Raw genomic sequence first — 288,358 nt, forward strand, 5'->3', positions numbered from 1 at the left:
GTGCCAGGCTCTGAGGCGGGCAGGCGATGGCTGGGATGCCCCTGCCCCGCAGGCACTGCTCCGGCCAAGGGTGCTCTGACAAGCAGGCCCCTGCCCACAGCGACAGGACCCAGCCCGCAGGCCCCTTCCTGCGGCGCCCGCCCCAGGCCCCAGGCCGCAGCCTGCGCATGGCGGGGCCGCGGCCCGCAGCCCCTCTCGCCGGCTCGCTGCCCCCGGAGCCCGAGAGCCGGCCCGCGGCGCCGCGGGGCCCCCGCCCGGCCAGGTGCGGCTGAGGCGGGGCGGGCGGGCCGGGGCGGGGCCAGGCCCGGGCCCGTCACGTGGAGCAGATGAAAGGGACGCGGCTTGGCAGCAGGCGCGGAGCCGGAGCGCGGGGCCGGGCTGGGCGCCGCGGGGCAGAGGAGCCTCCCCGCGCCCCGGAGCTGGAGCCGCCGCCGCGCGATGCCCCGTCCCGGAGCCGGGCCGGCCGCGCCGCTGCTGCTGCTGGCGCTGCTGGCGGGGCCGCGCGCGCTGGCGCGGGACACGGCGTTCGTGGAGGTGGTGCTCTTCGAGCCCAGCGCCGCCGGCCACTACAGCACCTTCAGCACCGGCCTGCAGGGCCGCTTCGCGCGCGCCGGCGCCACGCTCAGCGCCGAGGGCGAGATCGTGCAGGTGAGCGCCGCGCGCCGCCGGCCGGGCCCAAGATGGCTCCGCTGGGCCGGGCGAGGCCGGGGGCTCCGCGCCGCCCTGGGCCCGCGTCCCGCACCTGGCGCCCCGCGGCGGCTCGGCCTGGTCGCCGCTGCAGCCCCAGCCCCGCCGGCTGCTCCGGGCCTGGCCCTGGGGCCGCACGTGGGGCGCGGCTGCGGCGCCGTCCTGCGGGCTCAGGGCCTGGCGGCGGGGCAGGCTCCCCTCTCACCTGGCGAGGCGCCTGCCCCGGCACGGGAGCGCAGCAGCCTGGGGACTTCTCCCTCTCTGAGGGGAGAGGGCTGCCTTCCAAAGGGAGCTTGGTGTGGAGGCATCGCCAGCGCTCTGCTGGTGCGGGGCTTACTTTGTCTGAGATGTGAAGGAAGGCCGTGGGGCTAACTCACTGCTTGTAACTGATGCTGTTCATCTGCCTTTGCAAAGGCATTGGAGAAACTCCAGGGGGGTCTCTGGATGTAAACTACATAGTGCCAAGGCTTGGTGTCTCTTTAAACCTGCTTAAGTGGTGTGCACATCTGGGTCGTGTTGGCGTTCAGTGTTTGTTGGTACCCTGCTCATCCCCTGAGAATCACAGTGCTTTGGGCTCGCTTGGGGCTTTGACGTATGTGCTAGAATCTTGCTGTAAAGAAATCCCATTGACAGTTCCTTTCCTCAGCCTCTGAGTGAACCTGGCTTGTTGTCAATTACTGTAGCTAGGATTTCCCTGCATTCTTGGAATATACAGTGTTTCTACTCTAACAGATTTTGCACTTGCAGTAATGAACACAGTTCTAGGTAGACTGGGAACAACAGTTTGACACAGCACAGTAGTAAAAACCAGCTCTTAGCCAGGTTAGACGAGGTGGTGAAAGTGCCTGTGCCCAGCTTACATGTATGCTACCCCTGGGAAACTGCAATGCTGGGGAACTTCTCAAAACATGCAAAGCTTGCATGAAAACAGATTAATTACTCTTGTGCCTCATGGTAAAATACTACATCTCTGGCTAGGTGGTTTTTGCATGAGTAGAAATGGTTGACCATTCCAGCTTGCAAAACAAAGCATTAAAACTCCAGTATGCTGTGTGAGAGCCCATATGACTCCCCCATCAACTCTTGTAGCAAGTGGAAGAGGGAAGTATTCAAGTGTATTGTGTTTAAGTTTGTTGGAGAAAGCAATCAAGAAGCTGTGGTTCTGGATTTTTTTTGCCCATTTATCGGTTTTTGTGATTTTTTTTTTTCCCTTATGTGCTGAAAAGTCTCTGCAGAATTATGTAGCTTTTTCTACAGTTTGGCTTTCTGTGGAATGGTCTTGCTTACCCTGGTTGGTTGGGCACTGGTTATATATTAAAAATGTTTGAAAGTTGATTTGAGGCTTATTCCAGGGAGCTGTGGAAGTTGCTGTTTTAAAACTTTTGAAAACAGAATATATATATATATTTCTAGCCATTTATGCAATTTCTGATGCTGAAATACTTGATTGATCTACCTTGTTCTTTCTCTGTATTCAGCTTTCTTGGGTCACTCTGTTTGATGTATTCACTAGTCCTTCACTCAATCCTAACCTCTGGTTAGCCATTTAATACAAAATTTAAACATCTCTTAAAACTAGCTTTATTCTTCTGTGCAGGTAGCCAATGTTAGTATAGCAGAAATATTCTATTCCCTATTCTGTATGGAGCTTTTGAAGTACTTATCTAATTCCTTTGCAGTTATTAGCAATTATTGACTTAATTTTTCTTTTGGGTAGGCTAAGTAAAGAAAATTAACAAACTTATTAAAATACCATTTAAGTAATCACGAATAGTTCTTATTTCACTTACAGCATCCATGGAATTGGTTTGTTGAGCACGAATTCTGTATACAAATACTAAATTTTCTTTTTGTAGTTTTAGAGAGTGTTCTTGTTCCCTTCTTGGCTTTCTTATGAAAGTTTACCGTGAAACTTTAAATCTTCTAAATGACACAATTTTGTTACAAGAAGAATTGTGAAATCAGATTGCTGATGGAGGAATGAAGCAATTGACTTTACCTTTTAACTTTTTAAAATGATTGTATGGGCCAAAACACATACATTCCTGGAAAAATCAAGTTGTCCCATTTTGATTTACAATACTAAAATTTGTTTTTTTAGCATGAAAATTTGGCATGAGATGAAACTCTGAATATGTGGTGTTGAGAGGCTTTATGAAAGAACTTGAGAGACTGTCTTGCTTTTAAAATATAAATATACAGACATAAATAGATTTTAAAGATTTGAAGTGACATAACAGAAGCAAATATGATAAGTGAATCTTCCTTGACCTTTTATTATGATATGGACCAGCTGCTTTGCCTTGTACTAAAAAATGCAAAACCAAAAACTTTGTGGGTTTTTTTGGGGGGGAGGAAGGGAAGATTTAATGAAGAAAACTACTTTGCTTTTTTTACTGTGCATAATTTTTTGGTAATGGTTTTATGTGCATGCATACACAGCCATGACTTTACCTTCCAAGCTGTACTGTGTTAGAAATCAAACGAGATTTTAATTCATGTAAATAACTCATACTGGGGTATTTCAGCCACTAGAGGGTGAACTGTATGCCAGATGTCATTCCAAAGCAGGTAAAACTAGCACTATCAAAATCACTTCCTCTGTGTGCTCCGACACTTAGATATGTAGCACGTCACTTTGCTCTCTGTCTCTTCGGGTGAGTGAGTTGTATGGTGTCTAATCTTGTTTGTATAATTTCTGAAGGGCTTGCATTTTTAACAGATTTCATAGATATATATTAGAGCTTGGGATCATTAGCTGAAATTCACCAGAGCTTGGAAATGCACATCACTTGGCTGGTTATGTTAAAGATCTGTCTAACTATAGCTAATATTATAACCGTTCATTTAAACAAATGAGAAAATTCTCATTCAAGAGATGACTTTAAAAAAATGTGGAAATGTATATTTTGAATTGAAATATTTAGAAATGGGGGAGGGGTAGCTCAGTGGTTTGAGCCTGCTAAACCCAGGGTTGTGAGTTCAGTCCTTCCAGAGGCCATTTAGGGATGGTACTTGGTCCTGCTGTGAAGGCAGGGGACTGGACTCTATGACCTTGACCTTGCCTATCTGTTAGAACTGGAAGGGACCTTGAAATCTCCATTAATTTAATGAATAAAGGAAATGTGGGTGTTTGTACAATGTCTGCCCCATATTAATAGTTCCTGTTGCTGGCTTGTCTCGAAAGCATTAGAATTAAACTGTCAGAAATAAAAGCTAAAAGTGCATAATTTCTTTAATATAAGGCTTATCAAATGATTACTTATCAGTTTTCTGTCTAAAGGTGATACAGTTTTTCATGTTACTTGAACTGAGTCTGGCTGGAGGGAGGTATATCTCAGAGGTGAATTAACACTTCAGTGTGACTAGAGTGAAGAGGGTGGTTTTTTTTTGGTAAAGCATGTCCTTTGGGGTTTTTGTACATCTGGTAGCCCTTAAATTGACTAACAGTCTGATCCAGTAGTTATGTATTAGCAACAAATGTTCAGAATATTCAATATGTTTCTTCCCAAAACCACACAGGATGTTTCTCTAGAGTTGGGTAGGGTATGGATGGTAAGAATGGAATATTGTGCAGTCTTTTGTGGGGAGGAAGGACTTGTGCACTTCGAGTGGCCTTCACCTCAGAAGGGGGGATCAGTTTTCGTAAGGGTAGACTGGCTAGATAGGAGGGTGTTAAACTAATAACAAAAGGGGAGCATAAAAAGAAGGAAGGTATGAGCCCTCCACACAACAGAAATGAGAAGGAAAATCAAGGAACCAAAGGATAAGCAGGTAAAAAATGTCTGAGGAACCTTGGTAACCAATAAGGAATTGGAATTCCTTGGTATTACTGAAATCTGGTGGGATGATAACTAGGGCTGTCAAGTGACTTTTTTTTAAAGCCCCATTAAACACTAGAATACCACTTTTATTTTTGGATATTTTGTACGCTTGAATATATTCAGTTGCAACACAGAACGGTGTATTTTCTCTTGAAAAATAACAAGTGTTTATGCTGTAAAATACAAAAGAGTATTCTTCAGTTGACCTCTTAAAAGTACTATAGTGCAGTCTTTTTATCATAAACTCAATTTACAACTGTAGCAATATATAAAAAAATGTAAAACTTTAGAACCTGCAAGTCTACTCAGTCCTATTTATTGTATCCAGTCAGGCACACAAGTCTGTTTGCAGGAGATAAGAAGCCAGCATCATTATTGACAATGTTAGTTGAAAGTGAGAACACGTGTTTGCATGGCACTGTAGTAGCTGGTGTTACAAGATGTGTACAAACCAGGTCCCTTCATGCTTCAGTCAACACCACAGAGAACATACGTCCATGCTAATAAGGAGTTTTGATTAATAATGATTCCAAAGACCAATGTATATTCAGTTTCTTAATTTGAGTCAGATGTTTAGCATGTGTGGCGCACAAATACATTGCAGTGCTGGCTACGGAAGTGCCATGTGAATGCCTGCTGTCACTTTCAGGTAACGCTGCAAATATGAAGTGTGTATCTACATTTGCAGGAAATGTGAACTTGCTGTCTGAGTGAGTGGCTGAACAATAAGGAGGACTGCAGGCAGTGAAGTTTTTTATGGGTTTTTCCCAGTGTAGTTATACAACAAAAATCTACACTTGTAAGATGCACTTTAATGATAGAGCTTGCATTTTGGTACAGGCAGTCCCCGGGTTATGTACAAGATAGGGACTGTAGGTTTGTTCTTAAGTTAAATTTGTATGTAAGTCGGAACTGGTACATATTGTACCCCAGGTGTCCCCGATTCAGCCGCTGCTGAAACTGACCAGCAGCTGACTACAGGAAGCCCGAGGCAGAGCTGCTTTGCCCTGAGCTTCCTGGAATCAGCCGCTGATCAGTTTCAGCAGCAGCTGACTTGGGGACACCTGGGATAGAGAAGCTGGGATGCTGCAAGGTTGGTCCCACAGTGCTGCTCCTTGGCGCTACTGGACCAACCCGGCAGCACCCCAGCTGCTCTGCCCCAGGTGTCCCCAAGTCAGCCGCTGCTGAAACTGACCAGCGGCAAGAAAAGCCTGGTCTGCTGGGAAGAGGGGAGCCCCAGCAGACCAGGGAGACGCGGAGCGGCTTTTCTCGCTGTGGATGACGCGGGCGGCGGGACCACCGAGACGCGCTGCGGTCCCTCCACCCGCGTCCTCCGCGGCTTTGCTCCACGTCTCCCTGGTCTGCTGGGGCTCCCCTCTTCCCAGCAGACCAGGGAGATGTGGGGAGCAGCTTTTCTCGCCGCGGAAGATGCGGGCGGCGGGACCACTGCGGCGCGTCTCGGTGGTCTGCTGGGGGGGGGGGGGGGCGCGCAGCTAGTTCGGGGTTCCCGCACCCCGTTCTTAAGTAGGGATCCGACATAAGTTGGATCCACGTAACCCGGGGACTGTCTGTACTTGTATGAGGAATTAAAGTGTCATTTTTTACAGTGTAAATGTAATCTAAAGTGAGCAGTGTACACTTTGTGTTCTGACTGAAATCAGTGTACTTGTAAATGTAGAAAAACATCCAAAATATGTAATATACTGTTAAATACCAATTGAATTCGGATTAAAACTGCAATTAATCAGACTAATATTTTTGCATTAATCATGTGGATTAACTGATAGCCCCCTAATTATAATCTATTTAGGAAGAATCAAGTGGGCAAAAGGGGAAAGGTGTAGGGGAGGGAACCCACTCAGTATTTTAGTCATCAATAAATTGGAAGGAAATGATCTTGAATGATAAATGTCTTAACACAAGTGTATGTATAATGGGGTTTTAGTTGGTGTCTTCTACAGAGCACCAAACCAGAGTATTAAACAGGCTGTTAAATGAATAGGGTGCCAGTCTAGGTGTATGAAAAGAAGCTCTATGATTAGGGCAGACTTCAGTTTAAGTGGTGTATGCTGGTAGTTTCAGGCTTCCAGTACTGAAATCAGTGTTTGGTAATCTTCGCATTCCTGATCTAGAATTAGTTACCCATTCACTCTTAATGAGAGAGGCTTACTGATTATGGTTAACCACTAGGGGCTGTAGCAACACCCTTCCCATGGTGGGCAGGGGGTTGCTCCAGCCTGCCTAGAGCATTCCCCCTCCTGCTCTGTTTAATTGGTTAACCAAAGTTCTTAACTAAATGGGATTTTACATCCCTAATCTAAAATATAGATGACTTTCTAACTTGAAATGTGTTGTAACTAAAACTGAGGAATTCTGTACTAGACTTCATCTTGAGAGAGTAACTTCTCACAGAAGTAAAGGAGCATCATATGATTCCATTTATAATGTGCAAACAGAATAAAAAGCAGACCAATGGTGCATCTAGTCAGCCTTTAAAAGGGCCAGTTCAACAAAAGTTGAAAACTACTCTGAGCCAAGTCAGCTGTGCGGAGGAATTGAATCCGAAAAATGTGAATAATTTTGGAGCTGTTTACATTTGATGCCCCAAAAGCCACTGTCCAGGAAGAAGATTCTCTTGGTTAAAAAGTAACCTGATTTTCTATGGGAAGTGAGATATAAAGACAAATGGAAGGGGAAGATGAAAGTAATAAATACAAATCAGAAGTTGTCAATTTCCCCTGGAGTTTTTGTACATTTCCGAGGAATGTGTAACTCTGCATACAGCCCAGAGTCAGTGGGAAGTCCCGCTGACTCTGGGCTGCATGCAGGTGCCTTGTTTAAAATGCACAAGAATCCCCAGCAGGGGCTCTTGTGAATTTCAAAACCATGGAGCCCGGAATTAGAAGGGGACTCCCCAGCGGATCCTGGGCTCCGTGCTTCATTTCCCTTTGCTGCTCCCCTGGAGCTCCCCACAGCTGCCCCTTTGAATTGTGCAAATGTGTGGTTCAAAGGGACAGCTGCCACACAGCTGACCCGTGGAAAAAAATTGCAACTCCTGATGAAACTGCTCAGGTCAGTTGCTCTCATGGCCAGGCCGCTGTCAGCCGCATGCATGCTCACGGCCTGCCCTGTTCCGCTCACTGCCCCCAGCGCACTGCATCATATCCTGTACGTGCTAGCAGCCAGCTGCTGAGCACAGGTGGTGGCTTTAGTAGTGGTGGCAGCGGATCTGGGCATAAGGTTGGGGAAGAGGGGGGGGTAAGGGAATTGGGTTAGAGTGAGGAGATGCCTGGCTCTGGAGAAGGGATGGGGAGGAGGATTGGGGAGGGAGGGTGCACGTGGCGTCCCTGATGTGGCGCAGCGGCTCTGTCTCTGGGACCCGGGCATAAGGTTGGGGGGAGGGGGATGGGATTACAGCAGGGAGGGGAGGTGTCTGGCTCTGGGGAAGGGGAGAGGAGGAGGATTGGGTTGTGCATGGTGTTCTAGCCAGCTCCTGTTCAAAGCTGGCCGCTCAGCACATGCCCCAGCACCTGGAGGGAGACATGCGGCTGTAGTGGCGGCTCCGGGGCCTGAGAATTCGGTTAGAGCAGGGGGATGGGGTTAGAGCGGGGTGTGTACGTGCTTGGCTTTGGGGAAGAGGAAGAGAGGGGGATTGGGTGGGGGGTGTCTGTGCCTGGTTTTGGGGAAGGGGAGAAGAGGAGGATTGAGGTAGAGCGTGGGGGGGGGGGGAGGAGGAGGCGCAGAGGCTGGCTCTGGGGAAGGGGAGGGGGCCTGGGTTAGAGCAGGCTGCTCTTCCCCTCCCCTAAACAGCTGACATGCTTCCTGAAATGCTGGGTCTGTTGCACCATCAGGGACTTCCCCCTGCTGCCTGCCTGCGCAGGAGTGGAAGGAGTAGGAATCCTGGTACTGCATGCCAGTTCCAACTTCTCAGGAAGCACGCGGCTGCTGTGGGGAGCAGAGGAAGAGTGCACGCTTCCTGAAAAGTTGGAGCTGGCATGCAGTACCAGGATTCCTACTCACTCACTCTGCAGACAGGCAGTGGAGTGGGGGGGGGGGAGGAAGTCCCCGGCGGAGTGACAGACTGGGCATTTCAGGAAGCACGTTAGCTGTTTAGGGGAGGGGAAGAGCAGCCCATGCGCTTCCTGGGATCCCCAGGTACTGGCCCCAGGGCCTTCTGGCCAGACCACCCTCCTCCATGAGTACTCTGCCCCAGCACACTGTCTGCTGACCCCACTAGCACAGTTGGGGCCACATTAGTGAGGTTTGAGGGAGGTGGGGAGGTTGGTTTTTTGCATCTCACTTATGTGGCCCCCAACTGACTTTTCTGTGGGTCAGTGACCCCGACTCAAAACAGGTTCCCAGCCCCTCTCATAAATAAAGACATCGCTGAAACACATTGTGTTTGACATGATATTTTATTTAAAAATGAAGCCTGAGCAACAAGCCCCCAGTTGGGGCCAAGCCCCATCTAACAGCAGCATCATAACACTCCTGCACCCCCCAAACCCCAAACCTGAGCCCATCATACACTGGAACCCCCCTGGCAGACCCCAAATCTAAGCCTATCATACACCAGAACCCCCTGCCCTGAGCCCCTCACACACCCCAGCCCAAACTCCTGCCCCCTCACAGCCACAAACCTGCGGCTTGCACAGCACCCCAACCCTCCACCTGACCGTAACACTCTCCAGCCTGGAGCCCCCTCCCTGAGCCAGACTCCCCTTCTCCATCACCCCCTGCACCCAAATTCCCTCCTAGAGCTTGCACCTCTCACCCTTTCCCAATGTTTTTTTTGTGAGCCACAATAGCAGTGGAGATGGTGTGAAAAGCCAGGGCAAAGTTGTTGAGCACCTCCGCCCCCCCCCCCCAAAGGCAAGGCTGCAAAGATATGGGGAAAAGTTAACCCCTCCCCCCCAAAAAAGCAGCCGTGCCCTGGGACAGTGTACCAGCACCTATTTCCCCCCAGTGCTGTGGTGGTTTTTTTGTTTGTTTTTGGCTCAACAAAACTTTGCCCTAGCTCTTCATGCTGTGTGCACTGCTATTGTGGCTCTTTGTCTGGAATGGGTTGGCCACCTCTGGGATAAGCAAATATTTACCAGATAGTTGACTAGCCTTTAACATCCTTACAAGGTACTCCAGTAGAAATCCATTGCCACCTGAGTTAAGGACACTGAGAAGCAGTTTTAAGTATATTATAATAAAGAATCCTGATTATTAGTTTCTTCGAAATGCACAGAATTATGTATCAGAGGCAGAATTTGTCAAGTAAATATTTCAGTTCTCTTGTTGGGGGAGGGGAATAGATATTGTCATCACATGAATGCACTCATTCCATTCCAATAGTATTGCAGTAGGATGTTAAACAGTAGCTACTAACATTGGACATGCTTAAATCAGGTGGCCCAGATAACTTACATCTAAGAATGTAAAAAGACTTAGCCGAGGAGCCTGCTGGACTGTTAGTGTGTGTGTGTGTGTGGGGGGGGGGGGGGGGAGGAGGGGTTTCAGTAAATTAGAAAAGAAACTTAATGTAGACCAAGACCAGGGATGTGGACTTCAGTCTTCCTGGTTTCTTTTTTGCTCATTTTTGCCCTAGTAACAGAGATTGTGCTTTAGTCAGCCTTTAAGTGACAGTAGAAGGGTAGAGCATCCAGGGACATTGACACTGCTGCAATTGATCTTCCTGAAGTTTGATTTAGAGTCTAGTTAAGACTTGCTAAATCAAACCCAGAGGGTGTGCCCATCAGTGGCCAGTTCTTAACTCCTGCAAGGTGTAAAGGGAAACTGGTGGGGTGGTGGGTATCCTCAAATCAAGGTATGTTGACTCCAACTACATAATTAGCATATCTGGAATTGTATATTTTGATTGGATGTTCTCTTAGTATAGACATGTCACAAGAAATAATTGATATTGGAGTATAATAGCATAGAAACAAAATCCAGAGTCTTAAGCAGGCTCAGTAAAAACAACTCAATAGTTTGGGTCTCACTTCTTGGATCATGTAGGGTCAGAGTCCACTTACTTGTCAAGTTGCCTGACATCTTTCAGGGGAAAAAAGATGAAGGTCATCTATAAATACTGAAGCATAATGGGGGTCGGGCTTGGACTCTTGACAAGCACGTAGCTGGAATAAAAGCTGCAACTAGAAGAGAAGGGTGCCAGTGATTAGAGGGTATGGGCTTAAGCAAAGTTTGTATGTGTTAGTGGAAAGTTTCATTTCTTGTCTCTTCGTTCATCCATAGTTAGTGATTGGTGTGTGTGTGTGTGTGTGTGTGTGTGTGTGTGTGTGTGTGTTTTTTGCTTTGTTTTCTCTCTCAAATTGAGAGCCTATGGACTAATCTGAACAAGGAAATGGAATTATTTATGGTTTAGGCTTATAAGTGCTTTGGATTTTTGGGGCAGTTATCTTTTTTTAATGTGAAGACAACTGATTAGTTTCATCTCTTCTGGATGCATTGTCATTAAGGTGGTGATAAGGTACTGCTGTAGTGTCCTATTATGCACGACTCCAGACATCTGCTGAAGTATAGTTCTCTGAAATTGCTTGTGACCCTAAGCTCAGAGAGCAACATATTCATCAGCGGTGATCAGTATTCAGAATTCCTCCCCTCCTCCTGTTTTTGGAATTTGGTTTCTTGGCAATGAATGCAGGAGTTTCATACTACTAATCTTAGTAGAGCTGGAATAGAACCTCTAATAAGCCCTTGTGTGTAAACTCAGGGGATGGAGATGAGCCTGCTTATTTCCCTGTTGAATCCAAAGCCAGAAGTATATCTGGACTAATCTTGCCTTTAAACTTGGTTTTTATGGCTACTTTCTGAGCAGAGCAATCTAGATTCACATCTTTATTCCCTCAGCAGGGGAATGCCATAGTACTAGTGCCTTATGAGTTTCTTGGTACCTGGTGAGCCAAAATTCAAGTGCGGTGTTCCTGACGGTGTCTTCAAAGCAACCAGGAATTGTTCACACCTTGACTCCTCTCCTTTGCTAACCTAACTATGGTGCAGTATTTCCTCTAATTTCAACCTCCTTGTTTCTGCCCTGTTCTAGAGGTTTTGTCACTGACTTGCCTGAGGGTATCTGCCCTGGGTTAAGCAAACAATCTTTACATTACTGCACCACTCATGTATGCAATAGCCTAGCATGCACATCTGTAAGTTTCAACCAGGTATTTTCTTATAATTATGTCTTTAGTTAGGTCCTGCCAGCTCACAAGGTGTTTTTAAAACCAGATTCATGTCTCAGCACTTAGCATGTACCCTATCAGTGATGTCTGTTTAAGCAGGAGGTTGGGTATGTCAGCATTATATTAATAAAAACTTAAACAACAAATAGACTAACAAATCATGTAGATGGGATCATGAGCTTTGATGGGCACAGCCCACTTCTTCAGATGACCGGAGTGTTAGAAGTCCAAATCCAAGAATATTTGTTTATTTATTCTTGGATCTGGACTTCTAACACTCCGGTCATCTGAAGAAGTGGGCTGTGCCCATCAAAGCTCATGATCCCATCTACATGATTTGTTAGTCTTTAAGGTGCTACTAGTCTATTGTTTCTTGTGTTTTTCCTGTTGCAGACTAACTCAGCTACCTCTCTGAAGCATTTGAATTGTATAATTACTTTGCTAGTCCTTCCCCCAGGCTTCTGGGATTCCTACCGAGGGGCAGTGCTGATAACTTGTTCTGGGGCCACGCAGAGGACTATGATGAGAGGTTACCAAAATATATAAGGGCCCAAAATTTCTTCAATTCCAAGACACAAACTAATAGTGAGTACACACTAGTAACTTAAGGATGAAAGTTGCAGGCGTGTTATAACTATCCTATAACTAAGCATTACAAACCAAGGGAATTCAGGTGACTCTGGAAATCCAGAGATCATAAGGTAGGGCAATGTACAGTGAAGGCACCGAGCAATCTAGTTTGTTCTATATACTTGCAGTTATGATGCCCAGAAAGTTGTGGGAGTGCTTCATAGAGTTCAATGGATGTGTGGTGGAACCCACTTAAGAACCCCATATTACCCATGGGTAAATGCTTTTCACAAAGTGATAGCTGAGGTCTCCGTCCTTAGAGAACCTGCACAACACCTTCAGAAGACAAGATTTGGGAGCTTCAATTCATAAGTCTGCTGGACACTCAATCATGGATTTAAGAGACCCAGGATTTATGGTTTATTACAGCAGTCTGTAACCTATTAACACCTTTTGTCGAATTACGGCAGATGTGTTAACTGTGCACTTCACCTTATAAGAGACCATTCATGCTAAACAATCTCTTCCTTCATTTAGCTTTGATACTGAGTAGCTTTCCCGGACCTGAAGGGCCCTGTGTATACTTGAAGTGTCTCTTGCTCAACAGAAGTTGTCCAATAAAACACATTACCTCATCCGCTTTCTCTCTCTCATCCTGGGACTTACACAGCTACAAACAACTATGATTAAAGCATTTAGCATCAATGTTTTCTGATCTTAATAATAAAAGAGAAAAAGTCAGTTTAAAAGATACCTAACTTTCTTGCCTGGTGTAATGTGCTAACATTACCCTGGTGCAGAGCCCTGGAGATAGTGTTCTAAATCAGCTCACTGTAGGGAATATTTTGAACTGTGCATAGATGCACGGCACTGGGAAGAGTGAAAAATCTTTGTGCTGGGCAACTTGAGCTATAGCCTAACCACATGATAACTAGTCCTTTCTCGTTCACAAGCGAGAAGTAACAAGCATTATTGAAAGCAGAATGTTTGTGCAAAACAATGCAACCAGTGATGTGAAATGAGTTCCTCACACAGTAGCCTGGCAGCATTTGATCTTGTGATCTCAGCCTTTTTACTTGTTCCAGCTTAAATATAGCTAGAAGCTTTATCTGATGTTGCTTGGGTCCTTAACTCAATTGCGTGTGTGTTTTTGTTTTTGTTTTTTTTCCTTCCTTTAAATCATTGCTCTGGGGTGGTGATAAAGGGTTCAGTGTGCAGGATGCTGCAGGGAGAGAAGACAAACCCAGCTCTCTGACACTGCAGCAGCTTGGGGCCAGGTGAGAGGCACCTCTCAAGCATGTTCCCCACCTGGGGCAGGTCCAGGTTTGCCTGCCTCTGCATGCCCTTGCCAGAGTGAGGGATGCAGTAAACTGCATTCTCCTTGCTCTCTGATGAAGAGGAACAGCTAGCAGTGTTCCTTTTTAAATCCCTGATGATGCCTGGGAGGTGGGGGCTTAGGCCATGCCCCAGCCAACCCCTTTCACCTGTCTGGTGACTGTCTCTTTTGGAAGCTTTATGAAAAGCAGTCCTATTCCAAGCACATCTCCGTTGTCCTGGCACAACCAAACCCTGACCTTGCTTTAAGTTATGACAAGAGGGAACCATGTACTGAATTTGGTAGTCCTAGCTCTTGAATAAACAAACAGTCAGGTGGACAAACTTGTATAGTGGATACATGACAGACAGCTGCTGTTCTTGAAATATAACCTGCCTTGGCAGTGTTAAGGGTGGAAAAGAGATTGCTAAGTTAGTTCTACCTGCATATAGTTCAGTGTGTGTGTGTGTGTGTGTGTGTGTGTCTCTCTCTCTCTCTCTCTGAATGGAGGCACTTAACATACTTTTGAGGTTACTCATACCAGTTACCTTGAGTATTGTAATGGTGGTATCCCATAGCTTGTATTGGGTCCCTATTCTGCTAGGTCTATGATGGCACAGAAGCTTGGTTCCCCGTCTTCTTACATCTTAGGTTAGATGGTAAACAAGTGCAAGAAACACTGGGTAGGAAGATGAGAAGGAGGAAGAACCTGGTTATGTAGGGCATTTGTGACCCATAGTTGTCAGTGTTTCTGTTTCTCTCTCCTAGTCTCTTGTTTTGATCATGGCTTTGAGAGAACAATAACTATATAAGTGAGTCTTTTTTTTTTTTAAAGAATAAAAATTGTCAGGGGACTTAAAAGGTAGATGTTGCAACCTGAACCACTTCTACCACCTCTTTTTAAAAAGACTAGATTTGAGTTGGTGTCACTTAAAAAAATTTGAGCATGTTAGTTTGTGTGAAGACCAAGAAATTCCTCTTCTGTAGAATCTAAACTTTGATGTAAAGTTTTTAGCTCTTGTGATTTGAGAACCTTCAAAATGTGAGCAGCTGTAGAGGTAGAGCCAGAGACAACACCTGGTATATGGGGCCTGGTGTAAAGCCTAAGGTGGCCTGGACTCAAGCGAGGCTCTGCTACTGTAAAGCAAAGTTAACAAGAGCCAAGCTATGAGCAAAAGTCAGGCATGGGTTTTTTTGTTTGTTTAAAAACAATGCCTATTTGCAATACCAGCTCTGTTTCTGCCAGGTTCTGTGAACTTTCAAATAGGCAGTTAGAGGCTAAAACATAAAACTTCTTCAACTGGTTGCATGTTCTGTTGTCTCACTTGTGCTAAGTCTGGATCCGTATGAGTAGGATGGATTAAATGTAATTACAGCCCTTGTGTTGCCAACAGTTGTGGCCAATAGTGCCCCATAGACAGAATTGGCACATGGCCTCATTGTGCCAAGTACTGGCAGATGTGATTCTGGGACAGGGTGACTACACTAGGCTGAGTAATTTGTGCCTTGAGTGGTCCCAGGTGAAACATGGAGAAGAGACATGATTTGATGTTGCTTTGCTTGCTGGCAGACACACAGGCAGCTGCACTAAGAGAACCCTCAAGCAGCTGTATAAAACCATTGATTAGACTACATAGTAATTGTCCTTCTGTTTAGACCATTTTGCTGCCTAGCATATATTTTAAAGTGCTCCCTTTTTTATTACAGCTATCTAGACCCTTTGTTCTGAGATTTCAAAGTGAGGCCCGTCTTTTACTCCTGTGTAGACTACTTTGATCTAAACTACTAAAAGTATGTAGTCTGAGTTGTACATCTTGTAGATGAGAAAAGGTGGAGACAGCGATCCCTTGCATGGTTTTGGTTAGATAAGTGTACACTCTTCTGAGAGAACCATATATAGTCTGTATTTAAAGTACAGTGAAAGATGACCAACTGAAAGCCCTGAGTTGAGGAAATATGGAGGTCTAATTGTATGTGTTCTGACCTGGTGTCACATTACGGAATTGGAGGGAAGCAGCCAGATCCCTGCTGCACCCCTAGGTGGGGGTGTTGGCCCTGGAAATTGGTATAAAAGGGAGCCATGTGGGGTATTGAATGGGAGCTTATCGTTTGCTGATCTTATGTACGCTATTTATGTGAGTGTATAATGTCTGTGTGTGTAGGTAGGAATCTGTAATCTGTATGGAAGCTGAATATTTCTGTGAATGTGGTTGAGCATTGCTATGGACAGGCTGAGTAGTGAAGCCCTGTGGAACAATGGCCCTTGATGGCCCAAGGACACACCTAAAGCAGGAGGGTGGAGACCCAAGAGCTGCCAGCAGAGAGAGGCTGAGGACCAGGTGACTGGCTGAGACCAGAAGAGGCCAGGAAGGGGGTATAAAGAGGCCATGTGGTCAATGCCATTTTGTTCTCAGCTCAGCACTTCATCCCAGAGGCAGCATTGCAGGGATCGAAGAGCCCGGAAGACCTGTGAACCCATCCTGATAGGATGTGCAACAAGAACTTTTAAACCAGCAGCTGTAACATCTCTGCTAGGGCCTGCATCGAGGACTGGGAGATTCGGTGCATGTAACGTACTGTACTTTAATAACCTTACTCTCAGGCTTTTCTTTCTTGTAATAATAAACCTTTAGATATAGATTCTAAAGGATTGGCCCAGCGTGATTTGTGGGTAAGATCCAAAGGGTAAATTGACCAGGGATCTGTGGCTGGTTTCTTGGAACTGAACAGAACTTGTTCGGGGTAGGTGGGATTGGATGCTAGGACTCTCTCCCCCCCCCCCCCCCCCCCCCCCCCGCCCCCGCGTATAGGCCCGGGGCCATCTGAGGCACGGATATTGCTGGGGTGTCGGAGGGGTTTTGCTCGGGAGGCTTCAGGCAGGCTGCTGAAGTGCTCTGTGGGACTGGTTTGTGGCCTGTTTGGAGAGGTCACCAGTCTGGGGGCTGTAAGGAGCCCCGGATTCGAGCAATTTGCCCTGAGCGGACGCCCTCAGCTGTGCCTGGACACAGCCCGGTCTGTCACACCTGGTATGTATGCATTGTCTAATAGTCCTGATTTGACCCTATCAATGCTCACAGATCATTCTATCCTGATTTGCTTAAACAAGTACCCTTCTTTGCAAAGGAGAAAAAAAATAGCTCTAGCTGCTGTCTTATGATGTACGAGAGAGCTTTATTTAAATTTAAAAAAAAAAGCATTAAGAAATTCAGGCCCTTTTTAATTTGAAACTCTGGTCTTGTCTGTACTGAAGAATTGGATCTCATTCCTTTTCCTACTGCTCCAATTGCCTGCAACGCATGAGTATAGTAACTGCTCTAGTGTAGACTAAGGCAGAGGTTGGCAACCTACCACAAACGTGCTACAAGTGGCATGCAAGCCAACTTTCATTGGCACATGAGGCAGGAACTCAGTCCTGCCTCTCCTCCCCCGTGCAGCTGAGAGCCTGTGCCAGTCTTCCCTTAAGGTGTGTGGCAACGCACAAAAAATGCTAATCTAAGCCCACTCCCCTCCGCAGAAGCACTCGCTTTCCTCCTGTGCTTGGAAGGCGAGTGTCATGGCTGCTCCTGCTGGCAGGGACGGGGATGGAGATGGCCTGGGGCTGTGTTGGGGGGTGGCTGCTTGGATGGCTGCTCTAGTGGCCAGGGACACATTGAGGGCCAGCTACCATTGGGTCTGGGTCTGAGGCTGCGTTGTGTGGGCTTGCCACCGGCGTTTCAGGCCTAGAATAGGTGGTGGGTGGGAGGATTGCTGCGGGGGGAGAACAAGTGGGGATGGGCCTGTGGTTGCTCTGGCTTGCGGTAGGTTGCTGAACCCTGACTCAGAAGCTTGTGTGCTGCTTAAAGTATCGAACTACAGTCCTGAGATTGAGAACTCAGCAAGGCCAAGGATCACACCACTCGGTAAGATCTGCATCTTTCTTTATAGAATCATAGAATCATAGAATAATAGGACTGGAAGGGACCTCAAGAGGTCATCGAGTCCAGCCCCCCGCCCTCAAGGCAGGACCAAGCTCCACCTACACCATCCCTGACAGATGTCTATCTAACCTGTTCTTAAATACCTCCAGAGAGGGAGATTCCACCACCTCCCTTGGCAATTTATTCCAATATTTGACCACCCTGACAGTTAGGAATTTTTTCCTAATGTCCAATCTAAACCTCCCCTGCTGCACTTTAAGCCCATTACTCCTTGTCCTGTCCTCAGAAACCAAGAGGAACAAATTTTCTCCTTCCTCCTTGTGACACCCTTTTAGATATTTGAAAACCGCTATCATGTCCCCCCCTTAATCTTCTTTTTTCCAAACTAAACAAGCCCTGTTCATGAAGCCTGGCTTCATAGGTCATGTTCTCTAAACCTTTAATCATTCTTGTCGCTCTTCTCTGTACCCTTTCCAATTTCTCCACATCTTTCTTGAAATGTGGCGCTCAGAACTGGACACAGTACTCCAGCTGAGGCCTAACTAGTGCAGAGTAGAGCGGCAGAATGACTTCACGAGTTTTGCTTACAACACACCTGTTGATACAACCTAGAATCATATTTGCTTTTTTTGCAACAGCATCACACTGTTGACTCATATTCAACTTGTGGTCCACTATGACCCCTAGATCCCTTTCCGCCATGCTCCTTCCTAGACAGTCGCTTCCCATCTTGTATGTATGGAACTGATTGTTCCTTCCTAAGTGGAGCACTTTGCATTTCTCTTTATTAAACCTCATCCTGTTTACCTCTGACCATTTCTCTAACTTGCTAAGGTCATTTTGAATTATGTCCCTATCCTCCAAAGAAGTCGCAACCCCACCCAGTTTGGTATCATCTGCAAACTTAATAAGCGTACTCTCTATCCCAATATCTACATCATTAATGAAGATATTGAACAGTACGGGTCCCAAAACAGACCCTTGCGGAACTCCACTTGTTATCCCTTTCCAGCAGGATTTAGAACCGTTAACAACAAATTATTAATGAAGCTGCTGTAAGTAGGGCTGTTTACTTTAAGAAGCATCACTGGCATGCTGTCCTGTAAACAGAAGTGAATAAGTCAATCTTGGCACACCACTTCTGAAAGGTTGGTGACCCCTTTAAGGGCCTGTCTTCACTTACCCAGAGATCATTGCTCCAGACTCTGATCTCCTGGGGTTCAATAACTCTCTCTTTCTCTCTTTTAAAAAGCTGGTCTATTAAGGACCTGCTAAATTGACCGCTGATGGCACCCCCATTGAGCCTGGTACTTCACAGGGTTGTAAAGATTAAGGGACGGCACTGGACCAATCTGTCCCATCGACATCCTGCAGTGGGGATGCTGTGGAAATTCAGCTTTCGGTACATTGACTCCTTCTATGCTGTTCTCCTAACTGGAGCTAAGTATCTTAGGTTGGCTTTCTCAGGTAGTGTAGATCTGTCTGAGGGCTGTGGGGGAGGAGGGATAAGCAATGACAACTAAGTCAGTTTGCATTCAGGTTTTAATATCTGTTATGTTTTTTCTGTTGCCCTGAAGGTTTAACTGACAAACTTTGGTTTTATGGTGCTTCAGGTACAGTACAGCCTTGTATCATTTTGAGGAGCAAAACAATTTGCAGGGTCAAAGAGGCTGGAGGGCTTTTCAGGGAGTGCCATTCTTTGTGTACAGGCAGTCCCCGGGTTACGTACAAGATAGGGACTGTAGGTTTGTTCTTAAGTTGAATTTGTATGTAAGTCAGAACTGGTACATATTGTAAGGGATACTCTAGCCAAACATTTCTCCAGTGCTCAGTTTTATTCTCCCACACCTCACTTCCCTCAGTCCTTTATTCTCAAGCTGAGGTGTCTGCTGAGAAAAGCTGCTCCGCGTCTCCTTGGTTTGCTGTGGGGGGGGGGGGGGTGCGCTAGCTTCGTGTCTCCCTGGTCTGCTGGGGGGAAGCAGCTAGTGCGGGGTTGCCTCACCCCGTTTGTAAGTAGGGATCCGATGTAAGTCGGATCCATGTAACCTGGGGACTGCCTGTACTACTGTCTTGCCCATGCTGCACAGGTGTGCACATTGCAAGTACATGCCTCCTCCTGTGAACTCATTGCATGTGCTTGGTAAGCAAACTTTGAATGCTTCCGATTTTAGGTGTTTGCTGAATTAGGAGGAATTTTTTTTTCAAAGGCACTAGTACTGATGGCACTCTGGGTCAGATTTCAACATTCAAACTCAAACCTTTTAAATGTGAGCCTGTTCAAAAATGTAACAAATTTGTGTGTGGGAGGGGAAACATTTTTTTCTTTATCCGCAAAAATGAAATGTTTAAGACTCCCCCCCCCCCCCCTCAATCTTCCTATAAATTGACCTTTGGGAAAACATTAAGGATGGAAACTCTCAGTTCCAAAATGAAATGTTTAAGAAAAGTAGAGACATGTAGACATGCCAGATGTTTAAGAGTTGTGGGACTTTGCTAGTATTCTGAGAACTGCTATGTTCTTGTTTGTGCGTTAGTTTAGTACCAGAAGAATCTGCAGTGTTCCAGGGGAATTTGCCTTCCGGGCTGTGAATTCCTTTAATGGCACTTTCCTGAAGATGTTTAATAGATTCTCTCCCATTATAGCTTGGGCTTATCTGAATGTATGGTTTAAATGGCTGAAACCTGGGACATCTTATCTAAAACTAAACATTTTACCAGCTTACAGACGGTACTTAAAAAGCCCAAGCCAGCTGTTGCACAGACTAATTTTGCGGACTTGTTCTTCCTGTCTTAGTGTTGCCCATCCCTACTGAAATGTGGGTGTGGACATGGGAATAACAGCCAGCCTCCCTCATGGAGTAACGGCTTCCTTTCCTCTGAACCAGATCTGAGCTTCTCCTTTCTGATCTTTATTTGCCCTATTCCATTGGTGGCTTAGTCCACTTCATCTCCAGCCTTCCATGAGTGTAGCCCTTCAGCTACCCAGTCTCATTCCCACACCTTGTTGCTGCTCTACTTCCCACTTCCTTCAACTCCTCGTTCAGCGGTCTCTTCCTCTCGTTCGCTTCATCCCCATGCATTCCCCAGGCCCCCAAATGAACCCGGTGGTAGCATATATTAAAGGGCATGTCTCCTAGTGGTAGTGTAGCTTCCATCACTTTGATCACTTGGCTTGTGTGCTGTCTTGTTTCCCACACTTGTTTCCTAAGCTCTTTGAGGAAGGAATGGCCCCCCTGTGCTAGTACCCCACCTAGTACCGTGGGGCCCTGACTTCAGTTTTGCACTGTTGTAACAGATTTAACTTTGAAGAAATGTGTCTTCAAACCATCTAGTCCCAGAAATAAGCTGTACAGATCCATAGTTCCTGGTACTGAGTGTGTGTTTTGTCGGTGCTATCCTTCTCAATTTCTTAAGTAATGCTTTTTAAAAATAAGGCGTTTGGTCATGAGGTAAGGAAACCGCATTGCTGTAACGGTTGCAAACAATCTGGTCTTCAAAAGATTACTCCATGTTGTTAACATTGGTAGACCTGAGTCCAACTAGTTCAGTGCCCTCCCTCTGACAGTGGCCAACAGCAGATGCTTCAGGGGCCAATAGAAGACTAACAAAGCATATCATGAGCTTTTGTGGGCACAACCCAAATCAGGTGTCACTGAAGAATTGGGTTGTGCCCATGAAAGCTCATGATACCAGCTACGTGTTTTGTTAATCTCTTAAGGTGCTACTAGACTATTCATTGCTTTTAAGCATTATTGCAGTCACCTTTAATTGGAGAGTTACTACAAAATACTTATCTTATCATTACTGAATTTCCTCAGGTCCCCCCTCCCCCATGTTAGTACACTTTTTTTTTGGGTCGGGGCCACTGACCCACAGAAAAATCAGTCAGATGTGCACACAAGTGAGAGGGGAAAAACTCCTCACTAATGTGGCCCCTGACTGAGGAGGAGAGAGATTCCCCTCGCACACCAGAGCCTTGGGGAGGGGGAGCAGCCTTGTAGATCTTGTGCTCCAGCCCTATGGTGAAGCAGCGGGCGGGAAGGCTGGAGCACCAACCTGGGCTTTCCAATGTTAGGGGGGCCCCTAAGCCTCAGGGACCAGATCAGGCAAGCCAGGGGCTGCATCCACCCTGCCAGCCTGAGGCTCCCCTCCGCTGTACTCTAACAGATTGCAATAGTTTGCCTAATAGTATTGTTTTAAGTGTCCAATGGGAGATATTCAGCTTCCAGTGGCTGAACTATGAGATCAAAAGTACTTCCTACTGTTACTCTGTTAATGTGATCTGTCCCCTGAATTTCCCCTTGAAATATTTGACCAAACAGCCTCAATAGTGTTGAATATTGAATCCGAGAACATACCCAGAACTTTCCTGAAATATCTGTTCTGTGTGATGATCAGATTAAATCAAACTTATACTAAGGCGAACATAGGAATGGCCATCCTGGGTTAGAGGAGCTATTCTATTTCTTCTGAAGACTGCAACATTTGTGTGGTGTGTGTTCTAGGATCTAGAACAATTCCCATTGAAAATGTTAAGGTGTCCTTGTCAGTTAAAGCTCTGAAGTGCTTTGACAATATCTTGAAAGAGTTAAGCTTTAATTAACTCACTCATCAGGTATTTAATGTACTTTAAGAAAGAAGCAGTTGAGATTTAATACAGTGAATAAAATTTCTTGAGGAACTGAGCCTTTGCCTCTCAGATCAGAGGCTCACATGTTGAAGCTGGCAGTGCTAGAGGCTAGTTCCTATGTGTGACAGTATTTTTAATTTAAAAGGACTGTCTTTGATGTTCTCAAATATTTATAGGCAGCTACAATCACTTCAGTGTGCACGTTTTTAACTCAAGTAAAAGTGCCCCCTTAAGCAACTAGCTTTTTCCCCTTTTATCTGTTGTGGATTTGCAGGCTATGAATGTAACAGAAAATGCAAAACAAAAAATACTATGAAGAAACACTGGCTCTCTTCTAGGCCCTGTAGTGTGGTGGGTCATCAAATGAAATGAATAGGCAGCATATTTAAAATCAACAAAAGGGAGCGTTTGGCGCGTAGTCAACCTGTGATGCTCTTTGGCAAAGGATGCTGTGAAGTCCAAGACAAGAACAGGGCTCAAAGTTTACATAAGACAGGACCGTCAATGGCTATTGGCCAGGATGGGCAGGAATGGTACCCCTAGCCTCTGTCAGAAGCTGGGGATGGATACCTGGGATGGGTCATTTCATTACTTGTTCAGTTTATTCCCTCTGGGGCACCTGGCATTGGACACTCATCTAAGTGGACCATTGGTCTAATGCAGCTTGGTCATTCTTCTATTAAGAGCATTGTTTTTGCCAGACTGCATCAGACCTGAGTCCAACTAGTTCAGTGCCCTCCCTCTGACAGTGGCCAACAGCAGATGCTTCAGGGGCCAATAGAAGAGCCCTGCAGTCAGCAAACTTGGAGTAGTTTGCTCCCTTTTTAAGTCTCACACTCCTCTTTAGCTACTGCAGACCAGGAGAAGTCCTGAGCATGAGTTTCCAGTAGAGCCGGTTAGAAAAATTCTGACAATTTGTTTTAAATTGTAATTTTCTGATTCTTGAAGATTGGAATGTTCCACAGATGGGGTGGCTCTGTCAGAAGTTCTGCTAGGACCCAGGTTGGACTAGGCCTTCTCGGCAGCTTCCCTTCTGGACTACCTTGGAGTAAGGAACTCCAGAGCTGCTGAGTCTGCAGCACCACACTTGGTGCACTGGCTAAGAGCCCAGGGCTCCAGTCCCCTTTGTGGAACTTCAGCAGTTTGTGTTTTTTTTTTCCTCTTGATTCCGAACAAAATCAAATAGAAATTTTGAAACCCTCTGTGAAATGGAATTGCCTCATTAGCACAGCTCTGGTTTTAATACGCCTTCCACACAAAGTTCTTCATTAGCTGCTGTTCAGATAAATGTCTAGCCATGGTTTGAGTCTCATGTTAAATTCTATCTGCACAGCAAGGAAACCTAGAGCTGGCTTGTATAGATGCTCAGGCTGGAAGCTGGCCTCTGGGACCTTTCTACCCTGCAGTATCTTGGAGCCAGGGCTGTAGTCCGAGTGAGCCTGGAAGTTTACACAGCAATGAAACAGCTCCTCAGACTGTGAGCCTGACCTAGCCAGCAGTAGGTGTTTAGTTGCTGTGTAGGCATAGACAGTGACTTCCCATGGTAGTGAGTCCCAGAAATTAATTACATATAATGTGAAAAAGTATTTTCTTGTCAGTTCTGACAGTCTGGTTTTCTTTGTTCTGCAGAGTTGCTGAAGTTCCAATATTCCCTCTGCAGCAAAATTCAAAGAATAAAGCAGAGTGACTTATCACTTAGACTCAGTTCCTCATAGAACCATCTCTCCTAGCCAGCAGAATAGTATTGTCCATGTGAACATCAAATATTTCAGCTTATCTTTTGCATGCCTATCTCTTTTGTACTATAGAGCTGAGGGATTCACTTTCAGTAAAGACTTTTTCTTGCATAATATTAACCTGTCTTTTTCTTTAGCTTGTATTCTTCCCCTGGTGCCTAGTCAAAAAGGGTTTAATAAGTTGATTGCTAAGTAAGGCATATAATGCACTAGTTTGACTTCTCAAAGTTATTAGCCTGCCTTCTCAGCCTTGATCCACCCATGCACAGCATTTTTATGGAGATTCTCCCCCTTCTTCTCCCCCAGCAAATTGTCAAGTGGCAATATCACATGGTGATAATGTTTGAGAGGCGGTTTGCTCACTACTTTAGTATAAACTGGGCCTCAAGGTTTGCCGGTTTTGCTATACAGGCAGTCCCCGACTTCCGCGGATCGACTTACGAACGGGGCTTTTCTCGCCCCGGAGCTCACAGGCGGCGGGTCGCCACCCGTGTCCTCCGGGGCGAGAAAAGCTTCTCCCAGTCTCCCTGGTCTGCTGTGGGGTGGGGGGGGGTGTCCAGCAAAGCCGCTGGACCCCCCCCAGCAGACCAGGGACACCCGAGCAAAGCCGCCCAGGCGGCGGGAGTCCCGCCGCCTGGGCAGCTTTGTCGTTTGCCCCGGAGCAAAGCCGCCCAGGCAGCGGAACTCCCGCCGCCTGGGCGGCTTTGCTCCTGTCCCCATGGTCTGCTGGGGGGTCCAGCGGCTTTGCTGGACCCCCCCAGCAGACCAGGGGGACAGGAGCAAAGCCTTGGAGCACGCCTGCAGCGGGACAGCCCGAGCACGCCTGGGCTGTCCCGCTGCGGGCGTGCTCCGCGGCTTTGCTCCCAGTCTCCCTGGTCTGCTGGGGGGGGGGGGGGGGAGCAGCTAGTGCCCCCCCCAGCAGACCAGGCTTTTCTTGTCTACCCCTGGGGTAGAGCAGCTGGGGCTGCCGGGTTGGTCCCACAGTGCAGCTCCGGACCAACCCGGCAGCACCCCAGCTGCTTTGCCCCAGGCATCCTGATTCAGCCGCTGCTGGTCAGTTTCAGCAGCGGCTGACTTGGGGATGCCTGGGTTTCTTACGTTGAATCTGTATGTAAGTCAGAACTGGCATCCAGATTCAGCCGCGGTTGAAACTGATCAGTTTCAGCAGCGGCTGACACCAGTTCCGACTTACATACAGATTCAACTTAAGAACAAACCTACAGTCCCTATCTTGTACGTAACCCGGGGACTGCCTGTACTGGCAAACTCTCCCCAGTGTACAAGTACTACTATTTTATAGAGTTTTGGCAAATAAAAAAACTGTACTGGCAAAAGCACTGTCAGGATGGTAAAGACAAATCTCTACAATGGGACTTTTGGTATTGAAATTTTACCCCTCTTCCCCCCCCCCCCCCCAAAAAAAATTCACACTCCTAAATACCCTTACACTGGAAGGCTTCTAAATGTTCTCTGCTCTAGTTTTACATGTACTGACTGGTCAAGCTGAAGCCGTGACACCCTTTTTAGGCTTCAGTCTGGCCAGCTAGCACTGATTAAAGCTGCTGCTTTCTTGTGTGTACTAGAGTTTAAGAGCATTAAACTAATGTGCTAATGCCACATCTTTTAATGGAAGGCCTTGTTCTCACTACAAAAGAGTTCTTTACACAAGTCCTCTAACTGCACCTCAGTCCTAGTGAGGATAAGGCACTGTGTTGTGTGGGGAGAGGGGGATGGAGCAGAGAGGAGGAGGGAAATGCACAAGATAGCAGTGGTATGGAATTTGATTTGTATGGAAACTGCAGGTTGCCTTGTCTTCACTCTGATTTTTACCTTGCGATAGCTAACTGAGTTAATGCTGTGTAGCTACACAATACCCTTGACAAGACATGGTTCAATCACCCTTTTCTGTAGTGTGGGGAGATGGCAGAGGTCTTACATAGAATCATAGTACACTAGAACTGGAAGGGATCATCAGGGATGGTCTAGACAGTACTGGGTCCTGCCATGAGGGTAAGGTTCTGGACTCGATCTCTCGAGGTGCCTTTCAGTTCTAGTCTTCTGTGATATAAAGAGTAACAAGACTTTCTGTCTGTAGCTAGTTTGAGCTCGTTTTGTGTCTTTGCCTTTCTGGTCTTGCCCCTGCATACCTGTGATGTTTGCTTATATTAATAGTTTGTAATTTGTCCTAGTTTCCACATCATATGACTCCTTTTTTATTTTTAGATCCTGTGAGACCACCTGGTTGATCCAAGGTGGTCTCTTGCCATACTTTTTATCTTTCCTACACAGTGGAATAGCTTGCTTTTGGGCCTTGTAATAATGTCTCTTAAAAAAAAAAAAAAAAAAAAAAAAAAAAACTACCCACTCTCCTCAGTTTTTTTTCCCCTGTCTTGTCTCCCAGCTCTCTGGGTTTACCAAATTCTGCCTTCCTGAAATCCATCGTCTTTATTTTTCTGTTCTCCTTTGTACCATTCCTTAGAACTGTGGTCACCAACAGATCAATTGGGATCAACTGGTTGATCGCAAGGCCTTTACCAGTTGATTGTGAGGTGTACGACCCCCACCCCCGAGAAGCCCCACTATCTACCTCCAGTGAAAAAGGAGGTAGTGCCAGCTTCCGGTGGACGGAAGTCCTGCAGTTTAGCGCCACTTCCGTAGGTTCCAGAAGTGCGCTGGCTGTTCTGCTGGGCACGCTGTGGGAGGGGGCATCTGCCCTAGAGGAGGAGCACAGCAACTTCCCTGCACTGGCACAGGAGGGGTGAGTTGGCCCCGGGGCAGGCGTGCGCGGGGTTTCCCTGTGCCGCAGGGCAGGCATGCATGGGGTTTCCCTGCACCCCGTGGGGAGGGGGACAGGGGCAGGCGTGTGTGGGGGTTTTGGACCCGAGGTAGGCACGCATGCGGGGGGGGGGGGGGAGGAGTCGGGGCTGGAGGAGGCACGTGCTGGCTTCCCTCTTAGGTGGAGGGGGGTAATCCTGGGAGGAGGCAGATGCAGGAGACTCTGCCTCCACTGGCACCCTGTCCTGAGCCACAGAACCCTGTCCCAAGCTGCAGAACCCTGTCCTCTGCCCTCCCAGCACCCTGTTCCCTCTCCCCTGGCCCCAGCCACAGAACCCTGTCCCTTGCTGCAGAACCCTGTCCCCTGCCCCAGCACCCACTAGGGCCCTTCCCCAGTACTATGTCCCCCCTGCTCCTACCAACACACTTGGGGCCACATTAGTGAAGGTTGGGGGGGAGGGGTTGGAGGAGGTTTTTTGCATCTCACGTGTATGGCCCCAACTGACTTTTTTTTTTTCTGTGGGTCAGTGACCCCTGACTCAAAACAGGTTCCCTGCCCCTCTCAAAGACAACGCAGATACTTTTTGTGTTTGACATAGTATTTTATTTAAAAATGAAACTTGGCCAACAAACCCTAACCTGGGGCCAAGCCCCATCTGCCCACAGCATCGGAACACTCCTGCACTCCCCCTTCCCCAGACTCTACATCTGAGCCTATCATAAACTGGAACCCCCTGCCCTGAGCCCCTCACATACCCCAACCCAAATTCCTGAACCCTCACATGCAGAAGTCTGTGGCTTGCTTAGTACCCCAACCCTACATCTGACCCCAACACTGCCCAGCCTGGCACCTTCTCCCTGAGCCAGCGTCCCCTTATCCACTTCCTCCTGCATCCGGATTTCCTCCCAGAGCTTGCACCTCTCACCCCTTCCCACACCCAAATCCCTCATTCCCACCCCAGAACCTACGCATCCTGTCTCAACACAGCGAGGGTAAGGCTAGACTGCAGGAGTTTTCCAGGATTCCAGAGATATCCCAGAAAAACATTTCTGCATCCAGGGATGCGTTTGTTCTTCCGCTTCTTTTAGTGAAAGAGCAAACATGAACTTTCAGTCACCCCTATATTCCTCTTCCCAGGAGGAATAAGGGGGCTTCCGAAAGAAGGGATTTTTCTGACATTTGGTCCAGTCTAGACAGGCCAAATGTTGGAAAAACCTCTTCCTACAGAAGAATTGGGGGGGGGGGGGGAGGGAGAAAGCCGCACTATAAGGATTGGGGATAGCAGATAAGGGTTAGGGATAGCAAGTGATGGAGAGGAAGAGAACAGAAAGGATGGGGGCTTCAAGCCAAGATCTATTGCCCCGCCCCTTCCTTGTTTTGTCATTTAAAAAGTGATCTTGGGTGTAAAAAGGTTGGAGACCACTGCCTTAGAATCATGAACTCTATGATTTCGTGGTCACTTTCTCCCAAGCTGCCTTCCACTGTCAAATGCTCAACCAGTCCCTCCCTATTTGTTAATTTCAAATCTAGAACAGCTTCCCCCACAGTAGTCTTCTCAACTTTCTGAGGTAACAAATTATCTCCAATGCAGCCCAAGAACTTATTGGATAGTCTGTGCCCTGCTGTGTTAGTTTCCCAACACGTCTGGATAGTTGAAGTCCCCCATCACCACCAAATCCTGCGCTTTGGATGATTTTGTTAGTTGTTTTAAAAAAAAGTGTCATCCACCTCTTCTGCCTGGGTAGGTGGCCTGTAGTAGCCCCCTAGCATGACATCACCCTTGTGTGTTTTACCCCTTTTAGCCTAACCCAGAGATTCTCAATACATCTGTCTCCTACATCCATCTCCACCTCGGTCTAAGTGTATTAATTTTTAATGCAACTCAACACCACCTCCTCTTTCCCTTGCCTAACCTTCCTGAGCAAGCTGTCCCCTTCTATACCAATATTCCAATCATGTGTATTATCTTACCAACTCTCTGATACCAACTGTCATAGTTCTGTTTATTTACTAGCACATGAGCATTTAATGCTTGTTGTGCATTCAGTTTTTGTACTTTGCTGTGCAAAACAAGGTCCGTAACTTTAGTTTTTAGCCACAAAACAGAAGATTAAGATGTCTTGTGGTAACACACAAATTCCATTTATTGTACTGGTTGTAGCTACGTGTGCTCTTTCAAACATTCTTCTGTGGAGCACACCTTTCAGTGTAGTTGGACAAATACATTCGGTCATTCCTGGCAGTGTTCAGAACTTCTGTATCTCAGCACTGTCTAAGGAAGCTAGGTTTGCAGGCTTCTACCAAATACCATTTCACAATGGTAGTGGCTCTTTGGAGGACCTGTGTAGCAAACCCATTCTGATTTTTTTTTTTTTTTTTTTTTTTTTAAACATTGAACCAGTGTCTGATCTCTGGTGTTGGGGATTTGGTTCCCCTCTCCTGTGCACATACCCTTGTACTGGCCCAATGAGAGCTAGGGGACATTTAAATAGCCATGTAGCTGGCGGGGCACAAGTCATGACAGTGCAAGCACAGCTTAGCCGTTGCCCCAGTTCCAGGTACATTTGTCTTCCATCCAGCTGAGCTGTGCCTCTGCTGACAGGGCTGGTCAACTGCAGCTATTCTTGTGCTCTAGTTAGCTTGGTGAGAGCACAGGTGGGTCTGTTGGTATGTCAGCAGGTGCATCAGACCCCTAGTTTGTAGTGTAGCCATTGGGTGTGTCTGCTGCAAATGAAGTATGACCTGTAGCATGGGTAAGCAGAGTAGTGTGAGCTTGGGGGCACAGGCTTCAGCCCTGGCTAGCCTCCAGAGACATAGTCAGGCTCTGGCAAGCTTCTACCCGGACGGCAAGTCTGTACCAACACTTCGAAACCCTTTTTGATGCCAAAACCGAGAGAACACTAACATTGTGATGCGACAAATGCCCATTTTTGGTGACAGACTTCCACCTCTGCACAAGGCTTTTGTGTCTCTCTCCCCTCGCTTTGCCGACAGTCACATGTGTACTACTGTAAGTGTGGTGTCGTGTTCACATGTTTCCCCTGGTGCTCAATTATCTGCTCTGGCCAGCGCTTTGAACTCTGCTGCTCTTCAGCCACGTAAACAGATGTGCCCCTCTAACACACAAACCCAGGAACTTTAAAAATCCATTTCCTTATGTCTGGCTTGTTGTGTAGTGATCCTCCCGGCAACTTCTTAGGGAACCAGCCGTGGGCATCACTCAAAAGGCTCACTTGCTTGGAGCAGTGCAGAATGATTGGCTCTTATCAGTGTGTGGGGTGAAGAATCTGTGCAATCACAGCTGTGAGCGACTAGTAGGAACTGGGATACTTACGGTCACATTTTGAACCCTGTGTGAGAAGGGGTGAGAGTGAGTCCCTACAATGCAGAGCTAAGCTGAAGGAACTCTGGCAAGCAAACCTGAAGGTAAAGGAGGCAAACAGCCAGTCTGGTGTTGTACCCCCAATGTGCTCTTTTTATAAAGAACTGGACACAATCCTAGTTGGGGACCCTACAGCCACAGCCAAGGAGGGTGTGGATACTTGCCATACTTCATCCCCCTTTCAGTCTGCCAAAGGCATAGTTAACAGCCGTTTTGCAGTGGCTTACCCTATTGTTGAACCACTCCTTGCTGCTGCCCCCGGGCCCTGTGTAAAGCTTCACAAGCCAGGGCTGTAAAGGGGAAAATGGATCACCTAGGGTCACTATGGACACTTCCACATCCCCCACTGTAATTTTCTGGTCTAGCAAGAAAGTCCCAGCCTGCAGTCTCCTGTGCTGGCCATTGCTACTGAGGAGTTGTGCATCATGCACCTTTCCAGACCATCCAGTGTCTGTGAAATGTCCATGGTGATCCTGAAGCACCATGGAGAAGTACCCCTTACAACTGATGTATTCTGATCCACAGAGGGGTGATGCTACTAGAGATGCAAGAGTATCAGTTAAACTGTAGCATTTATTGGTAACTCTGACCAGCAGTTAAATTCTTCATGGGGCTGCCAGTGGCAGCAGCAGCTCTGAGTTGAGTGCCATGGATGCGGGGAGAGGTGTGCCCCTCTGCCTTAGCACAGAGGTGCCATGGATGAGGGAGCGGTGCCCGTCCCCTCCCCAGCAGGGAGCTGCCGTGGCAGTTCTGGAGTAGGGATGTTAAAGACTAGTCAGCTATCCGATAAGCAAATGCTTCTTGGATAGTCAGTCTAATAGTCGATTTCTGCCCCTCCCCTCGCCCCGCCCCCCCTGCTGCCTCCTATCAGATAAGAGGCAACAATGGGGAGGAAGTGGGAGCACTTGAAAGTGGGAGCCCTGGCTGTGCTGTGCAGCACTGCATGCGTGGAGCCCCTGGGGCCAGCTACCCAACGGGGCTCTTGTATATTTCAAACGAGGAATGCTGGAGTGCCTATCGACTAGTCAATGGCATTTCCATCGACTACTTGACTAGTCAACATCCTTATTCTGGACCAACAGCTCTGTGCTGGAGGCTGTGCTTTGTGCTAGAGCAAAGGCTGTGCTTTTGGCACTAGCCTTAATGAAGCTTGCACAGGACTTATTAGGCAGCTATATGGTCAGGCAGTTTTGAGGGGATCTTAGGCCAATCCTGACTCTGCCATGCTTTTTGTATGCCTTGGGTAAGTTGCTCTTTTCTCTGAGCCTCATTTTCTGAAGATCTATAGTACTTCCGAATGTCACGTGTGCAGTGAGGCTAAATTGAGTCATGTGCTTAAAACATTGAGTGTCAAAGGTGTGAACAGAAAACCTAATTATGAGAAGACACTTATCAGCATCAAATCCCTGCCTGCACTAGCTCCAGATCACTGCTGTTAAGGTGGAGCACTAGCAACACCATAGTCTTTGTTTAAACTCCCTGGTAATCTTAAATGTAACTTTCAAACCTCTCTAAAGCCAGCATATGTAATTAGTAGGGATGTAAAAGTTTAATTGGGTGACCAATAGGCTGATGCTTACTGGTGTTGGATTAATAGTTAAACTCAGCTGCCAGGACCCTGCTGGTGACTGGGAGAGGGGGAGGATCCTTCCCTCCCCACCCTTACATCCCTGGTAAAACGTTAACTGTATAACCAATAGCATGTTGATTGGTTACATGGTTAATGTGATGTGTGTGTTTTTTTTTTTTTTTTTTTTTTTTTTTAAATTTTAATCATCCCTACTGGCTAGGTCAATCTGAAAACTGGCATGCCAATTCATGTCCCCAGTGTAGTTAAAAATCTGGGTTCCTTTTGGTACATGTATCCCCGTGACCTGTTTTGTCTGATCTTTGTGTAGTGATGGAGGGTGAAGAGGAGGAGAGAGGATGGATCCATGTTACTTCTTAATATAGGCATCCAGTGAGATTGAGTGAACAGCATGAAGATCTGACTCTTAAATGGACCAATTCAGCAGTTACGAATTTGTGTTTGACTCTCAGTGAGCTGTCCAACTGCTGCAAGCTCTTTGCTCACTGTTGCAGGGGAGAGATGGTCAGCTATTAGTATGTTAAAATGTAGGGGAAGGTGCACTGAGTTAATCTCTTGTCCTCTCCTGCTGATTGCAGTTACTATACTGGTGCACTCCACAAACCTGATAGTTTTTTGCCCCTAAGCAATTTTAGTAAGTTATCATGTCCTTTATTTCTCAGGTAAGATAGGGAATGGGGTGTGGGTGCAGGATATTCCTTTTATAAAGCTGAGAATAAATGTGCACCTATATTATGGCACACCCAAGCCTCATCTGCTTACGCTGCCCATCTTGCATAATTGTGTCATACTCACGTTTGCTCAAATGGTAGAGCTCTGTGCAGGTCCCCTTACTACCTGCCCATTTGGGCGAAGGAACTATAAGGTGGCACTCTAGCCTCCTTGATTTAGAGTTGAAGCTAATCTGCATAAAGGCAAATTCTGCATGCCCTCTAAAATCTGTCAGATTGGTCCGGAAATTACTACATTGGGCCTGACAAATTCTACAGGGTAACTTGTAGTGGAGCAAGGGATAGAAAGCAATTCTTACTCAATCATGCTGACTATTGAAAGGAGCAGGCTAAATATATATTCATGGCTGTTTACCCAGTGGGATTACACCTGCATATCTGTCTCTGCCCAGCACTTGAGGAACATTAACTTCCATAGCATGTACTAACACACGTAGGGAATGAGGAAGGCAGCTCCTGGAACAAAATGGACTGACCTGTGCCAGGAACTAGTGATCACTAGTTTCTGGCTCAGAGGCTATGTGTTTACTGCAAGTTCTTCTGGAAGAAAATATGCTAATGAGGGACTCATTAGCATAAGTCAGTCTCATTTTGGGCCCAAAAAAGCCCATCCACCTGCTTCTTTGTGCAAAAACCCTGTGTGCAAAAAGAAATGGCAGAAAAAATGCTAATGAGATTGTGACTTATCCCTCATTAGCATATTTTCTGCTGGAAGAACTCAGTGAAGATGAAGCCTGAGAGAGTCTGTGATTTTATTTTACAGTGGTAGGGGTCGGGGGAAAGGTGCAAGTAATTTTACAAGAGGGGACAGCTGCAAAATGCTTACCTTGTGCCTCTCTTTAATAATAAAAAAAGTAGGGGTCAGACCTCTGCCTCACAAGGACAAACTCTGCAATACTTGTGGGGTGAAATAAAGTTAGATGTTATGTAGGGAGAAGTGTAGGGGAGGAGCGTTCTCATCTGTAGAAATTCAGCAGTGATGGGAATGTTGAACTTGAGCTGGGATGCAGGTAATTGTGGCAGTGCTTGTATTTCTGCTGTGCAGGGGAGAAAAGGCTGGGATTAAGAGATGGGTCTGGAGAGTTGAGGGATGATGCTAGGTCTGACATTTGTGTAGGCCCTCCTTGGTGAACTTTAAGAAGCAGCATAGTCTTGTGGCTAAAACAGTAGACTTGAATTCTGCAAGCCCAGGATTCCGTTCTTTGCTCTCTTACTTTGTCATCTTGTCCAAGTGCATTAGTTTCTCTGCCTCTGTTTTCCCCTATGTGTTAGAGATGTAAGCAACTAGTTGACTATCGGACAAGCACAGGTTTATCAGATAGCCAAGTAGTGACTCAAGTAGTCGCTCTTTTACCCTGCTGCCTCTATCAGAGAGCTGGTGCTGGGGGAGGTGGCAGGGGTGCAGCAGGGAAATGGCATGAGTGAGCACTGAAGTAGTTCCTGCCTGTGGGGGGCTCTTTTACATTTCAAAGGCTAAAGCACCACAGCGGGAACACGGGGCCAGTGGGGACTGCCTGAGTACTTGCTGGTCCCATGGTCCTTGTGCCCCCCTCACCCTTGCGGCCTCTGTTTTGCCTCTGGCAGTAGCCCCTGTCTGCTGCAACAGGGACTGCTGGACTCAGTGTGAGCCGGGATCGAGCAGTCCCTGCTCATGCTGGTCTCTGCATTTTCAATGTAGTAAGGGCCTGGCAGCTCTTGCTACACTTAAGATGCAAAGCTGTAGCACAGGTTGCTCCCAGAGATGGCACGAGCCAGGACTGCTCAGTTCCAGCTCAGGCCAGCTCCTGGAGCAACCCCTGCTGTGGCTCTACAGAGTGGTCCTACCGAATAATTGTACAAATTATATTGACTATACCAGTGGTCCCCAACCTTTTGGGGCTGCCAGGGGCAGGGGCCTCGCATGCACTGGGCCAGCCCTGGTCACTAGGCGGGCGCCATGGTGCACTGTGTTGGGGACCGCTGGACCATACGATTAGCCTGATAACCACTTTTTTATATCTTTAATCTATGTGGGAGCATGATTCCATTTTATAAACATGCTATATACATTAAGGACTTGTAAACCGTTAGATCAGTGCTCCCTTGAGAGCTGCAGTTGTGTTTCCAGCATTAGAAGGATGGGTAAACCATAATGAGTCTCAGCTTAAGGAGGGACATAAGGACCACCAGTAAGCTCTATCAGACTACTCTTTTTTTCTCTGTAGAGACCTGTCTTATTTAGGGAGTGCTGAGATTTAAGGTTTTGAGGGGTTTGGTATATATTATAGGAAGCCCATCAGAGGGGGACAAGTTTGGATCTGGGGGCAAGTGTTATATATAGGGACACTTTAAATTTTTTTTTCTAGAATTGTCAATAGTCATACAATCACAGAAATGATAAAGGTATGGTGTGCACCTCAAGAGGTCATGAAGTCCAACCCTTTGCTCTGAGGCCAGACCATATAAGCTCAGACATTCCCTGGTAGATGTTTGTCCAGCAATAGGAATTCAACAGCCTCCACATTCTACAACTTAACTATTGGTACAGTTAATTTTTTTTCCTAATACCAACTTAAATCTCTCTTCTGGCAGATCAAGCCCATTATTTCCTTTTCTACCTTCCGTGGACATGGAGAGTAATTGGTTGCTGTTCACTTTGTAACAGTCCTTAATGTATTTGAAGGCTATTATCTTGGTCCCTTCTCCAACTTATTTTCTCAGGACTAAACATGCCCAGGCTTTTTCAATCTTTTCTCATAGGTCAGATTTTCTAAATATTTTTATTCTCTTTTTGGGGGGCTCTCCAATTTATCTATTTCTTCTGAAGCATGTCCCTCTGAATTAACTACCATACTCCACCTGAGGCCTCTTTGCTGCTGAGTAGAGCAGGACAGTTGCCCCCCACTTCTTGTAAGATATTCACATTAATACATATCACAATATTAGCTTCTTTTTGCAACTGCACCACTGGTTGATTGTTTCAGCCTGTGATTCATTATAACCCCCAGATCCTCTTCAGCGGTACTGCCATCTAGCTCAGGGGTGGACACTTTTAATGGGGGGCCAACTTCAAGATTGTGGCAAGTGGTTAAGGGCCACATTTCTACCTAGGAGGTTTGGGGTCTGGTTCAGAGGTTGGGTGCAGAAGGGAGCTTGGGGTAGGAGACTAGGGTCCAGGAGGGGGTGTGGAGTCTGAGAGGGATTTTGGGTGAAGCAGGGGCTTGTGATCTGCAGCAGAAGCTTGGGGTGTAGAGTCCGTGAGGGGGTGTGGATGCAGGAGAGGATTCTGGCCTGAGGGATGGGCTCTAGGAGGGGGTGCAGAGTCTGGGAGGGAGTTGTGATCTGATGAAGGGGATGTAGAGGGTTTGGGTGATGGCCTGGGGCAGGTAGTTGCGGGGTTGGGCAGTTAAGGAATCAATGTTGGCGGTGCCAGAGGCAGGCTCTGGCTGGGAAGTGCTTATCTAGGCAGCTCCCAGTCAGAAGCCCTGCGGGAACATGAAGGCTGCAGTCTCCAGCTGCTCCAAGTGGCTCTGTTCCAGGCAGGGTGAAGAAGGGAGGGAGGAGGCTTTGTTGGCTGCCCCTGCTACTAGCAAAATCTCACCTGCTATTGGTTGGAAACTGGCCAGTGGGAGCAGAGAGATTTTGCTGAGAGCTGGGATAGAGCACAAAGCCTTCCCCCTCGCTCCTAGAACAGCAGCCACATTCAAAGCAGCTGCCGCTGTGCATGAGGGTCCCAGTGAGGCAGCCATGGGTTGGATCCAGTGCTTGTCAGGCTGAATCTGGCCCACTAGCGGCAGCTTGCCCACCTTGATCTTAGACAACTATTCCCAATTATGTACATTGTGCACTTCATTTTTTTTGCTAGTGAAATTCAGTAGAGAGCATAGTATTTCATTTTATTGCTCTCAGACCACTTCTCCATTTTTATCAAGGTTGTTTTGAATTCTAATCCTATCTTCCAAAGTTCTTGCAGGTTAGTGCCATCTGAATTTTTTTATAAGCATATTTTCACTCCATTATCCAAGTCATTAATGAAAATACTTAGTGTGTTTAGATCTGCTGCTACTGTGTGATGCATTTTTGCACTGCTAACTACTCTCTGAGAATGCTATTTTAACAAGTTGTGTGCTGATCATATGTTGATTTTAATCTGGACCACATTTCCCAAGGCCATTTATGAAACTGTCATGTGTACAATGTCAAAAGCCTTTCTAAAATCAATTGATAGAGATGTAGCAGTGTTAGTCTGGTGTAGCTGAAACAAAATACAGGACTACGCAGCACTTTAAAGACTAACAAGATGGTTTACTAGGTGATGAGCTTTCGAGGGCCAGACCCACTTCCTCAGATCAAATAGTGGAAGAAAATTGGCATGACCTTATACCAAAGGGATACAATTAAAAAAAAAAAAAAAAAAAAAAAGAACACATAAAATTGACAAATCAGTTTTTAAAACAGAGGGAAGGTGAGGGGGGAAGGTTCATGTCTGAGTTAATGATGTTAGGGGTGATAACAGGGGAAGCTATCTTTGTAATGAGTGAAGATTGCTTCAAAAACATGCATATTGTAGAAGCTATATGCATATTTTAAGGTCATTGAGAGAATGGTCAGTCTGGTTAAAATGGCAAGCTCTCATGTTTTAAAATGAGAGAAAATTAAGCATTCATGCTTAAATTTTACACTTTACGTATGGGCCTTAACAAATATGCTAATTATCTCACCCATTACAAAGTTAGCTTGCCCAATTATCACCCCTAACATCATTACCTCACAGACATGAACCTTCCCCCTTACCTTCCCTCTGTTCTAAAATCTAATTTGTCAATTTTGTGTTCACTCTTTTGATTTTTTTTTTTCTAAAATCAAGATACAACACATCTACTTCCCTCCATCCACTGGGCCAGTAATCATGTGGAAGAAAATTTGGCTGGTGTGATGTAATTTGATCTTGACAGATCTGTGCAGTCTTACTTTTCATCTTGCCATGTGTATCCTCTGGGTGCTTACAAGCTGTTTCATTTTTTCTAGCAATTTTCAGCAGTTATACAGTTACTTAAGCACATTTTAACATCCGTAGGTGTAACTTATTTTGTGCCCTAGCCTTTCGTATTGTCTTTGCTTGCTTGTACCATTTTTTTTTATACTCTTTCTTGCCAATTTGTCCATGTTTCCACTGCTTGTAGGATTCCTTTATTTTATTTTCAGACCAGGACAGCAAACAAAAAACACAAAACCATCAGAAGGAAGAAGCCTGCAAAACAATCAGTTGGGGCTGTTGGATCAAGGTGCTGCTGGAGCACTACAAGAAGACAAGTCATTTATGGAGGAGTTAAATGAACTCTTGGCATCTGTCTTCCATCCTCAGGATGGGGGAGAGATTCTCATCTCTGAATTAGTCTCTTTAGGTGCCAAATCTGTGGTCATGTCCCAGATTGATGTCAGTAGAGGAGGTTTTGGAATGAATCAATAAATTGAAGAGTAGTGAGTCACCAGGACCAGATGCATTCACTCAAGAATTCTAAAGGAAATGAAATACACTGCAAGTGGCATGTATCTGCTAACTTGGCTCATAATATTGGCCTTTGTATGAGATGCCTGGAGGACAGTTCCTGTAATACTGATCTTTAAAAAGTCTGCAGAGGCAATCCTAGCTGTAACAAGTTGGTAAGCCTAACTCTGGCACCAGGCAAATTGACTGAAACAATAGTACAGAACAGAATTATCACACCTGGAGGGATATGATACGTTGGAAGAATCCACAAGCTCTGTAAAGGGAAATCATGCCTCCTTAATCTACTAGAACTCTTTAAGGAAGTCAGTACAAATGTGGGTGCTGTCAACTCAGTATTCTGTATTGGATATTAAAAAAACCTAGGAAGGTCCCATACCAAAGGCTCTAAAGGAAGCTAACAGTCAGAGACAGGAGGGAATAGGACCTGGGTGAACGTAGGGATGTCAGTGTGTAGTCATTGACATTAACTGATAAGCAGCAGTGTGCAGGGTGGGGGGGCAGGTGGAAGATGGGGCAGGTGGGAAGCTGGCTTCCAAGGAAGCTCCTCATGTGTATGGGCTCCTGCTGAGCTACCTGCCCTCTGCCTCCCACAGAGGCAGCAGAGGAGGCATGCAGGAGCTATGCTTGTGGGAAGCTGGATTTAAAAAAACTGCTTCTAGCGACCACTGACTCCTGCCATTCTCCCCTCTGTGTAAGTGTGTAACGGCTAAAACTCCCAGCAGTTACATGTGAGTTAACATCCCTAGTTAAAAGACAGAAAACAAAAGGTAGGAACAAATGGTCATTTTTGTAGTGGAGAGAGGTGAACAGCAGGCACCTAGTTGAAATCCTTTGGGGATGCTATGTTGTTCAACATACAGTCATAAATCATCTGGAAAAAGGTGAACAGGAAAGTGGGTGCTAGAGATTATAAGAACAGGCTACTCTATACCCTTCCTCTCCATCTCACCCTCAATCCCCCCCCTTCCCAGCCTGTCCCTTTTCAGAAATCCCTGTCACGGCGATCTGCTCAGGTCAGAGATACATCATCTACTGCGAATTGGCATGGTGGAAGTAGTACCGCAAGAATTCAGAGGGAAAAGGTTCTATTCCTGCTACTTCTTAGTCCCAAAAAAGACGGGTTGGAGGCCAATCTTGGATCTCAGGCAGCTAAACAAATTCCTTCGGAAACAGCGTTTCAAGGTGGTAACCCTCATATCAATAATCCCAGCTCTAGAACACAATGACTGATTTGTTGCTCTCGACCTGCAAGACACTTACTTTCATATTACAATTCACCCTGCACACAGACAATTCCTCAGGTTTGTGGTGGGCAACTAACACTATCAGTACAGGGTCCTTCCATTTGGGCTCTCAGCGGCTCCATGAGTGTTTACAAAGGTGATTTCAGTGGTTGCAGCATACCTCCGACGCAACCGGGTCACCATATTTCCCTACTTCGACAGCTGTCTCATAAAGGGTCAATCACCCTCAAAGGTAGACAGAATGCTGGCCATTACAACATGAACTTACCACTCTCTAGGACTGCTAGTAAAAAAGGACAAATCAACTTTATGCCCCACCTAAGACACAGAGTTCATTGGGGCGAGGCTGGATTCAAGGGCAGCAAGAGCATTCCTTCCCCTGGCCAGATTCCAGGCCATACAATCCTAAATAGATATCTGAAGATGTAATCACAGGATGCAGGTGCTCTTAGCTCTCAAGCTTCTGGGACATGTGGTTGTGAATGCCAGGCTTCACTTTCAGAGGGGTAGCCGTGTTAGTCTGAATCTGCAAAAGCGACGAGGAGTCCTGTGGCACCTTATAGACTAACTGAAGTGTAGGAGCATAAGCTTTCGTGGGCAAAGACCCACTTTGTCAGATGCATGTGAGGCTTCACTTTTGTGCCCTCCAACATTGGCTAGCGACCGTGCACAATCATACCATCCCCGATGTGCGCATGAGTCATGATGCCAACCAATGTCGTCATTTCTCTTAATTGCTGGACCGTGGACAAACATTTGCTGTACAGAGTGCCTTTCCAACAGCCGTTACCTGCCACCAAATCACTACTGACTCGTCCCTCCTCTGATGGGGTGCACACATGAGCGGAATCTCGGTGCAAGGCCGATGGACATCCCAAGAGACTTTACTCCATATAAATCTCTTGGAGCTCAGGGCAGTCTTCAATGTGTGCAGACATTTTCACGACCACATTCACAAGTCCGTGGTGAAGATTCTCACAGACAGCATCACCACAATGTTCTACATCCGCTGACAAGGGGGAGTTTGATCATGATCCCTATGTGCAGAGGTGGTCCGACTCTGGAATTGGTGTATCACCAACGGCGGCATTCTTGTGGCATCATACTTACCTGGCATAAACAATGTGACAGCAGATTCCCTCAGCAGGAATTTTGTGCCGGATCACGAATAGGAGCATCACCATAGACCCCTTCGCTCCCTCTTCCGCGAATGGGGCACACCATCGATAGACCTATTTGCCATATGTAACAACAGAAGGTGCCCTCAATATTGCTCCAGGGCAGGTCTCGGTCGCCACTCCCTGGGAGATGCATTCCTCATCAACTGGAACGGCCCACTGATGTATGCCTTCCCACCTATACCACTAATTCCCAGAGTTACAAAAGATCAAGACAGACCGAGCCACAGTGATACTGATAGCTCCCGCATGGGTCAGGCGACACTGGTTCCCACAACTATTACATCTTTCCTGTTACCCGTCCTATCAGCTGCCGCTATTTCCATTACCGACTCAGGACCACGGTCGCCTGCTCCACCCACAACTCCACACGTTGCATCTCACAGCGTGGTACCTAGTTGGCTAAACAACACTGAGGCCCTATGCTCTGAGGGTGTCAAACGTTCTCATACATAGCAGACCAAGTAGCACAAGAACCACGTTCCTAACAAAGTGGTCACGATTTACAGCCTGGTGCTCAGAGTGCCACATGGACCCCATATTGACTCCTATCCATATTATACTTGATTACATAATAGAGCTACAACAGATGGGTCTCGCTTTAGCATCACAGAGTACATTTTGCAGCAGTAGTGGCCTTCCACCAACAGATTGAGGGATTTTCAGTATTTGCACATCCCCTCCTGAAGAGGTTCATCAAGGGCCGAACAAATTTGAACCCACCCTTACACACGCCACCTCCGCTTTGGGAGTTGGACTTGGTTCCGCGAGCCCTCACGGCCCCACCATTCGAACCGTTGGCCACAATACCTTTGCAAGTCCTCACCCAGAAGTTGGTATTCCTACTCGCGATCACCTCCACACTCAGTGAGCTCTCCGTGCTGATGGCTGTACCTCCGTATACTGTCTTCCAAAGAGATTGTCATCCTTAGACACCACCCGGCTTTTATACCTACGGTCTGTTCAGACTTCCATGTCAACGAACCTGTACTGTTACCTGCTTATTTCCCTAAGCCACATTCCTCACCTAAGGAAGCCACTCTCCACACTTTAGATGTCTGTAGAGCCTTATCCTTTTATATTGACCACATCAAACCCTTTAGAAAGACAGACAGGCTCCTTCTGTCCCTAGCAGAATGTTCTAAAGGTGAACCCATTTCTGCGCAGAGGGGGGCTAATTTAATTGTGACATGTATATCACACTGTTACATGGTTCAGGGAATTCCCCTTCCTGTATGTCCTAGAGCACACTCCACTAAGGCCATTGCAGCTTCCACTGCCTTTCTCAGAGGGGTTCCCCTTGCAGACATCTGTAGGTCAGCCCATGGGCGTCCTATCGGACATTTGTGGAGCATTACGCTGTACAGCAAAGTTGGCTGTCAGATAAATCCATAACAGCTGCAGTCCTTCCTTAGGATTCGGGACCTCTATCGATTAGCCAATCTCCTCTATGCTTGGGGGAAGGGGATACTGCTGTACAGACACTTCCAGTGGAGCACCCACAGGGACTCTCTAAGAAGAAAGCGAAGTTACTCACCTTGGTGCAGTAACTATTGTTTTTCGAGATGGTCCCCGTGAGTGTTCCATTATGCACCCACCTCCCCGCTTCGGAGTCTGTTTCTGTTTCCTTATATATTACAGGTACTGAGGCGGGTACGAGGAACTGGCTCAGACTGGACTGAGCAGCACGAAAGGGTGCGAAAGCCGCGAGATGCTCCCGTGCTTGTGCAGCTTGACCAGACTACTGCTGCAGTAAGTCTCTGTCCTGCGGCACCAGGACAAGCCCAGCACCTACAGTGGAGCACCCATGGGGACCATCTCGAAGAACGACAGTTACTGCACCTAGGTGAGTAACTTCGCTTGTCACAGATTCTGCTCTCAGGCAGGACTAGGCAAGAGGTTGGAAGGGGATGCTTTCACCATCACCTGGACAGCTCCTCTTCTTTGTGCCTTCCCACCATTTCCACTCATCTCCAGAGTGATCAACAAGATTCAATCCCATTGGGCCATGGTAATCCTGATAGCCCCATCATGCCCGAGACAGCCCTGGTTTCCTTACCTGTCCATAGAGCAACTGATCCCTCTCCCGGCGTTGCTGAATCTCCTCACACAACGCTGCTATACTACACACCACCTCAATATCAAGACCATGATACTTTACAGCTTGGCTCCTCAATGGTTCCTGAATGAAGAACTTACCTGCTCAGACAGGGTCAAACAAGCTCTTCTAACCAGCCATCATCCCTCCACGAGGAACACTTACCAGGACAAGTGGACGCGTTTCCAACATTGGTACACGAGATGCAATCTGCATCCCACCACAGTTCCTATATCTACCTTACTTGACTACCTTATGGACCTCAGCGACGCTGGTCTCTCCCTCAGCACCAGTCTATCTGTCTGCGATCACAGCCTTCCATGACTCAGTAGAGGCTTCTCCCTTTTCACATACCCATTGGTGAAGCATTTTCTCACAGGCCTGTAGAAAATGCGGCCAAACATCCACCCTCCAGTACCACTGTGGGACCTGAACCTGGTCCTCGATATTCTTACTAGGCCTCCATTTGAGCCACTAGCCACTATATCCTCACAATACCTATCTATGAAGGTTGCATTTATAGTGGCAATAACGTCAGCTAGATGGGTAGGAGAGATCGCAGCCCTCATGGGAGACCCGCCCTTCACTGCATTCACCAGGGATAAAGTCATACTTGGACCCCATCCCAGGTTTCTCCCTAAGGTTATAGCTAACTTTCTTGTAAATAGGCTGGTAAGTAATTGGGCTCATTTCCCCAAACCTCATGCCTCCCTTAAGGAGTCTGTATTACACCCCTTGGATGCGAGGAGGGCAATCACGTTCTACCTTGATAGAATCAGACCGACCAGGAAGTCAGACTCTTTGTTGCATGGTCAGGACCATGCATAGGAACAGCAGTTTCTACTCAGTGCCTATCCAGATGGATTTCAGGCTGCATACACATTGCCTATGAACTTAAGGGCAGACAGCCACCGCAACCCATTAGGGCGCACTCCACATGAGCGATGGCCACCACAATGGCCTTCCTCAATAATGTGCCTCTGACAGACATTTGTAGAGCAGCCACATAGTCTTCGCACCGTACTATTGTGCATCACTATGCCTTACACAGCGGGCTGATACCTTCCACATTTCTAGCAGAGGCGGTTCTTCCCTCTTCCACCTAGAGAGACTCCAATGCCCACCTCCATTAGACGGATACTGCTGTGGAGTCACCTGAGTGGAACACCCACAGGGACGCCACTCAAAGAACCACCGTTACTGCACAGGGTGAGTAACTTCTTAATTGACTTGGTGTTGCTTGGGTTCTTACCTCAATTTTTGTGGGGGTGCTTTTGTTTTTGAAAATAAAATGAAAATGTTCAGGCTTCCTGTAAGTCATTGCTCTGAAGTGGGGCTGGAGAAGGGGTTTCAGTATGGAGGTTGTCCACCACCAGCAGCAGCAAGTCTGGGGCAGCTCCAGGCTGAATGCCATGGCTCAGGGGGGGAAGCACCCCCTCCTCTGGCTACAGCTAGAGGGGAGGTGCAGCCCTCCCGCCAGCCCAGAATGGAGCTGCTGTGGCAGTTCTATGCTGGAGCTGGCAGGCAGAGGGGGCACTCTGTGTGCCCGTCCTGAGACCTTCCAGCACTCGCTCAGTGATGTCCGTTTTGTGGACTGTACTTGGTGATTCTGTCTCCTTTCTGTCTGGCTTTAAGAGAAGCAATCTCTTTCCTGGCACAGCCAAGTACGTACCTTGCTTTATCTTGTGATAAGAGGAATTTGGTGGTCCTAGCTCTTATATTTAGGAGGCGTTTTTGAACACACAGACAAACTCTCTCAAATATACAGTTTGTGCCACCGGTTGAACCTCCCAGATCCAGGACTTTGGTCCAGCAGCAGCAGGACCATGGATATTGCCAGACCAGAGAAAGTCCTGGGGGCTGGCCAGCCAGAGGTCCTGCAGTAGTTGGGTCAGCGGGCGCTGGAGGGCCCAACCCTGAGGAGCTCCCACTCTAGAATCTGTGGTGACAGCTGGGGGAAGCTCTGGCAGGGGCAGATCTGGCAAAGGCTGGGGGGAGTCCCCAGGTAGAAACCCTTGGCAAGAGCAGGCAAGCAGCATCCAGGAGTGCCAGTGATGCTCTAGGCTAGAGAGCCTCAGCCTAAAGAGCCCTGGTAGCACAGGGCCAGGAACCCAGGCTCCAAGGACCCTCACAGCCCAGAGACGAACCTAGGAGCAGGTCAGCAACTACCAGAGGACCATTGACCTACTCTTGGTTGGGCAAATGCCCTGATGCAACATGCTGACGTCCTGAGGGAGCTGGACCATGGAGGTCCAACCTGCAGTAGATACCATAATGAGTAAGGAAGAAGTCTGCTCTTGTAAGTCAAGAGGCGTATGATGCTAGGTATAGTGGAAATGCAAAAGACGATTGAGAGGTCGAGGAAATTAGGTGGTGTACCACCATCATTCTTTTTGTGCCTGCATTTTCTTAAAGGCCTGGATGCTCTAGGCAGCCATTTGTGCTTTTTGCTTCTTATTCTTTTGTGATTCTCACAGAGTGAGCTGTTTGCTCAAGATGGTACAGTGTAGGAATGCACTGTTGACTCTCAAGTTCTGGGACAGATCCCAAGGCCATGCACCTGGTATGGAAGTGCAGGAGGGCTTGGGAAGATCACATAGCTATCTGTGCTGAATGTTTCCCACCTGAGGATTGCTAATTATTTGGTCTGGGAAAATATGCAAAGTATCAACAAGCTAATTACTGGATGTAGGAAAATATGCAATGTATCAGCGATCTTCTTAGGTTCTCAAAACAACAGGGATGATTACTCTAGATCTAACAGTATATAAGTGCTGGGGATATTCCTAATATTGGAACCTTGGCGTAGACCAAAGCCGCAGAAGGTGCTACACATTGGCCACAAGGGTCTGTCCGCTGTCCTTCTTCATGGGGTTCCCGGCAGCAGAAGGGACATAGGCATTGCATTTTATTTTGAGGTTTGCTTAGGCTTAAGTATTGTATTTTTTATTCTAAGATTTGCTTCATTGTATTTTACTCTAATATTAAGCTTTGTATTTTACCCTAATATTTGCTTAGTAAAATCTGTAATCCTTCACCCAATTAGTGTGCTTATTCCCTCTGAATCCCTTAAGGGAAGAACCATTGCCCCTTGGGAATACACTAGGTGCCTGGTTTTGTGAAGAAAAATCAGTCCTGCAAAGCACTTTGGCATGTGAATGGCCATATTGGGTCAGACCAAAGGTCTGTCTAGCCCAGAAGAGAAATAGGCACTTGGGGGAAAGAGCCTTATATGCTTAAGTGTTTTCTCCGTCAAGCATAATCCTGTAGTGGGCCGAGGACCTAATAGAGAGAAGTCAGATTTTCATCGTTCTCGAGCATGGTGGGAGCAAACTTTTTTTTCTTTGGGGGACAGTGAAACAGAAATCAGATTTTTAGTTAGTTCTGAACTTATCTGCACATAATCAAGCTCGCTTGCTTGTGATCAGAAGGACTGTCCCTTTTGTACTGAACCACAGCTGCTTTGTCTTGTGTTCACATGGTGGCAGGAAGTACTTCTGTCATGAGCTGGTACAGTTCCGTTCTACTTCATTATGCTCTCCGTCTGGGAAAACTGCCTTCATACAGAAGTCTTGTACAAGAGTGACCTTAAATGGTGTTATTTAGTGAGCTGTCACATGATCTGTGTACGTTTCTTTAATGGTGCTGAGAGAAACATAGCAGGGCTTTGAACTTATGGGGCTCTCAATCCAATCCTTTTGTGCCTTGGCACGGCTGCTCGCAGAGCCCTTTTGTGTCTGACTCGTAGTGTATATTCTATTGTTATGGCTTTATAGAACATAAAAGATTGGCGCACAATGCGTATCTGTAGGTTTGGTGTAATTTACAGCAAGAGAGGTCATGACCCCTGCATTGGGGTTGCCTGAAGTTTTCTATTAAACGACTCTTGACTCTTTATGGAAATGACTGTTAGGCTTTCATGGTGCACAGAGCCTTCTGAAATGGGACAAGAAGAGGAGGCTCAGCTGTCCTTTTTGAGCTGTGGGACCATTAACCAGCAGACCTAAAAGTCTGCAACCCTATAGGAAGAAACAGAATTCAGTGGAATACTAAAACCGTGGTTTACTTGTGTCCGAGGTAGCCCATTCTACAGACATCACAAACTTATGGCCAATTCTTTGAGAGCCTGTTTAGCTAAAAAGCTGAGACTTAGTCTGCTTTAGAGATCTGAGGTCTAGTACCACATGTAACACCACCAATGAGTTAACTCTGTACTTTTCCCAACTTATCAGCAGAAGAGAGTCTAGAACTCATGGTCTCTTGGTGTGTCGTCCCCCCCCCCCCCCCCGCCAGTGTATGTTCCCTTAGACCAAAAAGTGATTTTATGTTAAACGGTGGCCAAAGGGAGTCACCCCCCCCCCCTTTTCTGTTGGGTGAACTCTGTGTGAAACACTGAAGCTGGACACATGGCTGGTGTACACTGCTACAGAATCTTGAGAGCATACCAAGGACAAGCTGTACTATGCATCCACAAATGGGGATTTTCAAGTAGGTGAAATATGAATGGATTTTCATGGGGTCAGTAAAAAAGCACTGCAGTGGAATATTGCCAGTTCTTACTATTTTATTGCATTTTGTGTGTGTGTGTGTGTGTGTGTGTGTGTGTGTGTAAAGCCCTACCTTCTAGAGTCATATTATAGGAGAACCTCATTTAAATAAAAAGTGAAAGTTATGGTTGAGAGAAACCTTTACAATATGAACTCTAAAGTTTCCAAAACCAAAAGTCAAATAAAAAAACCCAACCAACCTTAGATTTCTAAAATCTGTTTCTGTTGTTATTTGTAAACCAGGCTCAGGCTATTTTGAGGCCTGATCCTTGGTTTTGGGGTTGGCACTACTGATGAAGGTTCACGATTCAAGCTGTGTGTGGTCAAGTGGCAGCTTCTATTTTGCCATATCTCATTTATGTACAAAAGTAGGTAGAAGGCTTTGAAAAACTATAAGAAATGGATAAAAGAGTGCTTGATTTATCATTAATTTTAAGAATGTCAGAACTAAGGTAGTCTGAGCATACTTAAATTTGTCCCTTGTGCATATGTTACAAAAATACTAATTTTTTTTCTGCTGATATTTAGTCTCTGAAACAGGTAACCCTAGTCCTGTTTACAGCACTCTTTCAGGGAGGTTTGAATTACTAATTTATACATTGGCTTTTTTGGCTATTAACTGCTGGGGCTCTTGTACATTTCCAGGGTGGCCCACCCTGTGGCACTTCTGCTTTGAAATGTAACAGCCCAGCGGGCTCTTGCTACATTTCAAAGTGGAAGCGCCCTTATCAGCTAGTCGATGGAAATTCCATCGACTATTCGATTAGTTGACCTAATTTTAACATCACTATTGTGATAATGAGTGTTTGACACTTTAGGAACTCCAGCTCCAACATGTGTGTTCAAAATTCAGTTTCTAGAACATGAAAGACAAACAGTTAGTGGGCACTGGCTAAAATCTTGTTTTGTGATGCACATGGCATTATCTGAGACCTCTTATAGACCAGGGATCTCCAGCCTTTTTAAGCACAAGATCACTCTTTGAATTTAAGTGCAATCCAAGATCTACCTGAAACCCAAATACTCTTGTCCTGCCTCCTTTGTGCCCCTTCTCCGAGGCCCTGCCTCTGCTCACTCCATCCTCCCTCACTTTCACCAAGCTGGTGCAGGGGATTGGGGTGCAAGCTCTGGTCTTGGATTAAGGAATTGGGGGGGGGGGGCTCTGAGTTGAGCTTGGGTCAGGTAGTTGGGGTGCCGGAGGGGTTCTAGGTGCAGGCTCTGGGAGGGTGTTCAGATACAGGGGTGATCAGGGCTCAGGTAGGGGCTTGGAGATCTGGAGGGGGTTCATGACTGTGGCAGGGTTTCAGGACGTGGGCTCCAGCTGGGCCCTGTTATCTCAGGTGGCTCCTGGGTGGGGGTGCAGTGGGGCTAAGGCAGGGTCACCCCTGCCCTGGCCCTGCACCGCTCCCAAAAGCAGCCAGCAAACTCCATCCCAAGTCCTGTTGTGCCCCCCTCTCTGCTCTGTGGAGATAGGATGCAGAGTAGGAGAGGGGGCACCTTGACGTGGACACCGCTCTTCTCCCTGCCCTGCCCTGCCCTGCACAGAAAGCAGGAGGCTCCTGAGGAGACAGCTCCAATGCAAAGGGCAGGAGAGATGCAGCAGTGGGGGGAGGGGCAGCTGAAGCGCTGGCTCTTGGTAGCCTCTTGGCCAAACCAGTCAGAATCCCCTGTCAGAGGCTCCAAGATCTACCAGTAGATCCCGATCGACTGCTTGGTGACCACTGCCATAGACATTAAGGCCAGAAGGGGTCGTCATGCTCCTCTGGTTTGATGACCTGCACACTGCTGGCCACAGGACCGTGTCCACCCGTTGCTGTAATAGATGCCTACACTTGGGCTGAGTGACTGATGTCCTCACATCATGATTGAGAGACTTCAAGTTTCAGAGAATCTACCATTTAAACTACAGATTGTACCTCTCTAGTCCGGCACACTCTGGTCTGGCCACATCCACAGTGCAGAATGATTTTCCTCTTTCTTTCCAGGATCATTCACCCATCTTCAACATGAAACTTAGTGGAATAGAATTGCTGTTTGTGTATCTTTTGAGTCTTCAAGAAGCACCTTTGCCTTGTGACTTAGTGAGTCTAGTTGATTTGTGTTAAGCTAGTCGGTTTTTCACCCTTTTCCTTTATATTTTTTAGATTGTGAGCTTTCTGGAGCAGAGACCTAAATATCAGGAAAGCAGCCATACACTAATAATTATTTGTTTCCATTACTTATGTTGGGAGGTGATTGGTATAATAGATCGGGCAAGGAAAGTGGCTAGAGTGGGAATTTCCTCAAAATAAATAAAAACCTCATTGAACTTCTTCTAACAAGCAGGGGCAAGCCAGGGTTCATACTGCAGCCTGGGGAGAGGGATGCTGAGTCTCAGACTTGCCATGGGATGTGGCCACTGGGTTACTTGGAAACATCTGGCCCACGGGCCATAAAGATCCCATCTCTAGAAGACTTCAAGTTACAGCGAATTCACCATTTACAGTATTTCACACCTGCAAGTGGCCTGTGCATCAGTCTGCAGTGGGAAGCAAAGCTAGAGTAACCTCTTGCTCACATGAAGGTGATCTCCCAGGACCACAGTTACCTCCTTTATCCCAACTTTTAGGCCCTCCATCTGAGAATGTGGATGCTTCATGGGTGACCAACCTAAACGATTTTCTCCAACAGGATGCGAGAAGTTCTGAGTTATAGTACAGCTCCTTCACCTGGGTCTGCTCACCTGGCTAAGTGAAAGAGAGTCACTATTTTGGCTCAGAGCTGCCCCCTCTGCTCCAAGTTGACTGGATTCTTTTATTTCTGAAATAGCAATGGTTAGCACTTACTTCCATCAGAATCCGTTTGGTGGCTGCCTGAAACTTCCACCCTCCTGTGGATTATGGATGTGAAAGGTTAACTGGGAAGAATCACCCTAAATGGATGCTTACTGGTTCTGGTTAATCAGTAATTGGTGGGGGCTGGAGCAGCTCCTTGGCTGCACATGCAGGGAGCGTCTCAAGTCCTGTAGGGCAGTGTTTCTCAACCTTTATTAAAAAAAAAATACCCCTCTTTCAAAAAAGTACCCCCAATACCTATAGTTTCAGACACACACAGTTTTTTCCTATCATTGTGGCACATTTGTTTAAACAACTGAATTGTAGCCAGGCGGGCGTTGAAATTTTTGGATGTAAAAAGTACAAAAAACCAAAGCGCTGTAAAACTTAAAACAAACATTCATTTTTCTCCAAATTTCAGTTGCCTTGATATGCTCATACCACTGGTTGAGAAACACTACTGTAGGGGGCCCACTGTGGATGGGCTGTTCTTGTCTAGGGTAGTCTATATCCATTGCAGGCCTGGGTGACCTGTTGATTGGGACTGCTCTGGCAGGGGCTGGATCCTGCTTAGTTGGTTAACCACTTAAATATTAGGTTGACCTAATGTTTTACTAATTAATTGCTTAACTAGGACTTTACATCTTTTGTGGATAAATGATTCACTTTTCAAACCTTATGCCCATCAGATTTCTGTAGGGGTTGCTCAGACTATATCCCTAGTGAAGTTAATGTGTTTCCCCTCCTCTCCTTGGAGCTGCTAGTGACATGTTCTGTTACACTAGTCTGTGCATGTGAGTTTCTTGCTTACAATGACGACTTCAGCTGGGAGAGGAGGGGAGTTGTGAACTGTTGGAGCAGTGTCCTTATACAGTTTTTTCAGTTTTTTTTTTCCCATCCTCATCCAAAATACTCATCCTAGGTGGCTTCAGGTTTTCACATTAATCAATTAATTCATTCAAAACTTCCTTTTTCCAAAGCCTCATTCCAGTAAACGGGGGATGTTCGAGTTTTAAGCTTTTTACCTGGATTGAAGTAGACCTGAAAGGCCTGCATCTGAGCTGTTCTTGTATGTCTTTTCAGACAGAGGAAAGGGACACCATGAAGCACTTTTCCTGGATTTATGGCTGAATTGATTTGTGCTACCAATTGGCTGATATTGCAGTTCCAAGTAAAGGGATACTTCACTCAGTTTGGTCATTTGTGGCCTTTCATGCTCCTGTATCTATACGGGACATTTGTAGGGAGGAAACCTGGCCATCGGGCCACACATTCACTTCTCATCACTCTCCTCAGTGTAGCAGTGACGTGATGAGACTTGGATTGGAGGTTCAGCAATGGCTGTTTAAATAGACTCTGAGCTCCCTCCAGCTCAAACTGCTAGTGACCTGCAGTGGAATGGACGTGCAATTTCTTGATGGAAAAAGGTATCCAGTTTCCTGTAGCTTCTCTATGAGATGTTGCACGTGACCCTTCTCTGTTGGATTCTTTGCAGTAAAAAGGACCTAAGGTCAGTGCTGTCCTTCATACCTGCTTGCAGTGGCATGTTGATATTTGGCTGGTGGGGGAAGTCGAGGTGTGTGGTGTGTGTGTGTGTGAGAGCATGAGCAATAAATACCACTGAGTCTGTGCGCCTAAGGAATGAGGGGTAACAAAGTGTCTCAGCACTGCATGTGCATCTGCTATTGAGTGACATGTGTGGACTAGAATGTCGATTCCTAAAAATAAACCATTAAAAAAAAATCCTCCTACTTGTCTATTCTCCTGCCAAACTTACTTTTTTTATGAAATTAAAATGATGTATCTCTCCATATGTGGCTACCATGGATATAAGGTCTTCTTGCAGCTAGAGCCTTCTGGAGTCAAACAGCAATTATGCAATAACAAAGAATGCTGAGATTCAAAATGTTAAAGCTTCAAAACTGTGGAAAAACATCCCTACAAACTACATCCAAAATCAAAATATACAACACAAACATACTTAACTGAAGCTGTCAGCTCCCAAGCAGCATTTTTATTTGTTGGTCAATTTTGATGGTAATTGGTAGAGATAAGTCCTATTAAGGTTTTGTGTTTAGGGGGAAGTCGTGTACCACTTAGCTTTTGAGGTGCTCCCAGCTGAAATAACCAGTGTCAGGCAGCTTATTATTGCTGCCATGTTGAGAGGCAAAAGGCTCACTTTGGCCTAGGGGTGGTAATTTGGCTGGGGCTGGGACTGGAGTAGTCTCCCACCTGTGGCTGGTGGTGAAATGGTTAAACAAATTGTGTATCTATAGAGTTAACCACGTTAGTCAATTTTTACATCTCTAGTCTGAGCTCATGGGGCTACTTTTGTGTGTTGTTGAACTGATGCCTTGAGGTCTGTTAGCGGGATAGACCCATCTGCCCTAGTGTTTTGTGGGTACAGGGAGTTAAGTTCTGCATTAATGTTTTTGATGCACATGCTCCTGCCTTGGGGCTAGCCTTGTGAAACTCTTTGGGCTGTGGTGGAGAATGGTCTGTGTTTTGGACCTTAAAGCTTTCCCATGCTGGGCCCTCAGTTGAAGGGACCCATGGCATTCACAAAGAAGTAGCCTTGGTTTTGTTAAATGACAGGCTGGCAGTGAAGTACCTTCAGGGTGTCTTGGGCCTAGCTTTCCAAGGGTAGTTGTTTCGGACAGTTCATGCTAAAGGGCATCAGTTTTCTGAGTATGTTTAGTCCATAGGAAATAGTAGCCACTCCCTGAGAATAGTCTGCTCAGCAGCATTCTCCAGAGTGCCTGGATGGGAAGAAGGAACTGGGCTGCTTGCATCGTGCTGTTGTAGCCCAGCTCTTTCTCCTCCAGATCCGTTTGTTTATACATACCTCTCTCTAGTCTTGGCCTGAAACTAAATCGGTGCAAACAGAACGTGCCAGTCTTGCTTACGTCAGACTATGGATGTTAAAATCCCGTGTAACTGGGGCACAAGAATCTCCCCCCCCCCCCCTCCCCGAATCAGACCCAGTGGTCTGCCCTAGGAATGTAAATCTTGGGTAGATGGGAATCCCCAACAGAGCAGCAAGTGTGAGGGGGAATGTGCTTAGTTGAGGGACAAAGCTGGCACTGGGTGATACTTTACTTTCCATTGCTTCTCCCTCTCCTGCTGGCAGGGACAAGGGTGTTGGCGCCAGAGATCTGTATTTGAAGGCTCTCCGCAGAGGCGCCTTTTGGTGATGGACGGGCATAGCCCCTGGCTGTTGGCACCAGTTGAGAGCTAGTCTGTGGGGAAGGTCCAGCTGCAGTGGTTGCTGTCGCACTCTGGGAAGAACCGAACCATGTGGAAGGTTGGGATGTGCTGATGGTCGAACAACCTGTGTGTCTTGGGGTAGGAAATCAAGCATGGATGTTAAATACTTCACTGTATGACACTAAGCTAGAGGGAGAGGTAGATACACTAGAGGGCAGGGATAGGGTCCGGGGTGACTCAGATAAATTGGAGGATTGGGCCACAAGAAATCTGATTAAGTTCAACAAGGACAAGTGTACAGTCCTGCACTTGGGAGGGAAGAATCCCAAGTATTGTTACAGGCTGGGGACCAAATGACTTAAGTAGCAGTTCTGCAGAAAGGACCTGGGGATTACAGTGGATGAGAAGCTGGATATGAGTCAACACTGTGCCTTTGTAGCCAAGAAGGCCAATGGCATATTAGGTTGCATTAAGAGGAGCATTGCCAGCAGATCCAGAGATGTGATTATTCCCCTTTCTTTGGCTCTGGTGAGGCCACATCTGGAGTATTGTCCAGTTCTGGGCCCCCAATTACAGGAAGGATGTGGGCACATTGGAGAGGGTCCAGCGGAGGGCAACCAAAATGATGAGGGGGCTGGAGCACATGACCTTTGAGGAGAGGCTGAGGGACTTGGGTCTGTTTAGTCTGCAGAAGAGAAGAGTGAGGGGGGATTTGAGAGCAGCCTTCAACTTCCTGAAGGGAGGTTCCAAAGAGGATGGAGAGAGGCTGTTCTCAGTAGTGACAGGTGGCAGAACAAGGAGCAATGGTCTCAAGTTGTGGTGGGAGAGGTCCAGGTTGGATATTAGGAAAAACTATTTCACTAGGAGGGTGGTGAAGCACTGGAATGGGTTCCCTAGGGAAGTAGTGGAGTCTCCATCCCTAGAGGTGTTTAAGTCTCGGCTTGACAAAGCCCTGGCCGGGTTGATTGAGTTGGGATTGGTCCTGCCTAGAGCAGGGGGCTGGACTTGATGGCTCCTGAGGTCTCTTCCAGCTGTATGATTCTATGACACGAAGAGACTGGAATTATTTGAATTGCTTTTTGTGCTAAAGCCAGATCACCTGCCCTTCTGTGTGTGCGTGCGTGTGTGAGCACTGGAGGAGGGGATTTTGTTAGCTGGAGTTTCCACTGAAGTGCTGAATTGCTGGGATCCTTTTGAACTGCCAGCCTGGGAGGATATTTATAGTCTGCTCACTGGGTGCATTGCTGGAGGAACTGACAATTTGCCTCTTAGACATTCTGAAGCACCGCCTAAAGTGTCCTTTCTAAGGTGTGTGGGGCTTTTGTTTGTAGTAGAAACTCTCCTCCTGAAAAAGGGGGAGGAGACGGTTTCAAAGGGGTCTCCTGCAGCAGCTAACGTGTTGCAATGAACTTGATTTCTGGTTCCTGTGATCTTCTCTCTGCCATCCCCCTGCAGAAGGGGAGCAGGCTGGTTGTGCAAGAGTTAAGTAATCTTGCTTTGGAAGCAGCTGGCCAGTTTACACTCCTTGCTGGGTTGTCTGAAAATACTTCTCCTTTGAAGTGGTGGGAGGAGCAGCTAAGAGTAAAACCTGGAGCCCGGCTGTGGTGGAGCGGTTTCCAGTCCTCTTGCCTAGCCATCAGCCTGCAGCCTGCACTCAGGCTGTGAGGTGGGAGCAGGGCCCAGCATCTGTTATCACCTCACCTGTTTGGCTCCGGCTGTCTCTTGACTCTGAAAATGATGGCTAATTTCCGGCCTTCTCTTGATTTGGGATAGGCCCCAGTGTTGCCATGTTTAAGTGAATAAGTGCTCAAAAAGATAACTGGATACAGCACAAAGAAACATCCTCTCTGCTTTAAAAATCACTCCTTCTGCAGACCCCACTCTCCTTTCTTTGTGCAGAAGAGAGACACTGAATAAAGTAAAAACCTAAACAACGAAAAGTCCTGCAGCACCTTAGAGACTAACAAAACATGTAGCTGGTGTCATGAGCTTTTGTGGGTACAACCCACTTCTTCAGATGAATGGAGTATTAAAAGTCCAGTTCCAAAATAAATAGGGAGTGTGAGGGGTGGGGTATAAAGTGACCTCAGAAGGGAAGAAGTTTGGATTTCTGAAAATAGCTGGTCTGGTCTTTGAAGAGGAAATGATCCAGCAAATGCCCATCTCTTCATTGCTCCAAGGTTTAGCTGGACTGGGGTTGATGTAGGCATGACCCCTGGGTCACAGGAGGAGGGGGAGGGAAGGTAAATTTAGTACACTGTCCCACTACATTAAATAGGTGCAAGCGGTGGCCTTTTTAGAAGGGATTTCTAGTCTGTTTAAAACTCCAGCTAGGAAGGCTTGCTGCTGGAAGTCAAGTAGGATGAGACTGGGTATCCTGCTGGGGTCTTGAGTAGTACAGGGGAGGAAGGGGAAGCAGAGAGAAAAATCTCCTCTGGGGAAGGCTACAGTATTGTGCTGCCAACCCTGACTTCCTTTGTGAAGATTGAACTGGAACCCGTGATAAAGGGGTCCTGCCTGCTGTGTGAAGCTCAGCATTGGAGTGGTGCGCTTATGTGGAGTGTAAACAGAAAGGCGCGAGGACTGGCATGTTTCATGAAAGTACCAAGCCTAGCAAAATGGAGTTGGGCTTGTTAGGCATTAATATAGTACAGATTAGTGAAAAGAAAGTGGAGCTCTCTGTCCTTCCTTCCCTCGCCACACTGCGTTGTTAGAACACCCCTACGCTACTCCTCTCTGCTACACACCGATAGCTTGGAAAGACTGCTTGTTTGCTAGGGAAACCTAAATACATGAATGCACTGAGAGCCCTAATTGAAACACAACCAGCCTGCCACTTATGATACTTAATGATCATATTGAGTCTTCTCTCTTCATATGTTTATAACCCTTCTGAAAAAGACTTAGAACTCAAAAGTGGATGACGGCATTTCTGTAGACATTTTAAACAATGGTCAAAAGCGTGATGGCAAACCTATTGTAGAATTCTGTAGGTTGATCTAAACATTCTATAGAGCCGTGGCGTCCAACACGCTAGCCACATGTTGGCTATTTGAGTTGAGTGTGGCTAGTTTGCTATAGCAGAACTGGTTGGACACAGCTATGGCATTTCATTGTTAAAGGTACATATTTTTCTATAGAATTTAGTAGGCTTTATTCCTATTTAAATTGTTTTCCCCAAAATGAGTAATTCTTTAAGAATAAGTACAGGTGTGGAGTTATTTTTTTTAAATAAATGGAAGGGTGGGAAACAGTGCTAAGGTATTTGTAAAGGGAAAGGTGGCTTTTGTATGTGTGTTGAACCTTTCATAGATGTCTTCAAATGCTAATGGGGGTGGTCGTGGCATATAGAGTAGGCCATATTTAGGGCCATCAACTGTGAGGATAAAATTTTCAGGATCAGTTCTGTCTAGAACAAGTAAGATTTCTCCACAGTGAAGGTGGAGAGAAGGGAAGAAAGTGGAATCCCAAGCTGCAAGCCCTTTTCCAGCTGGTAAAATTCATTTTTTAGAGCTTCAAAAACATGTTTATAGAACTTGGAGAACTTAAGGAAATTGTATGCATTGGGTCAGCCAACAGTCAGACCAACATCAGGTGGCTTACACAGTAGGGATGCTTATCGGTTAACACTTAACCCTTTTACATCAGCTGATTGGGTTTCTGTTACATTTACACGCTAGATGCTACCTACCAGAAGTGGGGCCAGCAGGGAATGGCCATCCTGCTCCCATGGAGGCTTCTCTATGAGGTTTGCAATATAACTTCTGTAGTGCAGAGCTTGCTGCATGGGGTGACAGCTGGCTCCCCTAGAGGGGAGGCCAGCAGCACTCTCCAGCTGTGCTATGGGCTCATGTAGTATAAAAATTATACTTGAATAAACATCTTGAATGCATAATTGAAATAGGGATCTAGTGGCAGTGCTGTTTCCTGTCATGAAGAGCAGCTGCACCGCACTAGTTGAAACTTCAGAGTGGCCTTCAAGTGCAGCCTTGTGCATTTTGTTAATTGTCTAGAAGTCACAGACGTGTGGTGATGGAGGCAAGGTCTGAATCTGTTTTCTGGCACTCTTAGGTGCCAGTACCACTGAAGATTCCAGAAGCAGTCTGATAGCGAGCCTCCTTGGCAAATCGTTCACAAGTGTCCTCACTAGTTGGATAAAACTGAGTGCATTAGTGCTACATATATTTTTGAGCCTCCCTCCCCTCTCACTAGCATTTCTTTAGCCTTTCTTGGATTAAGTGCCAACCACCTCACTCTCCAGGGCCTACCCTGGGCATGCATTTGGAGCCAGGGTTTAATCTAATGTATTACAACTCTGTGTCATACTAATTTACACCTCTCAAATAACCCTTAATTCTCTCCTCTTGTATGGTGCCTCACAGCCCTGAAAAGGTTTGTAGGTGGCCATTGGATCTTCCCAGTGGCTGAACTCCAGGTATTTCCTCACTTCAGTATTTTCCACACAACTGGAACCTTCTGCAAGAGAGGCACATACAGTCTTTCTTTATCTTCCCAGCCTTCTCTTGCATTGTGTTTTGCAAGTGAAATGATCACCAAGAGGTATATGAAATTCTGTGCTTTCCCTTTGAACATATGTAATTCTGTAGCTCTAAGAGAGACCGCTTCATAACAGACTATTTGGCTCCATCGTAGCATTACTATCCCCCTATTAGAATACTACTTCTTCATCCTACCTCAGTAGATGGATCACTTCATGTTGAAGTAGAGAGAGTAGGCAAGAGAGGTACTAAAAAGGCTCCAAGGATTGGTCTGAAGTACTGAGTTTTGTTGAGGAAACTAATGTTTGACACACACAAGTTGCCAAAGTCGCCTCAGTGCGTTTACACTTTGCTCCCTCTGACAGACTGCGTCCACTTCTTTAGTGCTCCTGCTGACAGTGGGAGCAGTGCATGGTGGATATGCATTCCACAGTGCTCGGTGACACCCTCTGTCACTGGGGTTGTGGGCCCTCTGAACAAAGTGTGGGACATCATGGGCCTGTGTAAAATGTCCCATCCGGCACCACTTTGTCCAGGGGCTCCTGGCATCCTTAGTGTCTTTCCAGCTGCCATTCTCTGCTGTGCAATCCAGCATTTGCAGTGAGGGAATGGGTCCTGCATGTGTCTTGCACTCTGTTAATGGACGAGGGCTGCGTGTGGCACGGATATCCTCTGTCAGTAACTTCAAGAGGAAGAAGATTCAGGGAGCTTGACAGGGCACATGGTATGGCCAGCAGCAAAGTGGCACTACATTGGGCTGTCTCAGAGCAGCTGTACAGGTGCTTCTGGGCGAGGGGAGCCAGTGCTGAATGGTGGGATTGTGCAGGGGTGGGGGAAGGAGCAGTGGCTGCAGAATTTTCGGATGCGTAAAGCGACCTTCCTGGAGCAGTGCTCTGAGCTGGCCCCTGCACTGCAGCTCAAGGACCCCTGGATGAGAGCTGCCCTCAGTGCTTTGCTCCCACTCTTGATGGGCGAGCTAATGCCCTATGGACACAACCTGTGGACAGAGGGAGCAAGTGTGAACATACTTTGACGTGCAGAAGTCGCCAACATTAATTTCCTTGACAAAACTTGGTAGTGTAGAAAAATGCCAAGTGCAGCAGTTGATAGGCCCCATGTTTCCTCTTCTTAGATTGTCCATGTAAATGTTACAGCAGAGTGCACAAACGCAGCACGTGTTCATGGGCTTGCACCACCACTTCGTGTCCTTAGCAAAGTTTCCCTTGGGCAGGGATGGGTGCTGCTGCATTGCCTAAAACTGTGCAGGCAAAGCTGATATTATCAGTGTTGGCTTGGGGGTGATGAAATGTAAAGATCAAAGCCTGCAGCAGCAGCTCCACTGGAGAGGTTCTTCAAAGCCCGGGCAAGGCAGGGTTGCTACAGAGAACAAGCAGCCTCTTGCTGATGTAATCGTAGCTTGTGAGACAGGTGTTTGTTTAAATTTAAAAAAAATACAAAGCTGTCCCTTGTTTGTTTTTAGGAAGGGGAAGCGTGTGCCACGGAGAGGAAGATTACCTGAATGTTTGGAGGGGTTCAGCAGTTGTGCTGAGGTCCCATGCTTTGAAATGTTGCAGGCTTGTTAGTTTAGTTTTTTCTTACTTTAGACCACACAGTTGCTGTGGATGGAAGTTATTCCTCTTTTATTTAAATGTTTGAGGGGGTTGAGTTAGACGGAATAGATACTGATGGAAGCAGGAACATCTAGTGGCTCAGCCCTCCTCCTGCTGTTCTTTCCTACCCTCTGACCCTGGATCCTGGATTTCAAGGGACCATATGGAGCAAGTTCAGGATGCATGAATACAGAGCAGTGGTTTTCAAAGTTGGGTCACAGGTCTGCTTGGGTAAGCTGTCAGCGGGCCTCCGATGGTGTATCTAACGGTCCATAGCTCCAGCGCCTCGCAGCTCCCATCGGCTATGGTTTGCCATAGCCACGGGGAGCTGCAGGAAGCAGCATGGCCCAGGCGGGCCCACGACCCAGCTTTGGAAACCACTGGTATAGGAAAAGAGAATAGGGTCAGTCCATTTCTTTTGAGGAGCCCCTATCACTAGTCCACACTGTCCAGAGGATGTGGTGGGTTTTTTCGTTAAAGAGCAGTAGAGAAATTGTTTCATACTTAATTTCCCCATAATTATTGAAGGCAGAAGAGTAAATTGGGGAGGAAGGTGACATTTCTGGGAGTTGTAGATGGGTAGGCATTTCAGTTGGCTAAATCAAGCCTCTCTTTGTGCTCTGCAGCTACTGTGTATGAGGGTGGGTGGTGACTGCATCTGAATTATGCTCCAGTTTTTTGGGTTTAATTTTAAAAAAAATTTCTAGCCTTCCCCATTATGAAGAACTTTAAAAAATGTGCCAACAATTCCCCTTTACCATGTACATTGCCCAAGCCAGACAGGAGTTGGTGACCTTTTCAAACCAAAGAGCCAAACTACATCAAAATTCAGAACAAGTGGTCAACAAAGAGTCCTATAAGAATGCCAATTTGCACGACTGAAAATATACAAAACTTCATATTATTAGGAATGGACATGCTGATTAATAATAGCAGAAATAAAGCACTGTATTAGGGTTGTTAAATTTTGATTGATCAAATAGTTGATGGGATTTCCTAGGCTCCATGTGGTGCTTCCACTTTGAAATGTACAAGAGCCCCAGTGGAGAAATAAAGTAGGTGGTGGGACCCTGGGCCTGGATTATCTTATCTAGCTAGGGCTGAGCTGTTGCACTGGCTAGCTCTGTCTGGACAAGGGTCTAGGGCCAGGATCATTGCAGCCAGATCATAGCTTCCCCTCCTACCCTTGCTGCAGGAGGGGGGCTGTCACCTGCCCTTCCTGTGGCCAGATGGGGGGGGAGGGCCAGACTTCAGGTCCTGCTTCAGGATCAGGGCTGGGGACAGGACACTTCAGCCATATGGGGGCTGGGCCCTAGTTGGGGGCTTATTGGCCAGGCTTCATTTTAAATAAAGTAAAATATATCCAACAGAAAAGGTTTCAAAATTGTGTCTGTCTTTATGGTGGGGTGAGGAACTTTTTTTGGGTGGGGAGGAGGGGGTCACTGACCCACAGAAAAATCAGTTGAGGACCACACAAGTGAGAAGCGCAACAAAAACAAAAAAACCCTCCAACCCTCACTTACGTGGCCCTGAACGGAAATGCCCTGATCCTTTGGTGCTCCAGCCCCAGGAGGACTGAGGTTCAAGGCCTCAGGTCAGATTAACTCTTCTGGGATTCCAGAGTTAGTGGACTTTGGGGGGAACCCCAAAGGCTCTGGGGTAGAGCCAAACATGAGGGGTTGTGTGTGAGACAGGGCTGCCAGTGAGTAGGATAGGGATGGGGATGCCAAATCTGGGCAGGAGGGGGTAAGGTTGTGAGGTCTGGGTGGGAGTTAGGGTTCAGGAGCAGGCTGGAAGGAGGGTGCAGGAGCAAGAAAGGGTGGAGGAGTGGACTGGAGGCAGGATGTCTGCCCAGGAGGGAGGGGACGGGCAGGCTGGGCGCAGGAGTGGGCTGTCTGGACACGAGGGGAAAGGTGGGCCATTTGCTTTCTCATGGCTCCCAGCACCGTAGCTGAGGCACCACCTGCTGCTCTTGTTGACTGGATTTGGGCCAAGTGGATCAGCATGTCTCTGCGCTGCTGTTCTCCCCTCCCTCCCCCCAGTCAAGGGAGTGGGAAGGGAAGTGGCAGTTCTCGCAGCCACTTCTTCCCTGCAAGCTGGCTCCAGTGGGCAGCCTCAGGGCTTTCTCCCCGCACACAGGAAGCCGGCAGTAGTGTTCCAGTCTTGTAGGGAGCCATGAGGCTGGAGCACCAGCGCGGGCTCCCTGCTGCAGGGAGAGCGAGGGGTGGGGGTTGAGCTGGAGCTGCAGAAGAGCCATATTTGGGTTGGGAGCCATAGGTTGCGGACTCCTCCTACACCAAAGGATAAACAAACACAAATCCAGAATGGTGACACACACAATCCTCTAGGGCAGGGCTGCTCAACTTTGGAAGCCCTGGGGGCCACGATGATACTCACAGCACATGTTGAGGGCTGCAATTTTAAGTGTGGTTGCATAGATATGCAAACTTATATGCAGATGACTTTTCACACTGACGAGCATGAATACAAAGCACTTCCCACAATGCCCAGGTGCTCCCGGCACCCCTTCCCTGCGGGCTGGAAACACTGACAACCTGTACCCATAACACCGACAACCTGTACCCATCTGTTCCAGCCATCCTGTCTGCTTGTGTCTTTCAGTGCTCACCTTGCCTGGGAGGTGCCTTGCCGTTTGTGGAGTGTGTTCCCAGTGGAGGCATGTTCAAAGGATCCCACCCACAGGCTGCATGTTAAGCCCCATGTAAACCCAAATTGCCCTGTGGGCCACAAACAAATGGCCACAAACTGTGTGAGTAGCCTTGCTCTAGGGGAGCACTTTAACCTACCTGGACATTGATTACTGAATTTAAAAGTAGCCATTCTCCTGCAATGGAATTTCCAAACCTGATTACAAAGGGAGACAGCTGAACTGGAGTTTATTTGCAATTCAGTACAGTCAATTTAGGATTGAGGATATCAACTGGTTAACACACTACAAATACAGTTTCCCCTCCCTTAATATTTACATCCCCACACAAAATGCTGTGAATGAGACACTTCCACCCTGACTTCATTAGCCTCATTAAAAGTATATGTATATTTGTGCCTCTAGCTTCTACTCCAGCTCATCAGTTTTGCCATAAAGCTTCTGCCCTAAAAAACTGTTAGGCTACATTTAGATTGCAAGCCTCTTTCAAAAAAGAGCGTCTAGACTACAACCAGTACTTTGGAAAAAGCAAGCCACTTTTTTGAAAGAGAGCACCCAGGCAATCTGGATGCTCTCTTTTGAAAAAGCACAGTTTGCATTACATGGCGCCTTTTTTCGAAAGAGCACTTTTGGAAAAAAAGCGTTATTCCTCGGAAAATGAGGCTTTCTGCTGTCGAAAAAATGGCCGCATTCTATTTACTTTCAAAAGAACATGGCAGCAGTCTAGACATGGGAACTTTTTTCGAAAAAAACCCTGTAGTCTAGACACATTCTTAGTTTCTAAGGTACCACAGAACCCCACCCCCCCTTTTTAAATGTGAACCAGATAGAACAATAGAGTTGTCTGTCTGAGTCTTCAGACAACCTGAAGCAATTCTGAAGGTTGGTGAGCTGCTCCTATTAACTTACAGTGGGCTGTTAACAACACTAGAGCTTGATGGGGTCCAGAGACTCAGGTAAACCAATTATGCTGTAGCCAATTATGCTATCAAGGATGTCTCTGCACAGAAGCCAGATCTGACCTGGTGTTGCATATCTCTATCACCATTGGATTGATAATCACAATCAATCAAGACGCAAGGTTTAGGGCCAAACCATGTATTTTAGAATGGTAGAGCACAACAATAAACACATTGAATAACAATCCCACCCTATCCCTAGAAGAAATAGAAGATAGACAGACCCAGAAACAGAAGGGAATACTTTACAATAGGAAGCGGTGATTGATGACTGCAACCTACTACCTCAAAGCTAATTTTAAGCTGTGAGGGAGGAACTCAGGGAGGTTGGAACACTCGGAACGGATGCCTGGAACTGATGGATCCTTGTGGAATGGTTCCGCTGGATTCGGCCCCTGGTAGTCCTTCGACCCTGCGTACCAATCCAATAGATCCGTTAGTATGTGAGCTCTTAAGAGTCCAAATCCAATTGGTATCCGCCAGTAATCCAATGTGTGGAGCGTTCTCTCATACATGGTGGTCACTGCACCAAGGTTTGACCTTGCCAACTCACTTCCAAGTCCATGGGTAGTTAGATAATGGAACGTCACAAGGGAAAGAAACAGATGGACAGGTAGACAGACCAACCTGAGTGAACGAACCCAAGTCCTTCACAGAACAAAGCTTTTAAACCCTTCAAGGCAGGAAAACAGGGATAGCAAATGGGTGCAAACATATGGGGCCGTGCACAAAGATTCATGGCTGAGTGAACAGCAAAAGGATTGAGTGCAACGGGTGAGTGCTGTGAGTACTGGATATGGAGAAGGGTGCAAAAGCATCTGTGATAGTGTGCACTGACTGTTTTTGGCGGGAAACCCAGGATTCCTGAGGTAAAATATAAAATGGAACCCTGGTAAATTCCATTTTACATTATACTACTCTGACCAGGGTATCATTGAAGATAACCACTTATAAGTTAACATTTCATTGCTGATCATTTTATTAGATGTATCCAACTAATTGATTTATTTCCACAATCCCAGTCTGGTTTCCAGGGTGTCAGGAACAGCTGTGCTTTTTATCTGGCTGGCAGACCCTTGGGGACTTCTTTTCTCTGTCCTCGGTGACCCCTTTTTGTAGCTGTGTTGTCAGTATAAACAAGCTGTTGCACTTTGAAAATGGGAACTGAAGGACCAGCATAAACTATGTTGTGCAAGGGAAGGAAGGCTACACTGACTGCTACTCGTTTTCATATTGAATTCAATTAAAAAAACTCCCATTGTTGCACTCAGACTAAACTGTCCTCCAATTTCCTGTTTGCTGCTTCAGTAATGTTGCCAAAATAGGAGGCCTTGACCTGGAGTTTGAGGGCTACTTTTCCACAGCACAGAAGGGGGCTTGGGCGGGGTTTTTAAATTGCATGTTCTTTCTGGGAGGCGCTCTCTCTAATTCTTCCACTGACACCGCACCTGCTTTTTTGTTCTTTTGAGTCTCTTTTGCCTTCTTGGTCCCCCCCTCTCCAGTGTTCCCCCTCCACAGTGTATCTTGATTTTGAATACAACTGGAATATGCTGATTAGGTTTTAACTCACTTGACCTGCAGGCACTAAGGAATGTACAGATCTGAGATGGGCCATGTATTGTTTACTGCAACAGACATTTCCCCTCCACCCTCTTCTTCTGTAAATTACTACAAAGTAAACAGGCTGGATTTCTGAAGTGTGATCCCAGGAGAGGGGAAGGGTGGTTATAAGCATTTTTGGGAATTGGCTCCCCTTCCAAATATCTCCTTTTGGAATGTACATCTTGAGTCTTATAGGACCGGGTATCCCAAATAGGGATGTAAAATCCTGCTTGTTTAGTTAACTGTGTATGTGCATGTGCGTGCATGCGGGGGGAGGGAGAGCTACTCTGGAGAGGCCCCTGCACCATGGGCAGGGGCTGCTTCACCCTGGATGCTTCTAGCCCCATGCAAGGCTGCCGGCTCCCAGTGCACACAGGCTGGGAGTGGGCAGCCCAGTGCAGGGCTAGGAGCAGCTGACATAGCAGCCAAGAGAGGAGGGAAGGGCACTGGAGCAGCCTTTTGCCTGCAGTGGGCTGATCCCGGGTAACTGTCAATCATTACCCAGTAAATATCCCCACTCCATTACCAGTATCACCAGTAACTGGTTACCGATTTTACATCCCTAATCCCATACTATCCTAGTGAATGTCTTGTAAACATTCCCACTGTAGGGAGGGGAGAAGTGACGAAGTGTTTGGGGTTTCCTTTGGGCTGGAGGAAAAATGAGTTTTTGAGATGACAAATAGAAACTCTTGTCAGTAGAACATCTGTGGCATTCTCTGTGGTCAACGTGATGCAAAGCAAATACTTTTACTCATTTCCCCATGACTTGTTTCACCTTCTGTTGAGGAGGGAAAACAATGTGTAGGAGTACCATTTCTAGTAGCATAACCTCCCTGGGCAGCCCCAAGTGGGGGAAACAGCAGCTCTCACCCCCCCCCCTTGCATCTGTGTTAGGGTAGAGACGTTTGTGCTCATGCTTGTCAAAGAGGGAAGAAGCTGCTTGATGGCTTCCCTGTAAGCACTGCCTGCTGTTTGGTAAAGGCTTGTAGGTTTATGACAGAGAGGAGACAGGAACTGAATAAAGGAGTAATTCACCACAGACCATTGGTTTATGTGGCCTGTCTCTTAGGTGTTTTTTCCATCTCCTTCATCAACTTTGAGCCATAAGCTGAGGTGGCCCAGATGAGAGGTCTGTGCTAGGGATGTTAACTAGCGATTAATTTACTATTCCATCGACTACTCAACCAGTTGATAGGCTCTTCCACATTCTGCCTTTGAAATGTACAAGAACTCCAGTGGGGGCTCCTGCCCATTTAAATGCAGAAGCTCCTGTTTGGAGCCTGGTATCAGTGGGAGACTCAGAGTCCTGCTGGGGGCTCCTGTACATTTCAAAGCTGGCATGCTGCTCAGAGCCTGGGGTCAGTGGGAGAGTCCTCATGGATCCCTGGCTCCGAGCAGTGCTGCCGCTTTGAAGTACTCCTCTCTTTCCCCACCTCTTGCTGCCTCTATTTGATAAGTGGGGGGCGGAGGGGGAGTGACTAATCAACTATCCATCAAGCATTTGCTTATTGGGTAGCCGACTAGTCCTTCACATCCCTAGTCTGTGCTCCTGAGGAAAAGGGGGCAGTGTTAGGCGGTTGTTTGCTGCCTTTCTGCCCTTACCATTCTAATCCAGGCCACTTTGACTTCCAGGATAATTAGAAGCAGTGTCAAGGCTGTTCTTCCATAGCAAAGGCCCTTGCTTGCTGATGCATATATGTGCTAATCACTCCCCTTTTTATTTGAGGAATGCCCCTGTGTTGGTAAGGTGGCTTGGAGATGCCAATTCTAGCTGTAGTACCCCCCACCAATTCCTCTCTCTGGGAGAGCCCACAGCTAGTTGGTCACTTACTGTTCCTTTTCAGCCAGTGTGTGGGACTCAGGATATGACCCCATAACACTTGGTTTTGATGGCTGCTGCTTTGGGTTGAATCGCAGGCCTTTGGTAAACTGTCTGTCACCCCAGATTTTTTTTCCTGTCTTTTCAGTCTTTGGCTTCAACACTGTAGCTCACTAGCTGAAATTACTCTGTGCATTTGTCAATACTGAATTTGATCTGCCAGTATGTTGCCCATTCCCATAGAGCTGCTGGGTCCCTTTGAAAATCCTTCGGCTGCTTCTGACTGTGGTTGGAGGCAGCACATACATGTGCTGTGCATATTTCCTTTGCTTCTGCTCCCACACATTGCACTGCAAAACCACCCCAGCACTGGCACTACTGTTTTCTAGGGAACTCCCCAGCTCTTGATGCGTCTGTGCTGCCTTGCAGCATGCCCTGCTGTCAATCCATATCCTGAACACCTCTGCCAAGGCACCTCATTCTTGGTGCTAGATTTTCCTATTGCATGCTTTCCTGCCAGGGACTGACTTTTAGTTCTAAGTTGAATTTTGCTGAGGATTTTGTATTTGTTTTTCCCTAATAGTGTTGGGGGTTGTGAGCTGCTTCACATCTGGGAAATAGGGTTTTTTTGGCTACTAAGCTGGGGGCATTATAAGGGGGTGTGAGAAGCAAGATTAGTGCTTGTCCTCCTGTAGTTGGGTGTTGAAATAGGATTCCTACATAAGCAGTTCACGTCTTCCCCTTGTGAGCAGTACAGTTATTCTGTGGGTGCACCTTTGGCTGCTTTGCCTTTGGTTGGGAATTGCATCCAGCTCTCTGGCAAGAAGAATGCAACACCATAAAGAAATCATGTATTTGTGGGCTGAAGGGGACAAATGAGGAGCTGGTAGTGTACAAATCTGAGCTGAGCTGTTGGGAGAAGACAATCAGGCATGAGTAAACAGTGTTTGGTACGATCTGTTTTTAGTTAGTCTCTCAGGTGCTATAGGACCATGCGTTGTTTTCTTTTAAATATTAGCAATTGACTTTTCACTGCCATTGTTTGTGAGGGAGTGAAAAGTTCATGATGTCTGGATCCTCCCTATTAGTCAAGTTCCCAATCTCGGTTTATCTTTTGCTTCTCACCGTCTCTTTCTGCAGCCTTTCCCACCATCCCATTTAAAATCTGCCATTCCTCTCTGTTGCTCCTGCAAAATGTTCACAGTGTGATTCTCTCATGTGGACTCCTGAAAATGCCTCGCCTATTCTCTTTTCACACTCTCTAGCACACTGCAGCTAATGTCGTCTTCACTCCTCACGTGTCCGCTCCCTTCAGGGCTTTCTATATGAAGACTTAACTTCTGGGATGTGTTGCAAAGACTCTGCTCCGCCCTGTTTTTGGTACTTTCATCTCCTCCCGTCATGCTTATTGATGGCCATTTCCCTCCTTCTGGGACTTGTGTACTTCTGTCTTCCTTCAAATTCTTCATCAGTGCTTTGCACCTTCAGTGGCCTCCACTCCTGGCATGACTTCTCCTTCTGCCTTGCGCTCCTCTAAGAACATAAGAACGGCCGTAGTGGGTCAGACCAAAGGTCCTTCTAGCCCAGTATCCTGTCTACCGACAGTGGCCAGCACCAGGTGCCCCAGAGAGGGTGGACCGAAGACAGTGATCAAGTGATTTGTCTCCTGCCATCCCTCTCCAGCCTCTGACAAACAGAGGCCAAGGACACCATTTTATCCCCTGGCTAATAGCCTTTTATGGACCTAACCTTCAGGAAATTATCTAGCTTCTCTTTAAACTCTATTATAGTCCTAGCCTTCACAGCCTCCTCTGGCAAGGAGTTCCACAGGTTGACTACACACTGTGTGAAGAAGAACTTTCTTTTATTCGTTTTAAACCTGCTACCCATTAATTTCATTTGGTGTCCTAGTTCTTCTATTATGGGAACTAATAAATAACTTTTCTTTATTGGCCCTCTCCACACAACTCATGATTTTATAGACCTCTATCTTATCCCCCCTCAGTCTCCTCTTTTCTAAACTGAAAAGTCCCAGTCGCTTTAACCTCTCCTCATATGGGACCCGTTCCAAACCCTTAATCATTTTAGTTTCCCTTTTCTGAACCCTTTTCAAGGCCAAAATATCTTTTTTGAGGTGAGGAGACCACATCTGTACACAGTATTCCAGATGTGGGCGTACCATAGTTTTATACAGGGGCAGTAAGATATTCTGGGTCTTATTTTCTATCCCTTTCCTAATAATTCCTAGCATCCTATTTGCCTTTTTGACCGCCGCTGCACGCTGCGTGGAAGTTTTCAGAGAACTGTCCACGATAACTCCCAAGATCCCTTTCCTGATTTGTTGTAGCCAAATTAGCCCCCATCATACTGTATAGTTGGGGTTATTTTTCCCGAAGTGCATTACTTTACACTTATCCACATTAAATTTAATTTGCCATTTTGTTGCCCAATCACTCAGTTTGGTGAGATCTTCTTGGAGTCCCTCACAGTCTGCTTCTGTCTTGACTATCCTAAACAGTTTTGTATCATCTGCAAACTTTACTACCTCACTGCTTACCCCTTTCTCCAGATCACTTATGAATAAGTTGAAAAGGATTGGTCCCAGGACTGACCCTTGGGGGACACCACTAGTTACCCCTCTCCAATCTGAAAATTTACCATTTATTCCTACCCTTTGTTTCCTGTTTTTTAACCAGTTCTCAGTCCAAGAAAGGACCTTCCCTCTTATCCCATGGCCATGTAATTTTCACAAGAACCTTTGGTGAGGGACCTTGTCAAAGGTTTTCTGAAAATCCAAGTATACTATATCTACTGGATCCCCCTTGTCCGCATGTTTGTTAACCACTTCAAAGAACTCTAAGGGTATGTCTACACTACCCTCCTAGTTCGAACTAGGAGGGTAATGTAGGCATACCGCACTTGCAAATGAAGCCCAGGATTTGAATTTCCCGGGCTTCATTTCCATAAGCCGGGCGCCGCCATTTTTATATCCCAGCTCGTTCGAACCCCGTGCCGCGCGGCTACATGCAGCACGGACTAGGTAGTTTGGACTAGGCTTCCTAGTCCGAACTACCGTTACTCCTCATTCCATGAGGAGTAACGGTAGTTCGGACTAGGAAGCCTTGTCCGTGCCGCGTGTAGCTGCGCGGCATGGGGTTCAAACGAGCCAGCATTTAAAAATGGTGGCGCCCGACTTATGCAAATGAAGCCCGGGAAATTCAAATCCCGGGCTTCATTTGCAAGTGCGGTATGCCTACATTACCCTCCTAGTTCGAACTAGGAGGGTAGTGTAGACATACACTAATAGATTAGTAAGACAGGATTTCCCTTTACAGAAACCATGTTGACTTTTGTCCAACAAATTATGTTCTTCTACGTGCTTCACAATTTTATTCTTTACTATTGTTTCGACTAATTTGCCCGGTACTGAAGTTAGACTTACCGGTCTGTAATTGCCAGGATCGCCTCTAGAGCCCTTTTTAAATACTGGTGTCACGTTGGCTACCTTCCAGTCATTAGGTACGGAAGCCGATTAGACTGAAGGGTGGATCTGAACAAGAGGGATGCTACCTTGTAACTGGAGACCAGAATTAGGATTTCCAGATAGTTTCCCAAAAAAATACCGAACATGGCGGGGGAAAAAAATTGGTTGGGGCGTGGGGGGGGGGGGGGGGGAAAGGTGGGAAGGGGGAGAGCAAAGTTGTTGAGCACCATGGCCAGGGAGGCTGGAGTCGCGCAGGGTCCACCCTCCCTGTCTGTGGGGGGGTGTGTGTGGGGGGGAGTATGGGGAGGTGGCTTGATTCCAGTGAGTGGTTGGGCCATAGAAGATGGGGTAGGGCTAGGGGCTTGCTTCACCCACCATTCATGGCTACGTTTAAAGATTTTAGGAACAATGCACATTTTCTCATTAAGTCAACGGGAGCTGAAAAATGTTTAACTCTTGAGAACACCACAAAGGACTGACCTTTTTCAAAATGGCTTCTGATTTAACATTTGTAACAATGGTAGTGAAGTTGACTGTCAGGTGGACATTTTGAGAAGGGCATCTCTCTTCTCTTGTGGTCACTGAGATTGAATGTTACCGTCCCTCCTTGCAGCCCGGAAGCCACCATCTTATTTAGAATCCTAGGACTGAATGACCTTGAGAAGTCCTCAAATGTTTGTACTTGTGGCAGGACTAAGTATTGTCTGGATCAGAGTTTCCCAATTTTATTAGGTCACGGAACCCTTTTAAACTTGAAATAATTTTGCAGAACCCCTAATAAGTCTTATATGGAGCTGAAAAATTAGACCACAAATAAGGAAGGATGATAATAAACAAAGAGTACACAAGGTCATGAGATGAACATTTTAGTTTAATTGCACATATTTAAAAACATATCACAATATTCATAATTATCATTATTTTTTAATCATAAAATGTGATTGTACTGGAATTTTCTTGAGGAACCTTAATTTTCACTTCGTGGAACTCTAGAGTTCTCCGGAACACCATTTGGGAAACACTGATCTAGATCATCCCTGGCAGATGTCTGTCCAACCTGCTCTTAAATATCTCCAGAGATGGAAGTTCCACAATCTCCCTAAATAATTTATCCCAGTGTTTAACTGCTCTGTCAATTAGGAAGATTTTCCTAATGTCCAACCTAAACCTCCCTTGCTGCAGATTAAGTCCATTGCTTCTTGTCCTGTTCTCAACGATTAAGAACAGTTCTTTCCCCTTTGTCGCGAGAATCACAGGTCCAATGATGCATGCCTAAGGGGGGAAGGACAGAACTAGGTGGACCGTTTTATCAAATAAAAAATATTTATTTATAACAGCGATAAATTTATAGTATTTATTCTGAGTTTTTTAATAAACCATGTTAATAATGAATTTACCCTATTTATTTTATTATATTCTATGATTTCTAGTTAAACATGTCAGAGATATAAGGATGGGAATGTTGAGGGGAATAGTCTCTATTCTAAAAATATCCAGCTACACTAATTAACAGTGATAATTACAAACTCTATGTACAACTACAACACTAAGCTTATACAACAAGAAAAATCAAATCATACATACCAACTTATGCAGCACACAGAACGTTTCAAAGATACTGATTCGGTTGCGAAGGCCTTGGTTATGCCCGAGAGTCAGGGGAGGTGGCTGGTCAGTTGATCAGGCCGGCAGCGCTTTGAAGTATATGGGAAGGCACATGCACAGTGGTATGTGTGTTGTGAAGACCTCTTCGAGTGAACTGTGCGATGGGTATTTATCCCCAAATCTGCACATTGCTTTCTTGTGCTTGCATATTACCATAGATGGCCCAATGGTCACCAAGTGGGGGGTCTGTGTCCCAGGGGTTGGGCCAAAACTGAGCAGGTTTCATGCAACCAGGTAAGCCCCCAAAGTTCTTACGCCAAAGTGACGGGTAGGAGAGTCCTGAGGCTATTTTTCCTCTTTTCACACCTTCCCTTTTTCTAAAGGCAATGGTATGCAGGAAGGGTGTGGCCAGTTTCTCCCAAGGAGTGCTGCAGCCCACTACAGCAAGAGCGGCCTGGCCAAACTTTTTACGGGGTGGGCAGTTTTTTTTCTCATGGACTCATAGACTTTAAGGTCAGAAGGGGCCATTATGATCATCTAGTCTGACCCCCTGCACAATGCAGGCCACAGAATCTCACCCACCCCTCCTAGAATAATCCTCTCACCTATGTCTCAGATATTGAAGCCTTCAAATACTTTGAAGGCCCCAAGATGCAGAGAATCCTCCAGCTGTGATCTGTGCCCCATGCTACAGAGGAAGGCGAAAAACCTCCAGGGCCTCTGCCAATCTACCCTGGAGAAAAATTCCTTCCCGACCCCAAATATGGCGATCAGCTAAACCCTGAGCATGTGGGCAAGACTTACCAGCCAGACACCTAGAAAGTTCTCTATAGTAACTCCTATCATCCCTCCCTTGACCTATTTCCCACTGATAATGAATGGTCAATTAGTTACCAAGATCATGTTATCTCATCAAACCATCTCCTTCATAAACCCATCTAGTTTAATCTTGAAGCCAGATAGATCTTTTGCCCCCACTACTTCCCTTGGAAGGCCGTTCCAGAACCTCCCTCCTCTAATGGTTAGAAACCTTCGTCTAATCTCAAGTCTAAACTTCCTACTAGCTAGCTTATATCCATTTGTTCTTGTGTCCACATTGGTATTAAGCTTAAATAATTCCTCTCTCTCCCTGGTATTTATCCCTCCTAATATATTTAAAGAGTGCAATCATGTCCCTCCTCAGCTTTCATTTGGTTAAGGTAAACAAGCCAAGCTCCTTGAGTCTCCTTTCATAAGACAGGTTTTCCATTCCTCAGATCATCCTAGTGGCCCTTCTTTGTACCTGTTCCAGTTTGAATTCATCCGGGTTGATTTAGTTGGAATTGGTCCTGCGTAGAGCAGGAGGCTGGACTTGATGACCTTCTGAGGTCTCTTCCAGTTCTATGATCCTTCTTAAACATGGGAGACCAGAACTGCACACAGTATTCCAACTGGGATCTCACCAGTGCCTTGTATAATGGCACTAATACCTCCTTATTCCTACTGGAAATACCTCGCCTAATACATCCCAAGACCGTATTAGCCTTTTTTACGGCCATGTCACAATGGCGGCTCATAGTCATCCTATAATCAACCAGGACTCCGAGGTCCTTCTTCTCCCCCGTCACTTCCAACTGATGTGTCCCCAGCTTATAACTAAAATTCTTGTTATTAATCCCTAAATGCATAACCTTACACTTCTCACTATTAAATTTCATCCTGTTGCTATCACTCCAATTTACAAGGTTGTCCAGATCTTCCTGTATGATATCCCGATCCTTTTCTGAATTGGCAATACCTCCCAACTTTGTCATCCGCAAATTTTATCAGGACACTTCTACTTTTGGTGCCAAGGTCAGCAATAAAAAGACTAAATAAAATTGGCCCCAAAACTGATCCCTGAGGAACTCTGCTAGTAACCTTCCTCCAACCTGACCGTTCACCTTTCAATATGACCCGCTGTAGTCTCCCCTTTTACCAGTTGCTTATCCACCTCTCAACTTTCATATTAATCCCTATCTTTTCCAATTGAACCAATAATTCCCCATGTGGCACTGTATCAAATGCCTTACTAAAGTCGAGGTAGATTATATCCACTGCATTTCCTTTATCTAAAAAATCTGTTAGTTTCTCAAAAAAGGAGATCAGGTTGGTTTGGCACGATCTACCTTCAGTAAAACCATGTTGTAATTTGTCCAAATTGCCATTAGCGTCAATGTCTCTAACTACTTTCTCCTTCAAAATTTTTTCCAAGTACTTGCATACAACAGATGTCAAACTAACAGGCCTATAGTTACCCAGGTGGCTTTTTTTCCCTTTCTTAAAAATAGGAACTATATTAGCAATTCTCCAGTCAAATGGTACTGCCCCTGAGTTTAGAGATTTATTAAAAAAAATTGCTAATGAACTTGCAATTTCATGTGCCAGTTCCTTTAATATTCTTTGAAGATTATCTGGGCCCCCCGATTTACTCCCATTAAGCTGTTCAAGTTTGGCTTTTACCTCGGATATGGTAATATCTACCTCCACATCCTTAGTCCCATTTGTTATGTTACCATTATCCCTAAGCTCTTCATTAGCCTCATTAAAGACTGATGCAAAGTATTTGTTTAGATATTGGGCCATTCCTAGATTATCCTTAACCTCCACTCCATCCTTAGTAATTAGCGGTCCTACTTCTTCTTTTTTTGTTTTTTTCCTATTTATATGGCTATAAAACCTTTTACTATTGGTTTTAATTCCCTTTGCAAGGTCCAACTGTACCTGACTTTTAGTCTCTCTCACTTTGTCCCTACATGCTCTAACCTCAATAAGATATCTTTCTTTACTGATCCCTCCCATTTTCCACTCCTTATATGCTTTCTGCTTTTTCTTAATCACCTCTCTGAGATGCTTGCTCATCCAGCTTGGTCTAACACACCTGCCTATAATTTTTTTCCCTTTTCTTGGGATACAGGCTTCTGACAGCTTCTGCAACTTTAACTTAAAATAATTCCAGGCCTCCTCCACCTCAAGATCCATAATTTCTTTAGTCCAATCAACTTCCCTAACTAATTTCCTTAATTTATTAAAGTTAGCCCTTTTGAAATCAAAAAGCCTAGTCTCAGATTTAGTTTTGTTTATCCTTCCATTTAATTTCAACTGAATTAACTTATGATCACTCGAGCCAAGGTTGTCCCCTACAACCATTTCATCTGAGGTCCTCGCTACTCACCAAAACCAGATCTAAAATAGCATCCCCCCCCTTGTTGGTTCAGCAACTACTTAATGAAGGAATTCATCAGCTATCACATCTAGGAAAATCTGAGCCCTATTATTATTACTAGCACTTGTTCTCCAGTCTATATCTGGAAAGTTGAAATCTCCCATGATTACGCAGTTTCCATGAGTATTTACTTCATTAAAAACATTAAAGAGGTCTCTATCCATATCCAAATTGGATCCTGGTGGCTCTGTAACACACCCCAAGCACTATCCCAAGGGAGGATCAGATAGTTTTCTTTCCCAATGTGATTTTTGCCCAAATAGACTGTCTTCTCCATTCCATCACTTTTTATTTCTTTACAATCTACCTCATCTTTGATATACAATACGACTCCACCACCTTTACCCTTATTTCTGTCTTTCCGAAACAGCACATACTCTTCAATACCTGTACTCCAGTCATGCCTAGTATTCCACCATGTTTTTGTTATTCCTATAATATCTGGTTTCACTTCCTGGACCAGTAGCTCTAGTTACTCCATTTTGTTACCTAGGCTCCTCGCATTGGTGTACAAACATCTTAATTTTTGCTGTTTGGCCTCACTCACATTCTTTACCCAATTTGGCACGGACGTTGTACCTCCAATATGACCTATTAGACTAGTATCCACCCTACCCTTCCTCATGTACATTCTCTTACCCCCAGCTATATCCTTTCTTACTTCGTTTTCCTCCCTCTCAGTGTTAAAATCCGACTTAGAGATTACCTGGTCATCTCCCAGCTGTCTCCCCCAAATTCCTAGTTTAAAGCTCTCTTAATCAGTTGAGCCAGCCTCCATCCTAGAAGTCTATTTCCCTCCCTACTTAAGTGAAGTCCATCCTGAGAGAACAGTCCTCTGTTCGTAATCACGCTCCTCCTTGTAACAACCTTTTATGTACTCTGAAACTGGTATGTCCCCTTTTCATCTTTTCTCTAGATTCATTCTCACTTGGAGCAATGGAAGATGGAGGGGCTATTTTGAACGAAGGTGCTGATAACAGTTGCCAAAAGAGGGACTTTGTGTAGTTTGACTGGAATGTGTAAAAGTGAAAAAACTGTGTCCTTCTTTGTCTTGTGCTGCTTGTCTGGTTTCTGCTTCAGATGTCTCTGTCTCTTCATCTGTGCTTCACTTCACATTTGTCGCTCCATGACCTCTACTTCCTAGTCCAGCCACCACCCCCCTTTCCTGGCTCGTTTCTAGTTCACCAATCCCCTCCTAACTAAAGCCACTACAATCCATATTGTGGGACAAACGCATGAAGTTTGACACCCTCACATGACTCTAAGTGTTGTGCTCCCTCTCCCACCCTGTTTGTCTTGCCTTGTTAGATGGTTAGCTCTTTGGGGCAAAGGCATCTACTGAAAAAGCCAGCTGTGGGTTTTGATTGACTAACAGGTACCAGACCCCACAGCTGGAATTGGGGAGACCTCTAGTAAGCATTTTGGCATGTGTGTAGGTTCTTCCTTTTTTAACTGTCTTTTGTGTAATGCTTTCACTGCAAAAATTTGCTTCCATACAAAGAGCTGTGTGGTAACGTACAACTGTAACCCATGATTCTAATCAGAGCCTCTGGAGGGAAAACCAAGTACAAATGCTGGCCTGTGTAGACAGTCTGGATTGCTGGAAATATCACTGCAGCCTGGAAAACCCCGAGTTAGGGAGGAGTGAGTTGTGGGTCTGTATCCAAGAGATATGCTGTCCAAGGAGCCAAGAAAGGCTAGCCTGGATGGATTAGGGATGTAAGTGACTAAATGACTAGTCCAGGGTGGCCAACCTGTTCCAGATGAAGAGCCACAATAGCAGTAGAGACAGTATGAAGAGCCGGGGTACAGTTGTTGAGCCAAAAAAGAAAAAATCATGCTGGGGGAAATAGGTGGTGGTACATCTGTCTCAGGGCACTCTTTTTTTTTTTTTTTTTTTCTTCTTTTGGGGCTCAACAACTTTGCCCTGGCTCTTCACACTGTCTCCACTGCTATTGTGACTCTCAAAAAAAGCACTGGGAAGGGGTTAGAGGTGCAAGCTCTCGGAGGGAATTTGGGTGCAGGGGGTGATGGAGAGGGGGATGCTGGCTCAGGGAGGGGGCTCCAGGCTGGAGAGTGTTGGGGTCAGGTGGAGGGTTGGAGGTTTGTGGCTGCAGGAGTTTGGGCTGGGGTGTGTGAGGGGCTCAGGGCAGCGAGGCTGGGAGTATGAGGGACACAGGACACAGATCTGCAGTGTGTGGATGGTGCAGGAGTGTTGTGGCAGAAGGCTGGGGACGGGGTGGGGGCAGGAGTTTGGGGATGTGAGAGGCTCAGGACGGGGTTCCAGTGTATGATGGGCTCAGGTTTGGGGTCTGGGGAGTGCAGGAGTGTTATGATGCTGCGGTCAGATGGGGCTTGTTCCCAACCGAATCCTCCCCCCCCCCTTTCTCCAAAACTAGAGCCAGGCGTCCTCCACCCCTGCTCCAACCCCACCCTAACCTAATTCTCCGGTCCCAGAGCCGCTGCTACAGATGTGCATCTTCCTCCAGGTGATGCGCGTGCTCTGAGTGGTTGGCACGCCATGTGCATCCTCCCCCAACTATATGCTTGGGTCCCGGAGCCAGAGCCGTGCCCCCGCCACTACCACCATGGGACTCCATGTGCACCTCCCCTCCCACCTGATTTCTCTCCTCTCCTCTTGTCCAGAGCCAGGCATTTCCCCTCCCCCACTAACCTTATGCCCGGGTCCTGGCACCGCACCTGGAGCTGCTGCCGCTGCGTGCGCTCAGCAGCTGGCTGCTAGCACATGTAGGCTGGGACGGTGCGTGCGACCCAGCCTGCATGTGCAGGAGATGATGCAGTGTGCTGGGGGCCATAAGCGGAATGGCGTGTGCTGTGAGCACGCATGTGGCTCACAGCAGCCCAGCCATGACAGTGGCTGACTTGAGTGGTTCCGGGATCTGTCCCGGTTCTGTCAGGAACCACAATTTTTTTCTTTGCGAACCACATGTGGCTCATGAGCTGTGGGTTGGCCACCCCTGGACTAGTCACTTCTCTCTCCCTCCCCCGCCCTCCTTGTTGTTTCTATCACAGAGGCAGCGGGGGATGGGGGGTGGGGGAGAAAGAGACAGAGATGCTGGGAGTGGGCAGGGGTCAAGCTGCAGTGTTCCAATTTTTAAATGTACAAGAGTCCCTGCTGGGGAGTACATTTCAAGGCGGAAGCACTGCAGGGTGAGACAATTTAAGAGCTTCCTTTCACAGAGTTATGAACTGTTTGCTTTGCCATGTGGAAGGGACAAAGTGAGGTTGGAGAAGCTACATAAAGAAGGCTTTTTGGTTTTTCACCCCAAAAAATAAACGTACATGACACTAGAGATTGGTTTATTCGCTCCAGCGATCAGAGCTTGCAGGATTAGAGTTCTGTGAATAAACTCCCTCTCTACTCAATTCCTGATTTTAGTGCCAACAACCCAAAACTTTCATACATTGAGATTTTTAACATGTTCATTTAAGGCTTTTTACTTTTTGCAGGGTGCACGTGGGTCACATTTTGTCTGCTCTCTTTAAGGCTAGAGGATTACTTTTATTTTTAAATGAAAACTGAAATTCTCATTCACGTAGTCACATCTTTTTCGAGAAGAGGAGGTTAAAAATCCAACCAAATGTTTAGAAAGACACAGTAAAATCATGTGAATTGGCAACAGATTGGTTTTGAAGTTAATGAGGATTTCTAATAAGGTCCCATTTATGTTGCAATTAGTGACACAACATCTTTACATTATATTAGGCAAATCCTGTCATCTGAAGAAGTGGGTTGTGGCCATGAAAGTTTGGGATGCCATCTACATGTTTTGTTAGTCTCTAGGGTGCTACTAGACTGTTTGTTGTTTTTCAAGTTTTTCCTGTTACAGACTAACTCGGCTATTCCTCTGATGCTTATTTATACCTGTTTTTGATTTGATACATACAGAATCATGTAAACCAACTATATGGGTTCTGACCTCTCATCTGCTAATTTTCATAGCAGGCTTACAATGAATAAGGTTACAGAAGCATAACTTTACAGAAATATGTTATTCTGTGCATCAAGGAGCAACCCTTGAGAACCAGTAATCAATCAATTTGAAACAAGCAGTGAGAGTAGATAAGAGTCTGATCTTAGTAGTTGTGTGTCTTGTATTTGGGGTTTTTTTTATAAGGGGGTTGCTGTGTTAGTCTGTTTGAGCAAAAAACAAGTAGGAGTCCTGTGGCACATTAAGAACTAATACGTTTATTTGGGCATAACTCTGTTGGGCTGGAGATGAATATAATGAAGTGGGATCCAGCCCATGGCTGCTTATGCCCCAATTAATATTTTCACTTTTAATCTGCCACCGGACTCCTGGCTGGCTTTTTGTAACCCTCCCCTCCCCCCCCAAAGATGTAAGCTTCTTTCCAGGCGGAGAATGTTTTGAGTTTTGCTCTGGAATTTTCCTAATGTAAATACCTAATAGCCCCCTTCCCCCTTCACCATCCTTCTCTGCCCACTTACCCTGGGATGTGAGTTGTAATTTGAAAATTGCCATTTAAATGCAGGAAAGGGCCATCTTTATGCCTCTCCTAGTTGTGGGAGGGGCACAGTGGGGCACTTTCTGGGTGGTGTATCTAGGTAATGGCTTAGGTATTCACTAGGCAAAAGTTGGTGGAGGGAAATATTTTTAGGCATTTTTCTGTCTTGCCCTCTCCCTGCTGGGCAGCACAAAACCACCAATTTTTATATTCCAGGAGCCATCTGCTCCCCCAATCCCCAGGGAAGCTGTACCTTTGGTTCTTTGGCAGCTGCTGGACTTGGATAGGAACATGCCTAGCCTTTGCACTCACTTCCCTTGGCAGCCAGCCTTTTGAAGATGACCTCTTGCTGTGTGCTTGTTGTCTCTCTGGTGTTGGTTTATAGATGAGAGGTGGGGGTTGGGTGGAGGGTTGATTTTTAGCTAATTTCCTTTGAGATTCCCAGCTCCCCTCCTCCCTGGTTTCACCTCTCTGACTGTAGCTAAAACATCCTTGTGCGGAAATGGGCACATGGAAAATGGTGACAGTGTACGTTTCTTCCTCTGCTTGATGCTTGTGCCATAGGCCTAGGAGTCAGCTCAATTTGCAGTGAACGTGTTGCTGTTCGGCCTGTAGGAACCCATTTAATTTATTCCTCTTTCCTAGGACAGTGCTCTTAGCTGTCAGGGAACCCCTTCCCCATTTAAGACTCTTTCCTCCACCCCGACCTTGGCCTCTCCTGGGCAACACAGCTGCTCTTGATGATTAGCAGAGGTGCTAAGGAGCCCTGCAGAGAGACTCAGTTTGTAGACCTGAAGACCCCACTGAATCTAGTGTGTAACTCAAGACATAATACTTGCCAAAATGAGAAGAGCAGATTTTATAGAAAACCATCCTATCTTGATTTTAAAAATTCAGTGATGACAACTCTACCACAAGCCTTGGTAAATTGCTCTAAGGCTAATTTACTCTGTCACATGTATGCCTTATTTCCTATTTGTAAAGTGTCAGTTTCCAGTGATTGAACTATTAGCCCTCTCTCCGATAGCTTGTAGAGTCCATGATGAAATATTTGTTCCCTGCATGGTTACTTACAGACTGTAATCAAATCACCCCATAACCTTTTTGGTAAATTAAATAGATACTCGAAGAGGTCAGTCACTTGTATGGCTCTTAACCCTTTCATTACTCTTCTTTCAGCCCTCTCCAATTTATAAACTTCCTGCTTGACTCATGGGCACCAGAACTGGACACACTATTCTACTGGTGGTAATCTCAGTATTTGCACAGGCCAAGAAAACCAGTCCACTCATCCTTGAAATTCCCTTATTTATGCATCCCAGGATTGCATTAGCTCTTTTGGCCACCGGTTCCTGTAGAGAGTTTATATTCAGCTGATTATCCCCAACAGCCCTCAAGTCTTTTTCAAAATCCCTGCTTCCCAGACAGTCCCCCATCTTGTAAGTATTCTTTAATCCTGTGTGTGCTAACATGCAGTTGTGTCCAGTTCACCAATTGATCAAGAGTACCCTGAATTCAGTCACCTGTTCTCTTCATAATCTGATAGCTTTCTTTGATAAGATAACGAGCCTTGTGGATAAGGGAGAAGCGGTGGATGTCATATACCTAGACTTTAGTAAGGCATTTGATACGGTCTCACATGATATTCTTATTGATAAACTAGGCAAATATAACTTAGATAGGGCCACGATAAGGTGGGTGCATAATTGGCTGGATAACCATAGTCAGAGAGCTGTTGTTAACGGTTCTAAATCCTGCTGGAAAGGGATAACAAGTGGAGTTCCTCAAGGGTCTGTTTTGGGACCCGTACTGTTCAATATCTTCATCAATGATGTAGATATTGGGATAGAGAGTACGCTTATTAAGTTTGCAGATGATACCAAACTGGGTGGGGTTGCAACTTCTTTGGAGGATAGGGACATAATTCAAAATGACCTTAGCAAGTTAGAGAAATGGTCAGAGGTAAACAGGATGAGGTTTAATAAAGAGAAATGCAAAGTGCTCCACTTAGGAAGGAACAATCAGTTCCATACATACAAGATGGGAAGCGACTGTCTAGGAAGGAGCATGGCGGAAAGGGATCTAGGGGTCATAGTGGACCACAAGTTGAATATGAGTCAACAGTGTGATGCTGTTGCAAAAAAAAGCAAATATGATTCTAGGTTGTATCAACAGGTGTGTTGTAAGCAAAACTCGTGAAGTCATTCTGCCACTCTACTCTGCACTAGTTAGGCCTCAGCTGGAGTACTGTGTCCAGTTCTGGGCGCCACATTTCAAGAAAGATGTGGAGAAATTGGAAAGGGTACAGAGAAGAGCGACAAGAATGATTAAAGGTTTAGAGAACATGACCTATGAAGCCAGGCTTCATGAACTGGGCTTGTTTAGTTTGGAAAAAAGAAGATTAAGGGGGGACATGATAGCGGTTTTCAAATATCTAAAAGGGTGTCACAAGGAGGAAGGAGAAAATTTGTTCCTCTTGGTTTCTGAGGACAGGACAAGGAGTAATGGGCTTAAAGTGCAGCAGGGGAGGTTTAGATTGGACATTAGGAAAAAATTCCTAACTGTCAGGGTGGTCAAATATTGGAATAAATTGCCAAGGGAGGTGGTGGAATTTCCCTCTCTGGAGATATTTAAGAACAGGTTGGATAGACATCTGTCAGGGATGGTGTAGATGGAGCTTGGTCCTGCCTTGAGGGTGGGGGGCTGGACTCGATGACCTCTTGAGGTCCCTTCCAGTCCTATTTTTCTATGATTCTATGATTCATTATTTGCCATTTCCCCAATTTTCACATCTGTAAACTCTCTGTGATGATTGTGTCTTCTTCCAGGTCATTGATAAAAATTTGAAATAGCACAGGACCAAGAACAAGTTCTGGAGAGGCCCCCTTCTCCTCCCAAGCCCCTCATCTGACCATTCTATGTTTACAATTGCATTTTGAGACTTGCTAGCTGGTTTAAAGTTCATTTAATGTGTGCTATGTTAATTTTATACATTTTAGGTTTTTTTAATCAATGTCATGTGATACCAAGTTAGACACCTTGCAGAAATCTACATATATTATGTAGCCTCAGAAGACACTGTTGTTACCTTTATCGACTGAGCTTATAACCCTATTTGTGTAGCCATGGACTCTTTTGATTGAAGCCTGCAGCCCAAACTTTCAAAAATCTGACATATCTCTCAAGAGGCTTCTTTGGAAACCAGGTAGCCATAGGGTTAGACATAAATGTCTGACATGGGTCAGAAACTAGCAGAGACAAGAAAACAGTAAGAATAAATGGCCAATTTTCAACCCTTTCCTGTGATAAGAGGCTGTGTGAAGTTCTGCATTAGGACAAGTGGTGTTTAGCTTGCTTAACAATATTCTGTAAAAGGGAAAGAACAATTAGCTGGCAAAATCTGTAAATTTACAAAATTATTTAGGTGAATAAAGAGTCAAAGTCAGAGGAACTTCAGAGGAATCTAACACACTTAAGTGAATGCACAGCACCATGCAGATTACATTTATTAACAATGCAAGGTAGTGTGCGTTGGCAGGTATGATTTTGGTTCTGTAATAATTGTGCATCTTTATGGACAGCTCAGTGAAAATGTCTCATTAGTTGGCAATGGTCAAAATCCCAAAAGCATGTGAATCTATTGGCTACAACTTCAGTATTTTCCATACTGCTCATTAGATAACTTCCAGAATACACATTTCTGGGAGAAGTGATACTGAATGATATCCTCAGAATGCACAGAGAGATTTCTTCTAGCACCTAGATTTCAGTCTGTTAGCACCTTTTAATAAGCCTGAAGATGGGGCTGTTGAGTGATGTTAAGTTTAGGTCATGTTTGCGCAACATTTTGATGACCTAAATTCTATCAGCACACAGCTGCTGTGGTAATTACACTGCTTTTGTAGGTCTACACTTTGTTAGGAGTGCGCATCCTCCAACTGGAAGTAGCATAGGTAATTATCCCACTGTGCAGTTCACCACTAGTCAGGGCAGGCTGCTTTGGGAAGTCTTTGCAATGCCTGCTGGGGCCTAAGCAAGTCATCCAGGGGCGACTGGGAGTATGGGGTCAATTTTCAATCCTGCATCCCATAATATTCCACACTTTTTATTCTAAATCCACATGCCCCTCCTGACACTGCCACGATCTGTGATAGAAGCATGGCTAGGCATGGCAACTTTATTTGTGCAAAACCAAATACCTTTTTCCTGCCTCTTCTCAGAGGCTCTGCTCCTGTTCACTCCACCCCCTTTCTGCTACTAGCTTTCCTCCACCCTCACTCACTTGCTTATTTTCACCAGGCTGAGGCAGGATATTGGGGTGCAGGAGGGGTCTTTGGGCTGGGGTGGTGGGGCCAAGGGATTTGGAGGGTGGGAGGGGATATGAGCCCTGGGCTGGGGCATGGGCTCCTGCTAGGGTTGCCAGGTGTTGGGTTTTTGCCCGTTTTGTCCGGTAAAACCCCCCCAGAAAATACCGGATATGTAAAATATTTTTCTTGGATGGAAAGCTGGTGGGGACATTCTTCTCCTGCTGTGTCTGGCAGGGGCAAGAGGAGTGGGGAAATTTAAAGGCACAGTGATCTTTTTCTTTTTCTTTTTTTTTTCTTCACCCAACAAGTTTGGACCCCCATTTTTTTTCCCCTCTCAACCCATTTTTCCCCTACCATGTCTGGTATTTTTTTGAAAGTATCTGGCAACCTTAGCTTCTGCATGGGGCAAGGAATGAAGGGTTCATGGTGTAGGAGGGAGCTCAGGGCTGGGGCAAAGGGGTGGTGTGAGGGTGGGGTTTCCGGATGTAGCCTTCTGATGCCTCTCACCTTGGTCAGTTCCCAGCAAGCAGCAACATCTCCCTTGGCTCCTAGGCAGAGGTGCAACCAAGTGGCTCAGCATGCTGCCTCCCAACTGCAGATGCTATCCCTGCAGCTCTCTTTGGCTGCAGTTCTGGGCAGACCATGCTCGGGGCAGGGGCAGTGCACTGACTCCAAGTGGCCACTCTTCCACCTACAAGGTGAGGGATGTGTCACTACTTCCAGGGAGCTGCAGGAAGCCAGGTATGGCGACTGCCAGCCCTGTGGCAAGTGGATTTTTGGCTGTCTGGTCAGCAGTGCTGACCAGAGCCGCTAGGATGCCTCTTTGACTGAGGGTTCCAGTCAAAAATTAGGGTTATGGCAACCTAAGCATGGAGCTCACAGCTTTTCATTATTGTCATAAGTGGGGCGAACATAGGATGTAGGAACCTCCAGTATCTGCAGAGCTGCCTGAGCAGGGTGTGGGGAACTGGATGATTCTTCGGAGTCTACATTGCCATAAGATGTTAAAAAAACACTCAGGATTATTGGAGCCATTCATGGAATTGTTGGAGATGGTGAAAGCTCTGTTGCATCCCAACCTGGAGTCCCTTCCCCTCACAGCTTGGAACCCCTTGGCACTAGCATGTTTGAACTTGGGTAGAGAGGTTCTCCTTAGCAGCAGAAAACCTTCCATCTGCCCCACTTACCTGACCAAGTAGAAGAGTTTTTTCCATTTGGCCTCTTCAGAAGGGATCCTTCCAATGGCGGCCTCAGTCCCCATCATCCGGAATTATTTGCTTCATCTAAAGCAGCAGGGCATAGCAGTGGCATCAGTAAAGTTCACCTGGCAGCTATCTCAGCTTTCCACCCTGACTCAGCCCATAATGGGATTAGCAAGCAGCCCTCTGTTTTCTCAAAGGTCTGGACAGACCCTGCCCACGTATAAAACAGCCAGTTCCCTTCTGGAATCTTAGTGTTCTCTCCCTTTTGAGCAACTGGCAACATGCTCCCTCCTTTACGTTTTGTGGAAGGGCAGCCAGAAGGGAGTTTAGAATTTAACATCTGAGCCTCTGTATGGAAGGAGAAGGTGCAGCTCCATCCACACCCAGTATTTCTTCCTACAGTGGTTTTGTTGTTTCATGCAATCAGGACCTTTTTATACAAGGAATGTTCACTCCGCTCCTGGGGCGTTAGACATGTGCTCGTCTTCTATTTCAATGGCACAAAACTGGTTAGGAAATGCATTCAGTTGCTTATTGCTATGACTGATAGGATGAAAGGCCTTCCTGTCTCTTCTCAAAGGATTTCTTCTTGGAGCACGACCTGCATCAGGACCGGCTATGACGTGGCCAAAGTTCCTGCTCCTCTGTTAACTATGCACTCCACAAGAACACAATCTTCGTCTGCTGCATTCCTGGCTCATGATCCCATCCAGGACATCTGCAGAGGCAACTTGGTCATCTGTTCACATGTTTGTATCCCATTATGCTAGAGATGCTACTGTGTTCAGCAGAGCCATGCTCCAGGCTGTAACTCAGTGATTTCCAACCCTCCCCTCCAGGGAAGTGCTTGGGAGTCGCGTCACTTGGAATTGACATGAGCAAGCAAGCACTCAAGAGAAAAAACGGTGACCTACCTCTCCTAACTGTGAAAGATGTATTGCTTATGTCCATTCCAAGACCCACCTGCCTCTCCTTTGTCATCCTGGTAAGAAGGAACTGAGGGAGCGAGGACCTATAGAGACTGCTATAAAGGTGCCATCCCAAAGGGCTCCCCAACCAACCCAGCAGATACTGTTAGGGAGAAAAACTTTGATAACTATGCACGCTCGTGCATGCACACACACACACACACACACACACACACGGAAAGGATGTGAGCAACACTCATAGAACAACAGCTACAAGAGGCAGGTGACTTTTTTTTAAGCTGTACTGTGACTGGCAATACACTTCTGCTGAAACAGTATGAATGACTTCTTTCACACCTAATTTTCCCTACCCTCTATCAGTGGCCTTATGCCCAAATCCATCTCCAGCTCTTTTCCACCTAGGCTATGTGTACACTGGCACTTTACCGTGCTGTTAACTTTCTGGCGCGGGGCATGAAGGCCCCAGTGCGCTGCAAGTGACAATGCTGTAAAGTGCCAGTGTGAAGCAGGCTGCAGCACTGCCACCCGTGCTCACAGCGCTATTGGCTGCTCCCCTCGTGCAGGTGTCTGTCTTGGAGCTCTCTCCCGGCACTCATGCTGTGATCACGCTTTCAGTGAAAGTGTGGCTGGGTGCTGCACTTGAAACTGTTGTGTAGACAAAGCCACAGCAAGTGCTTCCGCCCCACAAATCCAACCTGGGGCTCTGTCCCTGCGTTGTTCTCTTAGGGGCACTTGCATTTTGTTGCTGTAATTAAAGCACTTTAATTCTTTGAGGTCAAAATTTAGCGTGGATATTGACATCTTTGTGGGGCTGTGTCTTTAATGAAACTCTGTGAGGAAATGCAAAGGTTAACGTCTGACGCAGAACTTCACATCCAAGCGAGTCTCTGCCCTCTGCAAGGAATACCTGGGATTGGAGCGTGCCCCATTGGCGTGCACATTGGATCTGTGTAACATGCTCTGCTTCAGTGTGAAGGAGACACAGGGTGGGTGAGATAATATTGCTCAATTAGCCAAGCTCTGTTGGGGAGAGATGAGCTTTCCTGTGACTCGGACCTCTTTGGGTTTAGTAAAGGAATGCTGAGCATCACAGTGAAATGTACAGTGGAGCTGACTGTTCAGTGTAACACACATCCTAAGAGACCATTCAATACGGTGTGGCCTGTTAACACCTCTGCAGTCACAGGACAAAAAAGGGGATTTAGACATTCCAGACTTGTTGTAGTAAAACTTGGATTAATGTCTTACTACCAGAATGTGATTATTAGTGTTTAGCAAAGTTTGCATGAATTGTAGTGGAGGGTCAGTTTGGAGAAGCCTGCTTGTGTCATTTCACTGATAGCAATGCCAAGTGCTCAATGAAAGCTCATCATCTAATAAACTATCTTGTTAGTCTTTAAAGTGCTACATAGTTTTTCCTTCTGTTTTACCAAGATCAGACTAACATGGCTACCTCTCTATTACTATTCAACATGCAAGGCACTACATTTAGCTGTTTGGAATGGAAATCCATCAACCATATGAAAAAACTTGCACAGATCCAGACAGACATCATCTTTCAATCCAAGTGCAGAAAGACGGACATTGTAGCCAAAGGACTGAAAGTGAACAACCCATTACGATCATAATGTACTGATTATAGATAGAAATGTAGCCATGTTAATCTGGTGTAGCTGAAACAAAAAACAGGACTATGTAGCACTTTAAAGACTAACAAGATGGTTTATTATTCTTTAAAGTGCTACATAGTCCTGTATTTTGTTTGTACTGTTATAGTGAGAGACTGTGCCACACACTATCCAAGAAATTAAGGAGCCACTTACTGAGTATCCTATACAAGAAACAGAAGAATGACATTTCTAAGCTTGAAACTCTCATCTCTAGACAAACTTCCACACTGTTTTACACCTTACAGGACTTTTATTCTACCAGACAAGAAATCTACAATACATACTTCTACCCCTTACATAAAAAGAAAAGACAATAAACGTTCTAAACTACTCCACGCCACAGGATACTACAACAGTGTCTACCTCAGCCCACCAGATAATATTGTCAACCTTTCTAGCTACAGACTCAACCCAGCAGAAGAGTCTGTCTTATCCCGAGGTCTTTATTTCTGCCTCACCTCCCCCACGAACTGGATTCAATTTTGTGGTGACTTTGAAGCTTTCTTTCGCCACCTCTGTCTATGGTAATACTTCCAAGTTACCAATGAACATCAATCTGACCAACTAGATCCCCCCCATCAACACCAAGCGAAAAAAAATTCTATGTGGACTCCCCCTGATGGTTGTAACTACAGTCTGGATTTCTATATTCAGTGCTTCCACAACAATGCACAGACTGACATTATGCGCAAACAACAAGTGACATACAATCTCAGCCGCACTGAACTCTATGCTATCCAGAGTCTCAAAAAGAACTGACATTACAATCAAACCAGCTGACAAAGGGGGTGCCGTGGTCATTATGAATGTCAGACTATGAACAGGAGGCAGCTAGACAACTCTCCAACGCCACATTTTACAGACCTCTCTCCTCTTATCCCACTTCAGAATACCAAAAGAAACTACACTGTCTTCTTAAGAAACTTCCTGCCTCTACTAGGGACCAAATTCACACAGAAACGCCTTCTGAACCCCGACCAGGATTATTCTATTTGCTTCCCAAAATCCATTAACCTAGACGCCCCGGACGTCCCATCATTTTCAGGTATTGGCACACTCACTACTGGATTATCCAGCTATGTAGATTCCCTCCTCAAACCCTATGTTACCAATACTCCCAGCTATCTCTGAAATACCACTGACTTCCTGAGAAAATTACAAAACATCGATAACCTCCTTAATAACACCATCCTTGCCACCATGGATGTAGAATTTCTTTACACCAATATTGCACATGAAGATGGATTACAAGTGATTAGAAACACTATCCCAGAGGTTACCACAGCTAATCTGGTAGCAGATCTATGTAACTTTCTCTCTCTCAGTTATTTCCAATTTGGGGACAACTTATTCCTCCAGATCAGCGGCACAACCATGGGTATCTGCATGGCCCCCTAGTATGCTAACATTTTTATGGCTGACTTAGAACGTTTCCCCAAATCCCATCCCCTATTATCCCTCCTTTACTTATGCTACATCGATGACATCTTTATGATCTGGACCCTTAGTCAAGAAACATTGGACGCATTTCACAGAGATCTTAACAACCTACACCCCACCATCAATCTCAGCCTGAACCATTCCACACGAGAGATCCATTTCCTGGATACCGCAATAGAAATCACTGATGGCAAAATCAATACCGCTCTCTACAGAAAACCCACTGACTGCTACACTTATTTTCATGCCTCCAGCTTCCATCCAGGATGCCTCATACTATCCATCATCTATACTCAAGCCCTTAGATTCAACCGCATCTGCTCCAATACCACCTGACAGAGACCAAAAACTTCAAGATCTCCACCAAACATTTGTAAAACTCAGTTACCCACTGGGGGAAATTCAATTTGTTTTTTTTAAGGGCCAGACAAATACCCAGAAACCAGCTACTTCAAGGTAGGCCCAAGAAAACCAACAATAGAACATCACTTGTCATCATTTATAGCCCCCAACTTAAACCCCTCCAACGCATTATCAATAACCTACAACCTATACTGGAACAAGATACTACACTCCGAGAGGCCCTAGGTGACAGACCTATACTCTCCTATAGACAACCACCTAACCTCAGGAAGATATTTACTAACAACCACAGGGCATACCACATCAATACTAACCGTGGAACTTTCCCTTGCAACAAACCCCATTGCCAACTTTGTCCACATATCTACTATGGTGACACCATCACTGGACCTAACCATGTCAGTTATGTGATCAAGGATTCATATTCTTGTTCATCCAGCAATGTGATTTATGCCATCATGTGCCAGCAATGTCCCTCTGCAATGTATATAGGACAGACTGCTCAGTCACTTCGCTAAAGGATTAATGCCCACAAATCCGACATCTTCATAAAGAAAAACCTGTTAGTCTACATTTTAATCTACCTGGGCATTCCCTTGAAGACCTGACAACGTGCGTCTTACTTCAAAGAGACTTTAACACCAGATTACAGAGAGAAACTTCAGAACTTTCATTCATGCTTAAATTCGACATGTTGCGAATGGGCCTTAATAAAGATGCTAATTACCTTACATATTACAAAGACAGCTTCCCCACCTATTGATAGTCCTAGTAACTCCAGATTAGCCACTCATTGACTTACTATAAGGTATTTCCTCCTTCTCTCTCCCTTGTCCCACCTTCTGTTCTAAAATCTGATTTGTTAGTTTATAATGTGTTCACTTTCTTCATTGTATTCCTTTGTTATATATAGTCATGCCAGTCCTCTTTCAGATTATGATCTGAAGAAGTGGGCCTGGACCATGAAAGCTCATCAAGTTGTTAAACTATTTTGTTAGTCTTTAAAGTGCTACATATTTTTTTCCTTTTGTTTTACCAAGATCAGACTAACATGGCTACCTCTCTATTACTACTTAATCCAAGTTAACCTTGGCTGAAATGTAACCTAATGGCCATTAATTTGTAGTTCTAGCCTGTGTAGCCTCCCTGCTGGGTTTCTCTGTTTGCTAGGTGTGTTCAGCTGCCATGCCCTGGTTTCACATAAAATCAGAACTCCAGCCCATGCTGTAATCCTCAGATCTTCCATGTTCTTGGGGAATGAGGAAAGGAAGTGCACTCGTAGATTTCTTGAAGCTTCTGGTTCTGAGATTAATTTTCAGCAGGACTCTGTTGTAAGGTGGAGGTGGTGTCCCTGGCCTTGACTGGTGGGATCATTTGAGAATTCCCTGTTCTGTTCCCTCCCTCTGGGGCACCTGGCATTGGCTACTGTTGGCAGACAGGCCACTGGGTTGGATGGATCGTTGGTCTGAGCCAGCATAGCCATTCTTATTTTGTAAATTCACTGCTAGTTTGAACTACACAATCCCAACTGATGGCCAAGAAAAGCAGACTTATTGGATTCTTCAAGCCCTGTAATGTTACAGGTTCCTAGCAAGATATCCTTGCAAAAAAGCTCTATTGTGGGGCTTTTGTTGTGCTTGCATATGAGAGTGTGCTGTTGCTGCTCACCTGGGTGCGTTCCCTGTCCAAAGAGTGCAGAATGTTGAGGAAAAGCTTCTGGCTTTCACCTTTAGAATATCTGCTCTACTCTAGCTCCTGCTAGCATGGAAAGTTCATCCACTTCATTGGACTTAAGGGACACAGGCAATAATTCTTTAAAATGGCTTTGTTACTCTATTTCATAGAGCGATTTTCTCTGATTTATTTTTTTTCTCCTTTTGAAAAACACTACCTCACCCTTTTCCACATGTTTGTTTGGCCCCCTTAAAGAATGATAATAGAGGCGGTGAGGCATTGTTTTCCTCTACAGAAGCTGTTGACTCTCCCTCAATATATCACAGGGCTGTCAGGGATTAAGAGAAACAATCTAGTCTAGTCCCCTGCGCTCGTGGCAGGACAAAGTAACATCATTTAGAACACTCCAGACAGGTGTTTGTCTAAGTTGCCCTTAATCTCCAGTGTTGGAGATTCCACAGCCTCCCTAGACAATTGATTCCAGTGCTTAACCACTCTGGCAGGAAGTCTTCTAATTTTCAACTGTGGTGGGGCAGTAGAGAGCGCCTCTGAGCTGCATAGAAGGGCTGCTTCCCACTCAGCCAGTCAGGAGTCAGCAGGTCATGTGACGGTCAGTATAAGAAGAGGTGTATGGCATTTCCTTGCTTGAGTTTGTGGAGGGCAGATGGTGCTCCAGGCTGGCTTCTGGACTCCTCTGGGACCAGCCCTGAGGTGAGGGTGAAGGATGTATTGGAGCTGGGGGCAGTGGCCCAGGGGATTAGGTCTGCAACTCCATTATTGAAAGGGACATTGCAGACAGCTGCTAGTTATGGGGTCCCTGGGCTGACACCTGGAGAAAAGGGTGGGCTCAGGTCCCCCACTGAGAGAAGTGGCCCTGACAGCAAGGCACTGTGGGGGGAGGGAACCGAACTATCGTGACCAAGCTGATGAGGTAGGGCAGAAGGGCCCTGATTGGGCAAAAATATTGCCTTCGGGGAAGGAGAGACGAGGCTCTGCTCTGTCCCCCTCTGGGATAGGGACATTGCAGAGGGCTTATTTTAGGAGATGGTGTGTGATTTGGCCAGCAGGGCTGCCTTCTCCCTGCCCCCGTCCCTATGCTTCTGTTGGCCAGCCGGGCACTGAGCTGAAGGGCTCCCTCCTGTCACACTGGGTGTGGAGAGAAGCCCTGCGCCCTTGTAGGAGCCACTCCAGGAGAGGGGGAGGCACATGCATGAGGGAAGCTCTGAGCACAGGAAGGGGAAAGGTGGTGATTGGGTGATCTCTGGTAACTTGTGCAGGCCTCTGACATTGTAGGGATGTGCCTGGGCTGATTTAGTGTTTCAGCAGCTTTGGGGGAACTCTCCTTAGGAGTAGCTGAAGGGTGAGGTTTAGGCCTGGAGACATCAGCAACAATGTGAGACCATCTGTAACTGTATGGCTAGGGGACGCTAACCTGGGAAGGATGGATGATGAGTGGCTTTTCCTCTGTTAGCGGCTTACTGGGCAGGAGATTTCTTGCTTCCCTTTCTGAGGACAAGCCATGATTTGGACCAGATTTTCCTTTGGAATAAGTATCCTTCAGGAAGGGAAGTGTTCATTAATCACAGGAGTATGTTACTGTATTGTACTCATTTGCTGTCGCCTAATCTGCTCTGAACTATGGCATGTTGTTGTAGGCATGACTCAAACCTTTGGAAAAAGCAGTGGGTTTGGGGAAATCGATGGAGAGCTCATAAGTAACTGACTTGCTTGCCAAGAAAAGCCAAAAGGCTGGGCAGCAGGAGCTCTCCACAGTGCACTCCGCACTGAGTAACCAAACTCAGCCTCAGACTACATCCAGCAGTTTGGGGAAAGTGGGAGAGCTTGCATTTCCTCTGTGATGCAAGCTTCCCTTTCAGATAGCTTTGCTCTGGGAAAATCATCCGTTTACTTTCAAACCTTGTCTGGTAAGGCAGCGTGAATTCATGTTAAGGGAGCCAAATCAATGTCAAACACCATCTGGGGAGGGAAGTTATGGTGTGTCTGTCAGGTCCCAGTGCTGATAAAGAATTCAAGTCCTCACAAAAGAGACTGAGTCTCTTCTGATTGCTTTTGAAGACTCATCTTGAGTGTAAATTTTTTTTCGCCTTTTAACTATGACGTTTTGGAAACAATTAGATTTAGAATAATTGTTCAAATTATTCTGCTGTCAGGGCGGTGTGCTTCCTTTTCACTCTAGTTCAGTGCATCAGAGTTCCATGGGGATGGCAAAAAAATAGAGTAAATGGGTAAGCAACAGAATTTGCTGTCCTATGCTATGAAATTTAGCTGGGTTAACACCCAGTATGTTTGTGTATATATTCCACTGTATAATCAGAAATGGACCCCTGAATCTCTCCAGAGGTGAGGTAGAATTTGTTTTATATTGCTGTTGCTTATCTCTTCATGCACCCCCTCTTTCATATGCTGCAGGCCTCTGTCCTTCCATGTTAAAAATGGAGTATGATTCCTAAGATCACATCTCAGATCCCTCAACATAACTCTGAGTGGTTGCTGTCTGTGAGAGGCACAGAGTAGAGATGTTTGAGTGCTGCAGGAGAATATTTGGGTTTCTCATTCAAGCTCTATGGGGAGGCCCGAATTGGAATCGTAGAGGGATTACAGTCAGGATTGAGGAGCTTTTTGAACTGTATTGGGAACCTATTGGCAGGCCTGCACAAAGCCTCTCACTTCTTAATGAGCAGATTTACTTGAAACTTGGAAGCTTCACTGTAATTTTTAATTGCTCTCCCTTCTGTGGGAGAGCTGAGAAGATGCTGCTCCCTTTCCCCAATGCACGGACTGTGGCTGTGATGAGAGGTTTTTGTTCATGCTATTTCTCTGGTTTCAGTGGCAAGCTGGATTGTGTGGGGAGAGAAGGGCAGAAGGCTTTTTACTTGTAGAGCAAGGGAGGTGTAGATAATTGCCAAGAGGAGCTTAAAGTGATCTTGTCATAAAAATTGGCACTTAGATCTGGCACCAGGGTTGTCACTGGCAGGGCTATGCCTTCTAGCTGCCTAACACAACCTAAGGGGGTGTATCAGAAGCAGCAGTGTGAGGCGGCAAGCAGCTCCCTGGGAGCAGTGCCATTCAGCTCGTAGGGAGCCAGAAACTGTGTAGCTGCTGAGTGTTTCAGCAGTTACACATTTACCTTCATTTTAACATCCTTACTAGAGGTAGAACCTTAAAGACTAATTCTACAAGGCTGAGCTTGATGGAGAAGATGAGAGGAAAGCACAAACAGGAGTTGGAGAGCTGAGAAGCCTAGTCCAAGGAGTAAGAAAGACAGGAAGATGATTTTGTCTATAGGCTTTTATATAAACTGAGAGGAGGGAGCAGGTTGGGATGTGTGAAAAGCAGAGAAGATAAGACAATATAGCAGAAACTTAAAGTGATGCAGGTTGTGGAAGAGAATTTGAGCATTTGGGGTGGAGAAGAAGGGAGAAATTGCAGGAATGGTGAGGGAATATTCGACCGAAATAAGACAAGGGCCTGAGGCATGGTGAAAGTAATGGTGGGGAAGAGAGGAGATTTGGGAGGAGAGGTCAGAAATTGAGTTGGTTTGAAGTGGAGAAGGGGCATGCCGGAGACAATAAGTGAGAGACTGAGGAGCAGGGTTCCCTGTAAGGTGTGCACTCCTATGTGGGCGCACACCTCATATTTCAGTCCCGCCCACACCGCGGCGGTCACAGCAGCTCCTGGGGCAGGGCTGCATGTTGGGTGGCTACACCACCCCAAGAACAGTTGGGCAGCCATCACACAGCCGGGATAGCAACTGCAATAGCTAGAGCCTGGGCCTTGATACTAAAACTAGCACCACGGCTTGGTTCACAGGGCAGTCGCCTGCCATGTGGCCCCGCCCAGGGGAGCAGCTGGGGCTGCGGCTGCGGCTGCTGGGGCCAGGACTACAGTACTAAAAATAGCACTGTAGCCCTTGTGCCAGTCCTAGCACATGGAGCTGGCAGCTACCCTCCACACAGCTTAGCCCCGGAACCAGGGAACTAGAGGGGGTTGAGGGAACAGGTGTCAGGAAGACGGAAGGAAGGGGTAGGGGAAGAACTAAGGGGAAAGTGGTGAGGAGAGGCAGGAACTTGTGCTGAGGGGAGGGGGCAGGGCAGGAGAAGAAAGGGGAAGGCAACAAAGGGCAGAGTGGAGGAGAAACAAATGCCAGGGGGCCAAGAGGAGACAATGAGGAAAAGGGCAGGAGGGAACGGAAGGGAAGGTGTCAGTGGGGCTGGGAGGGGGAGGGGGACAGTGGGGGCAAGAGGAAGGAAGAGGACAGGGAAGCAGTGGGTACATGGAGAAGAGGGGTTGAAAGAAGGTGGGCATGAGGAAGGCAGGGGATGGAGCAAGTCATGTGAGGGCTCAGAGGCATGAAGAGAACTGGGGCAGAGAGTGAAGGGTCACCAGGGAGGAAGAGAGCAAGGAGTGCAGGGGTATGGTAAGGTGCAGGTGCCAGGGCATTGTGGGGGTGAAGCAGAAGGGCAGACATCGGGAGGGGAGGGAAAAACACCAGAGGGCAGAAGAGAGAGGCAGGGCAGGTATGTAGAGGCCGGTATTGGGAGAGGGGATGGGGCTAGAGGAGGGGTGGACACAAGGGAAGGGTGGGTGTCGGGGTCAGAGAGGATGGGGAGAGGGGCAGGTCCCCAATGGGCTGAGGGCAGTGAGAAGGGCAGGATCCAGGACAGCAGACGAGGGTGAAGGGTGGGGGCAGAAGGCACCAATGGAGCAGATGGGTTGAGGGGAGGGCAGGAGACATGTCAGCAGAGGGAAAACGGAAAGGTTTATAAGATATTTATGAATAACTTGGGTGCCTCGGGGGCACCCTCCGAACAAGCGCACATGAACTCAGTCTGGTACACAAGACAAAACTCACTCTGCTCATGGATGGAAATCTCAGAGGGAATGCTGCTGGGGAGGACAGGTTGAGGGCTACTCTTGACATTGTAGCCTGTGTTTGTGCTGGAGTTAGATGATGTTGCAGACCACCTGAAGATAGTTTTATCATACTGTTTGCCCTGCTGCTACCACCAGAATTGCTCCACCTATTTGGAATGACAGGTCCTGACTTTTTCTAGTATAGGCCAGGTAGGTATAAATAGCAAAGATTGAGTGGTACAACCTTAGAGGCATGACACTTATTCTGAACATTGTGGAAAATACCTGGAGATGGATTTGCACAGCTTCCCTACACATGATATGCCAGGTACTGCTAAACGGGGCTTTTCATAGCCACTGTCTCTTCTGTTGTGTGGGGCCTCTCCTCTTTCTTTAGACCACCTCCTACTGCCACAATTATGGGCCATTAGTGCAGGAGTAGTGTGGTTGCCACAGCTCCATGACTAGACTCTGCTTTTGAGCTCAAGTCACTAGATCTGCTGCTGCTGTCAGTGAAACAAGGACCCTGATAAATCTGACCACATTAAGGTTTTAAACCTTAGTGTCTCATCCAGGGCCGGATTAAGGGGGTGGGGGGGCTAGCCAGGCAGCTACCCAGGGCGCCAACCTATGGGGGCACCTGATGGCAGCTCTTGGGGGGGGCGGGGGACTATGCATGTGTCGTGTGCCCACTTCCTGGGGCGCAGGAATGGCTTGAGCCGCTCCTGGTCTCATGTTCGTCTTTCTTTTGATGAGGAAAACAACAGAGTGGTCATTTCAACCTCTAGCATCCCTGCTGTGGACCTCCCTGCCAGGCTCCTCTGCCCCCTTCAGGCATTGCAGAACTGCCCTGAAAATCCCACGCGTCCATCTAATCAGTGCTCCCCAGGTGTGATGCTGGAAGAGGAAAGGGGAAATTATGCCTTGCCTGTGGCCAGCCAACCAACCCTAGCATTGCCAGTATACAGGGCTCTGAATCATTCTGGCATATCCGGTCCCCCCTTGAACTGAAGAAAGCCCTGTTAGGTGCTTTTGATCTTTGGAGGGAGAGTCTAAGAATGAAGGAGGAAGCACCTGGCTAGCTCAGAGGTAAGCCCTGCAACAGACATGGGGTCGAGGGGCAAAACACTGGAAAGGATCCAGAGGCCCAAACTCCTAAAGATTCTTAGGGCATCTCTGCTCCTTGGGAGGTGGTGGTGGGGGGCGGGCGGAGCAGGGCTTCTGCACAGCTCTCCTCCTCACACTTGGAATCTGAGATTCTTAGGGGCTCAGGAGCAGATTTGCAAACCCCAGAGACACTCCAGGTCCTGAGAGGCAAAAAGAAGTGGTGTCTTCCCAGGGCAGTAATTCATATTGTTAGTGAGGAGAAGATCAGGGGTTAACCCCCTTCTGCCCCAAGTGTCTGCTGTGCTATTTCTCTTACACAGAGGCTTTTGCAGTGCTCCGTGCCATGGTCTCCACCCCTCCCTACCTTGCAGCACATCTGGGCATGCAGAGAAACCTAATCCCCCTGTGCAGCCCAATGCTGGCTGTGCATGTCTGGGTTTCAGGTAGCAGCCAAGGTGCCTCAGTTTGCTCAGGGAAGGGCTATGAAGTCAGGCAGCCGTGGCTGAGAGATGTGGCTTCCCATCACCAGCCATAACCTATTGCTCTGCAGGGAGTGCCTGAAGCCATGCTATGTGGCATCCTACACAACTCCAGCCTCAAGTTCTCCGGGACCGTTGTCAGGGAGAAGAGTGCCAAATGTACACGGGCTTGAGGCCCAGACCAGAAAAGAAGAGACTTGTTTGAAGCTCCCCATCAGTCAGCACTTTGGCTGCAGCTGTTTCCTGCAGCCTTCGTGCGCAGTGCAGCAGTGTCCATGCGCCATCCCTTGGTACTGAGGAAGGACTCCGGTTAGGGTTGCCAATGGTTTAACCAAAAATACTGAACACCTCCCCCCTCCTCCACCTGCAAAAACAACCAAACCAAACCAAAACCATACCTGGGGAAAAAATTCTGTTGGAGGGAGCAGGGAGGAGACCAAAGTTGTTGAGCAAAAAAACCCTAGTAGCATAGCCCCTTTAAGAAATGCTTTTGAGGCTTTTTGGCCCTAACAGGCTTCCAGCAGCTGTCTATCTGGTCTCCCTGCTCCGGGCCAGACAGCTCCACTGCGGAACCCGGTAAGCACCTGGGATTTTTGCCTTCTAGCCAGGAAAAAAATCAGAAAATACCGGACATTTTAGGTGTGTGGTATTTTCTCAGTTTTTTTTACTGGACAGGAGGCAAAAATACCAGACTGAGGGATGAGGGATTTGGGTGCGGGAAGGGGTGAGAGGTGCAAGCTCTAGGAGGGAATTTGGGTGCAGGGGGTGATGGAGAAGGGGAGTCTGGCTCAGGGAGAGGGCTCCAGGCTGGAGAGTGTTGGGGTCAGGTGGAGTGTTGGGGTGCTGTGCAAGCCTCAGGTTTGTGGCTGTGAGGGTGCAGGAGTTTGGGCTGGGGTATGTGAGGGGCTCAGGGCAGCGAGGCTGGGGGTATGATGGGCTCAGGACACAGATCTGCAGTGTGTGGATGGTGCAGGAGTCTTCTGGCAGAAGGCTGGGGATGGGGGGGCAGGAGTTTGGGGATGTGAGAGGCTCAGGACAGGGGGTTCCAGTGTATGATGGGCTCAGGTTTGGGATCTGGGGGGTGCAGGAGTGTTATGATGCTGCTGTCAGATGGGGCTTGGCCCCCATTGGGGGCTTGTTGGCCAGGCTTCATTTTTAAATACAATACTATGTCAAACACAATGTGTTTCAGCATTGTCTTTATTTATGGGAGGGGCAGGGAATCTGTTTTGAGTCAGGGGGTCACTGACCCACAGAAAAGTCAGTCGGGGCCACACAAGTGAGATACAAAAAAACAACCCCTCCAGCCTCACTGATGTGGCCCCAACTGAGACACCTCCCTCCCCTGGCACCCGAGCCCAATGAGGGGAGGGTAGGTAGGACTGGGGTTCAAGGCCTTAGGCCAAATTAACTCTTCTGTGTTTCCTGGGTAAGTGGAATTTGTGGGCTCCTACACTCTGAGGTGGGGCCAAAAGAGAATTCCAGTGTGCAGGACAGGGGATCCAGTGTGCCAATGAGTAGTATAGGAATTGGGGTGCAAAATCTGGGTGTAAAATAGGGTACAGGAGCAAGCTGGGGTAGGTGTCTGGCCAGGAGGGAGGGGGAAGGAGCAGAATGCTAGTAGGTGTTTGGCCCTAAGACAGAGGCAGGGTGCTGGTGGTCTCTGGGCAGGGTGCAAGATGAGGTCTGGCCATGGGGCAGGGTGCTGGTGGGGCCCTGGGCAGGGTGGAGGCAGGAGTCTGGCCAGGGGTCAGGGTACTGGTGGAGTCTTAGGAAGATGAAGGTGGGAATCTGGCCAGGGGGCAGGGTGTTGGTGGGGCCTGGGGCAGATTACTGATGAGGCCCTGGGCAGAGTACTCATGGTGTCCTGGGCAAGGGGGGCAGGGTACTCTTAGGGGTCTGGGCAGGGGGAGGGGACAGTGACAGCTTGGCTGGTACCTGGGGGTCCCATAGCTGCGCGCCAGGTCTGGGTCTCAGGAAGTATGTGAGCTGCTTTTCCCCCTCCCCAAACAGCTGGCACGTTTCCTGACTTCCTTCCGCCTGCTGCATGCACTGGTGGGGGGAGTGGGTGGGGAGGAGGAGTCCCGGGACTGTGCCAGCTCCAACCGCTCAGGTAGCGTGCACCCTGCTCCTCCGCTCCCCACGGCAGCACGTGCTTCCTGAGACCTAGACCTTCCTCCTCTTATCCCCCTTCCTCCCCCCCCGCATGCTGCAGGTACAGGCACTACATCCATTTTTGCAGGAGGGGGTGCCAGCGCAGGCTCTTTCTTAGGGTGGGGGGGAATGACAGGGCTGGGTCACCTCGTGCACCTCTCCCTGGAATTTCTTCATGCCCCCCCAGGGAACCAGTACCAGTTTGGGAACCATTGTCTTAGAATAACCTGTCTCCGCAAGGGGAGACTGTGTGCGCATGCCAACAGATAGGTCTTGGAAAGATGTGACTGGTGAAGATAGAGGAAGTCAGAAGGGCCATGATGATATCAACACGCTACCGTAATCCCCAGTGGAGATGAAGTTTGAGTCTCTGAGGCAGATTAGAAAGAGTACAGGGTTTGAATGAAGAGATGGGGCTTGGAGCCAAAGTTAGAGTTTGAGATAGTGGAGAGATGAAGGGGGAGATGGCTTGAAAGAGGTGTTTGGAATGGAGAGTAAGAATTCAGCATAAGTGACAATCCATGTCACAGAGTGATGTTGGGTGTGGGACAGTGAAGGTCAGACTGGAGAAAGAGGTGCATGCATGTGAGTGTCTTTTAAAGGAATTAAAATGGAAGTAGGGTGGGAATGCAGCAATTAAAATTGTTATATAATGAACAGAGAGTTATAGTTGTGAAATTGAGATTTATACTCCATTATGGATTCCAAAATCCACTTAATTAACCAAGTCTCCTTGAGTAAAGGCAGTAAACCAGGTGTGTAAATATATTTGGAGTTTGGAACCAGCCCAGCTTCATAATCCTGAAGAAAGGTTTCTTTGGCTCAAACCCATCCTAGTTAAGAAGGGAGAAGGCGGCTTGTACTCTTCCCCTTTTCCCTCTCCTACAGGAAATCATACAATCACACTCGCATTTCACTAGCACATGCTCTCTTAAAAACTAACTCAGAAATATTTATTCGTATTGAAGAACTGGTCTGTTCTGCATTTAGAAGGAAACAAGATGATGTGTTTATATTTTACAGAGGTACCTGAGTAGCTTTCACTAGGGAAGATAGTAAACAGTAACAAGTAAAGTTTGAGACTTGTGTATCTTCACACCTGGATAACTTGCCCCCAAGAGCAGTGTTCTCTCTAATTTTTTCCACACTTGTGTGGAATGAATTATGTGCGTTGTCATATGGAAGTGATTTGTCACACACCTTCATATTAGTGCACATAACAAATCTTTGTGCTGGGTGTAAGGCCAAAGGGTTTGGAGTGTGGGAGGGGGCTCTGGGCTCGGTCAGAAGATTGGGGTGCAGAGGAGTGAGAGCTAGGGTTGCCAGATGGTTGAAACAAAAATACTGAACCCCCCCCCCCACATACACAAAAGGGGAAAAAATTTTGTTGAAGGAGGGAAAAAAAGAGGGGAGACCAAAGTTGTTGAGCAAAACAAAAAAGGACTCCAAGTAAGCCCAAAAAAAAAAATTTTGAAATAAAACAGCATGTCCCCTTTAAGAGTGAGTGCAGGGATAGGAACAGGGGAGCAGTTGAGCATTAAGACCCAGGGGAAAGCATTGCTTCCCCATGTCTTTTGGCTGGCAGCTTTGGGGAACCAGGTAAGCAGGGGGGCTGGGGTGTTGGGAGTCAGGGGAGGGCTTATGGGGGGGGGGGGGGAAGGGGGACGGCCGGGCGCTGAGTGTTTGTAGGGTTGCCAGGTGCCCGACATTTTCGCCTCCTGGCTGGGGAAAAATTCAGAAAATACCGGACAGCTCAGGTGAATAGCAGACACCTGGCAACCCTAGTGAGAGCTCTGGCTAGGGATGCAAGTTCTAGGGTGGGGCCAGCGATGAGGGATTCAGTGCTGGGGCAGGGGGTTTGGGTGCAGGATGGGTGAGGGTTTTGGCTGGAGGTGTAAGCTCTCGGGTGGCGCTGGGACTGGAATGCAGAGAGGAGAGAGCTGTGGCTGGGGGTGTGATGGGATGGAGCCAGGGAGGAGGATTTTGGGGCACAGGATTCCCCAGGGCTGTGAGGGGGGAGAGGACTCCCTAAAGCTCTTTCTGGGGTGGGGCCATGGCTGAGGTGGGGCGGGGATAGACTAATCTCTCCTGATGGCAGTCTTGAGTACTTGCACGGTGCTTAATTGGCTGCTGTGCAGCCCTGCAGCTTATGCTAAGAGTAGTAAAGAACTGGTTATGAGGGTCTCTGAACTCTGAATGTAAATCCTACAATATTGGGCAAGTTCCAGAGGACTGAACAAAAGCTAAGTTGTGCCAATTTAAAACTGGGTAAATTGAATGACTTAAGTTAATTATAGGATGGCTAACTTTTGACATTGATCCTTTGCAGAATTACTGAAAGACTAATATGGGATGCACTCTGTAAAGACTTAAGGTCTGGTAGAATGAATAATGCCACTCACTGTAGTTTTATGGAACACTCATTAAAACACTGTCCAGTTTGGATAGTTGGGCAAGATCGCAAGGCTATTTGAGAGAGGTAACTATGCTGAGAAATAAAGACTTGTTTAAGACCAGAGTAAGTAAACATCAATCATTTTTGGAAAAAAATCAATTTGGATTTTTTATTTTGTTTTTTTAATGAACCTGTTTAAAATGAAATCTGAATTTAATACAAAATAAGTCCTGAACTTATAGTTTCTTAAACTTTAATGTATAAAAGAGGGGCTCACAGCATCTTTGATAAATAAGATGCAGCTTATTTATCAAAACTATAGAGTTAGATTACTTTTCTCTATAAAGATGTTTTCCCTGGTTCTAATTTTTGAAGCCATCCTGTTTACATATGGCATTGTCCTAAGTAATTTAGAAGTCAGTCTTATTTTCAAGGGACATATGTGAATAGAACCTTAAACTTCAGTCTTTCTCTTAGGCACATTTGAAAAAGTTTCTAGTCTGGTTTAATTCAGAGTCATTATTCTTACTGTTAAATCATTTAATTTTAAGCGTGAAACATGCTTTGAAATTATTTTGTGTAAAAATAAATAAATAAATAAAAATAATTTATATGATGTTCAAATAAATTCCATTTAGTGTCCTAATGCCATTTAACACATCATGGACAAAAAGTTTAATTATATGGTAAATAAGCAATACGTTCACCTCTTTTTAATACAGTGAAGTAGTGAAGTTAATAAGAATATTAAAATATTAAGCTATATAGAGGCTTAAATTTATATTGTAATGGTGTTCCCTCCTAATGAGCCAAAAAGTCCACCAAATCTTCTTCAGTTGTAAATCAATGTTTGAATGATATCAATCAATAAGAATACACCTTTCTTTAGAAGTTAACAAAGAACAGATGGAAAAGATTAAAAGGGATGATTTACCATAAATCCTTTTATATAGCCTTACTTTAAATTTAAGACACATGATAGAGATCCATGTGACATTGAGGACGTTATCTGAGCCATTATCTATCATCTTTGAAAAGTCATGGAAGATGAGAGAAATTCCTGAAGATTGGAAAAAGGGCAAATATAATGCACATCTGGAAAAAGGGAAATTAGGACAACCCATGTATAAAAGAGGGGTCCAGTCAGCCTAATTTCTGTTCCAGGAAAGATAACGGAGCAAATGATAAAAGAACAAATCATGTCAGACCAACCTGATAGCTTTCTTGGACAGGGTAACAATCCTTGTGGAAAAGGGGAAGTGGTAGATGTGATATATCTCGACTTTAGTAAAGCATTTGAAACAGTCTCACATGATATTATGAAAAAACTAGGGAAATACAATCTAGATGGGTTACAATCTAGCATAACTGGTAGATACAGATCTGGTTGGATAACCATTCTCAGAGTCATTATCGATGGTTCAGCCATGCTTGAAGGGCATGAGTGGGATTCTGCCGAGGTCAGTTTGGTGACTAGTTCTGTTCAATATCTTTATCAGTTATTCAGAGAATGGCTTAGAAAGTATGCTTATAAAGTTTGCAGATTATACTGAATTCTTTCGGTCTTCCCATATAGGTAATTTTTGTGCTGTTCTCTGCACTGTCTTCAATTTCTCCATCTTTCCTGAAACGTAGTGCTCAGAACTGGACACAATACTCCAGTTGGGGCCTAATCAGCGCAGAGTAGAGTGGAAGAATTACTACTTGTATCATGTTCACAACATGCCACTTAATGCATCTCAGAATCTTTTTTTTCATAGAATCATAGAATCATAGGACTGGAAGGGACCTCGAGAGGTCATCGAGTCCAGCCCCCCGCCCTCAAGGCAGGATCAAGCTCCGTCTACACCATCCCTGACAGATGTCTATCTAACCTGTTCTTAAATATCTCCAGAGAGGGAGATTCCACCACCTCCCTTGGCAATTTATTCCAATATTTGACCACCCTGACAGTTAGGAATTTTTTCCTAATGTCCAATCTAAACCTCCCCTGCTGCACTTTAAGCCCATTACTCCTTGTCCTGTCCTCAGAAACCAAGAGGAACAAATTTTCTCCTTCCTCCTTGTGACACCCTTTTAGATATTTGAAAGCCGCTATCATGTCCCCCCTTAATCTTCTTTTTTCCAAACTAAACAAGCCCAGTTCATGAAGCCTGGCTTCATAGGTCATGTTCTCTAAACCTTTAATCATTCTTGTCGCTCTTCTCTGTACCCTTTCCAATTTCTCCACATCTTTCTTGAAATGTGGCGCCCAGAACTGGACACAGTACTCCAGCTGAGGCCTAACTAGTGCAGAGTAGAGCGGCAGAATGACTTCACGAGTTTTGCTTACAACACACCTGTTGATACAACCTAGAATCATATTTGCTTTTTTTGCAACAGCATCACACTGTTGACTCATATTCAACTTGTGGTCCACTATGACCCCTAGATCCCTTTCCGCCATGCTCCTTCCTAGACAGTCGCTTCCCATCTTGTATGTATGGAACTGATTGTTCCTTCCTAAGTGGAGCACTTTGCATTTCTCTTTATTAAACCTCATCCTGTTTACCTCCGACCATTTCTCTAACTTGCTAAGGTCATTCTGAATTATGTCCCTATCCTCCAAAGAAGTCGCAACCCCACCCAGTTTGGTATCATCTGCAAACTTAATAAGCGTACTCTCTATCCCAATATCTACATCATTGATGAAGATATTGAACAGTATGGGTCCCAAAACAGACCCTTGAGGAACTCCACTTGTTATCCCTTTCCAGCAGGATTTAGAACCGTTAACAACCACTCTCTGACTACGGTTATCCAGCCAATTATGCACCCACCTTATTGTGGCCCTATCTAAGTTATATTTGCCTAGTTTATCAATAAGAATATCATGCGAGACCGTATCAAATGCCTTACTAAAGTCGAGGTATATGACATCCACCGCTTCTCCCTTATCCACAAGGCTCGTTATCTTATCAAAGAAAGCTATCAGATTAGTTTGGCATGACTTGTTCTTCACAAACCCATGCTGGCTATTCCCTATCACTTTATTACCTTCCAAGTGTTTGCATATGATTTCCTTAATTACCTGCTCCATTATCTTCCCTGGGACAGACGTTAAACTGACCGGTCTATAGTTTCCTGGGTTGTTCTTATTCCCCTTTTTATAGATGGGCACAATATTTTGCAACAGTGTCTGTGTGCATGTGTTTTTGCAACAGTGCGTGTTTGTGAGCTTGATTTTCCGCCCATGTATTCCCATCTTTGCTTTGTACTGTTGGGTAGAAATATGCGTAGGTTTTTAGATTTTTGTCTCCTGGATGAGATTTACAGTTTTCCCTTCTCATCTTCATCCTTGTTCGTTGTTGGATTTTTATTTTTCATTTGGTTTCATAGTGCACCCTAACCCTGTGAGAACGTTACTAGGATTATCTAATTTGTTTGGAATCTCACCAGGCAATTAACCAATGTGATGCAACAAAATCTTGTGAATGTGTAGCCTACAGGTGTAGCTAATGAGTCCTCTACATCTGCTAGCATGGAGGCTGGGGCATCTTTTTTATTCACTTGTTGCTTACAATGGGTTTCACGTTTGGGGGTTTTCAATGTGTGGGATTTTTTTGCTTGTGGATGGCAGATTATTGACATTCATAATTTCTAAGGCCAGAAGGACCATTTTAGCCTGATTTCATGTGTAAGACAGGCCAGAAAATGTCCCCAGAATGATTCCTAGAGCAGAGCTGTTGGAAAAACATCCAATCTTGTTTTAAAAATTGTTTTCATTGGAGAATCTACTGCAACCCCGATACATTTTTCCAGTGATGATGATCTCCCTGCTATAAATGTAGGCATTATTTCTAGTCTGTGTTTGTCTAGCTCCATCTTCTAGCCATTGGATTGTGTCTTTCTCTGCAAAATTGAAGAGCTCATTATTAAATATTTGTTCCCTTTGTAGGTACTTCATCTTTTCTCATTCTAATAGCTCTTCTGTAGACTGAACTCCTTTGCTGGAGGCCCCTGTGGCTTGTATGAGGTTTAGGACATCCCCTGTGCTATTGGACTGCAGTGTGAAGCTTTCATTTACCACTTGTGACACTGATCTAGCAGCACTGCTTGTCAGCAAGGGCTCCTGCCATGTTAGGGAGAAGCTTCCCTTTCTGCCAGCTGCTTAATTCAACCTCAGCCATGCTGTGTCTGACGGAAGTTGTCACATGAGTGTCTGCAGAACCATGCTGTTGCCTGTACAGTGAGGATCTAAAATGTGAACATTTGTGCATCGGGAGAGTCGCATTTCTTTGAGAAGCCCCTCTCGGAACACATGCCTGACTCTGAGGCAATTTCCTTGCATCCTTCTAGGAGACCTCTTGCATTAGTGTGTGTGCTCCCAGCAAGTCTGATGACTGTTGTTGCTGGGAGCAGGGCTGTCCCAAGGGAAGCGTGAGGTATGGTGCCTCTTGATAATGTCCCCCAAGCAATGTGGCTCAGAAGCAGCAGGGGTTGTGCCACCCTCTATGGAGTGAACCTGTTGTTTCCCAGGTCCCTGCCTCTTTCACGTATCACATATCTGTTGCTTCATCGTACTGTGTACAGGTGCATAGTGCGTTCTTCTGTGTAGCTAGATCAGGGGTCTTTTTGCACAGTTTTCTTTTTTTTGCCCTTGTATCCACATCTTGCAGATGTGGTTGATAGATCCCTGCTGCAGGCACTCCGTGCTTCAGCTAGTGTTAGGGGAGGAATGATGATGCACGCTATCAGAGACAGCTACAAGGTCTGTGCTATGGAGGAGTGCACCATGCATACCACATGCACAGTCCTGCTTCTCAACATGCCTGTTCTCCATTCATCTCCCCTGTGAGATGTCTATTTTGACTGAGCTGACAGGAGCCAGTGAGAGAACCATGCATGAGGGCTTTCTGGCAGTCTCTTTAGGTAGCATATGTGATGCTGTATGGAATTTGGAGGATACTGTAGGATACAATGCATATCAGTATAGTAGAATGACAAAGTTATGCCAGATATGTCACGTAAGATATCTGCAAAAATGTCACCATCTGCCAAATACAATAATCATAGACCCATGAGAGGCAACATGATAGCAGCTTTCAAGTACCTAAAAAAGTGTCACGAGGAGGTCAGAGAAAAATTGTTCTCCTTGGCCTCTGAGGATAGGACAAGAAGCAATGGGCTTAAACTGCAGCAAGGGAGGTTCAGGTTGGACATCAGGAAAAGCTTCCTTCCTGTCAGGGTGGTTAAACACTGGGATAAATTGCCCAGGGAGGTTGCAGAATCTCCATCCCTGGAGATATTTAAGAGCAGGTTAGACAGACACCTGTCAGGGATGGTCTAGATGGTGCTGGATCCTGCCATGAGGGCAGGGGACTGGACTCAGTGACTCTCGAGGTCCCTTCCAGTCCTAGTGTTCTAGGATTCTATAGCACTGTTTCTCAAACTGTGCTTCGCGGAGCCCAGGTCTCCACGAGGCATCTCCAGGGACTCCGCGAGGTTGACAAACTGGAAACATCGATAGGTACAACACATACAATCAGTGGACCACTGGGGCTCTGCATAAATTTTTATGCATGTAAAGGGTTCCGGAGCCCCAAAAGTTTGAGAACTGATGTTCTATAGAGTACTAGAATGGGAAAGGACCTCGAGAGATTGAGTCCAGGCCCCTGCCCTCATGGCAGGACCAAGCACCATCTAGATCAGGGGTGGGCAATGATTTCTGAACGGGGGCCACTTCAAAAAGTTTTGAAGTGGTTGCAGGCCACTCCGGAAGGGGTGGGGCCTTGCACAGAAGAGGCAGAGCCTTGGGCAAAGGGGGCAGAGCCTTCATATAGCATGAGTTGAAAAGGCTTGTGGCTCCCAGGCATCACGTTAGTGGGGCACAAGAGCTGCAAGCCCTTTCAATTCCAGCGATTTAAAAGGGCTCGCTGCTTCCAGGGGCACTAGAGCCTTGTTCCTGCTAAGATTTTTTTTATCCTTGGGCTGGCTGAATTTTCTTTTGGGTGGGCTGAAATTTCTTATGTGCAACACCAGTAGTGAGGTAGTATGTGGATGTGCACCCACCAGTACAAACACAAACCCTAGATATAAATATGTATTTTAAGTAGTCCATAGGTGTGGAAGAAAATATATTAAAACAAGTGATAATTAACAAGGAGCAATGTTTATGATTATTTAATATGAAATCAAATGTAAAGAAAATCATGGCTGAAGAAGTGGACTGTGCCCAGGAAAGCTCATGATACTATTTATAAGTTTTTGTTAGTCTCTAAGGTGCTACAGGACCATTGTTTAAGTTGTTTTAGTTAGACTAACAGCTACCCCTCTCAGAGCTTGCAGTGCATGTATCATTACCCTTTCTAAGGGTACGTCTAGACTACATGCCTCTGTCGCCAGAGGCATGTAGATTAGGCTACCAGACATAGGAAAATCCTCATCCCAGGAGGCTTACCTGGGTGGTCGACAAATACCTTTGATGTCGACACCCGCGCGTCCAGACTATCGCGCTGAGCCGACAAACAGCTGATCAGCTGTTTGTCGGCTCAGCGTGGCAGCCATGTAAATTTAAATGAAGCGGCGATTATTTAAATCGCCACTTCATTTTACTGTGTCGGGTAGCCTAATCTACATGCCTCTGGCGACAGAGGCATGTAGTCTAGACGTACCCTAACAGACAGATGCATGTTTCAAAGAGCTTGCAAGTAAAGTTTCAACCAGAAAACAACATGACTTGCTACTTCTAACTCCTAAGAGCCAGAACTCTACCAGATAGCAAAGATTTGGCTTTAATGCAATACAATTTACCATGTGCTAATTAGTAACACAGGATTGAAAAACAAATCAGTAAGATCAGAATTTTAGATATCTGCAACAGACAAAAAAATTCTCTTAATCTTTTTCTTTCTTATCTTAAGCTATCAACATCTCTTTAAACTTTGCTTAAAATGTCATCATGAAAATGTGGGGCGTGCGCGCGCACACACACACACTCACGTGCGTGTGTAACACAGGGGATCCCAGTCCAGACAATTCCCCAAGGGAGGACTAGGGGAGACACACGAAGCGGGGAGGCTGCAACATTGCTTGCAGTTCACAGGGCATGGCAGGATTTGCAGAAGAAGCAGAGCAGTCGAGCCTATCTGGCAGGCCTGTAACTTACCCAGCTTTTTATACCTGGCTGGTTGCAGGCAATGATGCAAAGTTCCCTCCTCCCCTTCATCAGCATCTTCAGCATGATCTGGGTCACATGATCGCCTTGCGAGTACAGGCCCTTAGAGGGGTGGAGAAGGGAGAAGGGTAGTAGAGGCTGGAGCCAGTACAGCAGGCAGCTGCTGCTGCTCCTGCTCCTCTACCACCAGGAAGTGAGTGTCTCTCCCCTTCACTCCCCAGCCTGAGCTCCCTGCCTGCTGGGGGCTCTGAACCTCTGCACTGCTCAGAAAAGGGCTGGGTGGCCGTGGGATGCACAGCTCACGGGGTCCTAGAGCCCTTTCAACTGCTTCTGTTTAGAGGGCTCATGCCTGTCCTTTATGCAAGCAGCTAAAAGCACTCACCGGGCTCTGGCTCCTAGGGGGTGGAGCCGGGAACAGCTGCTCAGGCCAGGTCCAGCCCTCTGAGAGACTTTGGCTCACCCCTGATCTAGACCATCCCTGACAGGTGTCTGTCCAACCTGCTCTTAAATGTCTCCAGGGATGGAGATTCCACAACCCCCCAGGCAACTTATCCCAGTGTTTAACCACCCTGACAGGCAGGAAGTTTTTCCCACTGTTCAACCTAAACCTCCCTTGCTGCAGTTTAAGCCCATTGCTTCTTGTCCTGTCCTCGGAGGCCAAGGAGAACAATTTTTCTCTGTCCTCCTCATGACATTCTTTTAGGTACTTGAAAGCCACTCTCATGTCCCCTCTCAGTCTTCTCCTTTCCAAACTAAACAAGCCCAGTTCTTTCAGCCTTCTTTCATAGCTCATGTTGTCTAGACAAATTATATGTTTGTATTCCTCAGTGTTTTGGGTTATGGATAGGTGTGTATGTCTGTATTACAGAACTTGTGCTATGCCTCTGGGTGACATGCACAGACAGTCTGTAATGCACTGCCTAGCATGCTTGATGGCCATCAAGACCCTTCAGCTAAATTGGCCCATTGGAAGAAGGGAAGGGTAATGACTTGTGACTCAACAAAGCGTGCAGGGGCACACTTATGGACAAAGCTCTCAGGCTTTCTGTCCATCTGTAGATAGCTTGGTTTGGGACAAAGGAAGTGAAAACCACGTGGCAAAAGGAATAAAATGGAGAAGATGCAGCTGTCTTATGCCATTAGCACAGTTTCTTACCTCTGGAGTAACCTTTCTACAAACAAAAGTCTGAACAAAGGATTGAATGATCTGCCCAAGTTGTGGATTTGTTCCAGTGGGACTTTCAAGTCAGCAAACTCACTGGTACGGCTAGGAATTTGATGGACTTTGAAGTCTTTGTACTGTATATGTAACTGCTTTACCATTCAGCCTCTCTTTTTGTTATTTTTTTCCCCTCTTTATAATAAACTTTTAGTTTTAGACACTAAAGGATTGGCTGGCAGCGTGGTATTTTGGGTAAGATCCAAACGTAAAGCAGCCTGGTAATGTGGGCAGCCCTTTGGAATCAGAAGAACATTTTGTACATGTGAGCAGAATTGTAAAATAACTTCTCATGGCACTGGACCTAGGTACTGACTGGAAACCAGAAAACTGGAAAGCAATAACAGGGGCTCTGTAATTTTGGCTTCTGGATAACCAGTGTGGGAGATCAGAGGCAGTTTGTGAGTGGTTGGGGAATCTGTCTTCACTGTGCTTTGGGGAGGGGTATCACCTGTGCCAAGTCCTGTGGGTGGGAGGGCTGGCCCACAGCTGGCAGAGGGCTGGAGGAATAGGAAGGGGGCCTGGTGTCTGCAGCAGGGACCAACCCCCACCACTCACTGGCAGTGGTACGGGAAGCGCAGCAATGTGACTTACTCGTGCTGTTCTCCAGTTATGTTTCTCAGGGGTAAGGGGTGGGACCTGATCTCTGGTGGGAAGTGGAGTGGCTGGATATACAACGCAAGCTGGGGCTGCCTTGCTCTGCTTCCTCTGTTGCTGCCAGCCCCCCAACCCTGTTAGTCTCCTGGGCCACCTTGGTTGGGGGAAGTGGTGGGGAGAGGGCAGAAGATGGCTGGGGAGTAGTGAGGCCTGGGACAGATGGGTGTTGTCCTAGGCCTCCCTCAGTCTGGGGTTGGGGTGTCATGTGGCTGGTGGCCCCGGGCCTCCCTTCATCATTCACCTCTGACTGTACCAGCCAGTGTTGAGAGTGTCTCCTCTCCCTTTTGCAGCCTGCCCTAAGCAGAAGCTGGGAATGGATGCCAGGAGAGGGATCACTTGACAGTTCCCTGTTCTGTTCATTCTCTCTGGGGTACCTGGCATTGGCCACTGTGGGCAGACAGGACACTGGGCTAGATGGACCTTTGGTCTGACCCAGTCTGGCCGTTCTTATGTTATGCCTCCTAAGACTATGACTATCCAGGCTACTGCCAAGACGGTCTGGTAGCTCCCACCTCTGTCTCTCTGGTGGCTAAAGATGTACTTTGTTTCTGCCAAGGGGTTTGAGTATCTCAAACCTTTCTCCTTCATGGTGAAGGCAGATGAGAAGGAGACCGAGGCATCAAGCGATGGTTCTAAAGTTCAGGGATACTAAGCTTTTGATTTGTTTGGCCACCTGGTGTACTCCACCATGGGCTTCTGCCCAGGATAGCCAATTAACAGGCTATTTTGAACAGATGTGACTAATTCCTGGAACTCTCCCCAGAAGTTTCAAAGGCTCCTGCCTTGGGACTCTTGTGACTATTTTGAGGTGCTCATCCAGGAGGGCAAGACGATAGCCAGGACCTCCCTGCAGTCATTCTTGGATGTGGCAGACTCAGCAGCCCAGATCTTCTTATTGGGCATCTCTGTGCACTTTAGTGCATGGCTCCAGCCATTGCGTCTTCCCCTGCAGGTCCTGCAGACCATCCAAGGCTTCCTATTTGACAGCATGGGCCTCTGTGGAACAGCCTAAATCCCATGTGCATGGCCTCAAGGAGTCCAGGAATACCATGAAGTCCTTGAGCATGCATACCCTAGCCACTCAGCGAAAGGCTTTCAAGCCCCAACCAGCCATAAGACTTTCCATGCCCAGAGCTTAGCGAGACAGTTCTCGGAGGAAGTCGTCCTGTCCCTAATCTGGACAAACCTGAGGACAGTAAGCAGACCTCTCTAGGAAGGTGTCAGAGGACAGAACTCTGACTGACTGCCATGGATTCTTATCCACCTTCTTTAACCATCTGTTCCCCTTCCTCCAGCTGTGGGCTTGTATTGCTTTGTACTGCTGCACATGGAGGTGGGGTTTTCTATCCCTTTCTGGGCCTGCCTTCCTGCCGTCCCTGCCCGTTCCTCTTCAGGGATCCCTCTTGCAAGCAAACTGTATAGGAGGTGCAAATGCTCCTGGAATTGTGGTCCGTGGAGGAACCTCTTCAAGGATTCAGAGGCAGGGCCTTCTACTCCCACTGTTTCCTTGTTCCCAAAGTAAAAGGGGGGGGGGCCCTTCAGCCCATTCTGGACCTGAGAGCACTCAGCAGGTTTGTTTCCAACCACAAGTTCCATACAGCCTCCCTCATCCGTCTCCTGGAGCTGGTGGATTGGTGCGTTGCCCTTGGTCTCACACAGCCATTCAGCTGTTGTGTCGGAAGTATCTTTGGTTTACACTGAAGGGTGCCCATTGCCAATTCACGGCTCTCTTTGGGCTGCCTTCGGCGCCTGGTGTCTTCACAACATGTATTGCTTTATCCTGTTGCCAAGGAGTTCAGGTTTACCCAGATTTGGATGATCAGCTCCTCGGGAGTCAATCTGTCCACGCAGCTGCAACTGACCCAAAAGACACTCATGTGCCTGGAGCCCATGCTCAACACGCAGAATCACAGAACACTAGAGCTGGAGGGGTCCTGGAGAAATCGAGCAGGACCCAGCTCCATGCAAATGGGAAAATCCTTCAGTAGATTATAACTTGCCTTAGGTAACACGTCATTGGAATTTCTCACAAAGCATATTCCGGGTATGTCCTATTAATGTTCATAATCTTATGCATACAGAGTGCAATGACACAGGGAGTGACTGGGAGGGAGGGGGCTTGAAACTGCATTTATGCAGCTTATTTTTGATGCAGTAGCAAGAGGGCACCAGCCGATGGGGCAACATTGTCAAAACAGCATGCTAAGAAAACTCTCTTTACAGCACCACTTTGGAAAGGTGTGGGTGGGACAAGACTGTGTTTGTCAAGGATCGAGAGAAGGATGTTGTAGTGATTGGGGTGAGATCTTGGATGAGAATTTTAGACCTTCTGTAGGGAAAACCAGCAAGATTTAGATCAAGGCTCATATGAGGACCCAAAGAGAAGTCAGAGTCAAAGGTGACAAAAGGGTTGTAGGCCTGAATGACAGGCGGGATGGTGGTGGTGGTAGCAGTGATGGAGAATGGAGGTTGCCCTTTCCTACTTACCAGAGCACAGATTTGTTACAGAGCCTTAGGGAAGGTGTTGCACAAAATGATCAAGCAGGGAAGAAACAGATTACATGAGAGTTTGAAGTGAGCAGGAAGTGTGGAATTTCAAAGGATAAACTTTAGGTGGTGCTACCCTCACCCTGACAGTAAGGTGCAGCAAAGTGTTTTGCTTCTGTGCTTTGATTGCTAAAGACAGACCTAGAGCCTCTAGGAAAATAAAATGGTTGGTTGGTTAAGCACTTTGATTCCAGTGGTTTGTCACCTGCCAGGGATTATTAGCACTGAAGGGTCTTAGTTTGCCAGTCTGTGCCTGTGGCCTCTTGGGAAAGCTTTTAAGTTTGGTTGGTTGAGAGGAAGAAACACTATGCCAAAGGGACATAATGGTATTTAGAACAAAGTGACTTAGAAAATTTTTCCCATGTATGTACTATTCTTCTTCTCAGCCCCACTCCAAGAATCTTTTTCTGGCCTATGAAAAGTAGGTGGAGACAGTTTGGGTGGAGACAGTTTTCTATGGGTTGATAGAGTATACAAGCCTTTAATCTAGTAACAATGTCTTTAAGAGGAGGTCCTGGGCTGTTCATTTGGAAGCTAGTAATACCATTACATCCTACCCTGGCAGACGGGAAAAAGACAAAAGGACGGAAGTTTTCCCTTTTAATCTCCAGGACTTTTTGGAGGAGATAAAGTTACACAGTAAAATGTCCCTCCCTCCTTCCCATTTCACTGTTTGTCTGCTCTGTAACAGTAACCCACTTAAAACTCACGGCTCCTTTGAAGTTAATTTAAACCCTTAACAGAGTATACTGATATTGTAACCTTGGATAAAAGCACCGCCCAGCTGTGGTTTCATTTTTGCCCTTTTAAATGTGTGGAAAGAGCCCCAGTAAATTTCAAGGATTTTATGCTGGATACTTCTTAAAGAGATGTGCTATGGTTTCAAAGCTCGATTGATAGTGTGCACCAGGGGACTGTTTCTCTATTTCTCTAGATGTTTAACATTGTCTGTACTTTCTACTGGCTTAGACGTTCCCATAGATTCTTCTCCACTAACCAGAGAAAGCAGCTATTATAGCCAAGCTTGGTGGATTTGGAGGAGTTTGCAAACCCTGTTTTTATTCATATTGGAAAGACAAAACTTTGTAAGCTGAACCCTTTGGAATTGGTGAGTTTTGAGAATGTTAAGGTAGCTGTTTTTTTTCCGAGGCTTTTTGGCCAGAAGGGGTGTGTTTCCTTTCCCTGCTCCTCCCAGCTCCATTTCCTTGTTTATATAGCTGAACCGAACAACATTCTGTGTGTCAGATGCTGAATTTAAGGCTTGGTTTCTCCTGCAGAAATCAATATCTCACCCCCTTAAAGCAGAGGTTCTCAAACTTTGTGATACCACGACCCCCTTCTAAGTTGCTTGAGACCCCCCCCCCCCGGAGGGTTGGGACCCACAGTTTGAGAAATGTGGCTTTAAAGGGAGTAATTTGGCTTGTTCATCCACATTGCACATGGTGTTCTTTGAGCTGTCCACATCTGACTGTTCAGTGATAAGCTAACAAATAAACAATGATAAAATGCGCAAAATAGGATAGGATTTAGTACATGACTGTCCAATGTTTAGAAGACTGTCTCAAAAATAGAGCGATTCAGAGATGGGCCATTGAAAATAGAGCACTGGGAAAACTACTGTCTTGGAGATTATTATTGTTTAACACTTTATACTGCAGGAGGGACCTCCAATAAGCCACGGCCCTACTGTGTTAGGACACTATAAATGATCATCCCTGCTTCAAAACATTTGTAAATTAAATGACAAGACAGAACACATGGCTGAGATAAACAAGGGGATGAGCAGGAGGGGTGGGGTATCCAAAATAATAGGATGTTACTTTTAGTTAGTAAGACTCTTGTGTGCAATTCTTAGCTTACTGTGCAATTTAACTGTAAACACGACTTGCCACCTGTCCTGTTATCATATTGCAGTTTCTGTGTGCTGGCAGAGATTAACTTTGGCACCCCCAGCCGCAGTGACACTGTGGCAGACTAGCAGTAGCACTCTAGGCCAATGCTCAAGATGTGCCTTCTAGCAACTGTCAGTGTTATCTACTGTAGCGGGCCAGGTGGGTAATGAAACTCGACTGCATCACTAGAGCCGTACTGCGTTATGCCGACCAGGAATGATGCACATTCTCTGCAAGAAGCGAGACCTGTGTGCACCATAACACTGTAACCAGGGTGCACAAGTGAGGTAGTTGCCAGGATGCAAAGCCTGGAGGACAGAAAATGATGGAGGAGAAAACTGTAGGGGGTGCAGATATGCTTGATAAGGGTTCAGGTTTTGTAAGGGTGTGTGACATCGGTCCTTAGAAACTGCTCACTCTCCTCATGTTCTCATCGCTTTCAAGGTGCGGTGCTCTAATGCCTGCTCGGAGCCTTGTCACTGGGAACACTGTTGGTAGAGTCAAGGCTCTGGTTTCCATGAGATCAGAGTGGCTCTGAGGCCAGGCCCATACCTCTGTGCCAAAGATCAGCGTACTCCTCAGAAGTAATTAGAACATCTCTGGTAGAATCTGAATTACCCATTGTGTGGGGGTGGTACCCTAAACATGTCAGAACAACCACTAGAAAAGTGAACTGCACTCCTTGTGCTTCACCAACCAGCAGCCAAGCACTAATGCCTCCTCACCTCCACAGCAAGATGGCTCCCTACACCTGTAGTGGAAGCCTGTGCAGTGACCCAGGCCTTGGCTAGACTCCCTCCTATGAGGAGAGACAGCGGTAAGCAAAGCCAACCTTCAGCTTACATTTTAAAAGTTATATTTTGCCCACCTGGGTTTTTCCTTTATTAAGTAATATCAAATACTTGTCTAGGAAAATAATAAACTGCAAATTACTGTCACAATGAAAGATGTGTTTGAGTAACCCTGGATCTCGTGATGGGAATCTATTTCTCTTCTCCCTAGCTCCAAAGCCCTGTTATACCAATGCGCCTCTGCTTTTGTGTCCCTTCAGCTTGGGATATTCCTTTGCTTCAACATGTCAGTGACTGCACTTCTTTTCTGGAGGGCCACGCCTGCGCCCATCTGCCCCAACTGTGTTCCCTCTGTCCATGACCCAGTGTCATTAGGGATGTGAAAGTTTAATTGTGTACATTGTCAACAGAGGAGCCTGGGCTTATTGGTTAACTGTCATGATTACACACAGGCTCCTGGTATGCATGAGAAACTGGCTTAAAAGCCAGCTCCAGGCACCCACCAGCTCCTGGGAATCCGCCTCCCCAACCCCACCTGGGATGAGGCATACCTGGGAGGTCGACAAATGCCTTTGATGTCAGCCGCGGAGCGTCCAGACTACCGTGCTGAGCCGACAAACAGCTGATCGGCTCAGCGCAGCAGCCATGTAAATTTAAATGAAGCGGCAATTATTTAAATCGCTGCTTCATTTTCATATGCCGGGTAGTCTAATCGACATGCCTCTGTCGCCAGAGGCTTGTAGTCTAGATGTACCCTTAGTGAGCCAATAGACTGCGCTGACTGATGTTTGATTGAGAACCTGTAGTTCTTATTGGCTTTTGTCAGTATTTTGAGTGTAGTGCCCCTCTGAAATCAGGCTACTGTGTATCGGATCCTCTTGCACCACAGCAGCTTTGGGCCAGGTGAGAAGCGCCTCTCCATGGACACAATGTCCAGTGGACATGTCCAGGGAGGGGCACATGTTCCCTGGCTGTGGCTGGTCCAGGTTTATCTGTGCCCCCCAGCCACAGTGAGGAATGCAGCAAACTGTGCACTTTGCTCTGGCTCCCTGGCCGAGGGGAACAGCCAGCAATGTTCCTGGGGCACAGCTAATGTGTTTAGGTGAGGCAAGTACTCGCTACCAACTTCAGTCCTCCCCAACAGAAACACTAACCCAGGAATCGATCCCTGCAACACCCTATTGCCAGCTCTGTCCACACCTCTATCACAGTGACACAGGACCTACCCTCATCTACCACCCCATCAAAGGCTCATTCGCCTGCACATCTATTCATGTGCCAGCAGTGTCCCTCTGCCATGTCTGTCCGACAAACCCGACTATCTCTAAAGAATAAATGGACACAAATCAGACATTAAGAATGGCAACATCCAAAAGCCGGGCTGGGGGGGAGGAGATGATTTTAACCTCTGGGCACAGTTTCAAACTTGCAAGTTGCCATTCTCCGACAGAAAAAACTGACTGCAGAGAAACTGCTGAGCTGTAATTCATATGCAAATTTGATACCCTGAACCAAGGTCTAAATACAGTGTGTAGTCCTGTGGCACCTTCGAGACTAACAAATAGATAGTATCATGAGCTTTCCTGGGACCCTAACCTTAATTATAACCCTAACCCAAGGTCTAAATAAACACATGGAGTGGTTCTTGTAATACAGTAGGTTATTTCCCATTCAGGTAGTCTCACTTTCTCACCACTGTTGGAGATGAGCCACCTCCGCTCTGATTTAATTAGCACGGATGTCACACTCCCATCTCTGTATTCCCTTTTTTTCCTTTTTGTCTTTCTTTTTCTCTTCTGCCCCTGAGGAAGTAAGTTGTAGCTCATGAATGCTTATGCCATGCTACCCTAATCAATGTGTTAGTCTTTAAAGTGCCACTGGACTGTTTGTTGGTTTTGGTGAAACAGACTAACACAGCCACCTCTGATAACTAGTGAAATTGGCAGATGATCCTAAAGAATGGAGGAATAAATAATTATTAGGATTAGGTCGATGCAGAGTGATCTGGATTGTTTGGAAAACTGGGTGCAAGCAAACAGTATGGGTTTCAGTGTTGCAGAAAATAATCAGGGGCAGCCATGTTAGTCTGGAGCCACAAAAACAAGGAGTGCCACAGGACTTCTACTTGTTAATATGGCTGAATGTAAATGTGTGAATCTAGGAACAAGAATGTAGGCTATACTTGCAGGATGGAGGGACTGTATCCTGGAAATCAGTGACTGGCAAACAGGGTTGTCATGGTGGATAGTCAGCTGAATGTGAGCTCCCAATGAGGTGATATGGCTAAAAGGGCTAATACAATTTTGGATGCATAAATGTTAACCTTCAGTAAGACAGACAGAGGGATTATATTCCCTCTGTATTTGACAGTGATGTGACCACTGCTGGAATAGTGTGTCTACTCCTGGTGAAGGATGTTGAAAGATTTCTGAAAAGGTCCAAAAGAGCAATTGAAGTATTAGAAAATCTGCCTTTTATGGTGAGATTCTAAGAGCTCAATCTATTTAACAAAGGATGGTTAGGGGATGACTTGATGAGTCTATAAGTACCTATATGGGGAACAAATATTTAATAAAGTGCTCTTTGAACTATCAAAGAAAAGCATAACATGATCCATTGGCTGAAAATTTTTTACAGGATGGGTAATCATTGGGACAATTTTACCTCTAATCATGATGGGGATTCTTCATCAGACTGTGTTAAATCAAGATGAAATGTTTTTCTGTAAGATCTACTCTAGTTCAAACAGGAATTAAATAAAAAATGTCTTATGGCAGGGGTTCTCAAACTTTGTGATACCGTGACCCCCCCTCTCAGTTGCTCGCGACCTCTTGGAGGAGAGAGGGCGAGGGTTTCGGGATCCACAGTTTGAGAAATGCAGTTGTATGGTGAGAGTCATACAGGAGGCCTGACATGATGATCAGCAGTCCCATGTGTCTATAATCTATTAAGCTAGTTTCTTTGTAGTACAATTAAATATTTTGGCTAATAACATTTAACCTGACACGTCTTTTGTAGGTAACACATCTGAGGACTTGTCCCAGACTGAGGTGTCATTAGAGGAGGTTTTGGAACAAATTGATAAATTTGACAGTAACAAGTCACCGGGACCAGATGGCATCACCCAAGAGTTCTGAAAGAACTCAAATGGGAAATTGTGGCACTATTAACTGTGGTTTGTAACCTATCCTTTAAATCAGCTTCTGTACCCAATGACTGGAGGATAGCTAATGTAACAACAATATTTAAAAAGGGCTCTAGAGGCGATCCTGGTAATTACAGACCGGTAAGTCTAATATCAGTACTGGGCAAATTAGTTGAAACAATAGTAAAGAATAAAATTGTCAGACACATAGAAGAACATAATTTGTTGGGCAAAAGTCAACATAGTTTCTATAAAGGAAAATCATGTCTCACTAATCTATTAAAGTTCTTTGAAGGGGTCAACAAACATATGGTCAAGGAGGATTCAGTAGATATAGTGTACTTGGATTTCCAGAAAGCCTTTCACAAGGTCCCTCACCAAAGGTTCTTGTGTAAATTACATGGCCATGGGATAAGAGGGAAGGTCCTTTCTTGGACTGAGAACTGGTTAAAAAACAGGAAACAAAGGGTAGGAATAAATGGTAAATTTTCAGATTGGAGAGGAGTAACTAGTGGTGTCCCCCAAGGGTCAGTCCTGGGACCAATCCTGTTCAACTTATTCATAAATGATCTGGAGAAAGGGGTAAGCAGTGAGGTAGTAAAGTTTGCAGACAATACTAAACTGCTCAATGTAGTTAAGACCAAAGCAGACGTGAAGAGCTTCAAAAAGATCTCACCGAACTAAGTGATTGAGCAACAAACTGGCAAATGAAATTTAATGTGGATAAATGTAAAGAAATGCACATTGGTAAAAATAACCCCAACTGTACATATAATACGATGGGGGATAATTTAGTAAAAACTAATCAAGAAAGAGATCTTGGAGTCGTTGTGGATAGTTCTCTGAAGACATCCACGCAGTGTGCAGCGGCAGTCAAAAAAGCAAACAGGATATTAAGAAACATTAAAAAAGGGATAGGGAATAAGATGAAGAATATCTTATTACCCCTGTATAAAACTATGGTACGCCCACATCTTGAATAGTATGTACAGATGTGGTTTCCTCATCTCAAAAAAGATATACTGGCATTAGAAAAGGTTCAGAGAAGGGCAACTAAAATGATTAAGGGTTTGGAACGGGTCCCATATGAAGAGAGGTTAAAGCAACTGGGACTTTTCAGTTTAGAAAAGAGGAAAGTGAGGGAGGATATGATAGAGGTTTATAAAATCATGAGTGGTGTGGAGAGGGCCGATAAAGAAAAGTTATTTATTAGTTCCTTAAATAGAAGGAACACCAAATGAAATTAATGGGGAGCAGGTTTAAAACAAATAAAAGGAAGTTCTTTTTCACACAGTACATTGTCAATCTGTGGAACTCCTTGCCAGAGGAGGCTGTGAAGGCTAGGACTATAATAGAGTTTAAAGAAAAGCTAGATAATTTCATGGAGGTTAGGTCCATAAAAGGCTATTAGCCAGGGGATTGAAATGGTGTTCCTGGCCTCTGTCTGTCAGAGGCTGGAGTTGGATGGCACGAGACCAATCACTTGATCATGGTCTTCGGTCCACCCTCTCTGGGGCACCTGGTGCTGGCCACTGTTGGCAGGCAGGGTACTGGACTGGATGGACCTTTGGTCTGACCCAGTACGGCCGTTCTTATGTTCTTATAGTTCTAGAAGCTCACTGTCAGGGGAGAGCTCGGAGTATGTTGTTGTGCTTCTAGTCAGCTGAGAGATCAGAGGTGGGAAAGGGTTATTTATAGGACATAGAATCATAGACTACTAGGACTGGAAGGGACCTCGAGAGGTCATCGAGTCCAGTCCCCTGCCCTTATGGCAGGACCAAATACTGTCTAGACCATCCCTGATAGACATTCATCTAACCTACTCTTAAATATCTCTACAGATGGGGATTCCACAACCTCCCTGGGCAATTTATTCCAGTGTTTAACTTCCTTGAGGGTTAGGAACTTTTCCTAATGTCCAACCTAAACCTCCCTTGCTGCAGTTTAAGCCCTTTCCTTCTTGTTCTATCCTCAGAGGCCAAGATGGACACGTTTTCTCCCTCCTCCTTATGACACCCTTTTAGATACCTGAAAACTGCTATTATGTTCCCCCTCAATCTTCTTTTTTTCTAAACTAAACAAACCCAATTCCTTCAGCCTTCCTTCATCGCTCATGTTCTCTAGACCTTGAATCATTCTTGTTGCTCTTCTCTGGACCCTCTCCAATTTCTCCACATCTTTCTTGAAATGGGTGCCCAGAACTGAACACAATACTCCAACTGAGGCCTGACCAGTGCAGAGTAGAGTGGAAGAATGACTTCTCGTGTCTTGCTCACCACACACCTGTTAATGCAGCCCAGAATCATGTTTGCTTTCTTTGCAACAACATGACTCTGCTGACTCATATTCAGCTTGTGGTCCACTATAACCCCTAGATCCCTTTCTGCCATACTCCTTCCCAGACAGTCACTTCCCATTCTGTATGTATGAAACTGATTGTTCCTTCCTAAGTGGAGCACTTTGCATTTGTCTTTATTAAACCTCATCCTGTTTACCTCAGACCATTTCTCCAATTTGTCCAGGTCATTTTGAATTATTACCCTATCCTCCAGATTAGTCACAACCCCTCCTACCAAGGGGTATCATGAAGTATACAAGAAGGAAAGTTTCTAATCTAAGATTAAACTTCCCTCCTTTACAAATAAATAAAAGTAGAAAAGTGTCATGTCTGCACATATAGGCTGCGTCTAGACTGGCAAGTTTTCCTGCAAAAGCAACTGCTTTTTCGGAAAAACTTGCCAGCTGTCTACACTGGCTGCTTGAATTTGCGCAAGAACACTGACAATCTAATGTAAGATTGTCAGTGTTCTTGCGCAAATACTATGCTGCTCCCTCTCGGGGGAAAAAGCCTTCTTGCGCAAATGCTTTTGCACAAGAGGGCCAGTGTAGAGAGCTAAAAACTGTTTTGCGCAAAAAAGCCCCCATGGAGAAAATGGCGATCGGGGCTTTCTTCTGCAAAACCGCGTCTAGATTGTCATGGACGCTTTTCCGCAAAAAGTGCTTTTGTGCAAAAGCGTCCGTGCCAATCTAGACGCTCTTTTCCGCAAATGCTTTTAATGGAAAAACTTTTCTGTTAAAAGCATTTGTGGAAAATCATGCCAGTATGCCAACCATACTGTTTATGATTTCGGCTATTTCCTGGTGTTGAATGGCTTTTGTAAAAATAGTAAAAACCCTGTGAATATCTTTTTGAGAGTGAGATTTGCCTGCAGCCAGGAAGTTAAAATACTTTAAACATTTACCTCAGTCAGATTAGGTTTGATGTCAAACTTAAATGGGTCGTTAACCTCATTTACTTTGCTGGGTTGCTATACCTTTGTAGGATAATGGCTGGTAACCGGTGAGGGGTTTTAAATGTGTGTGTGAGCCAGTAGCATGTTGTGATTAAATGCCAGAGCAATGTTTGTACCTTGGGAAGATCTGTACTCATGCTGTTTGTAAGAACACTGTTGGTAGCCAAAAATAAACAAACTAAATGCAACCAGATGAATTATCAAAGATCCAGAAGAGAGACTAAGCCAATGTTGAATTATGAAGCTTTAAAGGAGCAGTACTATGAGCTGATACTAGAAGACAGGTTCAATTGATTATCCATGTAAAACAAATGGCTGTGTAACATTTTGCACATTGGTAGCATGTTCCATCGAGGCTCTCGATGCTTTTCTAGTAACCTTAATCTGTCACTTATAGCTCCTATGGCAGGTATATCAGTACTACTCAAATTCTTCTGGTAAGGAAATTGACACAGATAATGGAAATGATTCGCCCAAGTTAATTCTGTGCCAGAGCCAAGACCAGAAACCAGATCTCTGCCAATGATTTTGAAGATTTCTATCACCTTAGGAGTTACTATGTGCTGGTCTTGCACTCTATTCTTCTTTGCACTAAAGTGGGAATGCTATTTTAAATCCAAACCATATTGGTGGAGGGATGTTGACTTTGTTGTAATGTAAGGAGCAATTACTCTGGCAGAAATTGACTTCCCGACTTGTGGAAAAGAGCAAAGCAGCTTGATTATGAAATATTTGCAGGCAGATTCTGAAGTGGGCCAGTGAAACACACAGCATGCTGTAGAATGATGGGGTCTTGGCATGTGGGACTATGTGTGAGCTTCTTTGACAGAGCTGTCTAGTGGTCTTATGACTGATTAGCAGTGGGTGCTGCTGTTTGGAGATGGTTTTAATGAATGAAGGGCTGGGTTAAGATTGCTGTAGAGCAGCGATGGGCAACCATGAATATTGGGTGGGTGACATGAATGGCCCTTCACTGCAGTGTGCTACAGCAGCCCATGGGCCACTGGGGTTCCACCTACCACCTTGGAACCCCTGTCTGTCCTCCCCCCATGTACCCTCCTTTCAGCACTGGGGCACTGGAGCCCCTCACTTCCTACTCCCTTTCCCTGCCAGCACATTTGGAGCACCACTGATTGTGCTCTATCCCGGCTCCTCCTCTTTCCTCCCAGAGCTGGAACAGCTGCAGATTCACAGAGGAGTGGGACTTGCCTGCTGCTGTAGTGGTTTCATTGTACAGGTTGGTCGCCTTTCTGTGTATCCCTTTCACAAGAACGCTGATATTCTGTGTTCTACGTAGTGTTCCTTCACGTAGCCACTACTGTCATCTCAGCAAAAGCAATGAGGAGTCCAATGGCATCTTAAAGACTAACCCATTTATTAGAGTGTAAACGTTCATGCTCCGGAGCCCACTTCACCAGTTGCATCGGATGAAGGGAGCTACAGCCCTTGAAAGCTTGTGCCCACATAAAGAGTCTTTAAGATGCCACTGGCCACCATGTTGTTTTTGCTGAAGCAGACTAACAGGGCCACCCTTCTTGTAATAATCCCAGTTGTATGTAGGTATATGAGTGTTCTTCAGAAAAAACAATGCAGACTGACTTGGTCCCACACTTAGAAGTGAGTCTGTTTCAGTGAGAGAGAAGCTCCTGCACTAAATACCCTTCTAGGTTAAGGGAGATGGGCCAGAGCTGGCAGCTCGAGGGCACTGAGTTCAGATGTCACTTCTACCAACTAGTGTTTATATCATTCCCCTTTTGCTACCTCATTATCGACTGTGCCCCCCAGCTGTAGATGGCAGTCAAGGATGAGTTACAATTCCCGTTGTGAAAAATGGCGGTTACACAAGATCATTGTATGCACAGTTAGGAATAGAGGCCAGGTCTCTAACAGGGTAAACGTACAACGGGATTATTGTTCCAGTTTTGGCTGCCCTGTCTCTAGTCACTGAACCACACTTCCCACTCAGGGACAGATTCTAGGATTTCTCATCTCATCTAGCCTCTTGGGAAAGTGTGCACCAACTCCTGCACCTGGGGGCAAGGCCTTGGGAAGGCTAGCAATCACTTCTGATATTGAAGTGGGTAGGGTCTGAGCTAGAGAATAGAAGACCCAGGCTAAAATCCTGCTGCTGCTGTACGTGGTAGATGCTGTGTCTGTATCTCTTTCAGTTTAAAAGAAGATTTGTTCTTACTGTACAGATCATGGCTACCTCTTCAGCACAGAGGCTGCCAGATGCATAATGCACCTCCATAAGGTTCTGTCATGAGCTAAACCCGGTGTGGGACAGGATGCCTGTGCATGTCTGGCCCTAGAGCTCAGGAAACTCGGCATTCTCCCGGGGTGCTGTAGCCAGGGGAGGTCTCAAGGGGCTTGGGCTTCCCCTCACTGGCTGCAGCCTGGTCTCAACACCATGTGACAACACCATGGGATAGCTTGCCTGCTCCATCCTGAGCAAGATGGGAGAACCCTCTCCTCTGCCACTGCCCCTGTAGTGTCCCAGTCTCCTAATCCAGCCTCCGCGCTCCACTCACAGGAGAACAGCGCTTTCCCCTCCCCTACCCCAGTCCTCAGTCCCTCTTTCCATGGGTCACCTGGCCAGCCAATGGAAGGTGAATGTGGTATCTCAACCAACCAATGGGAGCTGGAAGTCGCTGGCCTCTTCCAGGTTGTGAGGGGAAGGAAAGAACCTGAGAACTCACTGCAGGGCACAGAAGAGATCAGCAAGTCTTTTTGTGCCCACAGCTCTCAGGGAACCTCTCCCTGTGTCTTCCCAGTTCCCCGTGCTTCCCGCTCCTAGGGGACCCGCCTGTGGCTGGCTGCGAGCAGTAACAATGCCAGTCACTTCATGCAGCCAAGTCAGTTTCCCAGTGTGGGTGCAGGAGGGGAAGTACAGTGGTTAGGGAGGAAGAGGGCATAGGGCAGGGGTTTGGGCAAAGGCAGCTCTGTGCAGAGGTCATGGGTGAAGGGAGCACAGTGCAGGGATTAGGGTGCTGCAGGGAAGCGAGAGTTTGTGGAGGTGGGCTGCAGGGATTGGGGAACCTAAGGGGCCAGGGGTTGTAGGAGGCAACATGACCACTGGGCCAGAGGCACAAAAATATGTTTGCCTAGATGCCATTGTCTCTAAGGCTGGGCCTGTGCCAGAGAGAGAGAGTTGTCTGAGGGTGGCCAGACATTGTTTTAGAGCAGGGCTACTCAACATGTGGCCTGCAGCCTGTTTGTCTGTGGCCCATGGTGCTGTTTGGGTTTATGCAGGGCTCAATACACGGCCTCCGGGTGGGACCCTTTGAACATGGCCTCCACTGGGCACACGCGCCACAATGGCCATTCAGTAGAATGGTCTTCTGTTGATAATGTGCTTTCGTAGTTAAATTCTTGCGCTGTCTTTGCTCACTAAAAGTGCTATCATACGGGTGGAAATCGGGTAACTATTGCATTGTGTTAATATCGGCAGAACTGACTTAAATGGGGCCTGCATGTTGTGTAGTCTTGCCTTAATCTTTGTATTCATGCCCGTCAGTGTGAAAGAGGCTATTTGCATATATAATGCATGTATATTCAACCACACTTAAGTTGTGTCTCTCAGCATGTGTGCTGTATCATTGTGGCATTGGAGGCTTCCAAAGTTTAGTAGCCCTGTTTTAGACTGAGGTCTCTTCCCATGTACATACTCTGAGGGGAATTGCATCAGGCCATGCCAATTTACATCTAACTAAAGCAAAGTAAAAAGCACGCTGTCCTAACAGAATCTGGCATGAACAGGGTTGATGATGTAAACCCCTTGGCTGTGTCTACATTGGCCCCTATTCCATAGTAGGGATGCTAATGTAGCACTTTGGAATAGGCAAATCCGCGGGGGATTTAAATATCCCCCGCGGCATTTGCATTTTCATGGCTGCCGCTTTTTTCCGGCTTGTAGATAAGCCGGAGAAAAGCGCCAGTCTGGACGCGATCCTCCGGAAAATAAGCTCTTTTCCGGAGGATCTCTTATTCCTACTTGAAATAAAAACAGCCCAACACACATGATGGATAGTGATGTATGAGGTAATGGGTGGTAACTAGGTAACACTAGAGGGTGGCAATTTCACATGTTGGGAGTGATGTGTAACTTGTTTGTACCTGTGTATACAAATGTACCCCAAGGGCATAAAGACAAATTGCCTATGTCTGACCAAGGGGGCAATGGAATTAAGAATGCATTAGCCCTGATGCATAGGAGGACACAAACAGAAGTGTAAAAATTGGGGACACGCCAGTGTTTGCACCTTTGGTTGATGGAATGTCTGTTTGCCATGGGGGTTCCTTTGAATTCCTGCTGTATGAAAACACTGACTGCTGTATTCATCTTCTGAGCTAAACTCTACTCTTTCTTCTGTGTAATCTTCCTCCCCCCCTCCACCTCCGTCAACTCCCCAGGACACTCCCTCATATGAGTATTAACTGATCTCGGAACATAAGAATGTCCAGACTGGATCAGACCAAAGGTCAGGGATAAGATACTTCGTTCTAGCCCAGTATTCTGTCTGCCAACAGTGGCCAGTGCCAGGTGCTTCAGAGGGAGTGAACAGAACAGGGAATCATTAAATGACCCCTTCCCTGTCACCCATTCCCAGCCTCTGACAAACAGAGGCTAGGGACACCATTCCTGCCTTTCCTGGCTAATAGCTATTAATGGACCTGTTCTCTGTGAATCTATCTAGCTCTTTTTAAAACCCTGTTAGAGTCTTAGTCTTCACAGCTTCCTCTGGCAAAGGTGTTCCGCAGGTTGATTGTGTGAAGAAAAACTTCCTTTTGTTTGTTTTAAACCTGCTACCTAGTAATTTCATTTGGTGACTCCTAGTTCTTTTGTGTTATGGGAAGGAGTAAATATCTTTTCCCTGTTCACTTTCTCCAAACCAGTCATGATTTCATAGACCTCTATTATCGCCCATTTAGTCATCTCTTTGCCAAGCTGAGAAGTCCCAGTCTTATGTATTTCTTTTCATATAGCAGCCGTTCCATACCTCTAACCACCTCTGTTGGGGCTTTGTAACTCCTAGACACACTGTAGTTATGGGATTCAGAAGTTCTCATGTCTTCTGCTGAAAAATCTCCTGTTGGCTAGGAGTCCAAATTCCATGCCCCATTCATCATAAATGCAATGTGCTGTTGTTTTTGCATGTGTGTAGGTTTGAGATGTTGTTATGGTTCTGGATCTCACTTGGGAATCAGAATCTGCCCCTTCTAGAACACATGATTTTTGTACATTATGCTAACAGTTTCATATTGGAGTTGTAGTTAATTTGTCAGTGTGCTTACCTTTTACATACAAAAACTGAGTCTTTTTCTATTGCTTGTACTTGGCAGATGCCAAATTCTCTTTCATATGGAAAAATATGAGGAGCCTAACTCTAGAAACCTTCAAAAGATGCTTTACCTTCTATCAATGATGAAGGGACTGCTCCCTTTATTTATACCAGCGGTTACACCTCTTTTTGAAGTGATGGAACATCAATGAGCATTAGAACTTCTCTCAACTTCTGACATGCCGCTGTCTGAACAGCAAGCAGATATTTCTCTCTTTACTGTGTGTTTCACAGATAAATGTACTGTGCTTTGTATTAAGGCTACCAGTGGAATATTTTGGTACTTGCATATCAGTGTCCACTGTTTTGTTTTGATGTTAATGTTTTGGTGAAGGCATTTACCAGCTTCTCTTCTCTCCCCTTGTTCTGTTTCAGATGCACCCACTGGGACTGTGTAATAGCAATGATGAAGAGGACTTGTATGAGTATGGTTGGGTAGGAGTGGTGAAGCTGGAACAGCCTGAGCTGGAGCCAAAGCCATGCCTCACTGTCCTAGGCAAGGTAAGGGAAGAATGACTAGCAATAATTGGGATAAATGGAGCCCACAACTCTGCTTCTAGAAGGGGACAAATGAGGAAAACTGGGGGAAATGTTTTTTCCAAGAAAATTCTTGTTAAGGTCTCCTGCTGGATATGCTGATTGTATCAAGGGCATCTCCAGTATGGACCATGGTTGGAGGAGAGGAAGGGGCACAGCAGGCCATTTTGTTCATGGAGAAGTTCTGCTGGTAGTGCCCTCATTGCAGTCATGCAGCGGTGCATAGAATGGGATAGAATCAGAGACTCCAAAGCCCGCAGGAACTATTGTGATCACTTGGGATGTGTCTACACTAGGAAATTATGTCAAAATAATAACTCCCGAAGTAACAGTTTTGGAATAGCATGTCCACACTACTGGAAAGCCTCAATATTAGTGCAAAAGGCAGGCTCTGTTATTGTGGACGCGCTACCTTGACTTAGAGCCCCAGGAAGCACTAGGGAGTAATTTGAAATACTGTAGCAGCATTGGAGCATCCACAGACTTCTGTTTTGAAATAATTATTTCAAAATAAGCATTATGCCTTGTGAGGAGCAGGAGTTATTATTTTGAAATAACCAGCCTATTATTTCAAAATAACAGGCTTGGCAGTGTGGGTATCTGCTTGTTGTTTTGAAATAAGGGCTAAGAGTAGACCAGGGCTTATGGACCTGTATAACGCTGATCATAAGAACTTACCAAATTCCAATTCCTGGAGCAGATCTTTTAGAAAAATATCCCATCTTCTTTCAAAAATGGCCAGTTTGGAGAATCCACCACAACCCTTGGTACATTGCTCCAGTTACACTTGCTGTTAAGAATTTATGCCTTATTTCCAGTCTGAATTTGCCTAGCTTCACATTCCAGCTACTAGATCGCATGGAATCTTTCTCTGCTATTCTGACAAGCTTATTAAATATTTGTTCCTCTTGTAGGAGCTTACAGGCCATAATCAAGTCACCCTTTCACCTTCTCTTTGTTAAACTAAATATATTGAACTCTTTTCTGGGAGTTTTGTAGACACATAAGGCATGAAAATTTACCAGATACCTACTAGCTGGGGGTTAATATGAAAGATGTAGGGAAGAGTGAGGGACCTGAAAAGATGTGGGGCAGTGTCCTGGTGAAAAGTCCAACACTCTACTGCTGAGCAGTGCATAGGGTAAAGGAATAGTAATAGAGAGGTAGCCATGTTAGTCTGATCTTGCTAAAACAAAAGGAAAAACTAGGCAGCACTTTAAAGACTAACAAGATGGTTTAATAGGTGATGAGCTTTCCTGTGCCAGACCCAGATCTAATAAACCATCTTGTTAGTCTTTAAAGTGCCACCTAGTTTTTCCTTTTGTTTTAGGGTAAAGGAAGGTGTTCCTGGGCCCTCTTCACGGACTCAGTCTCTTGTACCAGTTTTTGGCAGTGAGCTCCTTTCCCAGCCTCTCCCGGCAGCTGGAAAGTGCCCCTCCCTCCAGCCCAGTGCCAGGGCCTTTGGTTTATCGAAAGAGGATTTCTCCCTGACTTTCACCAGAATGAGGAGTTTATTTGGCTGCTTCTCCACCATCTTGGCTACTAGAAGAACAGGAGAGTATTCTGCTGTTCCATCCATTCCCAGTGAAGGGTGTCTGAGCTTCTATACCTTGCCCCATCCCCTTTTTGTGTATTCTCCTCTCTAGTGTGTAACTCGTGCCTCTGCTTTAGCTCTGGGCTATAACAATTCAGTAGCAGCAGTACTATAGAACTAACTCAATTCTTGGCAGTTTCACTAGATACAGCCCACAGAGATTCTGAATAGGAGCCATAAAAATTGACCAGTTCTGTTAATGTCATGTTGCTACTGAGCAATGCTCTGATACTAGCATTACTCTGAAGGTAAGTTTTTAGATGACTCAAAACTCAGTGTCTGCAGTTCTGTTATTCTGGTTCAATATCCAGTTCTCTTGATCTTCCAGCTAAAGTCCTGCTTGATCACTTATCATTTTAGGTTAGTGTTTTTCAAAGACTCAAGATTAAGGAAGAGATTGTTACAGATGTAGTTGGAAATGACACCTCATTGTGGTTGCTGAGTGCTTTCCATTATATGACCTTGTTTTACAGCATTTGGACTCTAATTCTCCAGTCTGGCTGTCTTCAAGCTTGCTTTTTTTACTTTTTTAAAGCTTTACATTTAGCTGTGTTGTTATGCTTCAGAAAATCACCATTTCTACAGGTTCTGTCTGGGTTTTCTCGAGGTTCGGAGCAAACTTCTCTGGACATTGTGTCTTAAGCATACTACTGGATTGTGGTAGCAGAGTAGGACTTGTGTTGCATTGGTTGTGTCCAGCAGCACTGGGATCATGTGCAAGGCACCAGAAGTAAGAGCAATGAAACTAACCTTTTTGTGCATTCAGGGCTCCCTATGCAGGTGCCCAGAGAGAAAGGAGGAGAAAGGGAAAGCCCCCTGACTCAAATGCAGATTGTTGAGGAGTAAGTTTGGTTGGGGATAAACTGTGAGGGATGGGAGCACAAGGAGCTGAAGAATACTCTTCTCCAGAACTTGAAATGAAAAAGAGGATTTCAGAGCCCTCAACTTCCTTTGTTGTCTAGCAAGTAGCTTTGAAAACTAGTGACAAAATGTGACTTGCATCCTCCTCCGGTGTCAGGGCCTCAAAGATGATAACAGCCTCTTGCTGCTGCAGCTCATTATTGGCTTAAGTGATAGAAGTCCGTACTATGGATTAAAAGTTCCTACTCTGCTGATGAGCCATGTGGAAGTCTGTAGTGCTCCATGTGAAGAGGTTTTGATTTTTATAAATCTTTAGGAAGTTTTGTATAATGAAACTGTGAGATTGAAAAGTCAAGCATTCAGACTTTTTTTAAAAAAATGCCAATATCAAGGTTGCCAATATTACTTCAGTCCTTTGTTTGTATAAATTGTGATTTTTATATGTGATCAAAAACTGTTTTTGGCCATAGCACCCCTCTTTCCCTCTCTGTAGGAGAGCTGGTGCTAGGAATAAATCTGTCTTGTGCAGTGAAGGAAGCTATAGGTAATAGAACCTCCACCTCATGTGTTGAACATTTGAGAGGTGTACAGGGAAGGAGACGGTGTTGTAGAAAGAGGAAAGATGATCTTGTGGTAGAGATAAATGAAATACCCCTCTAGAGCGCCAAATTCTATCCCTGTCTGTGCCACAGAGTTTCTGTGTGATGCTTAGCAAGTTATTTAAACCAAACTTTCCATTTCTGGGGTCTGATTTTTGGATGTGCAGGGCACTTGTAAATACAACTGTGCTTTGGCAGAATAAAGTACAATAAAATACTCTTGCTAGTTTAGTTTTCATTTTTTAATCTGACCTCTAAGCATCTCAGGTTGGGAACCTAAACTAATGGACATTTTAGGCAGTTTGGGCTTTAATATCTTCGTCTCCATTCCTCATCTATATTGGAAATGAAAACACTGTACTTTACAGGAATCTTGTGAAGATAAATTCATTGTGTGTGAAGACACTGGTGTGATGGGCACTACAGAAAAGCCCATCAGGATATTATTAATTCTGTATTCAGTTCAGAGGCTGGCTTGCATGCAGTATATAAGGCTTGAAGCCACATAATGAATAAGGATTTTAAACAAATTGAATGAGTGAACACCATCCAAATTGTACGCTAAATGAAATTGGTGCCCTCTCAGGGGGGGAAAGAGTAGCATATAACTGAACGTGTAATGCATATACATGCAGGGGCTGAATGAAGTTAATTTTATGCATGAAAACCTTAATTCTGGCACTTTCTAAGTGTTGAGGCCTTAACTTCACAACCTCAGTGCTCTCATTTGTGCATTTATGTATGTAATTAAACTATAGAATGACATTGGTTTGCAGCATCAGTCATTTATCCATTCGACATCCTGATCGCCTGTAACATTTTTTACGATTTATAGTGAGTTGTTTCTCATTTTTCTGAGGATCTGATGCTAGAATTGGGCAGATTCAATGACTGAACATACTTAACATTCCTGTGACAGAAATAATATCAGGAGCATTGCTCCAACCTGCTATCCTGGTCTTTCCCCTGTCTAATTGTTTTAGTGTGGGAGATAACCCTATTAAAGCTACCAGTCTTTCAGGGTGTGGAGAAAAGTGTGAATATCCTTCCAAGCTTCCGATACCTTTGATACCAGCTGCGCCAAAGGAACTTGTTCCCTGTGTTTTGTTAAGCCACTTCAGGATCCTCTGCAACCTCATCTCTGACAACCGATGTCACTTTCTCCCAGAGATCTTGCAGGTGGCAGGCACTAAAGATAACTGTCCACCCACCCCCCTGCTATCCGAGCTTGGTTTTCACTGGACCTGAGACACCAAGGAGGAAGCATTAAAAGGCTTTGTATTTTGGCTGTGAAGTCAGTCACAAAGTCATTTCCACAGCAGGTTTTCTGAAATGCAGTGGATCCCTCATAAACCAGGATTGAAAGGACTCCTGCTTTTTTACTGAGTGCTGGAAGATGTCCTCTCTTATTTCTCATTTTACACACACTTCTCACAATACAGTTTCCAATGTAGTTTCAAAGGTTAGATGTGTGCAAAGGGCAGACAGAAACCTGAGAGTTCTGCTGCAAACTCGGGGGTTCTGCATTGCAGGATTTGAAACAAGGCTTTTGCTGACTAATTTGTGTAGCGGTTTTCATGATTTCTACAGTGCTGTACAGGGCATGAAAGGTAGTACAAACCATAATGCAGCAGAGTAAAAGATACAAAGTTCTGATTTAAACCAAACTAAGTCCTGAGTGGCCAGTTTCCTGGAAAGGATAAAAAATTTAGATTCTGTAGGCTTGTGTATGGTACACTATGAATATCTGTAAGTGTCAAGAGACAAATTTTCAACTTTACAGGTGTGTGTATTGGCTGATGTCTGAAAAAAGGAGCAAGGAAAAATCAAATGACCCATGGAATTTGGACAGAATGTAAGCCAAAAAGGGATGAGGCAAGAAGGCCAGAAGGAGATCATTAGTGATTGAGGCCAGAGAAAAGCAAAGCATGGAACAGCATGTGGAAATAGTTACCAGACAGCATCTACATAAATAGTGAGGGAGAATCTGAATGAAGTGATGTTCATAAAGCTCAGCTTAAAGGATTGGTAGTGATCTAGGAGAAGTGAATCTGAACATACTTATGTATGTGCAGAGTAGTTCTGCTGTGTCAGTCCCAGGATATTATTAGAAAGGGAAGTTGGGTGAATACCTTTTTTTATTGAACCGATTTCTGTTGGTGAGAGACAAACTATTGAGCCATGCTGATTGCAATAACTAGACCTGAAGAATAGCTCTGTGTGGCTCAAAAACTTGTCTTTCACCCAAAAAAAGTTGGTTTAATAAAAGATGCTATTTCATCCACCTTGTCTCTAACACTTGTATGTTGGAAGAGGCGATAGATCCTAAAAACATAAACTTCTGGGTTTTTCACTTGTGTTAAATGCTAAAAAGTTCTTGAATGTCTAACTAATGATCTCAGCCAGAGAGCATGAAATTAGAAGACAAACCTCCTCAGGATAAACCAAAAAGAACCTGTCTCTACATCTTCTGCATGCAGAAAGTAATTAAGCTCTTGACAATTAAATCATCAAATGTCTGCAGATATGAAGTGAGGAAAAAGCAGTAGTGTACGAAGAGAGGTTGGTGGAACATTCCATAAGAAGATCAAAAGATGCATGTTAGTTTTTGCCACCGGCTACAGAAAAGAACAATCTTTGAGCAGTTGAAGGGCTCAAGCCAGGAGTGGAAAACTCTGGTGCAGTGTGACTGGCAACCCTTGCATAACTTGTTGGTGGCCAGGATTGGAACTGGTGGGCGATATTGGGCGTGACAGACAATAACCCTTTGGCAGTGCTTCGGCTTGGATGGAATGAGGGTGGGCTCAGTCCAGTTCCCTGTAGAAAGATGAACCCACCACAAACCTATCACTGTAATTGTCGTTAATTGCTTCCTGCTGCAGGTAGTCTTAAACAAGATGCTAACCAAGAGATATGGGAGCTAATTTTTTTTCATCCTTACTGCTAATCCCTCCACATCAGGAATTCAGCATGTTGGCAGATGGTATATGGTGGAAGCTTGAATTGCCACTAGGGGTATAAACATTTGTTTAAATGAGTAATGGCTAAAAATCCTAGCAGTTACATGGTTACCTGCAGTGTGGGCTCTGCAGTTACAGAGCTTAAGTAAGCTTTATACTGCAGAGCCCTCAGCCAAGCCTCTCTGGAAACAGCCGTCAGCCCCTCCCAGCCCTGCTTCTGGAGAGGCAAGATATAACCTAGGGGGGTGGGCAGAAGGGGAAAGGAGCTGGACCAGGCCTGCCATAGACAGGAGCTGCTGTGGTGGGCCCCGCGGGCCTGGAGCACCACTTGCCTGGGGCGGGCGGGGAGCTGCTCCAGCCCCTACTAGTTAACCAGAACTAATAAGCCTGTTAGTCTTATTGATTAACCATTTACGTCTCTAATTGTCACTGCCTGGCCTGTTGTGCTTCTGGGTATAAATAGAGAATTCTGACCTTCAGGGCTTTCAAAACAGTACTTTTCATGAGCACTGAACACATGGGTAGATGTGGGGACACACACTGAGCTCCTGAAAAACAAGTCTGTGTGGGAAAAATGTTTTAAGCATCTAATCAACATAACTGTAGAAAGCCATGTGACCTATACAGTATCAGTCAAGGCTAAGAAAACAAATATATTGCAGCAGGAGGTGACAGGGATGCATTTGACTTCTAGTTGCTTTGTTAAGATTTCTTTTAGCAATTTGGACACCAGGATTCCTGGCAAACAAGAATAGAAAACATGGATCAGCTGTAAATACAGTGCAACCAGTGTCGCCCTAACCTTCCCCCCTCCCAACTGCAAGGTCTAGTTATAAAGAGTAGCAGTAACGTTTGTATTCTCTTGGCAGTTGCTTAAGAAAATGCCCAGTGTGGCAGAGTCCTGGCAGATTGGTACAGGCTGTGGTGGAGAAAGGAAGGCCTGAAGGCACATGTTGGGAAAAGGAGTTCATAGCAGCACAAGGACTTCAAGTGAAACAGATGTTGGAGTTGCCAAAAGTTCCTTTAAAGCAAAGTCTTAGTTCATTTTTCACTTCCTCTGCTACTGCTGTTAGAGAAGCCTAAACATCTCTCACATATGCTCTTGCCCTCCCTATCCCCAAGTGCCAAATAATAGTATTAAGGTGTGACTTAGATACTTTGTATATAGTCCACTGGGAGAGTCTGGCTGAACATCCCCAATAGAGTGTCCGTGGCTGAAATGATAAACTTCATAGAATCATAGAATAATAGGACTGGAAGGGACCTCGAGAGGTCATCGAGTCCAGCCCCCCGCCCTCAAGGCAGGACCAAGCTCCGTCTACACCATCCCTGACAGATGTCTATCCAACCTGTTCTTAAATATCTCCAGAGAGGGAGATTCCACCACCTCCCTTGGCAATTTATTCCAATATTTGACCACCCTGACAGTTAGGAATTTTTTCCTAATGTCCAATCTAAACCTCCCCTGCTGCACTTTAAGCCCATTACTCCTTGTCCTGTCCTCAGAAACCAAGAGGAACAAATTTTCTCCTTCCTCCTTGTGACACCCTTTTAGATATTTGAAAACCGCTATCATGTCCCCCCTTAATCTTCTTTTTTCCAAACTAAACAAGCCCAGTTCATGAAGCCTGGCTTCATAGGTCATGTTCTCTAAACCTTTAATCATTCTTGTCGCTCTTCTCTGTACCCTTTCCAATTTCTCCACATCTTTCTTGAAATGTGGCGCCCAGAACTGGACACAGTACTCCAGCTGAGGCCTAACTAGTGCAGAGTAGAGTGGCAGAATGACTTCACGAGTTTTGCTTACAACACACCTGTTGATACAACCTAGAATCATATTTGCTTTTTTTGCAACAGCATCACACTGTTGACTCATATTCAACTTGTGGTCCACTATGACCCCTAGATCCCTTTCCACCATGCTCCTTCCTAGACAGTTGCTTCCCATCTTGTATGTATGGAACTGATTGTTCCTTCCTAAGTGGAGCACTTTGCATTTCTCTTTATTAAACCTCATCCTGTTTACCTCTGACCATTTCTCTAACTTGCTAAGGTCATTTTGAATTATGTCCCTATCCTCCAAAGAAGTTGCAACCCCACCCAGTTTGGTATCATCTGCAAACTTAATAAGCGTACTCTCTATCCCAATATCTACATCATTGATGAAGATATTGAACAGTACGGGTCCCAAAACAGACCCTTGCGGAACTCCACTTGTTATCCCTTTCCAGCAGGATTTAGAACGGTTAACAACAACTCTCTGACTACGGTTATCCAGCCAATTATGCACCCACCTTATCGTGGCCCTATCTAAGTTATATTTGCCTCGTTTATCAATAAGAATATCCTGCGAGACCGTATCAAATGCCTTACTAAAGTCGAGGTATATGACATCCACCGCTTCTCCCTTATCCACAAGGCTCGTTATCCTATCAAAGAAAGCTATCAGATTAGTTTGGCATGACTTGTTCTTCACAAACCCATGCTGGCTATTCCCTATCACTTTATTACCTTCCAAGTGTTTGCATACGATTTCCTTAATTACCTGCTCCATTATCTTCCCTGGGACAGACGTTAAACTGACCGGTCTGTAGTTTCCTGGGTTGTTCTTATTCCCCTTTTTATAGATGGGCACAATATTTGCCCTTTTCCAGTCTTCTGGAATCTCCCGTCTGCCGTGATTTTTCAAAGATCATAGTTAAAGGCTCAGATACCTCCTCTATCAGCTCCTTGAGTATCCTGGGATGCATTTCATCAGGACCTGGTGACTTGCTGACATCTAAGTTTCCTAAGTGATTTTTAACTTGTTCTTTGTGTATCCTATCTTCTAAACTTACCCTCTCTCTGCTTGTATTCACTACGTTAGGCACACCTCCAGACTTCTCGGTGAAGACCGAAACAAAGAAGTCATTGAGCATCTCTGCCATTTCCAAGTTTCCTGTTACTGCTTCTCCCTCCTCACTAAGCAGTGGGCCTACCCTGTCCTTGGTCTTCCTCTTGCTTTTAATGTATTTATAAAAGGTCTTCTTGTTTCCCTTTATGCCTGTAGCTAGTTTGATCTCATTTTGTGCCTTTGCCTTTCTAATCTTGCCCCTGCATTCCCGTGTTGCTTGCCTATATTCATCCTTTGTTAGTTGTCCTAGTTTCCATTTTTTATATGACTCCTTTTTTATTTTGAGATCGTGCAAGATCTCCTTGTTAAGCCAAGCTGGTCTTTTGCCATATTTTCTATCTTTCCTACACAGCGGAATTGTTTGCTTTTGGGCCCTTAACAACGTCCCTTTGAAATACTTCCAACTCTCCTCAGTTGTTTTTCCCTTCAGTCTTGCTTCCCATGGGACCTTACCTACAAGTTCTCTGAGCTTATCAAAATCTGCCTTCCTGAAATCCATTACCTCAATTGTGCTGGTCTCCCTTCTACCTTTCCTTAAGATCATGAACTCTATTATTTCGTGATCACTGTCCCCTATACTGTCTTCCACTTTCAAGTTCTCAACTAGTTCCTCCCTATTTGTTAAAACCAAATCCAGAACAGCTTCTCCTCTGGTAGCTTTTTCAACCTTCTGAAACAGAAAGTTGTCTCCAATGCAGTCCAGAAACTTATTGAATAGCCTGTGCCTCGCTGTGTTAGTTTCCCAACATATGTCTGGATAGTTGAAGTCCCCCATCACCACCAAATCTTGGGCTTTGGATAGTTTTGTTAATTGTTTAAAAAAGGCCTCATCCATCTCTTCCACCTGGCTAGGTGGCCTGTAGTAGACTCCTAGCATGATATCACCCTCGTTTTTTACTCCTTTTAGCTTAGCTGTGTAGAGAGTCTCTAGGTTATCTCCTATGTTCATCTCCACTTCAGTCCAAGTGTGTACATTTTTAATATACAAGGCAACCCCTCCTCCCTTTTTTCCCTGTCTGTCCTTCCTGAGCAAGCCGTACCCTTCCATACCAACATTCCAGTCATGCGTCCCATCCCACCAGGTTTCTGTAATACCAATGATATCATAGTTGTATTTATTGGTTAGCAATTCCAGTTCTTCCTGCTTATTACCCATACTTCTTGCATTTGTATATAGGCATCTAAGATACTGATTTGATCTTGCCTCCCTGTTGTGCCCTGACCCTCCTTTCTCCTTGCCATTATAGGCCGTAGTCCCCCCCATTTCCAACCCATCTCCCAGTCCCGCATATTCAGCACTTACCTGTGGGCTTTGCTCACCTGCCCCTGTCAAACCTAGTTTAAAGCCCTCCTCACAAGGTTAGCCAGTCTGTGTCCAAACAAGGCCTTCCCACTCCTGGAAAGGTGAACCCCATCTCCGCCAAGCAGTCCTTCCTGGAAGAGCACCCCGTGATCAAGGAAGCCGAATCCCTCCTGGTGACACCATCGTTGCAGCCAGGCATTCACCTCCAGGATGCACCTCTCTCTGCCCGGGCCCCTACCTTTGACAGGAAGGATAGAAGAGAATACCACCTGCGCTCCAAACTCCTTCACCCGTACTCCCAAAGCCCTGTAGTCACACTTGATCCGCTCAGTGTCACACCTGGCAGTATCATTTGTGCCCACGTGGATGAGTAGCATGGGGTAGTAGTCAGAGTGCCGGATAATCCTCGACAACGCCTCCGTAACATCTTGGATACGGGCCCCTGGCAGACAGCATACCTCTCGAGATGAACTGTCAGGGCGACAGATGGGTGCCTCCGTTCCCCTCAGAAGAGAGTCTCCAACCACCACTACCCTACGTTTCCTCCTCGCAGTGGTGGCAGGAGACTGCTCGACCTTGGTGGTGCAAGGCCTGGTCTCCTCCACTGTGGGTGGTGACTCCTTGTCTCCTGCAGAAAGTAAAGTGTAACGGTTATGTAACAACACAGTGGGAGGGTTAGGAGCAGGGGTGGAACACTGCCTGCTGCCGGAAGTAACCAGCTGCCAGTGCTCACCCTGCACCACCGCCTCCTCCATAAGTGGCTGGTCAACAGTCCCACATCCTAGGACAGTGACCTCCGTGGACTCCACAGGAATACTGTCCAGGAATTCCTCATGGCTTCGAATGCTCCTCAGCCTGGCCACCTCCTCCTGTAGCTCTCCCACCTGCTGCCTGAGAGATTCCACCAGCAGGCACCTTTCACAACGGTTGTCTCCCCCAGCCTGGAGATCACTCAGTGGGAATTGCAAGCCACAACTACAGCAAGACCACACCAGGACCTGGGTAGAGGCATCCATGCTCAGGTTCTCTGTCTGGATACAGGCACAGGTGGAGGAGACAGGAGAAGTACTGGCACAAGCGCTACAGGTCTTCATCACCATCAGTCACTCCCTCTGCTCAACTCCTTCTTCAACTCCCCTGTCTGCAATCCCCTGGTCGCACTGCTCTGGCTTTTTAAAGCCTGCTTGCCTAGGTCAGGCCTGCCCCCTTCTGAGTCACACAGGGGAAGGCTGAGCCTGAGGCTAATCAGAGGCAATCAAGGGAACAATGGCAGGCTCTCAGTCCCAACTGCCACAGAAGCTGAAACTGAAACTGCTAGCACTCCCTGGAATCAGACTCAATTCACACTTCAAACTGTAAAATTCAAACAGTCAGGCACAGGCACACACTCACACCACAGCTTGTACTCTCACCGGGTAGCCTCTTCGGCGGTGGGGTCACTTTGCTCTCCCTCTTCAACTCCCCTGTCTGCAGTCCCCTTTTCTTTGTGAGCATGTTCTTTATCTGGGTTGTATCCATAGAAAGGAGGAAAATAGAAAAGTTCCGTATTTTTCCAGTAGGTCCAGGTATAGTGGAAACAATTTGAGTTAACAAGTCAGGGAAATATTTTGAAATCTCAGCAAAGATATGGAAGTTAAAATCTGTCTACCACATATATATTTTCTACTTGCAGTCCCTCTTTTTGGAAAGACAGTTTTTCATGAGACATGGGCTAGTCTGTGTAAAAATCCAGCATTTAAGGCTGCTGGACTTTAATTCCATAAAGAGCAGTAGTCCACTGGGAGGGATTTTATCTTGTTTATCTTCATTCTGACCAAGGAAACAACATTGTTGCCATTGGAATTTCTGCTCCTTTCCCAGATCACATGGACTTCCTAACTCTGAAGTCAGGTGGGAATCTGCCAATATTTGTCCTTAAATCTTAATTCTATTGGAAGCCATTCTATTAACAGAACTAAGGTTGTTTTAATGTGGAAAGTAGTTTATAAAGAGTTGGATTATTTAATCTGGCAATTTGATGCTGTAAGAAATTGGTAGTGTTGAAAAAAAGAAAAGGACTTGTCTACACAAATTTAACTAGATCGATTTAAAAATAACTTAAATATGTGCAATTTTCTGTATGAATGTTATCATTTAAAACTCTGTAATATTCTTTGTCCGTTTACCTTGCATCTATAATTTACAGGTTGCAAACTGAACCAATATAAACAGCATTTAAACATATGTAAAAATGTCTGTATACAGAACTGCTATAGTATAACTAAATTGGTTTACAATCACACCTTCAGATAGACTGATGCAACTTTTATGTGAACCAGGACTATAGATGACTCAGAAGATCTAGGAAAATCAAGAGCTGCAAAGAAAATACCATTGGGAGTAACAGGGAAAGAGTTTCAGAATGATAGTGTCAGCTGGGTGAAGAACGTTAAGTTATCTCAAATTAGAAGCAAGAGGGAGAGACCTGAAGGTGAATTTCAAGTTAACCTGAAATACAGGAAAGCAGGTCTGGAGATTTATTAAAAATGTAAAAATCTGCTTCACTTTAAGGCTGGATAACACTGGTACCTGCTTTGGTAGGGGCAGAACCGTAGTCTGTTTCTTCAGTGGTTTACACCGGTTCTTTCTCTGTCCATTAAATAGGCCAAGTAGGTATATAGAATTTGAGAGAGATCTTTGCATTACCAGAAATGAGCTTTATATAATATAGTGAAGGACAAGCCAAGCCCAAGAGTGTCATCCTCTTTGCTCCTCCCTAAAAATAGCTCCCATTTGAATCGCAGTGAAACCTGGGTATTGGTGGGCAAGGGATGTGTGGCAGCCTTGATTTAACATCTCCTTTGATCACAGAGCAGCCCCGTGTAAGGTACTGCTGCATACAGGCGAAGCAAAGGCTTGGGCTTCACTGATCTGATGAGCTCCTGAATAGGGCTGCAAGGGGACCAAAGAAAGAAGAAAGCTAGCTTTGAAAATGAAAAGGAAACCCCATGAACCCAATTGGCATTATTGGCTGGATTTGCCTACCAGGGAGCCACTCCATTTCTGCCAGGCTAATTCTGCTTCATTCCACCCCCCCATTCTCCCCCTTTCCTCTTTCAGATGTGGGGGGTGTTTTGGTTTTGTTTTGTTTGAATCATGGCTGTTGCTACTTGGTTCTCAGGCTGGGAACCCACTGAGCCTGTTGCCATGGTCACTGGGAAGCTCATCATGCCATGTGCTTCAAAGGGAACCCTTTCCCCTTCTAGAATTCCTGCCTTCCCAGTGCAGCCCACACAATGAGACTCATTTTCCTTGTTTGACCAGGCCTCTCCCTCACTCTGCAGCAACACAACCTGGACTTTCCCTGGCTTCCAGAGTGACACTGCCTGTCTGTTACAAAGGGAGTGCCTGCCCATGCAGCATGCCTGCAGGCAGGGAGTACACGCCTGTGCTGCATCCAGAGGCGGGAGGGGAGAGAAGGGGTTCTTTCACTGGCACATTTCCAATCCTAACTGGCTGTTGGATTTTAAAGATGTTAAACTGGTGGAACCTAGAATTGTTGGTGCCTGGCCTTTTCCCCAGTGATCCTGGGGGAGGGCCATTCTCAGAATGGCTAGCAAGAGACTGTATTGAAGACCAGCTTTAAACCACCAAACCTGCCCTCTCTTACAAGCCTCAAAGTCCTCAAGAAGGGATTTATTTTCCTGTGCCCCTCCTGAGGCCCACTGAAGAGAGATGTACTTTCTGTGGCTCGCAGGAGGTAAGAAATATCACAGCTTAACTCCCGTTGATTTTAGTATGAGGGAGAAAGCACCCACTTCTGAAGTGGCAACCTTTCCTCAGTCCAGTGTTAGGACTCCTTAATGTTAAGTGTACTTCCATCTCCTCTCCCTCTCCTCCCATGAACCCATTTTTTGCTGTATTTATTGCCCTTGAACTTTAGTCAGAGCATCTCCACATTCAGACTGACCAGAAGAACCCGTGCAGTGTCTTTATGATCGTATTTCATTGCTTTTGGCATGGGTCAGAGTTAAGGTTGAGATTGCCGTCTGAGTGGGAGGCCGTATCTAGTCATAGAGAGCTAAAGAGTGTGAAGCCATGGCTACACTTCTAACACTCTTTGTAACTCAGACATTCTTACCAAGGAATCAACATTTAAACTCCAGATCTATAGGTGCAGCCCTAAAGCCAATGTATGGAGTGGGCTGTTCTAACAGGAGAGGCTTTTAATTCTATTTTAAGAATCAGAGGAGGGAGGGAGAATTAAACAATAATTATAAATCTGGTTTACTGTTCATTATCCAGTCCTTTATATTAGAGCAGGGTGTCTTAAACTTCATTGCACTGTGCACACAAGGAAAATTACTACATGCCTGCAGAAGGAGTGAGTGTAGGGTTGCCAGGTGTCCAGTATCTGTGGCCTTTGTCTGGTTAAAAAAAAAAATAGAAAATATCGGACATGTAAAATGTCCGGTATTTTCTGTTTGTCTCGGACAGAAGGCTGCTTGGGACACTCCTCCTTTGCCGCATAGGGCAGGGGGGAGCAAGGAGTGTATAGCGCTGGGATTTAAAGGCCCAGTGAGCCTTATTTTGTGCATTTTTTTTTTCTTCTCAACTTTGGTTCCCCGGTTCCTCATCCCCCCCCCCCCCCATCAAGTTTAGTTTCACCCCCGCCCAACCAATTTTTCCCCCACCATGTTTGGTATTTTTTGTATAAGTATCTGGCAACCTTAGGTGAGTGTGATCGGTACAATCACGGAAGTCCCTTGGGATTGTTCATGCTGCCTTGCTCTTCAGGGCTCCCCACCATCCTGTCCTGTAGGGCCAGATCATCAGGGCTCCATTCAAAGGCAGAGCCATGGAGCCACTGAGCCACTTCAGCTCTGGGAGGATGGAGTTCTATGGGCTCAGCACCCAAGAAACCAAACCTCAAAATATATCAAAACCCTAAACAAATCAGTCTCTTTTTTTTGTGTGTAAAAGTTGTACACATGGAAAGCTCATGAGTATGTTCTCTGCCTTTACCGATGAAAGTAGGGTTGCCAGGTGTCCGGTTTTGAACCTGACAGTCCAGTATTTGAGCTTTCTGCTCGGGAAACAAATTGAGAAAATAGAAATGTCGGGTATTTTCTAGCTAAGATGTAATGTAGATTGTGAGGTAATGTCAAGGGTGTCCAGTATTTTTTGCTGAAACCATCTGGCAACCGTAGATGAAAGAGAGATGCACACAGGGGTTGCTCCCTGCAGATAACTGTTATTTACACTGGGCCTGATAGTAAATAAGTGTTTTTATTAAGTACAAAAAAGTAGGATTTACGTAGTTGCAAGTGAAAACAGACAGATTAGAGTAAGTTACTAAACTAAAGTGAATAGAAAATGCATAGCTAGTTCTAATCCACTAGGAAACTTGTTACATGCAAGTTCTTATCCTAAAAAGCTGTTCTTATTTCAGGTATAAGCTTCAAGTCAGAGCTTGTTTCTTACTCTGACTTGGGTCTCCAGCCCTTCATAGTCCTTTTTAGTCTCTGAGGGTGTGCCATGCAGTTTCAAAAACCAGCTGAAGACCAAGGGCTGATAGCATCCCATTACTTAAATAGACTTTCCCCCAGGGCACCAAGCTTCGCATGCCCCCTCCTTTCCATGAAAAACAGGTTCCAGGTTAAAAATGGATTCCAGTAAGTGGTAAGGTCACATGTCTCTCCCGATCATTTGCTGTTTGGGCTCACAGGACAGACAGACTGTTTGCAGGCATTCAGTTGATCACTGAGTCATTAATTTTCTGGGGCACGAGTAATGGCTCTCATTAGCGTATTTAAAACTATAAACAGACTCACACTTTGTATTTCTAACTTCACATACAAAAGTGATTCATGCACAAAAAATGGATATACACATTCATCAGATTGTAGCATTAATATCAGTAGGTTACATGTGGTATCTAAGCATCTTTGAATGATGCATATTCCTATTCACAAGCCAATTTGTGTAAAGTGTGGGGGGGGGGGAGGGGGAGGGGAGGATCACAACTTCATTGCACCGTACACACAACAGAAATTACTACATGCCTGCAGGAAGGGGGACCGAAGACTGAGCCTTGCTGCCATGGGCAGAGGGGCATTGGGAAGCCTGTAATCTGAGTCTTGCCACCCAGGGCTAAAGCTGTCAGTCTTCAGCTTCAACCCTGGGCTTTGGCTTTGGCCTAGGCCCAGTCAGTTGAAAGCCAACTCTGGCAACCACATTAAAATGGCATTCTGAGCCACTTTGGGGTCCCACCCACGGTATGAGAACCGCTCTATTAGTTATGTCCCAGAATGTTGTGACCCTAAGATGAACTGCTTTCCTTTGTGAGAGTGGCTGCTTTTCTTGTTTAGTGCTAGGTTTTATTCAGAGTCTGTGCCCAAATGGTACCTATGGAAATTATAGCCATAAATCTTGGTGGGCAGAGCTGGAGCCGGAGCTTTTCAAATTCTTTACCAAGCCCTTGGTAAAGATAAATTTAAGGCCAGAAGTGCAGTTGCAAGACCGTATTTAATATCAGAATTTCAAAGTGTGCCCTGGCAAGCTGCAGCAAATAAGAGGGTGAAGCTCTGTCCCGAAGAGCTTGTTCTACAATTCTACTGAACGCACCTGTTCATAAAAGAAGAGTTATGAAACTATTGTCTACAAACTGCCTCTCAACAAACCAGCTCCTGGAAACTCAGCTGAGATGTTGATGCTCTATTAGTTCTGCTGGCAGAAGTTTCTGGAACATCTGAGATGGGCTCATGCCACAGAGAAGACAGTTTCAGGACTTCTCCATCTCAGATTTTATTACCAGTTCATTTGCAAGGAAGGAGGCTTATATTTTGCAGGAATCATACGTAGTAGGGGCCCTTTCAAGGGTGGCAGTGTGGTGCCGGGGGACTGTAGTGTTACAGTTCTCTTGCCATGTACTGGTTACGACTTGTACAGGTCTTTGAAGGCAGCTGTACAAGTTGTTTCTCTCCTACTGGCTAATTTGTGGCTTATAAGAGAATGCGACCTAATTTGCAGCAAGAAAATTAGACTATCAAAGACACCAGTGAGTTAAATGCCTAACACCTCATTGACGTTGAAAGCTAGGCTTGGGACACAGCCCACTCAGCCTCATTAGCACCAGTCCTACAACTGACAGGGGTTTGTTTTTTCCTCACCTTCTTTTTCTGTTATAAATTCTGGGTTCTTGCCACTTTCCATTCCGTGTTCCATCTCCTCTGATGAAGTAGGTTGTTCCCATGAAAGCTCATCTCTCCCTATATCTAAAACCTGTTTTCCTTGTGGGATGACAGGGATGTCCTCTGCGACCTCCCTGCTCCAGAACTTGTCAGGGACTGCAAAGCCTCCGGGCAGCCCAGCCTGTGCAGATTCCATCTCCTGAAAGGCTGTGGCCAGGGCTGAGTGGGCAGGACCCTTGGGAGCTGGAATCTGCCCTGGCCGGGCTGCCAGGCAGCTTTGCACATCACTGAACAGTGCCTGGGACGGGAGCAATCCCATTCAGCCTGCCGCAGGGAATGGGGCTGTGGCCGTGTTGCTGCCATTGCTCCCAGGGGAGACCTCAGGGCAGCTGGACCTGGGGATGTTGGGGCCCGTCCTGAGCCAGAGGTGCCGTGCAGGAGCAGGCCCACAGGGGAAGTAGCCCAGGGCCAGGTGGCTGAGGGGAGACACTGGCTGCTCCCTGCTTGGAGGAAGGAACCACTGCCATGTCCCCTTCTGACAGCTGCCTTTGGTGCACGACCTTGTGCGTGGGGTGAGCTGAGCTTTGGCTCTCTGCCCAGGGATGGGAGCCACAAGGGGCTTTCAGCCTCCCCATGAGGGGAGTTACTTGCACGAGGAGGAACAGTTAATTTGGGGGAAGGGTTTTGAATTGGTCTACCGCGTCTCATGCGGCGAGTTAATTCAGGCTACCGGCATTTTAAAATGGCAACCAGCCGAGAATATGCTAATCAAGCGTGGGATATTGCACTTCATTAGCAGCTTCAGTATGCTTCATTTGCCTCCCTAGTCTGAACTAGGGGGCAAGTGTAGAAATACTCTTATAGACTAACACAGCTCCCCTTCTGAGACTAGCTCATTGTAAATGAGATTTTAGCAAATTAATCTTCATCATGTCCCGGAGATGGGAAGGGGGTGAGCAGGTGTTATGGGATAGACGTATGTTGAAGCAGAGAGGGAAGATGGTTTGCCTATAGACAGCTGGTGAGTCCTCAGCAAAGGCATGGCGAGAACTGTGTGCCTACTGCTTTCTCGCTCCCTGCTCAAGCCTCAAGACCACATAACCTGACAGCTGCAAGCCTCTGGCAGATTCAGGGGTGGCTTGAACAGGGAGCAGGGAGTGACTTGGCAAACAATGGATTCAGATAGGCATTCCTAGAAACATCATGGAAAGTGTGTGGAAACAGGAATGGTGATGAGTTGTCATTGGAGGGCTGCAGAGCATGTGTGGAAACTGTCTGAGAGGTAGAGTCAGCTGACATTGTGCAGGACTGCAAAGGTGAGAATGCGTCTTTTTCCTCCTGAGCTTCTCTCTGGGTTGCAACTATTTCCTGTCTCAATTTTAGTGGTCTCCTTAAGGCACAGCAAGTAGAAGGGTGTGAGAAGGGGAAGGACAATGTTCTGTTGACAGGGGAGGAAGTTAATGGTGGGTTGCAATCCAGGAGCGTGTCAAGAGACGAGGATGTAAGATGAGGAGTTTGATCTCAGCCGCATTAAGTGCCATACAGAAAGAAATATGGAGAGGCTGACATGGGGCTGGACAGCGAGGCTATGGAGAAGTAGATATTGGCCTTGTCAGAGTAAAGATGCCAACCTGATATAAGTGGTGTGAGGAGAATTGGAGCCTACAGAAGAACAGTGAGTATGAGAAGTCAGAGTTACTAGGCCTTCACTATTACACTGGCATCTTCAGATTTTGGTCATGTTTTTTATGACATGGAAAGAGCAGCAGCATGCAAAGAAAGACGTATCTTATGCTTCTCCCTTTGGCCTCTCTGCATTTGCTAACAGTGAGTCAGCTTTGCATAAATGTTCCTTTTGAGAATGAATGTTCCTTCGTAGTCCCCACAAGTGTGAAGCTAAATAAACTACTGTTATTTTCCGACACTTGTTGCTGGCTCTTTGTTCAGACAGAACTTCCACTGAAGTCACAGGAAGTTCTGGCTGAGTTAAAAGGACTTCAGGATTTGGCCTGTTTTTCGTTTGGGTAAGGTTTTTAGATCTCTATAATTGTACATGGTTTGTGAATCATTTGCAAGTGCATGAGCGGAGCTTCATGCCACAAAGAGCTTTCAGACCAAATCACGACATGTGAGAGCCTTCCAGCTGCTGCTCTTTCAGTTATAGGAAAGAATAGATTTGGAGGTGACAAGTAGTGGGGCAAAAAATGAGATTGCAGGAAGTCCAGGAAAGCTAGCAACCAGAGTGAGAAAAAGGAGCTGTGAGATGGAGGGAGCAGATGTAGAGGCAGAAAATGGGATTGTTCAGGGCATGGTAGAGGAGAGTAAAGAGCATGGATTTAATATTCTAAAACTGAAAAGGGGGTGGTAGAAGTGCCATGGAGTTTTGAATAGAATAGCAGGGCACTAAAGAGAAAGGGGCTTCAGGATTCAGTCAGACTTAGCTATAGGATGGTCACTCTAGCTAAGGGGTGCGTTTATGAGTGATGAGCTCTGGGCCTCTTTACACAGCTACTGCATGAGTTGTGCTAAGTCCCCAGCACTAGATTCATAGTGAAACAATCAAAGTAAAAAATGTGTACACAGTTCTGATGCATCAGACAGCATCTGGGTATGGGTACGCAGGTTTTCTTGTGAACAGGGTTGTATCTGGAAGTTTGATTCCCAACAAATCTTTAAAAGCACCCCAGAGGTTTCCTAGCTTCCCAGTCTGATTAGCTTGAAGAGGGTAGCAAAAAGCTTTCAGAGCAATGGTTTTACTTCTCAGGCATCCAAAAGACTGAGACAGTTCGTTATCTTTTTTTCTTACTGCTTTTGGGGAGGGATGTGTTGGTTCCTCAGCTCTCCAAAAGACAGGCTCTCAAGCCCATGAACAGTGTTGAAATTCGCAAAAAGTCGTTTGGGCTGACTCTAAGGGTGTAATGAGCCAACCTGGCTGTTTATGGGTTGTGGTTAACCTCTTGCAAGTTAGGATTTCCTATCACCAGCAATGGACTGCAACCGCCAGCACCACAGTGTTAATGGTGAGGTAGGGGCTGATTGAATGGCTTGACTCCAGCCAGCAGTCTTCGCTGGCAGAGAATCAAGTGGCTAAGGGGAAAACACTTCTGTCTACTAGAGAAATAACACAAACTCCAAACCTATAATTCCCAAGTTTAAAAAAAGAAATAGAGACAGAAAGTGGGGTGAATATCAAACCAAACGAAGCTTTTATCTCTGTGTTCAGAATAGAAAACTGCTCCTCAGCAAAACCCGCTGCAAAAGCCAGGCCAGTTAAAACAATATACAGGCAGCTTGCCTCCAAGTAACCAGAAATTGTTGGCTCAGAGGAGCCTGCTCTGAGAAGCCAACCTGCTGGGAGACGTTACCCAAGCCGTGGCCTGAATGTAATTCTTCCTGCTGTGGAATGGCTCTTTGGCAAATGAAGACCCTAATTAGAGCAGGAAAGGTTTCTATTTTGTTTGTCTTTAATTCTTACCCTGAGGCCTTTGCAATGCAGCCATGTCTCTGCTTGTGTGGAAATAAGTTTCCAGTTTCCCTTTGTAACAAGAACCCTTTTTCTGGGAAAAAAGCAACAAACGAACAACATAGGCCCACCACATTTTGGGTCCCTGACACTGGCCTAATCCAAAACCATTTTGTTGAGAAAAGGTGATCATGTCATCTTTCATTAGCCACTAATGCCAAGCTGCTGGTGAAATCAGAGTTCCTCCTGGAGCTAGTGTGGACATGCATTCTTATCCTTAGCATAGCCACAGAAATGACCACTCAGGCAGGCGTCTCCGGTAAATGGTATGGGAGGGAGAGAAAGCATAAAACAGACACCAAGTGGGAGTCTGAATTCAGGCACTGCTGGTGTACCCCAGACAGGGCCGGATTAAGACCTTTAGAGGCCCTAAGCACTGAAAAGATTATGGTGCCCCCCATATGTAATTCAAAATGAAAACAATACTGTACCGTAAACTCTCTTCTTTTTTTTTTTGGTGCCCCTGCTTTGCTGATGCCCTAAGCATGTGCTTAGTCTGCCTATTGGGTAATCCAGCCCTGAGCCCCTGGACACCATCACTTTCTTTTCCTATGAGGAAGGGCATCTCATCTCAGATATGTATTCTCATCCTTCTAGATTGCACCGCTGCATTCAGTGCTGTCAACCATGAGATACTGCTCTCCCACCTGAGAGGTGGCAGAGTGCCAAGCGAATGCACTAAAGTAGATTAATCCAAAGATTAATCATGGAGAAGTTGCACAGAATCGGTGAGATGTCATCAGTTCGAGTGCCAGCAATATGCAGGTGACGCACAGTTCTGTCTAGCCTTCCCCTGATAAGACCATACCAATCCATGCAGGTGTGTCTGTGCTTGAATGAAGAGCATCTGATTGAACCTAAACCCTAGTAATATGGAAGCTGTGGTGGTAATCTGAGGAGTTTGAAGTTGGGAATGAGCTTCCTTGTGTTCATGGTCCACATCCAGAATTGGTTAGATCAGTCTGTAGTTCCCTGTGCTCCTCCTTTGTGCCCAGCTCTTTCATGTTCCTGGTTGCTGCTTGTGCTGCTTCCCTCCTAGACAGAGACTCCTTTCCGTCCTGTGAGATGTTGACCCGGCCTCAGTTGAATGTGATTGGTTACTGTGTAGTTAGTGCTAGTCATCCTGGTTATGAAGCCATCCATCTGCTCATGGGATACTTGAGCTAGGTTAGAAGGCAGCAGCATGGTTTTGCTGCCACTTGGGCTATAGTAAATGAATCAGACCTGTCTTCTACTATGCATACCATAGAATATTGAGCCCGGCTCAAGCTTTCCCTTTTCTATTGATGGCACTACGTTTTCTAGACCATAATATCAGCAAGTCACCAGGGCCTGATGAAATGCATCCCAGGATACTCAAGGAGCTGATAGAGGAGGTATCTGAGCCTTTAGCTATGATCTTTGAAAAATCATGGCAGACAGGGGAGATTCCAGAAGACTGGAAAAGGGCAAATATTGTGCCCATCTATAAAAAGGGGAATAAGAACAACCCAGGAAACTACAGACCAGTCAGTTTAACGTCTGTCCCAGGGAAGATAATGGAGCAGGTAATTAAGGAAATCATATGCAAACACTTGGAAGGTAATAAAGTGATAGGGAATAGCCAGCATGGGTTTGTGAAGAACAAGTCATGCCAAACTAATCTGATAGCTTTCTTTGATAAGATAACGAGCCTTGTGGATAAGGGAGAAGCGGTGGATGTCATATACCTAGACTTTAGTAAGGCATTTGATACGGTCTCGCATGATATTCTTATTGATAAACAAGGCAAATATAACTTAGATAGGGCCACGATAAGGTGGGTGCATAATTGGCTGGATAACTGTAGTCAGAGAGTTGTTGTTAACGGTTCTAAATCCTGCTGGAAAGGGATAACAAGTGGAGTTCCTCAAGGGTCAGTTTTGGGACCTGTACTGTTCAATATCTTCATCAATGATGTAGATACTGGGATAGAGCGTACACTTATTAAGTTACCAAACTGGGTGGGGTTGCAACTTCTTTGGAGGATAGGGACATAATTCAAAATGACCGTAGCAAGTTAGAGAAATGGTCAGAGGTAAACAGGATGAGGTTTAATAAAGAGAAATGCAAAGTGCTCCACTTAGGAAGGAACAATCAGTTCCATACATACAAGATGGGAAGCGACTGTCTAGGAAGGAGCATGGCGGAAAGGGATCTAGGGGTCATAGTGGACCACAAGTTGAATATAAGTGAACAGTGTGATGCTGTTGCAAAAAAAGCAAATATGATTCTAGGTTGTATCAACAGATGTGTTGTAAGCAAAACTCGTGAAGTCATTCTGCCGCTCTACTCTGCACTAGTTAGGCCTCAGCTGGAGTACTGTGTCCAGTTCTGGGCGCCACATTTCAAGAAAGATGTGGAGAAATTGGAAAGGGTACAGAGAAGAGCGACAAGAATGATTAAAGGTTTAGAGAACATGACCTATGAAGCCAGGCTTCATGAACTGGGCTTGTTTAGTTTGGAAAAAAGAAGATTAAGGGGGGACATGATAGCGGTTTTCAAATATCTAAAAGGGTGTCACAAGGAGAAAGGCGAAAATGTGTTCCTCTTGGTTACTGAGGACAGGACAAGGAGTAATGGGCTTAAAGTGCAGCAGGGGAGGTTTAGATTGGACATTAGGAAAAAATTCCTAACTGTCAGGGTGGTAAAATATTGGAATAAATTGCCAAGGGAGGTGGTGGAATTTTCCTCTCTGGAGATATTTAAGAACAGGTTGGATAGACATCTGTCAGGGATGGTGTAGACGGAGCTTGGTCCTGCCTTGAGGGCGGGGGGCTGGACTCGATGACCTCTCGAGGTCCCTTCCAGTCCTATTATTCTATGATTCTATGATATCAAAAGAACTCCTAGAACTCTGTGGTGGTGTGCCAGGGTTCACATGTGCTTCTTGGAGAGTACCCACCACAAGGGTAAAGTTAGTCTGTGCAGGAAACAATTTTCTAAGGGGGCTGGTCTCTGTCTGTCGTGTAAACTCTGTCTCGGGAGTTAAGGACTGTAATAAACCTCATCACCTTTCAGTCCCAGGAGAAAGCAGACTTCTCTCTCTTGCTTTTCTCTAATATAAACACAGATCATCCCGTGTAATGTTTTGTAGGGTTTTTTAATATATGCTGTGCACATTCCCACGTGCCATGACACGACAGATATTAATTACATAGCTGAAGGTATTTGTATTTCAAAACTGGACTGCAATGTTGCTTTTAATTCAGTGTCCATATAGAAAGGTGATATGCATTTGTCACAGAATCAGAGAAATGTAGGGCTGGAATGGACCTCAGGAAGCCATGCAATCTAGCTGCCCGTGCTGAGCCAGAATCATGTATACCGACATCCTTAATCTGTTCTGAAAACCCTCCAGTGCCACGATCTAGCCACAGCAGATAAGCACGATCCAGATGATGCATTTGTACTTGGCTCTCAATCTCTGGAACAAGGGTTACTTGTGGCTCTTAAGCAAGCTGTGTGGTCCTGTGATAAGAGGGAAACTCTACTCTTGGATCTTTAAAGGAAACAAAGGGTAGGAATTAAGGATGTAAGCGAATACTCAAATAATCGATAAACCTAAGTTTATCAGTTAATCTAGTCAACTACTCACTTCGTCTCCCACCCTTGCTGCTTCTGATACAGAGGCAGCAGTGTGTGTGTGTGTGGGGGGGGGGGGGCGGGAGGGAGCAGAAGCTGATGTTGTTAGGAGCCAACTTAAAAGCTAGTTTCCCCCCCAACACCATTTCTGTGGTGCCCCCTTCTTCCCCTGTGCTGCTTCTGCTATCAGAGGCAAAAGCATGGGGAGGGGGCAGGGAAGGCTGCCATGTAGCAGCCTCTCCCTGCAGCAGGCCTACGCTTGCTGCGGGCAGAGGCTGCTCTGGCCGGGCATGTAGCCCGGCTTGCACCAGATCCAGGACCTACCCCTGGTGCAGCTGTTCAGTTTAAATGTACTAAAAGATGGGTGGGCAGGTGGCCTGTCTCTTAGTACATTTCAACTGCAGAGCCACAGATGGGACTAGCTCCCGGACCTGACACGAGCCAGGACTGAGCTGAGCTGCCTTCCCTTATTGACTGTTGAGTAGTCAATAAAAATTCTGTCAAGTACTTGATTAGCCAATTAACCATATCTTAACATCCCTAGTAGGAATAAATTGTAAGTTTATTGTTTACAGAGGAGTAAACAACTGAGTCTGGAGCACATATTTCTATGTATTTGGAGATGGCAAAGTCAAAGAAATACATCCTGTGCTTAGAGTGAAAGGTGGTGAGGTTTGTGATCCTTAGATCCTTGGCGGGTTCATACCACAGCCTTCAACTTGCCCCTCATAAATGTGTATCCTACACATCTGAACTTTACCCTTTTTATGGACTGAGCAGTGTCTGGGATGGAGCAGTGTCATTTTTACCATGGACTTCATCCGGAATCTTTAGGAGGGGTCTTTTAAATTTCCCAGGACTGGGCCCTGGAGGCCATGAAGATATTGGACTAGATTGTAAACTAACTTGAAATACAGTGTAAGGAGCTTTGTTTGCTTACAGGAGTTCACATTGCTGAGTAAGTGCACTGGAGCGTTCTATACTAGTTGAAATTCCTGAGGGCTGAAGGCTCTAGGCCAAGTTATTCACGTTGCTGTAGTCGAGATGATATGAATAGTTGAGGCCATGTCATTGTCTGCCAGGCTAGGATACGGTCTCCTAGATGGCCAGAGTTGATAGGAAGCATGTATAGATTCTGTTGCATGAGCAGAATTTCATGATTACTCCTAAGCTATGGACTAAATTGACTAATTGTTGTGAACCTTCAACCAAAGGAGACAGCAGCATGACAGCAACCTCTTCGGAATGCTTTCCTGTGCCCAGCAACATCACATCTGACTTGCTCGGGTTCAGCTTCAGCCAGCTATTCCCCATCCATGAGTCGATCTGATCCAAGAACTGGACTGCCCTGGTGGTAGTTGTGTGGTAGAAAGGTTGGTAGAACTGAGCTTCCCTGCATATTGCTTACGTTTATATTGTTTGACCAGTTTGCCTAGTGGCTCTATGTAAATGTTGACAAGCACCAGAAACAGAATTGGTGGTTATGGAGCCCCACAAGAGAAAGGTTTAGTAATAGCGGTGCTGTGTCTTGGTACCACTCATTGCATGAGTCTATCCGGGAAGGACCCACATCATTTTGGCACTGTGTTTCTTAAGCTTTTTAAGATAGAGGAACACCAAACAATATATTTTTTTATGAGGAACATCAAGGATTTTTTGTTTGGGGGGAGAGGGGAAGCCCGGGGAACAGATACAAAATGTTGCCTGCCCCTTTTAGGGCAACCAATTTGAACTCTGTTGTTCTCCTCAGAACACAGTTTAAGAAGCACTGTTTTAGCCCATTCCCTAGAACCATTGTCTTCCCTCTTAGTAAGGCAAGACAGCTGTATTTCATGGTCAGCAGTGTTGGTGGTGCCTAGAGATCCAGGAGGATGAGAATCTTAGAATACTAGAACTGGAAGGGACCTCGAGAGGTTATCAAGTCCAGTCCCCTGCCCTCCTGGCAGGACACAACACCATCTAGACCATCCCTGATAGATATTTATCTAACCTTCTCTTAAATATCTCCAGTGATGGAGATTCCACAACCTCCCTGGGCAATTTATTCCAGTGTTTAACCACCCTGACAGTCAGGAAGTTTTTCCTAGTGTCCAACCTAAACCTCCCTTGCTGCAGTTTAAGCCCATTGCTGCTTGTTCTATCCTCAGAGGCTCAGGAAAACAATTTTTCTCCCTCCTCCTTGTGATACCCTTTTAGATACGTGAAAACCACTATCATGTCCCCTCTCGGTCTTCTCTTTTCCAAACTAAACAAGCCCAATTCTTTGTCTTCCTTCATAGGTCATCTTCCCATGACTTAAATCATTCTTGTTGCTCTTCTCTGGACCATCTCCAATTTCTCCAAATCTTTCTTGAAATGAGGTGCCCAGAACTGGACACAATACTCCAATTGAAGCCTAATCAGCTTTGAGTAAAGCGGAAGAATGACTTCTCGTGTCTTGCTCACAACAGTCCTGTTAATGCATCCCAGAATCATGTTTGCTTTTTTGGCAACAGTGTCACATTGGTGACTCATATTTAGCTTGTGATCCACTCTGACTCCTAGATCCCTTTCTGCAGGACTCCTTCCTAGACAGTTGCTTCCTGTTCTGTACGTGTGAAACTGATTGTTCCTTCCTAAGTGGAGCACTTTGCATTTGTCCTTATTAAACTTCATCCTGTTCACCTCAGACCATTTCTCCAATTTGTCCAGATCATTTTTGATTATGACTCTATCCTCATAGAATCATAGAGTTGGAAAAGACCTGAGAAAGTCATCAAATCCAGCCCCCTGCTCTAGGTAGGATCAATCCCAACTAAATCAACCCGGCCAGGGTTTTGTCAAGCTGAGACTTAAACACCTCTAGGGATGGAGACTCCACTACTTTCCTTGGTAACCCATTCCAGTGCTTCACCACCCTTCTAGTGAAATAGTTTTTCCTAATATCCAACCTGGACCTCTCCCACCACAACTTGAGACCATTGCTCCTTGTTCTGCCATATGTCACCACTGAGACCAGCCTTTCTCCATCCTCTTTGGAACCTTCCTTCAGGAAGTTGAAGGCTGCTATCAAATCCCCCCTCACTCTTCTCTTCTGCAGACTAAACAGACCCAACTCCCTCAGCCTCTCCTCGTAGGTCATGTGCTCCAGCCCCCTAATCATTTTGGTTGCCCTCCGCTGGACCCTCTTCAGTGCGTCCACATCCTTTTTGTAGTGGGGGACCGAGAACTGCACACACTACTCCAGATGTGGCCTCACCAGAGCCGAATAAAGGGGAATAATGACATCTCTGGATCTGCTGGCAATGCTCCTCTTAATGCACCCTAATATGCCATTAGCCTTCTTGGCTACAAGGGCACACTGTTGACTCATCTCCAGCTTCTCATCCACTGTAACCCCCACGTCCTTTTCTGCAGAACTACTACGTAAGTGGTTGGTCCCCAGCTTGTAACTATGCTTGGGATTCTTCCGTCCCAAGTGCAGGACTCTGCACTTGTCCTTGTTGAACCTCATCAGATTTCTTGTGCCCAATCCTCCAATTTGTCTAAGTCACTCTGGACCCTATCTCTGCCCTCAAGCGTATCTACCTCTCCCCCTATCTTAGTGTCATCTGCAAACTTGTGCAATGCATCCCCTCATCCAGGTCATTAATAAAGATATTGAACAAAACCGGTCCTAGAACCGAACCTTGGGGCACTCCGCTAGAAACCAACCGCCATCCTGACATTGAACCATTGATCACTACCCGCTGGGCCCGGCCTTCTAGCCATCTTTCTATCCATCTATCCAATCCATATTCCCTTAACTTGCTAGCAAGAATATTATGGGAGACAGTATCAAAAGCTGTGCTAAAGTCACATCCATTGACTTTCCCATGTCCTCGGAGCCAGTTATCTCCTCATGGAAGCTAATCAGATTGGTCAGGCATGACTTGCCCTTTGTGAATCTATGCTGACTATTCCTAATCACTCTCCTTTCTTCCAAGTGCCTCAAAATGGATTCCTTAAGGATCTCTTCCATGATTTTTCCAGGAACCGAGGTAAGACTGACCGGCCTATAGTTCCCAGGATCGTCGTCCTTTCCTTTTTTGAGGATGGGCACTAGATTTGCCTTTTTCCAATCATCCGGGATCTCTCCCGATCTCCATGACTTTTCAAAGATAATGGCCAAAGGCTCCTCAATGACATTTGCCAACTCCCTCAGTACTCTTGGGTGCATTAAGTCCGGACCCATGGATTTGTGTTCGTTTAGCTTTTCTAAATAGTTCTTAACCTGTTCTTTACCCACCAAGGGCTGCCCATCTTCATCCCATCTTGTGTCACTTAGTGCATTAGTTCGGGAGCCAACCTTGTCCGTGAATACAGAGGCAACGAAAGCATTGAGTACTTCAGCTTTCCCCATATCATCTGTCACTAGGTTACCTCCTTCATCCAGTAGGGGTCGCACACCCTCTCTGATCACCTTCTTAACAACATGCCTGTAGAAACTTTTCTTGTTATCCTTCACATCCTTTGCCAGTCCAAATTTCCACTTTTTGTAAGCTTCCTTTTTGTCCTTAAGTTCACCAAGGATTTCCCCTGTAAGCCAATCCGGTCTCCTACCATGTTTGCCTCTTTTGCTATACATTGGGAGGCATCTTCAATTAGGCTTCTTTAAAATACTGCCAGCTGTCCTGGACTCCTTTCCCCTTCATGTTAGCATCCCAGGGGATTCTGCCCATCAGATCTCGGAGGGAGTCAAAATCTGCTTTTCTGAAGTCCAGGGTGTGTATTTTACTACTCTCTTTCCTTCCTTTGGTCAGGATCCTGAAATCTACCATCTCATGATCACTGCTTCCCAGGTTGGCACCCACCTCCACTTCCCCTATTAGTTCCTCCCTGTTTGTGAGCAGAAGGTCAAGCTGCGCACGGCCACTGGTCGGATCCTTCAGCACTTGTACCAAGAAGTTATCCCCAACATTCTCCAAAAACTTCCTGGATTGCCTGTGTACTGCCATACTGATTTCCCAACAGATGTCAGGGTGATTAAAGTCCCCCACAAGACCAGGGCCTGCGATCTGGAAGCTTCTCTCAGTTGTCCAAAGAAAGCCTCATCTACCTCATCCACCTGATTTGGTGACCTGTAGCAGACACCAACTACAACATCACTGCTGTTGTTTGCACCTCTAAACTTAATCCATAGACTCTCAACAGGTTTTTCTCCCTCTATATTCTGGAGTTCAGAGCAATCGTAGTGCTCTCTTACATATAGTGCAACTCCTCCTCCTTTTCTCCCCTGCCTGTTGTTCCTGAACAGTCTATACCCTTCCATGACAGCGCTCCAGTCATGCGAGTCATCCCACCAAGTCTCTGTTATCCCAATTAAATCATATTTCTTGGACTGGGCCAGGACCTCCAGTTCTTCCTGTTTGTTGCCCAGGCTTCTCACATTAGTGTACAAACACCTCATAACCAGTTGATCACCCTATCTTCTCCATTCGAATCAGGGGTCCTCCTTTCTTGCTCGTTCCTATTTGCATTTCTTCCCAGTATCCAACTTTCCCACTCCCCTAAGGATTTTGGTCACCGTCCCACAAAGAACCAAGTTTAAAGCCCTCCTCACTAGGGCTGCCCTGCAAGCCTGCCCATGAAGATTCTCCTTCCTCTCTTGGTTAGGTGGATCCCATCTCTTCCTAACAATCCTTGTGCCCGGAACAGAGTCCTATGGTGGAAGAAACCAAAGCCCTCTCTGCGACACCACCTGCACAACCACGCATTGACGTCCTCAATTCGACGATCCCTGCCCAGTCCTTTCCTTTCAACAAGGAGGATGGATGAGAACACCGCTTGCGCTCCGAAATCTTGGATCATTCTTCCCAGCGCTACATAATCCTTAGTGACCCGCTCAAGGTCATTGTTGGCCGTATCGTTAGTTCCTACATGGAGAAGCAGGAAAGGGTAGTGATCCGAAGGTTTGATCAGTTTGGTAAGCCTCTCAGTCACATCCTGAATTCGAGCTCCCGGTAAGCAGCACACCTCTCGAGATTCCAGGTCCGGACGGCAGAGGGATGGCTCATTCCCTCTTACAAGGGAGTCCCCGACCACCACCACATCCATCCCTAGAACTACGCATCCCATGCCTTCCAGTAGATGCTGTTCCCTTGCGGTTTCTTCCTTGTGAGATCTCTTCCAAAGCATTCACCACTGCAGAGGCTGAGGAGATAGCCTGAAAGCGATTACTTACCTCAATATCATTGGGGGATTCCCGTGCTGGCCTTTTCCCCCTTCTAAAGTTATATGCTGCCAGTTCTCTTCCTGGTCCCATACTGCCCTCTCCGGCTCTTGAACCTGCCGTGCTTGCAAGATTAAATGCTGCCTTCTATCGAGGAAGTCTTCATCCTCTCTCATCGAGCGTAGGGTCAGCACTTGGGCCTCCAGTCCTCTTTTTTTTTTTTTTCCAAAATGGCGACCAGCGTGCACTTTGTGCAGATGAAATCTGTTGTTTCTTCCAGGAGGAAGACAAACATGGCACATGTTGTGCAGGTAACAACAGCAGACCTATCACCATCCATCCCTGCTGTCCTGGAGAAAGGATTTAAAAGAAAGGCAAGAGAACCTTGTGCCCTTCCCTCTCCCCTTCCAAACTCCTTCTCTAAACTCCCTGTTAGCACTCACCTGTTCACAAGCTCCGTGGTTGCTTGCTCTCTGCTTTATAAAGCCCTGGAGTGCCTGAAAGTCCCTCCCCCTACCAAGGCTCAGCCAATCAGCAGAGGCTTCTAGAATTCAAATTTTAATTAGAAGCCAACAGTTTCCACCTGGCACTTACAGCACACACTCCATGAAGGGGAGGGGAGAAGGGAAAGGGGAAGTGAAGAGGGGGAAAAAAAAAGCCTCACTCACAAATACAGGGGGAAAAAGAAACAAACCAAAAAAACCCACATACCAGCCCTCACTCACAAACACAAGCTCAGCACACAGCAAGAAAGCCACAATAACAACACACACTTCCCTCAAGAGTCCTGTATCTGCTTCTCCTTTACCTGGAGATTCCCTCTGTAAACTCCCTGTTAGCACTCACCTCCAAAGCACTTGCAACCCCTCCCAGCTTGGTATCATCTTTAAAGGCTCCAGGGCCGGGAGGGGGGGGGGGGGGCAGAAGAGTTTCCCTGGTGGTGCCCAGAGTGGCCACCAGGGCAAGCTGGGAAGTGCTAGTCTCCCACTAGTTCAAATTAAGGGGCTACACAGCTCTTAATTCGAACAACTTAATTCGAACTAGGCGTTAGTCCTCGTAGAATGTAGTTTACTGAGTTCGAATCAAGCGCTCCACTAGTTCCAATTAAATTCAAACTAGCAGTTTGTATGTGTAGCGCCTATGAAAGTTAATTCAAACTAACGGCTGTTAGTTCGAATTAACTTTGTAGTGTAGACATACCCATATGAGTCTTGGCCATCATCATACTACCTTCCAAATGCCCAAATTCCCTCCTTATTGCCCATACATTGCCTTATGTTTCTGATGTCATGCACTAGCTAAATGGAAAGGGGTAGAAACTCATGCACTGATGGTGGACCACAAAGGCTGATATGGACAAGATGCAAAACTTAACGAATTCCTCAAAGCCTGCATTGAGGGCAATATCACGTCTCAAGAAAACCTTCCAATCAGCTTCCATTGAACCTACCAAAATCATAAATCACCACTGAGTATGAACTGCTCAAAGGACTATTATCCTATTTTGTACGTGCACTTGGGAAGTTTTCTCCAACAGGATGGACACACCTTATGGGCATTCACCAACCAAAAGCCCACTTGCATTCAAAGATCTCATTCATGTATACATTAGAGATGTTACATTTAGATGAATCAGCTAATGAAATAGTCAACAACTCGATTAGTTTATAAGGGCGCCTCTGCCTTTGAAGTATAGCACTTCAAAGGCAAAAGTGCTGCAGGGAGCATGGGGCCAGCACCCTCTTTTACTCCTCCTTGCTGCCTTTTTCTGATAGAGGCAACAAAGGGGTGTGTGTGACTAGTTAACTAGTGTGTCAATTATCCAATAAGCATTTGCTTATCGGAGAGTCGACTAGTTGTTCACATCTTTATTACATATCAAACAGTTCTAGACACTCAAAGATAGTTGGTCCAAGACTTGTGAATTTGACATACTCTATTCCTGGCCTGTGAAAGAGTCATGAGCAACTGGTGCCATTCTTGACTGAAACAGCCAGCACCTCATTCAGAGAGAGAATTCTCCCTACCTCCATCAAAACACACAAGCAACCCACCCTGGCTATACCCGTTCAAGCCATCTAATGCCCTACTTGCTAAGCATACTCAAAAGATGCAAACAAAGGCCAACTACAAGCTCATTTAACTGAAGACAACATTCTAAGCCCAACAAAACACAAATTCATCCCTCAGCATGGAACCACGCCATGTCACTGATTGATGTCCTGCTCTCAGGACAGAAAGCAGAGATCCGTTCTCAGGAACCCAGGAAACTACAGACCAATCAGTTTAACCTCTGTGCCAGAAAAGATAATGGAGCAAGTAATTAAGGAATCTATCTGTAAACACCTGGAACATAATAAGGTGATAGGTAACAGCCAGCATGGATGTGTAAAGAACAAATCATGTCAAACCAATATGATAGCTTTCTTTGATAGGATAATAAATCCTTGGATAAGGGAGAAGCAGTGGATGTGGCATACCTAGACTTTAGTAAGGCGTTTGATACGGTTTCACATGATATTCTTATCAGTAAACTAGGCAAATACAACTTAGATGGGGCTACTATAAGGTGTATGCATAACTGGCTGGATAACTGGTCTCAGAGAGTAGTTATTAACGGTTCACAATCCTGCTGGAAAGGTATAACAAGTAGGGTTCTGCAGGGGTTGGTTTTGGGACCGGTTCTGTTCAATATCTTCATCAACGATTTAGATCTTGGCATAGAAAGTACACTTATTAAGTTTGCAGATTAAGTTTGCGGAAATCGTGGACTTCATCCAGGTTTGGGGGGAGCCTCCAACGTCCACGACCTCCACACTAGGCACAGGAAAGTGTCTGTCTAGGGCAGGATAGCTGCCAGCCTGGCCACCAAAGGCCACATGCAAACCCAGGAGCAGGTTTGCATGAAAATCAAGGTGGTCCAGTGAGACCCCTGACCCTGAACCCTGAGCTTAGAACATAAGAACGGCCATACAGGGTCAGATCAAAGGTCCATCTAGCCCAGTAGCCTGTCTGCCAACAGCGGCCAACAACAGCTACCCCGAAGGTCATGGACCGAAGACAATGACCAAGCCATTTGTGGGACACCATTCCTACCCCCTGGCTAACAGCACTCCATGGACCCAACCTCCATGACTTGATCTAACTTCTCTTTAAACTCTGTTATAGTCCTAGCCTTCACAGCTTCCTGTGGCAAGGAGTTCCACAGGTTGACTATTTGCTTTGTGAAGAAGAACTTTCTGTTATTAGTTTGAAGCCTGCTACCCATTCATTTCATTTGGTGTCCTCTAGTCCTTCTGTTATGGGAACTAATGAAGAACTTTTCTTTATGCACCATCTCCACACAGCTCATGATTTTATATACCTCTATCATATACCCCCTCAGTCTCCTCTTTTCTAAACTGAAAAGTCCCAGTCACTTTAGCCTCTCTTCATATGGGACCTGTTTGAAACCCCTAATCATTTTAGTTGCCCTTTTCTGAACCCTTTCCAAGGTGTCTCTTTTGAGGTGAGGAGACCACATCTGTACACAGTACTGAAGATGTGGGCGTATCATAGTTTGATACTTCCCCTCCTCTTGCTTCCCCCTTCCAGCTCCCTCCTCCCAGGTTTCCCCCTCCCCTCTCCCACCCTGTCTCTTCCCCTCTTCTACCTCCTTTTCCCAGTCTCCCCAGAGGTTAATCCCCACTCCCCCATGCCCAGTTTTGTTAAATAAAGAGAATTTCTATTTTTGAACACGTGTCCTTTATTTTTTACATCAGGAAGGGGGGCTAGGGAGGGGTAAGTGGAGGGGGGTGAGGGAGGAATGGGGCACGAGCCCCCGATGGGGAGGACTGGGGTGGCTCTGCGGGTTCCTCAAGGTGGAAGCTCTCCTGCAGGGCCTCCTGGATCCTGACAGCCCCCTGATTGGACCCCCCCCCTCCCTGGATGGCAGCCTGCAGCAAGTACAGCCAGGCTGATGGCCGAGTGCTGTGATGTGCCGATTGCAGGCACTCAGGGCACACCAAGACAGGACTGCTTTGCTGTCCCTCATCGAGGTAGACAAGCAAGCGGGGAACCCTGAGAACTGTCTGTCCGCAGTGGGGGTCGGGTCCCTTTAAGCACAGCCCTCGGCTAGCCTAAGGCAGCAGCTCCACACTCTTAAGTCCTAACCTGATGTCCTGTTCCGGCCAGCCTTAACTTCGGTTCAGGGTCCACTCACTGTGGACATGCTAGTTCGAATTAGCAAAATGCTAATTCGAATTAGTTTTTAGGTCGAGATGCACTAGTTCGAAATAGCTTAGTTCGAATTAACTAATTCGAATTAAGTTAGTTCGAATTAGTGCTGTAGTGTAGACATACCCATATATCATGACGTGATTTGCCAGGTTCTTGATTTATTCAGTGCATGGAGTGCTGTTGACCTCTACCATGTTTCAGAATTTATTGGGAATCCCAAAGTCTTCATGGTTGAATCAAGATCATTGGTCTGCCTTGGTGTCTGGAATGTGGAAGGTCTCACAACTGACCGTGTTGTGATGTCATTGATATTGACTTGTAGACCAAAGGTCAGGTCCAGAGTATGACCATGAGTCTGTTGCACAACTTTCCGTTAAAAAAAGATGTAGAGAAACTAGCCACACTCAAAATACATGGAGACAGTAGGGCTGCAGCTTAATATGATAGTGCCCTAAACAAAGGGGCTGTGTCTACACTGTCATGAATTTCCGGAACTGCTTAAAACTGTCTACATTGGCAGGCTGCTTTTCCGGTAAAGCCCTTTTTCCAGGAAAGCGTCTTTGGCCAATGTAGACGCGCTTTTCTGGAAAAGAGCCCCGATCGCCATTTTCGCGATCGGGGCTTTTTTCCGGAAAAGACTACTGGGCTGTCTACACTGGCCCTTTTCTGGAACAGTGTTCCGGAATAAGGACTTATGCCCGAGCAGGAGCAGAATAGTTTTTCCGGAATAGCTGCTGATTTTGTACAGTAGAGTGTCGTTGCTTTTCCGGAAATTCAAGGGCCAGTGTAGGCAGCTCGCAGCTTATTCCGGAAAAGCGGCTGTGTGTAGACACAGCCAGGGGATCTAATGCCCTCCGCAGCTATAGAAAATACTTACCCCCCCCCAAAAGGCTGCAGGGGACCACTGGCTTCATCATATTGCCCTGTACTTCTGACACAGGTAGGAGGGCCTAAGATCTTCCTCTGTTTGCAGTTCAGATACTTTGGGGACAGGTGCTATAGAAGACTCAGATTAGGTAATTCAGAAACCCTTCCTCACACCCATACATTTACTGCCCACATATTTTCTTTCTTCCTTTCTGCACACTCCCTTTACTTGTGCTGGTTCCAGTTTGCCATTCATAATTTATTCTGAACGCAAATACCTTCAATTTCAAGATAAGAATGGAATAGATTCCTTCAGACTGATTACTGCTGTATATCAGAACAGGTGATTTTAGAACTATAGCTCTTTTGTAGGAATTTGATTATTGCTTCTAAAGAATGAAGCCACACATCCCACAAAAACTCCTGTGAGAGATAAGCCACAATGGGCCTCAGCATATTCAGAACTAAACAAATATAAAACTGTTTCTTCACTTTTACTTTACTTTGTCATGTTTTTCTTTCTTACCCTCAAATAAACCAAGTAAGTTATTTAACCTATTGTCTCAAAAGCAAGAGAGGCTTTGGGTATTTAGGAGAAACTTACAAAATTAAGTCTCAAAGGTGTAGTTGTGTTAGTCTGTAATTTTAAGAACAGTGAATAGTCCTGTGGCACCTTAGAGACATGGAAGAAGTGGGTTTTGCTCATGATACTCTACATTTTTTTTTTAAGTTTAAGATGCTACAGGACTACTCTTACTTCATTTTGTAGGCAATGTTGATATATATCAGGGGTGGGGGCCCCAGAAAAATCCACTGACGCACAGAAAAATCAGTTGGGGGCTGCACAAAGTGAAAAGCAAACCAAACAGACCACAAACCCCTCACTGACATAGCCAGCAACCGAGGAGAAAGATGCTCCCCACATTCCTCTCACACACCAGAGCCTGGGGGGCCCAGCATAGTATATTTTGTATGCTCCAGCCCTGCGGTGGGGCAGCAGGGGGGCTGGAGAGCGGTTGCAGTTTCCTCAGTGCTGGAGGGAGAGGGAGCTGAGCCTTGGGGGCTGCATCCAACCCTGGGCCTGAGGTCTCCTGCCCCACCCCTTAGCCCCAATATGTACCATAGTAAACTGGATTACATACCTAGATGGAGTAACAAAGAAACATCATTTTAGACTGTGTGTTAAGTGCCTGTGTTGCAAGGTTGTTTTGGGGGGATTATGAATCTGACAAATGGTCCATGACTTCATATTTTAACTCTGCTTTTCCCCAGTCCTGGCTATCACCACCACATATCTGATATCAATAATATGTATCAAAAAGATGAATCTTTAGTGCTCAGGCTAAGAGTGTTCAGGTCAGGAAGTTAATTTGTAACTTCAGACATAGGCAGTTTAGATACCATCCCTTTTATTCCCCACTTTCAGATAAAGAACTTACCTAATGCCCAGCTTTCTGATCCTGCTGGAGAATGGTGGGACAGAGATATCTCAACCACACGGTGGCTGATTTCAGCTGAGGATTAGTGTGTCTGACTCTATTGTCCAAATGTCTCACATTCTTTTACCATTGGTAGTTTTGAGAGACCAAGAAAAGTTCAGGGTTCTGCACTCCAGTGAAGTAGTATAGCTCAGTGTTTCTCAACCAGTCGTATGAGTACCCTTAGGGTTACCCGAGAGAAGTCTGGGGGGTACGTCAACACAACTGAAATGTGGAGAAAAGTGAATATCTGTTGTAAGTTTTACAATGCTTTATTTTTTTTGTGAGTGCTTTTTATACCCCAAAATTTCATCACCCGCATGGCTACGATTAAGTTGTTTAAACAAATGTGTTGCAATGGTAGAAAAAAAATGTGTGTCTGAAAACTGTAGGTACTGGGGGGACTTGTAATTTTTTTTTTTTAAAGAGGAACTTCATAAAAAAAGGTTGAGAAACACTTGTATAGCTGAGCTAGCATTGTGGGCTTCAGTAAAGAGTTTCAGCTCAGGTAAGCAGTACACTGCAGGTTATACTGGAGTGTCTTAACCCAGGCATGTCAAACTCAAAGCCTACTGAGGGCCATACAAACGAAAACTGATAGCTTTCAGGGCCACAGGGCCATTCCCAATTTATCAAGCAAAAAAAAGAGGTCAGAAAGGTCAGAGAGGTCAGACTTTGTCAGCAAGTCATACTTATTTATTAGATTATGTTTTAGCGAAGGACTGTTTATAGCACAAAAAGCTAACAATGAAAAAAAAACTTTTAAAAATACTGTAACATTCTCACACTAAAAACCCCACTCCACTATGTATTTTAAATTTAACACTACTGCCCTATTATGTCTTGTGAGTTTTTTAAACTTAAACTGAACTGAGAAGTAAATTAGCACAATTGTTTCACTCCAGCTTGTTGATCTCTGGTATGGTTTCCTCTTTTTTTTTTTTTTTTAAGAGGATTATGGGGGTTTCTTTAGTTCTAAAAATTCAGGTCTGTCCCAAACTGTCCTATACAAATAAGGGAGAGACTCATATCTCAGAATAATTGCTTCAGCCTGGCAAACAATAATATTTGAATTTTCTTTAAAGAAACACAGTCTCTATAGTTAAGTCTATAGAGCAGAAAATGAAATAAAGATACGTAAAATGTAAGATAGATATCAGGTTTGCAAAGTGGGAATTGATGAGCAAACAGTCAAAACATTACAAAAAATATTTGTTTCTAAGAAGCAGGAAGTCTATGAGAGACATCATTGTCTGCTAGATTAGCAGAGAGTAAACAGAAAATTAAAGGAGAATAAAGACATTGCAAAGAAGCTAAGTAATTTCCTTTCCACAGAAACTGTTCCTCAACTTCTGTGGATATATTTAAGATGAGGTGCTAGAACAAAGTGATAAATCTAAGAGCAACAGGTGCAGATGAAATGATTCATATGTGTGGTAGAAATTTCAGAATGAACTAGGTGAGCTACTAATGAAGTTAAGCAATCTCATCAAAATAAATTCTTTCCTAGAGGACTGGAGAGTGGCAAATATTGTTTCTGTTTTAAAAGCACTAGGAATGGATCTTGGAATTACAAAAAAGAGCATGGTCTTGAATACCAGGACCAATGGTTGAAACCCTATTTTAAGAAACAGAATTATTAACACTTTGAAAAAAGTGAAAAGGAAGTAATTAACATAGCTGCTGCAAAGACAGACCCAGTTTTTCTGTCGTTTTGACCAGCTTCACATACACAAAAAAGAACATTTGCTCAATGTGTAATAGATGTTAAAAGAGGGAGAGTGAAATCCATAAGGAAAGGATTTCACTGAATTCATAAGGAAAGGAAATAACACTGAGAGTATTGTAATGTCAATACAAAGATTAATGGGTCACCCTCACCTGGGTTCACTGAATATATTTTTACATTTACTTAAATGACAACAAATTTAAAATTGATGAAAGGAAACTTTTTTTACCCAATTCATCTGTGGAACTCACTGCCATTAAATAGCAGTAAAGTCAAAAGTTTGTAAGATTTTTTTTAAAGGATAAAGGTTTATTGATAATGAGAACATCTACATTACCGTAGGTAGGAGAAACAACAGATTAAAACCCACTCATGTTTCAGGTCATAAGCCAGCCACAAAATGATGGGAGTGAAGAAACAACATTCCCTATCCGGGGCTAACTGTTCACTGTCATTTCTTGTGGACATATGTGAACATGCTCCCACCCCATCCTGTGACACATCTTGTATTGGCCACTTTTGTAGCTAGAATACTGGACTAGACTAGAGGGTCCCATTGGCTGATTTGGCAATGCTTACATTCTAAGGAAATCATGATAAATATTAACACAGTACAGTTAGGTACTTAAAACTCAGGACATATGAAAATTAAACTGGGAATCACAAATCAGACCCTTGCGTGTGTCTATATTACAGTACTCTTGATTCTATTCCATTCAGAAGAAAAAAACTGTATGCTATCATATTATTTGAGAAACGGTATGTGGCATCATACAAATAACACTTAATTGTATGTTTGTACAAGGTGAAGAGCTAAAGAGCTGTGGTCCAATGCCTCTCCCCCCCCCTTCCCCAGAGCCATTCATTGCCAGCCCTCCCAACCAAATGCTGTGAGCATGTGCTAGGGGGAAGGGGTCCATGGGCAGAGTGGCTGTCTGGCTGTGAGCATGTGCAGGGGGCTGTGCACAGAGATGCTCAGTTGGGGGCTATGCACAGAGCTGGCCAGCCGGCCTTGAGTAGTTGCTGCGGTGTCCTGTGCAGAGCGGCTGGCCGGTGTGACCTGCACTTGGCCACGTGATCTGAGTGGCCAGTGGGCTGCACTTCATTCTTTCTCAAAATGTGCTGGCAGGCTGCAAAAAATTTAGATGGGGCCGCATGGCCCTCCAGACTCCAGTTTGACATGCCTATCTCAGCCTCTGGTCAATGCACCACCTTGTAAATCCAATGGGCTTGGGAGGGGGTTTCTTCTCTTCCTATGCCTATTAGAAAAGCTTTTCCTGTGGGACGAGAGAGTGACATCATCACTTCACTCTGGCACCCCACAGCGCCTCCCCCCCTTGCCCAGTGCTGGCTGCCAGGCTGCACCATGCCTCCCTCCTCCCCTGTGCTTGGCAGCTGGCAGGAGAATGCAGGGCATGAGGCCTTGGAGTGTGCCCTCTCCCTTCAGCGGCCGGGGGCAGAGTGGGGCCTGACATGGCCTCAGACAGGAGGGTGGGGTTAAGAATAGACCGTTGCAGGGCGTGGGGGAGAGAGCCCAAGCTGGCATGACCGAGGTGGGGGGGTGGGGACTGGGCTGGCGCAGCAGGAGGTGGCGTTGCAGGGGGAGGGAGAAGGGTTCTGGTGTAGTGCACCCGCAGTCCAGCCCTTGCTGATGATGGGGTGGGGGGAGACCATGGGGCCTGGTGAGGCCTCAGAGTGGCCCCCGCCCTGCCCCCCTCCGGAGGCCAGGAGGAGAGAGACTGGGTGCTGTGGCCCTGGTGGCTGGGGAGAGAGCTGGGCCTGCCTACTTCCACAGAAGGGGGTTGGTGAGTGTAGCAAGCAGGGGGCACTGCCCCCTAGTGTTCAATAAACAAATCTTTGTGCTGTTCCTCCCTAATAGTAGCATCCGCTAACTCGGTGCTCTCCAACCTTTTTACACCCAGGATCACTTTTTAAATGTTAGAACAAGCCAAGATCTACTGCCCCACCCTTTCCTTGAAGTCCCGCCCTCTCTCGTCTCCTCCTTTCCATCACTTGCTATCCTCTGCTGCTTTTTTCCCCCAATTCTTCTGTAGGAAGAGGTTTTTCCAACATTTGGCCTGTCTAGACTGGCCAAACCCCTTCTTTCGGAAGCCTCCTTATTCCTCCTGGGAAGAGGAATATAGGGGTGACTGAAAGTTCATGTTTGCTCTTTCACTAAAAGAAGCGGAAGAACAAACTCATCCCTGGATGCAGAAATGTTTTTCTGGGATATCTCTGGAATCCTGGAAAACTCCTGCAGTCTAGCCTTACCCTCGCTGTGTTGAGACAGGATGCGTAGGTTCTGGGGTGGGAATGAGGGATTTGGGTGTGGGAAGGGGTGAGAGGTGCAAGCTCTGGGAGGAAATCTGGATGCAGGAGGAAGTGGATAAGGGGACGCTGGCTCAGGGAGAAGGTGCCAGGCTGGGCAGTGTTGGGGTCAGATGTAGGGTCAGGGTACTAAGCAAGCCACAGACTTCTGCATGTGAGGGTTCAGGAATTTGGGTTGGGGTATGTGAGGGGCTCACGGCAGGGGGTTCCAGTTTATGATAGGCTCAGATGTAGAGTCTGGGGAAGGGGGAGTGCAGGAGTGTTCCGATGCTGTGGGCAGATGGGGCTTGGCCCCAGGTTGGGGTTTGTTGGCCAGGCTTCGTTTTTAAATACAATACTATGTCAAACACAAAAAGTATCTGCGTTGTCTTTATTTCTGAGAGGGGCGGGGAACCTGTTTTGAGTCAGGGGTCACTGACCCACAGAAAAGTCAGTCGGGGCCACACAAGTGAGATGCAAAAAAAATCTCCTCCAACCCCCCCCCGGCCCCCAAGCTTCACTAAAGTGGCCCCAACTGTGTTGGTGGGAGTAGGGGACATAGTACTGGGGACGAGTGCTACGGCAGGGGACAGAGTTCTGCGGCTGGGGATGGAAGATCGGACAGAGGAGAGGGAACAGGGTGCTGGGAGGGCAAGGGACAGGGTGTCAGTGGGGACACGTTTCTGGGCTGGGGAGAGGGAACAGTGGAGGCAGAGAGTCCCCTGCACCTGCTTCCTCCCAGGATTCTCCCCGCGTGTGTTTCACCTTCCCCTCTTCCCCCCGGGAAGCTGGTGCGTGCCTCCTGTGGCGCAGCCAAACCTCCGTGGGTGCCTGCCCCGGGGCCAACCCCCTCCTCCCCCACGGTGCAGCGAAACTCCCGTGGGCGCAGGGACACCCCGTGCTCGACTCACCCCTCCTGCGGTGCAGGGAAGCCACTGCACTCCTCCTCTGGGGCCTACGCCCCCTCCCGCAGTGCACCCGGCATGCCACAGAGCTGTGGGAGGGGAGCAGCCAGCGCACTTCTGGAACACCTGGAAGTGGTGCGAAGCTGCAGGCAGGACTTCTGTCCACCCTACAGGAAGCCAGCACTATGCTGGAGGTAGGTAGTGGGGTTTCTCGGGGGGTGGGACAGAAATGGAGATGGGGGGGGCCCGAACGCCTCATGATCAACTGGTCGAGGCTTCGCAATCGACCTGTCGATCGCGATCAACCAGTTGGTGACCACGGCACTAACTTGATGTATTGTGGATAGTGAAAGAGTTATAGGGACAATAGGTTCTTTCAACAGGTAGGGTCTCAGAATGCCTTTTAAAGATTTTGCTTTGCTTTAAACCTAAAACAGTACAAAGCAATCCAGTAATGCCTCCTTACACCAATTAGCAGGTGTTGCTGGGCTGCTTCTGTTTTTTCCAAATAGAAGTTGCCTATTACATGAGCCAACCATCATGTTAGTAGAAAGATACTGGTAACCTAAGCACCTTTCAGTTAAGTGTTGTGCAGAGGCTCAGGGCTGCCGCAGGGAGAGATCTATCCCCAACTTCATGAGTCCTTTTAGATCAGTTTTGAGTCTCAGCCAAGAACAGAGGCCCTCTCTCTTCTGGGTCATATAGCATCATAGAATCATAGAATAATAGGACTGGAAGGGACCTCAAGAGGTCATTGAGTCCAGCCCCCCGCCCTCAAGGCAGGACCAAGCTCCGTCTACACCATCCCTGACAGATGTCTATCTAACCTGTTCTTAAATATCTCCAGAGAGGGAGATTCCACCACCTCCCTTGGCAATTTATTCCAATATTTGACCACCCTGAAATTTATTCCAATATTTGACCACCATCTTGTGCTTGTGACACCACATCAGGGTGCATTTCATCCACCTCTTAGGTGGCTGAAGTCAATCTCAGCCAAGCAGACACGGCAAGATTGAGAAGTAGTTGTTCCCAAGAAATGCCATGTCATTCCTTCTCTGGTTGGCCAGGTGTCTGCCAGGGTGTGGTGTGCATGTCTCCAATTCCCGCAGATATTCTTGTGACAGATCCAAATGAAAGTGGAGGCACTTCTGGCTCATTGCTGATGGCTCTGAAGCATAGGTGCTGGCTCCAAAGGTGCTTTGGGGCTGGAGCACTCATGGGGAAAAATTAGCAGCTCCTTAGCACCCACAGGCAGTCAAATGCCCCTCCTTCTGCGAATCAGCTGTTTGTGGCATTTAGAGGCTCTGAGAGTGCGGGGGAGCAGTAAGGACACAGCACGCTCAATGGAAGGTGCGGAAAGAGGTGGGGCATGGGCAAGGGTTTAGAGGAAAGGGTGGAATTGGGGACAGGGACTGGGACAGAGGTACGAGGGTTGAGCACCTCCCAGCTAGAGCAATAGTCAGTACCTATAGTCTGAAGTCCTTGTGGCAGGATTTGAACTCAGAGCCATTCTTCTAGCTTGCAGGTCCTCTCAACCACAGCTCTTGCCCACAAGCACTGCCTCTCCAGCGCCCATTGGCTGGGAACTGGCTGGGGGGAGTGCAGAGCTGGTGCCTCATTGTGGGGACAGCAAACAGAGCCCTGAAGCCCCGCCTAGGAGTGTGTTCTGCTACTGGCAGCTTCTTCACCGGCCTGGCACAGAACTGCCCCAGTCACTGTAACTTCATGCTGCGGCCAGCAGGGAGGGGTACCTCAACGCCGGTTGTTACAGCTTCAGGGCTTGGGGAGAGGCTGCCCTGAGCCCTGCATGGGACTGAGTTGGAAGCAGCCTGGTTCTGTGGCCTGACAGCGTAGAGGGAGCTTAGTTCACTTCCAAACCAGCCACTTAAAGGGGACAGTTCAATATTGATTTCTTGAAACAAAGTGTGGCTTCCTCCCTTTGCCCTCTTTTGCCCCAAGCGATAAACAATTTGAATAGGTCACTGAATGTGCAGGAAGGACGGCTTCTCCAAGCATCTGGGATATGATGGGAAGTTTGAGATGTTTCAGAAAGTCAGGGGGGCAAGCTGTTCCCATTATATTCCTTCTTTTAGTTGTTCCTTTTGCACTCTCATCCAGCACCCACCTAGAAAAAAAACTTGCCATATTAATGTTAAACTGTGGGGAATTAAGGTCATGACTCAAAAAATTCAGAAAAGTTAGGGTTCTGCCTCAACATTGACCCTGAATGTTACATGTATCAATTACGTGGTATAAAAAGCAGCCCATTAAGGCTTGCACTGATCCCAGTGTAACAGTGTGCTTCCTTCTCTAGCTTTGTCGTCTGTTAACCTACTTCTCCCATTGGCCCCCTCTGTCCTCCTAATACAGGCAGTCCCTGACTTACGCGGATCCGACTTATGTCGGATCCGCACTTACGAACGGGGCTTTCTTGCCCCGGAGCTCACAGGCAGTGGTCAGCCACCTCGAGCTCTGGGGCAAGAAAAGCTGCTCCTGGTGCCCCTGGTCTGCTGGGGACCGTCTCCAGCAGACCAGGGGCACCGGGAGCAAACCTGCAGCAGCGGCGGGTTCCCGCACTTCTGAGGCTTTCCCAGAGCAAAGCCTCAGTTTCAGCAACCCTTCTTCCTTCTCTGCTCTGCTACCTGTTGAGTCAGATAGTTATTCAGCCTTGGTCTAAAACTAAAGAGCTTCCCAGCCCCTCCTGCTCCTTGAAGGTTTATCTCAGCTGTTCCAGGCTTGTGTTCTTCTCAGCGGGTTCCCCTGCCGGTTCTTCCCTATTATTGAGTCCAAGCTGAATGACACCTCTGCCACACGACCCACCTAGGAGTATACCTGCCCTCGTTCCGTACCTGGAGACTGAATCGCCTACGCTTCCTTTTCCTTAAAGGGCAGATTAACTTGGGGCAGTGAGCCTCCTTACAGCATCTCTCATGCTCAGTTACAGTGGAAAACTGGAATAGAAAATTAGACCGCTGTGTATAGTGGATTGCTTAGTTAATTTGTTTACAAGCTGCCAGTGTGGTCTTCCCAACACAAAGAAATAAATAGATTTGTCCCAGGAGGTCCTACAGTTTTAATCAATGGAGTCTGTTCAGATATGCTGGTGTAAATCTAGAGTAGTTCCATTAAAACCAAAAGAGCTCCTTTGGATTTTACACCAGTGTAGTTGAAAACAGAGTCTGACCCTAAATTATAGCAATCATCTGAAGAATGTATGGTTGACCTAGAGCAATGCTACTCAAGTCTGCAGCTTGCAAGTCACAAAGTGGCTCTTTAATGTGTCTCCTGTGTCTCTTTCCAGCAAGCACTCTGATTTAATTATTAATCAGTCAGAATGCTTTTACTGTGTTTAGTTCAAGTTGATAATTTAATTGGTTAAGTTATTAACTTATTTGCTGAGGGAATTAAAATATATAAAGTACTATAGTGAATGAAACAATGAATTCACGTGACCATAGCTCTTTTGGGTAATGGAGATGACTAATTTGGCTCCTGAACAACGGAGGTCTGAGTATCACTGATCTACAAGACAGTTTTATTTGGAGTATATTTTGGCTTTGTTGGTTGATACACACCTGTAGTTTTCCGTGTCTGGGTTTCATAAAAGATGCCTTTTTAGCATTGAGAGTTTGACATTTCTTACTCTTAATTTTCCATCGTTGCCAGCTGTACTGAGTTTTTTATATAGAATCATAGAATAATAGGACTGGAAGGGACCTCGAGAGGCCAGCCCCTCGCCCTCAAGGCAGGACCAAGCTCCGTCTACACCATCCCTGACAGATGTCTATCTAACCTGTTCTTAAATATCTCCAGAGAGGGAGATTCCACCACCTCCCTTGGCAATTTATTCCAATATTTGACCACCCTGACAGTTAGGAATTTTTTCCTAATGTCCAATCTAAACCTCCCCTGCTGCACTTGAAGCCCATTACTCCTTGTCCTGTCCTCAGTAACCAAGAGGAACAAATTTTCTCCTTCCTCCTTGTGACACCCTTTTAGATATTTGAAAACCGCTATCATGTCCCCCCTTAATCTTCTTTTTTCCAAACTAAAGAAGCCCAGTTCATGAAGCCTGGCTTCATAGGTCATGTTCTCTAAACCTTTAATCATTCTTGTCGCTCTTCTCTGTACCCTTTCCAATTTCTCCACATCTTTCTTGAAATGTGGCTCCCAGAACTGGACACAGTACTCCAGCTGAGGCCTAACTAGTGCAGAGTAGAGCAGCAGAATGACTTCACGAGTTTTGCTTACAACACACCTGTTGATACAACCTAGAATCATATTTGCTTTTTTTGCAACAGCATCACACTGTTGACTCATATTCAACTTGTGGTCCACTATGACCCCTAGATCCCTTTCCGCCATGCTCCTTCCTAGACAGTCGCTTCCCATCTTGTATGTATGGAACTGATTGTTCCTTCCTAAGTGGAGCACTTTGCATTTCTCTTTATTAAACCTCATCCTGTTTACCTCTGACCATTTCTCTAACTTGCTAAGATCATTTTGAATTATGTCCCTATCCTCCAAGGAAGTTGCAACCCCACCCAGTTTGGTAACTTAATAAGCATACTCTCTATCCCAATATCTACATCATTGATGAAGATATTGAACAGTACGGGTCCCAAAACAGACCCTTGAGGAACTCCACTTGTTATCCCTTTCCAGCAGGATTTAGCACCGTTAACAACAACTCTCTGACTACGGTTATCCAGCCAATTATGCACCCACCTTATCGTGGCCCTATCTAAGTTATATTTGCCTCGTTTATCAATAAGAATATCATGCGAGACCGTATCAAATGCCTTACTAAAGTCTAGGTATATGACATCCACCGCTTCTCCCTTATCCACAAGGCTCGTTATCCTATCAAAGAAAGCTATCAGATTAGTTTGGCATGACTTGTTCTTCACAAACCCATGCTGGCTATTCCCTATCACTTTATTACCTTCCAGGTATTTGCATATGATTTCCTTAATTACCTGCTCCATTATCTTCCCTGGGACAGACGTTAAACTGACTGGTCTGTAGTTTCCTGGGTTGTTCTTATTCCCCTTTTTATAGATGGGCACAATATTTGCCCTTTTCCAGTCTTCTGGAATCTCCCCTGTCTGCCATGATTTTTCAAAAATCATAGCTAAAGGCTCAGATAGCTCCTCTATCAGCTCCTTGAGTATCCTGGGATGCATTTCATCAGGAGCTGGTGACTTGCTGACATCTAACTTTCCTAAGTGATTTTTAACTTGTTCTTTGTGTATCCTATCTTCTAAACTTACCCTCTCTCTGCTTGTATTCACTATATAGTGCCATTAATGAACAAGACACTGGATTTTTACATTTAATTTTCTTTTTCTCCTTTTTCAGGGGAAAAATAAGGCTAAAGCATGAAACACAATTGGCAGGCACATGCTAAACTGAAGTGTCTTTCTTTATTTGAGGCCTCTTTAATAACTGAGCAACTGACAGCCTTAAACAAAGGCAAAAATAAACAGAAGAATCTACTATACAGATGTGAAAATGCCACTTTACGTGTTTCTGATCTAGAAAGTACTAAACTAGTTATTTTGTTTACATTGTTCATTCACAAGGAATACAAATATTTCCTCAGAAAAGGGGAAAGCATGGGGGGATCTTACATGCTGTCTCCATGAAAAGTAGCTGCCCTGATTTTGCTCATAATTTTTTCTGAAAGTTCTTTGGAGGCTGGAATGAAGCACAGAAAAAAAATTCAGTCCAAATGGAATTTGTTGATTCTGTTTATAAGCAGCTGAGAAAGGAAGGGTTAGTATGCAAGTTGCAGAGTGACTTATGTCACTAGCTGCTGGCAGAGGCTTCAGGACATTGTTATAGAGTCATCATTAAGCCTTTGTGGATAATGCCATCTGCATTTCCCTGGCCATTTTTGCTAATTGACAAGAAAGGGGGTTTGTCCATTCCTTAGCTGGAGGTTTGCCCTGCCTGAATCACTCTGTGATAACATAGTTTTGTGAATGGCCACAAATCTGCACCCTGTCTTATCTACTCTAAAGTTTCCCAAACACCATGCTTTTTCCTGCCAAGCTGTACAGATTGTAGGCCACAGTCAGTTCTTGTTGGTCAAGGCCCAAATGCCTTGATCAAGTAAATACTAGTAAAAAACCAATAATAACTAAATAAAAAGTCAGGGTTGATTCAATGGCACCTGGAGATATGGATTTGCCTATGGACTGCCTTTTGACTACCCCTGGTGCCAGCTATTTCTGCATGACAGGTGAAGTCACCTGTGACTATCAGAAATGCTCTCTGTTGCCATTGCCCTAGTCACTGTGCGAACGTGTGATTAGGGCTGTCAAGCGATTAAAAAATGTAATTGCGTGTGCCTCCCCTTTGAGACGCCAGGGCAGCATTTCTTCGGGGCAGCACTGCATGGAGCCTGGTATCAGTTGGAGTCCCCAGCTGACCCTGGGCTCAGTGCAGCGCTGCCCCTTTGAAGCACCACAGCGGCACTTCAAAGGGGCAGCGCTAAGTGGAGTCAGGGATCAGCTGGGCACTCAAGCTGATCCCAGGCTCCTAATGCGCTGCCCCTTTGAAACATGCTGATGGCATTTCAACGGGGCAGCACAGCATTAACGCCTGTGATTAATGTGTTAAAAAACTAACTCATTAATCCAGCCCTGCGTTAATCACAGGCTTTAACACACATCAATTGTCAGCCCCACGTGTGATCAATATATAATTATAAATGGGACTCTGCTGAAACCAACTGGGCAGAAAGTGTCTGTAGTAATTGGTATCTCTGAAAATCAGACCTAACGGCTTTTCCTCTATATCAGGGTTCCAACTTTCTCTGCCTTGCTGGTGCTGTGTTAATACAGTTAATCATGAGATGTCAGTAAGAGGGGAAAATTGGGGACCCGTGAATCCAATACAGGTGGAAGGAACCTCTCTAGTCTGGCACCCTTGGGACCTGACTGGTGCTGGACCACAGGAAGTTAACATTGTCCAGCAGCATCACCAACATTCCCACTGCTTGCTGTGCTGTTAGAGGACATTTAGGGGTAAATTAGAGCTAAATAACAGCACAGAACACTGAGAGCCAGGACTAGGGGCTGTAATCAAACTTTATGGGACCATGGGAAACTTGGCCAAGTGGATAGCCAGCTAACTAAAGTCATGCCAGACCACAGATGTTGGTGGACTAAAGAGTGCCATTCTAGAGAGGTTCAACCTGTACAGTTAACTTATATAGTATAGGACAAGCACAAAGACAGCTGTGTAAATGGTCCCTAAGCTTCTGGACCCCATCCTGAAGTGTAATTCTGTCCTACTCAAGAAAAATGGTGCATAGAATAGGGATGTTAAATAGTATGTATTCAGATAAAATGTGTATGCTGAAAATGTTATAGTGAGATGTAGAAGAATTGTACAGATTCCTGGTTAGATGCACAATATGCTGAATGTAGACGTTTCCTAGGCTCTGTTTAAAGGCTCATTCCTGCCAGGAGCAGAGAGTAGGCAGCATCTCAGGTGCTTAGGACTTACTTCTGAAAGGAGCAATGATTCCATATAATAGCCAACTACTCAGATGTTATACACAGAGCTATGGTATTGCTATAGACCACCACCCAATGCACAAAGCATTATGTAGAACAACTTTTGAAAAAGGTAAAGTCTAGAATGGTGTCAGAAATCACACTTCTTACAGCAAATGTGTGCAATAACTGGATCTTCCAGTCGTCTGTGGTATCCATTTTTCATACTCCACGTATAGACAGAGGAACATGGGAGGCTGCCTGCTCTACAAGGCAGAGTTAAGGTATTTGTTTGAGAACTGCAACAATCATTGTGTTTCAGAGAGCTCTGCATTTGGGAGGAGGAAAGAGAGGCTTGTTTCCTTGCTTCTTTTTAACTCTCATGCTCTTGAAAAGTAACAAACACTAATGTGTGCCTGCAACTTCACTTCGCCAACATCGTTTGTCTGGCTCAGGGTATTACAGCCTCTGTGCAACAGCCTCCCAGCTCCTGCCTGTCGAGCTTGTCCCTTTACATTTTGGCTGCTGCATTTTTTTAGAGCATCAGCATTAGCTGGTGTATTTTTTTAATGTTGAAAGACATTTTACAAAGTAGTATCCTCTGAAGAGAGGCTTAAATTCATGTTCAGTAAGCAGGAAGGCTCTCACTGTGCAGCAGATAGGAAACTTGCAAAGGGGTTAATGACTTTTAACTGCCCACCGAGATGTTTCTGTGGAGGGGCAGAGAGGCCTGTGTGAAAGCCAGGAGGCTTTATACCACAACTTTATACAGCTCTCTCTTGTTGTGGGGTGGGAGACATGCAGCTGCCTGCTTCTCCCTCTCCTGCAGTACGGGTGCAAAGGGTTCCCTTGATGAGTTACCCTCACACAGTAAAGGGGAAAGAGCTGAAAATCAGACGAAGAAAATGCTTGTGTTCAGGCCCCAGCCTGCTCGCACTCGCTCGCTTCTCAATAAAGTGCTGTGGTTTTAAAACGAGGTGGGGGGAGTACCAGAAGGGGAGAGGCAGCAGTGTGTGTGGGGGGGGGAAGGAGCGGAGGAGAGAGACAGACTGCATTCTGCTGTGTGTTTGTGGCTCTGACTCTTTGATCTCTTGCCAGGCAAACCTGGAAGGTCAGGCCGAGCTGCAACTAAATTCTGGAAGGTGGAACTGAGTGGAATGCTGGACTGGGGGATCCGTGGTGTGTGTCTGTGTAAAGCACTCCGCCCCCGTCCCAGTCTGTTCTAGCAGCCACTCCTATTGCCACAGCTGAAGCTTTCTGAGCTTGCAGTTGCGCTGCCTGTATATTTACTCTGAGGAGGCCCCCTTTATAATTTGCTTCTTGTAGTTGTATTGAGCTGGAAACTCGGAGCCTTGATTTTTTCATGTCTGTGGAGATGGGATGAGCCAGACTCTATAATAGCTTAGTTCGTACGTTGGGCCTTGCCTCAGAATCAGAATCTAAACCCAGTCTTTGAAGTGACTGGTGTGCTGCCCATCACTTTCCAGTCTGTAGCTGGGGGGAAGAGAGGGAGGAGAGAAAGAGGTCATTTCCTTTGGAATGAAAAGATTCAGTTTGAAAACAGGGCACTTTTTGAAACAAGACACCCAACCCCCACTCACTAGACTGATGGAGGGTTATTTGTGTCATGCTTTTGACTCATAACTCTGGGAACAGTAGCTGACCAGTATGCTTGTCAGCCTTGTGCCTGTGTGGGCAGTTTTATGGAAATGGGAATAACAAGGGTGGAGAGAGGGAAAAAGTGACAAGTGCGAATTAAAATTAAACTGATTATTCTGCCTTTGCTTGGAGCCTCCCAGAATCCTGCTCTTTCCTGCTATAATTGGCTGAAGACAGGCAAGTTTACTGCAGAAAGGGGGAGTGCCATTTATTTAATCTCAGTTGCCATGACAGGCTTGTCTACAACTAGATCTCTCTGGTAAACCATCCTACATGTTGTGTTTTACTGGGCCTGCTCTCATCTTCTGTAGGCACAGTGTAAATGCTGTGTTAAATCCATCACATCTGTGCTATGCACAAGGCACATAAAATGTGTTAATATTTTCTCACCGCAGCTGAGGCCTGCTGCTCCTTATGCCCCTGATGCCATTATTAAAGCTGGGAATTACAGCTGGTATCATCATATGTTCCTGGGATCCACTTTCCGTAATGAGCAAAGCTCATTGAAATTGATGCAGAGAAGTTGGAGGTGTGGGTGACTCCCGGCAGCCGTTCTTGTCTTGTTCTTCGCAAAGTGGCCAGACAATGGTAACGTTGTTCAGCAGCTTGTCAATAGCTACAGCTTTGTGAACTACAGCAGCATTTCTCAAGCTCCACCTGTGGCAATACAACAGTTACTCTGGAGCTATACCACCCTGTAGACACCCCCCCCCCCCCCAGCCTCATGCCAGCCAGGCAAGAAAAAATACTAGGTGGGCACTGGGGAGAGTGGAGCTGATCACTTGCCAATGGAGCAGGAGCCTGCACTTGCAGTGGGGCTCTGATGCTGCAACATGCTCTGGAAATACGCCACAAGGTACATGGCGCCCCTACAGACCCAATACAAGGAGCTGGAGCTGTTGTGGGTTTTGTCACCTTCAGCATACAGTCTGGGTATAAATGTTGTGAGCTGATGGGCCTTTTGTTGCTGAGCATGTATCAAGGGAGAACAAGTCAAGATGCAGTTACCCAAAATTGTACCCTAATGAGCCTTAGGATCCCATGATTATAAATTGGTCAATTGTGCAGAATACTCCCTTTAACAAAATTGCTATGGAGAAGAACCTATGAATACGTGCTTGGCCAGTCTGGGACCCCAAGAAATGTAATTCAAATTGGCTAAATAGGTGAATTTTAAGTGGATTAGTTGAACTGTATTTAGCCTCTGTGTGGATGCTTTCTTTCAGAGTCAAAACGGCCTTTAACGTCGGGCTACAAGGCAGTGAAAAGTAACCACACTTCGTTTTGGTAAATTATTGGGCTGCCTACTATAAACATCAAATGATCTGGTAGTACTTTATAGACTAACAAAACATATAGGTGATATCATGAGGTTTCATGGGCACAGCCCACTTCTTCAGATGACCGGAGTTTTGAGTTTAGGATGTGCAGACCCAAAATAAATAGGAGAGAAGCGGGGAGAAGGAGACAGGGAGCTAGGACATGCATCTGACGAAGTGGGTCTTTGCCCATGAAAGCTTATGCTCCAACACTTCAGTTAGTCTATAACAGTGGTCCCCAACCATTTGAAGTTGCCGGGCGCCAGGGGGTGTAGCCGTTCGCCTGCCGGGCGCCCCCCCCATAGCTGCGTGCCTGGGGCGGGGCCTCCCCCTGTGCCACGCGCCCAGGGCCCCCTCTAAGGGCTGCACGCCTGGGGCCGGCGCCCCCCCCAAACGCCGCGCCCCTGGGCCAGTACACCCCCCAAGCGCCACGCGCCCAGGGCCAGCGCGTCCCACCCCAAGTGCCGTGTGCCTGGGGCCGACGCCTCCTCCGAGGGCTGTGCGCCTGGGGCTGGCGCCCCCTCCAAGCACCGTGCACCCGGGGCTGGCGCTCCCCCCATGCACCATGCGCCACGTGCCCAGAGCACGGGCAGCCAATCCGTGGTGCTCCTGGGGCCGGCGCTCACTGTACACCATGCACCCAGGGCCAGCTCCGGCACCATGTATGCGCCATGTGCCCGGGGCCAGGCCAGCCCCAAGCACTTGGCGAGCATACACAAATGCCCCCGCGGGCACCGTGTTGGGGACCACTGGTCTATAAGGTGCCACAGGACTCCTCGCCGCTTTTTCAGGGAGCTAGAAGGAATTAGTAAGTATCTGAAGATTGGGTAGTTAAAACAAAGCAGAGAAGAATCAAAGTCAATTGATAGTATCCTTCCTGACATAGGAATCCACACCTTCGTCGACTGCTAAGTTGATAGTGTCCCAACCATCCTTCACCACGATTGAGTCCATTAGCATGTGAATTGAATTTGCGGATGAACTCTAATTCCAATGCTTCTCTGTATACAGGCAGTCCCCGAGTTACGCGGATCCGACTTACATCGGATCCGCAGTTTCTAACGGGGCCGTCTCCCTGGTCTCCAGCAGACCAGGGAGAAGAAGCAAAGCGGCGGAGCACGTGGGCAGCGGACAGCCCAGACGCGTCTGGGCTGTCCGCTGCCTGCGTGCTCCTTGGCTTTGCTCTGCTTTGCTCCCCCTCTCCCTGGTCTGCAGACCAGGGAGAGGGGGAGCAAAGCAGAGCAAAGCCGCAGAGCCCGAGGGCAGCAGGACAGCCACGGCTTTGCTCCGGACACCTGTGGTACAGCAGCTGGGGCGCTGCCAGTTGGTCCTGTGGCGCCGCTCTGGGCGCTACTGGACCAACCCGGCAGCACCCCAGCTGCTCTGCCCCAGGCGTCCTGATTCAGCCACTGCTGGTCAGTTTCAGCAGCGGCTGAATCAGGACGCCTGGGGCAGAGCAGCTTGGGTGCTGCTGGGTTGGTCCAGTAGCGCTGAGGAGCAGCGGCGCTACTGGACCAACCCAGCAGCACCCCAGCTGCTCTGCCCCAGGCGTCCCCAAGTCAGCCGCTGCTGAAACTGACCAGTGGCTGACTACAGGAAGCCCCTGCCCTGGGCTTCCTGGAATCAGCCACTGATCAGTTTCAGCAGCAGCTGACTTGGGGACGCCTGGGGTTCTTAAGTTGAATCTGTATGTAAGTCAGAACTGGTGTCCAGATTCAGCCGCTGTTGAAACTGATCAGTTTCAGCAGCGGCTGACACCAGTTCCGACTTACATACAGATTCAACTTAAGAACAAACCTACAGTCCCTATCTTGTACGTAACCCGGGGACTGCCTGTATCTGTCTAGTAGAATTGGTTTGTGACAAGACAGCCACTTGAAGATCTTTTAAACAGTGATTAGGAAGATTCATGTGTTCCCCAATAGGTGTCTGTATGTTTCCTTTATGTATATCTGATTTGTGTCCCCCTCCCTCCTTCTCCCCTATTTATTTTGGGTCTGCACATCCTAAACTCAAAACTCCGGTCATCTGAAGAAGTGGGCTGTGCCCACGAATGCTCATGATCCCATCTACATGTTTTGTTAGTCTATAAAGTGCTACCAGACCATATGTTGTTTTTTCTGTACAGACTAACTCGAATACCCCTTGAAGCTACTATAAAAATGCTTGGTCATGTGTCTGTGCAAATGAACCAAACCCAGGCATGATTTAGAAGTACAATAACCTTGAGAGATCAAAACCCTTCACGTGCAGCCCCTGCACACTGAGAAATAACTGCTCTCTAGCAGGCCCCAAAGTCTCCATGCCTGAAACACTTGAGTGAGTACTGGGCATCTGTGAGAGATCTCTTCTGGGTGAGTTGCCACTTCATTGACACATCTCCACTGCCGAGAAGAGCGTTACTATATCAGATTCCTTTTAGTTATTCATTCCCAACAGTTATTAGTGATTAGCCAGGTGTATGGACTTCAAAGGAGATAAATATTTGCTGGGCTGTGGCAGTGGCTCTTTCTGGAAGCTGGTTTCCCCCAGCTGCTGTCTGATGTGCTTTATTAGGTTCGAAATGAAAACAAAATAAAGAGGAAATGGAGCAGAGAAAATGACCAGCTAATTCTTTACACTTAAAGCCAATTTTTTTCTCGTTCTAAAACCTCAGTTATACTCCATAAAAGGCTTGTTACTGTCTGCTTATTTCCTATTGGATTTCAGCACATGATCCATTGGTCACTCTATGATTTATTTCTGTCACACTGATTATTATTGTTTTTGCTGGAGAAAGCAGGGGAAAACCTAGTCCTGCATGGATGGCTGAATTGTAGATGTAGTGTGCTCTTTGTTAGGATTCAGTGAGGTCTGTTTGCTGCTTACTGGAAATTACAGGAGAGCATTTTGGCAGAGGTTACAGAGACACTTATAGAAGCTGCAGTGAAAGGTGCCTGCAGCTCCCATTTCTTTTAATGCACACCATGTCCCTGACTAGCTAATGGTTACTCCAGTTCTGCATTTTGCTCTCTTGGTATGAACCTCTCACAAATCAAATGAAATCACTCTTCCCTGAGTGGAGACTTGCATGCGGTAAGACTGACGTCTAGTGGGCAGACATAGCAACATCCTTTCAAAACATCTTGAGTCTCGTTGGACACAATTTTCATGACTGCAGATTGAGAAAGAGGGAATGGATGTAGGAAGACTTGACACAGTGGCCTTTGTAATGGCTATGAGTCTCCTTATACACCCGCCATAGGTGAATCTTTTTTCCACTTCCTAGCTACAGAAAAGATTTTCTTCTGGATGCCCATAGTGCTTCCTCCCTCCTGTATGGTCCATGGAAGGGGCATCTCTCCAGGTGACTGAATTCTTTCAGCTCCAAGAAATATTTTAAAACAGGGTAAAAGTTTAACTTTCATCTGAGACCATTAACTTGCTCAAAAATAGCAGGAGTGGGGCTGGAAGGGTGTGGATGCCCTGGTGCAGTTGGCTCCACCCTGAGCTAGAGATTGTTGCCCTGCGTTTGCAGTTGTCTTCCGAGTTGATTATATGGAAATAAAAACCATTTAAACTCTGTTCGCTTCCTGCTTGGCATGTGAGGATAGGAGAGAGCAGGCTGCTGCTGGCTTCTTGAAGCCCTGCGCAGGAATGTCCCCTGCTCCCTGGCACATATTAAAAAGCAAATAGAGGGCCCCTGTGCTGCTCAGAGCCCTGTGCATGCTTATTCTGCCTGTGCCTAGCAAGGCACTTGTTGCTGGGGGTGAAAGGAGATAGGGAGCAAGGGGCATGTTTCCCATTTGGGAGGTGTTAACGGGCATTATCTTTTTCTCATTGCAGGCAAAGCGGGCAGTGCAGCGAGGTGCCACAGCTGTCATCTTTGATGTGTCCGAAAACCCAGATGCCATTGACCAGGTACAAAGCTGGGAGTTCAGGCTTATCCCAATCTCGGTGGGCTTTACCCTCACTGTTATGGCTCTGTGAATCGGGAGCTGGTTTTTACTCTTGTGATACAGCTGTCCTGGGATGGACACACCTGCTCTTCTCTCTGGGGCTGTGGTGTTTGGTTGGGTTTTCCTTCCCCCTCTTTACGCACTAACTCCATGGAGGGTGATATGGAATTTTTGATCCTTTTTTATCAGTGGCATTTCTATTTATGCTTTTTCCTGTGGAGGGAGGGCTGCTCCAGGAAAGGGAAGGTGAGTGTGTACTCTGCTTTGCCAAGCATACACACGCACCAAGTACCACCTCAGCTTTTCCATTCCTTATGTTATCCAGGGTACCCTCTTTACCCCGCTGCCCCATCTCCAAGCGGAGAGCATTTGTGTTCAGGGTGGAGGAGATGCTTCAGAGGATGCCACTGCAGTTCAGGTTGCAAAACATTTTCTGCTTTTGCACTGCTGTTCTCTCTCCCTCCTCTTACTGGAACATTCATTCCAAGGTGTTGCCTCTTGCTGGAGTGCTTTGTTTTGTGTGTGTCACTTGTATACACTTCGGGAGGGTCGGGTTGTGTTTTTATGGGAAGTTTTGAGCAAAATCCCTTCAGCCAGTTCTGAGTAAAGGGAGCTGGAAAATACTTTTACAATCATGGAAAAGAATTCTAACTATGCTTTTCTGAAAAGGGCTACAGCAAAAGTAGCCCTTTTATGAAAGTTAATTTTGGGCTGTGTATAGTCCTCATGGATGAAAGCCTGCATAGTTAGGTTTGAAAGAACCAGCTACAAACGTGTTTGGAAACTGAGTACACACCAGCTACGTCTAGACTGGCATGATTTTCCAGAAATGCTTTTCTGCAAAAGCACTTTTTGCGGAAAAGCGTCCATGGCCAATCTAGATGCGCTTTTGCACAAAAAAGCCCCGATCACCGTTTTCGCGATCGGGGCTTTTTTTGCGAAAAACAAATGTCAGCTGTCTATACTGGAACTTTTGTGCAAAAGTTTTGTGCAAAAGGGACTTTTGCCCGAATGGGAGCAGCATAGTATTTCCACACGAAGCACTGATTTCTTACAGTAGGAAGTCAGTGCTTTTGCGGAAATTCAAGCGGCCAGTGTAGACAGCTGGCAAGTTTTTCCGGAAAAGCGGCTGATTTTCCGGAAAAACTGGCCAGTCTAGACACAGCCACTATGTATAGTAGAGACTGCAAGTGGAGGTGTAAAATATTAAAACTGATCACCTGTGTATAACTGGGGCCCTGATTCTGCATCGTTTACTCACATAAGTCGTTCATGCATTTTCACACATAGAAGGAATCTTCTAATGATGAAACTGGCTACAGAAGCAAGTGAAACTCTGAGTGTTGGTGTCTAATCTTCTCTCCTTCTAGAAACCTTCCAGCTGCCTCCTCATAGGCCCACTCTGCTGCTTCTGTGCCAGACACAGCTTCTCACACTAGCTCAGCTTGGGTCTTGAGGAGTTAGCCCCTCACTCATTGGTTGTGTTGACAGCTCTCCTTTCTCTGCACTCCTGGTCTTCTCATTCTTCCCCGTGCTTAGTCCGTTCCTGCTCGTGCCAGCAGGGATAGTGCTGTGGCCAGGATGCAGACATGATAGCACTAAATCAGCAGGCAGTGGCCCTGTGGGAGTTCACTGCTGACCAGGGAGGGTGCTTCAGAGGTGGATGCACAGACTGAAGTCAGGGCTCCACTGCACAGGAGTAGACTGGTTCTCGGAGAAAGTGACACAATGTCCTGTACAGAGATGAACAGAGCTACGGCCTGTGGGACAAGTGGTCAGAATCAGCTCACAGGGAATCTGCCCTGTGCTTGCAAGGCTGCCACATATGCCCCTCACCTGACTCAACACTACGACCCTTGACACCATGACCCCCTGGGCCTCAGAACTGTTCCTTTCCAGGATATTACTCCACCTAAAGATAGTAGCTTCCCTAATGGAAATCCACGTGTGGTCATGTGACAGTCCCTGGTCCGTGCTTCACAGATTTCACGGGGTGAGTGTGCGCTCCCCTTGCTCTCCAGCCCATTCTCAGAGCAGCGTCCAACAGCTCCAGATGCTGTCAACACCAGAGCTCTTGCAGAGCGGACAGCTCAGGACATCTGGTCCATACCAATGCCACACCCACCAGTAGTTGTGGGACTGCTCCACAAGAGGAAGCTGGCCATGGCATCACCCCGGTCTCCACAGAGGCACCATTCCCTCTCTATTGGAACAGCGAAGGTCCAACCCAGGGGTGGGCAAAAGCCGCTCGTGCGTCCTGACTTCCTGGCAATTCACTAGCAGTGCCAGAGCTGCGAGCCCTTTCAACTGCTTCTATTTAAAGTGCTCACTCCTGCCAGGCAGCTGGGTTGCCTGGCTGCCATCCGGCAGGCCAACCCCTTTAAATAGAAGCAGTTGAAAGACTCTAGCATCCCCAGCTCCCAGGCAGTGTGCTAGCAGTGAGGCTGGGAGCAGTGAGCTCTTAAATAGCAGGATTTGAAATGGCTCGCAGCTCCTACCTCCAGCTAATGTGAATCATAGAATCCTAGAGCTGGAAGAGATCTCAGGAGGCCATCAAGTCCAGCCCCCTGCTCTAGGCAGGACCAAACTCAATGAAATCAACCCGGCCAGGGCTTTGTCAAGCCAAGAATTAAACACCATCTCATGATCACTGCTTCCCTGGTTGTCACCCACCTCCACTTCCCCTATTAGTTCCTCCCTGTTTGTGAGCAGAAGGTCAAGCTGCGCACGGCCACTGGTCGGATCCTTCAGCACTTGTGTCAAGAAGTTATCCCCAACATTCTCCAAAAACTTCCTGGATTGCCTGTGTACTGCCGTATTGGTCTCCCAACAGATGTCAGGGTGATTCAAGTCCCCCACGAGAACCAGGGCCTGCGATCTGGCAGCTTCTCTCAGTTGTCTGATGCCACTGCCACTCATCTACCTCATCCACCTGATCTGGTGGTCCATAGCAGACACCAACCACAACATCACCTCTGTTGTTTCCATCTCTAAACTTAACCCATAGATTCTCTCAACAGGCTTTTCTCCCTCTAAATACTGGAGCTCCGAGCAATCCTACTGCTCTCTTACATACAATGCAACTCCTCCTCCCTTTCTCCCCCGCCTGTTCTTCCTGAACAGTCTGTACCCTTCCATGACAGCGCTCCAGTCACGTGAGTCATCCCACCAAGTCTCCATTTGTCCAGTCAAATCATTGTTCTTAACTGGGCCAGGGCTTCTAATTCTTCCTGTTTGTTTCCCAGGCTTCTTGCATTGATGTACAAACACTTTAGATAACCAGTTAATCGCCCTGCCTTCTCCATCCGAATCAGGGGGTCCTCCTTTGTTTTCTATTCCTTTCTATTCCTGCTATTTAAAGGCCCCACCCCTTCTGCCCAAGGCTCTGCCCCTTCCAGGGTAGCCTGCAACTACTTCAAAATATTTTGAAGTGGCCTCCATTCAAAAATTATTGCCTACACCTTGGCTAATCTCTTTGCAATGAGCACCACAGAGCTCACAGCATGGCCCCTGCAGCCCAGCCCAGCCCAGTCCAGTCCCTGCTGGGGCCCAAGGCCACTGAGTTCAGCAGGAAAAACTCCCCAGGACTTCAGCACAGATCTTCTGAGGCAGGTGCCTTCAGTCTGGACGGTGCACTTGGGGCCGGTGTTGCCTGGCCCAAGTGCCGCTCAAAGGACAGGTTCCTGGCGTGGCACCACTCACCATGCGGACATCACTGCCCAGCTCGCAATCCCCACGGTGCATTTGTGAGGAGCTTGGAGGCTGGTGGTCCGGCTCGACTTCGTGACACTATGTTGGCGAATTGCAGCCACTCCCAAGCCTGTTAGGACACCAGAGGACCATTCCAGCTGCTTCTCGTCCTGGTTGTTGGTGTCAGTGACCAGCACTTGGTGCTGCATTAACGCCAGGCTTCATTGCTAGTCCCCAGCACGGCCCCTTCAGCTGGGCCTCGGACCAAGCCTGGGTACCCCAGTGTGACCTTCTCATCTGGCACTTCTGATATAGCAGATGAGACCCCAGTTTACACAGTGGCCACAGGCCTGGCTGCCTCAGTGATACACCTTGAACCTGTGCCTCAGTCATACACCTCTGTACCATCCCAAGTACCACGCTTGGTATACTGAGGGCACCATTGGCCCCTACACCTCTGCTAACGCCTCCCAGAACCCAAGGTTTCCCACAAGAGGACACAGGCTCCGACCTCCACCAGCCTCCAGATGAAGCCATTGTGGGGCTTTCCACTGGAGTTCCCACCCCCAATGATGTGCAGGCCCACAAGGAACTACGCAAGCGGGAGTACTCAAGTTGGCTACCAACTTGAACCTCCAAGTGGAGGAACTTGAGGAGCTGAAAGATACTCCCTTCGGGATGTTGGACAAGTTTGTCCTGGCCAGAGGGACCTTACCTCTCCACGTAGGGGTGACCAGGATCACTGTGGCTGTGTGGCAAACATCCTGCTCCATTCTTCCCTCTCCAAAAGGGCAGAAAGAAAGTACTTCATCCCAGCAAAGGGGCATGAGTGCCTGTACTCCCCAGCCTTGAATGTCCTGGTGGTGGAAGCTGCTAACCACCGAGAAAGACAAGGCCAGCTTGGGCCTTGAAGATCTGCATGCATGTGGCTCTTCTCCACCTGTGCCACGGCTTGGGCTGTTGATAATGGTAGAAAAGTCACAGTTAATGCTGATTCAATGCATAGAGTTTGTGGGAGACATGTTAAATCCATCTCTGGCAAGAGCCTTGCTCCCTCTGGGCAGGTTTTGTGACCTCATGACTTGCTTGGGCACTTGGGCCAACCACTACAACTGGGGTATTTCTTCAGCTACTTGGGCGCATGTCTGCTTACATGGTTAAGTACACAGACTCCGTGTATGTCTCCACCAGCAATGGCTGGCATCAGGCTATCCCACCTCCGACACCCTCTGGACAGAGTGGTGATGGCACCAGCCCCCATCCTCAACTCTCACCTGGTGGACTGACCACAGCAACATTCTATCAGGAGAATCATTCCAAGTGCCTTCCCATTCACACTGGTCTCGGAATGCATCAGACCTTGACTGGGGCATTCATCTCAGCTGTCTCCGGGCCCAGGATATGTGCAGGAATGTGAGTTCTTCCTCCCTCACCTGGCAGGCAGGATGATCCAAGTCTCCCCAGATAACACAATCACAATGTTCTATGTCAGTCGCTAAGGGGGACCCCTGGTCGGGCTGCTCTGCCAAGAGGTGGTTCCCCTCTAGGATTTCTTCATCCAGCAGGGAAATTCATCTGGGGGCTCACCACCTCTCGGGTATGGGAAACCTCTAATCTGATCAGTTGGGCAGGGAGCTCTTCTTGTACCGTGAGTGGACTCTCCTTCTGCCAATCATTGCTGTGCTCATCCCGAAGCGAGACATTCCCGGGTGAATCTCTTTGCTGCCGTGCACAACACGAAGTGTTGCAGCTTCTGCTCCAGATACTGTGTGAACAAAATGTCCCTGGGAGTTGCCTTCCACATCCTGGGAAAGGTCAATCAGACCAGAACCAAGATCATTCTCATCACACCAGCGTGGCCCCGCTGAGCCTAGTGATTTGCCCCCAGTGACTCCTGCCGCTCCGCCTAGACCTGCTCTCTCAAGACCATGGCCGCTTCCACCTTTGTCTGCACCCACCATTGCTTCATCTCTCAGAGTGGCTTGTATGTGGTCCAGCAGCTCCTGCTGGGGAGCCGTAAGCCGTTGACCAGGCAGGCTTATGGTGCCAAGTGGCTGAGGTTTTCTAAATGAGCTTGACAGAGGGATCTCACCCCTACAGAGGCTCCTGTCCAAATCATCCTTGATAATCTTCCTTGAAGGAGGAAGGCTTGGCGCTGTCACCCCTGGGAGTGCACTTGGCAGCAATCTCAACTTTCTACCTGCTGATCCAAGGTCACTCCATATTTTCCCTCTACATGATGCTAAGATTTCTTAGAGGCCGTAAGTGGTTCTTGCCACATGCGTGGCCCCTCGTCCTGCAATGGGACCTTCATTCGGTCCCACGTAAGCTTATTGGGCTGCTCTTCAAACTAATGGCTACATGTTCCCTTCTGCACCAGTCCTGGAAGATGGTCTTCCTCATCATGGCTGTTATGTCATCTAGAGGGGTCTCCCAAGTTGTGGGCCTGCACTTTGGAGCCCTCATATGTGATCTATAAAGACAAGGTGCAGCTATGTATTATAGTGTGGTGTGGGGGGAGGTAATCAACAGGAGTGAGATAAATCTGGCTGTGCCAATAAAGTGGTCTCAGAGCTCCTTAGTGAAAGAAGGTACAGGACATCCCTGGTGTAAGCCACCCCAATATACATTTGTTCTGCACTAAAGTCGTTAATGCTTGTAGGAACCTATGTGTTGTAGGTCCTGCCATTCCCCACTCTTAAGTGGTGCAAAAACAAAAAATTGCACAAATGGAAGTCAGCTGCAAGCAAAAAAAAATCCCTGCTTTAAGTTGTTTCACCTAGGGTTGCCAGATGGTTGAAACAAAAATACCGAACACTCCCTCCCCACACACAAAAACACCTGGAAAAAATTGTGTTGAAGAGAAAAAGAAGGGGGGGAGACCAAGTTGTTAAGGGGGGAAAAAAGGACTCCAAGCCCCCCACCCCCAAAATTAAAATAAAACAGCATTAAAAGCATGTCCCCTTTAAGAGTGAGTGCAGGGATAGGAACAGGGGAGTGGTTGAGCACTAAGACCCAGGGGAAAGCATTGCTTTTGGCTGGCAGCCATTTTGTGCCGGCAGCCTTGGGGAACCAGGTAAGCATGGGGCTGGGGTTGGGGGGCTGAGGGTGTTGGGGGCCGGGGAGGGGTTCGGCCGGGTGCTGAGTGTTTGTAGGGTTGCCAGGGGCCCGGCATTTTCACCTCCTGGCTGGGGAAAAAATCAGAAACTAGTGGACTGTCTGGGTGAATTCCAAACACGTGGCAACCCTAGTTTTGCTATGAGTCCGTTTTATGGAGTGTATCTTGGACTTACAGCAAGGACGGGCTGTGTTTACAATTGATTTACACTGACCAGTGGTGCGGCCATGGCCCACCCAACCTGTCATCCAGGCCTTACCCAATCCCAGCTCTGCTCCTGCTGGGGAGCAGGGTCGGGACAGTGGGGGCTTGCCCTGCTCCACCTGGCCAGCGCTCTCACCAGGGAGCAGGACTGGGACATGGAACTTGCAAGCCTCAACCCACACTCACTAACTGGAGGGCCAGAGCAGGGCAAGCTCCCGCACCTCCACCTTGCTCCGTCAGCTGGAGTGCTGGGCAGCCTGACCCCCGCTCTCCTCCACTAGAGCTGGGCAAGTCCCACTCCACTCATTGGCTGGAGTGCCAGGGGGGGAGGCATTTTCTTCATCCCTCCATTTTTCCAAGGCCCCTCCTGACCATGCCCCCTCTTCTCTGTCCCCTCCTGACCATGCCAGTCGTCCTTTACTTATCTCAGGCTTCTTTGCTGTCAGTTTAGACTGTTTAAACTTATTGCATATATGTCATCCTGTAACACATAGGTTCCCAAACTGGGGGGCGCGCCCCCCGGGGGTCATGAAGAAATTCCAGGGGGGAGGCACAAGGTGACCCAGCCCCCCTTTAATTCCCCCCCCCCCCCCCCCCGCCCAGAAAGAGCCCGGTCCATCCAGTAAAAAAAATTCAGAAAATACCATGTGAAATGTCCAGTATTTTCTGTTTTCCTGGCTTGGGCATCTGCCAGAACACACGTGGCTCAGGCTGGCTGGGGGGGGGATGGAGCATCCTGGGCAGACTTAAAAATGGCTGCCTTAAAATGGCATTGCCTGCTCTGCTCTTATGAGGGCACTTTTGTTGACACAAAAAAACGAAAAACAAAAAAACAACTTTTCCCCTGGAGTACCTGCATCTTTTTTTACACTGGCCCTGGGAATTAAAGGGGCCATGGCTGTTTTTCAGCCCCAGTCAGTTCCTCCCCGCCCTTTCAGCAAGTTTTACTGCAATTTTTTTTTTTGCAGGGGTGGGGAGGGAGGGGTCTCAAAAATTAAAAAGGGGGCATGATGCCGAAAAATTTGGGAACCACTGCTATAACAGGAATCCTGTTCTGTGGATTTTTACCCACTCTGCTACATAATATATGCACATAGGTTGCTACTGTTCAGTACTGTAGAGGCATCTCAAGTAGGTCTGTGTCATAATCAGAGGACTCTTATTAGAGGAAGCAGTTTACATTCCAAAATTCTGAGTTTCAGCTCTTCTTGAGGCTGTGTTTGCTCTCCAAGTTAGTCTCTATGGGTATGTCTACACTACAGCACTAATTCGAACTAACTTAGTTCGAATTAAGTTAATTCAAACTAACCTAATTCGAATTAGCGCAGCTTGACTTAAAAACTAGTTCGAATTAGCGTTTTGCTAATTCGAACTAGCATGTCCACACTGAGTGGATCCTGAACTGAGGTTAAGGATGGCCGGAAGCAGTGCCGGCAGGGCATCAGAATAGGACTTAGAGCGTGGAGCTGCTGTCTCAGGCTAGCTGAGGGCCATGCTTAAAGGGTCCCGACCCCCACCCCGGACAGACAGTTTTCAGGGGTTCCCCGCTTGCAAAGCAGTCTTGGCTTGGAGAGCCCTGAGTGCCCACACTGGGCACATCACAGCACTCGGCCATCAGCCCGGCTGCACTTGCCGCAGGCTGCCATCCGGGGGGGGGGGGGGTCAATCGGGGGACTGCAGGAGAGCTTCCACCCCAAGGAGCCCGCAGAGCCACTCCAGTCCTCCCCATCGGGGGCTCGTACCCCATTCCTCCCTCACCTCCTTCCACTTACCCCTCCCTAGCCCCCCTTCTGATGTACAAAATAAAGGACAAGTGTGTTCAAAAATAGAAACTCTCTTTATTGAACAAAACTCGGGGACACTGGGAAAAAGGAGGTGGGAGAGGGGAAGAGAGAGGGTGGGAGAGGGGAGGGCAACTAAAATGATCAGGGGTTGGGAACAGGTCCCAAATGAAGAGAGAATAAAGAGACTGGGACTTTTCAGCTTAGAAAAGAGGAGACTGAGGGGGGATATGATAGAGGTCTATAAAAGCATGAGTGGTGTGGAGAGGGTAAAGAAAAGAAAAGTTCTTCATTAGTTCCCATAATAGAATGACTAGAGGACACCAAATGAAATGAATGGGTAGCAGGCTTCAAACTAACAGACAGTTCTTCTTCACAAAGCAAATAGTCAACCTGTGGAACTCCTTGCTGCAGGACGCTGTGAAGGCTAGAACTAGAACAGAGTTTAAAGGAAAGTGAGATCAAGTCATGGAGGTTGGGTCCATGCAGTGCTATTAGCCACGGGGTAGAAATGGTGTCCCTGGCCTCTGTTTGTGGAAGGCTGGATATGGATGGCACGAGACAAATGGCTTGGTCATTGTGTCAGTCCATCCCCTCCAGGGTCCCTAGGGTTGGCCGCTATCGGCAGACAGGCTACTGGGCTAGATGGACCTTTGGTCTGACCCAGGACGGCCATTCTAAGCTCAGGGCTCAGGGTCGGGGGTCTCACTGGACCACCCTGATTTTCATAGAATCATAGAATCATAGAATAATAGGACTGGAAGGGACCTCAAGAGGTCATCGAGTCCAGCCCCCCGCCCTCAAGGCAGGATCAAGCTCCGTCTACACCATCCCTGACAGATGTCTATCTAACCTGTTCTTAAATATCTCCAGAGAGGGAGATTCCACCACCTCCCTTGGCAATTTATTCCAATATTTGACCACCCTGACAGTTAGGAATTTTTTCCTAATGTCCAATCTAAACCTCCCCTGCTGCACTTTAAGCCCATTACTCCTTGTCCTGTCCTCAGAAACCAAGAGGAACAAATTTTCGCCTTCCTCCTTGTGACACCCTTTTAGATATTTGAAAACCGCTATCATGTCCCCCCTTAATCTTCTTTTTTCCAAACTAAACAAGCCCAGTTCATGAAGCCTGGCTTCATAGGTCATGTTCTCTAAACCTTTAATCATTCTTGTCGCTCTTCTCTGTACCCTTTCCAATTTCTCCACATCTTTCTTGAAATGTGGCGCCCAGAACTGGACACAGCACTCCAGCTGAGGCCTAACTAGTGCAGAGTAGAGCGGCAGAATGACTTCACGAGTTTTGCTTACAACACACCTGTTGATACAACCTAGAATCATATTTGCTTTTTTTGCAACAGCATCACACTGTTGGCTCATATTCAACTTGTGGTCCACTATGACCCCTAGATCCCTTTCCGCCATGCTCCTTCCTAGACAGTCGCTTCCCATCTTGTATGTATGGAACTGATTGTTCCTTCCTAAGTGGAGCACTTTGCATTTCTCTTTATTAAACCTCATCCTGTTTACCTCTGACCATTTCTCTAACTTGCTAAGGTCATTTTGAATTATGACCCTATCCTCCAAAAAAGTTGCAACCCCACCCAGTTTGGTATCATCTGCAAACTTAATAAGCATACTCTCTATCCCAATATCTACATCATTGATGAAGATATTGAACAGTACGGGTCCCAAAACAGACCCTTGAGGAACTCCACTTGTTATCCCTTTCCAGCAGGATTTAGCACCGTTAACAACAACTCTCTGACTACGGTTATCCAGCCAATTATGCACCCACCTTATCGTGGCCCTGTCTAAGTTATATTTGCCTCGTTTATCAATAAGAATATCCTGCGAGACCGTATCAAATGCCTTACTAAAGTCTAGGTATATGACATCCACCGCTTCTCCCTTATCCACAAGGCTCGTTATCCTATCAAAGAAAGCTATCAGATTAGTTTGGCATGACTTGTTCTTCACAAACCCATGCTGGCTATTCCCTATCACTTTATTACCTTCCAGGTGTTTGCATATGATTTCCTTAATTACCTGCTCCATTATCTTCCCTGGGACAGACGTTAAACTGACCGGTCTGTAGTTTCCTGGGTTGTTCTTATTCCCCTTTTTATAGATGGGCACAATATTTGCCCTTTTCCAGTCTTCTGGAATCTCCCCTGTCTGCCATGATTTTTCAAAGATCATAGCTAAAGGCTCAGATACCTCCTCTATCAGCTCCTTGAGTATCCTGGGATGCATTTTATCAGGACCTGGTGACTTGCTGACATCTAACTTTCCTAAGTGATTTTTAACTTGTTCTTTGTGTATCCTATCTTCTAAACTTACCCTCTCTCTGCTTGTATTCACTACGTTAGGCACACCTCCAGACTTCTCGGTGAAGACCGAAACAAAGAAGTCATTGAGCATCTCCGCCATTTCCAAGTTCCCTGTTACTGCTTCTCCCTCCTCACTAAGCAGTGGGCCTACCCTGTCCTTGGTCTTCCTCTTGTTTTAATGTATTTATAAAAGGTCTTCTTGTTTCCCTTTATGCCTGTAGCTAGTTTGATCTCATTTTGTGCCTTTGCCTTTCTAATCTTGCCCCTGCATTCCCGTGTTGCTTGCCTATATTCATCCTTTGTTAGTTGTCCTAGTTTCCATTTTTTATATGACTCCTTTTTTATTTTGAGATCATGCAAGATCTCCTTGTTAAGCCAAGCTGGTCTTTTGCCATATTTTCTATCTTTCCTACACAGCGGAATTGTTTGCTTTTGGGCCCTTAACAACGTCCCTTTGAAATACTTCCAACTCTCCTCAGTTGTTTTTCCCTTCAGTCTTGCTTCCCATGGGACCTTACCTACAAGTTCTCTGAGCTTATCAAAATCTGCCTTCCTGAAATCCATAACCTCAATTGTGCTGGTCTCCCTTCTACCTTTCCTTAAGATCATGAACTCTATTATTTCGTGATCACTGTCCCCTATACTGTCTTCCACTTTCAAGTTCTCAACTAGTTCCTCCCTATTTGTTAAAACCAAATCCAGAACAGCTTCTCCTCTGGTAGCTTTTTCAACCTTCTGAAACAGAAAGTTGTCTCCAATGCAGGCCAGAAACTTATTGGATAGCCTGTGCCTCGCTGTGTCATGCACACCTGCTCCTGGGTGGCCAGGCTGGCAGCTGTCCTGCCCTAGACAGCCACTTTCCTGTGCCTAGTGTGGAGGTCGTGGATGAGGTCCACGATGTCCGCACTAGACCAGGCGGGCACCCACCTCTTGCGGACCCGGGCAGGCTCCCGGGAGCCGCCAGCCTGGTCCCATGAAGAGGCGGAGGGATGAGTGGCAGCGGGTGGCTGGCTCGAGCCGTGCCAGGTGCAGGGTCTGCTGGCTGGGTGCTGGCAGGCTTGCACCTGGCATGGGCACCGTAGCCAGACCATGCCCCTTTAAGGGCTCCGGGGGTGGGAAGGGGGCAGAAGAGTTTCCCTGGTAGTGCCCAGAGTGGCCACCAGGGCAAGCTGGGGAGGGCTAGCCTGCCACTAGTTCGAATTAAGTGGCTACACAGCCCTTAATTCGAACTAGTTAATTCGAACTAGGCGTTAGTCCTCGTGGAATGAGGTTTACCTAGTTCGAATTAAGCGCTCCACTAGTTCCAATTAAATTCAAACTAGCGGTTTGCATGTGTAGCACCTATCAAAGTTAATTCGAAGTAATGTCTGTTAGTTCGAATTAACTTCGTAGTGTAGATATACCCTCAATTAGAAGATTCCTCCCATATACAAAACATTTATGATAAATTCAAATTGTCTAATTGAATTGACTACGTATGTGCATAATTCTTTGCAGATTAGGCCTCATTTTAGTTCAAATGAGCATTAGAAGCCAAATAACTCTGTAACAGTGAGTTTACAAGTCAAAGGGCTTACATGCTGGGAACTTTATTCTGTTGAAAGAAATGTGTGCAGCATGGATGATCTACAAACTCAAAAGCCCTCAACTGCTGTGGAAAGACTGGGAAGCTTAAATACAAAAATTGTCAGTATAATATTAAAACTAAACAGTTAAAACAGTAACAAAAATAGAAAATGTACCCTGCAACCAAGTTAATTTTTTTGTAGCACTCATAGTATTTTTATTCTTCTTCTTTAGCTTGAAGTTTAATGTATATCTGTGCTAAAATATGCACAATTAAAGCATATACTATATATATTGCAAGTATGTTAAAATTGTTAATATCTCAACTTTTATTTTTCCTCTGTGAATTTTAATTGAAAAATTGATTAAGTTTTAACTAGGTCTGTCAAGCAGTTAAAAATTGTGATTAATCACACAATTAATAGCACAATTAATCATGCTGTAAAACAATAGAATACCATTTATTTAAATATTTTGGATGATTTTTCTACATTTTCAATTATATTTAAAACAAGCTCACTTTATATTTGTATTACAAATACCTGCACTTCAAAAAAAAATTAGCAATTTTTGGTTCTCCCTATTAAAAGTACCATAGTGCAATCTTTGTAATGAAATGTAGAATTTTGTACATAAGAAAACTGTATTGAAAACAAAATAATGTAAAACTTTAGAGGCTGTAATTCCACACAGGCCTACTTCTTGTTCAGCCAGTTGCTCAGAGAAACAAGTTTGGTTACATTTACAGTAGATAGTGCTGCCTACTTCTTGTTTATAATGTCACTTCAAGTGAGAACAGGCATTTGCACAGCACTGTTGTAGCTGGTATTGCAAGATGTGCTAAAGATTCATATGTTCCTTTAGGTTTCAGCTACTATACCAAAGGATATATGCATCCTTGCTGATGATGGATTCTGTTTGATAATGATCCAGAGCAATGTGGACCAATGGATGTTCATTTTCATAATCTGAATCAATGCCATCTATTGAAGGTTAACTTTTTTTTTTTTATGTTTTCCTCATCAGAGCATTCCTCTTTTAAGACTTCTGAAAGAATGCTCCATGCCTTGTCCCTCTCAGATTTTGGAAGGCATTTAAATTCTTAAGCCTTGGGTTGAGTGCTTGACTGTCTTTAGAAATCTCAGACTGGTACTTTCTTTGCATTTTGTAAAATCTGCAGTGAAAGTGTTCTTTAAACAAACTAGGGGGCTGCACCCCTTGCTCGCTATGCTCACCAACCCCCCTCTCTCTGGGGGTAGGTGTCTGGCCAGAGAGAGGGAGCAGGCTGGGTTCGGGGTCTCAGTGGAAGGAATGAGTGAGGAGACGAGGGGTGCAGGAACTTAGCAGGGTGGTGAGTGAGGGGGCTGGGAGTGCAGGGTCTCAGGTTGGGGGCTATAAGTGAGCGGGCAGGGAGTGCAGGGTCTCAGCCAAGGAAGTATGTGAGTGAACTGGGGGGCGTGGGGTCCTGGCTGAGGGCGTATGTGATGGAGCTGTGGATGTGGGGAGGGATTATGGCTTCTGCCCCCCCCCCTCCCGGAGCACTAAGAAGGGGGAGGGTGTGCAGCTCCTGGCTCCTATCAGCCCTCTGGAGGAGGGAGGGTACACAGCTCCTGCTCCCCCACCCCCAAGAGGGGGAAGGGCGCATGGTTCTCGGCTGCTCCTGGCTCCCACCGCTCCCCTGGGAGAGGGGACGACACATAGCTCCTGGCTCCTCACCACTCCTAAAGGGGGGAGGGTGCCTAGCTGCAGGAGGGTATGCAGCTCTCGGGGGAGAGGACTGTAGCTCTCAACCCCTCCCTGGAGCGCTGGGGAGGGCGCACAGCTCCCGGCCCCCCTGGGAAGGGGTAAGGTGCAAGGCTCCCAGCCGCCCTGCAAGGAGGGAGGTCTTGCAGTTCCAGCCCTCCTGGAAAGAGGGATGCTGCATGTCTCCCATCCCACTGGAGAATCTGGATGGGAGGGAGTAAGGAGACAGGGTGATTGAGGGCAGAGAGGGTGGTGAGATGCAGATGACGCGATGACATCAATTTGTTGTCCTGCAGGAAAAAACTAATGTGTATATATAGAGACACAACGTATGCTGGGCCATCATCTAGGACTGCAATGACATTAACTAAATAGTAGAATGTGGGTAACACTGAGCAAGAGATATACAATTCTCCCCTAGCAAGTTGAGTCACAGATTTAATTAATGCATTTTTAACATGCATAATCAGCATAGCAGCATGTCCTCTGGAATGCTGGCCAAAGTACGAAGGGGTATACAAAAGTTTAGCTTATCTGGCATGAAAATACCTTGCAGTGCTGACTACACAAGTGCCATGTAAACGCCCATTCTCACTTTCAGGTGACATTGCGAATAAGAAGCAGGCAGCTTCTTTCCTGTAAATTGTAACCAAACTTGTTTGTCTTTGCAATTAGCGAAACAAGAAGTAGGACTGAGTGGACTTGCAGGCTTGGCAGTTGTATATTGTTTTGGTTTTGAATGCACTTAAGTAACAAAAAAATCTGAGTTTGTATGTTGCACTTTCACAGTAGAGATTGTACTGCATGCATGTATGAGGTGAATTGAAAATACACTTTGTCTTATTTATTATTTTTCAGTGCAAACATTTTTTATAAAAAATAACTAGGGGCTGCACTGTCTGCCCACTATGCTCACCTACTTCCCTCCCAGGCCACTTTTGCTTCACTGAGAGAGCCTCTTGACGCTGATAATGTGATGAAGTAATTCTGTCGCCCTTCAGGAACATTCTGTCATCTGACAGGAAAAACTTTTTTATATATATATAAATATCTAGTGATCAGTGCATAATTTGTATTCTGTGGTGTAATTGAAATGAATATATTTGGAAAAGTAGGGAAAACATCCTAAAATATTTAATAGATTTCAATTAGTATTGTTTAACATTGCAATTAAAACTGCAGTTAATTCAATTAATTTTTAATAGTGATACATTTTTGAGTCAGTTGTATGTATTAGCTGCCATTGATTGACAGCCCTAATTTTAACTCAGGCTTTGAAGGTAATTTCATGTTTGTGCAGTGTTTTGAAATTCTCAGGTAAAAGGCTGTGCTAGAAAAGGACAAATGGCAGCAATTGTGGTGCTGTCTTCATTCACCCGTGGTCTCCTCTCCATCCTCTTGAAAAGAGAGCTGCTGGCCTGAAGTCCATCTACTTAGTGGAATTTTACTGTGTTCTCTTCTAGCTGAACCAGGGCTCAGAAGACCCACTGAAGAGGCCAGTGGTGTATGTGAAGGGGGCTGATGCAGTCAAATTGATGAACATAGTTAACAAGCAGAAAGTGGCCCGAGCAAGGATTCAGCACCGGCCCCCTCGGGTGAGACTCAATGTGCAGTGGGAACTGTGCTACTGTTGTTTCATGCAGCGCGTGTTAATACGATTTGTTGATAACATGTGCAGTGACACTTTCCATGTGTGCTGATTGGAGAACAGTTAGGCTATGTCTAAACTACATGGCTCCGTCGAAGGAGCCATGTAGATTTGTTTGTTTGGCAGGATTGTATGCCTCGGAGGATGAGGTTTACTGGGGAGGTCAATAAAGGGCTTTCATGTTGGCATGGGAGCGTCCAGACTAGTGCACTGAGCCGACAAACAGCTGATCAGCTGTTTGTCGGCTCAGCACGGCAGCCATTTAAATTTAAATGATGTCGCGATTATTTAAATCGCAGCTTCATTTCCCTTTGCCAATCAGCCTAATCTACATGGCTCCATTGATGGAGCCAGGTAGTTTAGACACACTTACTCACAAAGTGTCATTGACTTCCATGGGATTTCTCAAGTCACCTGTGTTCCAGTGCTAAGTTAGAGGTTCTCAGTCTGGCCTTATATCACATAGGGACTTTTTGTTTTTGTTATCATAATGGCCCTTTAATAAAGACACAAAACATTTAAATGAAATAAGTTAATTGTTGCACTCTGAAGGGCTGAACTTCCAGGAAGACACTCTGTCTGAGGTTAGCAAACATTTCTAGATAGCATTTTTCATGCATGGATTAACAAAGAAATCTGAGATTTTAGTCCCCTTCCAGTCTAGAATGAATATTCCCAAATAATCTTGAACACTTCCTAGATATAGTTTATATGAGAAAAGCAAACATAAAAATCAGAGTAGATCAGATTTCTTCATTTTTTTCTGGATTCTGAAAGCATCAACTCTGTTAGGAAGCATGACTCATTTGAGCAATCAGTTGTTTGCCAAGGACTTGACCATGTTGATTTTACTTGCTTCTGAAAGAGAATTGTACCAAAAACCCACTGGAGCTGTTGGTAATTGTGATTCACTCTGGTGAAACCTGTTGTTTGTAGAACCAGCACTGAGTTCTGAGCTACTGTAAACCTTAGACACTAAATCTGTGTCCCACCACACACTTAGGTTCCTGTGGCAAATGTGACTTCCTTCCAGTTTGTATTTGATTGTTTGTCATATTCCTAAATATAAAGAGAACCCCTGAATATTCACCATTAAGTACATGGAATTTTATAAAATAGTGTTAATTGACCTCATTCAAAGGTATTGACCTAAGAGTCTGGCTCATGCAGTCAGGGTTCCTGAGCAGCTGTGCCCCATGGCACAGTGACCTTTTCTATAATGGAATTCAGGCCCTAGGGGCATTGATGTCAACTGTAATTATCAAGAAATAAGAGAAGGGGGGAATGGATTTGAAGGGCATTTGAAGGGATTTGAATGTGATCTGCCTGGGGAGGCAAGTTAAACTTACTCTGTCTTCTTCATGTCTAAGCAACCCACAGAGTACTTTGACATGGGGATTTTCCTAGCCTTTTTTGTGGTCGTCTCGCTCGTTTGCCTCATTCTTCTCGTCAAGATCAAACTGAAGCAGCGACGTAGTCAGGTAAGAGCTATCTGAGCTCAGGATCAGTAATGGTACTTTCCTGGTGGTCTGACCCCTACATCTGTCCTCTAGAGAGTTGGGTCAGTGCAGTTGAAGAGGAAGAATGTGTCACTGTCTGGAAAAATAGCCATTGCGAGAGGGGTTTTATCCAGAGACGCACAGTACTGTACAAAGGTGTGGAACTTCTCAGAGACCTGCTGTACTCTGCAGTGCTTGGTCTGTGTGTTGGGACTGCTATAGAAACTGTGGTTACTCCAATTGGGGGAGGCAGCAAAACAGAGTGGAGTGATGTTCATGGCTTCTAACAAAGGAAAAGTGGCTTCATATCGGCTTCCAAGCTTGCTGGGTGTATAGTGCAGATGGAACCTCAAACGTCCAGGACTCTCTGGTCCCTGGTAGCTGGGAGCAGGAGCTAATTGGAAGCCCCAGCCAGGGCTGAAGTTCAAGCTCTGTGGTAGCAGGCTGGGGATCGGGGCCAGAAGTAGGGAGAGGCAATGGGCTCAGAAGCCGATGGCAGGGGGACCTCCCCAGCCATGTTTCCTCTGAGATTTCCATCCAAGAGCGCAGTGAGTTTTGTCTTGTGTACCAGATTGAGTTTGGGTGTGCTTGTTCGGATGGGTGCTGCTGTGGCACCCAAATTATAAACCTTTCCATTATCCCTTTGCTGCCATGTCTCCCACCCTCCCCTTGCCCCATCTGTCCCCTGGTGCCTGCTCCCCCCCACCCACCCACACACGCCCTCTGTCATGCTGTCCTAGCTCCTGCCCTTCTCACTTCCCTCAGCCCTCCTGAGACCTGCCCCCTTCCCATCCTCTCTGACCCCTGCACCCACCCTTCCCTCTTGTGTCCACCCCTCCTCTAGCCCCCCCCATCTTTGCTTCTGACACCGGTCTCTACCTACCTGCCCTGCCTCTCTCCTCTGTCCTCTGGTGCCTGTCCCTCCCCTCCCCATATCTGCCCTTCTGCTTCACCCCCACAATCCCCCTTCCCCTTTCCTCACTGCCCCTGCCCCACTTCCCCTCTTTCTCCCTGGTGCTCCTCCACTCTCTTCATGCCCCTCTCCTCATACCCCTCATGTGACTTGCTCCATCCCCTGCCATCCTCATGCCCACCCCTCTTTTCAATACCTCTTCTCCATGCACCCACTGCTCCCCTCTCCTCTTCCTCCCTCTTGCCCCCATTGCCCCTCTCCTTTCCCAGTATCACCCTCTCCTCACCCTTCTCCCCTGCTGTCCTCCCTTGTCCCCACGTTCCCTCCCCTCTCCCCTGCTGCCCTTTTTCCTCATTGTCTATTCTTGGCCCTATGGCATTTGTGTCTCTTCCACCCTGCCCTGGGTGCCTTCCTCTTCCTTCTCCTGCCCTGCCCCCCTCCCCTCAGCACATGTTCCTGCCTCTCCTCACCATCTTCTGCTTAGTTCTCCCCCTACCCCTTCCTTTCTCCCTTCTGCCTTCCTGACACCTGTCCCCTCAACCCCCTCTAGCTCCCTGGTTCCGGGGCTGAGCTGCGTAGAGGGTGGCTGCCAGCAGCCCTGGCACCAGGGCTGCGGTGCTATTTTTAGTACCCTGGCCCCGGCCCAGGAGCAGCTGCCCCATGACCCAGCTTGAGTCCTAGGACAGCCGCCCACCACGCAGCTGAGCTACTGAACCAGGGAGCTAAAAGGGTTGAGGGGTGCAGGTATGCTGGGACACAAGCCTGGCTGCAGTGCTATTTGTAGTACTGCAGTCTCAGCCCCAGCAGCTGTGACCCAACTGCTTCTTGGGACGGGGCTGCATGGTGGGCAAGTGCCTCATGTGCTGGGACTGGAGCCGGGGCCACAGCTGCATGGTGGCTTCCCAACTGCTCATGTGCAGATCTGCTGAGTGGGACTGAAATACTTGGTGCACACCTGCACAGGCACAGACCTTACATAGAACCCTACTCCTGGATGTGTCAAATTCCCACCTTCAGAGCTAGTCAGGTCCTGAGGGTGCCAGCCTAGGGAGGTCCATCCTGCATGTGCATTCTCAGGATTTCCAGCAGCAACTGAAGGAGAAAAGAGGCAACTTTCTTTTAATGTGGATTTCCCTTGATTCCTAGAGGGAAAAGATTTCAAGGAAAGAAGTCTGGCTAGGAATCGTCCCTGGAACAGGGAGGCTTGAAGGATCTAAGCAGTGTGATGGGAAGGCTGAGTAGGGGAACAGAATCAGATGCCAAAATTCAGTGCAACTTTTCATCATAGGCAAGTCACTTTCTCGAGGGGAAACCCTTCATAGAATCCTAGAATCATAGAGCTGGAAGAGACCTCAGGAGCCATCAAGTCCAGCCCCCTGCTCTAGGCAGGACCAATTCCAACTAAATCAACCCGGCCAGGGCTTTGTCAAGCCGAGACTGAAACACCTCTAGGGATGGAGACTCCACTACTTCCCTAGGTAACCCATTCCAGTGCTTCACCACCCTCCTAGTGAAATAGTTTTTCCTAATATCCAACCTGGACCTCTCCCACCACAACTTGAGACCATTGCTCCTTGTTCTGCCATCTGTCACTACTGAGAACAGCCTCTCTCCAGCCTCTTTGGAACCTCCCTTCAGGAAGTTGAAGGCTGCTATCAAATCCCCCCTCACTCTTCGTTTCGGCAGACTAAACAGACCCAAGTCCCTCAGCCTCTCCTCATAAGTCATATGCTCCAGCCCCCTCATCATTTTGGTTGCCCTCCGCTGGATCCTCTCCAATGCGTCCACAACCTTTTTGTAGTGGGGGGCCCAGAACTGGACACAATACTCCAGATGCGGCCTCACCAAAGCCGAATAAAGGGGAATGATGACATCTCTGGATCTGCTGGCAATGCTCCTCTTAATGCAACCTAATATGCCATTAGCCTTCTTGGCTACCAGGGCACACTGTTGACTCATATCTAGCTTCTCATCCACTGTAACCCCCAGGTCCTTTTCTGCAGAACTACCACTTAACCGGTTGGTCCCCAGCTTGTAACAATGCTTGGGATTCTTCCGTCCCAAGTGCAGGACTCTATACTTGTCCTTGTTGAACCTTATCAGATTTCTTGTGGCCCAATCCTCCAATTTGTCTAAGTCATTCTGTACCCTATCTCTGCCCTTAAGGTATCTACCTCTCCCCCCAGCTTAGAGTCATCCGCAAACTTGCTGAGGGTGCAATCCATCCCCTCATCCAGATCATTAATAAAGATATTGAACAAAACCAGTCCTAGAACCGAACCTTGGGGCACTCCGCTAGAAATCGACTGCCATCCTGACATCGAGCCGTTGATCACTACCCGCTGGGCCCGGCCTTCTAGCCATCTTTTTAGCCATCTTACCGTCCATTTATCCAATCCACAATCCCTTAACTTGCTGGCAAGAATATTGTGGGAGACCGTATCAAAAACCTTGCTAAAGTCAAGGTATATCACATCCACTGACTTCCCCATGTCCACCGAGCCAGTTACCTCATCATAGAAGCTAATCAGATTGGTCAGGCACAACTTGCCCTTTGTGAATCCATGCTGACTATTCCTGATCACTTCCCCTCTTCCAAGTGCCTCAATATGGATTCCTTAAGGATCCCTTCCATGATTTTTCCAGGAACCGAGGTAAGACTGACCGGCCTATAGTTCCCTGGATCATCCTTCTTCCCTTTTTTGAAGATGGGCACTACATTTGCCTTTTTCCAGTCATGCGGGATTTCTCCCAATCTCCACAACTTTTCAAAGATAATGGCCAAAGGCTCCACAATGACATTTGCCAACTCCCTCAGTACCCTCGGATGCACTAAGTCCGGACCCATGGATTTATGTACGTTTAGCTTTTCTAAATAGTTCCTAACCTGTTCTTTACCCACCACAGGTTGTCCATCTTCATCCCATCTTGCGTCACTTGGCGCAGAAGTCCAGGAGCCGACCTTGTCCTTGAATACAGAGGCAAAGAAAGCATTGAGTACTTCAGCTTTCCCCACATCCTCTGTCACTAGGTTACCTCCTTCATCCATTAGGGGCCGCACACCCTCTCTGATCACCTTCTTCTTGTTAACATGCCTGTAGAAACCTGTCTTGTTATCCTTCACATCCTTAGCCAGTCGCAATTCCATTTGCGCTTTCGCCTTCCTGATAACCCCCCGGCATTCTCGAGCTATACCTTTAAACTCCTCCTTGGTCATTTGTCCAAGTTTCCACTCTTTGTAAGCTTCCTTTTTGTGCTTAAGTTCACCAAGGATTTCCCCTGTAAGCCAATCCAGTCTCCTACCATGTTTGCCTCTCTTGCTACGCGTCGGGATGGTTTCTTTCTGTGCCTTCAATAAGGCTTCTTTAAAATACTGCCAGCTGTCCTGGACTCCTTTCCCCTTCATGTTAACATCCCAGGAGATTCTGCCCATCAGATCTCGGAGGGAGTCAAAATCTGCTTTTCTGAAGTCCAAGGTGTGTATTTTACTACTCTCTTTCCTTCCTTTGGTCAGGATCCTGAAATCTACCATCTCATGATCACTGCTTCCCAGGTTGTCACCCACCTCCACTTCCCCTATTAGTTCCTCCCTGTTTGTGAGCAGAAGGTCAAGCTGTGCATGGCCCCTGGTCGGATCCTTCAGCACTTGTGTCAAGAAGTTATCCCCAACATTCTCCAAAAACTTCCTGGATTGCCTGTGTACTGCCGTATAGGTTTCCCAGCAGATGTCAGGGTGATTAAAGTCCCCCACGAGAACCAGGGCCTGCGATCTGGAAGCTTCGCTCAGTTGTCCAAAGAAGGCCTCATCCACCTGATTCGGTTGCCTGAAGCAAACACCAACCACAACATCACTGCTGTTGTTTGCTCCTTTAAACTTAACCCATAGACTCTCAACAGGTTTTTCTCCCTCTTTATACTGGAGTTCAGAGCAATCGTATTGCTCTCTTACATATAGCGCAACTCCTCCTCCTTTTCTCCCCTGCCTGTTCTTCCTGAACAGTCTGTACCCTTCCATGACAGCGCTCCAGTCATGCGAGTCATCCCACCAAGTCTCTGTTATCCCAATTAAATCATATTTCTTGGACTGGGCCAGGGCCTCCAGTTCTTCCTGTTTGTTGCCCAGGCTTCTCGCATTAGTGTACAAACACTTCAGGTAACCAGTTGATCATCCTATCTTCTCCATTCGAATCAGGGGTTCTCCTTTCTTGCCCCTTCCTCTTTGCATTTCTTCCCGGTATCCGACTTTCCCACTCCCCTCAGGGTTTTGGTCACCGTCCCCCGATGAACCTAGTTTAAAGCCCTCCTCACTAGGTTTGCAAGCCTGCCCGCGAAGATGCTCCTTCCTCTCTTCGTTAGGTGGATCCCATCTCTTCCTAACAATCCTTGCGCCCGGAACAAAGTCCCATGGTGGAAGAAACCAAAGCCCTCTCTGCAACACCACCTGCGCAACCACGCATTGACGTCCTCAATTCGACGATCCCTGTCCAGTCCTTTCCCTTCAACAGGGAGGATGGACGAGAATACCACTTGCGCTCCGAATTCTTGGATCCTTCTTCCTTCCCTTCTGCGGTTGGTCCTAGGCTCGTCTTTTCCCTGGTGGCAGCCTCCTGGGCATGTGGGGGGTTGGGGAGAACCTGGTCCTGCCCACTTACACTGGGTTCTGCGCAGGGCCCCAGGTAATGGTCACTAGCGGGGCTCCTGCCCTTGTCTCCATAGAATAGCAGCCCTTCCCTGCGCCACTTCCCCAACCAGTCCCACAGCACCATCTCCTGACCCACAAGATGAGAACTTCTCCCGGTTGTAGCCTTCAGTTCCCTTCCACTCTGCACTTGCCTCCTCTCCAGCCCATCCCTCCTCTCCTTCCCCTTCTTGACCTATGAGAAATCTTTATAGTGAGCCAACAGGCCCAGGTGTCCCATTAGCCTGCTGCTGCCGCAGGGCTCTGAATAAGTCCTTGGTGCCTAGTGGCTGGGCAGCAGTCTCTGGCAGCCTATGGAGGGAACCTGCTCAGGGTGCAAGTATGGCTTGGTCCGGCACTGACTGTATCAGAAGACTTATTAGCAAAGTAAATAATACATTTACTTGTAAACCCTCTTCAGACCCAGACTAGACAATATGCTAACCCTAATTGTAGCTAGGTACACTTTTATCCTTCATTTTTTAAAAGTTAGGTTTAATTTCTTCTTTCAGTGCAAATTCCAGCACAGTCTTAACTGAGGAGCTACTGTGTTACCTCTGAAACCTCATATACTGTGAAAAATTCAGGTTTTGTTAGCTAGTTCAATACATTAGTATCAACTGTAATTATGAGAACTGTATGCTCCCCTTTTGCAGGAGCCAAAGCTGCAAAACAATCAAATCAAAGAACCAAATATCAGAAAGAACTAAACCTACCATGGAGGGAGACCAGAAGGGAATTGGAGATGGTGACAGTGAAAAGATAAGAAGTTGAACCCAATACACTATTCCAGGGCTACTCAACTTTGGAAGTTCCAGGGGCCACAGTGATACTCAGACAACATACCAAGGGCTGCATCTTAATCGTGGTTGCACATACATGCAAATATATATGCAAATATATGCAAATAGTTTCTTTAACAAAGACAGGCATGAATACAAAGATTAAGGCAAGACTATACACACACAGGCCCCATTTAAGTCAATTCTGCCGATATTAATAAAATGCAATATTTACCTGATTTCCACCCATATGACAGCACTTGTAATGAACAATGGCAGTTCAGGAATTTAACTACGAAAATGCATATCAACAGAAGACCATTATAGTGATGACTTTTTTGTTTTGGCTCCTGCAAACAAATGGGCCACGGCCCGTGGGCCACGTGTTGAATAGCCCTGCACTATATGATAAACAGCAGAAGTCTACATATGGGATGTGTGAGCTGAACCTATGAAAAGCATTCATGACTCTTACAGGCTTCAATATGTGTGTGTACGATAGCGGGAGATGTTCAAAATATGCATAAGTGCCTGGAAACCATTTAAGAGTTTTGCTGAGATGAAGTGCACACATCTACAATACTCTCCACTCTCCTCCCCCCCCCCCAAGAGAGACACACACAGAACCCACAAGTATGGGCCACCAGAGCTGGAACTGTAGCCATGGAGAGGCTGCCCCAGCAGGGACAGCCTCACCACACCTTGGTTCCACCTGGAGCACACGGTGGGGAGGCAGCTGCACACTGCATGGCTTGGCAAGCTGAACCATGTGTGGTTCCACCATACTTGGAACTGAGCCAGCTCCAGCCAGAGCACAATGGGGGCAGGGAAGCCACCGGCTGTGTGGTCCCGGCAGAGCCCACCTCCTCCACTCACTTTCCAGGCTGCAGGTTCAGCAGGAAACCGAGCAGTGAGCGCTGCTGCATGGCTCTGCAAATGAGAGTTGTGCCCACTAATTCCTGTACCAAGGCTGGCCCAGGGCAGATCCTTTAGAAGGGTATTTAACCTTGGTTCACTAATGCACCACATCCCTTACATTGTTCTAGCAGTTAGTGCCCCGATAGTTAAGTTCAGGCTGGAGATAAGGTATACATTTGCTTTACAGTAGCTTCAACTTCCAGCCACTGGATCCTGTTGTGACTTTGTGTGCTAGATTAAAAAGCTCTTTACTACCTAAAATTTTCTCCTCGTGGAAGTGCTTATAAACCACAGTAGTATTACCTTTTGTTTTTCTGGGTCAACCAGACAAATCTTCTTACTATCTTACCGTCTGAGGCAGGTTTTCCAGACCTCAGATCATTCTTGAAGCTCTTTCCTGACAGCTTTCCAATTTTTCAACATCGTTTTTCAAGAGTGGATCCTGGGCACTGTTTTCAATAATGGTTTCACTAATGCCCTATAATGAGGGCATATCTCCTTCCTGCTCTGAGTCCTCATTCTTCTTAGCCTCTGCATCCATCACACAGGGTCTCAGTTCAGTTGGTTATCCATTTTGATCCCAACTCCTCCTCAGTTCGTTGCTTTCCAGAATACACTTTTCTGTCCCGTACATGTAACCTACATTATGTCTTCCTAGATGCATGAACTTGTATCTTCTGAATTATAGCACATGTACTTTGAATTGAGCCCAACTTATCAAGGAATAGACACTGTGGGGTCTAAGTGGCCTGTGTCTGTCTGTGACTCTTAAGAGATGATCTGTAACATCATACCTCATTTCTGTTTCTATGGTATTTGGTTCCCCCTCTCCCCCCCCCCCCCCAAAAAAAACACAGAACAAAAATATGTCTTGAGCACTTGCGTTTTCTAATTGACAATTTTACTATTTCTAGCCACAGATAAATTCCTTCTTACTGTCTTTAACCCTTCTACCCAAAAATTTTTCCTTGGCACTTTTGACTTCCTTTATCAAATTCTATATTATAGTTACTGCTATCAGCTTCCTCATTTGCTAAATATGTATTTTTATTTTGTATTGTTGCTTTTACTCTTTCTCTTAGTTAGAATGGCTTTTTTAATTGAAGAAGATTTCTTCAGTGATTATAAAACTGTAGGTGTTTTGGGGATTTAGCAAAATACTGTATTCTGAAACAATTGCCAATTGTCATTTACATTTTTCTATTTATAAGTTTCTTCCCAATCAATTTATCTTTTCTCTTTTTTTTCTTTTCCAGTTTGGAAAACTAGTTCTCTTTAAGTGGTACATGTGTATGAAGGTTTTGCTTGGTTGTGTCATTTGTGGTTAGTTGTTTTTTTTACTGGCTAGACCTGTGTTCTGTCTGCACAGAAAATGTTTGGCCCAGTTAAGTTTATCCGCCCCTACTACATCTTGAAGCCACCTTGAATATTTTAAATAGAAAAGCGGGGTAAAAATATTTAAATAAATAAAATAAATAAATCAATGTTGTAGCACATGTCATTTCCAGGGTGTCTCCCACATAGGGAGAAGGCTAAATGGGATCTGCTTAGCTTAGGAGACTTGACAACCATCTTAGCCAGAGGGGATATGGTTTAGATGTTAATTATTAGGAACATTATTTCTCTGCTATTCCAATTGCCTCAGACCCTCAAGCAGCTACACTGTGGTTTCTACTGCAGAATTCCATGAACAGGCTTGCTGTGCAGGCCTTGGAAAAGATGGAAACCAGGAAGTTCAAGTTGAAAAATAAGGGTCACCGTGAAGGAAGCTGTGGAGCTCTGGACACACTCAGCAGCAGTTCAACCTCTGACTGTGCCATTTGCCTGGAGAAGTACATGGATGGGGAGGTAAAAGGAAACAGTTTGACTAATCTATCTGGCCAGTTTTGGCACAGTTGTCACCAGATGACTTTGGGAACTTCCTGTATTTACTCTGGTTCTATTTGGCTATGTCGTCATAATCTCACATTCTTATTTCATCCTTGGAACCTCGTACCCAAATCAGAAGCATTTTAAGGAGTGAAATAACTGGATACTTAGCCTAAAATGTTGTCTTGCACTTCATCCCAAAAAAAGGGGTTATGCAAAAGTCAGATGAATCAGGCTAAACTAGACCTACATTTAGATGGATTATCCCTTTGCTTTTATTTATATATGTATAATTAGCAAATATGTGCTACATGTGTATGTACAATCCAGTAAATACGTTTTGACCCCTACCACTTTATGTGGGGAAGGTTCACTGAATCATTTCTCACCTTATGGTGAAAATACTCTGGAAGAAACTTAAAGCTGCAGAAAGTGACATCTGATCCCTCAGCCTCCATCTGTGTTAGTGCCACAGTGACTTTGCTATGACTTTGATCAGAAGAAGTAAGGAAGGGAATAAATCCAAGTACAGCCCAAGGGAAAGAGGCTGTCTAAAATCTTAGGGAAGATGCTGAATATAAAAGGGAGATGATCCCCTTTTTAAGAAAAGTCTCCTCTGAAATAGAAATATACTCTGTCACACATCAAACAATAAAATACCTGGAGCAGGGATTCTGTGTTGCAACTGCACAAAAGTCAAGAATGCCCTGACTGTGGCCATTGGGAACACTGCCAGGCAAAGTACAAAACTGGCTAGAACTCTTGGGTCCTGCTGGAGCCTCAAAGGCAGGCTAGAGGCTTCTGAGAGAGGAGCTGCTTGAGACGACAGGATGTGACGGGGAAATGAGCCCAGTGTGGTTGCAGAGCATGGAGACACTAGCCCTGTATCTTTAGCTATGTGTGAACAGAGGCTTTTCCTCTGCTCTTCCAGCAAGGGGCTAGGAACTGACCTGATCTGTAGCTGAGCCAGAAGAATTAGGTTTGGGCTACAAGGTCTCATGCCTTCTAGGGAGAGTCTGTCAGCTTCCTTCTTTCTCTCCAACAGGAGCTGCGGGTGATTCCCTGCACTCATCGATTCCACAAGAAATGTGTGGATCCCTGGCTGCTGCAGCATCATACCTGCCCCCACTGCCGCCATAACATTATCGGTAAGTTGTGCCCCTGGAATGCACACACTCCTCTGTCCCCCCTCCCCCATAGGGCTGTTCCTAGATTTCTCTGCTGTCTGGATGGAGGGAAATGGTGTGTGTTTCTATATAGTCCTAGGGAAACCCCTTTGAGTGTCAGTTTGTATAGTAACACCATCCTGGGACTGCTTGCAAGGGTGACAGCAGGTAATAGAGGTTAGAGATGTCAACATCTGGACAACTGCACAATTAACCAATAAGCCTGGGCCAATTGGTTAATCTTGTTGACTACACACATCCCCACTCCCGCTTGTTGCTGCTGCTGCGTTAGAGGCAGTGAGGATAGGAGGCGGGAGCTTGTCCTTCCCACCTCACTCCTGCACTGCTGCCTCTGATAGAGAGTAAGCAGTGCAGAGGGTGAGGGGGTCGTGAGGTGCAAATACATGCAGGAAGCCGTCTTTCAAGCCATCTGCCTGTGCACATCGACTCATGCAAGCTGCTTCCCCCCCCCACACACACACACTTGCTGCCTCCTATGAGATGAGGGGGGACAGGCAGTACCTGGTGCTGGGGGAGCTGGGTTAAAAGCCAGTTATCCCAGTACCAGTCCTGCAGCACTACCTGCTTTGTGCCCTCCTCCACTGCACGCTGCTGCCCTTATCAGGGGTGGGTGGGGCAAGGGAGGGAAGCCACCTCTGTTCGTAGGGAGAGACAGAGCTCCTTGCAGACAGAGGCTGCTCTGGCATCCCATGGAGCAGCCTCTGTCTTCAGCAAGCCTGGGCCCACAGAGGCTGGTCCCTGGCACCAGTCCCTGTCTGCGGGGCGCTTGCACTTCCTGTGGACAGGGGCTGCTGCCACTCCACAATGCTGCCTCTGATAGAGAGGCAGCAGTGTGGGGTCGCAGGTGGTTCCCCAGGAATGGGGCTGGAAGCACACTGGCCCCCAGGAGACTATTGAATAGTTGTGTAACACAGTTACACAACTATTCAGTTGCATGCTGTCTAACATCCCTAATAGACAGGGGTCGCCAAACTGCGGCGAGCCCTGCTTGCCAGCCGTGCTGTCCAGCGATCTGCACGTGTGCAGATCGCCCGAACCCGGCTTTTCTGGGTTGCAATCTACTCGCCTGTGGCAAGTAGATTGCATTATTTGTCGACCCTGCTAATAGAGGTCAGTTAAGGAAGTTTCTTGAAGTGACCCAATGTCCTAAACCAGCCAGAAGACATTCCATCCATAGCACGTGTCCTGGGCATGTGCCCACCAGAGGGCAGCATCTATCAGCCTGTGTAGAAGAGAAGCACAAATAAATTTCACCCACATTCACGGTGCTTTTATGGGTCAATATCAAGAAAAGCAAATGAATTAGAAGCAGCTGGTGTGTGGGAAGGAACTGTGAAATTTCTAGCTTCCTCTGTGCAACAGCAGGGAATGTGGCTTCTTCACTGATTTACAGCATTTGACATTTTAAGTAATTTGTTAGAAAAATGGGGAAGTGGAGCAGAGATCATGTTCCTAAGCCAGAGGGCTGGGAATGCTGAGCAGGAAGCATCTCTGCTTAGGCTAAAGTCACTGCACTTTCCCCCTTGACCAATAGATTCAGGGGTTATGAAGAACTTCTGGGCAGGTGTGTGGAGGTGTGTCACGTCTCTGCTGCAGACTGCAGCTGACTGAAACCCTCAGCAGAGTGGCTGCACCTCCAGGACATGGTTTTCTTTTCTCTCCATCCAGAACAAAAGAAGGGAAACCCAGGCCCAGTATGTTTGGAATCCACCAACCCAGTGCACAGCCCGCAGCAGAGGGTGATTCTGCCAGTTCATTATCCTGGCCGAGTGCACAGGACCAACCAGATAACTGCGTATCCCACCCAGACTAGCATGGACCCCCATGGAAATCCCATCACGGTGCTGACAGTGGACCGGCATGGTGAGCAGAGCCTGTACCCGGTGCAGTCCCCTGCTTACATACAAAGCTACCAGCCTGTTCACTTGGATCATGCCTTGAACACTCATCGCTGTGGCCTGGAGCACAGAGCATGCTCTCCAGCTCAGGCCTTCCGAAGGGCCAAATTCAATGGACGACACTTCTCCAAAGCAGCTTGTTTTTCTCAGTATGAGACCATGTACCAGCATTACTACTTCCAAGGCCTTAGCTACCCAGAGCAAGATGGACAGCCTCCGGCTGGCATCGCCTCCAAGGGTCCTTCCCGTGCCTTCCAGCCTGCTGGCGGCCTGCTCTTCCCTCCTGTGGTGCATGTTGTGCCCTCCTCCCACGCCGAGAGTGGCAGCACCTCCAGCTTCGGCTGCTATCATGGTCACCGCTCTGTGTGCAGTGGTTACTTGGCTGACTGCCCAGGCAGTGACAGTAGCAGCAGCAGTTCTGGGCAGTGCCACTGCTCCTCCAGTGATTCCATGGTTGACTGTACAGAGGTCAGCAACCAGGGGGTCTATGGGAGCTGCTCCACCTTCCGTAGTTCTCTCAGCAGTGACTATGACCCTTATATTTACCGCAGCAAGAGCCCCTGCTGTGGGGGTGATGCTGGTGGCACAAGCCCAAGGGCGATTCTGCTCCTGGAGGGCCCCCAGCAGGACGAGCCTCTGGCACATGGGCATGCCCTGGTGGGTGCTGACTGTCGGCCTGTGCCAGCTTCTTCCTCAGGGGATCAACTTTCTACCTGCAGCATGGAGATGAACTACAGCAGCAGCTCCTCCCTGGATCACAGGGATTCAAATGGCACTACCTCAGAGAGAGGCCTTGAGGGGACTCCCAGGGCTGCCTTGGATGTTAAAAGGAACTGGAAAGGTCCAGAAGCTGCAGGGCCTCTGATGGAGCAAGCATGTGCTTGCTGCTTTGAGCTCCAGCATGCTGCTCTGGAGCCCAGGAGTGGGACAACAGACTGTGGCGCTCTCTTCTTGGGCTCCCCGCTTTGGGGCGGGTGTGGCCCGAGCACAGAGCAGCAGCTGGGTAGCTCCCCAGGCCTGTACAGTGTTAGCTCAGACCGCTTGCATAGGACAGATGGGGTGAAATATGAGGGCTTGCCCTGCTGCTTCTATGAAGAGAAGCAGGTTGCTTGTGGTGGTGTGGGGAGCAGTGGAGGTGATGGCTGCTACTCAGAGGACTATGCCGTCAGTGTACAGTACGCACTTCCTGAGGAGGCCTTGCCAAGCTGCTATCATGGGGTGCATGACACGGGTCAGCGCATCCCCATCATTCCTGAGGACAGAGACTGCACACTAGTTCTGCCGCCAGAGCGCCAAGGGACCCCTGGTGGCTGTAGCTCCTGGGACAGGGCGCTGGACATGGATGCTCATCTACCCTGCCAAGGCCTGGAAGAGCTACAGGGGGAGCGGGAGGCCTGCTACCGAGCAGTGTCCTTCCTACACCAGAGCTGCTCTCGGAAGGAAGGCACAAGGATGCTCTTTCACAGCCCTGCCCCGCGCTCCCAGGTGGCAGCAGCAACCGCAAGGGCTGCAGGTAAGAGTCAGTCTTGTCTTTTCTCATCTCAGAGCATGTGCCAGCTGCATGCATGTTCCCAGAGATGGGCTGCACACAACCCTTACAGCTCATGCCATGCAGAGTGGGGGCTGCTCCAGGTTGTCATCTACCTTTTTACAAAAACTGCCTACATTAGCCTCTCCTCAGAGAAGGGCCCCCTTTGCTCCTTCCATGGGTGGGGGTGTTAATGGGCCATCTAGCCATGTTCAGGGTGGCTTAGACACCGGGGGTGAAAACACAAGTGGCTGCTGGTACCTAATATACACTACGGATCCCACCACATCCATGTCTTTAGAAGCTATGGGAGACTCAGGAAACTAGCCAGAGCAGAAAAGTCTGAAGTGCCATGTGTAGGGTAGGTGAGGAGACTGGTGCCGCCAAGGAGGATGAAAAGGAATGCTGGAAAGTCTGGCATAGCCTTGGAGGAGAAGCATGGAAGGGGAGGGAGATGCAGGCCTCTGCGATGCCTCAGAAACAAGGTTCCCTCTAAGTTTTTCCATCCTTGGGCAGAATAAATTTTGTTATGTGCACTGAGGAATATGCAGATGTGCACCACCACTAGAAACACACGCTGTCTGCTGTGTGCAGCTGTGGGCACTGTGCTAGTCAGCAAGGCAGCACCTGAATCTCTGCTGGGTGGCTGCCCAAGTGCTCAGCTTGCATGGAATGCTGCTCAGCAGTGAGTCTGGGCTGGTCACAGAGCAATTAGTGGCAGAGGGAGAATCATCACTTGGGCTTCTCCTTCTCCTTTACTTGCAGCAAGCGTGGGGGGAGACTCCTCCCCAGGTCTCTTTCTTGGATGTGCCTGAATTAGGTCTAAACATTGTTTTTTTTATCCCTTCAGGGTCTGGATCTTACCCGCTGGAAAGCAGCCAAATGGGCAACTAGATCTCACAAGACTGGGGAGCTTTTCATGAAGACTTCAAATTTTGCTGAACTTTCTTTCAGACTTTAGTAGCTTTGACAAACACACAAAAGTGGTAATGTAGAGAAGCCCCTACACCCAGTCCAGCTGAATGGAGCTTCCCCTCCATTCTTTGCCAGCTTCATGCCTCCTTCAGTCCATAAGGAGCAGCTCTGAGCTCTAGGGCAGGGATGGCCAACCCATTAAAGGCAAACAGCCACAATAGTTGGGAAAATCCCAGCTGCGTTTGGTTGGGGGGCAGGGGGAAAAGGACACTGCCCCTTTAAACAAAATTCTGGGTGACTTTTTGCCACATCAGACTCACATCGGCCGGCGCCATTTTCTCGGCATCATTTTGCTTCACCGTGCCAGACAGTGAGCCCAGGGAACTGGGGATCAGGCAGCCAGTTTTTAGGGGTGCAGAGGTGACTTTGCAAGCCACAGTTTAAGGGGGGAAGAGCCATGGGTTGGCCAGCCCTGCTCTAGGGCCACTTCTGTACTAGTGACAATACGATTCTTTAAATGTCTATTTTTTAAAAACCATGTTGCCAGTTCTTGCTGGCAGGTAACACTGCTGCATTACACAAGCCACAGAACATAGAGATGCCGATCTCTCCTGAAGCGAGAGAAAGCCTTTGAGCTCTGGGCTATACCTGCCTTAGAAAACAAGTCAGCACCCTGAGTCAGAATTAGTCGAAGTGGATACAAATGTGGAAGCAGCCCTTGCATGCTGCCCTGTCCTTCTGTTTGGCAAAGCTCAGTAGGAAGCAGGCTTCAGATTCTTGACTGGATAGGTGGAAGGTTGGGACAGAGATGCAGGTTTGCCCATTTCTCACACTTCTAGAGATCTGCAGACAAGGCCTGCTTTCCTGCTGGTGTGTCCATGGGAGCCCATGTGGAATTCTAGGACCTCTTGTACCTTCTGGCCTGAGGAGCAATAGGGAATAAGTGATATAGAAAGGCTGAGGGGAGGATAGCAGCTTCCCACAGGAACTTCCAGCCTTCCTACTGCAGTTCCTCAGGGGTTTGCAAGCCCAGGTGAGAGGCAGCACCACAGCAAGAGAAACGAGCACCTGCAGTGACATGTTGCTTGCATAGTGTCTTGTTTTGGTCAGTTGGGGAAATGCTTGCATGGGGGTAACTGGGTTGATTCCTTGGAGACGCATGTGGGTAATTGGCTTAGGGCTTTCCATCAACCAGCACACCATACATGTGTGGGGGATAGTGCCTGGAGCAAACTTGCGTTAGCCCTTGTCTCTATCAGAAAAGAGACTTTGACATAGCTGCCATAGACCACACCAGCTTACAAGTGTCTTGGACCCATCCAGTCTTGGCTTTCTTCATGCCTTGAGTCCAAAGAGCACAGTGGGGGAGTTTTGTTCCCATGAGAAAATGCACATCAGTTCTTTCCTGTGGAACTGTGGCTTCTAAATAAAGAGCCATAGCTGTCGTGCCATGACCCAAGGACACGGAATGCATCTTCCTGTCTGTTGGTGTCCTCACACAGTGTGGATGCTCTTAAAGGGACCCACAATGTAGGTCTTGTACAGTCTGGTTAGAAATGTTTTCATTGCATGGAAAATAAAAATGTGAAGTTTATTTTTACTGAACTATTGCCCTCTGTGGGACCAGAATTAGACTAATCATGAGAGCCAGGAAAAAGATTCTAATCAGTCTTGCTGGATGTCCTAGATGAATGAAAAAAGAACCAGAGCTTAAATAATTAAAAATAATTTGGAATTTTGCATTTCGCTTCCAATACTCTATGGGGTCCCAAAGAACACTAGAAAGGATAAATATGTGTAAGGGAACCCCCCCCCCCCCCCCCCCCCCGTGGTCTCTAAATGAGTGACCTTCAGTGTAGCTTTTCAAAGACTGGGTGAATCTTCACAGGAGCTGTGCTATAAAATGAAAAACCATTACTACACATACGTGTATGTACAAAGATGCAGAAACCAAGCAATAGCTTCTCTGAGTACCAGTGGCTTATGGCGTGTTTGTGGAAATGAAGATATGAGTTTTTATCAAATTTTCCACTTTGAATTCACTCACCTTCCTCCTCCCCTTTCCTCCCCTCCCCCCAAGAAATGCACTAGAAGAGGTGTGGTCAGGATATGGTAGATGCACATCTTGGGTGTCCTGAGAAGCACCACATCTTGGCCATTGATACTTCGCACATTGTAAGTAGCAGACTGAGGTACAGTGCAAAGTGGATGATGAATGTCTTGGTTTATGTATTCCCATTCACATGGTCTCTCTCAAAAGACCTGGAAATGCCAACCAGTTATGACATGTCCTCTTGCAAGCCATTTTGTAGAGACATGTTCTCAGCCACTCCCATTTTTTATCTTGTTACGGCCTGCATTTGCTCATTTTTCCTGCTGAAAGCCCACAGGGGCAAATGTGTCTGCAATTACACACAGGCTGCTTAGCTGTGATACTGTTTTAAAACAAAAATGCCTTTCTATTGCTTATATCAAATGTTGTTCATGTGTTGGGCTCAGGAGGCACTATTTAAAATGTTTAATTAAAATTTATTCTGTAGCACTTAAAATGGTTTTGTATAAACTTTACTGTAAAGATTTGTAATAATATAGTCAAAGGGCTCTTTCTCCATTACCATTTTTTACTGTTTTAAAGGCTAGGAAACAATTTGTGTATATTCTGTATATGTATAGCAGCACATTTCATTTATGGAAAAATGTTCTCAGAATATTTATTTACTAATATATTTATCTTAAGCCATGTCTTATGTTGAGAGTGTGTGACCTTATTGGAATAATCATTGAAAATCACTAACATGAGGCCATGTAAATACATGATAATTGCACACAAAGATTTTACAATATTTGCCGACCAAAAATGATTAAAGCACGTCATAGTTCTCTACAGTTTTGTAACAAAGTGTACAAAAGTCTGTTTAAAAAACAAAACAAAAAGCAAAATACAGTTTTATCAAGTATGTTTTGAAAGTTGTTCTGGTGTTTTGTCAAGCTAGTTCAGCATTGTACCTCTAAAGACAATCCTAGAGCCTGCAAGTGAAATACTTTAAAATAAACTAAGTTTGCACAGGCCTTTTTTGAAAAGTTCTACTTGACCCATATGGAGATTGGTTTGGAGTATTACTCCTAGAAGCATGTTTCTCAGTAGAAGGGAGTGTAAATGCCTCTTTCCAAACTCTCTATCCTCCACAAAACTCTCCTAACAAAAATGCTTTTTTAGACTCACTTTTCATATGAGTAGCCAGAACCCTAACCCAATTATAACACCTATGAATTATTGTAAGTGAATAACAACTATTTTAATTGGATCACTGGGATGTGGATATGACTAGGTAAAATAAAAGCAGTCTTTTCAACTTTCCTCCATCTAACCCTCAATCACTGTTTGGTGCACCTATTCATGTGCCTTGGTTGGCATTAGATTTATAAATAAGCCCTTTGAAGCAAGAACAGTCACTCTACCTTTACTCTCAGTGCCTGGCATATTTTTGTGTATGCTACAGTAGATAGTTTTAGCTCTGGCACATACAGTTATAAAGCCAGCTTATAATAGAACAGTACAGGCAGTCCCCGGGTTACATGGATCCAACTTACATCGGATCCCTACTTACAAATGGGGTGAGGCAACCCCGCACTAGCTGCTTTTCCCCCCAGCAGACCAGGGAGACGCGAAGCTAGGCCCCCCCCCCCCCCCCCCAGCAGACCAGGGAGACGTGGAGCGGCTTTTCTCAGCAGACACCTCAGCTTGAGAATAAAGGACTGAGGGAAGTGAGGTGTGGGAGAATAAAACTGAGCACTGGAGAAATGTTTGGCTAGAGTTTCCCCTACAATATGTACCAGTTCCGACTTACATACAAATTCAACTTAAGAACAAACCTACAGTCCCTATCTTGTACGTAACCCGGGGACTGCCTGCATACTGAAAACTGCAGTAATTTCAAAACTAAAAATAATAGCTGAAGTGAGTGTTCTGCATCTGAGTTGGAAGCCAGTTTCTGCTGTTGTAGCTCTGTTCCCATTAACCATGCTGTCACTGACCTATTGGCCTAGCTCTTCAAAAAATGAGGCAAAGCATTTGGTCAAATATTGAGCCATGCCTCAATTTTCATAATCTCCACCATGCCCCCAGTACTTTGTGGTCTGATTACTTTTTTTTCTTTTTATTTATATGGCTAAAGAACCTTGTTCTGTTGGTTTTAATTTCTTTTGCAAAAAAGAACTGCTCTGAGCTCTACCTGGAAGTTCTCACTTTATCCCTGTGCTTTCTGACCTCAAAAAGTTAGTAACTTTTCTTGCAGAACCATTAATCATTTGCTCTCTGATTTTTCATAACGACCTGCTCCTGATGCTTATTCAGCTTGTTCGATCTGCAGTGCTTACTTATGAGAGTCCTCTATCCCCCTTTGCTTGGGATGCAAGCTCAAGATAAGTTTCAAAGGGGTAGCCTTACATGGTGACAAGTTTGAGGGGTAGCCTTAGGTCCAGCCCACAAAAGCTTGTGCCCAAATAAATGTGTTAGTCTTTAAGGTGCCACAGGACTCCTGGTTGTTTAGGCTCTAGATAATTTCTGGAACGTGGGTTTAAAGAAGTTCCAAATCTCTTCCACATTCAGATTCTTGAGGTCTTTAGGCCAGTCCACTTCCTTAACTAATTCCTGAAAATTATTAGAATTTTCCCTTTTGAACAAAAGGACCCTAGTTGCAGACTTATTTTTGTTTAGTTGATTTAGCTGTAGTTAGGTTAAATTGAATTAACTCAAGATCACAGGAATCAAGGTTGTCCTCTATAACAAGTTCATTGAAGATGTTCTTACTGCTTACTAATACTAAATCTCAAATGGCACGGGCACTTGTTGCTTGCTCTTTGGTAAGGAAATCTGCCAACTATCATAGAATCACAGAGCTGGAAGAGACCTCAGGAGTCAAGTCCAGCACCCTGCCCAAGGCAGAACCAACCCCAACTCAATCATTCCAGCCAGGGCTTTGTCAAGCCGAGACTTAAAAACCTCTAGGGATGGAGATTCCACCCCCTCCCTAGGGAACCCAGCCCAGTGCTTCACCGCCCTCCTAGTGAAATAGTTTTTCCTAATATCCAACCTGGACCTCTCCCACCACAACTTGAGACCATTGCTCCTTGTTCTGTCATCCATTACTACTGAGAACAGCCTCTCTCCATCCTCTTTGGAACCTCCCTTCAGGAAGTTGAAAGCTGCTATCAAATCCCCCCTCACTCTTCTCTTCTGCAGACTAAACAAGCCCAAATCCTTCAACCTTTCCTTGTAGGTCATGTGTTCCAGCTCCCTCATCAATTTGGTTGTCCTCCTCTGGATCCTCTCCAATGTGTCCACACCCTTTCTGTAGTGGGGGGCCCAGAACTGGACACAATACTCCACATGGGAGGAATGATCACTTCCCTAGATTTGCTGGCAATGCTCCTCCTAATGCACCCCAATATGCCATCGGCCTTCTTGGCTACAAGGGTGCCCTGTTGACTCATCTCCAGCTTCTCATCCACTGGAATCCCCAGCTCTTTTTCTGTCAAACTGCTACTTAGCCAGTCAGTCCCCAGCCTGTAACAATGTTTGGGATTCTTCCGTCCCAAAGGCAGGACTCTGCACTTGTCCTTGTTGGACCTCATCAGATTTCTTTTGGCCCAATCCTCTAATTTGTCTTGGTTAGTCTGGACCCTGTTGCTGCCCTCCAAAGTACCTACCTCTCCTTCTAGCATAGTGTCATGTGCAAACTTGCCAAAGGTGCTATCCATCCCCTCATCCACGTCATTATCAAAGATGTTGAACAATAAGGCCCCTCAACCTATCCTTGGGACACTTCTCTTGATACCAACCAGACATCGAGCCGTTGGTTGCTACCTGTTGGGCCTGACAATCTAGCCAGCTTTCTATCCACCTTACAGTCCATTTATCCAATCCATACTTCCTTAACTTGCTGGCAAGAATATTGTGGGAGACCGTATCAAAAGCCTTGGTAAAGTCAAGGTATATCACATCCACTGACTTTCCCATGTCTACCAAGCCAGTTACCTCATCATAGAAGCTAATCAGATTGGTCAGGCATGACTTGCCCTTTGTGAATCCATGTTGACTTTTCCTGATCTCTTTCCTCTCTTCCATGTGCTTCAAAATGAATTCCTTGAGGATCCCCTCTAGGAATTTTCTGGGGACTGCACATTCAGCGTGCTGGCCAACCACTATTATTAGCAGTTGTACGCTAATCTGTAGCTGGGAAATTAGTTTCCCATAAGCACAAAGTAGCATTAATTTAATTATAAATATTAATGATGTTTCTTGCTGTATCCATACTAGATCCTGGATATGATATAGACTTCCTGCCTCTTTTTAATCCAGTCCTTTTCAAACATTTGTACTGGTGATCTCGACTACACAGCAAGCCTCAGGGTATGACACCTCTTATGAATTGATAACACTTAAAATATTTAACACTATTATCAATTCTGGAGGTGAAGCGTGTTTTGGGGTGGAAGCAAGCAACTTGCTACCCCTTTCACGTAACCAATCTTGGGACTCTCAAAGGTTTGCAACCCATAATTTATGAACCCCTCATTTAATTCAGTCCATCACTTATGATTTCTTTTCAGCAAAACAGGAATTACCATACAGTGCTTACTGGTGGGGGAATTCGGCACCGCTGCATGGGCATATAGTTCATGCCCCAGATGGATTTCTTTGCTTCCCTGGGGGAGAAGAAAAGACTTTCTGAAGAGAAGCAAAGGGAAGCCTCAAAAGCAGTCGTGTGCCCCTCTGCAGTGGAGATGTGGCATTTCAGCAGGCCAGAACCACTGCAGGCCGGAAGGGTAGGGGCACAGGGCTGGGGTGCTTCTGTACAGCACTAGGAGTAAATGCTAGTCCAGGCTCAGCTGGAGGCAAGGAAGGATGAATCACCTAGGGTCACACCCACCTCCCTTGGCTCCAGGAAGCACCACACACCTGCCCCACTTCCTACCCCGATCACTCCTCGGCCACAGGAGGTAAGGTAAGGGGTCACTGTATGGTAAGCAGCTCTCCTGTCTGCCATGACCCTCTCCACCAAGACCCCTGCATCCAGACCCCCCACACAGATCAACCCCCCTGCAGATGGACTCTCACCCTCTCTGAACCTTTCTTCACTCAACCCCCCCAGATCCCACAAAGCCCCCAGCACTTGGCCTCCGCCAGGACCCACACACTCGATCTGAGCCCCATTCCCTGACACTCACTCTCCACTGAGTTGCAACTGCCTACACCTGGCCTCCCCTATAGTGTCCCATCGTTCCTGCAGCCAGAACACTCCCAATAAACCACTGTGCATCCAGATCCCCCACACACCTAGACTTTCCCTAGTGTTACCAGCTCTCAAACCCTATCACCCCACCCTCAATCCCCCCCACAATGAGCCCCTCCACACTTGCATCCTGCTAAGCTGAGCCTGCCTGCTCACACATGATGTGGCAGCGCAGCATCCTGGAGTGTGTCCATCTCTGGCACTAGGCCATGGTTCCCTGCAGCCTCACTGCCAAGTCCATGGCCCAGGTGAAGCAAAAGAGGGGCTGCAGGGTGATTTCCCACCTCTGTGCAGCCAGTGGCCTATGCTCCCCAGCACTGTACTGGAGTCTCTGCATTTATTTATTGACAAAAAATTGCAGAATTTTTAAATAATATGCACAGAATTTTTATTTTTTGGGTGCAGAATTCCCTCAGGAGCAAATTCTGCTTTACCACCTTTACCTTTATTTGTGTCTGTCTTGCACAGCATACAAATGTCACCACCTGGACTCTCGTTATAGCCATCATGTTTCTCCCTCTAATACCAAGTTCCACCTCCCGCACCAGGAACCTTAGTTCCTTCCTTTTGTTACACAGGCTCCTTGCATGAAGGACCTCTGTGTTGTTTCTCTGTGATGCCCCCCAGATTCCTTGCTCTGTTGACATTTACTGCCTCTAGTACCTATCTGCCTGGTGGTGGAGTTGGTACAAGCACAGTCTTTCCTCTCCCTGTCCATTCTCCTGCCCTCCATTGCTGCTTTCTCTTGCTGTATCCTCTTTTCCTTCGTTTTCCTGCTGATAAATCAGGCAGGGTGATTACATGCGCATCTCCCAGGCATTCCACCTGCCCCACAAAGTTCTAGGGTCAAGCTCTTTTAGCCAATGGTGCCAGCCTCCATTCCAGAAGTCAGTTACCCTCCCTACTCAGGTGAAATGCATCCTATGTGAACAGACCGCTGTCCAGGAATGTCTCTGTGGCCAAACATCCCAGTGCACTCCTGACAGTATTCTTGCTGGACCATGTCTTGCCTTTACCCTCCTCCGCCTCCTTGAGGGGTGGGTGGACTCCTCTGGGAGGCCACTTCTTTAAACATCTTCCCTGGTCTGGGGTAGTCTTTGCTGTGTCCAGTCCAGCAAGAGCCAAGCAGCACCCGTAGTTCCACAGGCAGGGCAAACGGCCTGCTTGCCACATCCATCATGTGCACAGCTTTTTCTCCACTGCAGCACATCCATCTCTTCTCCAGACCCACTCCAGGGCCAGGCCTGCTCTGAGGAGGGAGGCTCCAGCTTTGTAGAGCTTCCTCTCGCTGGTGCTGGGTCCACTCTCAGGTCTTCACCCTTTTATTCATTGTGACTTCAGAGTCCACTAGCCTCACTGGCAATCTTCTGTGCATCCACCTATATGCCCCGGGTCTCTGAACCCTGGTTGTACCCATTGGCTCTTCCCCGGTTTTGTTGGGTATCTCTGTCACTCATCTCTGTCTCCTTTCCTTCCGGCTCCTGTAACTGCTGGCCTTTGCCTCTTGTCTCTCTGCAGTTTGGTAGCCCTAGGCCTCCACGTGTCTCTAACCAGACTCCCCATGGTACACTCCCCTCCCAGTTGTGGCTAGCTCGGGCGTGAGAGAACCTACGGCCTGCAGGCCAGATCTGGCCCATTTCATCGAGCCCATAGCAAGTCTCTGCACCACTGGCCAAAAGCCTGGAGCCTGAGCGCCCCCTCCATAGCCCTGGAACTGTGGTTGCCAGCTGGCCTGCTTATCCCTGGGGCTCCTAGGTGGTGCATGATCAGTGAAGTGCCATGTGTTGTTGCTGCCCCCAGTGCCGCTCTGCCACTCCCTTTGGCAGGGCCAGTGGGTGCTGTGGAGGCAGTGTGCACTGCACAGAGCTGCCCAGATGCTCCACCTCAGAGTTGGGCATGGAGGCAGGACAGGAAGGGAACCTGCCTTAGTCCCATTGTGCTGTTGCTTGAAGTAAGTCCTGCATCCACGCCCCAGAGCCCATGCTCCCAGCCAGAGCCCACACCTCAACCGTCCAGCCTCCTCCTGCACTCCAGAGTCCTTGGTCCCAGCCTGGAGCTGCCTCCTGCATCTTAGCCTCTCCCCCTCAGCCCAGAGCCCAATCCTGCACCCGGAACCCATAATTTCTGGCCACCATTCTGGAGCCTAGGGGAAGCCTATGGCCTCTGCACCTCCTCTCCCCATGAAGCTGTGTGTCGCTCCTGACTGATATTTTTCTGTGGGTCCACAGCACCAATAGAAAAAAGGCTCCCCAGCTGGCTAGTCAGTGAGACCGCATAAGAACGGCCGTACTGGGTCTGACCAAAGGTCCATCTAGCCCAGTATCCTGTCTGCCAACAGTGGCCAGCACCAGGTGCCCCAGAGAGGGTGGACCGAAGACAATGATCAAGCGATTTGTCTCCTGCCATCCCTCTCCAGCCTCTGACAAACAGAGGCCAAGGACACCATTTTATCCCCTGGCTAATAGCCTTTTATGGACCTAACCTCCATGAAATTATCTAGCTTCTCTTTAAACTCTGTTCTAGTCCTAGCCTTCACAGCCTCCTCTGGCAAGGAGTTCCACAGGTTGACTACACGCTGTGTGAAGAAGAACTTTCACTTATTTGTTTTAAACCTTACTTTTGTACCAGAGAATGAGTCCCACCAGCCTCTTGGTATCCAGTGAGACCAGTCTCAGCAGCTGTCCTTGTATCGAGCTATGGCCTGGATTTGCATACCAAAGTCATCCTCCATTTGTGGGGGAGGGGGCACTAGGTTGCAGTAGCCATTGTTTCTGTAAATGTTACATACAAGCTGTCTGAGCACCAGAGCCATGTGTAAATCCCCAACTAGTGCCAGCCCACCTAGCCTACTATTTCCAGCGCTCTGACCCCACCACATGTAGCTCCTACCCTAAACTTCATCCAGCCCTCCCCAAGTCAAGCAACTGCAACACTCACCCAGCAATCCCAGACACTCACCAGCACCTTCTTACCTGCCCCAACACCAACGGACACCAAGATTTGTGCAGTTTCTTGTTCCATTACACCATTGCTTACAACAAAATAACATTGGCTGCAATGGCAATACAATTCATATTACAATAAATGTCTTAGAAGAGTAGCCATGTTAGTCTGTAACTTTAAAAATGAGCGTGCAATCTATGCTAATTTAAATTAAAATCTTTCTTTTCTTATGCTGTGAAGAATATTTCTTTTTCTCCAAAATAAAAGCATCTTTTCCTGCTATGCAATCCTAGAACCATAGAACACTAGAACTGGAAGGTCATTGAGAGGCCATGTCCCCTGTTACCATGGCAGGACCAAGCACTGTCTAGATCATCCCTGACAGGTGTCTGTGCAACCTGTTCTTCAATATCTCCACTGATAGAAACTCCACAACCCCTATAGGCAATTTATTCCAGTGTTTAACCACCCTGACAGGAAGTTTGTCAAACTTAATGTCAAACCTAAACCTCCCTTGCTGCCGTTTAAGCTCATTGCTTCTTGTCCAATCATCAGAGGCCTAGGAGAACAATTTGTCTGCCTCCTCCTTGTGACACCATTTTAGATACCTGAAAACCACTATCATGTCCCCTCTCGGTCTTCTCTTTTCCAAACTAAACAAGCCCAATTCTTTCAGCCTCCCTTCATCGCTCATGTTCTCTAGACCTTTAATCATTCTTGTTGCTCTTCTCTGGACCTTCTCCAATTTCTCCACATCTTTCTTGAAATGTGGTGCCCAGAACTGGACACAAGACTCCAACTGAGGTCTAATCAGTGCAGAGTAGAGTGGAAGAATGACTTCTGGTGTCTTGCTCACAGTGTTCCTGTTCATGCAGCCCAGAATCATGTTTGCTTTTTTTTGCCACAGTGTCACACTGTTGACTCATATTTAGCTTGTGATCCACTCTGACCCCTAGATCCCTTTCTTCAGTGCTCCTTCCTAGACAGTCGCTTCCCATTCTGTATGTATGAAACTGATTGTTCCTTCCTAAGTGGAGCAGTTTGAATGTGTTCTTATTAAACTTCATCCTATTGACCTAAGACCATTTCTCCAGTTTGTCCCGATCATTTAGAATTATGACCCTGTCCTCCAAGCACTTGCAGCCCCTCCCAGCTTGGTATCATCTGCAAACTTAATAAACGTCTATTCTATGCCAATATCTAAATTGTTGATGAAGATGTTGGGGATGTTCGAGCCTGTTGCCTTATTTTTTAAAAACAGATACTCTAAAAATATGACTGTGGATAACATGTTACACATTCTTATCTATATATATATATGAGAGAGTTTGTCTGCGTATGTGTCTGTCCTTGGCTACGTCTAAACTACATCCCTCTGTCGGCAGAGGGATGTAAATTAGACATATCGAAAGTGCAAATGAAGCTGGGATTTAAATATCCTGTGCTTCATTTGTATAATGGTAGCCGTTGCTTTTTTTTTTGAAACAGGACTTTTTGAAAAAATACTCGGCAGGTTAGACAGGGCATTTTCGACAGAAATGTCCCATTTTGAAAGATCCTATACTCCTTTCAAAACAGGGCATTTCTGTCAAAAATGCCCTGTCTAAACTGCAGACCAGGGAGACGCTGAGCAAAGTGGCGGAGGACCTGGGCCGGACCTGCGGCGCTGATCTGGAAGCGCCGCGGGTCCGGCCCTGGTCCTCCGCCGCTTTGCTCCCCGTCTCCCTGGTCTGCTGGCTCCCCCAGCAGACCAGGGAGATGGGGAGCAACTTTTCTCGCCCCGGAGGAGGTGGGCGGCGGGACCAAGCGTCCCGCCGCTCCAGTCCTCCGGGGCGAGAAAATCCCCGTTCGTAACTGTGGATCCGACATAAGTCGGATCCGCGTAACTCGGGGACTGCCTGTATACCCAAAATTAAAAAACACAGTAAGAGACCCAAAGAAGTGCCACCGTGGCTTCTCAACAAGTAAAAGAAGCAGTAATAGATAAAAAGGCATCTTTTAAAAAGTGGAAATCAAACCCTAGTTAGGAAAATAGAAAAGACCATAAACTTTGCCAAATTAAGTGTAAAAATATAATAAGAAAAGCCAAAAAGGAGTCTGAAGAACATCTAGCCAAAAACTCAAAAAGTAATAACAAAATGTTTTAAGTCCATCAGAAGAAGGAAGCCTGCTAAACAACCAGTGGGGCCTTTGGATGATTGAGATGGTAAAAGAGCACTCGAAGATGATGATGCGGAGAAGCTAAATGAATTCTTTGCTTCAGTCTTCACAGCTGAGGATATTGGGGAGATTCCCAAACCTGAGCCATTCTTTTTAGGTGACGACTTCTGAGGAATTTTCTTAGTTTGAGGTGTCATTAGAGGAGGTTTTGGAACAAATTGATAAACTGAACAGAAACAAATCACTGGGACCAGATGGCATTCAGCCAAATTGCAGAATTATTAACTGTGGTTTGTAACCTATCCTTTAAATCAGCTTCTATACCCTATGACTAGAAGATAGCTAACATGACGCCAATATTTAAAAAGGGCTCTAGAGGCGATCCTGGCAATTACAGACCAGTAAATCTAACATCAGTACCAGGCAAATTAGTTGAAACTATAGTAAAGAATAAAATTGTCAGATGCACAGATGAACATCATTTGTTGTGGAAAAGTCACCATGGTTTCTGTAAAGGGAAATCATGCCTCATCAATCTACTATGGTTCTTTGAGGGGGTCAACAAACATGTGGTCAAGGGGGATCCAGTAGATATAGTGTACTTAAATTCCAGAAAACCTTTGACAAGTCCCTCACCAAAGGCTCTGAAGCAAAGTAAGTTGTCATGGGGTAAGAGGGAAGATCCTTTCATGGAAGATCCTGGTTAAAAGACAGGAAACAAATGGTAGGAATAAATGGTAAATTTTCCAAATGGAGAGAAGTAACTAGTAAGGTCCCCCAAGGGTCTGTCCTGGGACCAATCCTATTCAACTTATTTATAAATGATCTGGAGAAAGGGGTAAACAGCGAGGTAGCAAAATTAGCAGATGATACCAAACTGCTCAAGATAGGAATCTACCTATCTCCTAGAGCTGGAAGGGACCTTGAGAGGTCATCAATTCCAGTCCTCTGCCTTCACAGCAGGACCAAGTACCACCCTGACAGATTTGCCCCAGATGGCCCTCTCAAGGATTGAACTCACAACAGTGGGTTTAGCAGGCCAATGCTCAAACCTCTGAGCTATTCCTCTCCCTAAGCAGGAGAATGTTTTCCAGGGTGACCATACTATAGAACTTGAAGTATTCTCTCCAAGTCACACCTTCCCTGAGTACAGGAATTCCCCTGCCTTCTGCACCAAAGGATTCCCTTGCTCCAGTGGTGAACTCACCAATTCTGGGGGTCTTGTATCTTATGTGCGCTCGCCATGGGGCAGCCAGTCAGTGCTGGTGTGTACAGTGATCAGGACAGTGCTGTGCCTAGTGCTAGCAATGGACCCTTTGAAATGTGTTCCTCTTTTGCCTTTTCCGAGTTGACCTTGGCATGGCAGTCTGCACTGACATCTCCTGCAGAGAGGCTCCACAGGACAAGGAAATGGCCTGGAAGAACCAGAGAAAAGTGTTTGAGGGATGTCCTGAGTCAGGATGCTGATCAGAAAAAATTGCAGGAGTGAGAGAAGGAGGGAGTGGAATGAGAACATGGAGCAGCTCCTAAGCACTGTGGAGCACCAAGCAGACACACTCCAGGCACTGCTAGCATGTCAGATGGAGCAGCTGCATGACCAGCCCTCTGTGCAGCCTGTGACTCAAAATTGTTTTCCATACCCCCCATCACTCCCAACACAATTTGGACAGCACCCTGTCCCTGAGTGGCACCCACCACACTCCACACCTGTCCCCTTAGTCTCTAGCCATGCAGACTCCTACAGGCACCCGATGCACTCAGTGTCCATCCCATGCAGTGTAGTGCTGATGAACTGCAGCCCCCTTTGCACAGCATATCAGACAGCAGAGCTGCATATGAAACCTGGACACACCTTAATCTGTAAAGCTCTTGGGGCCTGCCTCTCCTCCTGCCTTCTCCCCACCATGTCTGCATGAGCCCTGGGTCCCTTCCATCCCACAGGCTCCTCAGTTTTCACCTGAGCCCCGTGCTCTGCCCTGCTGCTATGCCTGTACACCCTCCCATCTACAGCCTCCTGCGGGAAGGGAAAATTGCACTCTCATTTTCTGTCCCCGCTTCATGGTGTTCCCTAACTGATTTCTCAACAGCAGTGTCTTTATTGCTTGTGTTGCATCATGGTGGGGGCGGGGGAGGGTCAGGGTTTACTGGCAAGCACACTTAATGCAGGGGTCACCTCGTAAAGAGCAACATACATTACTCATACTGCTGTCTGGCCATTCACAAAGCTGGTTTTCAGAGCCTCTCTGAATTCCAGTGCCCCTCAATGTGCTCTCCTTATTGCCCTGAGCTATCTACACTGGCCAGTCTTGTGCAAGAACATATGCAAATGAGGTGTGGCGATGAATATCGCCATGCCTCATTTGCATACTTAATGAGCCACCATTTTGTGCAAGGGGTTTTTGTGCAAGAAGGAGCAGTGTTACTATAGATCTTTCAGAAAATAAAGGAATAAGGGACCTTTCGGAAAAGACTTTATTTTCTGAAAGATCCCATCTAGACTAGCGCTTTTCTCTGGCAAAGCCCCGAGCCAGAAAAAAACGGCAGCCATGTTTATACAAATGAAGCGGGGGATATTTAAATCCCCCGCTGCATTTGCAATTCCGACTTGTCTCATCTGCATCCCTTTTCCAGAAAAGGGGTGCAGTGTAGACACAGCCATGGTGTTTGCAATGCTTGCCATAATACTTTGCTGTTGAATGGGGTCCATGCTTTCACCACTGTCAAGGCTGATTCCCCACTCTGGCATGATGAATGCAGAAGTGGAGACCCACAAAAGCAACCCCAAAACCTGATCTCTACAGGCTTTGGTATAAAACTTCCCCCCAAAAAACCTAGTTTTGGGGGATAAAAATCCACTGCCACCATCAAGTGCTTTTGAACCCACAAACAGGGTGGACACTTGAAACCAACCCCCGGGCACCCAAGCTCTTTTCTCCAAAGAGTTTGAAAATAAAAGAGAAAATACAAACTCCAGTCTGTGGCTGCTGTGCCCTAGTCAGAGGCATGTAGATCCCACAGACAGATTTTCCAGGACACAGAACTGAACCAATACCAGGTTAATAAAAAAGAAAGAACTTTTACTATCTTAACCATATTGCTGTTACAAGCATAATGACTAGATGGAAAAACTCACCAATTAATAAACTCATGGGGACTCCCATGGGCCAAAACTCACTTATAACAGAGAGGAAATCCCATTTCTAACCGCACAGACATCAGATCCAAAGTCCCACACAAAAAACAATCAAACCTGATGGATTTATCTAGACTTTATCCTACTTGCACATTATGAATACTCTTTTTCTTGGAGAGAGACATGTCTTCTGCCTCCCTCAGTATCTAGAGCAAACTGGCTCAGTGGCAAAGGAGGGGAAACCCCAAAATTCCTTTGTTTCAGTTTGAAATCCCTACCTGCATTTCTATTGGCTGACTGCCACCTGGCTAGGTACAGTTAACGCCTTAGTCCCCAGGCTGCTGGCCATCCCTCATGCCCATAACAATCACTATGGCATCTAAACAGATAACCAGGGGGAAAAGGGCATGAAAATATTGTTTGAAGTTGCTTTCAAGCAGGGGAGGAGGGGGCATGAGTGCATTATGGAATGCTGACAACATGTACCCAGAACCAATACTGCACTGTTTTGGTCCTACCGAGCACTAGAAGGCTATCCCAGAATGTTAAGGGGGATCAGGAACTGTGGGATAACAACCCACAGTGCATTGCTGTCAAAGTCAATGGTAGCCACCCCACTAGGGATGTGCTACATCAAACTCATGCACACAGAAGAGACATGCACCTTCAACTTTACAAAATCGGGTGCTAGCAAATGGACCATAATAAATTCAACCTTCTTGTAGTGTAGACAAGGCCCGTGATGATTACCTTCAGGCCACAAAGTCTGCCAGGATAACTGAAGTGACTGCTTATGGGCTATGCTAACATCCAGTACAGAAGAGCCAGGGCTGGGACTTCAGATTTAAATGCAACCCATTTTTCTAGCTTTGGGCAGTTCTCTAGCTTAATTCTCCCACAGGCCCAGTCCCTGGAGATCTGAACAGTAGCTTCATTAAATGAAAAATAAATTGCCCATTTGCTCAGAAGCTGAGTGGAACAATTGATCTTTTCCCCCATCCCTCACATACAATCCTGAGAGCACCAGATTGCCTGGGACTTCAGCTACTGCATTTCTGTCTATCCTGCTTGCTTGTGACATTTTCCTTTTATGCAACCAGGAACACATATTCTATTCTTCTAGCACAGGGTTTCTCAACTTTTTTCGGTCCCCGTAACCCCTTGGCTTTTAGTAAACCTTCCCATATCCCCTATTCAATATGAAAGGAAATAAATTCTAGACTCTAGAATCCACAACTTTTTTCACTAACACTATTACTTTTGGAATATTTCAATTAGGATAATCTAGTTATTTACCAAATATTCTCCGTGCCCCCTTGACAAGTTTCTCGTACCCCCTGGGGTATGTGTACCCCAGGTTGGGAACCCGTGGTCTAGTGGGACATTCAGCTAATGAAGCCACTAAAGAACAGCTTCTGTAACACACAGTTCCACAGAAGAGCCTCATTATCAGGAAGACACAGTCTGGTTTTGTTCTGGATGGTGCTTAGTCTTTGTTTGGATGGAAGCATAATTTCCAGCAGTTCTAGTGAGAAATCCAGTTTACCTTTGCAGAGAGAGAGAGCAATGTGAGTCTGTTTCAGCAAAAGCAATGAGGAGTCCGGGGGCATCTTAAAGACTAACACAGTTATTTAGGCATAAGCTTTCATGTGCTGGAGCCCACCTCATCAGATATATTATGTTTCCTCTTTGTAACTCTCCTGAAGTCTAGTCTTGGATCTGTCTTTGTCATTCACCTGGCTCTGAGGTTACAGAATGGATTCTACCAAAGTGTCATACAGCCGGGGTGAAGGGGGAGCATGTGTTAATACTGGCCCACAGGCTCCTGGAACAAGACACTTTCTCCAGCACTACAGAGTATGAAGACAGCTGCACTGCTATAATCCCCTCTCCTGGATCAAAAAGACTGGAGTGAGAGCACTCTTGGCCTTCATATTGTTGGCAAAAACATTCAAAACTACCTTTAACAGAACACAGCAGCTGACACTTGCCTTGGCCTCAGTTTTACTTCGTGTGGGTAGATTTCCCGAGGCTGGCATTTGTCATCAGCGTTTCTTTCTTCCTCATTCTGCTGTGTAACTGGAGCTTTTCTTTGCTTTCATTACTCATATTTTTACATTGTCACCTCTTAATGGAGACAAAACCCAGCTGTCCTCTCCCATTCTTGTGTAGCCCTGCAGTCTGGAATACCCATTGTGGTAAGGATTGGCTGCCACTATTCCCAGCCTGACCTCCAGATTGCTGGGAAGTATGCATTGCACTTGAAATACGATGTTGACAAGGTCACAATATAAGCAGGTGCAAAGGCTGGAAGCATCAAGGAGTCCCCTGTTCAAGAAGTGGAGCCTGCTAACCAGACACAGGACCAGGAATGTGGGGGAGACTCATTGCTGCTTTTTTCAGCTGCTGTCACTGCACCCACTTCATTGGGAAATGGCGGACGAGTTTCTGGTGCATTTAGAATGATTCAAACAAGAAACAAAAATGTTCTGGGTAAACCACAGCTGCCCCACCCATTGCACATGGCCCAGAGGCCACAGATGCACATGTCCATTCAGGCTTCTTGAGAACAGCTGATTTGTCTGTCTCTATGCCATACACCTGTACTTGCTCACCTCTCTGTCAGTCACACATGCACACTCCCTCACCCCAAACTCTGCCTGGCAGCATCTCGTGCTCATACATCTCTCACCAATACGATGGGGGTATGCCCCCCATAGTACCTTGGGATTCAGGTTCCAGATGTATCCAAACATTCCAGTTATTACAGCACTCTCCTACATTCACAGTGCTCTCTCTCTCTCTCTCTCTCTCTCTCTCTGTGTGTGTGTGTGTGTGTGAACATATCAAGCGTGCTTATGCTGCATTCACTATTTCTGTGTTTCTTCTGTGTTAGGTTTTTGGCAATTGTCTCCCCTATAGGAGAGGCTGACATTGTTCGTGACATCTGAAAACAACGAGTAGTCCTGTGGCACCTTAGACACTAACCAAAATACATAGAATCATGAGTTTTGGTAGGTACAACCCACTTCATTGGATGAGCTGGAGTGGAAATAACAGAATCCAGAGTATCTATAACAGCAAAAGCAGTTACCTGGCGATTATAGGACCCATGGTAATGAAGCTAATTGAGTCAGGCTGGATGGGTCTCCGTCATAGCTTTGATGTATAAATGTGACTATCAAAGGCAGGGGAAACTGCCTTTGTAGTGTATTAACCTGTTAATAGCTTTATTTAAGCCCAGAGTAATAGTCTCAAATTTGCAGATGGCGTCCAATTCTGCAGTCTCTCTGTAACTGGCTGATGAAATGCCTTTGTAGAAGGATAGCTACTTTTCAATCCATGACTGAGTGAGCAGGCAGGTTAATATCCCCTGACAGGTCTGTGTGTTACCATTCCTGATGTCTGATTGTGCCCATTTATCCTTTGTCACAGAAATGTCCAGCCTGGCCAATGTACATGGCAGAGGGGCATTGCTGGCACTCGAAGGCATGTATGACATCTGAGACATACTTGCATACTCTGCTGCCCCCCACTGGTGGATTTGGGCAGTGTGATTGGCTGTGCTTATCCCTGTCTGTCATGCCATGCTCTGCAGTCATTTATCAACTGTTACAGATCTACTTAGTCAGCCCCACCTTCTGCCCCTGTCAGTGATACCTTTACCTTTTGTTGTAGGGAATCAGCCTCGCTGGCAGAAGCAAACTGGATTCAGTTTGACTGAAAGGTTATAGCTTTGTCACAACCAGACTTGATACAAGGTACAGGCAGTCCCCGGGTTACGTACAAGATAGGGACTGTAGGTTTGTTCTTAAGTTGAATCTGTATGTAAGTCGGAACTGGCGTCCAGATTCAGCCGCTGCTGAAACTGACCGCCAGTTCTGACTTACATACAGATTCAACTTAAGAACCCCAAGCTTCCCCAAGTTAGCTGCTGCTGAAACTGATGAGCACTGATTCCAGGAAGCCCGGGGCAGAGCAACTCTGCCTCGGGCTTCCTGTAGTCAGCGCTGGTCAGTTTCAGCAGCGGCTGACTTGGGGACGCCTGGGGCAGAGCAGCTGGGGTGCTGCTGGGTTGCTCCAGTAGCACCCCTTGGCGCTACTGGACCAACCCAGCAGCACCCCAGCTGCTCTGCCCCAGGCGTCCTGATTCAGCCACTGCTGAAACTGACCAGCAGCGGCTGAATCAGGACCTGGGGCAGAGCAGCTTGGGTGCTGCCGGGTTGGTCCAGTAGTGCCCAGAGCGGGTGCTGCAGGACCAATCCACAGCGCCCCAGCTGCTCTGCTCCAGGGTCCAAAACAAAAGCCTGGTCTGCTGGGGGGGGGCACACTATCTGCGCCCCCCCCCCCCAGCAGACCAAGGACACGGGGAAGCAGAGCAGCGGCTTCAGTCCCAGTGCCTGTGGTCTGCTGGGGACCGTCCCCAGCAGACCACAGGCACCGGGACTCAAGCGGCAGCAGCGGGCGGGTTCCCGCGCTTCTGAGGCTTTGCTCTGGCAAAGCCTCAGAAGCGCGGGAACCCGCCCAGTGCCCCTGGTCTGCTGGAGACGGTCTCCAGCAGACCAGGGGCACCGGAGCAGCTTACGAACGGGGCTTTCTTGCCCCGGAGCTCGCAGGTAGCAATCTGCTACCTCGACCTCCGGGACGAGAAAGCTCCGTTCGTAAGTGCGGATCCGACGTAAGTCGGATCCGCGTAAGTCGGGGACTGCCTGTATAACAATGGCATACATTGGTCACTACAAATCTGGTGCTACTATACGTGACCTCTTAGAAAACAATTCATGGGCATGCTGGCTCTGACACACAAACTTAAAACTCTAAACATCCCACATTGCCAGTCAACTAATGAGCACCACCTATTTAACTTACATTTGCAGCTCAGGCTTTATTGAGCATTTTCCTGCAAATTTGACTTTGTAGTCTTAGTTTGTTCTCTGTATTTGTACTTTGGAAAAGAGGCCATCCAAAAATAGCACACTGACTATTCCACAGATACTTTCTCAAAGTCTATGACTCCCTCACCTTCATACATTGCCAGCTAGACATGTGTACAGCAGAGACAGCTCAGCACCAGTTGCTGCAGCAGCTGAAAAGATGGTGCCATTTATATTTGTGCTTAACTTTGATCTTAAAATGACCTAACCTATTACAAGTCAAAGCAGACCCAACACCCTTATTTCCACAGGGTTCCCAAATTCATCTTGTTTTGTGAGTCTGTGGGACATGTACCGGTTTAGAGATTTTGCTTCTATTTTAAGTGTGGTGGCTTAAGGCCATATTTAGAAGGATGAGGCAGCTGACAAGCTCCAGATACTTCAAAATGGTTGTAGCAGCTGGCTTTCCCATGTCTGGTGTGCATTTTAGGAACTCAGAAAAGGTCAGTCCTGATCCATTGGTAAATAAGGAGAAAACAGAGGGAAAGGATTATGCCCAAAATTGCAGGAGAATATTGTGTTTCATGCAGAGACTGGCACTTTAGTTTCCCACAAGAAGGTTGCAATCATCTTGTTGGCTCTTAAGTTTTTTCTTGAAGATGGAGATGGAGGTGGAAGGCTTGTAAAATATACTCCAAATCTCTCCTGCAGTAATTGCTTGGTGAGAATCCGTTATCTCAGAGAAAGAAGGTGCCCGATGAGATCTAAGAAACAATTATTTGACAGTTATGATCTGAACAACATGCTAAATTGTTTGGCAAACTGCTATTGTTAAAACGACAAGGAGTACTATTGCACCTATAATAAAGATATTATAGACTTGATATTTATTGTTACTCTTCTATGATTTGTCTTGGCTCCAAATGAGACTTGGGCAGCATTATGCTAGGCACTATGCACCACATAGTAAGAAAACATCCTTGTCCCACACAGTTTATGATCTAAATAAACTAGACAGAACAGGATGAGAGAAGACATAGAAGGTACTTGATAAGGTCACAGCAAGTCAGTGACAGAACAGCAAAAAGAGCCCACGTTTCCCGAGTCCCAAGCCAATGGCTTATCTGCTGGACTGTGCTGCATTATTGTTATTTCTACCTACATATGTATAATATTTCAAACTGTGGAGGCTTCTTTAATCTAAATGACAAAAGCATAAAAATGTCCAGTGGTTGAAATCTGAGCCTATAAAAATTAAAACTAGAACTAAGGTGCAAGAAAGAATTACCAATCATATTAGATTAACCAAATATGTGGTAAAACCTCGCTCACTTGAAGACTTCAGACCAAGACCAGATGTCTTTCTAAAAGGTACATATGTTAATTAAGCCATTAATTATACGGCTTGATGCAGAAATTAATGGGCAAAATTCTATGGCCTGTGTTCTTCAGGTCAGATTAGATCATTATAATAGTTTCTTTTGAGCATAAAAAAATCTTGGCATCAATGCTGAATGTTGAATAGAGGTCAAAATAATAGCCATATTCTCAATCTAGTGCACTAACTCTTTTCATAACCCTGTTGCTAGTGAGAACACAAAGAGCAATCCAGTTGGAAGATTTCAGTGACTTTGAAAAAGACTTAAGGATGGCTAATCAGCTAAACATGATGTTAATACAGCTGGACACAGATTATCCAGCAAATTCTTGAAATGCATTGGACACAACTTTTTATTACAGAAGGTAGAGAAAGAGAATGGCAAAGAGGCTATTATGCATTCTGACAAACAGAGAAACTAGCTGAGAATCTGAAGGTGGAAGGCAACTTGGGTGAAGGTGACTGAGAGATGACAGAGGTCAGAAAAAAAGCAGTGGATTTCAAAAAGGCAAATTTGACCCATCTCAGGTAACTGGTAAGTAGACATGGGAAGCAAGTCTAAGGGAATTAAATTGTTCATGAGAGCTAGCAGTTTTTTAAAGGGACATTATTAAAGACACAAGAACAAACTATTCCAATATGTAGGAAAGATAAAAAGACTGGTCAGAGACCACCTAACTCAGCCAAGAGATCTTCAATAACCTGATACATTCCTCTTTACATGACTCTTACTTTTGAGTAAGTCAGATTACACAGAATGTACAAATTACACATATGTAACTATGTCTAGATAGATGTAAAACAACTCCAGCATGTAAGGATAAAATTAGCAAGACCAAGCCACAAAATGAGATTAAATGTGGCAGGGATAAAAATGGTAACAAAGCATTTTACAAATATGTGGGAAGCAGTGACATGATCAGCTGCCTAGGAGCAGCAGCAGCATAAGTTTCCCTTGGGATGGGGAAGGCAGACCAAGGGCTGGGTAGGCCCATTACCCAATGAGGAGGGAATGACAATAACAGAGAGTTGAAATATTAAATGCTTTTTTTCATATTTTCATCCAAAATGTTTGCAGGGCTCTGATGACAAATGTAGAGAACAACCATGTAAATGGGGTAGGATCGGGGGCTAAACCAGAAAAGAACAAACTGCCTTCACATCAGCAGGGCCTGATGAAATGTACCCTAGAGTGCTTAAGGAACTGACTGAAGAGCTCTTTGAGCCATCAGTAACTATTTCTGAGAACTCCTGGAGGATGGGAGAGATAGCAGAGGGCTGGAAAAGGGACAAATACAGAATCTGTAAAAAAGGGAATAAGGGCAACCCAAAGAATTATAAACCTGTCAGCTTAACTTTAGTACTAGAAAGATGCTGGAGCAAATAATCAAGGAATCAATTTGAAAACCTCTAGAACAGGGGTGAGGAACTAGATGCTGACTGTGGCTTGCCTGGATCCTGCTCATGAGGCCTGGAGCTTTCCCCTTCCCCGGCAGCATGGTGCCCTCCTCCATAGCTGGACCACCAATACTAGCTCTCTCCACTGCGGCGAGGGGGGAGCCATGGCCCAGATCCAGGCAAGTTGTGGTCAGCATCCAGTCCATGGGCTCTTCCTGGCAGGGGGCAGGAAGCGGCTCTGACCTAGGAATGGTGGCGCAGGGAAGCTCTGTCCCCTGTGCTGCCTGCAGGCTTCACCCCTAATCCCATAGCTCCAATTGGCCAGGAATCCCAACCAATGGGAGCAGCGGGGGCAGTGCCTGCCAACACATAATGTCATAGAGCTACCTGCACCCTCCCAGGAGATGTGCCTGGAAGATGCCCCTTAGTGGTCCCTGCCAGCCTTACAATTGATGGCTTGGAATATGCATTTATTAAGACGTTAAACTCCACAGTGTTCCTATACAGCTGTTCCAATGGTGAATTACTCTCGCTGTTATTGTCTGCTATCAGAAATCTCTTCCCTGTGGAGGAACCTGTAGACTGAAATCCTTAACCTTCTCTGGCAATTAGGTAAAAAGATTCAGGGTCTTAAATCTCTTGATATAACACTGATTTTTAAGACTTTGGAGGTTTTATGGAGGTTAGGTCCATAAAAGGCTATTAGCCAGGGGATAAAATGGTGTCCTTGGCCTCTGTCTGTCAGAGGCTGGAGAGGGATGGCAGGAGACAAATCGCTTGATCACTGTCTTCGGTCCACCCTCTCTGGGGCACCTGGTGCTGGCCACTGTCGGCAGACAGGATACTGGGCTAGATGGACCTTTGGTCTGGACTGTAAAAAATTGAAATGGGTACAGAAGAGAGAAAGAATATAGACCAGCTGATTCATTGCTGACAGAATGGGCTGCTCTTTAACATTACATTAATACTTTGTGCATGAAATAGTAAAGTAATCAGCCTTCCCCCCATTGAGGCAGAAAAATCTTTGTTTGATTTCCTCTCCTCTGTAATTTTAGTTTCATAGAATCATAGAATAATAGGACTGGAAGGGACCTCGAGAGGTCATCAAGTCCAGCCCCCCGCCCTCAAGGCAGGACCAAGCTCCGTCTACACCATCCCTGACAGATGTCTATCTAACTTGTTCTTAAATATCTCCAGAGAGGGAGATTCCACCACCTCCCTTGGCAATTTATTCCAATATTTGACCACCCTGACGGTTAGGAATTTTTTCCTAATGTCCAATCTAAACCTCCCCTGCTGCACTTTAAGCCCATTACTCCTTGTCCTGTCCTCAGTAACCAAGAGGAACAAATTTTCTCCTTCCTCCTTGTGACACCCTTTTAGATATTTGAAAACCGCTATCATGTCCCCCCTTAATCTTCTTTTTTCCAAACTAAACAAGCCCAGTTCATGAAGCCTGGCTTCATAGGTCATGTTCTCTAAACCTTTAATCATTCTTGTCGCTCTTCTCTGTACCCTTTCCAATATCTCCACATCTTTCTTGAAATGTGGTGCCCAGAACTGGACACAGTACTCCAGCTGAGGCCTAACTAGTGCAGAGTAGAGCGGCAGAATGACTTCACGAGTTTTGCTTACAACACACCTGTTGATACAACCTAGAATCATATTTGCTTTTTTTGCAACAGCATCACACTGTTGACTCATATTCAACTTGTGGTCCACTATGACCCCTAGATCCCTTTCCGCCATGCTCCTTCCTAGACAGTCGCTTCCCATCTTGTATGTATGGAACTGATTGTTCCTTCCTAAGTGGAGCACTTTGCATTTCTCTTTATTAAACCTCATCCTGTTTACCTCTGACCATTTCTCTAACTTGCTACGGTCATTTTGAATTATGTCCCTATCCTCCAAAGAAGTTGCAACCCCACCCAGTTTGGTATCATCTGCAAACTTAATAAGTGTACTCTCTATCCCAATATCTACATCATTGATGAAGATATTGAACAGTACGGGTCCCAAAACAGACCCTCAAGGAACTCCACTTGTTATCCCTTTCCAGCAGGATTTAGCACCGTTAACAACAACTCTCTGACTACGGTTATCCAGCCATTTATGCACCCACCTTATCGTGGCCCTATCTAAGTTATATTTGCCTAGTTTATCAATAAGAATATCATGCGAGACCGTATCGAATGCCTTACTAAAGTCTAGGTATATGACATCCACCGCTTCTCCCTTATCCACAAGGCTCGTTATCCTATCAAAGAAAGCTATCAGATTAGTTTGGCATGACTTGTTCTTCACAAACCCATGCTGGCTATTCCCTATCACTGTATTACCTTCCAAGTGTTTGCATATGATTTCCTTAATTACCTGCTCCATTATCTTCCCTGAGACAGACGTTAAGCTGACCGGTCTGTAGTTTCCTGGGTTGTTCTTATTCCCCTTTTTATAGATGGGCACAATATTTGCCCTTTTCCAGTCTTCTGGAATCTCCCGTCTGCCATGATTTTTCAAAGATCATAGCTAAAGGCTCAGATACCTCCTCTATCAGCTCCTTGAGTATCCTGGGATGCATTTCATCAGGACCTGGTGACTTGCTGACATCTAACTTTCATAAGTGACTTTTAACTTGTTCTTTGTGTATCCTATCTTCTAAACTTACCCTCTCTCTGCTTGTATTCACTATGTTAGGCACACCTCCAGACTTCTCGGTGAAGACCGAAACAAAGAAGTCATTGAGCATCTCCGCCATTTCCAAGTTTCCTGTTACTGCTTCTCCCTCCTCACTAAGTTTATATGAGACTCTCTCATCCCGGCAACATGAATGGCAGTAAGATAAAACCATAAGGGATCCTCAAATTGCAAGTGCCATTCTACAAAGAATGGAAAGTTAGGTCTGAGCTTTATTCAGCAAGTGAATGAGGAGCCACTGAGAACAACTACCTACCCATGTTACTGAACATGCCGACTCACACAGTGAAAGACAGTGAGAGTGGCTCCCTACGGGACACACACAGTTCTGTGCCTGGGCCTGAGTCAGTCTGTCCAAGGTTATGGTACATCTGAGAAACTTAATTTTCTACTTACTTTTTTATGACATTCAAAAGTATCCGTGCCAATATGGCGGTGACAGTTAGGATAAGGAGAGCTGTGAGGCCATAAATTGTCCAATCTGTGGAAAAAGAAAAAGGCATATCTCTTTCTAGCTCATTAATTTGCTTATAGTTCTAAAATAATGTATGTGCTTTCTTTTTAAAACACTTAGGTTATGTCTACACTACCACCCTAGTTCGAACGAGGGTGGTTAATGTAGGCAACCGGAGTTTCAAATGAAGCCCGGGATTTAAACATCCCGGGCTTCATTTGCATCTTGCCGGGCGCCGTCATTTTTAAAGCCCCGGTAGTTCGGACTCCGTGCCCGCGGCTACACTACCTCGTGGAGTACCGGTAGTTCAGATTAGAGAGTCTAATCTGAACTACCTACTCCGTGCTGCGTGTAGCTGCAGGCACGGAGTCCGAACTACCGGGGCTTTAAAAATGGTGGCGCCCGGCCAGATGCAAATGAAGCCCGGGATATTTAAATCCCGGGCTTCATTTGAAACTCGGGTTGCCTACATTAACCACCCTAGTTCGAACTAGGGTGGTAGTGTAGACATACCCTTACTCCTGGCCACTCAAGTGAAAGCTTTATGTCAAGCAATGTTTAAATTAGAACAATTAAAGCTGAAAGAGATCTTTCACATTCCTATTTGGCCACTGCAAGATTGTTCACTACAAAGTTTCCAGCTTCCACACATATAGGCTACGTCTGCACTTTAAGTTCTTCTGGAAGAAAATAGGCTAATGAGGGACTAATTATCATAAGTCACAATCTCATTAGCATATTTTCTGATATTTCTTTTTGCACAAGGGGTTTTTGTGCAAGAAGAAGAAGCAGTGTGGACATTTTCTTGTGCAAAAACCCTGTTCACACTTCTTTTTGCGCAAAAACTCCCTGCACAAAAAGAAACAGCAGAAAACGATTTCCTTAAAGGCATTTTAAAGCTGTGCAATTTTTGAAAAGGCTTTGAAAAGGATGGATGCACTTTCCCAGGGAATTTTAAGAATAAACCACAAAATGCTTATGGGCATGCAAGGAGATTGGGTGGCCTCACACCAGTATTTGGCCTGTTTTCTTCCCATTGTAGATTCTGCTTGGTGTTTGCTAAGTGTTGTATTGTCCTGCTCTGTGTCCTGGCATTCCTTTAGCCTGTAGATGTTTGGTCAATGCATCAGATCATTAGCATCAGATCATTCTTTCAATCCCTTTGCCATTCCAGCAGCGCAAAAGAGACTAGAGAGGCCTTGAATTGCAGCAGCTGAAAATTCTCCTATTACATAAGAGGTAAACTAGTACCTCACCAGGGCCTCCTGCCCTTTCCTACACACTTTGGCTTGAGCATGTCTTGGCAGGGGCACTATGCTCTGGCAATCTGGGCTGGTAGAGCAGCCCCAATGGTGTGTCGTGTATTTGAAAATGCAAGTTAAAAATCTCTGAGATCCTCAGCAGTTTCAAGCATCGGGAGCACAGAGGTAGAATAAAACCACTAAATTCCCCACTGTCTTGCCCCTTGTGCATTCAGCACTGCTTGGTATCACGTTTACTTGTCCAAGGCACATACCATACAATAAATGTACGTCACTAGTGCATCACACAGAAAACGACAAGACAAAACCATTTCATAAGCCTTATGTCAATGCATCTTTCCTGCTCCTTCCCTTCAGCTATTACCAGGCATGGTGTTCCGGGGATGACTTGGGCTGGTGGTGATGACATAAAGTATCTTTGAAGACTGGGCTGCATTGATATGGATATTTGCTTGTTCAGTTATCACCTCAGTAAATTTCTGATTCACTGCGGTAATGTCCTGGTGTAGTTTGTCTTTGAGAGCTGAAAACACAAAAGGTTATACAAACAAGATCTTTATTTATTTATTTGGGCATGGATTTTGACTATGCATTTTGTTACAGTAGGATTGTGATTCTGTCTGGATTATATTAGTAGAACCCCGCACAGTTACAAATGTTTACAGATACTGGGCTGCAGATACCCACAGATAGACATCAGGATCCACAAATCCTCAGGGCTCGACTCCCAAGAGCCCCTGAGGCCAAGAGAGAAGAGTGTTGTCCCATCACGCCTGCAAGCTAGCACCTCACATCAGCAGCTCGTCTTGGCAGCACAGCTGCACCACTCCACTATGACCTCCAGCCATGGCATCTACTGTCTGCGGGTGTACAGCCTTGCTGCTGGAGGACCTGAAGGTGGTGCAGCCACACTGCTGACATGGGGCACTGGCTTCCGGGCACCACTGGGTCACACTCCTCTCCCTTGGTCACAGTGGCTCTCAGGAGTCGAACCTTGCGGAGCTGCAGTTCCCAATATCTATCTATGGGTATCTGCATCCCAGGCAGACATTTGTAACCAGGCAGGACTCTTCTGGAAACTTAGACATTCATTTAACAGCTGATGCAGGAGAAGTTGTATCGGTCACTAGGCTACAAACAGCATGGATTTTCTGACTGTTGTTCATCAAAATTCCATTGGACCTATTCAAGGATCAAAATGTTTTCCTTCTCAAGCCTTAGGGTATGTCTACACTAGCCCCCTAGTTCAAACTAGGGAGGCTAATGTAGGCATTCAAAATTGCAAATGAAGCCCAGGATTTAAATATCCCGGGCTTTATTTGCATGTTCCTATCCGGTCGCCATTTTGAAATTCCACTAGCCCAAAGTAACTGCCCGCAGCTACACGTGGCAGTGAAATGATAATTTGAACTACATCCTTAGTTCAAATTAACTGTTACACCTCATCCCTGGAATGGTGACTGGATGGGAAGATGCAAATGAAACCCAGGATATTTAAATTCCAGGCTTGATTTGCAATTTCGAATGCCTACATTAGCCTCCCTAGTTCGAACTAGGGGGCTAGTGTAGACATACCCTTAGATAGTAAGGAGAGACATGTAGAAAGTGGAATGAGACAGATTCTGATCCAATTCCTATACTCTGCTTTGAAGACATATACGCACCATAAAAGGGCTGGAACAGCTCTGTGGCCACTTTCTCTAGAACAGGATTATGTGAAGCTGGCCTGGCATAGGTGGCCTTGCCAGTCCCCTTTGCAGCATCAACTATAGGGAACTAGCCAAAATAGGAGAGGGAGTAGCCATAGCATGCAGTGAGATGCCTAATAGCAGTTGTAGAGGCCAGAACAGCTCCCAGCATAGACAAACTCTCCATCTGTGCCTCTCAACTACAAGTCTAGCCTTGTAATTCCAGAAGAAATTTCTCCAGTAATCACATTGAAACTCAGGAACTTGCAACAAACCAAACTCTCCAGGTGCCACCTTAACTTCTTAGCTTGTTTGAAAGAAAAAGGCCATGGCCCAGAAAAAGACTGGCTAGAGCGAAAGACTCATAGAATGATACTCTCTCTCATTTGCCCCCTATGATCATAGAATCATAGAATACTAGGACTGGAAGGGACCTTGAGAGGTCATCGAGTCCAGTCGCCTGCCCTCATGGCAGGATCAAATACTGTCTAGACCATCCCTGATAGACATTTATCTAACCTGCTCTTAAATATCTCCACAGGGGTCTTTGCCCACGAAAGCTTATGCTCCTACACTTCAGTTAGTCTATAAGGTGCCATAGGACTCCTCGTCGCTTTTGCAGATTCAGACTAACATGGCTACCCCTCTGATACTCCACAGATGGCCTCAGTGTATACTTTGGTAGGAGAATCCCATATTCAGCATCATACTCAAGGAGCTGATAGAGGAGGTATCTGAGCCTCTAGCTATCATCTTTGGAAAATCATGGGAGACGGGAGAGATTCCAGAAGACTGGAAAAGGGCAAATATAGTGCCCATTTATAAAAAAGGAAACTACAGACCAGTCAGTTTAACTTCAGTGCCAGGGAAGATAATGGAGCAAGTAATTAAGTAAATCATCTGCAATACTTGGAAGGTAGTAAGGTGATAGGGAACAGCCAGCATGGATTTGTAAAGAACAAATCATGTCAAACCAATCTGATAGTTTTCTTCAATAGGATAACGAGTCTTGTGGATAAGGGAGAAGCAGTGGATGTGGTATACCTAGACTTTAGTAAGGCGTTTGATACGGTCTCACATGATATTCTTATCAATAAACTAGGCAAATACAACTTAGATGGGACTACTATAAGGTGGCCATGATAGCAGTACCGGGGGGGGGGGATGCCAGAAAAAGGAATGAGACCTTGCTTATCTTGAAGGAACAGAGAAAAGCAGCTGCATGGTGTCCCAGAGGGATAATATGCATTGGTTTGCCAATAGGACAACTGAACGGCTTCTCCAGATCTCAGGAGATGATGCTGAGGAATGGGATTGCAGTTAAACAGCCAACATCTTTTGTTTAGCGCATATTTTCTTTTTTACAACCTAATTGCTATTAAAAATCAAGTTTGCTTATTGAAATGTCAAGTGGTGGCTGTAGAGTTAATCATGGCACAAAGAGTTGAAGCATTCTATCATTTCATTGCAACCTGATAAAATTAGTATAAGTGGCCATCTGGTTACAGGCAGTCATTGAGGAGAAGGTGAGCTCTCTGTCTTGCAAGACATACAGTTAGAAACCCTGAGGATAAAAAGAAGAACAATGGCTAAATCCACACTCCTTCCTTCCAGAGGCACTGGAACAATGTGTGTAGTGGAGGTGCTGAGAGACACTGTACCAAACTAAACCCTGTAGATGTTGGAAACCACTTTGAGTCAGGGGCTGTGGAACCACCTATAGCAACCCTCATTCCAGCACCTAAGCCTTTTCTTTTACATTTTCTTATATCAGTTGAGCTTTCCTGGCATGAGAAAAAGTGTGTGTTGTAACAGGCAAGATGAAAAGTTGCTGAGCAAAATGACTTGACTGTAACTGGTACACTCATCAAATGCCAGGACACTTTCTGGCTGAGTAGAACAGACAAGAAGTTGGAAAGAGCTAAGTTAAAACAGACGGTGTAGCTGGACTACTGGCACCATTTCAACTTTAGTCTTCCTTCCATCCTCACCATATCAGATGTGGTCAGGGAAGAGAGGGGAATGGGCTTTTGGGAACTGTTAACCCATATTTAGTGGAGACAGGGTTGAAGAGCAGGCTACTAAATCAAAACAGAAGTTTGGGTGGGAGGCCTTACTCCTAGCACAATGAATGGAGAACCCTCCGATGTGAATTAAAATATTGTTTTCTCTGTGTCCACAGGCAAGTCTCTATGGGCACATCTTCACTCACTGTGCCAGAGATCGATGTTCTGGCATTTGATTTAGTAGGTCTAGGATAGAGCTGCAAATTGAACTCTGTGGGCAGATCTGGCCAGCATCTGTACTCCTCAGAGTTGTGAGGAGTAAGGAAAGCCGATAGAAGTGTATTCTATATTACCTGGAATTGTGTTCCTTAAGATGACCTTCCAGGGCTAGTGTAGACCTGGCCTATGTGGTCTAAACACCTTAGAAAAATGGCCCATGAAGAGCTATACATGAAGCAGTTAGCCTCTTACCTCTGTACACGACAGCAAATCCCTGTGCCTGATTGAACTGATCTGAGAAAAAATACAAAATGACAAAATCCAAAGAGACATTAAAGGAGATGGGAGGCCGGCTCCTGCCATCAAAACGAGCCAGCACCTGGTAGGTATAGCCATCCAGCACCTCCACCATGTCAGTGGAGTCTTTGATGTCAAAGAGAGTGAAGTCAAACTGGATCTGAGATGCTCCGGGAATTTGTATGGTCCAGTAGCAGACCCTGCCTGTGGCATAGGTGTCAGGGAAATCTGGGGAATAGATCACAGATGTTGAGGAAGTATAGTTCCCTCCACAGGATCCAATGAGGGCTGTGGGAGAGAGGAGAAAAAGCAAGTGAAAAATAAATGTGTATAATCTGTACTTCCATAGCATGTTTCATCTAAGACTAAATCTCACAGCTCAATTGTGGCTTTAAGCAACAGACTTGCACAGGGGCAGGAGAAGCTGAGAACCCTAGGGGGTTCTGTATCTTAGACCAGTGCAAGATGACTGTCTGGGTACCTGGAAGCATGGCTGTGGTGCTACCCTCTTCCAGGTTGCATTCTGCATGTCTTTCACAGGAAGGCAACTCTACTGAGATGGTGCAGAGCAAGGAACGGAGGGGATCAACCTCACACGTTTATTTCAGGAACCCTAGTGTCAGTCTAGGCTGTAGTTGTGTCTGTCTCTGGTATTGTAGCCAGTAGTTTGTACTCTCACATCACTTCACATCAAGGACAATCTGGTCAAAATGAGCTAACCACTTCACCAACTCTCACCCTACCCTTGTGAGGTCCAAACATATAACACTGTGTCTTGCTTATGAGCTACCTCTCCCTGTAATTAAAGCATTCTTAGCAGCACTTTATCTTTTGCATATAATTGTTTGTGTCATTAGTAACTAAGTTGCACACATGGATAAGAGCAGTGATTTGACTAAGAATAACTCTGTATCACAGGATTGTGTGGTCTAGGGAATAGGGTGTTCACTTATGGAAGGCTCTGTGGTGGGTTCTAGTGAGCTTCTCTCCCCCCTCCTGTTGCCCCCAAAGGAAAAGTGGGATAAAAGGGCACCCTGAACCTAGGGCAGGTCCTGGTATGGCCTAGCCAACAGGGTGTTTGCCTGGGGAGAACAGGATGGTGGGTTTTAATCCTTTGCTCTTCCCTGCCCCAACTCTGGCAGCAGAGGTTGACTTATTTGTGACACTGAAAAGTTTTCAACGTTTTGTGTGCAGAAATGCCTGAAACTAGTTTATGATCTTTTCTTCGGTGATGTTCTGGTGTGTACTGCTATTGTTTATGTAAACTAACATAGCCTGCTGGTATGTGATTTTGCACAGAAAGGGTCCATGGACATTAAGTATATTGACTGATTTACAGAGACTTCAGTGATGTGTATTGCTTACATCAGTGCTCAAACATTATCTTTCTGGCTTTGATTTATATTATTTCACATTCTCTTTCTGGGGCTGGAGCTGGACTATCACTAGCTCAGCCACTGTGTACCAACTTGAAGATCAAATATTGTCAGATTTTAAATAAGGGCTTAACCCGTTAGACCAGGGGTGGCCAACCAGTTAGATATGAAGAGCCAAAAGCACTGTGGATAGTAGTGCAAAGAGCCATACATCCCTCCCCCAGAGCCAGGCACCCCCAGTCTCCCCCAACTCTAACCCAATGCTCTCTCCCTCCCCCAGACCCAGGCACCCCCCAGGTCCCTCTCATTCTAACCTAATGTCTGGGTCTCACTGGAGCTTCCACTGCCACAGCCACGCACTTCTCCCTCTAGGAACTGGGGCGTATGAACAAAGTGGGCATGTGGCTCCGAACGAGCCGTAACACCGAGAGCCACATTTCTGTGAGCAAAGAGCTGCATGCAGCTCAAGAGCCACAGGTTGGCCACCCCTGCATTAGACCATGGAGTGGAGGGAGACATTAAAATACCTTTATGCTGAAAGTAGAAATGACAAGCATTCCTGCTGCTGAGCACAAACTAGGGTTGCTAACTTTGGCTGGGCGAATTCCTGGAGATTTCATCACATGACATAATCTTTAATGACAGATTAATCTTGAGTTCCTGGAGATGGCAGGAGAATCTGGGGGGTTGGCAACATTAGCCACAAGACCATTAAGTTTGTAGCACATCTGAGAAATCAGACCTCTCAGACCAAGTCTACACTGTCCAAGAAAATTGATGCAAGATACATAACTCAGATCATATGAATTGTGTAGCTGGAATTGCCTTGCACTGATTTTCTGGGGTGTCCCCCACAGTGGGAGATCAATGAGAGAAATGCTTCCATCAACTTCCTTTACTCCTTGTGATGGTGAGGAGTACGGATGCCAATGGGGGTGCCCTCTGCATTAGAGTTAGTGGGTCTTTGGGTGGCTTAGATCACAGAAGTCCCCTGTGGGTTTTTGCTAATCAAGCCAATGACACCTGCCTTCCCGCCCTCAGACTTTCCACCACCTTGTTCTGCTGGGTCAAAAGCTCTGGTCTCCTTCAGTCAAGGCACAGAGATGAGGTTACCTCCCCCCTGCAGAGGAACACAGACATCAATCAGTTCAGCTCCAGGAAGACAGTTATAAGGGCTCAGTATCCAGGAAGACAGCCCCCAAAAGACCAAATCCCCAAATAAATCTGTCTTACCTATGTAAGAGTTCTACACAGAGAAAACTCATACAGATGTCTGCTCCTCCTTAGTCAATGAAAGAGAGATATACATAGTGGTTGCTCCCCCAGGTAATGATTATTTACATTGGGCTTAATAGTAAACAAAAGGGTTTTTATTAAGTACAAATAGTCAGATTTAAGTGATTGCAGTGATAACAGACAGCTCAAAGTAAGCTACTAAGCCAAAATAAACAAAACACATCAGCTAATCGTAATTCACTAAGAAACTTTTTTCATGCAGTTTCTTACCTTAAATAGTTGTATTCTATTCTTTTTCACAAGCTAAGCAGCCTCCTAGCTTGGGCCCAGTCCTTCCCCCATTCATTCTTAGGGTATGTTTACACTAGCTCGTTAATTTGAGCTAGGTAGGCAAATGAGGCAACCGGAGTTGCAAATGAAGCCCGGGATTTAAATATCCTGGGCTTTATTTGCATGTTCCTGTCCGGTCGCCATTTTGAAATTTCACTAGCCCGAACTCACTGCCGCGTGCCTACACGTGGCAGTGAAACATTAATTCGAACTAAATCCTTAGTTTGAATTAACTGTTACTCCTCATTCTACGAGCTAGTGTAGCCATACCCTTAGATACTTCCAGCAGGTCTTTTAGGTAGTAAGTGGAGTTTGCCTGTTGTCTGATAACTGTCCTAGGCTACGTCTAGACTGGCCCCTTCTCCGGAAGAGGCATGCAAAGCAGGCAAGTCAGAATAGGGAAATGCGCGGGGGATTTAAATATCCCCCGCGGGATTTAAATAAACATGGCCGCCGCTTTTTTTCCAGCTTGGGGAAAAGCCGGAAAAGAGCGTCTAGACTGGTGCAATCCTCCAGAATAAAGCCCTTTTCTGGAGGATCTCTTATTCCTACTTGCAAGTAATAAGAGATCCTCCAGAAAAGGGCTTTATTCCGGAGGATTGCGCCAGTCTAGACGCTCTTTTCCGGCTTTTCCCCAAGCTGGAAAAAAAGCAGCGGCCATGTTTATTTAAATCCCGCGGGGGATATTTAAATCCCCCGCGCATTTCCCTATTCTGACTTGCCTGCTTTGCATGCCTCTTCCGGAGAAGGGGCCAGTCTAGATGTAGCCCTATTGTTTAGTTCCCCCTTATCTGTCTTTTGCCCAAGGTGGGAACTCTTTGTGCTCAATTCAAACTTTTCTCACTTAAGCTACGTCTAGACTGCAGGCTCTTTCAGAATAAGCTTTTCAGGCACCCCCCATAGCTTGGCGCCCGGGCAGTTGCCCGGCTGTCCCCCCCCTTAATCTGGCCCTGATTATATGCAGTGAAATCTGGTGGAATATGCATTGCCTGTAACCTGGAGTGATTTCTATCATGAAGACCACGTAGCTCAATGAAAGAAATAATCTGTAAAACGTAAAGGGATCCCCCCTCCCCCATAGCTCTTAGCTGGCTACAATGAAGAGTGAGGGTAATGTTTTATCCAAAGTTTCTTCCTATCTGTGTCTGGGAGGGTATGTCTACACTACAAAGTTAATTCAAACTAACAGACGTTAGTTCAAATTAACTTTCATAGGTGCTACACTAGCGCTCCGCTAGTTCGAACCTAATTCCACGAGGACTAACGCCTAGTTCGAATTAACTAGTTCGAATTAAGGGCTGTGTAGCCACTTAATTCGAACTAGTGGGAGGCTAGCCCTCCCCAGCTTGCCCTGGTGGCCACTCTGGGCACCACCAGGGAAACTCTTCTGCCCCCCTCCCGGCCCTGGAGCCCTTAAAGGGGCACGGGCTGGCTATGGTGCCCGTGCCAGGTGCAAGCCTGCCAGCACCCAGCCAGCAGACCCTGCACCTGGCACGGCTCAAGCCAGCCACCTGCTGTCACCCAGCCCTCCGCCTCTTCCTGGGACCAGGCTGGCAGCTCCCGGGAGCCTGCCCGGGTCCGCAAGAGGCGGGCGCCCACCTGGGCTAGTGCGGAGATCGTGGACCTCATCCACGACCTCCGCACTAGGCACAGGAAAGTGGCTGTCTAGGGCAGGATAGCTGCCAGCCTGGCCACCCAGGAGCAGGTGTGCATGAAAATCAGGGTGGTCCAGTGAGACCCCCGACCCTGAGCCTTGAGCTTACAATGGCCGTACTGGGTCAGACCAAAGGTCCATCTAGCCCAGTAGCCTGTCTGCCGATAGCGGCCAACACTAGGGACCCTGGAGGGGATGGACCGAAGACAGTGACCAAGCCATTTGTCTCGTGCCATCCCTCTCCAGCCTTCCACAAACAGAGGCCAGGGACACCATTTCTACCCCCTGGCTAAAACCACTCCATGGACCCAACCTCCATGACTTTATCTCACTTCTCTTTAAACTCTGTTCTAGTTCTAGCCTTCACAGCCTCCTGCAGCAAGGAGTTCCACAGGTTGACTATTTGCTTTGTGAAGAAGAACTGTCTGTTAGTTTGAAGCCTGCTACCCATTCATTTCATTTGGTGTCCTCTAGTCCTTCCATTTTGGGAACTAATAAGAACTTTTCTTTATGCACCCTCTCCACACCACTCTTGCTTTTATAGATCTCTATCATATTCCCCCTCAGTCTCCTCTTTTCTAAGCTGAAAAGTCCCAGTCTCTTTAGCCTCTCTTCATATGGGACCTGTTCCAAACCCCTGATATTGTAGTTGCCCTCCCCTCTCCCACCCTCTCTCTTCCCCTCTCCCACCTCCTTTTCCCAGTCTCCCCGAGTTTTGTTCAATAAAGAGAGTTTCTATTTTTGAACACAAGTGTCCTTTATTTTGTACATCAGGAAGGGGGGCTAGGGAGGGGTAAGTGGAAGGAGGTGAGGGAGGAATGGGGTACGAGCCCCCGATGGGGAGGACTGGGCTGCTTCTCTGGGTTCCTCGGGGTGGAAGCTCTCCTGAAGCCCCTTGATTGACCTGCCCTCCAGATGGCAGCCTGCGGTAAGTGCAGCCAGTCTGATGGCCGAGTGTGTGATGTGCCCAGCGTGGGTAGTCTGGGCACTTCAAGCCAGGACTGCTTTGCAAGTGGGGCACCCCTGAGAACTGTCTGTCCGGGGTGGGGGTTGGGTCCCTTTAAGCATGGCCCTCGGCTAGCCTGAGACAGCAGCTCCACGCTCTAAGTCCTATTCTGATGCCCTGCCGGCACTGCTTCCGGCCGTCCTTAACCTCAGTTCAGGATCCACTCAGTGTGGACATGCTAGTTCGAATTAGCAAAACGCTAATTCGAACTAGTTTTTAAGTCTAGATGCACTAATTCGAATTAGCTTAGTTCGAATTAACTAATTCAAACTAAGTTAGTTCGAATTAGTGCTGTAGTGTAGACATACCTGGAGAGTTTTCTTTAGCTGTTCCTTTAAAGGTGATATAAAGGCAAAACCAGACAACCTGAGTTCCTACTTCCTTCTACCAATAGTAGCCTCTGACATTATATTTGGCATTAGTAATTACTGTTGCTAGCTGGTGCTTTCTCACATGAACCACTGTCTTAGTACTCAGTGCAAGACCTCACAAGAGGAAAACCTCTCAACAGCTTGCTCAGGTCTTCAGTCTTTCTAGAGCTATAGATGGCACAGCACAGTCTGGCTCTTCTTAGGCTCCCCAGGACTCTTCTCCCCATAAAACGTTCTTAGTCCTCAAATATTTCAGTCCGACAAACCAAATTATCAACAGGCAAAGTTTCTGCAACCCCTCAGGGAGCAGCTTATACAGACTAACCACAGACCACCTATAGCTCCACGCAAAATGAACAAGACTTTACCTCTGCAATTTCCTTTCCTCCTGAGCAGCCATAAACCACCTTCAATTGCCCTTTTTTGTCTCAACAAACTCGAATATTTAAGTGTTTTTACTATAACCTGAGAGCTGAGCAATTCCTCCATCCTGACTGGCTAATAGGAGTACAGCTCCGCTGACTCAATGTGAATGAGGATCCTAAATAAACCAAGGAGAGAGCCTCTTTTCTTTCCTTCGCTCTGTTCACCTCGACTGCCAACACAAACAGCTGAAGTGGCCGGTGCCTGATCTTTCAGAAGGCATGAACAGAACAAGGCCCTTGCCTGGTGATCTGTCACTTGTCCTATAGTCCTAGCATCTGGCATTCCGAGTTTAGGGACCTCTAGAACATGGGGCTGGATCCTTGATAATCTTGTCTGATAAATTCACTGGCTACGTTTAAAAACCATTCCTCCCCACCCTACCAAACATCTGTTGAAACCCTTCATAAATGGATGTATTTGTTCATTCATTCCTGTTCCTCTTTCAGTTTAGAGACAAGGCAGGGAAATTTAACATTCATCAAGAGAAAAAAAATCAAATACTGGTCCAGTCTGAGCGCAGAACTGCAAGTGTGTGCAAAGCTTTGGTGTTGTTTCCCACCTACCTTTTTCCCCCTTGCTCCCAAGCAAGCGATGGGTCATTCCCTAGGAGCAAGGCTAGAGAAAGAAACACCCTCCGGCTCCGATGAAGGTGACTGGCTGGTGTGGAATAACGGGAGGCCTCGAGTGGCTCTTGGGATTTCGGTGTTTCAGACACACACTTTTCAAGGAGAGCCAGAGAGGCTGAGACATGAGGGCCGGGGAGTTGATTCGGTTGTGTCCGGGTCCAGGCTACATTAGCAGCCTGCAGCAGTTCTGGCTTCCAGGGGGTGGCGGGAAGGGACGAGAGCGGCTCCGCTCGAAGCGCCTGGCAGTGGAGAGGCAACTGGCTTCTAAAGAAGAAGGGCAGGGTGGTGCTGGCAGCCAGAGAAGCTGCACCCCCTCTGAGCTGCGATGAATGCAGCTCAACCGGGCGCTGCTGCTCCCACATCTGCAACCCCAGGCAGCCAAATGAAAAAGAGAAAAAAGAAGCCGCTCAGAAGACAGTGGTTGGCTTCTGCCCAGCTCCTTCTGTGAAGCATGGACTTCTCCAGGAACCGCAAGGGCTTCTCCTTGGCGGCCATCAAGAAGGAGCAGGCGCAACTGGGGTCGCTGTCCAGAGGAACAAAAGCCGCATCAAAGTGCTCAAGGACACGTCAAAGCGGGGCCTATTGAAGCATGAGGCCCAGGGCAGCCACCCTGCTCGCCCTGCCCTATATCCGCTGCTGCTCCCTTCTCCCTTTCCCTGTAAACCAAAATCTCTGTATCTAATATATAAAGGAGAATGTTTGTATGTTTGTGCTCTAATAACTTGGACACTGTAAGAGCTACCGCAACCACACTTTGCACGGGATAACCTTTCCTCCAGGAGAAGTTTTTAAGGTGCTTTGGACCTGATCAGGGTCCCACTCTGCCCCCCATGGCACCTGCCACCCTGGGCATGAGCTGGGGCATCCCTCCCGTGTGTAGCCTCCCCTCCACCCGGGGTCACTCCCCAACTGCCACCCCCCCTCTGGAAACCAAAACCAAAGCGGGCCAGCCTTTCTGCTCAGCTCACTGGGCTTATTGGAGCAGAAGGAATCCATGTGCCTACTGCAGCGCAGGGTGGAGGGGCCAGGTTAAACCCTCGATGTGTTACACTGCTGTGAAGCCAGCCGGCTGCTGTTCATACTGTGAGTGGGGCTCTTCAGGGTCTGGTTCCAGCCATCGGGGTTAGATGTGAGCTCTGAGCTTTTGCTTGCCAAGGCAGGGCAGGTGCATCCCTGAGCCAACTTTGCAAAGAGAAGTCCCCTTGCTACTGGCCGCATGGCTGTGTACTGTTCTCCTGGGGGCTGGCTGCTTGGTCCTGGGGGGAGGTGTGGGCCAGGAGCCATCAGCCCCCAGGGTCTGTGGCTCTGGGGGTTCCCTGGCTCAGGGTCTCCTCCTTTCCTAAATTTTCTAAATTTTGTTCCTCCAGTTTCCCGAGCAACACCAGTTAACTCCAGCTAGTTTTTTTTATAACAAAAGAAACTAGGGAAGAAGGGGACTGGGAACCTGGATAAGGGGAGGGAGGAGGTGGGGCTCAGACCTGGGACTGGGAATAGTGCGTGGTGCGGCTGGAAGTTCTGCCTTGGGGCTGGGAACCTTGGTTACCTTGGGGGCGGGGAGAGGCAGGGACAACGGGGGGCTGGCACAGAGTCAGGCATGGCACAGAGAGGAGGAGCTGGCATAGATGTGGCAGGGAAAGGAGAAGGGACAGGATCCAGGTACGCCATCATCTCCCATATGGTGGCACTCATGTTGTGATCCTGCTGCACCAGCTCAGTCCACATTTGGGTCTGCCATTATGAATCATCCAGGACTTTCTGGGCCAGGGTTTGCTGCATGTCCTGGAGGACGGCCATGTGCTCCCTCATAAGATCTTCCTGGACCTTCCAGCATTGCGGCTCCCTTGGGGTCATGTGGCTGGATCACCTGCTGGTAGTTGCTCCTCAGCGACAGCTGGTCCGGCTGTGGAGAATAAAGAGGGAGAGGCGGTCAGCCATCCATGCAGACACTGTCCCTGAAGCCTTGCCCTCCTCTGTGAGCTGTGAGCTACAATCCTGGGGCCAGAGGACGGTGATGTCCTGGGTGCAAGGCCATGTGTGGCCTGGACAGCGGGCCCTGCCTCACAGGGGCCCAGAGGTGCCATGGGGACCATGTTTCCCACACACCGCCATCCCACAGACAAGTAGACAAGGGACTTGTCCAGCATGGGATCCCACAGATAGGAGAGGGGCCTGGAGAAGCCTGACCTTCCATGGGGACCACACACACACTTGCGCCTGGCTGCACTGTCCCTGGGAGCAGGTAGTGCCTCGTGCATGCAGGCGTGCCCGTGTGTGGCACTCCTCAGTCTGTGCATGGGCGGCCACGTGCCCTTGTCCCCAGCCTGCTTCCAGCGGTGACTGGTGGTGGCATGGCATCCCTCTCCAGGGGTCAGACGTGTGTGTGGCCTCCTCAGAGCCTTGGGGACTGCATGCTGCAGACTGGTGCTGCATGCGCTTCCACGTGCACGGACTGCAGTGCAAAGGCCAGGTCAACAAGGCCGAGTGATATCACCCCAGCCCCTCAGCACTCGCTTCCCCCTCCCTGTGTGTGTGTGAAAAATTAAGAGCACTCACCTGATGATCAACACCCAGGTCCTGAGGCACCAGCTCCAGGGTTAGGGTGACAGTGCTGGCTGTCTCCTCCCCCTCCTCCTCCAGGTTGGCATCCTCCTCCTTTGGGACCCCTGCCCAGGCAACAATGGGCATCTCCAGCCCTGAGTCAACAACAAGGGGGGAGGGAGGGAAGGCGCTGCCCCCCCCACCAGAATGCGGTGGAGCTCATTGAAATAGGAGTAAGAAATAAGAAATATCTCATTTCGAAATAACGCATCTACACACAAAATGCATTTCGAAATGGTGCGTCCACACTGAGGAGACTCTGAATCGCATTTAAGGCCAGCTGGAGCCAGTCCCAGCAGAGCTCCAGGTCAGGAGTTACTTTGTGTGGCTGCTGCCTGAGGCTAGCTGAGGCCTGTGCTTAAAGGGACCCATCCTGGGCAGCCAGTTCTCAGCTTACCCTGCTTGCTTGCCTACCTCGCCGAGGGACAGCAAAGCATTATGTCTCTGCGTGCTCTGGTTGCCCTCCCTCGGGACACCACAGCACTCTGCAACATGGAGCTAGAGCTGCCCCTGGGCACTCTGGTGCTTCTCTTGGACATGTATCTGTGAGCCTGGCTGCACTTTCTGCAGGCTGCCATCCGGGAGGTCCATAGGGGGGCGGGGGCTGTCAGTATCCAGGAGGCCCTGCAGCACAGCTTCACCCTGAGGAGCACTAAAAGCCTCCCTGGTCTGCCCCATTGGGGGCTTGTACCTCATTCCTCCCTCACGTCCTTCCACTTACCACCGAACCCCACCCCCCTTCCTGATGTCAAATAAAATACACGTATTTTCATGAACACAAACTCTTTATTTAACAAAACTGGAGGGAAAGGGAATAAAACTCTGGTGAGACTGGGGAAAGGCAGCAGGAGAGGGGAAGAGAGAGGGTGAGAGAGGGGAGGGGGAAACCTGGGAGGTGGGAGCTGGAAGGGGAAGCCAGGTGAAGAAGGGGGAGGGGAAGCTCAGGGCTCAGGGTTGGGGGGTCTCGCCAGACCAACTTGATTTTCATGCAAACCTGCTCCTGGGTTTGCATGTGGCCTTTGGTGGCCAGGCTGGCAGCTATCCTGCCATAGATCATGGATGTTGGGGGCATCCCCCAAACCTGAATAAGTTCCATGATCTCCACCCTGGACCAGGAAGGCGCCCACCTTCTCCAGGCCCTGGCAGGCCCCTGGGAGCTGGCAGACTGCTCCTGGGGAGCAATGGAGGGCTGGCTGCCAGTGGCTTGCTGGCTCATGATTTGGGGCCACTGGGTCAGGGCAGTGACTGCTGGCTCTGGGCTGGCAGGCTTGGAGCTGGCACAGGCACTGTGGCCAGAGTCTACCCCTTTAAGGGCTCTAGGGAGAGGAGGAGGAAGACAAGAGTGTTCTTGGTTGAGGCTGGAGTGGCCACCAGGGCACCCTGGGAAGGCTGGAAGCCCCCTATTTCGATATAAGTGTCTACACAGCACTTGCTTCAAAATAGCAATTTCGAATTTGGCGTTATTCCTTGTGGAGTGAGGTTTACCAAATTTGAAATAAGCGCTCTGCTATTTCGAATTTATTTTGAAATAGCGGTTTGACTGTGTAGATACTAGGAAAGTTATTTCGAAATAACTTTGCTGTGTAGCTATACCCTTTCTGTAGTACTCCTTCCTAGACAGTCGCTTCCCGTTCTCTAAGTATAAGATGGATTATTCCTTCTAAGTGGAGCACTTTGCATTTGTCCTTGTTTAACTTCATCCTGTTCACCTCAGACCATTTCTCCAGTTTGTCCACAGCATTTTGAATTATGACCCTACTAGCTGGACTTACCCAGTGTTGCCCAAGAAATCGGAGGAACAAAATTTAGAAAAACAGAAGCTGGTCCTGACAGCCTCCAGCCATACCGCAGCTGCCAGGGCCTGACATCTGGCCATTATGACAGACCCCCCATGCGTTTCTACTGCTGTATCAAGCAAAATCTCTGACTCAGAAAAGAGGCATTGCAATGTTGAGAATCAGAGCTATTTGACTTGGCAAACTGAGATACAGAAGTCACAATAGAAACTATGTCTCTGTTTTCTTCACATGTCATGAGGCTTGGAGCCATTAAAAGGCCAGTGGAAGGGAGATCCCCCAAATCACCATGGCTTGTTTCCCCACCATTGCTGGAAGCATACGGAGGCCCCTCTTCAATAGTGCCATGTTTTGCTTCCTATCAGATGGTATTTTTGCTAATTATTCTTGTAGAAGCTAATGGTGTTTTGGTAGGGAAGTAGGGGATAGGTAGGCATGCTGGGTCTGCAAATTCTCATCCAAGAGCTGAGTAGAGGGATGCCTCAATCAATGGGGCTGGCCCTCCTGAGTCTGAGAGCTTTCAAGGTGACACCTCAAACTCTTCTCCCATCTTTGTTGATGAAACTATGAGTCGATTACCTGAGCTTGCTGGCACCTCTATAGTCCCTCCTCCAGTACCCTTGGCCAGCTGCTCCTCCCATGCACTGCATCTCTCCCCCCCTCCCCTCCAGGATCATCCAGTATCAAACCAGGACCAGTGCCCAGATTTGAGGGATCCCTCCCCCACCACCTTGGATTAATTTCTCACCCACCCAGCATCATCCAGTGATGCCCCTTGGACCAGTGCCCCTCAAGGGAGACCCACCTCTCCATGGACTTCATTTCTCACTCCCTGCAGGATTGTCCAGCCCCAATTCCTTCATCCTCCTACAATCCTGCCTTCCCCCCACTCACCCCCAATGGTCCAGCCCCACCCCCTACAATCCTGACCTCCCCCAACTTGTCCCCACAGTCCAGCCCCACCCTCCCATCCTGCCCTACCCCTCACTCACCCCCAAAGGTCGAGCCCCCCCGAACCAGCCCCCCCCCATTCATTCCCTCCCCCTGCTCTCACCTCTAGGTCCCCAATGCGCTTCCTTCCAGACACTTTTTCAAAGTGGCAGCTGAGTGGTAACACCAGCTTCACCCCCTCTGCCTAGAGTGAGCCCCCACAGCAACCCGCCCACTCATTGGTCGGCTGCTGGTCCCTGATCCAATCGCAGTATTGAAGAGGGACTTCCAGCAATGGAGGGGAAGCCACTTCTCCCCACACTGCCAAGCTCCATGGAGCCCCGGGGAGAGGCATCGGTGTCACATCTCTTCCCTCCCACAGTCCCTTAAAACCTTCTCCTGGAGGAAGGGTTACCCCATGCAAAGTGTGGTTGCGGTAGCTCTTATAGGGTCCAAGTTATCAGCGCAGAAACATACAAACATTCTCCTTTATATAGTAGATTAGGAATGCTTATTGGATAGTCAACAAGCTTGTTGACTAGTAACTCCCCCTCCCCTTTGCTGCCTCTCTCAGAAAGGGCTCTGTGTGGCACTGCCACTTTGAAATGCCTCAAGGAGCCTGACTCTGGGCTCCCACAGCGGCATTTCAAAGTGACAGCACCACACAGAGCCTGGAGTCAACAGGGGAATCCCCAGCTGACCCCAGACTGTATGTGGTGCTTTTGCCTTTAAAGCGTAGCAACAGCCCTAGGGCTGTTTCTACACTTCAAAGGCAGAAATGCCCTATTGACTAGTTGAACAGTCAATGCGAAATGCATCAACTATTTGATTAGTCAATTGCCTACAATTTAACATCCCTAGACCTTGCACCTTGGTATCATCTGCAAACTTTATAAGTGTACTCTCTATGCCAATATCTTAATCATTGATGAAAACATTGAACAGAATCTGTCCCAGAACTGATCCCTGTTATGCCACTTGTTATGCCCTTCCAGTCTACCAGTTATACACCTACCTTATAGTAGCTCCATCCAGGTTGCAATTCCATTGTTTGTTTATGTGACAGTCATCAAATGCTTTACTAGAGTATAGGTATACCACATCTACCACTTCCCCTTTCCCACAAGGGTTGTCACCCTATCCAAGAAAGTTAGTGGGCCTGCTTGACATGATTTGGCTGTTACCTATCACCTTTCTATCTTCTAGATGTTTCCAAATTGATTCCTTAATTATTTGCACCATTATCTTTTCTGTAACAGAAGTTAAACTGACTGGTCTGTAATTCTCTGGTTTTTTTCTTATTTCCCATTTTATAGCTGGGCACTGGATTTGCCCTTTTCCTGTCTCCCATTGTCCATAATTTTTTCAAAGACGATAGCTAATGGTTCCAATGTCTCCTCAGCCAGCTCTATGATTATGCTTGGAGGCATCTCATCAGGCCACATTACCTTTAAGACATCTAACTTATATAAGTAATTTTCATCAGTTATCCCTTTCCCCCATTTTTGCCTATTTAAGCCCTAACCTCATTTTCATTGGCATTCACTATTTTAGGCATCCAATCACCACCAACTGTCTTGATAAAAATGGACACAAAGACGTTAGTAAGTGTTTCTGTCATTTCCACATTTTTGGTTTTCCTTCTTCATTGAGTAGCAACCTTACTCTGCTCTTGGTCTTACTTCTGCTTCTAATACATTTGTAGAATGTTTTATTATTACCCTTAGGTCATTAGCTATTTTGATTTGCTCCTACATACCTGTGTTATTTACTTATATTAATCATTTGTAATTTGACCTCGTTTCCACGTTTTATAGGACTCTTTTTTGATTTGTAGAACATTCACAATCTCCTAGTTAAGTTATGATGGTCTCTTGCCAGACTCCTTGTCTTTCCTGTGCAGAGGAATAATTTTCTCTTGTGCCCTTAATAATATCACTTTGAAAAACTGTCAGCGCTCTATTCCCTTAAACATGCTTCCCTTGGGATCTTACCTACCAGTTCTTTTGCTCTTCTCCCTCCTGCCATTCCTTAGAATTATGAACTTTACCATTTCATACTAATTTTTGCCATGGGTGGTGGGTGAACCTAGGGCAAGGGGAGGCAAGCTTCCAGCTCCACCCTTTCTACCTGAGGGCCCAAACCCCACAAGAGCCAAGCCCCTCCACCTTAGGGAAACAAGTTTCTAGTCTCCCCCCCCCCTCAATTCCCCTGCCACTGCAGGGTCTCCAGACTCCCATGTGAGCCTCATCCATGGAGCACCAAGAGGACAGGCAGCATGGAGCCCCAGCTATCATGATCCTAGAGTACAGGGAAAGTATCCCTGCCCTGGAGCCCAGGTAGGGCACAATATCCACCGTCCCCAGCGTCAGTGCAGCTGAAGCTCGGGGAGAGCCCAGGAAGCACACTGTAGCAGGGGGTGGAGTGTGCGTGTGCTCATGCTTAGCAGTTTGGGAAGGCAATGCCTTCCTCTGTCTCATAAACCTGCCACCCATGACTTTCATCCAAGTTGACTTCCACCTTCAAATTTTCAACCAGTTCCTCTCTGTTTGTCAAACTTGCCCTGCCCCAAACAGGAATTGTGGTAGGTCACAAGGTTATTGTAGGGAGCTATGGTACTGCTATCTTTATTCCTACCATGCTGCCTTCAGAGCTGGACCCTTGGTAGTGAGTGGTGGCCACTTAAGAGCCATTTGTGGAAAAGGGCATTCCAGTGCCTGGAGCATGAAGCAGTTGTCTGAGCAAGTCATTTTTATTGGAAGACCTAAGCAAGCCCATTCAGAGAACTGGGATGAAGAGGAATTCATTTAACTCTGAATGTAGGTTCTCATTTTTCTGAGCTGGCCAGGGTCTCAGATGCCCTAGAATTGGGCCCTACTGCATGTCTTCCATTGTTTTGTGTTCAGTGCTGCCCATATTCTTTGATGACTCTTTGCCCTCCATTGCCAAGCATTTCAAGTCTCTCCTTTCAGAGATGCTCAGCCCATTTCAGTACTTACTGTCAAAGAGGATGACCCTGCCATCTCCACCACAGGGTTGGGTATGGTCCCCAAAGCAAACATTGTTACATTCTGTGCTGGCGGCCTCCCCGAATTGCCAATAGTCAGGGTTATTCCCACAGAAACAGGCATAGCCTGACTCCATGCCTGCAAACTAAGAGAACAAAAAGACTTCAGGCAGGAAGCCCTGACATTTGAGGAATATAAGTAGCAAGATACCAGGGTATAAAGGGCACAGCAAAGAGTGTGCCATTTGAAGGAGAATGATTAGGAGTGGGTCAGGAGAAACCTGACAAGTTGTTCTGCAGATGTCTGGGATGTGGGGGGTACCATTAGGGCTGGAGAGAAAGCCGTGTGTGTGTGTGTGCGTGTATGTGTGTGTGTGGTTACACATACAAAACCATTCACATGCCTGCAGGCACCTCATCCTGGCACTTGAAGTATTCCTTTTTTGGCTTATGCCCAATCAGGAGGGAGGTTGGACTCCCCAGAGTAGGAGGATGAGGATTCCTGGGGCATTAAAAACCCCTCTCTGTAAATGGAGAGCCGAGCAATTACCTTGAACTGCTGATTACGGCAGAAGCGGATGCAGGTTTGAATAGTAAGTTTGTTGGAGGTCTTGCTGAGGCCAGTCAGAGGGGGATCTCCATAGTCCTTGTAACAGCCAAGATACCCAGGCACTGGAATGAATGATGGGAGAACAAAGAGTCTAGCCAGGTGCCCATGCGTACACTGAGACACAGGCTTCCCTGTGTCACCCGGAGGGCTATCTGCAGCCTTTCACAGAGATCTCATATTAGTGAGCTCCTGCTGCATGACACTGGCCTTTAGAAAACATGACTGCAGCAGAGGATGAGACGATAACAAATGAGTAGGCTCCATTCCTGAATACATACACACAATGGGTTAGAACCATGTTCTGCTAGGAACCACACAAGTAGATAAGATAGAGAATTTCATTACACAGCATTCTTGCTGTCAGCAGTAATAAACAGGATGTTTCCACTACGTTTGAATGGGATCAGGGTACATTTGGGTTTGGGATGGTATATGTTGTAATGAGGCCTTGCTACGAAATATGGTTAATATTAAAACCATTTTCCTGGAGATGACCATACAACAATAATCTGCCAAAGTGGAGGCCCCAAAGCCATTGATTCAATGCTATTTTTCAAGGCACTGCCTTGCCAGGTAATCATAGATGGTTACTGGGCATAGAAGGAATTCAAATTGATTCCATGTTATAATGCCTGGGGGAAGGGGTCAGAGGACAGAGTCACCTAGTCCACAATTTGTCATCAAAGACTATAACCTTTACTAGCACTGCTAGTAGTTGAGTGGCGTGTGCTAGAGGGACGTTACATTTCCCATAGGTTGTGTGCGTGACTCATTGGCAATGGGCTGTAGCTGCATTTGGTGGCAGCAGGATGTCTATCACGGGGGAAGATCTAAGCCAATATTTTCATACAACATCAGCAGAGATGCCATTCTCATCTGCAGTGCTGTGTAGCGAATATCAAATTGGAGTCAGCTTAGCACTCTAGTCTGCTCTTCACCCAGGCAGGCCCAGGACTAGATGAGCGCCATGTTCTGCCTGAGGTCTAGTTGGACTCAGGATTGAGGTATGCTGCATATGGCAGAAACCCCATGCCTAGCTGGTGCTTTAGTAGTTAGAGCCTAACTCATGAGCACAAAACTCACCCTAGAAATTGGGGTTAGGAACCACCTTAGTGTGGGGTGGACAAGAGACAAGCCCTGGGACTCTGTTTACCTCTTAATTCCCTGGCATCCATTCAGGATGAGCAACATTTGCTAAAAGAGTTTGTGCTGGTGTCCAGGAGAGAGGAAACTCCCTGCACTTGGGATTCCCCATGCAGGATACTTTTGCAGAGTAGTCTGAAAGAAGTTTAGAGAATGGAACAGTAGTTGTGACTCCCTCCCTGTCTGTCACTGTGGGACACCACACCCCCTTGCTGCCACACCTCCTGGGTCACTGTGGGTCAGGCTCAGGGACACCTCCCCCCCGCAACCTTAGGGAGCCCACACAGGCACTCCAGCCCCCCTGCTACCTTATAGCAAGGCTGGAGCACAAAAAATCTACTAGCCTGGGCACCCCTTGGCTCTGGTGTGTGAGGGAATGTGAAGAGTGTCTTTCTCCTTCTCAGTCACGGGCCACATCAGCAAGGATTTGGAGTTTTCATTTGTTTTGCTTCTCACTTGTGTGTGGCTCCTGACTGATTTTTCTATGGGTCAGCAGCCCCCCTGCCACTGCTGTAGGGGCTCTGGCCTCCAGTCCAGCAGTGCCACAGACAATCTCTGTTGGGAGAGTCTATTTCCTAATTCAGATGGGTGGCAGAACAATGCAACCCTCCTACCAACTGGGTGGGGAGACAGCCATCCTGGAAGGCAGGTGACAGGGCTCAGGGGATACAGGCCGCCCTACCCAGCTGCATCCCAGCCCAGGGCCCTAGCAGTGCTGAAGTGGTCCACGTCCACTGCTGGGTCAGAGGAGAAATCAGACTGCCTTGTGCAAGCTGTCCTACACTGGCACACAGCTGACCACTATTTGTCTTCCCTGCACTCCCTCCTCCCTGCCTCAGTGGTGCACCTGGGCTCTGGGGTTGTTGTCAGCTTTACTTGGGCAGATGTCAAATGGCAGCTCCACACACTTCCTCAGGGCCTGGCAGCTCCAGCACTCGCCCCCCTCCCTTGTCTGGGGCACCGAAGCAGACCCCGACAGGCTCAGGCTCCAGAGACATCTTGCTCCTTCATCAGCTTTTCCCCAACTCAGCTAGAAAGAGGGCCTTTTACAGCATCATTTCCTGGTTTTGTCTTGCCCCTCCACTTCTGGTGGGGTGGCTGTAGATATCCTGCTTCTGCCTGCCTGGGGGAGGTTGTGTCTCCTGTCCCATCTCTCTGGGTGGGAGACCACACCCCCTTGCAATATGACCCCTCAAATCTGGCTTCCACTTTCTGGGGCTTGTATGGTCCCCTCCCCGACTTGTGAGAGACCATCCATATTCACATTCTTCCTATTTGCCTGATGCTGTACAGGAAAAGCATAATGGCTTCAGGTCACGTACCGCCACATTAGTCTCACATGTGAGTCTTTCATAGGCAGGAGCAACTTGAGAGGGGCATGGGGGGTGACCTCAGTGAAGAAGACCCATCAGGAGGTTATATCACAGGGCCTCCACAAGCCATTTGATTGCTAGGGCTTCCTTCTGAATTGTCGATTTGTCGTGCTCCCACGGGAAGAGGATTGGCTGTTCTCTCAGTCGAGGGCTGAGAGAACAGCCCTGAGGCCTATGGCTGAGGTGTGGGTCTGGCCTATGAACTGAAGAGCGAAAGAGGGGCTATAAAGCACCAGTGCCTTCTAGAGATGATTTTTACCACTGAAATGGCTTGGCACACTCAAGGCACCAGTGGCTGAGCTGGGGCTTATTTCAAGTTAGGGGCTCCGTCAAGGGGCAGCAGTTGAGAGAGAGTTATCCCCTTCCTCAACGCCCTGTCTTTCTCTGCGTCACTTACAAACCGGGTCACTGCGGGAGAATTAATGCCATTCACAACATATTCGTGAAGATGCTTCTTTCAGAGACACACTCGATATCTGTTGTAGCAAGTGCAAGTACGGTAGAAATGTCTTGTAGTCAGCCAGATGGCTTTAGTAGATTATGTTTATGAGAGATCCCAGGTATAAACCCAGGCTCATCATTCACTGTTGGGGTGCTCCCTGTTCTTGTTTCATCTGAACCACATTTCGATGCACACCAGAGTGTCTACTATTATTAATTATTTGTGCTACATTAGGACCCACAATTTGCAGGATGCTTTCTGACCCCAGTCACAGCCCTGGAGTGTACAAATCAGAAGGTAGTAGTGGTCTAGTTTGGGGGTGATAAACAGCAATATATCATCTGAAACTTCATATTGCCTTGACACCAATGGTCAGATGTCTTTAGTCAAGTATGAAGTTAGTGCACCTGCACATTTTAAAATTATTTTCCTTTCTCCTAGCAGCACCACTCGTTTCCCCATGCTCAGTTCCTCCCTTTGCTCTTCCACCATCCATGCTTTTATTTCCATCACTTGAAGACCGAGAGTTGTATAATCACCATCTGTGAATCAGAGTCATGTGAAGGCAAGCAAAGTGCACCTACAGTAGGGCCCTGTAACTGGCATCAATGCTTCAGTCAGCAGCTCCTTATTAGCCACCTGGACACCTACAATAGTCTGGCTGATTCTGAAAAAGTCTGCATGTAATGAAGTGGGCCTGGCTAAGTACCACTCTGTTCCAGTCCCTGCCTGCATAAAGTAATGAAAGGGTAGTAGCAGTCAAACAGATGCCAACAGCATTTAATTTCTGCCCCTCACGTCAGATTTAATGTCAGGGCTTAGTAAAAGATTGGCCCTGGGCTCTGATTGATGACTGCACTGATGGCCTTGATCTGGGGCTACACCTCCATGTTCACACCTTTAATACCTCAGCAGCCTCCAGCACTGTCCATTGTGAAGTGCTGCTCCCACCACAGAGGGAATATCAAGAGTGGATGCATCACTATCCTCTCTCTGACAGTTCACACAGAACTGAGATGAACCATCGCCAGTAGGGCCCATTACTCATTTGGGAGCGGAGTCCAAATGTCTGTCAATATCTTGTGTATACTCACTCTCATTTCAAAAGGCCCAGTGCTCTGGCCTGCCACAATAGCAATGGTGATGGCCTGGAGCCCTGGGACCTTTTCAATCATGAGGTCCAGGGGATCATAGTGGATCAGAAGCTAAGTATGAGTCAACAGTGTGACACTGTTGCAAAAAAAGCCAACACCATTCTCAAATGTATGAGGAGGAATATTGTAAGAAAGACACGAGAAGTCATTCTTCTGCTCTACTCTGTGCTGGTTACGCCTCAACAAGAGTATTGCGCCCAGTTCTGGGCACCGCATTTAAGGAAAGATGAGGACAAATTGCAGAAGGTCCAGAGAAGAGCAAAAAAACAAAAAAGGTCTATAGAAGATGACCTATGATGGAAGACTGAAATAATTGGGCTTGTTTAGTTTGGAAAGGAGAAGACAGAGGGGACATGAGAGCAGCTTTCAAGTATCTAAAGGGGTGTTACAAGGAGGAGGGGAAAAAATTGTTCTCCTTGGCCACTGATGATAGAAGCAATGGGCTTAAATTGCAGCAAGGGAGGTTTAGGTTGGACTGTTTCTGAAAAAATCATGTTAATCTGTGTGTCTGATAATTCTGTTCTTTATTAGAGTCTCAAACAGTTTGCATGGTACTGAAGTCAGACTGACTGGCCTGCAATTGCCAGGATCACCTCTAGAGCCCTTTTTCAAAATTGTCATTACATGAGCAACCCTTCAGTTATGGGGAACAGAAGCTGATTTAAGTGGTAGGTTACAAACCACAGTTAGTAGTCCTGCAATTTCACATTTGAGTCCCACTAGAACTCCTGTGAGAATGCATTCTGCTCTTAGATACTTATTCTTTAATTTATCAGTTTGCTTCACCTTAGGCAGTTTCTCAGATTTGTCACCTACGAAGAAAGGCTCAGGGTTGGGAATCTCCTTCACATCCTCTGCAGTGAAGGCCAATGCAAATAATTCATTTAGTTTCTCCATCATGGTCTTTTCTTCTCTGTATACTGCCTCACATCTTATAATTGTGACCTATAACTCAGGGGTGGCAGGTATAATGGGCAAGGGGAGGCACTGCTTTCCCAAACCACCAGCCTTGGTCTGACTATTCTCCATGCACAGAATGCCTGCTGTAGGCACACTGTGGATGGAGTGTTGCTGCCCACGAGCACACATCTTCCCTGTGCTCTGGGGCCAGGGAGGCTGGGGTCATGTGCCCTCCTCCCTCCCTGTCATGCTGGGAGGACAGCTTGGCTCTGGTGGGGATGGGGCTTGGGTAGAAGGGGGCAGCCCTACTTTCACCCACTGCCCAGGCCTATACTCTTTGTTGCAGTGTTTAAATACATGCTATTCGGATGAGGCCATTTTACCAAGTGATCTATAAATGTCAATGCAACTGATTTGTCCTGTCATTCATTCATCATTCCACCAATTTCTGTGTCAGTGTATGACAGACACTGAGGAATTACATTTCCAGCTATGAAATTAAACAGCACTGAGAAACCTGCCATGCTGTCTGCATGCTTCCTTCAACAACTCCATACATTTGGGCCGTGTCCAGACTCAGGGGTTTTTTCAGGAAAAGTAGCCTTTTCCCGAAAAAACTTCCCCTGCGTCCAGACTCAAGCTGCGTTCTTTCGAAATTATTTCGAAAGAACGCGGCTTTTCTTTCGATGGTGGTAAACCTCAATTTACGAGGAAGAACGCCTTCTTTCGAAAGTTCCTCTTTCGAAAGAAGGCGTTCTTCAATGTAAATAGGCCATCTTCGAAAGAGAGCATCCAGACTCGCTGGGTGCTCTCTTTCGAAAAAGTGGATTTCTCTTTCGAAAGATCCGCCTGCAGTCTAGACGCAATCTTTCGAAAGAGGCTCTTTCGAAAGATGCTTTCGAAAGAGCCTCTTTCGAAAGAAGCCTGCAGTCTAGACATAGCCTTGGTGAGATAACTTGGAGGAACGGTTTGAGGTGACCCTGACTTGGTGAACTTGTTTGGTCTTGTAATTGTGTAATTTAGTAAACTCGGAGAGCTGGTAGGTAAGGTCCCCATGAGAAGCAAGAGTAAGAGGAAAAACAACTGAAGAGAGTTGGCAGTTTTTCAAAAAGACATTATTTTCAAAAAGACATCAATTCTCAGTTTGTCCAAAAGCAAACTATACCACTGCATAGGAAAGATAGAAAGTATGGCAAAAGGCTACCTTGGCTTAACCAAGAGACCTTGCATGATCTAAAAATAGAAAAAGGAGTCATATAAAAAGTGGAAACTAGGCCAAATTACAAAGGATGAATTCAAGCAAACAACACAGGAATGCAGGAGCAAGAGCAGAAAGGCAAAGGCACAGAATGAGCTCAGACTAGCTAGAGACATAACAGGTAACAAGAAGACTTTCTATAAATATATTAGACACAAGAGGAAGGCCAAGGACAGGGTTGGCCCACTGCTCAGTGAGGAGGGGGAAACAGTAACAGGAAACTTGGAAATGGCAGAGGTGCTTAATGACTTCTTTGTTTTGGTTTTCATCAAGAAGTATGATGATGAAGGAATGCCTAACATAGTGAATGCTAGTGGAAATGGAGTAGGGTTAGAAGATAAAACAAAAAAAGAACAAGTTAAACATCACTTAGAAAAGTTAGATGTCTTCAAGTCACCAGGGCCCGATGAAATGCATCCTAGAGTACTCAAGGAGCTGATAGAGGAGGTATCTGAGCCTTTAGCTATCATCTATGAAAAGTCATGGAAGTCGGAAGAAATTCCAGAAGACGGAAAAAGGGCAAATCTAGTGCCCATCTATAAAAAAGGAAATAAGAACAATCCAGGAAACTATAGACCAGTCAGTTTAACTTTCTGTGCCAGGAAAGATAATGGAGAAAGTAATTAAGGAATTCATCTGCAAACACCTGGAAGATAATAAGGTGATAGGTAACAGCCAGCCTGGAAGTGTAAAAAAAAATCATGCCAACCCAATCTGATAGCTTTCTTTGATAGGATAAAGAGTCTGGTGGGTAAGGGAAAAGCGGTGGATGTGGTATACCTAGACTTCAGTAAGGCATTTGATATGGCTTCACATGACCAACCTATCAATAAACTAGGGAAATACAACCTAGATGGGGCTCCTATAAGGTGGATACATAACTAGCTAGATAACCATTCTCAGTTCACAGTAATGCTGGAAAGGCATAAAAAGTGGGGTTCCACAGGGATCTGTTTTGGGACCAGTTCTGTTCAATATCTTCATCAACGATTTAGACGATATCATAGAGAGGACGCTTATTACATTTGCAGATGATCCCAAGCCGGGAGGGGTTGCACGTGCTTTGGACAATAGGGTCATAATTCAAAATGATTTGGACAAATTGGAGAAATGGTCTAAGGTAAATAGAATGAAGTTTAATAAGGACAAATGCAAAGTGCTCCACTTATGAAGGAACAATCCATTTCACGCATATAGAATGGGAAGCGACTGTCTATGAAGGAGACCTGCAGAAAGGGATCTAGGAGTCAGAGTGGACCACAACCTAGATATGAGTCAACAGTGTGATGCTGTTGCAAAAAAAGCAAACATGATTCTGGGATTCATTAACAGGTGTGTTGTGAGTAAGACACGAGAAGTCATTCTTCTGCTCTACTCTGTGCTGATTGAGCTTCAATTGGAGTATCGTGTGCAGTTCTGGGCACCACATTTCAGGAAAGATATAGAGAAATTGAAGACGGTCCAGAGAAGAGCAACAAGGATGATAAAAGATCTAGAGAACATGAGCTATGAGGCAAGTCTGAAGGAACTGGGCTTGGTTAGTTTGAAAAAGAGGAGTGTGAGAGGGAACACAATTGCAGTTTTCAAGTATCTAAAAAGGTGTTAGGAAGTTTTTCCTAATGTCCAGCCTAAACCTCCCTTGCTGCAGTTTAAGCCCCTTGCTTCTTGTTCTATCCTCAGAGGACAAAGAGAATGATTCCTCTCCCCTCCTTCCTTAAGTGTCAGGGTGGTTAAATGCAGGAATAAATTGCCTAGGGAGGTTGTGGAATCTCCATCTCTGGAGATATTTAAGAGCAGGCTGGACAGACCTCTATTAGGGATTATCTAGATGGTGCTTGGTCCTGCCATGAGGGCAGGGGACTGGACTGGATGATCTCTTGAGGTCCCTTCCAGTTCTAATGTTCTATGATTCTGTGATCTGTTGTAATTTGGTCTCCCTCTGAAATTTCATAGTCATCTGATTACCAAGGAGAAAGAAACTCAATCACGCTACTGCTGCTTCGAAGCATAACATCTGATATATTTAGAGGCAGTTACTATTTTCAGTTAAAACAAAAAACAGGACTATGCAGCACTGTAAAGACTAACAAGATGGTTTATTAGATGATGAGCTTTGGTGGGCCAGACCCACTTCCTCAGATCAAATAGTGGAAGAAAATTGTCACAACCATATATACCAAAGGATACAATTTAAAAAAATGAACACATATGAAAAGGACAAATCAAATTTCAGAACAGAAGGGAAATGGGGGGGGGGAGGTAAATGTCTGTGAGCTAATGGTATTAGAGGTGATAATTGGGGAAGCTATCTTTGTAATGGGTAAGATAATTAGAGTCTTTATTCAGCTACACCAGACTAACACGACTACATTTCTATCACTATTTTCAGTTAGTTCTTCTCCACATCTTGAGCTGCTCTTCCTTGAGCATTCACACACTTGATGCTGAAATTTTGTTTTTCACAATTTCAAGCCTCTTAGAAATTTCTCATATTGCAAAGGTTGGAGATAGAGAGAGACCAGGCACACTCTGGAACCATCACTACTGCCATTTTTTACTAGGAGCATTTATTCTATATGACATACTTATCAATGCACCATCTCAACACATACTTCTCCATGGCACATGGTACTAACCATTACTATTGTTGGGCTTGAAATATGGTGCAATTGCTTTCCACGAAAACTGTAAGAACAGATTGGAATTAGTTAGCGCAATCTGTAAAAGAGAATGATGCTACACAAGTCCCTCCACACAATTACTATGGCTTGGTGTTTCCTGTCTTATACCTGTCCTAAGCTGTGTTGAGTCACACTACCAGAAATTCTTTGACTCATCAAGCAACATCCATGCTTGAATACATCTATGCAGATGGCTGCTTGCAACACTGGCTCATTAATTTTTGAAAAACCGAACAATCAATTTCCAGCCTAATTTCTCTATCCCTCCACCAAGCTACACAAGTCCTGAGGGTGTATTATTCAAATCTAGCTACAGTCTGCCTGAAGCTTATCTTCAGGCTTGCTAGAACCAGAAAGAGAGGAGAAGAAACAAGCTCTTCTGACTTTAATAACTGCATAAACTATCAGGTTTGCATTAAGACTTGGAGGGACTTGCAATATATGGTTTGTGCTAAATTGATGTAACTCCCTTTCCTAGGATCTGGTTTCAAGGCAATGCTTGAAGCAGCTACTACTGCTCAAAAGGCCATTTTGTAAATGTAAATCTGGGATTATCTGTTCAAATAAAAATGTCCACATTTAAATCCTCTGCTCCCCATCACTTAGAAAATGACTGGGGCTAATACTGAAAGGATCTCTGTGTGTGGAACAAATGGGCAGAAAATTTGCTTTCCAACTTATTTTTTATTAGATCCAAATCCAAATAATTTGCTAGCATCTGTGTACTTAAAAGAAACCAGATGTCCCATTTTAAATCCAGAAAGTGCCCTGAAATTCAGAGTTGCTTTGAGCTGGAAGAGCTTCTGTTATCTTGGACAGGTGGCAAGCAAAATCCATTATAAATCATGCATTGTGGCTCTAAATTATAAAATAAGACCAAAACTTTCATTCCTTTTTAAATCCTACATAAAAATGCCCCTGTGCTTTACGGCAATTTTAAAAATTAAGTTGTCTAACTTGCATATACAATCCTCTTGTTTACATACCTATAAGAGAGAGTGGTGAGCAAGATCCAAAACATATTATACTCATGTACTTCAAACTGGAAGTTTTTCTGAGAGTACAGCTACACTGTGGGGTGTGGGGGTGGGTTTTGGAAGAGGTATGCAAATAGCGCTTTCATTTGCATACCTTCTTCTGTTTTTTTTCTGGAAGAGGCTTTTCTGCCATTTGATCCCATCTACATGGGGCCAAATGTTGGAACCCCCCCTCTTTTGAAAGCCCCTTTATTCCTTGTAAAATGAGGTTTTACAGGGACTTTTGAAAGAGGGATTTTTTCCTAACATTTGGCCCCGTGTAGATGGGACCAAATAGGGTTGCCAGATACTTTCACACAAAATACCGAGTATGGAGGGAAAAGTATTAGGTGAGAAAAAAAAAAGGAGGGGGGCAAAGTTGCTGAGGAAAAGGAAACCCAACAACTGCTTGCAAAAAAAAAAAAAAGTCACTGCACCTTTAAATCTCCCTGCTCCTTCCTCTCCTGCCAGACACTGCAGGGGAAGAATGTCCCATGCGCCTTTTTATCCAAGAAAAACTGAAAATATCTTCTGTTGTTTTTTTTTACTGGACAGAGGCCACAAATACCAGACTGTCCAGGCCAATACCGGACACCTGGCAACCCTAAGGCCAAATGATGGAAAAACCTCTTCCAGAAAAAGCAGCTTGCTTTTTCAAAAAAAGTGGTTGCAGTCTAGATGCTCTCTTTTGAAAGAGGCTTTTAGTCTAGACGTAGCCTCAGGTATGAAAAATTTTGGTCTGTGTTGATAGGCACTATAGAAAAACTAAGATAATACAATACATTCAGGAATGTGATAATGGATAGTTGTTTTGGTTTTGTCTTTTTGAATATTAATTCTTTGCTATTTGCTATTTATTTACTTGTTATTTTTAATAAACATTTCTATATTATAAGAAACAAGCAGCACTTCATAGATTTTGAGCTAATGCCTGTACTGTATTATATTGTAAATAACATTCAGTAATTAGGAGAATGGATGGGGTATGGAGGATGCAGTAAGTTTGCTGTTAGCTCTGGAGCACAGAGATGAAAATTTTGCTTAGGAGACAAGTGGATAAAAAAAACCTGTTTGATTTCATTCAGGTTCCCATTATGAAGGTCACTAACCCACTGCCTATTCATGTGACTGTCATTCTTTGTGGAATAGTAAATCAGGCCAGGAATAATCGTTTTTCTTACTTCGGCAAGATGGAATCTCACAGTATTTCCAATACACTTCATCCTCACAGTCTGCAATATAGCACCAGGGGCTAACATCTCCATCAGGGTTCCTAGCATGGGAAGAAGACATTTTTGTCAAACATTTTTGTGATCCATATACAGATCCTCTATTTTTGTATTAAATTAATCATGATCATAATTATTTTAATTTCTACTGCAGTGTTTCAGCTGGTCTGTCTTTCCAAGAAGACAGTGAAGAACAGAGTGTTAAGAACTGCTGAGCTAATAGATACTGGGAAAATTAAAAGACTTTATAGGTGCAGATTTTTGGTAAATCAGCGAAGATCATAGTATTACAGTAAGGCTGTGTCTACACTGGGCCACTTATTCCGGAAAAGCAGCTGCTTTTCCGGAATAACTTGCCAGCTGTCTACACTGGCCGCTTGCTTTTCTGGAAAAGCAATGACGATCTACTGTAAAATTGTCAGTGTTTTTCCGGAAAAACTATGCTGCTCCCGTTCGGGCAAAAGTCCTTTTCCGGAAAATATGTTCCAGAAAAGGGCCAGTGTAGACAGCACAGTAGTCTTTTCTGCAAAAAAGCCCCAATCGCGAAAATGACGATCGGGGCTTTTTTCCAGAAAAGCGCGTCTACATTGGCACGGACGCTTTTCCGGAAAAAGTGCTTTTCTGGAAAAGCATCCTGCCAATGTAGACACACTTTTCCGGAAATACTTATAATGGAAAACTGTTCTGTTTTAAGCATTTCCGGAAAAGGGTGCCAGTGTAGACGTAGCCTTATAAGAGTTTCAATCTTCTGGTAAAGGCTTAGCTTACTCGCACAAACAAAGGGAATTCTCACTGCCAAACTACTGACTACCCCATTACCCAAGGCAGTGCAGTAAAAGCTGCACTTCTGAGGATTCCCTTGCCTTTGTGGGGTCAAAGGATAACTCCACAAGCCTTGTCAGTAAATGGTAGGAAAGAAACCAAAAGGGCCTTTTTACACAAAATACAGGGAAGTAGAGAATCAATCCCAAAGGGAATGTAGGACCATTGAGAACTTACAACATAGACTAAAATAATGAGAGAAGCCCACAAGCTTTGTCATTTTGGGGAAACCCATTTTACATTCACTGAACATCCAGCTGTCTCAATCAGCCAGTCTCAAAATAAGACTTTCTCTTTCAGTCAACTGGTCCTGCTCCACTGGTAACTCCCTGAGTCAGGAGTCAGAGGATGCTCCAAGGCTGTGTGGATGGGGAAACTCTTGTATAGCTATGTGCTCCTCTGTATTGTGCACTGGGTATAGTGTAGCCTGAGAGCCATTCCAGCACTTTGGCAAGGTCACATTGTGCAACGGATGCCATTTTGCTCTACAAACGGATGTTTCCACACAGTGACCTTGTACCTGTGTGTTGGGGCAGGCTGTTCCAGCAGCATGGTACATGCACATTCAGGACTACTGCACACCTAGCTTAGCTAGAGGTAGGAAACGCACCTAATATGACCCCCATTACCAGATCCTCACCATCTTTACTGTATTTGCCCTCCAAGTCCGAGCCCTGCAAGGCCTGCCATGCTACTGACCCCCTTTGAGAGACATGCACAGAAAGTAACTTGCCCAAAGGCACTCAGGGTGTCTGCGGTAGAACAGGAGTTTGACCATGGCTCTCCTAAGCACTAGAGCAGCCCTAGATTTTAAAATGAAATGAGATCAAGGACTATTTTGTTCTCATAAGCACAAGGGACTTACGTAAAATATCCAAGGCATCCAGGTGTAACAAGAACCAGCAGCAATGGCCAAATCAATGTAGCCAGACAGGAACCCCCCTGTAACATCCATTTTTGCTTGCCTGGAGCATGCAGGGCACACAGAACAGAAGGCCCAGGCTGCTGTGACTGTGAATGGCTGTAAACAGAGATACGCTAATTGCTGACCAAGAAGCTGCCAAAGAGTGTCCTTGACTCAAACCCATATTGATACGAACACACAGGCGTCCGCGGGGGGAGGAATCTCTTGCCCAGTAAAAGAATATCCGGCACTCCTAATTTAGCTATCTTCCTCTCTTGCAAGTGTAAATTAACTTGAAACTTGTTTGTAAGAACTGGCGCCACAAAACGGACCAGTACAATTTGGCCTCTTAGAGTAAATGTACTGCTGGACCCATCTTTATACCCCTGGGGACCTGTATCCTCTTTCTTATCTGAGTGTCAATCTACCATCTATCTGCTGGTCGGGTTAGGTGTTTGATCTCCCGAGGTTCCAAGGGGACGCCTACCTCATATTCGTCTTTCCTAGGAATTGAGAGACCGGCCCTGGCCTGACAGGCTGGAGTCGAGAGGCACAGAAAGGGGTAAAAATTGTACCTGGATGTGGTCCTTTGTCTTAAGCGTACACATAGATTTAGAGCTCTTTAAAGATTAAGCTGTCACTTGGTACCATTATTTCTATTTTCGATCTTTATTTTCTTTGTAACTATTTTTTTTAAATCTATATTTGCTAGCAGTTAAGAAATAGAGCAATAGCCATTGTAACCATATGCTTTTATGTCTTTTTAATAAACCTGTAACTGTTTAAGCTTTAACCTGACTCCTTCAGTTGCTGTAACAGAACCAAGCACAATTTAAAAGAACTTCAGCCAGTCAAAAAGGACAGGCATAGGAAGAGCTTGGGCGTTTGGATTTGTGTCACTCCCAGGTGGCAGATCCGTTGGGGTACCTCTCAGTCTTTCCCAGGCGGCCTGCTGCGAAGGAATCTTGCATTATAGCAGCTAAAATCTGAGGTGTAATAAGCTCTTCCTATAAAGGGGCGTCTGTTGGCCTGTTGGCTGCCCTCTGCGACGGGACCCCAGTCCTAGCAGTAAAGACACGGACGTTAAACCTTTTCTCGGAAACACACACACACTGCCCTGACCGTCGGCTGACAACCATCCAGCCCATGCTTTTTATACCTGACATGGAGCATGTGCTATTTCTGAGATACCTTTCTGAGGAGAGGGCCAGTCATTCTCTCCCAGGTTAGGCTGTGGTTGGCTTGTGATGTGGATTTCAGAGCTGGGCTGACATGCACCTTTATGCTAAAGCTGCTTGAGCATGCCTGCAGATGCTAGAGTGAAGGGAACTGGAGGTGGGATGTAAAGATGTCTGTCTGATAGCAGAGTGTTGGCTATTAGCTCCATTGTGTGCCATCAGACTTTCAGCTTTGCGTCAAAGGCCAAAAGAGACATTAGATGTGCTGGCAATGTTAGCAGCAGTGAGACTGCTCCTTACCTGCAATAGTTGTGCTCTCCAAGCCCTCCTTCTCCATGGGGATACTTCCAGGTATTGTAAGGATGCTGGAAAGTCTCATTCCAGAACACACAAGGTCTCCCCCCATGCAGGGCAGTTTGGTTCTGAGTGCCCCGATAGTCCACCCCATTTGCTGTGTAACATTCTAGAAAATGAAGAGAGAGTGTGTGTGTCATTTTAGGCAAAGTTTGTCCCCATTTTCCCTTTAATTAAACTGTTCTTGCATCAGTTCAGGCTGTAGAAGACACTGTCCAGGATGTCAGTGTTTCTTTAAATTAAACTTAGCTTGACTGGTTTTCATATGACTGAAAATTACTTTTATTATATTCCATACACCATGTATTAATGTGCTCAGATGCATCCTGAAACTAAACTACACTTTTAAATAAATGACCAAACCATATTTTGTGATATCCTCTTATTTTGTAAAGGATTTACCCCTCACTTTATTTGTGCAAAATGTGTGAAATTCAGTGATGTGATGGGGCTCCCATTTCTCTGGCCACATTGCTGAGTTTTGATTGCATTTTGACTAAATGTATTAGTTTTTAAACAAAATCTTTAATCACCATGCGAATGGAAAAGAGACTGTGGGACCAGGGAAAATGCCACTGGGGTGGGCTGGGTCTTAGCAGGGAGCTGGCATGAGTGGCCGTGTGGAGAATGCAGAGTGGGCAAGAATAAGTGGCAGGCTGCCAGCAGATGATGGTTTTATTTCAAGGATTCTGGTGGTTAACATTTTTTACACATTACCCAGAGGATTCTTCTAGGGATTTTTTTTTTTGTATCTCCGGCTTGTGTTTGCTTAGGGGAAGACTTGTGCCCACAGAACTCGTGAACACAGAACTTTTGCTACCCCAGCAGCTACATAGTTCAATTTTCAAAGCTCCCAGATGACTTTCTTCCTCATTCATTAACATTTACCCTAGATTTCCCTGTTTTTCTTAACTTACCAGCATTTAGCAAAGTAGCTGTTAATGTGAAACAAGAATCAGCAGTAGCTCCAAAATCCTCACCTAAGATATCCCATTTCCCTGTTAAATCAGAATTTTGACCTTATTTGAATTTATATTTTCCTACTAATGACACAAATTGACCAAATGTAAGCCCCCATACACACATAATTGTACCATAAACTGACAACACAATACAATTTTTCTATTAATTATATAGTATTCTCAAGAAACAACCATTATAAGTAACAAACTAAAAAAATTCCTCTTGCCAATTGATAAATGTAGTAATTAGTAACATTTCTCATTTAATTGTTTACTTTAAAATAATTAGGGTCTGATATCAGCATGGTACACCCCTTGGCTCAAAGTTAAAGTTGCTGTGTTTTACTGACCAACATTTTTTGTGTGTGGCATCAGAACAATGGGGGAGCATGACTGTACAACATCTGGTTGATGTGGCATCGATACACCACCATTGTAGAGGCTCTGCTGCCTCTTTTCTAGCCCACTGCCTGGTGCAAGGAAGTGTGTAGCCATTCTGGGTGCTGGCCCTGAGATGGTTTGTCAGCATTACAGCACTTCAAACACTCCACATTCCTTCTGCATGCAGTTTGTATATGCAGCTGGAGTGCCTCTCATCACAATGTGCCTATTATGTAGGCCATATTAAATGTACTACATCCTTAACTCTTTATTCCTGTGATGAAGTGCTTGGGATGTATGCGTAATATGATAGTGTAATACCGCAGGGCCAGAGAACAGCAGCAGAGGGATAGAGGGGAGATGTATAAGCACTAGGCTAATTAAGGCCTGGGTCCCTGCACACTAGGGAAGGTTACAACAGGTTAATACAGGCACCTGTAGCCATGTAAGGCCGCCTCAGGAACCTAAGAAAACCCCCTGCTTCAGGCAGACAGGGTGGAGGGAAGAGAGAGGACTGGAGTTGGGAGGTGTGTTGCTGAGATTTGCAAGACCAGAGAACTAGAGGAGGGAGATCTGTCTCTGGTGTGAAGGGCTGAGGGTAACCCTACCCAAGACGTGGGGGAGGGGTAAAGAAACGGGGGGCGGGGGGAGGCTAGAGAGGGGACGGAGGGAGACTCAGATCTCTTCCCCACTCCTCTCACTCTCCCCCACTGGTGTTAGCCAGAAAACTCTTGATCTTAAGCTGAAGTGGCTTTCAGGCCCGTCCCCAAACCTGCTTCTGTCATTGGGTGCTATTAGGCTTTCCCCAAAGACTCAGACAGACAGTTGAGATAAACTAACAAGGTTTATTGAACAGTAAACAAGGTAAATATAACTGAACAAAATAAAATAGGACCCCACTACAGGAAATAGAACAAAGGTAGCTGGACTGTGACTCCAGGTAAGTAAAAGGTAAGAACCCAGGTAACCTGGAGGAGTGTTACAGGGACTGTACCATGTCTTGCAGCTTGAGACCCTCATGGCAGTGCCTGGATTCCAGACTTGATCTTATGTGTCTGGAACAACCGAACCAGAACAGCTGGATCAATCCTCCTTTTGTTAGGTCCACTTGGCCTAGCAAACCCCTTCCCCTGCTCTGTTGTGGATGTGAGTCCCAAGTGGAGAGGAGTGACAGGTAGATGTTCACTCCTTGTGTGCAAGTGTGTCACTTCTCACAACCCTAAACTACAATGTATGGACCTGGTGTACCCGTCTGAATGACTATTGTACTCTACTACTCAGATGGGCAGTCCCAAGCAAAGCCAAAGGCAGCCCTTAAATAACCTGCCATTGAAGGGCAGACTAGAATCACGTGTCTGCTTTCACTGGACAAACTTAGGTCCCCTGACATCAGGTTTCCCGCCAAAACACAGAAAAGGGCGGGAAAAGGAGGGAGAAGAAAGGCAGCCAAAATGGAGTCCCAGTTGTTGTTTAGACTCACAAGATGACGCTTGTACCCAAAATGGCATCTCAGAGAATTAGACCCAACACTGGGGCATGTATAGAGTGCATAATGCCCAAGAATAGGAGTAAGGGGTGGCACCTCTCCAAGGCGAAGTTTGGTACCCCCCCCCCAACTAATTCTAGCCTTTTTTCACATGTGATGTCGGGAGTGGGGTATCCAAGTTGTGGCCTAATGCACAGTGAGCCCAGACTGTAAGCCTGAGACATAATAGACCACCCCTTTCTCAAGAAGGAGGATGGAGTCAAACATGGATATGGGCCATGGCTGCCCAGCAGGAGGTGACCTGTGTCCAAGCAGTTGCCAAACAGGAAGCAATGTGGCTGCAGAGAGAGACCAAGTTCCTGTTGATGAGCCTGGCCACCCAAGACTGTGCTATGTTGCAGGAACTGGTAAACCAGGCGAAGGCCCTTACAGAGCTGGGCTGCGGCCATGATGGGATGCAGACCATAGAGGCCAGTAGTTGCCTGCAATAAATGATGCAAGAGGATGGGGCAGAGGCATTCCTTTTGTCCTTGGCAACAGGTGGGGCAGATTTGAAGAAATGTTGGTGATGCCCCAAACTCCCAGGGCCTGCATCCCACCCCACCTGTGTAACACTCTGGGAGGGAATTTGGGTGGGATGGGGCAGAGGATTGGCATGCAGGAGGGGATGGGCTCTGGGAGGAAATGTAGGTAGAATAGGGAGGCAGGATGCAGACTGTAGGAGGGAGTTTTGGGGCTGGAAAGGAAGTGGAAGAGTGCAGGAGGGAGTTTGGGGACAGGAGTGGGGGTGTGTGGGAAGGGAGTGTGGGGATAGAAGGTGTGGCATTTACCTGGGGTACCCCCCCATAAGGCTGCTCTGGCAATGAGAGATGAGGAATCAGTCGCTAAGGATGAGTAGGAGAAGCCATGTACTTCCAAGGCTGGGAGGTCTGCTGCCACCACTGTGAGAAGAGTAGGGTAGTGGGGGTTCGAGACGCTCTTCTGAGGGGGATGGAGGCACTCATCTGTCGCCCTTACATGACATCCTGGGAGGTGTTGCTGGCCCGGAGCCCATATCCAAGATATTATGGAGGGATTGTCAAAGATCATCTGGCCCTCTGACTATTACTCCATGGTACTCATGCATGTGGGCACTAAGGATACTGCGAGGTGTGAAAAGTGACTATTGGACTCTGAGGGTACACATGAAGGAGTTTGGAGTGCAGGTGATGTTCTCCTCAGTCCTTCCTATCAAAGGTCAGGGCCCGGGCAGAGACAGGTGCATCCTGGAGGTGAATGCCTGGCTGCAAAGATGGTGTCACCAGGAGGGATTTGGCTTTTTTGTGGTTCCAGGAAGAAGGGCTGCTAAGCAGGGATGTGACCCGCCCTTCCCCTCCCCCCCCCCCCATTGAAGAAAGGGAAGAGAGTATTTGGATATAAACTGGATAACCTAGCGAGGAGGCTTTAAACTAGGTTCAAAGCGGGCAGATGACCAAAGCCCACAGGTAAGGATATGTCTACACTACAGCGCTATTTCAAATTAACTTATTTCGATTAGTTAATTCAAAATAAGCTAATTCGAAATAACGCATCTAGACACAAAAACTAATTCGAAATAGCGTTTTGCTATTTCGACATAGTGCGTTCACACTGATTGGATACTGGATTGCATTTAAGGGCAGCTGAAACCAGTTCCAGAAGGGTACTTGCTTTGTGTGGCTGCTATCAGAGGCTATCTTAGGCTTGTGCTTAAAGGGACCCCACCTGAACAGCCGGTTCTCAGCTTCCCCGCTTGCTTGCCTACCTCACTGAGGGTATGTCTACACTACCCTCCTAGTTCGAACGAGGAGGGTAATGTAGGCATACCGCACTTGCAAATGAAGCCCGGGATTTGAATTTCCCAGGCTTCATTTGCATAAACGGGGAGCCACCATTTTTAAAACCCCGCTGGTACGAACCCTGTGCCGCGCAGCTACATGGGGCATGAACTAGGTAGTTCGAACTAGGCTTCCTAGTTTGAACTACCGTTACTCCTCGTGGAATGAGGAGTAACGGTAGTTCGAACTAGGAAGCCTAGTTCGAACTACCTAGTTCGTGCCCCGTGTAGCCGCGCGGCACAGGGTTCGAACCAGCGGGGTTTTAATAATGGTGGCGCCCCGCTTATGCAAATGAAGCCTGGGAAATTCAAATCCCGGGCTTCATTTGCAAGTGCGGTATGCCTACATTACCCTCCTAGTTCGAACTAGGAGGGTAGTGTAGACATACCCTTAGTTACCAAGATCATGTTCTCATCAAACCATCTCCTTCATAAACCCATCTAGTTTAATCTTGAAGCCAGATAGATCTTTTGCCCCCACTACTTCCCTTGGAAGGCTGTTCCAGAACTTCACTCCTCTAATGGTTAGAAACCTTCGTCTAATCTCAAGTCTAAACTTCCTACTAGCTAGCTTATATCCATTTGTTCTTGTGTCCACATTGGTATTAAGCTTAAATAATTCCTCTCTCTCCCTGGTATTTATCCCTCCTAATATATTTAAAGAGTGCAATCATGTCCCTCCTCAGCCTTCATTTGGTTAAGGTAAACAAGCCAAGCTCCTTGAGTCTCCTTTCATAAGACAGGTTTTCCATTCCTCGGATCATCCTAGTGGCCCTTCTTTGTACCTGTTCCAGTTTGAATTCATCCTTCTTAAACATGGGAGACCAGAACTGCACACAGTATTCCAAATGGGGTCTCACCAATGCCTTGTATAATGGCACTTATACCTTCTTATCCCTACTGGAAATACCTCGCCTAATACATCCCAAGACCGTATTAACCTTTTTCACGGCCATGTCACAATGGTGGCTCATAGTCATCCTATAATCAACCAGGACTCCGAGGTCCTTCTCCTCCCCCGTCACTTCCAACTGATGTGTCCCCAGCTTATAACTAAAATTCTTGTTATTAATCCCTAAATGCATAACCTTACACTTCTCACTATTAAATTTCATCCTGTTGCTATCACTCCAATTTACAAGATCATCCAGATCTTCCTGTATGATATCCCGATCCTTTTCTGAATTGGCAATACCTCCCAACTTTGTGTCATTAGCAAATTTTATCAGGACACTTCCACTTTTGGTGCCAAGGTCAGCGATAAAAAGATTAAATAAAATTGGCCCCAAAACTGATCTCTGAGGAACTCTGCTAGTAACCTTCCTCCAACCTGACAGTTCACCTTTCAGTATGACCTCCTGTAATCTCCCCTTTAACCAGTTGCTTACCCACCTCTCAACTTCCATATTAATCCCTGTCTTTTCCAATTTAACCAATAATTCCCCATGTGGTACTGTATCAAATGCCTTACTAAAGTCGAGGTAGATTATATCCACTGCATTTCCTTTATCTAAAAAATCTGTTAGTTTCTCAAAAAAGGAGATCAGGTTGGTTTGACATGATCTACCTTTTGTAAAATCATGTTGTAATTTGTCCCAATTGCCATTAGCCTCAATGTCTCTAACTACTTTCTCCTTTTTCCAAGATCTTGAATACAACAGATGTCAAACTAACAGGCCTATAGTTACCCAGGTCGCTTTTTTTCCCTTTCTTAAAAATAGGAACTATATTAGCAATTCTCCAGTCAAATGGTACTGCCCCTGAGTTTAGAGATTTATTAAAAAATTTTGCTAATGGACTTGCAAGCGGATGAGTCTCAAGGGAACAGAGCATTCAATGGGAGCAGAGGGAAACCGTCCCGTAGTTGGGACCCCAGAGGATGCTGCGGTATCTTCTCACACTGAGGATACCTCTGATGGGTGATTCGATCGTTAAAAACATAGATAGTTGGGTTTGTGATGACCGGGAGAACCGTATGGTCACTTGCCTGCCTGGTGCGAAGGTTGCAGATCTCTCAAGGCATCTAGACAGACTTATGTGTAGTGCTGGGGAGGAGCCGGTGGTCATGGTACATGTAGTTACCAGTGACATAGGGAAGGGTAGGAGAGATGTCCTGGAGTGCAGTAGTAGACAAGAAAGTGGGGAACCTTGAGAACTGTCTGTCCGGGGTGGGGGTAGGGTCCCTTTAAGCACAGAGCTCAGTTAGCCTCAGGCAGCAGCCCCACACACTCAAGTCCCAACCTGATGCCCTGCCAGCACTGGTTCCAGCCAGCCTTAACTTTGGTTCAGGGTCCACTCAGTGTGGACGTGCTATTTCGAAATAGCAAAACGCTATTTCGAAATAGTTTTTGTGTATAGATGCGTTACTTCGAATTAACTTAATTCGAATTAACTATTTTGAATTAAGTTAACCGAAATAGTGCTGTAGTATAGACATATCCATAGGAAATAAAATATCAAATTTAAAGTGATTCATCAAACATTTTAACAATAGTATATTAATAACACAGTTCCAGAAGTATCCAGCATCATGAGCACAAAATCATGCCTCCCAAGGCATGGCTGAGCAAAGTGGACTTTCACATATTGATGTCATGCCCATTTCAGCTGCCATGAGCATGACAGGAGCATGACATTAGCTCTAATGGCTTTACTTTGGATCTAATATTCAGAACAGAATCAGAGACACGACAGTTCCCCCAGTGCTATACACAGACTATTGTCTTCCATGGTTTGCTTGATGCATAGTGTCCCTGTGACATGAAATGACTGTTTTAATGATCAGCTCTCTAAAACCAACAGAGACTGAGAAACACCATAGAAGATCATGCTAGCAATGGACAGGTAGAAATGTATTACAACTGTAGTTCCCTTACTAAAGGAGCCTCTAACTTTTACTGGGAGGATCCTTTATGCTGCAATCTAGCCCTAGAGACTACAACTCCCATGAGCCCTTGGAAAAAAGGAGGGAATGGTAGCTCTTCCAGGAGAAAAAAATGCAGGGGAGGAATACCCATCTTCCCTAAGGAAGGCATTGTATGGCTTTTGCTTAAGGATCCACTGCTTGATTTCTGCCAATGTGTCAGTTTTTTGAAAAAGTCTAGTGAGAAGGCTGTGATAAATAAACTCTGGAAATTTCTGGAGTCCTCATATTTCCTGGATCTGTGTCATCTAGTTTTTAGGCCTATGTTTGAAGTTGAAACTGCACTGGATGCAGAGCATCATCTACTGGTGGGTAAGAATAATGTGTCCACACTGATTATGTTAGATCCATCAGCTCTCTTGTGATACCTAAATATTTTCTTGGCATGTATGTAGTCACTACTATGTATGGGTGGAATTACTTGAATGGTTCTGATCACTCACAGCTGGAAGGTTTGTTCAGTGTGTATATGGAACTCCTGGACAAGTGGCTGGAGTTTGCAGTGTACTAATGGCTCTCAGCTGTTCTAATAATATCCAGCCAACCCAGTACAGTGGAACAAACAACTCAATTTAGATTTGCAGAGTCTGAGAGTGGCTAAGGATGAGCTGGCTAACACTTAGTCCAGAGATGCCAAAAAGGTATTGACGGGTCAGGAGGGGAAAACTCAAAAGAGTGTAGTGAATGCTGTACCTCATGTCTGGAGCATGCCTGCTACATGGGATTCAAAATTCAGTTTTATTAGAGCTAGAGCTGTGTTTGGAAGATCAAATAGCAGCTGAAGCCCATAAGAGTGTTTTCCATCTGCCTCTGATTAGACATGTGTGACCTTTCTTCTCCCATGTGGGGGACCTTACTGCCATTATCCAAGGCCTCCGTCACCCTGGGTCTAGATGGCTACCCATGCTCCTCATGGGACACTTGGAACTGTAAGGAATCACAGAATGCCACTGCCTACCTCTGCTACGTAAGGGAGAGGGAGTAGCAAGAAGGATGCTTTATCTGAAGATGTTCCTAACTGTTGAACGTGTGTCCCTCCCTTAACAATAAATGCAAGATTCTGCATCCCTTATGAGTATGCTGCAACACTTACTAGTTAAATAAATACCTCCAGGAATAGATGTCAAGACTGATGGATGGGGAGGGTTGAAGGACACAGTATGAACTAAACAGAGTCTTATAATATTCTTGTAAAATGGGGTAGAGTGTTTTTTGGTTTTTAATTAGAAAATTTAGAATGGGAAATTTGCTGATTCAAAGTATTTTACTGAAAAGCGTTGAAATTTCTGGTGTTGTTTTAATTTTAGGAAGGCAACAAGAATTCTGGATTGGTGCCAGATAAACCCTGGGATTTATTTATTTTTTAGAATAATTTAGCATCAGCTAATTGGCAGTGGCTATAGTATACAGGGCAGTAGGAGAGAGAATAAGGAAGCTGATATCTCCACCTTAGATGTCAGTACAATAAATAGTAATGTGATGTCTCTAACATTCGCTTGGAACAGTTCCTTACGGGAAAGGACAGACAATGCTGGGTCCTACATTTTCCATAGCC

The 288,358-nt window shown here is 46.4% G+C and overlaps 2 protein-coding genes across 2 annotated transcripts in view; one reads left to right on the forward strand and one right to left on the reverse strand.

The window, feature by feature from the left end:
• The first annotated feature begins 283 nt into the window (after positions 1-283).
• ZNRF3 (zinc and ring finger 3) lies at positions 284-219,934 on the forward strand. The gene is made up of 9 exons (XM_075898926.2): positions 284-648; positions 127,915-128,040; positions 184,593-184,667; positions 200,604-200,735; positions 202,159-202,269; positions 211,259-211,426; positions 212,493-212,595; positions 214,303-216,045; positions 216,911-219,934. The coding sequence occupies exons 1-9, from the start codon at positions 439-441 to the stop codon at positions 216,952-216,954; spliced, it is 2,712 nt and encodes a 903-aa protein (XP_075755041.2). The 5' UTR covers positions 284-438; the 3' UTR covers positions 216,955-219,934.
• Positions 219,935-237,040: 17,106 nt separating this feature from the next.
• Positions 237,041-288,358, reverse strand: part of KREMEN1 (kringle containing transmembrane protein 1) — a 57,491-nt gene continuing 6,173 nt past the window's right edge. Inside the window, exons 2-9 of the mRNA XM_089775204.1 lie at positions 279,143-279,305; positions 275,891-275,982; positions 264,683-264,804; positions 264,125-264,278; positions 248,732-249,064; positions 244,931-245,089; positions 243,247-243,331; positions 237,041-238,144 (exon numbers count right to left, since the gene is read on the reverse strand). Coding sequence (XP_089631330.1) covers positions 237,982-238,144; positions 243,247-243,331; positions 244,931-245,089; positions 248,732-249,064; positions 264,125-264,278; positions 264,683-264,804; positions 275,891-275,982; positions 279,143-279,305 — 1,271 coding nt within the window. The 3' untranslated portion in view covers positions 237,041-237,981. The remainder of the gene's footprint in view (positions 238,145-243,246; positions 243,332-244,930; positions 245,090-248,731; positions 249,065-264,124; positions 264,279-264,682; positions 264,805-275,890; positions 275,983-279,142; positions 279,306-288,358) is intronic.

Source organism: Pelodiscus sinensis, chromosome Z (genome assembly GCF_052426305.1).
Source record: "Pelodiscus sinensis isolate ZL-2025 chromosome Z, ASM5242630v1, whole genome shotgun sequence".
NCBI lineage: Eukaryota > Metazoa > Chordata > Testudines > Trionychidae > Pelodiscus > Pelodiscus sinensis.

What these genes read in the sequence shown, in the direction of transcription:
- ZNRF3 (XM_075898926.2), top strand. Translation starts at nt 439, where the DNA reads ATGCCCCGTCCCGGAGCCGGGCCGGCCGCGCCGCTGCTGCTGCTGGCG. An exon ending in GCCTCACTGTCCTAGGCAAG is followed by an intron (nt 128,041 to 184,592) that starts GTAAGGGAAGAA and finishes TTCTCATTGCAG; the next exon opens with GCAAAGCGGGCAGTGCAGCG. An exon ending in AGCAACCGCAAGGGCTGCAG is followed by an intron (nt 216,046 to 216,910) that starts GTAAGAGTCAGT and finishes TTATCCCTTCAG; the next exon opens with GGTCTGGATCTTACCCGCTG.